We start from the raw sequence: 214,409 nt of genomic DNA on the forward strand, positions 1-214,409 counted from the left end.
CGCTTTTCTTGACCTCCGTGGAATAAGCAGGTATCCCAGCATACCTGAGGAAGCCTCTGGTAATCAAGCTGGTCTCCTTCCCCGGCTTGCTCTCGCGTTCCCCGAACCCCGAGCAAGCAGGTCTCCTTCCCTGAGGTTTGCTGGGTGGTTCCGGGAACGCGAGAGCAAACCGCGGCGAAGCTGGTCTCCTTTCCCGGTTTGCTCTCTCGTTCCCCGAACCCCCGAACAAGCAGGTCTCCTTCCCTGCGGTTTGCAGGGTGGTTCGGGGAACGCGAGAGCAAACCGCGGCGAAGCTGGTCTCCTTTCCCGGTTTGCTCTCTCGTTCCCCGAACCCCCGAACAAGCAGGTCTCCTTCCCTGCGGTTTGCAAGGGGGTTCGGGGAACGCGAGAGCAAACCGCGGCGAAGCTGGTCTCCTTTCCCGGTTTGCTCTCTCGTTCCCCGAACCCCCGAACAAGCAGGTCTTCTTCCCTGCGGTTTGCAGGGTGGTTCGGGGAACGCGAGAGCAAACCGGGAAAGGAGACCAGCTTCGCCGCGGTTTGCTCTCGCGTTCCCCGAACAAGCAGGTCTTCTTCCCTGCGGTTTGCAGGGTGGTTCGGGGAACGCGAGAGCAAACCGCGGCGAAGCTGGTCTCCTTTCCCGGTTTGCTCTCGCGTTCCCCGAACCCCCCTTGAAGCCGCCCAACAGCGCTGCAGTGTGGCCACATCTAACACCACTTGCAGCGCTGGCTGCTGTAAGTGTGGCCACTCTGCAGCACTGGCCCTATACAGCTGTACTAATACAGCTGTAACAACCAGCGCTGCAAAATTTTAGATGTAGACATGGCCTAAGAAGCATCCACCCTAAAAAGAAAAGGACAACAGAAGGAAAATCAAAGCCAGATCCAAGGCTGAAAGTAACGCCTGCAATTGATGGGTGATCAATCTAAACCCAGAGGCAGCGTGACACAGCAAGACCTATAGACTTTAAATCCAAACTAAAAGCCTATAAAAAAAGAAGGGTGAGATGAGAGGCTTTGGGTAACATTCTGCTGCCAACATGGAAGAACATCGGTGCCTGCCCAACAGAGATCCAGCTCAGCCTTGTGCCCAGCTTTCCTGGCCAGTTAGCTGCCACAAGCTACGAACCCAAGCTGCAAAATCAAGCCATGAACTTAAGCTATCTTCAGGACTGGTAACTATGCAGCAGCTGCAGAACACCTGATGAATGTGGGTGTGTGTGTGTGAATTTGTGTGTGTGTGTGTAGGTATTAGGTATAATGTGAATGTGTGTGTGTGTGTGTATAGGTATTAGGTATAATGTGTGGGTATAAGAATTAAGATATTAGTTATTAGTCATAAATTGTTATCATAATAAATGTGGCATCTTTGCCTTGTCCCCTTTAATAAGATCCTGCTGGTTTTTACTGGTCTAATATAATTGGTACAACACACAGGGTTTACAATGACACTCTGCTACCTTCATAATCCTGGCCTGGATGGCATTCGGACCCCAAAGGGCTGGGTTGGGGAGTCATTTAATAGTTTGGCCTAGGATAGTTGCATCTTTTCCCCAGCTCTGAAGGCAGAGCCACCGCCAGCAGCAGTGCAGAAATAAGGGTGGCATGGTATGGTGCTGCCTTCAGAGGTGGTTGCCTGCGCCACAGCCACCACTCTCTGGCCACCTAACTCTGAAGTTAGCACAGAAGTAAGGATGGCAGTACCGTGACCCCCCTAAAATAACCTTGTGACTCCCTGCAATTCCCTTTTGAGCCAGGATCCCCAATTTGAGAAATGCTAGTCTCCTCTATGAACTCTGTAAAAGCACATGAAAGACCAGATTTCACGGGTGGAGACCAGATTTCACAGTCCTTGATGCATTTTTCATGGTTGTGAATTTGGTAGGGCCCTAATGGGCAGCATGGAAAAAAGTGCAAAGACAGTTGTGGGAGAAGAGGGGACACGTGTACATATGTACACACACAGACTAAAGCTTTGGTGGGGAGGAGGAAGCAGGTGAAAGAGTCAGTTGAATTTGGGGTTTAAGCCAATGAATAAGCACACTAACCTTTCCCCAAACCCTCAGGCTGGCCCTGTGTTTATGATCATAATCACCAGGAGTCCTCCTGCAACTCTGAACTGTGGCTAAAAGACTTGTATTGTAGGCTCACCCCAAATGCTAAGAATGGCTTTGGGTGGAGCTGTCACAGAAATACTGACAAACAGCAAATCATCATCTTGATTTATTATTAGCGACTGACAGGTCTTCAGTACAGGGTCACTGAAATGACTGGGACCCTGCCCTGGCCAGGGATGATTTTTGATGCGTGTAGGTTTATGGTATGTGCTTGTTTGGGGGTCGATGAGAGGGTCTGCGTGCGTGTGCATTGCACGGAGGTGTGCGCACACAGGGGCTGGAGGGATGCGGGTGCAAGGGGGTAGGAGGATGCGAGGGGTAAAAAGGTAGATGGGGCACGTGGGTGGGGGGAGAGGATGTCGGTGTGTAAGGGGGAGCATGGGGAGGGAGCGGGGCGTGGAGGGCAGGAATAGGGCAGAGGCGGCGGTGCGTGGCCAGCAGTGGGCGCGCGGTCTGAGGCGGGAGGGACGTTTCCCCCCCGGGCCGGGAAGGAAGGTGGCGGGCAGGAGGCTCGCGGGGCCGAACGGGGCGGGGCTCCGGGGGGCGGAGCTCTGGGGGGGTCCCGGGGCGGCAGCTCCCCGCGCGGTCCCGCCCCGCGGCTGCGGAGTCTGGGCGGCTGCAGCGGGCCGATGGCGGGGGCCGGGGGCGCCAGGGCCGCGCTCTCCTCCCCGGGCGGCGGCGGGGGGCCGCTGGCGCTGGGGCGGATCCAGGAGCCCGCGGGCGGGCCCTACTCGCCGCCGCCCTCCTCCTGCTCGCGGCAGGCCTGGAGCCGGGACAACCCGGGCTTCGAGCCGGAGGAGGCGGCGGCGGCGGCGGCGGGGCCGGTGCTGCAGATGGAGATGGACGTGGAATGGGGCAGCCGCGGGGCCGGCTCCTCCCCCGGCGCCAGCAACGCCCGGGGCCCGGCCGGGGAGCCTGACAGCGGCCGGCGGCGGCGCAGGCGTGGGGAGCGCGGCGTGGGGGCGGCTCCGTGTCCCAGCCCCGCCGGGGGGGACCCGCTGGCCCCACACCTGCCCCCGGACGGGGCCCCTCCGCCCCATCGGACCGCCTGGGCCAAGAGGCTGGCGCGGCGCTTGCGAGGTAGGAGCCAGCCCCGCTCTACGTCACTCCCCTGGTTCTGCCCCGTGGGCTGGCCCCCTCCCCGGTTCTGCCCCCTCCTCCTGCCCCGTGGGCCGGGGCCCCTCCCCCTCGGTTCTGCCCCCTCCTCCTGCCCCGTGGGCCGGGGCCCCTCCCCCTCGGTTCTGCCCCCTCCTCCTGCCCCGTGGGCCGGGGCCCCTCCCCCTCGGTTCTGCCCCCTCCTCCTGCCCCGTGGGCCGGGGCCCCTCCCCCTCGGTTCTGCCCCCTCCTCCTGCCCCGTGGGCCGGGGCCCCTCCCCCTCGGTTCTGCCCCCTCCTCCTGCCCCGTGGGCCGGGGCCCCTCCTCCCCGGTTCTGCCCCCTCCTCCTGCCCCGTGGGCCGGGGCCCCTCCTCCCCGGTTCTGCCCCCTCCTCCTGCCCCGTGGGCCGGGGCCCCTCCTCCCCGGTTCTGTCCCCTCCTCCTGCCCCGTGGGCCGGGGCCCCTCCTCCTCGGTTCTGCCCCCTCCTCCTGCCCCGTGGGCCGGGGCCCCTCCTCCTCGGTTCTGCCCCCTCCTCCTGCCCCGTGGGCCGAGGCCCCCCCAGCTTCCTTACATTCAGTCCCTTAAGCCCTCCCACCTAGTCACCCCCCTGCTTCGAGTTCTTGCCCCTTGTCTTTGCCATTTGGAACCTTATACTCCATTCCCCCAAGCTCTGTAGAACTCAGGCTCTTCCCTCTTTCAGACCCTTTCACCCTCATGTTGACCTCCCCCTCCCCCCCCATACTTCTGTTTACAACCTCAGCCCCTTATTTTGAACTGCCCCAGCTCTTTGCCTTTCTTGCTTGTGCTACTCCTCCCAGGTTGTCAGTTGCAGGTAGGGTGACCAGACAGCAAATGTGAAAAATCGGGACAAGGGGTGGGGGGTAATTGTAGCCTATATAAGAAAAAGAATCAAAAATCGGGACCATCCCTATAAAATCGGGACATCTGGTCACCCTAGTTGCAGGGGATGCTTTGTAGGGTAGAGATCACACTGAGGAAAGGTAGATCTGGCTGCATCCAGAATTTGCAACTGTATATGTGACCTTTTCTGGAGGCACATCGCCCTCTATCTTGACACCAAATCTTGGAGTGACCTTGGGCCAAGTCCTTTTGTGTCTCTGCCTCAGGCTCCCCCTCTATATAATCAGATTGATGGGTACTTACCAGACAGAGATGATGCTGGGAAATTATCTTTTTGTACAGTCCTTTGAAGTGCTGTCTAGCTGCCAGTTTTTGATTAGTTGCCAGAGTAAAAGGCATTGTTGATACACAGTTGGCTTATATACATCATCTATTTGTTACAGTAGTTTCAGTGGCCCACTGTAGTCCTATTGCTAAGAAAAATTGACATTGCAGAGATGCTTGGTGGGGTCCATTTTTGTGGGGTCCAAGGCCTGGGCAAATGCCCCACACTGTTTTTCTTTTTTGTTTTTTACAGTTGCATAACGTCAATATTCATAAAAATTAAAAGGCTTCGGTATTTTAGACAGGATTTTTCTTCATTTCAAAGAAAATCTTTGTAATGGTGAATGGAGTGAACGACTTTTTCCATAAAGTTTGCAGCTAGGTGGATAATCTGAACTGGTGCAAACTGGCAGTGAACAGATCTATCAAACTGTATTCAGTTTCAGGCCTGCAGTTTGCAAATCGGACAGTTTCTTGTCCATTTATCAATGACATCCCAAAAAATTGTTTGATGTAAAAATATTCTGTGAATTGAGCTTTCTCATGTCAAAATAAATGCACTGTATTTTTTGTATATGTTCCATTCTGTGCATCCGAAGAAGTGGGCTGTAGGACACGAAAGCTTATGCTCAAATAAATTTGTTAGTCTCTAAGGTGCCACAAGTACTCCTGTTCTTTTTGCAGATACAGACTAACACGGCTGCTACTCTGAAACCTGTATTTTTTTTATTTATTTGGATGTGAAAGTTAAAGTGCACTGTTTCAGGTATGCAACATGCAAGCTCTGCATCAGTTTTTGTGAAAGATGGCACAATGAAATAAGTTCCTGTTTTGTGATGTGAGATTGAAAAGTGAACAGTAGTGCTTGATTACTGTACATAAAAATAATTATTGTTGTCTGATGGGTTTATAGCCTTTAACATTGTTCCTTGCATGTAATCTGTTATCTGTGTGTGCGTAGCTAGTGCTTGGAAAAGGAGCTGGCTTGACAGATGTAGAAAGTGAAGTCCTTTTTAAAAAAGAGAAACAGGTACAGCCTAGACAACTGTAATAAGTTTCCCATACTCCCATTCCGCCATGTTTGACAACATTTAAAAAAATTGCGTGAACATGACTGCAAGCACTTGAATTAGATGGCACAATACTAACCATGACTTTGATGATCACAATGTTGTGTTATCTAATTTAATACTGTTGGGTCAATTGTGGTATGTGAAACAGTATTGAAAACAGTCAAGACTATACTAGTATGACCAATGCTAGCATTAGAACTGTTTTCAGTATTAGTTTGTAGAATCTGTTGATGAAAGTGATTGACTGTACAAAAAACTAGCTTTTGTCCCCGACTTGCTGAAAAAGACATTTTAGTCCTCTGCTAGTTCTCTGAACTATCCAGTTACCTTAATACAATTTTTTAATGATTGACCACTCCACGCTGGGGAAGGAAAACATTGCCTGCTGGACAGTTCAAACTTTGTCAGTGTATGCCCTCAGGAAATCTGTTTTTTAAAATATGCAATGATCTTACTGTACTACAGTTGAACTGGTTTTAGAACAAATGGGAATATTTTTTTGGACAAGTCCTTCCACTGACTTGTACCACAGGGAGCTAGGCCTGAAGTGAAATTAGAATTTTCTAAGAGTAAGAAGTTGTCAGGAGAAGAAACAGTGAGATATGGTTCTGTCAGCCAGGCTGTCAGGGAGATCAGTCTAACACAATTTTCTCAGGCAAAATAAGCAGTTGGAAGGTGGTGCACCTCAGTCATTTAAAATTTACCTTTTTCTGTGGTGCAGGCCCACCTTGAATCACCTGATCCTCTTGGTGTGATGCTCCAGCATGCAGTCTACTGGTGCCTGATTTAGTTCTTTTTATGCTATTGGGTGTGATGTCACTAGTAAAGTGCATGCTTTGTGGAAACTGGTGGGCCTACATTTTATGGGTTTACACGATAAGAAAATAGAAGGTAAAATTTTAAATTACTAGTGTACTTAATATGTCCTCTGGCTGCTTGGGGCATTCCGCATATATAGATAGTGTTTTACTTAAATGTTCATGTCCCTTTTGGAAGTAAAATGGTTTTGTTTGACCAAGCCTGAAATGTTAAGGTACAGATTGAAGGATTCTTACTACATATGAACTGAACACCTTTATATCAAGGCCTAGTGAAATTCACTGCGGCATAACTTAAGGAACTGTTCAATCTAGAATTGGAAAACAACACACTTATTTTTGAAGTTTCATGGAGAACAGGGATGTCACTGAAGAATGGAAAATGTAGTGTTTACCTTGTGTTAAAAGATTTTGTGTGTTCAAATATGAAGTCAGTTATGCTGCAAAAGCATTTACTCTGTTTTAAGTGTTGGTACACGCAAACCAGAGCATTAGCTTAAGAAGATTCTCTGCAGTATCTGATGCACTGTTAGAGTAAATAAATTGGTAACCGGAGCACAGAAGGTAATAAGTAGGGGCCTACCAAATTCATGGCCATAAAAAACACGTCATGAACTGTAAAATCTGGTGCTTCCCCCCCACCCCCGCTACCCTGTGAAATCTGGTCTTTTGTGTGCTTTTACCCTATAATATACAGATTTCACTGGGGAGACCAGCATTTCTCAAACTGGGGGTCCTGACCGAAAAGGGAGTTGCAGGAGGGTCATGGTATTGCCACCTTTACTTCTGTGCTGACTTCGGAATTGGGTGCCTGGAGAGTGGTGGCTGTTGGCTGGGCGCCCAGCTCTGAAGGCAGCGCCCCACCAGCCGCAGTGCAGAAGTAAGGGTGGCAATACCATACCATGCCACCCTTACTTCTGTGCTGCTGCCTTCAGAGCTGGGCAACCGGAGAGTGGCAGCTGCTGACTGAGGGCCCTGCTCTGCAGGCTGCTGTGCAGAAGTAAAGGTGGCAACACCATACCAGGCCATCCTTACTTCTGCGCTCCTTGCTGGCCACGACTCTCTGCCTTCAGAGCTGGGCTCCGAGCCAGCAGCTGCTGCTCTCCAGCTGCTCATCTCTGAAGGCAGCGCTGCTGCAAGCAGCAGCACAATAGGAAGGGTAGCAGTATCGCAAGCTCCCCTGACAATAACCTTGCGACCCCCCCCCCCCACAACTCCTTTTTGAGTCAGGACCCCTACAATTACAGCACTGTGAAATTTCAGATTTAAAAAGTTGAAATCATGAAATTTACTATTTTTAAAATCCTATGATCATGAAATTGACCAAAATGGACTGTGAATTTGGTAGGGCCCTAGTGATAAGTAGTAGTCATAATGAGTTAAGAACATAATGACCATGCTGGCTCAAACCAATGATCTGTCTAGCCCAGGGGTTCTCAAACTTCATTGCACCCCGACCCCCTTCTGACAAAAAAAATTACCACATGACCCCAGAATGGGGACAGAAGCCTGAGCACTGGCACCCTGGGGCAGCCAAAACCTGAGCCCTGGGCGGCGGGGTGAGTAGAGGGGCAAAGCTGAAACCCAAAGTCTTCAGTCTCAAGCGGGGAAGGCCTGTAGCCTGAGCCCCGCCACCCAAGGCTGAAGCCGAAGCCTAAGCCTGAGTCCTGCTGCCCAGGGCTGAAGCTCTTGGGCTTTGGCCCCCAGCAAGTCTACAGTAATCCCTGGTGACCTCATTTAAACAGGGTCGCAACACACTTTGGGGTCCTGACCTACAGTTTGAGAACTGCAGGTCTAGCCCAATATCCTATCTATGACTGGCTAGAGCTAGATGTGTCAGCGGGAAGAAACAGAACAGGGCAATTATCAAGTGCTCCATCCCCAGCTTCTGGCAATTGGAGGTTTAGGGACAACTGAAGTATGGGGTTGTGTTTCTGACCATATTGGCTAATAGCCACTGACAGACATACCCTCCATAAAATTATCCAGTTGGTTTTTGAACTCAGCCTTTTGACCTTCACAACATCCCTTAGCAACAAGTACCATAGGTTGATTGTGCATTTGTGAAGAGGTACTTTCTTATGTTTGTTTTAAACCTGCGGCCTGTTAATTTCAACAGGCAACCGCTTGCTCTTGTGTTATGTGAAGGTGTAAATAACACTTCCCTATTCACTGTCTCCACACCATTCATGATTTTATCATATTGCCCCTTAGTTGTCTCTTTTCTAAGCTGAAAAATTCCAGCTTAATCACTTCTTTATCACTCCTTATATAGAAGCTGTTCCATACCCCTAATCACTTTTGTTGCCCTTCTCTGTACCCTTTCCAATTCTAATATCTCTCTTTTGAGATGGGACGACCACAACTGCACCAAATATTCAAGATGTGGGTGTGTCATGGCTTTATATAATGTCATTATCACATTTTCTGTCATATTGTCGAGCCCTTTCCTTATCGTTCCCAACATCATTAGCTTTTTTGACTACTGCTGCACGTGGAGCAGATGTTTTCAGAGAACTATCTACAGTAACTCCCAAGATCTCTTTCTTGAGTGGTAATATCTAATTTAGACTCCATTATTGTATGCATGTTTGGGATTATTTTTTCCAATGTGCATTACTTTGTACTTATCAGCATTGAATTTCATCTTCCTTTTTATTGCCCACTAACCCAATTTAGTGATATCCCTTTTGTAATTCTTCACTCAGCTTAGAATTGAACTATCGTGACTAATTTTATGCTTGTCTAAAAAAATCCTGTTTAACCAATTATTCATTGAGTCATACACAAAGAGTATGCCAGTGCACTTGGAAATATAGGTAGAAGTTATCAGTATACCAATATATTGGCTGAGTGGGTAAGTGCAGTAGCTTTTCATCTCTGGTGACTTGCATTACAAATTCCAAGTTGGGTCAAAACAAAGTACTTTGAATTTATCCTGCTCTTTGTATTACAACCCATCACATAATCTTTGCATGACTGCAATTTGTCTGTTACAGAGAGGGCCAATATTGAGTAAGGAGATATTTTGCTAGTTAGGACTGAGGTATATTTGTAGAGCCAGGCTGGGAAGATCACAATCTTCCTCTTCTGTGCTAGGCCTTGCTTCAGTCATTGCTGTTTTTCTGTCGCTTTCATGAATACTAAATTCATCTACCTAGCATTTTCCTTTAATGTTTTTCATATTTGATTTTAATGTTCTTAACTATTTTTTTTTTAAACAAGGAGGCTGCTACATTTGGCACTTACTGGGTCACAGTAGTAGTCGTAAAGTTGATGCTTCACTAAGCAATGTGAGCTTCAGGACATGTATAAGATTCCTCTTTTATGTTTGTTCTGGGAGTAGGTGATGTTGCTTCAGGATGGCAAATTTAGGGAGGGTGAGGTTTTATGTTTCTGATTTGCTATATAGCTTAACTGCTGCTATATATTATGAGCTTGCTTTTGGCTTGTTTTGGTTTTTTAATTGTGTTTTTAAACAACTTAAGGGTGCTTACAGCTTTGGAGGTACCTTTGTTTATAAATTCAAATATATACAAGCTATTTAAAAATAAAAGGAAATATAGCAAAACCTGTGTGGCTCAAATAAATTCAATTTATTCTGTGCACAGATTTTTAATGAGAGATGAAGTTTCCTTTGTTTTGTAGTTCCCTTTAATCACCACATTGTGACACCTCATCTAAATTCTTGTAATCTATGGATATGCCTTGCAGGCAAATAAAAGAGAGTGGGAAAGAGAAGTGTTAGTTAATGTATTTGGTAAAAATTTGATGAAGTGAATAGTATCTCACTTCAGCATGAATCAAAAGTTCGTGAATAACTTTGTATGTCAGTAATGGGATGCTGAAAATGGTAAATTATAGCTAGAATTGAGATAATTTTGATGGTCCAGAGATTATTCCTGTCAAATCTTTATATTAAAATGACTCCCTGAACCTGCAGTATTCTTGATTATCTAGAATAATGTTTCTAAGCCTGGGTGTGGTCATGGGACAAGTTTGAGGGGGTCGCAAGCAGGGCTAGCGTTAGGGGGTAGGAAGCAGGGCAATTGCATGGGGCTCTGTGTCATCAAGGGCCCTGTTAAATTAATGTACATGTTTCAGCCGTGAGCATAAGGTAGGGGTGTGCAATTTTTTCTGGTGGAGGTGGTCACATTTTTTTTTATAAGTCTAAAGTGGGTCACCAGCACAAAAAGGTTAAGAAACACTGATCTAGAACAATATACTAGTAAAATGGTAAAGTGGCTACATCGGTCCTAAAATCTCAGGCACTAAAAGAAATATAATGGCCAATAAAATCTGGATTTACTTTATTGGTGAGCCTACTCCATGTACTTCTGAGCTGCATTTTTCAGCGCTGTAATTTTCTGCTCCGTGCTGACTTACAATATTTCTCTAATATGACAGAATTTCAGTTAGCAAATATTTTGCTTGCTACATTTCTTATTGGTGACTAATGTACTGACAACTAGTACTTGGCATTCTTGGGCATTTTATATGGTAAACTGCAGCAGCACTTATCTGTAAATTTTTCAGCCTTGGATTTGAAGAAAAGTAAAAAAACAAAACAAAACCAAAAACCTAGTTTCCTTGTGGTAGAACTAATTCCACCTTTTTATTAATGTATATTAATGAAGGGTTGTTAAAGACTGAAAACTGAGAGGAAAGCTTATGCTAAAGTTATTACTCACTGTGCTGAAATGTCTTTTCCTATTTGGCTTTGTGGCTAAGGTAATGTCTTGAATTAGTGTGCTTTAGTGGTTTCTAAAAATATTTGCTCTGTTAATGCTTTTGGAATGAACTTTAGGATTGCATGCAGATGGAAGATTGTAGCTTTTATCATCTTTGCTGGGTGAAGCTCCCTTTCAACAGCTGGATCATTCAGATTTTACTCTTTGCAACAGCTGGGATTAAATTTTTGCTTCATAGTCCAGTTTACATTTGTTTTAATTTTCCATTGTTGCTGTTAAATTTGATTCCAAATTACTGTGATATCTCTAACAAACTTTTTTCTCAGAGATTTTCAGATAATTTTATTTCCATCCACTAGTGAGCTAAAGTGAATTCTTAAGGCTGGTTACTTAAAGTACCTGAAAACTGAGAATGATGACTGGCTTTGCAGGAACAAATTTGAGTTGTTTTTTTTTCCCCTATCCTTTTCTCTCTGTCCTCCTTTAAACTTAGGTCATATTGGCTTTTAGGTTAAACAACAGTTGGCTGGAGGTAGCAATTCTGAATTGAACATCAACAGCTGTTCCAAGCTTCTCTCTGTTCCTTATTACTTTCCTGTTATTAATATGATGATTGCTAATGCATTCTGTCCTGATAACATTCAACAATTGACCTTTTGGTGACACTGTTTTTTAAAATTTCCTTTGTTTTCTGATTCCCTTCGGGAGAGTATAGCGAGGCTGAGGGCTTGTCTACACTGGCAATTTACAGCGCTGCAACTTTCTCACTCAGGGGTGTGGAAAAAACACACCCTGAGCGCAGCAGATTTCAGCACTGTAAAGCGCCAGTGTTGGCAGTGCACCAACGCTGGGAGCTACACCCCTCATGGAGGTGGCTTTTCTGCTGCGACCACACAAGCCACGTTAAAGCGCTGCCACGTAGAATAGCCCTCAATTAGGGACTCTTGCATTGAATGCTAAAGCTTCTTAGGCAAGCTAGTGTCATAAACCCAATATTGGACTTAGATTCTTCAGCTAATACAAAATGCACAGATTCCCATGAAAACTGTAGATATGGAGAAGATTTTTGGCTCTGGAAAAGTGGAACAACAGTGTTTAAAACATTAATATATGTCCTAACTACAGTTCCCCCTTGCACTGAAAAATAAGAAATATAGAAAGCCTTACTGAAGCCTTTACTGCAGTGGTCCCCAAACTTTTTCCTTCACATATCCCCTTACCAGTTTCTCCATATCCTTTCTATGCAGCAGTGACAAAAATTGGACACAGTACTCCAGCTGAGGCCTGATCAGTGCCGAGTAGAGTGATACTATTACCTCCCATGACTTGCATGCCAAACCTCTGTTAATGCAGCCCAAAACTGCATTTGCTTTTTTTGCAACAGTATTGCATTGTTGACTTATATTGAGTTTGTGATCCACCACAACTCCCAGATCCTTTTCAGCAGTGCTGCTGCCAAGCCAGTTGTCATATTTTCTACTTGTACATTTGTTGTGCCAATTATATTAGACCAGTAAAAACGAGCAGGATCTTATTAAAGGGGACAAGGCAAAGATGCCACATTTATTATGATAACAATTTATGACTAATAACTAATATCTTAATTCTTATACACACACATTATACCTAATACCTATACACACACACACACACATTCACATTATACCTAATACCTGTACATACACACACATACACACATTCACACACACACACCCACATTCATCAGGTGTTCTGCAGCTGCTGCATAGTTACCAGTCCTGAAGATAGCTTAAGTTCATGGCTTGATTTTGCAGCTTGGGTTCGTAGCTTGTGGCAGCTAACTGGCCAGGAAAGCTGGGCACAAGGCTGAGCTGGATCTCTGTTGGGCAGGCACCGATGTTCTTCCATGTTGGCAGCAGAATGTTACCCAAAGTCTCTCATCTCACCCTTCTTTTTTATAGGCTTTTAGTTTGGATTTAAAGTCTATAGGTCTTGCTGTGTCACGCTGCCTCTGGGTTTAGATTGATCACCCATCAATTGCAGGCGTGACTTTCAGCCTTGGACCTGGTTTTGATCTTCCTTCTGTTGTTCTGTTGTCCTTTTCTTTTTAGGGTGGATGCTTCTTACTTTGTTTAGGGCTGTTGTCTAGGTCTTCAGCCGTTGGTATTTGAACTTTATCTCATCAGGACAGGCTGGGGCTGGAGGTTGATTCCATCATTCATACATACCTCATTCACACATCTAAACTAAACTAATAAGATTACAGCAGGATTTGCAAAAATGAAGGTTGGAGGAAGCTTTTACAAAATGGAGTGAGTGTTTTAAAATGGGGTTTGAATTACAGTATGACACAGAAGTTACAGTATAGGCAAGTGTAGTGAATGGTGAACAGAAGTTACATTAATAAAGTGAAAACAATTTCATTTATCAGTTCTACATTGTCCCCCTTTTGACCCTTCAATCCAGGGGCATTGAATGGGTCACACTTTATGTAATTGTTTTAAGGCAGAACCAACATAACAGTTAGGATTACTAATAGGGCAATGAGGGGATGAAAAATTATGTTTAGAACTGCTGACCAGGTGGGCTGCTTCTACAACACTTTGCCCCTTGATTTATGACCATTACAGTAGTTGTTGACATTGTAGGGCACGGTGATCTGTTGCAAACAAACCAAATAATTATAACTAGGTGAATATAACTAAACCTATTACAATTGATTAAACACCAGATATAACCTACACATAAATGAAAACAATTATAGTTATAATAATTGGGAATACAATAAAACCATTACAATCATTGGGTACATTGACAAATAAAACGAGGACCAAGTTTGATGCTGCAATAGCCATTAAACAATAAAAGTTACTGAGTTCAGGACCTCCTTAAGCACACACAACAAATAAGATTTTGTAGGACGACCACAGTTGTTATGCAAGGTTAAGCTGATTTGGACTTAAACTAACATTTTGTTGCTAAAATGTTGCAGAATCCCCTATTTTTAACAGTTGTTTTCAAGAGGTTTCTGGGGACCTGAAAGATGGGGCCCTACAATTATGGGCCAAGGTTTTACAAGTTATGAGGGCCCAAGAACTACCCTTTAGGGCTTGGGGGAGTAGAACCAGAGTGCATAGAGGAAAGTGTGGAATTAACAATATAAGCAAATGTAACTAACAATACAAATGTATCAATAACAAAAATAAACAACAAAATGACTGTTAGATAACCTAACAAAAAATAAACCTGATGCACTGGGGACCAGTTTTTTGGACAAAAGTGGTGATTGCTAAGTTGGATGGACTTGGGGGGGGGGGGGGGAAGTAGAGAGAGGAAAAGACATTTGTCCTGTCTAGTGTAGTATTTCTTTTTCTTTTCTGGACCCAGTGCTAGCACAGGACACCACTAGAGACAGACACAGAACATGCAACACAGAACACTGAACACAGACTTTGTCGCGACACTATAACCATGGTATTTTATAACTCTTCAGCTGGTACCAGCTCTCCTGATGTTCTGGTTCAGAGCCTGAAAAATAGAAGCTTAGAAACAAATTAGCACAGTGCTCCTACATGGCAGACCCTGCTCAGTCTTTGCCATGGTGTGTTTGGTACTTGGGGCTGCACAAATGCTAATTAGGTGGTTCATTTCTTTATGACTTTAGATTTTTTTTTTCCATTTTAAAATCCCCAGCCACTTTGCCATGGCCTGGAGGTTTGAGGCAGAAGCAGGCACTGTTGTTACTGTTGCAATGGCATTTTGGCCCTGGGAGGAGGAATCTACCCAAATATCCCCCTTCCCACTCTCCAGAGGGGTCCCAAAAGTCTGCCCCTTCTGGGGTCTCAAATGTTCCCTTTTTTTTTTCTTCTTCTTCTTTTTACAGGCTGTTAGGTGGAGGTAGCTGTTATTAGAAGCCTCCCACAGCAGCCAGATCCCTGCAGCGTCTCTTTTTGTTGTATTTGGGGGTTTACATATGAGGATATATTGGGCCAACCTATCCTCTAGGTCCGAAATGGTGCAGATATCTGCAAGGGCTTGTTCAGTCTAAGGACTGTGCCCATATCTCTGCAGGATTTGTTTAGAAGGCATTATCTCTTTAATAAAAGGTGAGGTAGAAGCTATTTTTGACTCCATTCCTTCCTCTGAGACTGTTTTCCCTTGCCTTTTCTTAAACATTTTTAATTTTATTCGGCAAGCAGCACTGTCTGATCCCTGAGACCCTCTTGTTGCCCCCGATTTGATTTTTTTTCTCTTTCTGCTACCTCTTCGGAGGCCAGCAGGTTTTGTTAACAAAAAAAAAATATATATATTTTTTTCTACTACCTCTTCGGAGGCCAGCAGATTTTGTTAACCATTTTATGTTTTCTGCTACCTACGCGGAGGCCAGCAGGTTTTGTTAACAATTTTAAGAGCTCTTTATTTTCCTACTACCCACACGGGGGCCAGCAGGTTTTGGTTAACCAAGAATAAAACCGTGCTTTGTAGAGCTGGTTGTGTGTACACAGATTGGTTTACAATAAGTGAGGCAAAAATACCAATAATCCTCCTTTCGCTATTCTCCACCAAAATGTTGTACCAATTATATTAGACCAGTAAAAACCAGCAGGATCTTATTAAAGGGGACAAGGCAAAGATGCCATATTTATTATAACAACAATTTATGACTAATAACTAATATCTTAATTCTTATACACACACATTATACCTAATACCTCTACACACACACATACACACATTCACACATACCCACCCACATTCATCAGGTGTTCTGCAGCTGCTGCATAGTTACCAGTCCTGAAGATAGCTTAAGTTCATGGCTTGATTTTGCAGCTTGGGTTCGTAGCTTGTGGCAGCTAACTGGCCAGGAAGGCTGGGCACAAGGCTGAGCTGGATCTCTGTTGGGCAGGCACCGATGTTCTTCCATGTTGGCAGCAGAATGTTACCCAAAGCCTCTCATCTCACCCTTCTTTTTTTATAGGCTTTTAGTTTGGATTTAAAGTCTATAGGTCTTGCTGTGTCACGCTGCCTCTGGGTTTAGATTGATCACCCATCAATTGCAGGCGTTACTTTCAGCCTTGGATCTGGCTTTGATCTTCCTTCTGTTGTCCTTTTCTTTTTAGGGTGGATGCTTCTTATTTGTTTAGGGCTGTTGTCTAGGTCTTCAGCCGTTGGTATTTGAACTTTATCTCATCAGGACAGGCTGGGGCTGGAGGTTGATTCCATCATTCATACATACCTCATTCACACATCTAAACTAAACTAATAAGATTACAGCAGGATTTGCAAAAATGAAGGTTGGAGGAAGCTTTTACAAAATGGAGTGAGTGTTTTAAAATGGGGTTTGAATTACAGTATGACACAGAAGTTACAGTATAGGCAAGTGTAGTGAATGGTGAACAGAAGTTACATTAATAAAGTGAAAACAATTTCATTTATCAGTTCTACACATTTGACTTTTCTTCCCAAGTGTAGTACCTTACATTTGTCTTTGTTTAATTTTATTTTGTTGTCTATAACCCAGTTCTCCAATTTATCAAGATCCCTTTGAATTTGAGTTCTATCCTTCAAAAGTGTTTGCAACCCCCCAAGCTTTGTTTTATCTGCACATTTGATCAGTATTCCAATATCCAGGTAATTAATAAAGATATTAAATTAACTGGGTCCAGAACAGATTCCTGTGGAACCCCACTTGAGACCTCCTTCCAATTTGACATCATTCCATTAATAGTTACTCTTTATTTGCTGTTGTTTAACCAGTTATGTATCCACTTATGTATCTGCCAAGCCCACATTTCTCCAGTTTAAAATCTTATAGAAGAATATGCAGCAAAAATTGTGTCATGGTTTGTTTCATGGCAAAACTTGTGCATCCTTTGCCTCAGTTATATCGGTAAAGTGGCTAATGTGTGGTGCCTTATGAGGATTTATATAAATATTTCTTTTTAAAGGTCTGTGGGGTACAAGATTGATGGAAGAAAACACTAGCAGAGAGAGATACCTGAAAAGTGTTTTACGAGAACTGATCACATATGTGATTTTCCTTGTGGTCTTGTGTGTCTGTAAGTACCATTTTCCATTAATTTTCAAATTTCTATACTAATTGTCTGTGCTGTGTGACCCAAGAGTGAACAGTGAGGGTTTTTACCCCAGGATGGTAGGCGTGTTTTCTAGTGATCAGGCCACGAGGCTGATATTTAGGATACTTGGATTCTGTTTCTAATTCTGGCATTGGCTTCTTGTATGAGCTTGAAAAAATCATTTCAAACTGTTTTCCTCAATTTTCCCACCTTCAAAATAGAATAATAATACCTTCCTTTTTAAAAAGTGGGAACTTGGGTAATAGTTATGATTCCTGTGTGTGCCTCAGTTTCGTATTGCTACATGGAATGTAAGGGTTAAAAAGCTGCTCTTGAGAGAGAACAGGAGATGTGGGGCATTAGGTCATGTAACTGGGCTGTCATGAATGCATCCTTAAACGACTGGCTGAAACTGACCCATATCAATGGAGGATCCAGAAAGACAATGGGAACCCCAAGGACTGAACAGTTGCCACATATCCACAGGAAACTCTGCTGGGCAGAACACGTGAACTCAGCCTGCATCTGCAGGAGGAAGACCATGGACCAAAAGGTGACAGGAAGTTAGGGTAGGAGCAGGCCTTTGGGAGAGAAACAGCAGCTCTCACCTGGGACTGAGACAGGGATAGAAACAGACAGCAGTATGATTCCCAGGAACCCTGGTTTGGCCAGTATGGATTATGTCTTAAGCATTGCTTCTCTGTGCTAACAAAGGACTTCCCACTGGTGAATTTCAGTTGACTAATAAACCCTACTCTGTTTTGAAAAGGCTCGCTGATGTCCCTGAAAATAGTTGCTGAGGTGTATTGATTCCTGAAGAGGGCAAAAAATCTGAACAGAGGTCTGTCTCATGGTGTGAATTAGGAGTTCTGCAGGCTCATGGCAGGTCTACACTACATAATTACTTTGGTATAACTACATCACGCAGGGGTCTGAAAAATCCACACCCGAATGATGATGTTATACCAACCTAAGTGCCAGTGGGAGAGCTTCCTCCGCCAACATTGCTACCACGTCTTGTAGAGGTGGATTAACTGTGCTGATGGGTGAACGCTCTCCTCCTTCCTACAGTGTCTTCATTAAAGTGCTACAGCGACACAGCTGCATCAGTACAGCTGTGCCCATGCAGTGTTTTAAGTGTTAACCTTCCCTCAGTCGTAAAGGCATTGAGGTCATGTGGCCTACCCTTGTGGAAGAATTGGCGCCCCTTTCAGGTTCTGACATGCTGAAAGGGTTCCTCCAAGGGACCGTTTAAAAGCGGGTGCATAGCACAAATCCTGTGTATCTGACACCATCGAATAGTGGAAGGCATGAGCTATTGATCACAATCAAAAATTAAAGTTTAGAAAGTGTCTGAAAAGGTATTATTTTTATCCACTAAGACACCACCAGATATCCTTAAGCATAAAAGTTCCTGTAGTGGTTGAAAGACTGGCGGTGGTAGCCTCTTTAACATTTTTGACTCTCCATGTGCACATAACACTGAGTGTCCTAAAGAGGCTTGCAGCCTCATGCATGCTAATACTTTACCTAAGGTTTACATCTGTGTATGTGGTACTAAACATTGGCACAAGATAGTGAGTAGATGCTCAGATATGAGTCTTATTTAAAGGGGAGTTTACCTTTACTTTTACATAAAAGTAAAGGTAAAGAATCCAAAGAGGCAGATATTGGAATTTCTAATACACGATGGACAAGGTGGGTGAGGTAATGTCTTTTATTGGGCCAGCTTCTGTTGGTGAGAGAGACAAGCATTTGACTTACAAAAAGCTGCTCTTCCAGTCCTCTTCAGCTGTATGTAAATGTGAAAACTTCTCTCTCACTAACAGAAGTTGTTGCAGTAAACGATGTTACCTCACCCACATTGTCTCTCTTGTCAGGAACCATCATGGTGTCACAGTTATCACAGGTCCGGTGCTTTCGTACGGCTCTGTAACTGTCCCAGGGAGGGCCCCTTTAGAGTGTTTACTTCCCTTTGGGTTACACTCACTGGGGTATGTCCCTTGACTTCAGTGCCTCCTAGGACTGCACTTCTGAGTGTTCAGCATGCCTGCCTCACTCTGAGAGCCCCCCTTAGTGGATCCACGTGAACTGGACCCTGGGGCAGACTTGCGCAACGAAAGGGAGAAATGCAACCCCGATCTCTTTAGTCTAGAGTGACTCTCAGACAGCAGTGTAAAACGGAAGGATTTGTAAAATTTCTGGAATACTGCATAAGCAGTTCTTCAATTAGCATAGAGAGTGGAAAAGTTGCAGCCAAGTCCAACTGAGTCTGACTATACCCAGGGCCCTCTTCCAGCGCCCAGTCTGCAAGTGCCTCTGCTTCCAGCAGATCACACTTAACTAACTCTTCAGTCCTTTGTTCCTCTTACCAGGCAAACATTGTCACCTGACCATCCACCTTAGCTCTTTGTTCTCCAGCTGATCTGAACTGGCTGGCTTGGGGGGGGGAGGGAGGGGAAAGGGCGGCAGCAGTCCATGTTCATTATTTGCTAGACACCCAGATATCCATGTCATTGTCTTCTGGGTTCTCTGGGGAAGCGGGGGCGAACGAGGGGGACAAGCAGCTAAACAACAGTGATGCTGTGATCTCTGCAAATAGTAATCACCCTTTCCCCACCACCTGATTAAACATGCAGCATCCAAAATGCTATGAGAAATTCCCTCTTTATGTGCAGTGTTATTATAGCCATGTGTGATGATGTATATCACACACACAGATAATCTTATTTCCTTTTTAGTGTTATCCCTTGGGGGAAGATTAATGTGTGTGCAGTGTAGGATATTTTAGAATCCTAGAACCATATTCAGAATACATACTGGGAGGTCTTCTACATTAGAATTTGTGCTGTTAGCATATTGTGCTTTTACAATGGAAGCATCAGAAGTAAAAACATTCCTTTATCTAAACACCGAAAGTGTTAAAGATTTTTTTTAACTTTTTAACAAAAGTATTTTAAGTTTTTATTAATACACCATGATCTAGTTTGTAGAATAAACTCAAGTACAGATTCCTCTTAGTTATTGAGGCAAAATAACTTTATGGATTTTCACACCTTCCTGGTACATATTTAGGCAGCTGACCAAGGTTGTGAGAAATAATATAAGTATGGTATTACATAGTGCTTGGAATTATTAGAGGTCTGAATGTAATTTTTTTTAAATAAAACCTCTCCAAAAATAATCTTTTTAGAGTTTCATTTCTAATACTGTTGCACACAAAGTAGCTCATTCAAATATAGCATGTGCAATGGCTAAAACAGATACTTGGGTTTTCATATGGTCTAGTGGTTCAAACATAATGCAGGGAAATGGTGGGTGGGAGTGTGGGGGGTCCTTGTTCTGCTCCAGACTTCAGCCTTGCAAAGCAATCATGAAAATTTGCCAGCTTAAACATAAAATCTATTCACGGACTTTCTTCATGGTGGTGGTGATAAAACAAATCTTTTACTTGCCTAGCAAAACAATTACTTGCTGCCGGTTAATATAATTCTGGAAAGCTGGCATGTTTTTTTATGCTCTTTATTATTAGCACTGGCAATAAATACACAATTTAATATTTTCAGTGCCTCAAATAAAATGCCAATGAATTTTAAACTAAAATATAAAGTTGTAGCTTTGAGACCAAGTATGACTTCTTTATCTACTTTGGTATTTTCCTTAAATTTTTAATACCGCTAGTACCATACCATTAGTATGTAAGGTGAAGTAATGTAAACATGGGACCAGCATTTGTATCACTGTGTCGTCTAACCCTACTCAGAACTAGTCTTGATGATACAGTGGTAAAAACCACAGTGGATTTTCAATGCTAGCACCAATGGAAATGCAACAGTGAGAGATTAAAAAAAAAAACAAAGAAAGAAACTTTAACTATGCTAGAACTGGATCTCCCAATGTGCTTATGTTTATAGTTGTAGTGTTGATGCAGTCTTTAAGTTGGGGGCCTAATTCTCTGTTGTGTCAGTCTTTTCTGGTGGCTGTGCCCTGTTCACTCCAACTGGAAAGATGCTATTATACTATAAGCGAGGGGCCAAATCCTATCTTTCCTGATATGCCCTGCTGTTAGATATCCTGTCCCTTTCCTCTGCCTTCTCCTCATTTGAGCTTTTCTGGGGGGGTTTTGGCCTTCCTAACCTCACCCTTCCACCTCCTCATCCCTCCAGAATGGCACCTATGCTGCTGCTTGTGCACATGGCCCTGTTTTAAAGGAGTGAGGAGAAGCAACGGATGCACTCTAGGCCCTGATGCAGCGGTGCATTTAAGTGGGCTTAACTTTGTGTATGAATAATCCTATCCCTATGCAGCAAAGCATATCACTGCATCAGTAAGTATGTGCTCAAGTGCTTTGCTGAATAGGGATGGGATTACTAAAATGCTTAAGTACATTGTTGAATCAGGAATTTTGTAATTTTCAATGTCCGTTCCTAATGGTGCATAGGGGAAGCAGTATGTCTATGAGCAGCCAGTGACCATTGCCTCCCCTGTGAATAGTCTACAGTGTTAGAGAACACTGTAATCTGCTACTTTTACTGCACTTAGCATCTCCAGTATGGCTTGTAGAAGTAGAGGGTAAAACTGAGTAGAAGAGCGGACTCACTCCTGCAGCGCCTCCTGCTGGTCTCTCAGGGAATTAGCTCATTCCAGCCTCCGGAGCGCCCTCTGCAGGCCAGTTATCCACTGTCCTCTGGCCCTGTATCCCTCCCTGGACCCCAGTGCCTCTTTAACTGGGGAGCTTCCTCCTGGCAGTACCTCTCCGATCTGGGTCTCCCCAGGGGACCCCCACCCTCTATCCCCACCTTGCCTCAGTATCAGGCTACCAGTCATTGTCTAGCCCCGCATCCTGGGGCAGACTGCAGTATCAGCCTACTCATCACTGGCAAGGTTGGGTTTGGACCTGCTGCCTTGGCCTACCCCTGGGCTGCCCTCTGCAATCTCCAGTACTTGTTGCCTTCTGCTAGGCCACAGCCTGGGGCTTTCCAGGCTGGAGCTCCCCAGCTCCTCTGCCTTTCCCCAGCCCTGCACCACTCAGGTACGCTGTCTCTGGCGCCCTGCAGCCAGGCCCTTCTCCCTCTACAGGCAGAGGGAGACTTTCTGTCTGCCCCTGGCTTTTCTGCCTTTCTTATAAGGCCCTGCTGCTCAGTTTGGGGCATGGCCCCAGCTGCAGCCACTTCCCCCAATCAGCATAGCCTAAAAGCTGCTTTCCCCAGCCACAGCCCCCTCCCAGGGTTGTTTTTTAACCCTTTAGGGCAGGAGCAGGGGTCCGCCCTGCTACACTCTGCTAGGGGAAAAATACAATGGGCAGGAGCCACAGCACAGCCTTACTACAGGGAAACGCCAAATGTTCAGAGGTGATGGAACACAACTCCTGCAGTTACTTAAGAACTTTGGCAGTCTTTCAGCTGTTTTGTGCTATGCTAGTAGCAGAATCTGACTGAGCTAGCGTATCCAGCATTGGAAGGATTAGCCTGGTTCAAAGGAGATTATTCTAGTGGTGTAGGCCTGATTTAGAGACTCCTATGTCACTTCCATCCGTGCAGTGGGCTGTTCTAACTTTTGACTAGGGATTGGTCCTGCATTCAGTGACCCCAGGATCAAAGAAACCAAAGTCATCTTTCCATCCCACTATAACTTGTGCTATATGGTTCTCAGCCAAGTGCTTGGCCCAATGGGAGCAAAAACTAAATCTGTATTCAGGGTTTTCTAATTAAAAGATCTTTTAAAGTTACTGCACATATGCTTTTTCTTACCAAGTATTATTTTAGAAGTTTAATAATAAATACCTGTAATTATAAATAATAAGCTAACTCAGGAAAGTGGAGTTTTAACATTGAATATTTTAAAGTTGATTGACACGTCTATTCTTTATTCTTTTTACACTAAGGGTAGGTCTACACTTCAGTTAGCCATCTGCAACTGGCCCGTGCCAGCTGGCTTGGATTGCAGCCTGAGCTCTGGGGCTCTCCCACCTCTCAGGGTCCTAGAGTCCAGGCTCCAGCCTGAGCCCCAGTGTCTACATCTCAGTTAAACAGCTCCTTAGCCCTAGCCCCAGCCCCATGAGCCCAGTTCAGCTGGCAAAGCCAGCCACGGGTTTTTAATTGTTGTGGAAACATAGCATAAAATCACGTCTGAGTGATTATTGGAGGCTTGGTGATAGGGAAAAGCTTGCCTTACGTTTTACCCTATTTAGAAATGTTAACATTTCTGTGTAAAATACAACTGGATGTTTTTGAGGGAACCAAGTTTAAAATGCTTATTTCTTTTTCTCCTCCCTACCAAAAAATGTCTCCTGCAGTGACTTATGGGATGGTGAGTTCCAGTATGTACTATTACACTAGGGTAATGTCACAGCTCTTCCTGGAAACACCTTTATCGAAAATGGAGAAAACCAATTTCAAAACCTTATCCACCATGGAGGACTTCTGGAAGGTGAAGGGAAAAAAATTATCTTGTCACTATAAATTGGTTATTTTTCTCCCTCTGGACTCACAACTTTAATCTGTAAATATCTCTTAAATTCGCCATCATAATCAACAAATGCTCTTAGGTCTGGTCTACACTTTTGTCTGTACTGTACAGCAGTGTTGCCTGGGGATGTAATAATTTTTTGTTGTTGTTTGTAACTACATTTTTATTCTGGCAAAAGCTCTAGTGTAGACGCAGCATACACAGAGTGCAATTAAGTGCTTTGCTACTGAAGCTTATTTTGTTCAGCAAACTGGAATAAGCTATATGAGCTATATTGTCACTGTAAGCTGCATCTACACTAGAAGGGTTTGCTGGTATAGTCCACCAGCAAATCTTTGTAGTGTAGACAAGGCCACGGTTACTAAATGCAATCTGTTACAAGTGTTGAAATTAGGAATCTAGATGTCACAATGGATTAACACTTGCTAGATTCACTTCTAGAACCTGGATTTAAAGCTTAGTTCAGGTCACGAGAGAGAATATATTTGGTTCTGATATACTAATACAGTTACTTATCAGGCCTGGACATTACTGACCTAATAGATGACACACCTGTAGAGTTGCTGAGGTGTGTTACATCAAGTGTTATTATTCGGAGTCCTGTTGATTTCATTGGTACAGTAGAACCTCAGAGTTACAAACTGACCGGTCAACCACACCCCTCATTTGGAACCAGAAGTGTACAATCAGGCAGCAACAGAGACGGGGGAAAAAAAAGAAAAAAACAAATACAGTACAGTACTGTGTTAAATGTAAACTACTAAAAGAGAGAAAGTTTAAAAAAAGATTTGACAGGATAAGGAAATTGTTTCTGTGCTTGTTTCATTTCAATTAAGATACTAAAAGCATTTTTCTTCTGCATAATAATGTTTTAAAGATGTATTAAGTCAATGTTCAGTTGTAAACTTTTGAAAGAACAACCATAACGTTTTGTTCAGAGTTACAAACATCCTCCATTCCCACGATGTTCGTAACTCTGAGGTTCTACTGTACTACTTGCATTTCAGGCTAACCACATGCATAATTCTTTGCGGCATATGGGCCTTTGTTTGCTGATCATTGACATTTCACTCCTTCTGAGCCATTATCAGTCCTGGTCCTGCAATGTGCTGGTGCAGTGGTCTTGCATTGACAGGGTGTGAATGTAGCAGTGCTCAAACACAACACAGAGCAAGAATGAGTACATAGGGGTGCTGTGTGTATTCAGGAGCAGTTAATGTACTAAAAATAATTAGAATATTTCAATATATCAAAGTTATTTTTTATTCCTCCCATCTCCCAGGAAATACACTGGTCTATAGACGGAGTAAAAATTTTTTAAATGACTTTTGCACTTAAGCTCCTAAGTCCCTTTGACTTTTAAAGGCTCTTAAACTCCTAAGTGCCAAAGTCAATTTTGAAAAAAGATAAGCTCCTAAGTCATTTGGGCACTTTTTGGAAATTTTACCTATTTTAGCCTACTAGTAATTTTTCATAAGTCATTTTGATATATTTTAAGTTTCATATTTCTTATTTTTGTAACTCAAGCAGCCACATAGATTTTTGTATCAAACATGCAGAACAGTACTTTAAGGACTGTCAACTGCAAAGAGCGTAAATATGAGCGAAGAAGAGAGCTGCATGTAGCTGAATTCATGGTAGTTTTAATGGGAATGTTTTCCCTAGTGCAGATATGGCCACAGAGGATTGCTCTGTTTCTAAAAACTCAGAATCCTTCATTCTTCCTCTCTTGAATCCTTTGCCCAGTGGACATAGCATAGTTATCATACTTCTGATCATGGTGGGTTGGGGAAATTCCCTTGGAACCCATTAACACTTAGTTAGCCAGAGGACTTTTTGCTGAGTAACTTTATGTAGCAAGAATTTTTTCTGTCAATAGACAAAAACTAACAATCATAATATAAAACACATCCTTGGCAAGAGTGTAGGTGTATAAAAATACTGAGTGCTGGCTCTGAATGAACTTAGCATCCCTAACATTCTTTCTTCCTCCTCAGTTCACAGAAGGCCCTTTGCTGGATGGTCTGTACTGGGAGATGTGGTACAACAATAAAACCATGGCAGAAAACAAAAGTTTCATTTATTACGAAAATCTGCTTTTGGGTGTGCCTCGTGTTCGGCAGCTGAAAGTGAGAAATGGGTCATGCTCAATACCTGAGGATTTAAAAGATGAAATTAAAGAATGCTATGACGTTTATTCTGTTGCTAATGAAGATACTGCTCCTTTTGGGCTCCAAAATGGAACAGCGTATGTATTTCTCTCGCATCCACGTAGCCAAGTGTGCATTCTGCAATTCTGTGGGAGTTTTTAGCTGATTCTCCAGTGATATCTGGTACCTGCCAAAAGCAGCATCTTAATTATCGTGTGTTCTGCATATAAACTCTTCCTTTACAGTTAAATCTAAAACAGTTGTCAACTCTAAATTAGTTTCTTCCACCTGTATGAAATCAGTCTGTTGGTTCTGTAGAAGACTCTGTTCTTGGCCTTACTGGTTTAGGTACATCCAAGTCTGCTACAAACGGGTATTTCCATTGCCTATAAATGCAATGTTATCTAAGGATGACAGCTGAAGCCAGAAGTCTCGACTTCTAATTCTGGGTTTTACTGCTTACTCATTGAGAGTCTTTGGTTAAATTGTCTTCCCCATGCACAAAGTGGAAATACTACTTGTCTCCCTCACAGTGGTGTTTGTAAATTATTATATGAAAATGCTGCTTTTCGTTTCAGTAAGAGAATACAACTCCCTGTGCCAATTGAGAGTATTCTGTTGTCAAGACATAGTTAATTTACTGTGACTTGTCATTATCTATCTTTACTATTAATTTTGTCTGTTAATATCAAGAGACCCTCTAGTGCTTCTTTCCAGGTTACAGATACCACAACTTTTCTTATTAATATCTCTTTAAAAAAATCCCAATTGCTATAATTTACGTGATCAAGCTTGTGTATATGTGCTGTTACATATGAAAAGAGTAATTAATGTATTCCTTTCTTGCTGTCTTAAACTAGTTGGACTTACACCAATGAACAAGATTTAAATGGGAGCAGCCACTGGGGGTTGATTGCCTCATACAGTGGGGCTGGTTATTATCAGGATCTGTCACGAAGCAGAGAGGAGACAGCCGCACAGATTGCTAACCTTAAGAAACACTTGTGGCTGGATAGAGGGACCAGAGCAGCCTTTATTGATTTCTCTGTGTACAATGCGAACATCAATCTATTCTGTATTGTCAGGTATTTATAAAACTTTGGATAGCATGTATGTTCTCTCAAATGACATTGCACAAACAGTAGATATGGGATCTGCTGTATTTTGTATCATGGGAATTGATCAATATGCACTGAATCTTATTACATAGGTGAAGTGAGAGCCTCTTGGAACATTTCAGCAAAAGGAAGAGTTATTTGTATTGCTGATGATTTTTATCCCAAATGCTCACATTTGAATAGCCCTTGTACTTGGTTGGCATCTACTCCCCTCGGGGAGTCACTAGAAAAGACACCTGAGTATCCTGTCCAGCATGTCCACAGAGCCTAGCCACCTTTCTCTTGTGTACTACTTCCTTCTAACTGACAATTTTGAAATGTCAATTTTTTTTTAAAGGTTTTTTTTTTTTTCCCCAAGTAACTCCTGTTTGAAAAGAGAGTATGAATTTCTTACTATGTTCGGTATTTCTGTCCACTATCGCTACCAAATATAGAAAAACTTTGTACATTTGAAAAAGATTAGCTGAAGGCAGTATAGCCTGGGTCAGATTATGAGAGCATCTTTTTGATGTTGAGGATGATTCATCCTAAATGAGTTAAGGAACCTTGTAGCTACGTGGAATGGGAAGTTTATATTCGGAAAGATGTCCTACATAACTATGCTTTGTAAAAATCAGGATTTTTCCATGACTTCAAAAAAACCCCAATATTTGCTTTAAATTATATTTATAAATGCAGTTACCAAAATGATCTGAAATCAGTGACTCTGTTCCAAAGGGACAGTGCTGAGTCTTAAAATAGTTGCGCACACAAAAATCCTTACATGTATTATTAACAGCACCTACAGTGATGAAAAGGTCAACATTTTTTAAAATTGCTGGTTGAGGTGTTTTGAATTACATTTAGCCTGGAAAGGGAAACTAGACAGACCAACTTCATCTCCTGGTACTCAGGCTACAGACAGTAGGGACCAAAGTTTAAAGTGTGAGTGCAACAGAAGATGTCTGTGTGCAAATTAGGGATTTGTATACATACAATCTTGCCTTATACGATGTCTTGTGTGTGTCACCAGAGTGCAAAATTGTGCACATACTTTAAAATGTTACCATACAGGAATTTCTAAATCAAACAACTTCCATCCTTAATAATTTTAGCTCTAAAAATTTAAAAATTAAAACCCATGAAAATGTTTTTCTACTACTGTTAGATTTTTTTTAAAACTTCCTGCTGACAAATTTTAAAAGTCCAGGCTTATGCTGAAGTAATTTTCAGGGTGTGTGTCTCAAACATAATATTTTTGTTTTCTTTTTTAAAACACAGGTTGTTAGTGGAGTTTCCAGCAACTGGAGGCCTCATTACATCTTGGCAGTTTCAGCCAGTGAAGCTTATCCACTACATTTCTACTTTTGATTTCTTCCTGGCAGCCTGTGAAGTGGCCTTTTGTCTCTTCACCCTTTATTATGTTATAGAAGAGATCTTGGAAATTCACATCCATAAACTGCATTACTTCAGGAGTCTCTGGAATTGTCTTGATATCCTCATCATTGTGGTGGGTAATGGCTTCTGGATATGAATCTTTACGATATTCTAGTACAGTAACTTCTCACTTAAAATCATCCCACTTAACATTGTTTTGATGTTACATTGCTGATCAGTTAGGGAACATGCTCGTTTAAAGTTGTGCAATGCTGCCTGCTTTGTCTTCGTCTTGCAGAAAGAACAGCCTGTTGGAGCTAGCTGGTGGGAGCTTGGAACCAGGGTGGACTGGCAGCCCCCCATCAGCTCCCTGCTCCCCCAAGTTCCCTGTGCGGCAGCTGCCAATTGCTGGCAGTTCAGCTGTTCCTCCCCTACTGCCATGTGTTGCTCCTGCCCTCTGTTTTGGAGCTGCTCCTGGGAGCCTCATGCTTGCTCTGCAGTGGTGGTGGTGAGGGGGAGAGGGAAGAGGGGTGCTAATGTTAGGGTGTCCCCCTCCCCGCTGCCCCTGCTCACTCTATTTCCATGGGGGGCAAGGAACAACAGGACAGGGCTCAGGATGGAAGGAGTGTGTTGGCAGCAGCTCCTGTCTCAACTTCCTGAGCTACTTAAAAAGGCAGTGTACTTAGAGGGGGTCCGCGTATTTAAAGGAACAATGCATCTCTCTCTCTCACACACAGGGTGTATGTTCCTGTCTCTGTCTGCCATGCTGTCTCCTCCCCCTCCATTTGTGTTGCCTTGTAGAGTGTGAAGCTACATTAACAACAATGCGTTAACCCTCGAGGGCTTAGCAGAGTTCTAGTTCATCATTTAGCAGTAAGGCATTCCCTGGGAAATATCCCACCCTCTGACTTCATCACCTCAGCCAAGTTTCACTATTATCATTGCTGTGTACAGTATGTATGTATGTGTATAGCAAACAATTTAATACTGTACACAGCAATGATGATTGTGAACCTTGGTTGAGGTGGTGAAGTCAGAGGGTGGGATATTTCATACACATACACACACTAAGTTTTTGTGTGTGTGTGTGTGTATAGTCTTTTTTGTCTGGTGGAAAAAATTTCCCTGGAACCCCCCCTTTACATTAATTCTTACGGGGAAATTGGATTCGCTTAACATCGTTTCGCTTAAAGTCGCATTTTTGAGGAACGTAATTACAATGTTAAGCGAGGCGTTACTGTACTGCTTTCTTTTAAGAGTTTTTCTGGAAGTGTTCAGTGCACTCAGCACTAGTAGCATGGGTGTAGGGGACAAATGTGTGCTGAAGGGGACAATAACCACATTCTAATGACATGACTTCAGTGAGATTACTCATGGCAGAACATGCTATTCAGTGTGAGAAAAGGGATCACGATTTAGATGATTATGTATATTTTTGCTGAATTTCCTTGATTCTCCTATTCAGTGGCATCTTTAGGAGAGGATCTGATCTGAAAGGATTCTGCTATGTACAGAGGGATTTTTAGCATCTCTCAGGTTTTTAACCTCTTTCTCTCTGTACAAAGCTATTTTGAAATAATTTCCTTCCAGTGATTCGTGAAGCTGCAGGGACAGCCATGAGGAGAGGAAACTATAACAAATTCTGCATTACCGTGGTGTGCTCATGCTTCTGGACATCAAATACCAGCTGATGCAATGATTTTTGAGTGCCATTCCAGTGAAAACATCCTCTGCTTTAAAGCCAACACTTTTGGGCACTTTGAGAGAGAGTGTGGGTGTCTGAGTGTGTTTGCAAAGTAATACTAACAAATCTTAGTGTTTTTATTCAGATATTTAGCCAGCTAATAAGTTCTGAACGACATTGCTTGCTACTTGCCAGCCAGACCCAAGTGCCAGAGTGCGTAGTTGATTGCACAGCACAGCCTGCACCAACATGTTTTCCATATAGTACATGTCAAGTCTGGCTTCCTGATAAAGTAGACAGAATGTTCTCTTCGTATGGGATGAAAAAATGAGTTTTGAACTTCAGGCTCCTGTGTAATCCATGATGTAGGCTACTGTGCTGGGGCTTTGCCAACTTTACTTTATACAAAAACATTTACCAATAATGTAACGATTGAAATGAACGTGGTACCAGGGGCCGGCAGCTTCTGCATTTTACTCTAGTCTCTGTTTCAGTGTCCTCTAGCTCATTCAGAGGAGAGAGCTGAGTTCTATGTGTAATTGTGGTCCATGGGCCAGGGTACAAATTCAGGACTATATACTCGCACAGTGCTGTGTTCACTGATGTCATTAAAAGATTTTGATGATGATCAAGGGTGGAAGTTGACCACTGTGATAGTAGCTAAACATGTAGTTAGTCATTATTTGATCTGTGCATTATTGGCCCTTCATCACTCAGTGAGAAAATTTGCTCCATCTTTAGGCTTCTGTTATTCCTGCCCTTAATTTCTCTTCCCCTTCTTTCTCTCCCTGGTCTTTGTGAATTTCCTCTGTTCTTTTCTTTTCTTTTCTCTGCATTTCCTTCCCTCCAGCAACTCCCATTTTCCAGTCCCAGTGGGGTTCACTCCTGAAACCATGGTCCAGTCTGCTAAAATGATCAATATAGGGACAGGGTAGTTGAATGTGATTCATTGTATCACGCTGTCTGCAGCCTTACGCAGACATTAATGCATCAATTTAAACTATGCTAATGTTCAGAAGGTATTTGGCACACAGGAGGGCTAGAAACTTTATTTTAAGTGAAAGCTTTGATTCTGAATGTCCTGCAGACCACAATAAACGTCATGTGGGCTGGATCTAGTCCGTAGGCACTGACTGTGCTTTTTTTTGTTTTGTTTTGTTTTGGAAAGGCCAGTGTGGCAATCTATTTATGTAGTAGTATTTAAAACCTATTCAGTCAACAGTTTCTTATTGTTTATGTATTTCTTTTCTACTCAGCTATCAATAGCAGCTATAGGAATTAACATATATAGAAGGTCAACAGTGGACATGTTACTGAAGAAGCAGCTGGAAGATCAAAATGCTTTCCCCAATTTTGAACCTTTGGCATATTGGCAAATACAGTTCAACAACATTGCTGCTGTCACTGTGTTTTTTGTCTGGATTAAGGTAAATGCTAATACTTCAGATTGGAATGAAGCTCTTTAACACACATGCTAATGTAACTGCAAGAAATATCTTTGATTTGTTTCTGCACCTTGGAAACAACCAACTGCATTCCAGGCTTGCTCACATTTCTGCTGAGGCTAACCATGGAAAATTTCAGACCTACAACATAACTATGTGCAAGTGAAAACAGGGCTATAATCTTGAAACCTAATTTTAGAAAAAAGAATCAGTGAATGTTACTAATGCTAATAGTATTCACAGTAAATTATATGAAAGAAATCAGTCCAGTCTTGTCATTCCTTGACCCAGTGACAAGTCACTAGCCCTAATTATTTCCTGTTCTCTCCCAGCCTGGTGGAGCTGTTGCCGTGTCATCAATCGACCCATATACAAAAGTCCTACAATGTTAAGACCTGGATAGTTTCTAAAACGCATGGATTCCATGACTGCTGTGTTGAGGCTACTTACTAATTAGTGTTAAATATGATAATACTTTTGCTTTCCTGGAGTATTCCTTGTCGCCTTTCACTTTTTTTGTTTTCTCCCCTTTTTGTGGCTTTTTATGATTTAGTCAAAACTGACATTATACCAGCAGCAAAGACTTAAACTAGGGCAGCTGGTTTAAAACGTTTTTCTGTCAGGCCATTTCTATGGAATGTCCATTCAGATGAATGGAATATTAGGATAAGAAGACTAGCTTCATTGAACCGGTAGTTGTTATGGATGTTGCTAAAGATGTAGCCATTTAATAACTAAGCTTTAAAGTGGAGCAAGTTCATACCTCTGCTTGTGCTGTTTTAATTTCTCTAGGTAAAGGCTAGATAATACTGGCAGTTTTTAATGCTGAAACTATTTTCACAACTGACAGACCTAGAAACTTTTTTAAAATGGGGATAGACTCTAATAATGACACTGGGGGTTCCATGTTCAATTTGTTTCAGTGATTTTCCCAGCATGTGTGCTTGGTTTACAAGAAAAAAGAGGTCTTTCCTAACTCTCAACCCTAACAGTTTATCCTAGGATCTGATAGTCATGCTGGGTTATTCCTTCCACACATAATTTCTAGTAATAAAGTTTATTTGGGCTGAATCAGGTCCTCGGGGTTGCACAGGTGGGTTTGCTCATGTACAACTCACCAGAACTAAAGTTAACAATTCTGCTGATGAGTGAAAGAATGGAATCCAGCTGAGGCTTAGCAGGGCCGAGAACAGTAAAAACTAGTAACAATTTAACTTGTGTTACTTAAAATGAGTCGGTATAACTCTGAATATGCCAAGAGAGCTAATTTCTTGAGTAAGAAGGTACTATATTTGTAGTCACTTTTCAGAATAGAACTGCACTTCAGATAGCTAGATTTTAGAGTAGCGATTTCCAACCTGGAGGGCACAGGGATTTCTGAAGGATCATGTGGGGCTGCCACTCTATATGTTCCTAGCTTTCCCTTCCCACAGGTGGCACCATATATTGCTGCCACTGCAACATTGCTTTCTGCACCTCTGGTAACAGACAGAAATTCTAAAGGGGGCTGTAACAGAATGAAAGGGTGGGGAATCACTGTTTTTGGAGGACCCTATTTTGACAGATTTCCATTGCCCCTGGCTATAGGATACTTCTTTTACAGCTTTGCCGCCTTACAAGCAGTCGGTTATAAAGTTATATAAAATTTCCTCTGTCTCTCCTATGATCTCATTTTATGCTTCCAAAATATTTTAGTGATCTATTAATTTCTGGAAATGAAGTTGATAGTAACTCAGTGTATCTTGATGTGGAGGAGGGAACCTTGAGATATAAATGCATACTACACGGGACTATTTAAAGTGCTCTGATAAATCCAAATCTTGGCATTTGAATGGCTCCCTCATAATAGATTTTTCTGTCCATGTCCGTCTTTGCTTTCTGTCCTCTAGATGTAATGAGTTCTAGAAGGAACCTTTCTTGTTAATGAACTGGTGAAGCTATCTAATAGATGGGCATGTTAGCATTAGATCAGTGGAGAAAGAATTCCCTCTGTATACTTTAGGAAGTAACACAAATTCAGTCTTAATCTACCGAGTGACTTGTGTATTCTACCACTATGATATAGAGTATGAAACAAAGCATAACTATGTGCAGGTTTTACACGCGAGATAGTGAATGTTAAGAAATAAAAATTGAAAATTCCTGACTGTCTATTTCTTTGTGTTTAAATAGAAAACAAAAAACCCAACAAGCCTGTATGGAGGTTTCATAAGAAAGGATGCTTCAATATTTGTCCCCCTTCAAAATAGTTCTAATATTAGTAGCCCAACACTGCAATACAACCAATGTGCACATATAGTGGAGCAGGATTGGAAATTTGGTTCTCCCTCAATGAATTTTCCTCTCATTTCTAGTTATGAGTGTTTTGGTAGAAAGGATATTTCTAAAAATAAAAGTAGATTGATTTTCTGTGTCTTCAATATTAAATGGTATCAGACTTGAATACACTCTGCATGTGAAAGGTTGGAAATCTGCTCATTCGTTAGTAGTTATCTGTCTTGTTTTTACATCTATTTCTCTTTTTTTAACAGCTCTTCAAATTTGTCAGCTTCAACAGAACAATGAACCAGTTATCTACCACCATGTCTCGCTGTGCCAAAGATGTCATTGGCTTTGCTATTATGTTTTTCATTATTTTCTTAGCATATGCTCAGCTGGCTTACCTTGTGTTTGGCACTCAAGTTGATGACTTCAGCACTTTCCAAGAGTGTGTGTAAGTATAATAATAAAAAACAGTTCTTCAGTACATCAGCAAATGACCTCAACTACTAAATTAAATAATTTTCCTAAGAACTGCAAGTATGTCCTGACAAAAATTATATTAAACATAAAGACTTCTATTTTTTTTCTTAACATCTGAAGAGATGGGCAACTCTTTCAAATCAGTGGACGTTATAGAGCTTTGAGAATTTATCACTGACCGTTTGTTACTTTACATTGCAGTAGTGACATACATTTAGTTACTAAGTGATTGCATAGTACCCTAAAAACTGCAGAACATCCTGACAACTACATGTAACTAATAGTTAAACATTGCTTACTAGACAGTAATTATTCCAAGTTGTACAGCGTAATGGTGATTTTAAAATGTCTTATAATGTGTAAAGAGAGGTTGGATTTAGTTCAGGTAGGTTCTACTCCACTGTGACTGTGAGGACATTAGTGATGGGCATGAAAATCTAATTAGCGCAGCAACTGACTATCATTCAAAAAAATATAGTTCCCCACCATGCTTCCTCTCCCCTCCATCGCACTAGATAATGAAAATGCATCACTAAAATAGAGTGAAGTGTCACAAAGTGCTGCCAGAATTCAAAAATGTTTTAACAGGCGGACATGTTTTTGTTTTGTTTTTAAAGCTTTACTCAGTTCCGCATCATTTTGGGAGACTTTAACTTTACAGAGGTTGAAGAAGCAAACAGAGTTCTGGGACCAATTTATTTCACTACATTTGTGTTCTTTATGTTCTTCATTCTTTTGGTACGTAAGCCTTTGTTTATGGAGCGGGGCAAGTGTCACACTTGAGTTTTCAGTTACTTTCATCTTAACATCTCTCTCTCCTATTATTTTTGGGTGACAGTAAGCATACAACACAACTGGGAACTTAACCTTTTACAGATGCCCATCTTTACACTCTATTTATCTTTCAAAATAAAGTTGCATTGCATTTCCCTGCCCTCACCACAGCCCTTCAAATGTTTTCCTGATTCAAGAATATTTTATTTCTTCTGAAATCTAGCCAGTGACCTGCTATATAAGCTCCTCACAAGGTTCCCTTTAGAGAAAAAAATAATGAAAATAATGCTTTTTGCATGCGAATGGAACACTTATTTCAGAGTAGTCTTAGTAATGCCTATAATATAGACTTGTGCAAAGACACTTATTGGGCATAAATGTGCCTTATTGGTATTTTGATACATATATTTACTCACTTTGTAATGGCTTCTTTCAAGTACTTAGTGTATGTCTGATTGTCATAAACAGATAGTTGAGGGTTAATGTCTCTTTTACCTGTAAAGGGTTAACAAACAGGGAACCAAACACATGACCAGGGGACCAATCAGGAGACAAGATACTTTCAAATCTCAGTGGAGGGAAGCCTTTGTTTGTGGTTTTTTGGGTTTTGCTTTGTTCTTTCTGGGCTCTGAGAGTGACTACACGTACCTACAGGCTCTCTAATCTTCTATTCCAATTTAGTAAGTACGAAAGTTAGAAAGGCGGTTTAGTCTTTTTGATTGGTTTTGCTTTATTTGCAAATGTGTATCTGGCTGGTAGGGGTCTTTTTTAAAAGCAAAACTTTTAATAAAAGAAAAAAAGAATAAAGAAAATCACTGTAAATTCAAGATGGAATATTACAGGGTCTGTCAGCTTATAGAAACTGGAGAAAAAGGCCTCCTCCAGCAAAAATACAATTTAAAATACTTTTAGCCAAATATACATTAGACCCCTACCAGCCAGATACACATTTGCAAATAAAGCAAAAACAATTAAAAAGACTAAACCGCCTTTCTACCTTTTGTACTTACTAAATTGGAATAGAAGATTAGAGAGCCTGTAGGTACGTGTGGTCACTCTTAGAGCCCAGCGAGAACAAGCAAAACCTCAAAAACACAAAGGCTTCCCTCCACCGAGATTTGAAAGATCTTGTCTCCTGATTGGGTCCCCTGGTCATTTGTTTGGTTCCCTGTTTGTTAACCTTTACAGATAAAAGAGACCTTAACCCTTAACTATCTGTTTATGACACTGATAAATTGAATATTGGACACATGTAGCAATTTGAAATGGTTGACTTTTATCTCCTGATATTTATATAGCAATTGAATTCTTATCAAACTTCATATTCAGGAAATATAGATGTGCACAGTAGCAGATGGCTTTTTAGACCTGCTCTATACTAAAAATACAACTGCATTTGTAATCAGATAGTTACGCTGTCATCTCACCTGGTTAAAACAGAACAGTTGTGTCCACACACAAGCTTTTACCATAATACAGCTATGTTTGTAGTGCATATATGTCATGCAGTCTAAATTCATGTAATAACTGCCTTCTGGGAAAATCTGGGCAGCTGTCTGAAACCATCTTAGCAGGGGATAGTTGGGACAGGAGAGCATATAATGCAGAAGAGAAGTAGTATCTCATGGGACAGAACCCTCTGAGATGCCTTACCACAGCAAAGAATGGTCAGGTAAGTGACATGGGCAGGACTGGGGTCCCATCAACAGTACAACGAAAGTGTTCCAAACTGTAACAGGAAGATATCTGAGTGCTTAGATAGACTGCTGGCAAGGTAGAACACTATTAACTGCCACAACTATTTGGAATAATAATTAGTAGTAATCAACTATGTTGTTCACTGGTTACATTCTCAGTTAATATTTGTTGTGGGATATCTTGGCTGTTCAATTTTACTTTCTAACTAAGGTCACTCCTCCCTTTATGGATGCACTTTTCTTTTTTTTTAAATAGATGACTTTGTAGGATATTTGAGATTGCTACAACTAAGGTATAGGAGTAGTAATAGTCAGGTATACTGTTAAACTCTAGAATTGTATTTTTTAAGCTGAGTTTTTACATTTAATTTTTAAACAGAACATGTTTTTGGCCATTATCAATGATACTTATTCAGAGGTCAAATCAGATATGGCCCAGCAGAAGGCGGAAATGGAACTGTCAGATCTTATCAAAAAGGTAAAAAAGTTTTGTTACAAATACTGATATTGTATTGGCCAGGTTCCAGGCTCATTTCTGCCTGGTTTACTGTATAAAATACTAAACTGCTGTATGGGCAACACTGAGTCAAACCAATCTCCTGCTGAATAAAGCAAAAAACCCAATGGGCAGTAAAGGCAAGTCAGTCAGAATTAAGTACAAATTAAAATGGATTATGTAACTTCATGTTGGTTTCTGGTAACCTGAGACTTGGGACATTGAATCCAATCTGATATACTGGAGTAGCTGAATCGCCATTGATAAAGATTTCTGATGTGGAACTGGATTGGACTAAACCTCTAAATCTGACAGGGTTTAGTTTGCTTACTTTATTTTATTTTGAAATATTTTGAATTCTGACTTGCAGTACCTTTTACTGCACAATCATACGTGCAGGGTGTCACACATTCCTATGTATGGTAAAAGCTGTTTTATCTCGCACTTCGCAAATCGGAAAGCTCTATAAACCAGCATTTCTGATCTTCATTGAAATTCCAGTTTATACTCCAGTTGGTGTGGGCCCAGCAGGGGGTTAGGGCTGCTCCTAGGCAGAGGCTCGGTAGGCGACTCTGGATGCTGCCTCTGCTTGCAGGCGCCACCCCTGGAGTTCCCATTGGCCATGGTTCTGCCTCGGAGCACCCAGGACAGGTACATGGCTAAATTTGTAGCCAGCATACTTTAAAGTTTTGAATGTGATTATTAAAGTAGAGGACAAAACTAAAAGTGTTACGTTGTTGGAATGAGGTGGTACAGAATTGCATCCCCAGAATTTATTTCAAAATTAGATAGTGATTTACAAAATGAATAAACTAAATAATATGTTGTTTTGCACCCAGAACTATGGGCAGGAATTTTCAAAGGTGCCTAACATCGTTAAAAACTCAACTCCCATTGACTTCAGTGGGAGTTGGGTATCTGAATCCCTTAGGCTCCTTTGGAATCCTAGCCAGTGGTTGCAAGTATGCCTACTGTAATTCATAGAAACAGGGAAATGGGACACGAATAAGATTTACTGGGTTATCTTGTCCATTCAGGCCATGAGGGCCTGTTGCAATACATTCTAGAATACTCAAGGAGCTGACTGAGGAGATATCTGAGCCATTAACTATTATCTTCTAAAAGTCACGGAAGACAGGAGAGATTCCACAGGTGCCCATCTATAAAAAGTGAAATAAAGACAATCCAGGGAATTACAGACTAGTCAGCTTAACTTCAGTACCTGGAAAGATAATGGAACAAATAATTAAGCAATCAGTTTGCAAACACCTAGAGGAAAATAAGGTGATAAATAAACAGCATGGATTGGTCAAGACCAAATCATGTCAAACCAACCTAATAGCTTTCTTTGACAGGGTACCAAGCTGTGAATGTGGAGAAACAGTAGATGTGATATATTTTGCCTTTAGTAAGCCTTTTGATACTGTCTCACGTGACCTCATAAACAAACTAGGGAAATGCAACCTAGATGGAGCCTACTATAAGGTGGGTGCATAACTGGTTGGGAAACCATTCCTGGAGAGTAGTTATCAGTGATTCAGTCAAGCTGGAAGAGCATAACGAGTGAGGCCCCCCGGGGATCAGTTCTGGGTCCAGTTCTGTTCAATATCTTCATCAATGATTTAGATAATGGCATAGAGAGTCCACTTATAAAGTTTGTGGCCAATACCAAGCTGAGAGGGGTTGCATGTGGTTTGGAGGATAGGATTAAAATTCAAAATGATCTGGACAAACTGGACAAATGGTCTGAAGTAAATAGGATGAAATTCAGTAATGACAAATGCAAAGTACTCCATTTAGGAAGGAACGATCAGTTGCACACATACAAAATGGGAAATGACTGCTTAGGAAGGAGTAGGCAGAAAGGGTTCTGGGGGTCATACTGGATCACAAGCTAAGTATGAGGCAACAGTGTAAAACTGTTGCAAAAAAAAACAAAAAACAACGTTCTGGGATGTATTAGCAGGAGTGTCATAAGCAAGATACGAGAAGTAATTCTTCTGCTCTACTCCACACTGATTAGTCCTCAGCTGGAGTATTGTGTCCAGTTCTGGGCACCACAATTCAGGAAAGATGCGGACAAATTGGAGAAAGTCCAGAGAAGAGCAACAAAAATGATGAAAGGTCTAGAAAACATGACCTATGAGGGAAGATTGAGAAAATTGGGTTTGTTTAGTCTGGAGAAGGCTGAGAGGGGACATGATAGTTTTCAAGTATATCAAAGGTTATTACAGGGAGGGAGAGAGGATGATTGTTCTCGTTAACCTCTGATGATAGGACAAGAAGCAATGGGCTTAAATTGCAGCAAGGGAGGTTTAGGTTGAAAAACGTCCTTACTGTCAGGGAAGTTAATCACTGGGCTAAATAGCCTTGGGAGGTTGTGGAATCTCCATAATTGGAGGTTTTTAAGAGTGGGTTAGACAAATATCTATCAGGGATGGTCTAGAACAGCAGTTCTCAAACTGTGGGTCGCCACCCGAAAGTGGGTTGCCACCCCATTTTAATGGGGTCGCCTGGGCTGGCTTAGACTTGCCGAAGCCCAAGCCCCACAACCTTCAACCCTGCGTGTTGGGGCTCATGTTACTGGCCCCCTGCCTGGGGCTGAGCCCTTGGGCTTTGGCTTTACCCCCCACCCACCGCCCAGGGCAGCAAGACTTGGGCAGGCTTAAGCTTCGGTGCCCCTTCCTGGAGTCGTATAATAATTTTTGTTTTCAGCAGGGAATCGCAGTGCAATGAAGTTTGAGAACCCCTGGTCTAGAGGATAATACTTCGTCCTACCATGAGTGCAGGGGACTGGACTAGATGACGTCTCGAGGTCCCTTCCACTCCTATGATTATATGATTCCTCCAGTGCTTGTCAGAAAATATTAAATGAGGTTTTGACTTCATTCAGGAATGCAAGCAATCTTCTTTACATGAAACAACAAACAAAACAAAGTTAAATATGCCATTAGAAGTAAACTTTTATTTTCTCTCATTTTATTTTCTCTGTTAGGGATACAATAAAGCCATGATTAAACTTAAATTGAAAAAAACTACTGTTGATGACATTTCAGAGAACTTGCGACAAGGTGGGGGAAAGTTAAACTTCGATGAACTACGACAGGATCTCAAGGGGTAAGGAAACCAGTATTTTGTATCTTAAGCAATATTCCCAAGGGACTTGTGATGCAAAGAATCTTTCTGATTTCCTCAAGGCCTGTAGGGCGTGAGGGGGAGAAACGTTGTTAAGGTACATTAATGCAAATAAAAACAATATGTAGGAATGCTTCCATGTCATGTGGGTTGCTAATAAAACTTACGCTTCCTTTTGTATCTAACAGAAGGGTTTTTATGTAAATAAATAGGGTGCTCGAAAATCTGCAGTGTTTCAGGAAAGTCCAAGGGCATTGCAGAAACAAAACAAAGCAAAAAATGAGGGGTGGGGGAAGAGGAAAAATAATGGCTAATGGTGTGAGCTGGAGTGAGGTCACTAACTTTTCTTGGCCAGTTGCATCATACCACCTGTAAGTTGGACCCTTCCCCTTCATGGTGAGTGAGGATCAGCAGAGAAGTTTTGGCACCATTATTGAAGAGGATTGGTAACAATTCATGGAGAGAATTTAAGTAGGACCCTGCTCAAAAGGCTTACAAACTATTGCCCTCTTTCTAGCCACCTTATTTTTGGAAGGTTTAGAAGTTGGCATTTGAGCAACTCATTTGCATTTTTGATTCAGCATGTGTTCTCCATTCTGACAAGGGGTTTTAGGCATATGTATGGTATGAAGGTGGTATTAAAATCCATAGAGAACAATCTTTCCAGTGATGGATGCAAGCTGATTTTTTTTCCAGATCTCTCAATAGCCTTTGAGTCTGACTTGCCTGCAGGATTTCATGAAGATGGATGGGGGTTGTCTTATAGTAGATGTGTTCCTGTCTCATTGATACCAAAGAGAGGCAAATGAAGAACCTTTCCTCTCTCAAGTGCTCTTGTAAATGGGGTCTCGTAAAGTTTCATTTTGTCACCTGTCCTGTTAAGCAGAATCTGGGGTAGTTCATGAAATGTTTTGGTCTGCAGAGCCACCTGCATGCAGATGATAGTTAGGACTAGAGCTCCTGTTGATCAGACAGAGATACTGCATTCTCTTTGTTTTTTCAGTGCTAGTCACAACTAGGGGTGTGGATAAGAGGAAACTGTCTTAAATGCAATCTAGAGAAAAGAGAGAGATGCTGTTAGGCAGGGGAAAAAAACCTCTAAAGCAATGGGCTGGGGCCAAGACTGTTGGTGATATGTACCCAAGCTTTGCCAGCATAGTTAGTGGGCTTGGATTTGTGATGGGAAAGCTTGTAGGCAGCACTGAATTAAGCATGATCTTTGGCTTTTAGAGAATTTGCTGTAAAGACTTCTTTTTGTTGTCTCTTCCCCTCCCTCCTCAACCCCAACATTTTTCGCAGAACATTAAATAAAAAGGGGGTCTATTTTATCATCTTTTCAGGAAAGGTCACACGGATGCAGAGATTGAAGCAATATTTACTAAGTATGACCAGGATGGGGATCAGGAATTGACAGAACATGAACATCAGCAAATGAGAGATGATCTAGAGAAAGAGAGGGTAAGTCATCCTTTAGGGCAATTGGAAGACCTTGAACACCATCAGTTGGGTCAATGGAGTTTCTAAGCACCAATTCTCATTTGCATTTAATTTAGACTTACTAATCTATTAGGTTGGCTAACATTCACTCCTAACAAAACTATAAAAGGGTGAAAAGTAGTTAAATGAATGAGGTCATGCAGCCTTGACCTTCAGTCCACAGGTGAAAGTCTATGGATAATGTTTGTTTTTCATGAAGGAGGATCTGGATCTGGACAGGAGCTGTCTACCACGTCCAATGAGTGGTCGAAGCTTCCCTCGCAGTCTGGATGACTCTGAAGAGGACGATGATGAGGACAGTGGACACAGCTCTAGAAGAAGAGGTAGCAGCTCTAGTGGGGTTTCATATGAAGAGTTCCAAGTGTAAGTGCAAGCAGTGCTGCAACGTGTGGGGTTTTTAAAATATATACTGCCCTCCAGTATAATTCTGGGTATTAACCAAATGAAATCTAAGAAATGTGTTACAAAACTAACTGTGTAAATAGCTATTTATCACTTGAAATCTATTGTCTGCATTTAAAGTTGTTGTTAGAGGATCCTGGATGAAAATGGAAACAAAAGAAATAGTAGCTCCCAGGTTTAAATAAATAACCAACTCAAAAAAAAAATTGGTGCAAGATGAAGGTCACTTACCTGTAACTGAGGATCTTCAGGATGGACCTGCATATTCAGTGCAGCACCGATTGGCACAGCCCAAAAGTAGGCATATGCAGAGGACACTTGAAATATGGGGTTTTCCTACTTTAATTTGGTTAGTTTCTACTGAGGGCATGTCTGTATGGCAATTTAGCGTGCAGCAAGCCCTGTCGTGATTCTGCGGCGCATTAACTGGCACCCAGTTAATGTGCAGGACACTAGTGCATTGTAGATTCACATCCTGGCTTGCCACGCATTAAATCATTGTGTAGATAAGCCCCGAGTCTCTTTTGTATAATTACTGTAAGAATTAGCCAAATCACACCAGAGTCCAAGTTAACACCTCTGCTCTCAGGTGTTTGTGGAAGAATTTCATCCATGCTCATACAGTGGCTGACAACCTGAAAGAAACATTGTCAATGTTAAACTAATTCTAAAAGCCTGCTCTGCTCTTCTTTCATCAGACAAAAATCGAGGTTATTGTACATTCAAATAGAACTAAAGGATTGGCAGGAATTTGTATTATTTATGCTTGTATATTTGGCTGAAATGGTCTCTCTATAGGCCCCAGTCACAGCAAGGATGAATGAAGTGGTTATGACCAGCGGCGGCTCCAGGCACCAGCACTCCAAGTGTGTGCCTGGGGCAGCAAGCCACAGGGGGAGGTGCCCTGCCGGTCCCTGCGAAGGCGGCAGTCAGGCAGCCTTCGGCGGCTTGCCTGTGGGAGCTCCACCGGTCCTGCGGTTTCGGAGGCCATTCGGCAGCAGGTACGCCGAAGCCACGGGACCGGTGGTTCTTCTTCGAGTGATTGCTCACATCCATTCCAGTTAGGTGTGCGCGCCGTGCGTGCACGTTCGTCGGAAACTTTTTACCCTAGCAACTCCAGTGGGCCGGCAGGTCGCCCCCTGGAGTGGCGCCGCCATGGCGCTCGATATATACCCCTGCCGGCCCACCCGCTCCTCAGTTCCTTCTTACCGCCGTGTCGGTCGTTGGAACTGTGGAGCACGGCATAGCTGTCCTCCACGTCCCTAGCTCTCCTTGTTATCTCTCGTTATTGTTATAGTTGTTAGTTAGATCGTTAAGTATAGTTAGTAAGTAATTAGGTGTAAATAGTGTTGTAGATAGTTGTTCGCCGGGGGCTGTAGCCCTTCCCGGCACCCGGCACCGGGCTCATGCCTGGTTCGCCGGGCTTTAAGCAGTGTGCGGCCTGTAAGAAGCCTATGCCTACCAGCGACCCCCACGACGCGTGCCTGAAGTGCCTGGGGGAATCGAACAGATCGGACAAGTGCCGCATCTGCAAGGCTTTTAAGCCCAGGACAAAAAAGGAGAGAGACCAAAGACTCCGGACTCTCCTCATGGAGGCGGCACTTGACCCGGCGGCTTTGCAGGCCGTGATCTCGGCGCCGGCACCGGATCGCACCGGCACCGGGAAGACTCCCCGGCACCGACCTTCTCCGGCACCGGCTGCAGAGCCGAGACCGTCAGCGTCTGCTACTCCAGCCAGGCAGACCCGACTGGGGCGCCCGGCCTCGACATCGGCCGCGGCGCCGCCGGCACCGTCGACTCCGGGCCCGGCGGGTCCGTCGAGTCCGGTGCCGCCAAGCTCCCCCATAAGATCTGGGGTTGAGCTATTGGTCCCATCCACGCCGGAGACCTTCGCCTCGGCACGGGACCTTATTGCCTTGACGGAGCCTACTCAGCTGCCACCCCCGGTACCTCCGGTGCGGGTCGCATCTAGAGGCAAGCCCATGATGTCGGCACCGTCTCGGGACTCGCGCTTGCGGTCCAGGTCCCGACGTCACGGCAGATCAAGATCCCATCGCCGCTCGCAGTCCCGGCACCGCTCCCCTCGGCGGTACCGGTCGCACTCGCGGCACCGATCGACCTCCAGACGGTCGCGGTCTGACTCCAGCCGCCGATACCGGCACCGTGACTCCAGGAGCCAGTCCCGCCGTCGATCAGCGCACCGGTCGACCTCCCGGCACCGAGCTGGTGGCAGGTCCCGGTCCCGGTCGACCTCCCGGCACCGCGTCGGTGGCAGGTCCCGGTCCCGATCCCAGCACCGAAGCGGCGGCCGGTACCGGTCCAGATCCCGGCACCGAGACAGAACCCGGTCCCGGTCCCGATCCCGGCACCGCTATGACTCCCGGTACCGATCCCCGGCACCGAGAAGATCTTCGCTGCCGACCCGCGCAGACCCTTACCAGCCAGGGTCGGCCCCGCCGTGGCCTTCTAGGCAGCCGTCGGTGTCTTCGCAGACAGACAGCGGGTATGCGCTGGGCACCGACCAGCAGGCGGCGCTCTTTCAAGACCCGCCGCAACAGGACCAAGGCCCGCAGCAGTGGGGGTTTTGGACCCCATGGGCATACCATCAAGCCCAGGGCCCCCAACAGCTTCCTGCTAGGCCTGCGACGGCGGAGCACAGGGTGCCGGAAGCCTCGTTGTCTCGCCCCCCTCGCTCCCCGGATGGAGAGGAAGGGTCCAAGCAGCAAGACTCCGCTCTGGCTCCTGAGACAGAGGCGAGGGCCGAGGGGGACCCCCCATTGGACACTTTCTTGCCGGGGGTCTCCTCATCCTCCTCCCCTGATGAAGCGGTGGCTGGCACCTCCTCCAGTAGCCCCCCCCCCCGCTGGATCTCAGGGCGCACCAAGACCTCCTTAGGCGAGTAGCTCAGAATCTGAGCCTACAAGCCGAGGAGGTCTCGGAGATCGAGGATCCGATTGTCACCATCCTCTCGTCGGATGCTCCCACCAGGGTCGCCCTACCCTTCATAAGGACGATCCAGGCCAACGCCAATACTATCTGGCAGTCACCGGCCTCCATCCCCCCTACGGCGAGGGGCGTCGAGAGGAAGTACATGGCCCCCTCTAAAGGCTATGAGTACCTCCATGTCCACCCGACACCGTGTTCCCTGGTGGTGCAGTCGGTGAATGACAGGGAGCGTCATGGGCAGGAAGCTCCAGCCCCCAAATCCAGGGAGGCCAGGCGTATGGACCTCCTTGGACGCAAAGTCTACTCGGCTGGGGCACTGCAGCTCAGGGTTTCGAACCAACAAGCCCTGCTCAGTAGGTACGCGTTCAACTCATGGGTGGCAGCGGACAAATTTAAAGAGCTGCTGCCGCAAGACGCCCGCCAAGAATTTGCGGCCATCCTAGACGAGGGCAAGAAGGTTGCACGAACATCATTGCAAGCTTCTTTGGACGCTGCAGACTCGGCTGCCCGCACCCTCGCCTCGGGGGTAACGATGCGCCGTATCTCCTGGCTGCAGGTCTCTGGCCTTCCACCGGAGCTCCAACGTACCATCCAGGACCTCCTGTTCGAAGGCCACGGCCTGTTTTTGGAAAAGACAGACCCCAGACTTAAGAGTCTCAAGGACAATCGGGTCATTATGCGCTCCCTCGGGATGCACACGCCGGGAACGCAGCGCAGACCCTTCCGGCCACAGCAGCAACAGCAGCGCAGGCCATACCCCCAGTTCCGCCAACGGCAGGACCTCAATAGGCGCCGTGGCAGGAATGGAAGGCGTAGGCATTCGGGGAACCAAGGGGGGCAGAATCAAGGCTCCTCTAAGCCCCCGCCTGGACCCAAGCCTTCATTTTGAAGGTGCGCCCGAGGGCGCAGTAACAGTTTCCCCCACGGATCCTTCCCCCCCGTTTTCCAACCGCCTTTCGTTTTTCCTTCCGGCGTGGACCCAAGTAACATCGGACCGCTGGGTCTTGCGTACGGTGCAGACGGGATACCGCCTGCAGTTTACATCGTTTCCTCCTTCCCGCCCCCCTTCCTCGTCCCTCTTCAGGGACCCCTCTCACGAGCAATTCCTTCGACAGGAGGTACAGACGCTCCTCAACAAAGGAGCTATAGAGGCGGTTCCGGAAAACGAGAAAGGCGAGGGGTTTTATTCCCGCTACTTTCTGATCCCCAAGGCCAAGGGAGGCCTCAGGCCTATCCTCGACCTGCGAGAGCTCAACAAATACCTGGTGAAGTTGAAGTTCCGCATGGTATCCCTGGGGACCATTATCCCATCCCTGGATCCGGGAGACTGGTACGCCGCCCTCGACATGCAGGACGCTTATTTTCACATTGCCATTTGGCCACACCACAGACGTTTCCTTCGTTTCGTGGTGGGCCCCCTTCACTACCAATTTGCAGTCCTCCCATTTGGCCTTTCTACGGCCCTGAGGGTATTTACAAAATGCATGGCAGTCGTTGTGGCACATCTTCGGCGCAGTCGTATCCACGTGTTCCCTTACCTAGACGATTGGTTAATTCGGGGCACGTCGGAACTGCAAGTTTGCAGCCACGTCCGCGTGATCACCGGCCTGTTTGCTACCTTGGGCCTCATGATCAACATGGACAAGTCCACCCTGATCCCCACGCAGAGGGTGGAGTTCATCGGGGCCGTCCTGGACGCCACCGTGGCCAGGGCTCTTCTGCCGTTGCCGAGGTTCTAGGCATTGTCGGCGATCGTTCAACGACTGCGGGCAGCCCCCTTGACATCAGTACGGACATGTCTAACCCTGTTAGGCCACATGGCAGCATGCACGTTTGTGACCGGTTATGCTCGGCTCCGCATGAGGCCCCTCCAGTTGTGGCTCATCGAACATTACCGGCCGGCAAGGCAGCCGCTAGACATGCTGATCACAATCCCCCAGGGGGTGTTAGATTCTCTCGACTGGTGGCTAGACCAGTCCGTAGTGTGTGCGGGGCTCCCTTTCCACCCACCTCAGCCCTCGGTGTCCCTGACAACGGATGCCTCAGATCTCGGCTGGGGGGCCCACCTGGGAACCCTGAGAACGCAGGGCCTGTGGTCCCCACAGGAGGTGAGGTTGCACATCAACATGCGGGAGTTGAGAGCGGTCCGCCTTGCTTGTCAAACGTTCTGTCACCAGCTTCGAGGTCGTTGTGTCGCGGTGTTTACCGACAACACGACGACCATGTACTATATCAACAAGCAGGGCGGCACCAGATCCTCTCCCCTATGTCACGAGGCGATGCGACTCTGGGACTTTTGTGTAGCCCACTCCATTCACCTCACGGCTTCCTTCCTCCCCGGAGTAAGGAACACGCTGGCGGATCGCTTGAGCAGATCCTTCCTATCGCACGAGTGGTCCCTTCGCCCGGACGTCGCCCTCTCCATCTTCCAGAGGTGGGGTTATCCCCGTGTGGACCTCTTCGCGTCCGGGGGGAACAAGAAGTGCCAGGCGTTCTGCTCCTTTCAGGGCAGGGAGCCCGGGTCTATAGCGGATGCCTTCCTTATTCCGTGGACGACCCACTTGTACTACGCGTTTCCCCCGTTTTCTCTGGTCCACAGGGTCCTTCTGAAGGTGCGCAGGGACAGGGCTCGCGTGATCATGGTAGCCCCGGCGTGGCCCAGGCAACATTGGTACCCCATGCTGCTGGACCTGGCCATAGCCGACCCAGTTCCCCTGCCCCTTCACCCGGACCTGATTACCCAGGAGCACGGGACTCTCTGTCACCCGGACCTGCAGTCGCTGCACCTAGCGGCGTGGTTCCTGTGTGGCTGACCGGCTCTGAACTGCGCTGCTCCACACCGGTACGGGAGGTGCTTTTGGGCAGCAGGAAGCCTTCCACGAGAGCGACATACTCGGCCAAGTGGAAGCGTTTCTCCTGTTGGTGCGTGGAGAAAGGTCTCCGCCCTATGGAAGTTTCGGTGGCCAATATCTTAGACTACGTTTGGTCCCTCAAACAACAGGGTCTGGCGATATCGTCGTTGCGGGTCCACCTGGCAGCTATCTCCACCTTTCACCCGGGTGGGGATGGTCGCTCCGTTTTTTCTCACCCGACGGTGTCTAGATTCCTTAAGGGGCTGGAACGTTTATACCCTAACGTCCGACTCCCTGCTCCAACCTGGGATCTTAACCTGGTGTTGTCTCGGCTCATGGGGCCCCCCTTTGAGCCGTTAGCTACTTGCTCCCTACTTTATCTCTCTTGGAAGACTGCCTTTTTAGTAGCTATCACCTCAGCTAGGCGGGTGTCGGAACTCCGGGCTCTTGTGGTAGACCCCCCGTATACAGTCTTCCACAAAGATAAGGTGCAGCTGAGGCCACACCCTGCCTTTCTCCCCAAGGTAGTCTCGACCTTCCACATCAACCAGGAGATATTCCTTCCGGTTTTTTTCCCGAAACCTCACTCTTCAGGCAGGGAGCAGCAGCTCCACTCGCTTGATGTCCGTAGGGCTCTCGCGTTCTGTGTGGAGAGGACCAAACCCTTCCGCAAATCCCCCCAGCTTTTCGTGGCGGTAGCGGACCGCATGAAGGGGCTTCCTATCTCCTCCCAGAGGTTATCCTCATGGGTAACATCCTGTATCAGGACCTGCTATGACTTGGCCCACGTCCCTACGGGCCGTGTGACTGCGCATTCTACCAGGGCGCAGGCGTCGTCGCTGGCTTTCCTCGCCCGTGTGCCCATCCAGGAAATCTGTCGGGCAGCGACCTGGTCATCGGTCCACACCTTTGCTTCCCACTACGCCCTGGTCCAGCAGTCAAGAGAGGACGCGGCCTTCGGATTGGCAGTGCTCCATGCCGCGACTTCTCACTCCGACCCCACCGCCTAGGTATGGCTTGGGATTCACCTAACTGGAATGGATGTGAGCAATCACTCGAAGAAGAAAAGACGGTTACTCACCTTTGTAACTGTTGTTCTTTGAGATGTGTTGCTCACATCCATTCCACACCCGCCCTCCTTCCCCACTGTCGGAGTAGCCGGCAAGAAGGAACTGAAGAGTGGGTGGGCCGGCAGGGGTATATATCGAGCGCCATGGCGGCGCCACTCCAGGGGGCGACCTGCCGGCCCACTGGAGTTGCTAGGGTAAAAAGTTTCCGACGAACGTGCACGCGCGGCGCGCACACCTAACTGGAATGGATGTGAGCAACACATCTCGAAGAACAACAGTTACAAAGGTGAGTAACCGTCTTATCTCCTGCAGGCAAGCTATCGAATCCACAGGACTGGGGGCCTCCTGCAGGTGTGCCGCCGAAGGCTGCCTGCCTTGCTTGGGGCGGCAAAAAAGCTAGAGCCACCCCTGGTTATGACTTAGGGTTGCTAGAACCTGATTGACCATCTTCCTTGTTCAGTAGTAACTGTGTGTGATGATCCCAAACTATACTAGTTAACATGTCTGCAATCAAATGCCTGTGGGTCAGATGTATTTTCCTTATCCCCGTATAGGATGTAGAACATATCAGTTCATTTGCTTGGGATGGGATTACTTCATTAGAAATATTACAGCATAATTAACAATTGCTACTTGCTTTCTAAATCCCCTTCACTTTAAAACATTCCATTAACTTTAAGGTTGTCTGCTATGTTCACCAGCTTTTATATGAAACTTGTTTGACAGAGGGATGGGTGAGTAATTAGGTAACTAGATCAAGGGAAAAAATAAAGCTAGATGCTGTATTTCTGTAGACCATGATTGTAGAAAATGGTTATATTATATATATATATATTATATATATATATATATATAATCTACAATTATATATATATATATAAAAAAAAACATTATGCAAGCCTGTAAACATGTAGCTCAGTTAGAGTACATACAGACCAGGATATGGAACCCTTCATTCACCATGGGAATGCACGGCTCTCTTAAGAAGTAGCAACAGTTCTACTTATTTTTTTTCTTCTCTCTCAAATGTGTGTTTTAGTGACAATGTGCTGGGATTCATTTCCAGGCCCAAAATCTTCCACCGAGGGTGCTATGGAAGTAGCACTCTCTTCTCTGTGGAAAGCAGAGCGCCTCTTGTACAATCTGTAGCAAACACCAGAAGTGGTAGAGACCAGCTCTTGAGTGAGCCCCACCCGGCCCTCCATTTCTGTACAGTGTATATGATAGGATATCCCCCAAAGAGAAGGAAATCAGAGGACATAATTCAGGAGTTTTACACTTGCCGTCACCCCTCTTCCTTGCTGAGAAAATTACAAATTTGTCATTTTGGTTTGTAGGTTTACTAAAAACTGTAAAAATGTCATCTGATGAACTTTCCACTTCCTACAAGGCGATTATCTAAAACCAAATTAATGACTTGAAAATGTCAGTAACATTTAACATTTGCAAATATCTGTTGCCTTCAGGTTGGTGAGACGAGTGGATCGCATGGAACATTCCATAGGCAGTATTGTTTCCAAAATTGATGCTGTTATTGTAAAGCTTGAGGCAATGGAGCGGGCCAAACTGAAAAGGAGAGATGTGTTGGGAAGACTGCTAGATGGAGTTACAGAGGTAAGAAACCCCCAGTACGACTTGAGCAGTCAGTTGACTGATCACTAACTAAAGAGCTGTTTTCCATGTAAGTTAGATGATGAGCTCATTTGTTTCTACTTTGCTTTTCTACTCCTTCACACATAGGATTGTGATAACTGAGGTAGGTACCATAGCAATGTTAAGCCACTGACTATCAGACTCCATTTTGGGTTTATTTACAAGCACTTGATCAAAGTCCAGCCAGAGACTAATTATCATAGTGAATTAACACATCACTGTGTGAAGGCTCTGTCATTCCATGATGATGGGCACAGTATAAAAACTTGTCACTATTCTGCAGCTGCTACAACAGTACCTTTACCTCTTGTTCAGTGCTTGGTTTAGTAGAAAGCCACACTATGGCATGAATTTATCTGAGATGTCTCTTAGAATATTGTATACCTTCTTCCAGATTTTGTTCACAATCAGATTTGGAAGATTACACAGTGAGTTTGTATCTTTCTTTGTATTTAGGATGAAAGATTGGGACGTGACAATGAAATCCACAGGGAACAAATGGAGAGGTTAGTGCGGGAGGAACTAGAGCGTTGGGAATCGGATGACACAGCTTCCCAAATGAGCCACCGCTTGGGAACACCACTTGGACTGAATAGCCAGCCTCGTTCTAGGAGTTCCCGTCCATCCTCCTCTCAGTCAACAGAAGGCATTGATGGAACTGGAGGCGGGAATGGCGGGAGCAACATCCATGTGTAATATTGTCAATGGATTGTTTTAAAATTTCAATCCTGTATTATAACAGCAAATATACTATTTACTATTTGTTTTCCAAAAACAGTGATGAATGCTAAAGCTCCTAGTGTCCCACCTGAGGATTGATCAGTAGGCCATAGGGACATCTAATCTACAACCACTGTGTCAGCAATTGACAGATGTAAAGTTGGCATTACCTACCTACCCCACTAAATAGGGTGAGATTCCTCTTGCCACCTACACTGGCTTTAGGACCATAATCCACCAGTAGCATTGCTTAAAGAGGCTGCACTTATAGGATCTGTGCCAGAGAGTTTTAAAGTTTCCCTGTCTTCATTCAGTAAATGCAGCTGTTGTTTTTTTTCTAAGTATTCCCATCTTAATGCTTGCTATGCAGCAGGAGCTCATCTTGGTTATGTAAAATAGGACTGTAAGAATCTACTTTCCCATTAAATAATGCTGGACATTAGTTTCAAAGTTGTTGTGAAGTAAGTCTCTTCTAAAAGTTTTGATTAATAGTTAGCCAAAAATGCATTTAATTTCTCAACTCAAATGCTTAGTTTTCCAGTGCTTTATAATGGGAAATATTATTCTTAAATTCCTATTCTAAAATATATTAATAAGGTGACTTCCTGTATAGATTTTCCTGTTAATTATATTCAACACAAATTACAAACAAATAACACAATCTTCTTTTTATTCTAGAGTTTTTCTTTAGCGTGCTAAGATTCTCTTTAATTTATTTTAAAGAACCGTTCTCTATGTATCAGTGCACTATTGCCTTTTTCCTCTGACAGAAGGTCATGTTTAGTTCATTTTTATTATGAAGTAGACGCATACGCATATGCAAGAAGCATGTGAATAGTGCATATCAGTGCACTATTGCCAGAGGAAAAAGGCAATAGTTTGATACACAGGGAATGTTGCTTCATATATTCAGTACTTCATATATTTTAGTGTTTTAAAAGTAGTTCTTTCGGAACTTCTTTACACATAAGAGAGACAAAAGATCTTTTATTGGATCAGTTGCTATTTACACATAACTAATGTGATCGTTGTTGTCTTTGTGTCTGTCCATAGCTGGCTTTTAGGGCCAAATTTTCAAAAAGGAAGACCTCTGAGCTCCGCATCCAAAACTGCACCTACCCTTTCTACAGTTACATGCAGAAATTAGGTAAACATTAGATAAGTTGTGGAAAACATCAATTAATCGCGGGAGATGCAAGGGGAGAGAGAAATTGACATTTTGAACATTTCTGATTAGCTCTAGCAAGTATTCATCCCAATTCAAAGGCAAGGGCCTAATTAGCTTCTTATGTATCCTCTTACCTGACCTGCATGAGCAATTGAAGGTCTATTTCTGCATATACATGTTTTTCTGTAGGGAACTACGCTATATCCTTTTGAAATTGTAGTCTTTAGTATAATCAGCACTTTTTAGTAGAAGGCTTGCTGGATTTGGGACTGTGGTAGAGCTTTGAAGCAGCAACAGCACTGACAGTGATTTGAGTTTGGTATAGAGAAAATTAGAGGCAAATATGTACAATTTTTGATAGCACTATACATTCCGATATAGTGAAATATGGGAGTCTTCACTTAAGCTGATAGTTGCCTTAAGACTTACTGTAGGTTTAAAGGGGAATGGAAAATTTAATATTCAGATGAAGTACACAGTATTCTAAGTGCGTAGATTTGTAGGGTGTAAGAAGGAAAACATCCATGCCAAAGGATAAGTAGCCTTTTTATTGATGCTGGTGGCTTTCATGTTGTGCTTATTATAGGAATTGCTTCCTGTAATTAACTTTAAGTACCTTATATTTTTGTGTTAGTATTTTTGGTTTGGTATTGAATCAGATACACCTCCAAATATTGCAGTTTTCCCATATCTATATATACCAGCACTTGTTGTCGTGTTATGGTGTCATCTAAGACACATTCCATATCACCAGAGCACTTGTCCTTGATAAAAACAAAACTTCATATGTTAAATTTACAAGAAAGTGCATGTTCAGTAACTTACTCATCTTAGATGAAGGGACTTCTCCCCTACTGAGAGCTGAAATTTCCCAATAGACTATCGGTCAAGCTCCACCACTGCCAAGTGGATAAGAAATTAATCCAAATAAATGTATATCATCATAGTTAAGGTTAAGATTTTATCACAGTTATTTTTAGTAAAAGGCAGGGACAAGTCACTGGCAATAAACAAAAATTCCCTGAAGCCCCTGACTTTTACTAAAAATAACTGACAAAATGAGGCTGACAGGGGGATGAAAGCTTGAGTCCTGCTGCATGAGGGGAGGAGAGGTCTAGCACCTGTTGCCACTGTGGCTCACACCTCTGGGGTCCCCCCTGCTACCTGTGGAAGCTGTGTGGTGGGCCCTCCTAAGCCCACAGCAGCTCAGAGCACCAGAGTCCCTGATAGCTTCAGCCCTGCCTCCATGGGGCTGATGCGGAAAGTGTCATGGAAGTCTCTGAAAGTCATGGAAAGCTGGACTTCCATGACATAATCTAAGCCTTAATAATAGTATACAAAACCTTCTATTACATTACTGTGTAGGCGGTATATTTCAAGGGGTCAGTTGGCTAATGCTTTGACATATGGTAAGATTGTTTTTGCAAGCTCTAGAAAATTAGCATTTGGTCTGTTGGGGTGTAGGAATATCAAAATGCCAGATACAGTATTATATGTCATGTAGTTAAAGTTTAAAACCAATCATCTGACCAAACAATTTGGCTTCACAGGAAAGAGGTTGCTAGTGCTAAGTTAAAGTGATCTTTTGTTATAAAGACAAGACACGTTGGATGTTGCTGCAATATCATGCTGCAGAACTAAGGAAATTTGCATTTGTGAAGTTGCCTTTTCAAAACGCTACAGCTATCACTGTGGTGTCCTAAAATTGTACCTTTCTCTAAACTAATATCGAACAAAGCTTTTCTTTTATTATGAAAACCAAAATGTTTGCATTCATAGCTATATTTGTTCATCTGTATATCTGTAACGTGTCGTTACTTAATAACAAACTTCATTTTGAAGTGCCGTAAGCTTTCATGGGCTATCCATGTGTGTTGACAATGTGCCATGCAATAAATACATGGCAACTAGACAAATGTGTTATACATGTTTTTATTATGGTTTCATTTTAAGTTTAGATTCTCTTGTAACTGTTACTTTGTTTCTAGGGCAAAGGGTTTCTTCTAAGTATGTGTAAAGTCTTGCATTAACATTTGGTCTTATTAGGAAGCTGTTAATTATGCAAGTCTTCCACAGTTATCAAAGATTTATTGGTCTATAATACTGAGCACTTTACTTCCTAATAAAGATTTTACATAGGAAAACCACTAATGTGTATGAGAATTATGGACAAAAATAGTCTGCATTTAAATCCGTCTCATTATGGTGACTGTCCTGTATTTAACATGTTGCTTTTCTCTTCCCCCTTCTTCCAATCCCCCTGTACTGTTTTAAAATTTAAAAAAATATAGCTGCAGAACCTCCTGTTTGGTAAAACCCAAAGAAAATTGAAGGCCTAGTCAGTTTCACTTACTGCCCTGCCCTTCTGTACTAAAGAGAAGCATCTGCATTAGATAAGAAAACTAAATTCTCATCCAACTTCACTTTATATAGTTTTTTAAACTATATATTTCTAGGTGAACATGTTTAGATTATTTTTTTCAAGTGCTTTCTTGAGCTAGCTGTCTGCCACTATCAATAATGCAGACTAAGCCTTTAGCACCTTAGGATGTCAAAGATGCTTCTCTGTTTACATCTCCCTGACTGCTGATCTGAGGTTTCTACAGCATTCCTTGGTCCCTGGAAATCCCAGGCCTAAATTGTACGCTGTCAACAATCCTCTGCTGTCTTCAGGTGCGTGAGACCTTTGTAATAGATGTACCTCGGTAGCAAGCAGTATTAGTAAAAACTGAACACGGTTATCAAAATCTTTAATGTAATCTTTGAAAATGTTAAAACATTTTTAGTCCATTCACTATCAAAACTGCATTGCATTGTGCTACACTAGATGCTTGTGAACTCAGCTGAATTAAGAGAACTTCTTCAGGAAGCGCAGTTTCAAATATGCAATTGTAAAGAAGATTAGTGTCATGCATAGAAGAGCCACATAATTCCTCCACATGCCCCAAGCAGACACTTCAATGCCTTGCATGTTCAAATATTCTTCTCCAGTGCAGCTAGTCAATACAAATTAAAGTTTAAAAAAAGTTAACCCTTTGTAAAGATCTGTAACTGAATAATTAATTTGCCTGTTTTCATATTTTGCTGAAAAATGCTTTGGTCCAATGCAAACAGAATGGTGACCAAGGATAGGTTAACCTGTGTCAGGAAAAAAACAGGTTCAAACCTCAACTCTTAATACCAAATTTGAACCTTTGCTATTCAGTTCGCATCAGCCTGCATAAATAGTTACTCTACTCTGAAGAGGACTGTAATACTTTTTAGGGCCTCAAGCTAGCAAATGTTGCAAGTTAGCATGTTGCATATTGTGGAGAAAAGAAAAATCTGAACTTAAAAGTCTTTGTGAAGAATTTGTAAAGATTAGCTGAGTAGAACCTGGCAGAGAGTACCAAAGCTAAGGGAAATTCCTCTTTCTTTCACTATTCTTTGGTAATAAACTATGAGATCTTCTTCAAAGTGCAATTTTACATATGCAATAAGAAATTAATATTACAAGTATAAAGCACACATTAAAAATAGTCTGTTGGGTCTTTTTCTGCACAGGAAAACTTGCCATGTCCTGAAATAGTTTTCAAGAACAGATCTTAAACTGTTCCAGGATCACTATCTGTTCTCTCAAATGCTTTCTTTAAAAATTGTCCCATCTACCTTCTCTAGCACTTGAAATACTTTTAAATGTCTAAGCTTTACATGACTTATCTGAAATGAACCACCAAATATTTGAAAAACAGAGACTGCTCCAGAGGCTAAGTATTCAGTTATAAAGCATAGACCCACTGTTAGCTGAGGCACCGGGAAAACAACGACAGAAAAAATCTCAAATTCAATTTTGTAGTTTACTGAACTTGGGCTCCTTGCAAGAACTTGTTTATAATAACTGCATACTTACATTGTAAATGGACTAGAAGTTATGCAACTTACATTGACCCCAGTCACATTGGCATTCTGGCAAAAGCTTAGACCTGTAAATTCATTAATTTGCAAAGCCTTTAAAGATAAAAACAAAAATATTAGGTAGTCAAGAGGGAACCTTTAAGCAGGTTTAATAAATTACTACATACTAAACAAACCAACAAAAGTTTCCATTTAAGTATATATCAACATTATAAGCCAAAATCTGAAAAACTGTCTGGAATCGAAGCTTTTTTCTAGGGTGTTGAAGAAATCCTTCTACTGAAAACAGTTTAGTCTAATTTTCAGATAATAATATTTTAAGTATTGGTAAAATACTGTGAAAATACCCCCCTTTGTGACATAAGTACAGACGTTATCTTTGCCATAAGCACAGGGTCTGCTGCTGCACAGACTGCTATTGGGAGACTTGCACGATGGAAACTCATTGAAACAGAGCAAAACTGTCTCTGAACTAAAATAATACTACTGGCTTATTTCTCTTATGCTATAAGATACAATATCTATTTCTTTCAGCTTTTTCAATTTTTTATTTTATATGACAGGCCTCTGAGGCATGCCACTTCTTTTTTTTTCTCCCTGCCAGCTCCAAAAGACTGATCAGATTGACTGTGTATTCTCTACTGAATTTCATAATTATAATGCCAGAAGGAACCATTGTGATCATCTAATCTGACCATCTGTAATACTCAAGTCATAGAAGTTCCCTAAATTAATTCCTGTTTGAACTAGAGAATATCTTTTAGATACTGCGTTCAGGATTACAAATCATTTCTGTGGCAAAGGTCACAAAAATCAGAAAATAATGTCTGGATTATGCTTATATATGACATAAGTATATAGTTCAAAAGATCAGCCACAAGAGGCCACTTCGACAGCAGCAACAGGGATACAGCTTTCAGATTAGCACTACTGGGCTCACTGTAGCAATCTGTATAAACATTTGAAAGGAGTGCACTTATTTGTGTCACAGTTGTGCCTGATTCCCTTATTGAAATTGGGTCTCACTCTGTGCTTGTATATGCCTGGCACAGTAAAGACAGTCCCTCATTTGAAGAGTTTACAATCTAAATAGAAAAAGTGAAAGACATGCAGGAAAAAAACAGGATTTTTTAATTATTTTTTTTGGTTGTGGAGGAGAAAATCACTCTTTTTCCCCTTCTTTGTAGCTATTGCTGAAATTGACATAATCCGGTTTTTAAATAGCCCACCTCAGCATTACCTATATCTCACTGGTACCTAGGCATGCTATTATTAAAACGTTATGGCAATAAAGGAAGGGAATTATCCAGTTTCACATGAAATAAGCAATGGCCAAAACATAAGAAATGAAAAATGCAGAGGAGTTAGGAAGTTGTTCATACTTCTAAGAGGAAATGGGAACCACCATTATAGCAGATACTTAAGTTACATTAGTATTCATTATGTATTGTGGAGAGCAGTTCTGCAACCTGCAAAGAATCACAATGACTCGAGTAATCTTTTTCAGGCCCTACTGCTATTCATGATTCTGTTGTCTATTGACTGCATTTTCTTGAGCTCTGCTAATTCGTATTACAATACATATCTGAAACTGTGAGACCTACTGCACTGTACCGAGAATGTAAAGAGACAGGAAGAACTTATCTGTGGTAAGTTGTATTTACCAATTATAACTGGAATAATATTGGTTGACATTATTTCTTATAAGATAATGGTGATCTCTTTCAAAAGGTGTTTCCAGCACAATGCACAGAAAATGTAGCACTCACAGTCAGGCCATAGCGAGGGATGCTGAAATAGTTCAGCCAGAAAAGCCAAGATTCGATGCTTGTGAGATTTACCAGCAAGCCAGAGAAAATCTACAAACAGTAAAGAAACAGTCAAAAGTATGTCCTGAGAATTTTGCAGAGTCCTGAGTCACTTTAAATTGTGACATGCTTAGGACTTGCCTACACTTGAAGCATCCTTCCCTCCCTTGCACCCCCCAAGGCAGTAGCTAGGACAACAGAAGAATTCTTTTATTGGTATTGTCTCCAAAGGGACTTAAGTTATCTTAACTACATGGCTCCTGGGTTTGGATTTTTCACACCCCGCATGAAACAACCTAATTTTCTAGTGTAGACCAGGTCTTATTCAGTGTACAGAAATAATTGCCATTAATGTTAAATGTACACATGCATGATGCGTATAGAATCCTAAATCTGGGCCTGATCCCCTAGGCCTTACCTGATTCCTGTAAATAGGAATAGGATTAGGCCCTTTGTTACACGAGATGTTTGGTCGTTCCATGGTCTCAGACAGCAAGGGAAGAAATGCACTGGAGTTGTATTTGAGGCAGAAGTTTACTTAGAATCTTTACAGGACAGTTTCTTTCTACCTGAAGCAATAGTGGCCTGCTGGGCCATCACTAGGTTTTTGGCAGGAAACAAAGGATTTTCACTCAGAAGCACAGGTCTTAAGCCTCCTCCTAAAGCATGAGAGTCCTAAGGAACATGAGCTTTTCTCTGGCTCCCAGCAGTAGGAAAGCCTGGAATCTCCCTCAAGTCATACTATAGTGAGTTGGAGCTTCCCTTTTCTAACCTTTGACATCCTAAAATAGGAAGAACTCAAGAGAAGAAATCCAGCAGTTCCTCAGCAACTATCCTCTGACATGACTTAATTATAGAAAGAAAAGGCCTAAATCTTGGTCAAGAGAGGCAACGGGTAAAAAAATATAAACAAAGCTGGCAGAAATCACCACTGCCCTGGAAAAGAAAAGCTCCGTAATCTGCTCTGGAAGAGCAATCCAATAGATTTTTCTTTTTATAGCTAAGAATAATCCATATCAGAGGGGGACAAAAACAATCATTTAGTTCAAGGACTTTGATTAGGCTCTGGTGTATTCCACAGAATCTTCCAAAAGCTTTCCTCCCTCCTGCAACACTATCAGCAGTTACACCCATACTTGCCAAGGCCATGCAAAATACCCTTAAATGGGACTATGTCATCTGGCGGGTAGTGATCGATCTATTGGGGGTCAATTTATTGCGTCTAGTGTAGATGTGATAAAATTGATACCCGATCGCTCTGCCATCGACTCCGGAACTCCACGGCGTGCGAGAGGCAGAAGCGGAGTCGATGGAGCAGCAGCAGTCGACTCGCCGCTGTCCTCAAGGCCAGGTAAATCGACCTAAGATACGCCGACTTCAGCAACACTATTCGCATAGCTGAAGTTGCGTATCTTAGTTCAACTCCACCGCTCCCTCCCCCCAGTGCAGACCTAGTCTAAGTCATGTAATTCTGCAGAGGTAATAAGTCAGAGACCAATGTTACCCATCAAACGCTAGTCACTTGCAAAGCAATGGGGAGCCACTGCTCTGGGCCACTTTGCTTTTTTTACATCTGCTTACTTGAGCTGTCTCACTTTACAGGAGATGTGTTCATAATGTGATCTGATATCAATAGGAAGGATTAGACAGTATTCTTAAAATTCCAAAGGGCTCTGCTGATGTGCTTCAAAGCACATATCATTTTTTTAAAACAAATTACTTACACATGGCATTTCATTGTCATTTCTTTTGTACAACATTTAAGAGAAAAAACAGAAAAATGTATCACTCACAATCATAAAAACAAAGCAAATATTTATGAGGAGATTAGCGACAGCCACAACATCTTGTCCCGTTGCTATAGCCAGAGCCATAGAACTGGCTGTGTAGGCAACCAGTATAAGGGTAACCATCATGATAAAGAAGGCCCCAATTGTTGGCTTGAAACCTAAGAAATGGGGGGGGAAAAGTCTCAGTCTGTCTTTTTCTAGATTAGGGTTTTCATGTGTACTATGCACATACCTTTTTGTAGTACCACAGTACATAGTTTGCTTTTATTTGCAGAAAAGGAGTATTATCAACCATAAAATGTCCTGTCCTACTGCATGAACACCACTTTAAAGAAAATGAATATCTTGGATTATAATAGGCATTCAGAATGGAAACCTATATCCATTGTACCTAAAGCTGAGTCAATTAAAAGGCCAAATAAAGAAGTAGTCCAGCTGCAGGGAAGAAGTAATAGGGCAGGGGTTGGCAACCTTTCAGAAGTGGTGTGCCAAGTCTTCATTTATTCACTCTAATGTAAGGTTTCGCGTGCCAGTAATACATTTTAACGTTTTTAGAAGGTCTCTTTCTATAAGTCTATAACTAAACTATTGTTGTATGTAAAGTAAATAAGGTTTTTAAAATGATTAAGAAGCTTCATTTAAAATTAAATTAAAATGCAGATCTCCCCTGACCGGTGGCCAGGACCCAGACAGTGTGAGTGCTGCTGAAAATCAGCTCGCGTGCCGCCTTCGGCACATGTGCCATAGGTTGCCTACCCCTGTGGTAGGGTCATCCTGCACGCTAAACAACCTCTTTCAAATGCCTGCTCAAAACCCACTCCTTTGTCTTGTTTTCCACCCTTGATTTTTTACTCTCATGATATCTTCTCCTCTATATACTCTACTGGTCTATACTTTAAAATATCAGAATCTATAAATCACTGTATAATAATTTCATTTATATGTGGTTTACTCTCTGCCGCCTTCTGTTGTTTGATACCCTTCTGATCTATGCTTGCCTAATTTAGAGCAAGATTTTTTATTTCTTTTTTTACTTTCCCTCATTGTGAGCAGTCCTACTGATTTGATCGTATTAGACTGTAATCTTGTCAAAACGGGGATGATGTCTTTTTAATCCCTGTTAGGTGCTGCACAATGGTACTGTATTGTTTATCATCATGAATAGTAATAACTGGATAGATCTTCAGCTGGTGTAAACTGGTGTGGCTCCATTAATGTCAGTGAAGCTACCCAATTTACCTCGGCAGCAGATCTGGTCCAATCAATTTATTAGCATAGTTAACTTGTAGAAAAGTCAAGTTCATTAATACCCTTGGGTCTCTTGCTCCATAACCATTAGATTAGACAAATCATAAAAAGGCATACACAGAATTTGGGAGGAATGCATAAATCAGTATAAAAGCTTACCAATGCTAACTTCAGATTTGTATTAACAGCAAGTAGCTTCAAAACAATCTATTTACTAACCTACCCCCCGAATAAAGGTTTTCTATAAGCTATATGCTAAAGGGAGGGAAAAAATAAAAAAACAGGGACAAGGACCCTCTAAGGAAGACGTGCAAACAGACCACCTGTGGATACCTGAATTGTTTGCCAAAGGAAAGAGTGAATGACCATAGTTCATTTTGAAGCAGCTTTCTTTTATAGGATACTTGCCTATTAAGAAATAATTTATACAGGTGAAGATGATGCTTGGTAAAGTCCTCATGGGTATTAAATCAGCTATTATCTTTGAAAAAAAATATGCAGATACTCTGTAGTAACCACTGATATATTCATGTCTAGAACACAGAAATATATATGTATGTTACAGATTATATTTAAGTAATAAAGCAATGAAGCCATATAGACTGGGATTTTCAAAGCAGCCTAAGGGAGTTAGACACCCAACAGCCATTACTTTTAATAGAATCTGGGCACCTAAATCCCTGCCATGATCTATAGTGACCAACTTACATTTTAACAAACACTTTAAAGAGCTCCTGAAGCCTTATAATACAGGGTATACAGGAGTACTGATTGAGCTTCTCTTATTGTTCATTATTTTGTAGCTTAGTTAAGCACTATATTATTCATCTGATCTTTAATCTAAACAATCCCACTCTCTTCAATCTATTTTCATATGAAACTCTTTCTGTGCCTCAAATCATTGACACCTTCTCTGAATCCACTCTATTTCTGCTGTACCCTTTTTGAGATTGGATGACCTGAATACCGTATTCCATCCTTTGCGGTGAAGACAGATGTAAAGAAATCATTTAACTTCTTTGCAGTGTTTGTATTCCTTAACTGTTCCGTTTATTTCCTGTCAGTCTAGTGGATTTATTGATTCTCAGATATACTTACATATTTCCTTTTTTGTTTTTATGCCTTTAACTATTTGCGCTTCATAAACCTTCTTAGTCTTCCTTAGTTATATCTTACATTTTTATCTTCCATAGTTTTTGCTCCTCTTTATTCTCTTCATTTTTCATTTTTTGATTCATACTTTACTTAGCTTGAATAACCTCTTGAACTTTGCCATTTGACCATACTGCTTTTTTCTTGCCCTCCTGGTACTACTTTTAGTTAGGGAGATGCATCGGTTCCATGAATTATGAACTGCTTAAGCAAGCTCCATGCTGAGTCTAGTGTTTTTTCCCCTTAATTTTTACTTTAGAGTCTTTTTGATTATCTTCTTAATTTTTCAAAAAAAACAACCACTCCAAAAACCTCCTTGCTCAAGTTTAGTATCACAGAGCTACTTTTTGGTATGATCCCTTTCCTACAAATGGTCAGTTTAATTATTTTAGTGGTCACTATGACATAGTAGTGGTTTGATTGTAGGTACTTCTTGGACCAGCTCTTGTGAGTTTCACTTGGGACTAAGTGGCAAAAAGCCTGTTTACGCTTATCTTTGCTGCAGAGTTAATTTGGTCTCTTATTCAGGTGTTGATCCTGTCCACAAACAGAAACATCTTTACAACTGAGCTAGCTGGGCTCTATGCTAAAGCTCAGAAACTTTGATACTGAGGGTGGTAGCCAACCGACTGCACTGTGGATACAGACTTTATTACATGTGCCCTAGAACAGTGGTTCTTAACCAGGGGTACACAGAGGTCTTGCAGTGATACAGCAACTCAACTAGATATTTGCCTAGTTTTACAACAGGCTATGTAAAAAGCACAAGGGAAATCAGTACACACTAAAATTTCATACAGTGACTTGTTTATACTGCTGTATATAATATACACTGAATTGTAAGTACAATATTTATATTCCAATTGCTTTACTTTATAATTATATGGTAAAAATGAGAAAATATACAATTTTTCAGTAATAGTGTGCAGGGCCGGATTAACTCAGGGGCTTTAGGGGCTGCATCCCAGGGCCTCGGGCTAGGGGCGCAGCAGGGCTCAGGCAGGCTGCCTGCTTGCTGTGGCCCTACGCCACTCCTGAAAGCATCCAGCTGTTGGCATGTCTCCACAGCCCCTGGAGTGGCGGGGGAGGCGGCTCTACGTGCTACCCCCATCCCCAGCACCATCCCTGCAGATCCCAATGGCCAGGAACTGGCCAGTGGAAGCTGCGGGTGTGGTGCTTGCAGACATGGGCAGCGCACGGAGACACGCTGTTCCCCTCCCCACAAGGGCGTGCAGAGATGTGCCAGCAGTCAGCTGCTTCCAGGAGTGGTGTGGGGCTATGGCAGGCAGGCAGCCTGCCTGAGCCCTGCTGAGCCGCCTGACGTAAGCGCCTCCTGGACGGCACCTGTACCTCACACCCCCTCTTGCACCCCAATCCTCTGCCCCAGGTCAGAATCCCCTCCTGCACCTAAACTGCTTCCCAGACCTTGCACCCCCTCTACACTCCAACCCTCCGCCCCAGGTGAGAATCCCCTCCTGCACCTAACTCGCTCCCAGAGCCCGCACCCCTCACCCTCTCCTGCAGCCCAGCCTGGAGCTCTGTCCTGCACCCAAAGACCCTCCCAGAAAAAAAGTAATATAACAGCTATTCTAAGGTAAGAAATAGGCTATTTTGAAATAACTTAACTATATTCTGCATGTTTTAAGACTAAAATGTAACCACAGAATGGCTTTATGTTTATTAAAAGGCAAGTTTAGTATAGCGTTAATAGCCTTGATGCCATAATTGTGATAATTTTATTTTAAATTAGGAAAAAGACTTGTATACAGGGGCCCACAAAATCACAGGAGAGTTAATCTGGCCCGACTAGTGCGCTGTAACACTTTTTTGTATTTTTATGTCTGATTTTATAAGCACGTAGTTTTTAAATGAGGTGAAACTTGGGGGGAAAGCAAGACATCAGATTCCTGAAAGGGGTACAGTAGTCTGGAAAGATTCATAGAATCACAGAATATTAGAGTTGGAAGGGACCTCAGGAGGTCATCTAGTCCAACCCCCTGCTCAAAGCAGGACCAATCCCCAACTTAATCATCCCAGCCAGGGCTTTGTCAAGCCTGACCTTAAAAACCTTTAAGGAAGGAGATTCCACCACCTCCCTAGGTAACCCATTCCAGTGCTTCACCAATGGGAGGGATAGCTCAGTTGTTTGAGCAAGGATTGTGAGTTCAGTCCCTGAGGGGGCCGTTTAGGGATCTGAGGCAAAATCAGTACTTGGTCCTGCTAGTGAAGGCAGGGGGCTGGACCTGGTGACCTTTCAGGGTCCCTTCCAGTTCTAGGAGGTAAGTATATAACATCCTCCGAGTGAAAAATTTTTCTAATATCCAACCTAAACCTCCTCCACTACAATCTGAGACCATTACTCCTTGTTCTGTCATCTGCTACCACTGAGAACAGTCTAGATCCATCCTCTCTGGAACCCCCTTTCAGGTAGTTGAAAGCAACTATCAAATCCTCCCTCATTCTTTTCTTCTGCAGTCTAAATAATCTCAGTTCCCTCAGCCTCTCCTTATAAGTCATGTGCTCCAGCCCCCTAATCATTTTTGTTGCCCTCCACTGGATTCTTTCCAATTTTTCCACATCCTTCTTGAGGTGTTGGGCCCAAAACATTACTCCACATGAGACCTCACCAATGCCAAATACAGGGGAATGATCACGTCCCTGGATCTGCTGGCAGTTCTACTACTTCTACAGCCCAAAATGCCATTAGCCTTCTTGGCAACAAGGGCACACTGTCAACTCATCTCTAGCTTCTCATCCACTGTAACCCCTAGGTCCTTTTCTGCAGAATTGCTGCCTAGAAACTCGGTCCCTAGTCTGTAGCAGTGTATTGAATTCTTCTGTCCTAAGTGCAGGACTCTGCACTTGTCCTTGTTGAACCTCATCAGATTTCTTTTGGCCCAATCCTCTAATATGTCCAAGTCCCTCTCTATCCTATATACCACTCCTCCTGGTTTAGGGTCATCTGCAAACTTGCTGATGGTGCAATCCACGCCATCCTCCAGATCGTTAATGAATATATTGAACAGAACCGGCCCCAGGACTGACCTGTGGGGCACTCCGCTTGATACCAGCTGCCAACTAGACATGGAGCCATAGATCACTACCTGTTGAGCCCAATGATCTTGCCAGCATTCTATCCACCTTATAGTCCAATCATCCAGCCCATACTTCTTTATCTTGCTGGCAAGAATACTATGGGAGACTATATCAAAAGCTTTGCTAAAGTCAAGGAATAACGCATCCACTGCTTTCCCCTCATCCACAGAGCCAGTTATAGTGACTGAGAATCAATGCCCTAGAATAAGCATTTCTAGGAAACACGTGTTTAAAATATCAAGAAATTGTTTCTCTAAACTTTATAACATTTGATTAGTTTATATGTGAGCAGCTGATTGTGGCGAGATAAAGTTGTATTTAAATTCTGTATACAGCCAATAAATCTTATAGTAGCTTCATTCTTCTTAAATGGTATCTGTGACAGGGCCTGAATGGCCTAGGGAAAAAAAAAATATTTTCTAAAATTCCCCTAATCCGTTTATAGTCTGCTTCTCCTTCAACTGCTACATCTCCATGCAAAATTTTTAGCCCCAGTGACTTTCTTCAATCCCTCTTCCTGAAGATAGGCGTTTTGCCTAATCAGTCAAGAAACAGGAACACCACCACAGCTTTAAAAGTTGTTCTATGTTTCTCACACTTTAACAATGTCGTATTCCTCAGCTGTGAAAATCAATTACCTGAAATCCAGATTGCTGGCATCATAGATGTGAAAACTGACTTCTTTTACACTAGCTGGCAGTAGAGTTTTTGACCGTATCTATTAAATGTATAACAATGATAACCAGTTTCTGGTTTGGGGGCTATACTTCTACTGAGAGAGACTAGTAATCAAGGGTAATACTGTGGAGGACAAAGTGGTAGTAATCTACTCAAGCTCTGCCTCTAGCTCCAGAATAGTTGGGTTTTTCTGTTAAAATGACAAGCAGACAGTTATCAATGCTCATATTCTCATTATCATTAAACTTTTGAGTTAATACCATACGAAAGAGCAGGGATAGTTCACATTTCTCTTAGGACCGAATGCTAAGCTGTGCCTTCAGTAACAAATTCATCACTAGACCCTAAAGATGACTGATAGATAGAAAAGGGGCAGTTAGTGTATAAATTAAAGATAAAACGGATACAGCATCAAATAAAGCAACATGCAGTGTTTTCTATTACATAGGGATTTACCTACATAAATATCTTTTTTTCTGTGACAAAAAGTTCAATAGTTGTAACACTGCTCAAACACTGATTGGTGGTCAAAAAGAATAAAGCACCAACTCTGTGGAAAGAACAAACAAAAGCAAGAAAATTAGCTCTGCAACTAGCTTTTTTAGCTAATGAGGAAGGAAGAATATTTATCAGTGGGAGATGGGTAGACTGTTACTACATGAAAACGGAATAAAGATACAGGAAGAAAATTAACTGTTTACTGGAAAGAGTCACCTTTTGATCTTATGTTAGAAAATAGTCAAACTTCTGGCTGAGGACAGGTAGAAACTGCTTCCCATGTAGTCTATCAACTCCCTTTGTTGTATATACCCTAGGTATTGTTCCATGTGACATAACCTTATGGATCTTATTAAACTCCTTAGTGCAGGGACTGTCGTTTTGTTTGGGTCTGTGCAGTGGGGTCCTGGTCTGTGGTCTCTTCATGCTACCATGGTACAAACAAACACTGTTTTTCCTCTCTCACAGATACTTATTAAAAATGTAATTTATTTTCTACAGCGTGTAGAAGTCTGCTTACTTCTACACGCTGTAGAAAATAAATTACACAAGAACAGAGGCTAAGTAAAAATCTAAACAAAATGAACTATCCAGTATGGTGTGTATGCCCTATTAAAATGTTCAGTTCCCATGTTTACTAACCTGTTCTGAATGCCACTGGAATCATTTTTTATTCCAGAGAAAATGGCTCCTACAACTATTCCCAGACCAGTTGTAATACACAGCTGAAAGAAAAAGCAAGTAAGAATTTGCATTTTATTACAGATAATTATAATTGAAAATTATAATAACTACAGTAATAGCCTAACTAAACAGCAACAGCGGTTACTCATTAGTGGACTGACAAAAATGTTCTTACAAAATACTCTACAGTATTTTATTGTATTCTATTTTCATTCTACGTTCTGACGAGAGTAATGTGATTTTATAACCAACAAGAATTATACATCAACAGAGATTTTTTGTATCACTGTTCAAACAAATTTTAATAAATTCTTAAACTTTATGTGTGCAATTTCTAAAACAAGTTAATGGTATAAGATGTGTGGCTAGCTACTGTACAGCTCAAAGGTGGTAGGATTGCTTCAAACAGATATTAAAACTGATTTAATGAGAGGGATCCAGAGATATGCTCCCTACTGGAAAATAAACATCTGGTTCATTCACTGTTGCCTCAAAAATCAGCTACAAGATCAGTATAGAAAATCTGTAGTGTAGCCAAAGCAGGTCTGCAGTGAAAACTATGACAGCAATGAGAGAAGATAGTTGGCATTCTAGAATCTTGCAGATGAAAGCAACATGAATAGCATCTACAAAAAACTAAAGTGCATCTGTGGACCAGGAAAAAAAAGGAAGTGTGACACTCATTGCAGAAGATATAGGAAGATAAATTGACAAATTTGCAATTATGTCTTCCTGGACAGTTCTCTTGGGTGGCATCAGACACTTGCTATTAACCATTCTAAGAGGTCAATTGATCATATAAGCAAGATAAAACAATTCCAGCTTTAACATTTTTTTGTTAAAAAGTCTATATATCAGCTCAAAAGTCACTCCTCACTAGGGCTTCTGGATGTCTTCATTATGAAAATAAAGAGTTTAACACAGTCTTTGACGGTTATTTGTATCTATCTGGGAATTTGCAGTCAGGACAAGTATTATCTTTCCTCTGTATCAGAAAGAGAGCAGAATATAGTATGGAAATTACAAGGAGACTTGCTTTCTATATATCTATGGTTAACGCTTTCATAGATTTATAAATTTAAAAAACTAAAAGGGACCATCGTGATCTTTAGTCTGACCCCTTGCATAGCTATATAATATCACCCAGAAATTCCTGCATCAAACCCAGTAACTTTTTAAAATCTTGATTAAAAGATTATAAGTACTGAATAATTCATTGTGACATATGATTATAATATGACCATATATATATCATTCTCGCTGTTATATGAATGCAACAAATTTTATACCAGGTATGTCATGTAAAGTATCAATGGAAAAGTTACAATCTATTAAATATGATTATCCTGTTTGTATGCATGTATCATCTTTTCACCAAAGTTATGAATATTGACTATATATCTGTATTTCAAATGTGTTTGCTCCTAGAATAACACCCACAAGGTAGTTGGCATCCAGTCTAGCCAACACATTGTGAATGGACCATTCAAGTTGGTGGCCCATTAATTAACATAATAGGCCACAGAAAAAATGTGTCCCCCCTTGATATGCCTTTCTGATGACATTTTAGCTAGAATATGGGGTAATGACTGCTCCTATGATTCATCAAAGCACGCAAGGGCATGTGACTAGCTCATGTGACCCTGGACTCCATCTTGTGCCTGTACTTTTCCACAAACTAAGACTGAGAGCTTTCCCTCCACATGGGAGAAAGCATAAAAAGCCCTGGAAGCATCTCCATGTGGAATCCTTCCTGCTCCGATCTCTGGACTTACACTAAAAGGAGCATTCCAAACAATGGGCTGAGGTCCTTCCAATCTTTTCGGAAGTTGCCAGAGATTTTACAAGCCAGCAGTTTATTCCATCATTGCTACAAACCTGATCCAAGAACTTTGCAATAAATGTATGTATTTGTTTTCCTTGACCATTTTAACTCTCCCTTCTTTCTTTTCTCCTAGAAATAAACCTTTCGATATTAGATACTAAAGGATTGGCAACAGTGCGATTATTTGGTAAAATCTGAGTTATATATTGACCTGGCTATGTGGGATTAGAAGAACCCTTTGAGGAAAATGGTTTTAAATAAACATTCATCATATAGTCTGGTGTCTGGGTGGTAAAAGAAGGGCTGGGATGCCTAAGGAGACTGCATTTCTGACTTCTTGTTAACCAGTGTGGTGAGAGAGAAGTTTTTGTTACTGGCTTGGTATATCTGATGGAAGAATACCCACTAGTTTGGGGGTGAGTCTGCCCTATTTTCCAGCAGTTTGTCCTGAATCTGGTATTCTCAGCTGTGACCCATTGAGACACGGTGACATCCACCACTTTCCTTGGATATCTGTTCCAATCACAAGTAGTAGATACCTTCTCCTTGAGTAGGTACTTATAGTCTGTGCTCAAGTCACCTCTTAACCTTCTTTTCAATAACTAAGCATGTTGAACACTTTAAGCTCTTAGCTATAAGATATCTTCACACTTGGAATCAGTCTTGTGACTCTTCTCTGAACATTCTGCATGTTTAATACTGGAAGTGGAGATAACATTCCAGCTATGGACTCACCAATGCCATTTCCATATTGCCCTGTTTATAAATTTAAGATTCTTGTTAACCCTTTTAACTATAGCACTGCACTGTGAGGTCACATTCATGACCCATCTGTCCTTTTAAGGGGCCTTTCCTGAACACAACTCTCCATCCTATACATGTAGTCTACGTTCTTTGTTCCTAGATCCTGCAGTGGGCTCTGTTAAAATGTATGCTGTTTGACTGTGCCCAGCTTACCAAGTGATCCAAATTGTTCTGTATAAGTGACTTCTCATTATCATTTACCACTCCACCAATCTTTTTGTCATCTGCAAACTTCATGATGTATGATTAAGGCCATTAATAACACTTTTGCACAGTGTTGAGTCAAGAATTGATGTCAGGAGAATCCCAGTAAAAACACCCCACTTGGTGATTCTCTAACAATTATGTTTTGAAATCTACCAGTTAATTTTTAATCTATTTAGTGTGTGCTATAATAATTTTATAGTGCTTATTTTTTAAACCTTAATGTTATGTGATATTAAGTCAAATGTCTTACAGAAGTCTATTACATCAACACAATTATCTTTATCAACCTGTGAAGGGATGTATAGATTAATCCTTTCTGGATGAGTATAGGGTTTAAGGGAGCCTGAGAAATCTGTTAACCTAATGTGGAATAACTGGGGAGGATGTTATCAAGTTGAGGGACGAGATTAAAAGAAAATACAGGGCAGTCAGAGGAAATAGGCCCAGATGAGAGCATAGGTAGAAGTCCTCTCCCAGAAGGGATGGGACTTTAAAGGAATCTGGCTAGAGAGTCAGGTCCTGAACAAAGGAAACTCTTGGAAAAAGCCACAAAAAAGGAGATCCATAATGGCTGTGCAGCAGCCTAACCAAACTCTAAACCACCTCAAAGCATGACAGCACATTCCTCAACTTTTGATAAAAGCATATTGATTGGCATTAGTTATATTTCCATCTTTTAATCCTTTATTGCTTTGGCAATAGGACTTTTCAATCAGTTCCCCCAACACGTCAAATGCATTTCTTCACAAAAGTCATTAGCAGACCCTCTAGAAATATACTTATAAAAACAAATTACCCTTTGCCTGTTCAATGTCTTATTTGTTGATATTATTTTAAAAGAGCCTCAAATGTTTGTTTAAATACACAGCTGGTACTTGGGAAATTCTAGGAGCTATTAGACTGATTGAAGGGTGATAATTCAGCCACTAAACCATGAGAATTTTCATATTCAAGGAGCCCAGATCTCAGAATTTAAGATTGACAAAGGCTTTCTTGTACTAGATAAAAACTAGTATCCCTGCTCTGCTGATGAGGAACAAAACAAAACTCCTAACGCAAACAAAAACAAAAACTCCTAACATAATACAAACCAAAGTGAGAATAAACCTTCTTTTATACAAAAAATAAATTTTAAGAGTTTGGTTTACAAAATGTGTATTTCTAATATTTCCAGCTCAAACAAATATATCCAAAAATAGTACTAGTTTAATAACTATAACAAAAGGATCTTTAATATACTAAGTGCGGAGGAGGGAGCAGAGACATTGCTGAAGAGAAACCTCCTTTACTTTTGTACTGAAACAATAAAGTAGAAAAGAAATCACTTCTAAACTATTATTTCTTTCAAATGCTAGGTTCAAACAATATATTTTTTTAAAGTAGCAACTTTGTGCTTGTAACAAAGGGTATATTTTTAAATCTATTCAATAATGGATCTAAGGGAGGGGGATTGAACCACATTAATAATTTATTTGACAGTAAAGCCCAATAGAAAGGATGTTAAAGCCTACTTGATTCCAGAACAATCCAATTATTGTTAGTTTTAAGCCAACAGAAACATGAATTTTTCCAACAGATAAAAAAGTATGAATGGCTTTAATGACATAATCAGAATGATGAAAATTTGTACATGATTATTTCTTAATATGTAGAAGCAAAAAAAAAAACTTAGCAAAAATGATGGTGTCAGGCAGTTCAGTCATGGTTAAGCATGAGGGATGCATGAGTCTTAACACTATAAAGCATTTCACACATGGGACCATATCACTAAGAACCTGCTGAAAGGACCAAATGTCAGGGATAATTCAGCCACTAAGCTAACTGTAGTGGAAAACAACGATCATATCAAGGCCAATTTGAAGAGGATTAGCAAAAACAGCTTAGTGAACTGTGCACCATTTATAGAATGTATTTGAAATCCATTCCTAATGAGGTTTGGGAGATAGAAAAGATTGTGAGAAAGAAAGTCAGGACCATTAACCCTGGAGTATTATAAAGCTTGAGAGTATAATTCTTGTCACAAGATCAAGCGTTTACAAACCAATTATTAGGGATATCCATAATATCAACATACAGATATACCTCCAAAAACCTTTTAACGTGAGAGATTCTGAACAGATCTCCCGTATGCCAGTGATCATAGTCTTTTGGAAAATGTTTGCATCATTGAAAAATGCTCACAAAGGTTTGATTGTGTCATTTAAGCATAGTTCAGTGCAGAGCAATGCTGACATGCATTTAAGCACAGTTCAGAGATGCAGCGGGCCAATGAGAGCACAAAAAGGCATTCAGATATAATGTGTACTGGAGCTCCTGGGCATGCACTCTGCATATGCAATACTTCTGTGCTTTGTAGGGCGAAGCCTACTCCCCTGTGTGGCTGCCCAACACTGTTGATCAGTGCATAAAAAGGGCAGAGCCATGGCCTGACTCCCTATCTGCCCTTCCTCACCCTTTTGGGAACAGGAGTAACATGCGAGCAGTCCCTGAAATCCCCACTTTACGGGGCTGCAATTCCGCCTGATCCTCACATGGATTACGCAAGTGAGGAAGGGAAGGCTTCTTGTGCTCCCCTCTTTTCACTGGACACCATTGTAAGGATCAGGTTGAATCTTGCTAAAGTAGTGGTGGGACATATCAGTGCGTACATTTATATTACTGCATTTGTTGTCATTAATCTATCAATTCTAAATAGTTTATCAATCCTTCCATTTGCTGCTCCAGAAGTGTACATGTTAAGCAAAGGTAAGAAAAGGGAAAAATATGTTCTATCTTAGTTGACTATGTAAAGATTTCCACAGTGTGAAAGACTATTTAAAGTCATACTGTTGGCTAATCAATTGGAAGTTTTTTCGCTTATTTCTTAATTATTAGAAGCCAACATTTTATATTTCAACCCAACTCATCTTCAGAAAGAAACAGACTATTTATAACTGTTCATGTTTTAAAGATTCACTAAAATTACCTGGGCCATGGAGCTTTGTGGGTTATATATCAAGTTTTTAAATATGCGTCTGGACACCCACTTGAGCTGGTGAAAGAAGGAAGTGCTATATGTGATTTTCTGGAAATCTGCACTCATCTTCCTTTTATTTTTCAAAGACAGTTTCTCTAATTCTGTTTTTGTTTCTTTGTAGTAAGAGGAACTGGAGAACAACTCCGCTAATTTCTCAGCAATAGTCTTATCACCTCTGTCCTCTTCAATGGTTTCTTCAGATTAAAAAGAAAAATATTGTTGAAGGAGAAATAGCAGTAGAAAGCTAAGGACAGAAATTAGTTCATGGCAGGCTAGATATGCTAAAGTTTTCTTTTCCCTCCGAAAGGGCTACATTTTATCCTCAAAAATCTCTTAGCATAAATAGAGACGAGGCTGAACCAGAATCCCACATCTAAACCTACAGAATGTTACAGCAATTCAGATCAGGATTCAAGCTTCAAAGCGCAAGTTTATTTCCATATCGGGCACAAAGAAGAATCCCAGTAATGGGATACCTAGGACCAGTTTGGGGACCACGTGGAAATGATGATGACATGCACTGTACAGTTTATTGCTGGCTATACTCCCAGGTATTTTAAGTGAATGAAGTTGTGGCCTAGTTAAACCACATGTATTGCCTCCTGCATTTTTTTCCAGGGTGGCCAGAATATCTAATGGCAAACCAAACATGTCCCAGAATAAACTGTGTGGTTCAGACGCCATAACACAGGTTTCTCTTCATGTTCTCAGGGACCTTATATTTTCTGAATGCAACTCCCCAAGAAGTTCCCTGAGAATGTAAAGCTGAAAACTATGTTAAAATCTTGGAGGCTGAATCACACAATCTAGCCGTAATCTTACCCACAAGTAACTGCAGGCACAAAATTAGAAACAAAAGTGTTTTCTGCTTTTAGACAAGGAGCGGCATTTGGAGCAATGCTCCAGTATGTACTCCTCTCCCAGGCGGGTGAGACATCTCGAGTGCCTGTTGTTAATAGGCATGGTACAGTTGCACAACTGGCAGGTTTTGAAGCCCAGAGACTTGGAATCTGGCATGATGTGGGAATACCCTTGGGTAAATGAGGGGTGTTGGAAAGCTCTTAGTTAAGTGCCCCTCCCAACAGGCAAAACAAAGAAAGTAAAGTTAAAAATTAATAAATTAAATCTTAAAAAGCTTCAACAAGCTCACAAAGTGAGGAGAAGCTATGTTGCATGAAGACACGTGTTGCAGGTGTTCCGGCACGCACCACAGTTACTAAGAAGGAACAGAGTAAAGACTGCAACCACTCCACCTCTTATCCTTCACCTATGATAGCCAAGACGTCATTAAGGGTTCAGGTGTGGCCATAACAGATACTGCTATTCAAAATGAATCTGATCTCGCTCACATGGGGTGCATGTGCATCATGAATGGGATCAGTGTGGACAATCACTTGATCTCCAGCTCCCATACCTGATAAATTGTATTGACTGACAAATTCTGATTTGCTCAGATTCACAGCAGTTGAGTCTCCATTAATGATATCCAGAAAAAAATCAGCAGGATTGTTATATGGCTCACATTCATAACCTGCAAAGAAATAATATCAGATCTCTAAAATAAGTCATTCAATAGATGGGAAAAATATGTTGCAATATTAAGGGTAATATTATTAAAAACTGTCTTAAAGGGAAAGCAATTAGCCATCAAAAGGTACCATCTAATGCAACAAGTCAGCTTCACCAAAGATAAAAATAGAATGGGCCCAAACTACAAAGTTCATGTGTGTTTGGTTCCAGAATTTTGGTTCATTCCGTTACGATGGCACACTTCAGATTTGGATTTGGATGATCACCACGCTTTCAAATGCCTGACCAAAATAGGGGCTTGAATGAGACACTAAGCTGTCTGAAGTCTATCCAGACAAAACAGTGATACATTTAGGGTGGCATAAGCATCTAAAGGATTTGGTAGGGATGATATTGGTCCCTATTTTCACAACATGGGTGTACTGCTGGATCCCTGACTCCTTCTGAATCCCCAGGAAGCATTAGTAGCCAAATGTCTTTTTCCATTTGGTCATGAACATTTCTCTCTTTCAAGAATCTCATAACAATTATCCATGCCTCTGTGATTTCCTTATGGAATTATTAAAATATGCTTCATATGGGACTATCCATAAAGACGATTTAGAAATTATACTTGGTTCAGAATGCAGCTGCTCACTTATTTAGCAGGGTAGGATGTACAGAGAACATTAGATCAGTTCTCCAAGGTCTGAATCGGCTTCCTCCTGTTCATTTCTGGATGCAATTAAGGTATTGATAGTAATGTATCAAATTCTGCAAGATTTGGGACTTAACTACCTTATGAACAACTTCTCTCTATATATGCATTCTTAGCAGCTGCAATCAGCTGAGATGCTCTTGCTCAAAAGTCCTTATATACAAACATCCAGGATTTACAGGCAGGATGTTATTAGTGGAGTGCCACTGACTCTGGAACATGCTTGCCCCAACTTCTCTGACAGAGTCTATTGGAATATTCAGATAAACATTTTAAGCACATTATTTCACAACACAGCTAAGACTTTTGAATTAGGATATGTGGTTAGAAAACATTTAGTTCTTTAAAATATTAAAAATTGCTATATCTTAATAGTGTTCATATCTTACACTCCACTTTTGATGCAAGCTCTACAGGAAGATGAGTCTTGATGATTGGTCTTGGGATACAAAGCTTTTAGCATAATTCATCATCTCAGAGGCCACAGTGACGGGGATTCATGGCTTAAATAAATGATATTTGCTACTTTTTTTTAATACCGAATTCATTGTTAAACAAGATGTCATTCATTCCTTACTTATACAGTAGGGCCCAGATCCTCGGAAGTATTTAGGTGTCTAACTTCCCCTGAGATCAATGGGAGTTAGATGCCTAATTACCTTTGAGAATCTGGGTCAAAAATCAGTATAATGTGCTGGAAGGCTAGAGGTCAACATCAATACAATATGCTGGAAGACCACCATTGTGACTTGAACTCTCTTTGAAAGCTCACCAATAGATTTGAAGTACTGCAGAGCATTCCGAGCAGGGCCATGGTACAACAGGCTTCCTGCAGCCAGTAACATCAGGCTATCAAACAATCTGAATATGGAGTACCGGGGCTGATGAAGTGAAAAGATTATTGTTTTCCCCTGACTTGACATCCTGAATGCAAAAAAACAAAATAGGAGAGGCATTCAACCTCTGCAACTACAGCATTCCTTTTCTCTTATATTTTCTTTCTGCTATGAATGGCTAATACCACTCATAATCTGAAGTAATGACAAACAGATCAAATCAAATCCTGGAGTCCTCTCTCAATTTGTACTCAATCATTACTTAAGCAAGTGCCAATTAACTTCAATAGTAGCTTGTTTAAGTAAAAACTTAGTCAAAGAATACGGACTTCAACATTTGGCCCATTATTCATAAAGTATACCCTTATAATGAATTATTCTCATGATGTGTACTTAAGCATTATTCTTTTGATGAATTGATAGCTGAAATGAGATGAAAGACCACATATTTTCCAAAGAACGATTTATAGAAAATAAATTCTTGCGAAAATATTTGTAACATCTTAGGATAAGTTGCATATTGTTTTATAAGATATAATGGAGCAAACAAAGCAGAAGAAAGTTTAAAAGGGCCAAATCCTAAAGCCCTTATTAGGTGGGACAAAGAGAAAGTGGGGATTATCAAGTTTTGGTCAGATTCTAACCTCTCATACTTACAGGACCAAGTAATGTAAATTACTGCAGAAGCATTTAGGTATAAAGTAACTAGCAATGCTCTTCCTTCCATGAGGTGTGGCATTCCCTCACCCACTCCAAACACATGACACATTATTCAGAGAGCTGTCCTAGGGATATTGAGAACTGGCAGGATAGGTAACTGTGAATGCATGAGATTTCTATATCAAAGTTCCTTTCCCTGGGCAGATCCTCCAAAAGGATTTGTTTGTTGGTCCAAACTCCCTGCCTCTTTTGGCACAGTGGGGGTTGTGGGATGGGAAAGAGAGTCTGACCCATTGTAGTGAGGCAGACTGGCCTCCCACTGAGTCAGAGAGGGAGGAGTCATTCTGTGATCCCTGGTGGGTGGAGCTAGGCTAGGCTCACCCTTCCTCCTGAAAGCTAAGGGGTGGGGCAGGAAGTATAAAAGGGAGAGCCTATAACCCAGCTGAGTTTGAGCCAGGGAAGGCAGCAAATGTATTCTGGTTGCTGCAGCTCCCTGGAGTGAAACCTGTATTGTGCCTTGCCATGCCCTGCTGCTGAAGGAGACTGACTCAGGCAAAGAGCTGCCAGGACTGCCATTCACCATACCCCAAAGAGACCAGGGACAACCCTGAGCTGCAGGTACATGATGGTGGGCAAGCAGAAAGTAGTCCAGGGACGGCCAGCTATAGTTAGGGTGACCAGATGTCCTGATTTTTATAGGGACAGTCCCAATTTTGGGTCTTTTTCTTATATAGGCTCCTATTACACCCACACCCCCTGTCCTGATTTTTCAGTTGCTGTCTGGACACCCTACCTATGGTCCAGTTGTATTGTTGCCTGAATCCAGGTCAGTGTATTGTGGCTGGATCCCCCCTGACCCAATGATGGAACCATCTGCCACTGTTAGGGCCCTGGGATAGGACCTGGTGGAGTAGGGTGGGCCTGGGACCCATGGGGTTGCAGCTTCTTCACCTTAGACCAAGGGGCCTGCATTTGTCTGCCATCTGCCTGCGTGATGATGAGAGACTGTCTGGTGTTTCACCCTGCCTGAAGGCCTGAACTCCTTAAGACTATTTGATTCCTCTGTCTTGGCTGATGGCTGGATCCCCGAGACTGTTTGTTTGCCCTACTCTATCTTGCCAGAGGGACCTTGACCCCACCACTTGCATCACAACTCCCCTGAAACAGGGCAGTGCACCAGTGATGTAGTGAAGTTGTGTGGCCTCCCACTGAGCCAGAGAGGGAGCGATGACTGCTGACGCACTACACTAGCTGATAGCAGAATTAGAAGGAAATTCCATTTGTGGAAGCCTGCAGTTTCCATTCCCTTACATGGGAATAACCCAGTCATAAACCAATACATCAGGCTGTGACTATTCCTAAACATATATTAATTCCAGATATAGTATAATAGAGTACACTTCTATCAAAGACAAGATAGTTCTTTCCCAGTGATTCCATTACAGTCACCTTTTCAGGAGCAGCAAGACAGCATTGGCAGTGCTAGCATCTAATCCAGTAGTTGGTTCATCTAAGAACAAGACTGCAGGGTCAGTAATGAGTTCCATTCCAATATTGGTTCTTTTTCTCTCTCCCCCAGATACACCACGAATAAACTGGGTGCCAACCTAGTGCAAAAAAAGCATCACACCTTTAAAAGGAGGTTTCTTAATTAACTAATTTTTATTACTTCTCAAAATCCTGGAAAATATTAGAGCCAACTTCAGGTGTTAGATCAGAAACCAATATTTATATGAAACAAACACATTCACATTATTTAGTGATGAAATGATAGCAATGCATCAAAAATGAAAAAATTAACCAGTTTTCTAACAAAAAAAATTAAGATTCAGTTAAGATGGTAAATGAAGGTAGCTTTTTAAAGAGTGCCTTATTAGAGTGCTGTAAATTTAAAACAAGAAAAATGTGTCTCTATGCTGCTAATCCCCAGGACTTTTAAGCACCTCAGGATTAAAAAATACATATAGACTCGTATTTAGTGTGTGTGAATGGTGCCACAAATGGTGGGATGTCAGGGAGCAAGGTGCAATTCTTTTCTGAAAAGTGAGTATGAAAAATGCACCTTCTAAATCCACAGATCTGCTCCCTGCATGTATGCAAAGTCATATCTGATTACTTTCAGGACAAAAATAATTTGTACTGCATTTTATTCCTATGAGAGAGACTGAGATGTCATCTGTTCTTTTAACAGAATTATTTAACTTCCATTTGCTCAACCAATCAGTGACATCTGTACATCCCCCATTCGAAGTATCACAAGGCATCATTTGATATGCAGAATCTTTATTATTCATGATAAAATGCTAGAAAGAAACAACTCAGCTTCATTTACAGAACCCAGAGTTTAACTACAGAGATGGAAGTTAGGAAAAAATACTTTCTGAATTGTAAATTCTATACATTTGATATAGAAATCACTGAGATACTATGTATAGAACATCACAATGCCATTTTCAAGTCTCTTTTCGGGGTAGAAATATACTTTAAGGTAGTCTTAACTCTGCATTTCCTACTTTTCAAATGTTTGCTGATTGTAACTACAACATTCTAATTAGGTTGGTTGCTTTGTTAAATGTTAAGTAATTACAACACTAACTGTCTCATACCTCAGCTTCTTGTTTGGTAATATTAAATACCATGTCATGCTATGCCATGTTTAATTACCTTGGAATCTGCCACTTTGGCCAAACCCAGTTCCCTAATGATTTGGTTCACCCGTTCCTTCTTTTCCTGTTCAGATACGGTACTTGGCAATCGAAGTGCAGCTGAGAACTCAAAATTTTCTCTCACTGTCAGGGTCCCCATAACCACATCATTCTTACAAGACATAAAAATATTAGCAAGTTTTACTTTCAAGCTTAATTTTTCCTTTATTTATAGATATTGTAATGAATAAGCACTAACATCTGCAGGAAGGGAAAACTGAACGAGACCAAAGTTCACAAATATGATACTCTTGATGCAAGAGTCCAACAGAGCTTCTTTCATCAACAAGCAAAGTCTTTTCAGATATATGCAACAACCTTTACAATTAAATTATCTTTACTTTTGAAATCATATTAACATTGTTTAACTTCTCATGGTGGTATCTGTACTGAGGGATTTTGTGCCAGTGAACTAGGGAGATTCCCAAGTCCAGAGAAGCCCCAACCTCTAGTGGTCTGTTTACTTGTACTGGAGAATGCCTGGCTGTGGTCTGTGGAAATAGAAGCCCAAATCCTTACTGTATTGAATTCCTAGTGCTAGATAATCTAAAACCATGTTTGCCTACAGTGGCTAGTAGGCTCCCTTCCAGTAGCAGTGTGGACATACCCTAAACTCTCTCTAGAACATCGCAGTTGGAGACAAAAAGAGCAAAGCAGAAATCTGAATATACAAGTAATAACAGGACAAATGAAAAAACTGTAATGTAAATAACTTTGTACAAAGCTAATATAATTGGGCCCTTATCCTAGCTGACACCTCAAGACAATACTGTAATAAAATTTAATATTGAAATAAATGTAAAGTAGACACATCTGAAAGAATCAACAATGGGGCACATGACTTACAAGGAGAAGCGGAGGGAAATGGGGTTATTTAGTCTGCAGAAGAGCAAAGGGGGATTTGACAGCAGCCTTCAACTACCTGAAGGAAGGGTTCCAAAGAGGATGGAGCTAGGCTGTTCTCAGTAGTGGCTGATGACAGAACAAGGAACAATGGTCTCAAGTTGCAGTGGGGGAGGTCTAGGTTGGATATAAGGAAACACTATTTCTCTAGGAGGGTGGTGAAGCACTGGAATGGGTTACCTAGGGAGGTGGTGAAATCTCCTTCCTTAGAGGTTTTTAAGGTCAGGCTTGACAAAGCCCTGGCTGGGATGATTTAGTTGGTATTGGTCCTGCTTTGAGCAGGGGGTTGGACTAGATGACCTCCTGAGGTTTCTTCCAACCCTAATATTCTATTATTCTAACTGCAGGTCATTTTCTTGCAAATTTTCAGCAATGATTAGCAACATAACAATTGGGTTGAAAATAAGAGATGATTTTCTTTGTGTTTAACATCTTATTGTAGTCTTTGAGGCCAATGAAAATAAGTTCAAATTCAGGTGAAATTCAGTCAGATCCAGTATAATAACCAAAGTGTAGTAGAAAATAGAAAAACCATCAAATGTGATGAGGTGTTTGTTTACGATAGAAAAAAAATTATCAAAAAATGGGACACTAGAAAAAGAGTAAGAAACACTACACTCGTTTCTACATTTTGTATCAGGTTCTTTTGTTAATAAATTTATACCATAATTCTCATCACAGGTCTGTATGAATTAGTTAGTGGTTAGTTGTAATCCAGATTGTCTGTCTCTCTGGAGGGAGGTTAAAACAGTAAAGGCAGACAGTAACTGCAGGCTTATTTACCTGTACCACATATCCAGAGATGCATTTAAAATTGGCAGGCCGAGGAGCTCCATTTATCAAAATCTCTCCAGAGAGCCCGTGAGGATCTTTCCTTGCCGCTAAGATATCTAATAGCCTAGAAAAAGAAAAATCAGGCTTCCAAAAGGGTTCTAAAGAGGAAATCTTTGAACAGTGGAGTAGGTAGAAGATAAATTTGGCATACAAATCCAGTTAACAAAATGTGTTGTGCACACAATTTTGATGCTGAAATGCAAGCTCAGCTTTTCTCCTGTGACAGGATCTGCTCACCCAATAAGCAGAGGTGGGACTGTCAGAGTTAGGGCTCCCTGATTTTGAGGGAGCTTTTGTGCTGGCCTTGGAAAAGGTTTGAGCAGCCTATGAGCTGCTGCAATTTATGCCAGCTGGAAATGGTTCCAAAACTTAGATTTACATCACAAATTTAGTTTGTACACCTAAATCAAGTAGCTGAACTCCAGATACTTTATTTTTGAGCATGGAAATCAGAGTTGTCGTTTGGGTGATAAAGATGCAGTTTGGGGCATATTAAGAGTTTGGGTTGAAGCCAGTTTGAACACTTGGCACTTGTGTTCCTAATCATCCGTACTATAATTATGCAGGCACATTTTCTGTTTGGCATGGTTTTTCAATGTGATGAATATGGATAACATAAAACAAGTCCTTTCATTGCTTCAATACTTACGAAGATTTGCCACTGCCAGTGGGTCCCAAAATTGCGTTAAGACCGGGTCTCATAATCCCACTGCAAACAAAAGCAACACTTCCTGAATACATGGTTCTATTTGTAAATTAATTCATTTAAAATGAAGGCCTTTTTTTGTGTGTGCGTGGTATTGTAAAAACCAAATCCTTTGGGAACTGGTGATGTTCCTCAGCTATGTGAAATAACAAAATTATAAAAAAATTAATGAACTTCTAGCAAGTATTTTTAGTTTTGAAATATACTAAATTATATTTCAGAGTGGTAGATGTGTCAGTCTGTATCCGCAAAAAACAACAGGGAGTCCTTGTTGCACCTTAGAGACTAACAAATTAAAAAACAAAAACAAAAAACCCCACACATTTAGCTCCTCTTTTTCTCCCAAAGTTCATGTCTAATTGCATACCTATACACATTTTTCCTGAGAATTTACAGTTTGTGCCTACAAACTAGTGACTTGCACATGAATGTGATTAGACAGCTCTTTGCCATCAGAACTAAGGTAAGCTTTGAGTTAAGCATCTGGAAAGTGATTTTCAAACTCTCAAATACATCAGAATTTCAATATGAATCACAAATTACAACTGAACTGTCAACACTTCTATATAAGGGTTCTAAACTACCAGTTCAGATAATTTCTTCACTTTTTTCTTTCAAATTATTATACAACATTTATAAAAGTAATATATCAGTACAGTATTAAGTTTAAATAACACACAACTGATGTTGTAAACCTCATATATATTAATTCTGTTTTATAAACTTATACTAAAGTTAATATATAAAGTGTGAATTTAAAAACTAGATTTTACAGTCATTTTATCAATCATTCCTGAATCTATCTGATGGATGTTGACATGAGGTTGTTCACTAAGTTGTATGAAAAAGAAAACAAATAACATACACTAGACATTTTTTAAATACATACTTGATATCTTTCAAAATTTGTTTAGGAACGGCTTTTTGACAATATAAAAAGCCACTCTTCACTTTCACTCTGTAACAGATGTTGTGAAAGGTCACCGTGGCTTCTGCAGGAAACTTTGGCTTTTCTATAGAGGACAGTTTTCTCCAGGGGAAGCCATTGGTACTTGGTTCTGATATCTGAATACTGCTGTGTGGCTGGTTCTCTGTCATTCTGGAAGGATGTTTCTGCTGTTTATAACAAAAATAATTATAATAAAAGTTATTATTTTTATTTTTTTTATTCACAATAAAAAAATCAATAGAAACAAGTAGTTAAAATATAATGTTAATGTTTTGTTGTGGGAGAAACCTACATGTATGGTTACATTCATGACAGTCTCATATCCTGTTAATTCCTCTTTAAAAAAATCAACTATACAATAACAGCAAGATTTCAGTCAACCACAGCATACCAAAATTGAACGCCATTATCCGAGAAATGACATATAAATACCTCCTGACACTATTATGTCTTTTTTTTAAATAAAGCCCAATTCCCTCAAACTACTATTTACCTGTTAGCCTTTTCCTCAAAGCATTACTCAGTTTTTGAACCCACCAATGAACAAATCATCTCCATAAAGTTAAATCTCTGGAAAGAAGGCAACAGAACTTTCAATCTTTACTAAACAAGATACAATATTTTGCTTTTTCATATTGTAATTTGAATATAATGCAAACAAGAACCTACAAAGAGACAAGTACTACACCTGTATTATGGCTAATTTTGTCCACTTTTATATTATACTTAATAACTCGGGCCCTATCAATTTCACGGCAGTGAAAAATATCTCACAAACTGTGAAATAAGTCCTTCTCCAAGAAATCTGATCTCCCCGTGCTGCCGGGAGCGCCACAACCAGAGGCTCCTAGTCCAGGCCGGGCTGAGGTGGGACAGTTGTCTTTCCCCTGCACCGCCGCTCTCAGTAGGGAGATCAGACCCACCACCAGAGGCAGCCCAGAGCTGGGCTTGGGGCTTCCACTCCCATGGATTCTGCCAGGGCTCAGGGTCCCCATTCTTCCAGGGACCCAGAAATTGGCCAGGGCCCCTGTGTTAATCCACCACTGGCAGATACTCGCAGCTATAAACCCTCAGTTTCGGTGCTCCCAACAGCAAGGAGCAGATGCCTGCAGGAATCTCCTCCAGCTGCAGGAACCGCTGGGGCTGCTGCCCAGCCATGGAGCTTCCTGCAGCCAGGGGAAGTACCCAGAGGTGGGTCTGATCTCCCCCGATGAGGAGCTGTGCAGGGGAAGAGCAAGTCCTGTCCCTCTCCAGCCTGTGCAGACTAGCAGATAGGAGCTCCTGGCTGGGGCATGCCTTGCAGAATTGGGAGATCAGACTCCTTTCCACCTCCAGGAGCCTCCTCCCTCTTCAGGAAGCTCCACTGCTGCTGCCTTCAGAGCCCAACAATGAAGGCACCATGGAAGTGAGGGTGGCAATCCTGTGACACCCTTACAACAAATTTGCAAAGTCCCCCCACAGTGTCTTTTTGAGTTGGGACCCCCATGGTTACAACACCATGAAATTTCAGATGTAAACATCTGAAATTGTGAAATTGACCAATTTTAAAACACTCTGGCCAAGAAATTGACCAAAATGGACTCTGGATTTGGTAGGGCCTTATTAATGATTTAGACAACATAATGTTCAGTGCAATGACTATGTTTGTAAGTGTCACACAATTACGGACAAAATGTATTAGATTGTATGTGAGGGGGGTATAGATTTATAAAAATCAATGTAAAGAAATGAAAGGGTAATAAGACTAAAAATAAATCAACCAAACCAAGAGTTATAAAGACTCAGTTGTTTTACAGTGATTTGAGTATATATTTATAATGTTGTACTTACAGAAGTGCTTTTCATACAGACTATTTTTTTGCACAATATTTACTATTGGTTAACTTTATAGAAATGTTTTTAGTTCTCATTTAAAGTAAAGGGACTGAGGGATACCTAGTTTATCACTTCTCTGAAAGGATATTTGTACGTGATTGGAGCGGAGATGGAGGGGTTGTATGGGTGGGGGGTGTAGATGTAAATGGGGGTGCAGTTGTGTATGGGTAGGATGATGTATGTATTTGTGCAGTGCAAATTGGGTTATAGATGTGTATGGGGATAGGTATAGATGTATGGATGGGATGTAGGTGTAGATGGAGACTTTAAGTGTGTATGGATGGGGAGGGGTATAAATGGAGGTGTAGGGGTTTGGATGGGGTGTAGATGTGTATGTATGGGTGGGGTGTAGTTGGAGATGTAGGTGTATAGATGGTTGTAGTGCGGATGGGGTGTAGGTGTGTATGAGCAGGTTGTACATGGTTGGGCTGTAGGTGTAGAGATGGCTGCAGTGCAGATGGGGTGTAGGTGTGTATGTGAAGGGTGTAGATGAGGGGGTTGTACATGGTTGGGCTGTAGGTGTAGAGATGGCAGCAGTGCAGATGGGGTGTAGGTGTGTATGTGAAGGGTGTAGATGGGGGGGGTTGTACATGGTTGGGGTGTAGGTGTAGAGATGGCTGCAGTGCAGATGGGGTGTAGGTGTGTATGAGCAGGTTGTACATGGTTGGGCTGTAGGTGTAGAGATGGCTGCAGTGCAGATGGGGTGTAGGTGTGTATGTGAAGGGTGTAGATGGGGGGGTTGTACATGGTTGGGCTGTAGGTGTGTATGTGAAGGGTGTAGATGAGGGGGTTGTACATGGTTGGGCTGTAGGTGTAGAGATGGCTGCAGTGCAGATGGGGTGTAGGTGTGTATGTGAAGGGTGTAGATGGGGGGTTGTACATGGTTGGGCTGTAGGTGTAGAGATGTTTGCAGTGCAGATGGGGTTAGGTGTGTATGTGAAGGGTGTAGATGAGGGGGTTGTACATGGTTGGGCTGTAGGTGTAGAGATGGCTGCAGTGCAGATGGGGTGTAGGTGTGTATGTGAAGGGTGTAGATGAGGGGGTTGTACATGGTTGGGCTGTAGGTGTAGAGATGGCTGCAGTGCAGATGGGGTGTAGGTGTGTATGTGAAGGGTGTAGATGAGGGGGTTGTACATAGTTGGGCTGTAGGTGTAGAGATGGCAGCAGTGCAGATGGGGTGTAGGTGTGTATGTGAAGGGTGTAGATGGGGGGGTTGTACATGGTTGGGGTGTAGGTGTAGAGATGGCTGCAGTGCAGATGGGGTGTAGGTGTGTATGAGCAGGTTGTACATGGTTGGGCTGTAGGTGTAGAGATGGCTGCAGTGCAGATGGGGTGTAGGTGTGTATGTGAAGGGTGTAGATGGGGGGGTTGTACATGGTTGGGCTGTAGGTGTGTATGTGAAGGGTGTAGATGAGGGGGTTGTACATGGTTGGGCTGTAGGTGTAGAGATGGCTGCAGTGCAGATGGGGTGTAGGTGTGTATGTGAAGGGTGTAGATGGGGGGTTGTACATGGTTGGGCTGTAGGTGTAGAGATGTTTGCAGTGCAGATGGGGTTAGGTGTGTATGTGAAGGGTGTAGATGAGGGGGTTGTACATGGTTGGGCTGTAGGTGTAGAGATGGCTGCAGTGCAGATGGGGTGTAGGTGTGTATGTGAAGGGTGTAGATGAGGGGGTTGTACATGGTTGGGCTGTAGGTGTAGAGATGGCTGCAGTGCAGATGGGGTGTAGGTGTGTATGTGAAGGGTGTAGATGGGGGGTTGTACATGGTTGGGCTGTAGGTGTAGAGATGGTTGCAGTGCAGATGGGGTGTAGGTGTGTATGTGAAGGGTGTAGATGGGGGGTTGTACATGGTTGGGGTGTAGGGCTAGAGATGGCTGCAGTGCAGATGGGGTGTAGGTGTGTATGTGAAGGGTGTAGATGGGGGGTTGTACATGGTTGGGCTGTAGGTGTAGAGATGGTTGCAGTGCAGATGGGGTGTAGGTGTGTATGTGAAGGGTGTAGATGGGGGGTTGTACATCGTTGGGGTGTAGGGCTAGAGATGGCTGCAGTGCAGATGGGGTGTAGGTGTGTATGTGAAGGGTGTAGATGGGGGGTTGTACATGGTTGGGGTGTAGGGCTAGAGATGGCTGCAGTGCAGATGGGGTGTAGGTGTGTATGTGAAGGGTGTAGATGGGGGGGTTGTACATGGTTGGGCTGTAGGTGTAGAGATGGCTGCAGTGCCGATGGGGTGTAGGTGTGTATGTGAAGGGTGTAGATGGGGGGTTGTACATGGTTGGGGTGTAGGGCTAGAGATGGCTGCAGTGCAGATGGGGTGTAGGTGTGTATGTGAAGGGTGTAGATGGGGGGGTTGTACATGGTTGGGGTGTAGGTGTAGAAATGGCTGCAGTGCAGATGGGGTGTAGGTGTGTATGTGAAGGGTGTAGATGGGGGGGTTGTACATGGTTGGGGTGTAGGTGTGTATGTGAAGGGTGTAGATGGGGGGTTGTACATGGTTGGGGTGTAGGGCTAGAGATGGCTGCAGTGCAGATGGGGTGTAGGTGTGTATGTGAAGGGTGTAGATGGGGGGGTTGTACATGGTTGGGCTGTAGGTGTAGAGATGGCTGCAGTGCCGATGGGGTGTAGGTGTGTATGTGAAGGGTGTAGATGGGGGGTTGTACATGGTTGGGGAGTAGGGCTAGAGATGGCTGCAGTGCAGATGGGGTGTAGGTGTCTATGTGAAGGGTGTAGATGGGGGGGTTGTACATGGTTGGGGTGTAGGTGTAGAGATGGCTGCAGTGCAGATGGGGTGTAGGTGTGTATGTGAAGGGTGTAGATGGGGGGGTTGTACATGGTTGGGCTGTAGGTGTAGAGATGGCTGCAGTGCAGATGGGGTGTAGGTGTGTATGTGAAGGGTGTAGATGAGGGGGTTGTACATGGTTGGGGCTGTAGGTGTAGAGATGGCTGCAGTGCAGATGGGGTGTAGGTGTGTATGTGAAGGGTGTAGATGGGGGGGTTGTACATGGTTGGGGTGTAGGTGTGTATGTGAAGGGTGTAGATGGGGGGGTTGTACATGGTTGGGCTGTAGGGCTAAGGATGGCTGCAGTGCCGATGGGGTGTAGGTGTGTATGTGAAGGGTGTAGATGGGGGGGTTGTACATGGTTGGGGTGTAGGTGTAGAGATGGTTGCAGTGCAGATGGGGTGTAGGTGTGTATGTGAAGAGTGTAGATGAGGGGGTTGTACATGGTTGGGCTGTAGGTGTAGAGATGGCAGCAGTGCAGATGGGGTGTAGGTGTGTATGTGAAGGGTGTAGATGGGGGGGTTGTACATGGTTGGGGTGTAGGTGTAGAGATGGCTGCAGTGCAGATGGGGTGTAGGTGTGTATGAGCAGGTTGTACATGGTTGGGCTGTAGGTGTAGAGATGGCTGCAGTGCAGATGGGGTGTAGGTGTGTATGTGAAGGGTGTAGATGGGGGGGTTGTACATGGTTGGGCTGTAGGTGTGTATGTGAAGGGTGTAGATGAGGGGGTTGTACATGGTTGGGCTGTAGGTGTAGAGATGGCTGCAGTGCAGATGGGGTGTAGGTGTGTATGTGAAGGGTGTAGATGGGGGGTTGTACATGGTTGGGCTGTAGGTGTAGAGATGTTTGCAGTGCAGATGGGGTTAGGTGTGTATGTGAAGGGTGTAGATGAGGGGGTTGTACATGGTTGGGCTGTAGGTGTAGAGATGGCTGCAGTGCAGATGGGGTGTAGGTGTGTATGTGAAGGGTGTAGATGAGGGGGTTGTACATGGTTGGGCTGTAGGTGTAGAGATGGCTGCAGTGCAGATGGGGTGTAGGTGTGTATGTGAAGGGTGTAGATGGGGGGGTTGTACATGGTTGGGGTGTAGGTGTAGAGATGGTTGCAGTGCAGATGGGGTGTAGGTGTGTATGTGAAGGGTGTAGATGGGGGGTTGTACATGGTTGGGGTGTAGGGCTAGAGATGGCTGCAGTGCAGATGGGGTGTAGGTGTGTATGTGAAGGGTGTAGATGGGGGGTTGTACATGGTTGGGCTGTAGGTGTAGAGATGGTTGCAGTGCAGATGGGGTGTAGGTGTGTATGTGAAGGGTGTAGATGGGGGGTTGTACATGGTTGGGCTGTAGGGCTAGAGATGGCTGCAGTGCAGATGGGGTGTAGGTGTGTATGTGAAGGGTGTAGATGGGGGGTTGTACATGGTTGGGGTGTAGGGCTAGAGATGGCTGCAGTGCAGATGGGGTGTAGGTGTGTATGTGAAGGGTGTAGATGGGGGGGTTGTACATGGTTGGGCTGTAGGTGTAGAGATGGCTGCAGTGCCGATGGGGTGTAGGTGTGTATGTGAAGGGTGTAGATGGGGGGTTGTACATGGTTGGGGTGTAGGGCTAGAGATGGCTGCAGTGCAGATGGGGTGTAGGTGTGTATGTGAAGGGTGTAGATGGGGGGGTTGTACATGGTTGGGGCTGTAGGTGTAGAGATGGCTGCAGTGCCGATGGGGTGTAGGTGTGTATGTGAAGGGTGTAGATGGGGGGTTGTACATGGTTGGGGTGTAGGGCTAGAGATGGCTGCAGTGCAGATGGGGTGTAGGTGTGTATGTGAAGGGTGTAGATGGGGGGGGTTGTACATGGTTGGGCTGTAGGTGTAGAGATGGCTGCAGTGCCGATGGGGTGTAGGTGTGTATGTGAAGGGTGTAGATGGGGGGGTTGTACATGGTTGGGGTGTAGGGCTAGAGATGGCTGCAGTGCAGATGGGGTGTAGGTGTGTATGTGAAGGGTGTAGATGGGGGGGTTGTACATGGTTGGGGTGTAGGTGTAGAGATGGCTGCAGTGCAGAGGGGGTGTAGGTGTGTATGTGAAGGGTGTAGATGGGGGGGTTGTACATGGTTGGGGTGTAGGTGTGTATGTGAAGGGTGTAGATGGGGGGTTGTACATGGTTGGGGTGTAGGGCTAGAGATGGCTGCAGTGCAGATGGGGGTGTAGGTGTGTATGTGAAGGGTGTAGATGGGGGGGTTGTACATGGTTGGGCTGTAGGTGTAGAGATGGCTGCAGTGCCGATGGGGTGTAGGTGTGTATGTGAAGGGTGTAGATGGGGGGTTTGTACATGGTTGGGGATGTAGGGCTAGAGATGGCTGCAGTGCAGATGGGGTGTAGGTGTAGTATGTGAAGGGTGTAGATGGGGGGGTTGTACATGGTTGGGGTGTAGGTGTAGAGATGGCTGCAGTGCAGATGGGGTGTAGGTGTGTATGTGAAGGGTGTAGATGGGGGGGTTGTACATGGTTGGGCTGTAGGTGTAGAGATGGCTGCAGTGCAGATGGGGTGTAGGTGTGTATGTGAAGGGTGTAGATGAGGGGGTTGTACATGGTTGGGCTGTAGGTGTAGAGATGGCTGCAGTGCAGATGGGGTGTAGGTGTGTATGTGAAGGGTGTAGATGGGGGGGTTGTACATGGTTGGGGTGTAGGTGTGTATGTGAAGGGTGTAGATGGGGGGGTTGTACATGGTTGGGCTGTAGGGCTAAGGATGGCTGCAGTGCCGATGGGGTGTAGGTGTGTATGTGAAGGGTGTAGATGGGGGGGTTGTACATGGTTGGGGTGTAGGTGTAGAGATGGTTGCAGTGCAGATGGGGTGTAGGTGTGTATGTGAAGGGTGTAGATGAGGGGGTTGTACATGGTTGGGCTGTAGGTGTAGAGATGGCAGCAGTGCAGAGGGGGTGTAGGTGTGTATGTGAAGGGTGTAGATGGGGGGTTGTACATGGTTGGGGTGTAGGTGTAGAGATGGCTGCAGTGCAGATGGGGTGTAGGTGTGTATGAGCAGGTTGTACATGGTTGGGCTGTAGGTGTAGAGATGGCTGCAGTGCAGATGGGGTGTAGGTGTGTATGTGAAGGGTGTAGATGAGGGGGTTGTACATGGTTGGGCTGTAGGTGTAGAGATGGCTGCAGTGCAGATGGGGTGTAGGTGTGTATGTGAAGGGTGTAGATGGGGGGTTGTACATGGTTGGGCTGTAGGTGTAGAGATGTTGCAGTGCAGATGGGGTTAGGTGTGTATGTGAAGGGTGTAGATGAGGGGGTTGTACATGGTTGGGCTGTAGGTGTAGAGATGGCTGCAGTGCAGATGGGGTGTAGGTGTGTATGTGAAGGGTGTAGATGAGGGGGTTGTACATGGTTGGGCTGTAGGTGTAGAGATGGCTGCAGTGCAGATGGGGTGTAGGTGTGTATGTGAAGGGTGTAGATGGGGGGTTGTACATGGTTGGGCTGTAGGTGTAGAGATGGTTGCAGTGCAGATGGGGTGTAGGTGTGTATGTGAAGGGTGTAGATGGGGGGTTGTACATGGTTGGGGTGTAGGGCTAGAGATGGCTGCAGTGCAGATGGGGTGTAGGTGTGTATGTGAAGGGTGTAGATGGGGGGGTTGTACATGGTTGGGCTGTAGGTGTAGAGATGGTTGCAGTGCAGATGGGGTGTAGGTGTGTATGTGAAGGGTGTAGATGGGGGGTTGTACATGGTTGGGGTGTAGGGCTAGAGATGGCTGCAGTGCAGATGGGGTGTAGGTGTGTATGTGAAGGGTGTAGATGGGGGGTTGTACATGGTTGGGGTGTAGGGCTAGAGATGGCTGCAGTGCAGATGGGGTGTAGGTGTGTATGTGAAGGGTGTAGATGGGGGGGTTGTACATGGTTGGGCTGTAGGTGTAGAGATGGCTGCAGTGCCGATGGGGTGTAGGTGTGTATGTGAAGGGTGTAGATGGGGGGTTGTACATGGTTGGGGTGTAGGGCTAGAGATGGCTGCAGTGCAGATGGGGTGTAGGTGTGTATGTGAAGGGTGTAGATGGGGGGGTTGTACATGGTTGGGGTGTAGGTGTAGAAATGGCTGCAGTGCAGATGGGGTGTAGGTGTGTATGTGAAGCGTGTAGATGGGGCGGTTGTACATGGTTGGGGTGTAGGTGTGTATGTGAAGGGTGTAGATGGGGGGTTGTACATGGTTGGGGTGTAGGGCTAGAGATGGCTGCAGTGCAGATGGGGTGTAGGTGTGTATGTGAAGGGTGTAGATGGGGGGGTTGTACATGGTTGGGCTGTAGGTGTAGAGATGGCTGCAGTGCCGATGGGGTGTAGGTGTGTATGTGAAGGGTGTAGATGGGGGTTTGTACATGGTTGGGGTGTAGGGCTAGAGATGGCTGCAGTGCAGATGGGGTGTAGGTGTGTATGTGAAGGGTGTAGATGGGGGGGTTGTACATGGTTGGGGTGTAGGTGTAGAGATGGCTGCAGTGCAGATGGGGTGTAGGTGTGTATGTGAAGGGTGTAGATGGGGGGGGTTGTACATGGTTGGGCTCTAGGTGTAGAGATGGCTGCAGTGCAGATGGGGTGTAGGTGTGTATGTGAAGGGTGTAGATGAGGGGGTTGTACATGGTTGGGCTGTAGGTGTAGAGATGGCTGCAGTGCAGATGGGGTGTAGGTGTGTATGTGAAGGGTGTAGATGGGGGGGTTGTACATGGTTGGGGTGTAGGTGTGTATGTGAAGGGTGTAGATGGGGGGGTTGTACATGGTTGGGCTGTAGGGCTAAGGATGGCTGCAGTGCCGATGGGGTGTAGGTGTGTATGTGAAGGGTGTAGATGGGGGGGTTGTACATGGTTGGGGTGTAGGTGTAGAGATGGTTGCAGTGCAGATGGGGTGTAGGTGTGTATGTGAAGGGTGTAGATGAGGGGGTTGTACATGGTTGGGCTGTAGGTGTTGAGATGGCTGCAGTGCAGATGGGGTGTAGGTGTGTATGTGAAGGGTGTAGATGGGGGGGTTGTACATGGTTGGGGTGTAGGTGTGTATGTGAAGGGTGTAGATGGGGGGGCTGTACATGGTTGGGCTGTAGGTGTAGAGATGGCTGCAGTGCAGATGGGGTGTAGGTGTGTATGTGAAGGGTGTAGATGGGGGGTTGTACATGGTTGGGCTGTAGGGCTAGAGATGGCTGCAGTGCCGATGGGGTGTAGGTGTGTATGTGAAGGGTGTAGATGGGGGGTTGTACATGGTTGGGCTGTAGGTGTAGAGATGGTTGCAGTGCAGATGGGGTGTAGGTGTGTATGTGAAGGGTGTAGATGGGGGGGTTGTACATGGTTGGGGTGTAGGTGTAGAGATGGTTGCAGTGCAGATGGGGTGTAGGTGTGTATGTGAAGGGTGTAGATGGGGGGGTTGTACATGGTTGGGGTGTAGGTGTAGAGATGGCTGCAGTGCAGATGGGGTGTAGGTGTGTATGTGAAGGGTGTAGATGGGGGGTTGTACATGGTTGGGGTGTAGGTGTGTATGTGAAGGGTGTAGATGAGGGGGTTGTACATGGTTGGGCTGTAGGTGTAGAGATGGCTGCAGTGCAGATGGGGTGTAGGTGTGTATGTGAAGGGTGTAGATGGGGGGTTGTACATGGTTGGGCTGTAGGGCTAGAGATGGCTGCAGTGCCGATGGGGTGTAGGTGTGTATGTGAAGGGTGTAGATGAGGGGGTTGTACATGGTTGGGCTGTAGGTGTAGAGATGGCTGCAGTGCAGATGGGGTGTAGGTGTGTATGTGAAGGGTGTAGATGGGGGGTTGTACATGGTTGGGCTGTAGGTGTAGAGATGGCTGCAGTGCAGATGGGGTGTAGGTGTGTATGTGAAGGGTGTAGATGGGGGGGTTGTACATGGTTGGGGTGTAGGTGTAGAGATGGTTGCAGTGCAGATGGGGTTAGGTGTGTATGTGAAGGGTGTAGATGAGGGGGTTGTACATGGTTGGGCTGTAGGTGTAGAGATGGCTGCAGTGCAGATGGGGTGTAGGTGTGTATGTGAAGGGTGTAGATGAGGGGGTTGTACATGGTTGGGCTGTAGGTGTAGAGATGGCTGCAGTGCCGATGGGGTGTAGGTGTGTATGTGAAGGGTGTAGATGAGGGGGTTGTACATGGTTGGGCTGTAGGTGTAGAGATGGCTGCAGTGCAGATGGGGTGTAGGTGTGTATGTGAAGGGTGTAGATGAGGGGGTTGTACATGGTTGGGCTGTAGGTGTAGAGATGGCTGCAGTGCAGATGGGGTGTAGGTGTGTATGTGAAGGGTGTAGATGGGGGGGTTGTACATGGTTGGGGTGTAGGTGTGTATGTGAAGGGTGTAGATGAGGGGGTTGTACATGGTTGGGGTGTAGGTGTAGAGATGGCTGCAGTGCAGATGGGGTGTAGGTGTGTATGTGAAGGGTGTAGATGGGGGGGTTGTACATGGTTGGGGTGTAGGTGTAGAGATGGCTGCAGTGCAGATGGGGTGTAGGTGTGTATGTGAAGGGTGTAGATGGGGGGGTTGTACATGGTTGGGGTGTAGGTGTAGAGATGGCTGCAGTGCAGATGGGGTGTAGGTGTGTATGTGAAGGGTGTAGATGAGGGGGTTGTACATGGTTGGGCTGTAGGTGTAGAGATGGCTGCAGTGCCGATGGGGTGTAGGTGTGTATGTGAAGGGTGTAGATGGGGGGGTTGTACATGGTTGGGGTGTAGGTGTGTAATAGTGGGGTTGAACCTCTCTCCCCGCAGCACAGTTACCGTCACCCTTACCTTGCAGGACTCACGGGGGAGTCGCTGGTTGGATTTTCAGCTGCAGCTGGGATCGCGCCCCGCCCCGCCCCGCTCCGCTCCCCTCCCCGCCCTTGCGGCAGCGAAGCGCCTGCTACCGCCCCGCACTGGCCTGCGCAGCAGTGGGCAGGGGAGAAGGATGCGCGGGCAGGCACGTGACGAAGAAGGGTGGCGGGTGCTGGGGTCGCGCTGATGTGGTGGGACGCGGCTCCTGGCTTGGGAGGCTCGCGCCTGCCCATCCCCCCATCCCGTTCTCACTTCTCAGGCAGCCCTTCTCGCCCGCGCGCCGTTGTTCCCCCCGCGCGTGCAGAGTAACGGCTTTAACGGCTGCCGCTGGGAGCGCGCGCATCTTTCAACGGCCAGGCCAGGGACGCAGCCGCCTCATTGTTTGTTCTCTGCCCCGGGCACTGGGGGCCCTTGCTCCCCGCTCTGTGCGCTTCTGCGCGCTCACTGGCGCCGTCTGTTGTGCGCCCTCCCTCTCCCAATAAAAGCGCCGGAGAAAGAGAGCGCGAGGGTGTCGACTACACGCACGTCTTGTGCCACGGACAAAATTAAAATAAAAATCCCCCCAAAAGTTTAAAAATAAACAGCGACATTATTGACACTTTATTTTTGTACATAAAAATACATTCTGCCAAAGGTATCGATATGGTTATCCTGAAAAGCTGTGCAATAAAATCCAATAGTCTCCTTTTAATATTGGCCAGTTATAGATGTGTGATGCCAATTTCAAGAACCCTGTGTAAATGGTTGGCTCTAACAACAAAAGAGGGACTAGGAAAATAATTCACTAAAATCAGTGGCACAGTCAGAAAAGGCTTTATTTGTGAGCATGGTACAAACCATTTGCTTAGGAACCTGCTGATTTTAAGGCCATGGCACTGGTGAGCTATTGGCTACCTTGATGGTAATTTACCTTGACTGTGATAGACGATATTTAGAAGGTTTGCATAATGAATATCAATGTTACATACAAATTTGCTTCTGTTATACAGGAATATATCATTTGCATATATTGTACAGTTCAGATATCTCACTGGAGATTGTGACAAAACAGCTTATTTTGTGACAGGTCAGAAGGAAAGACAATAATCAAATAATACATAGCATTATTGGAATCAGTTCAATGACTGTTAAGAGGTACATTTTATATTTTAATTAATGGAACAAACATACATAATATGAATAACTAACAATCAGTTCTACCACACAAAAATTTGTTTCAGCCACTTACATTGCTGTGTGACTGACCATTATGCCCCCAAAAGGTTAAACATAAAATGTAAACCATTCAGAAACCAGCTTATTCACAGATGCACAATGTGTTTCTAAAAGACTGTACTTTTCAGGGGTGACTTGCTGTGACTGAATGAAGTAAACAGGCATGAACTCTATGCTAGTTAGAATGTCAGTATAGCATACTGTGAGTGAGGAACCATCACTGTACCAGCATCCATCAGACACTATTACGAACCATGTTATAAAATCAGTTATAAAACATGGCTTTATACTTTTGATAAATGCCTTGGTAGAAAATACACAGTAATTATATTTTATCTGTTACATCACTATGGTTTGAATTCACATGTTAACTGGGTTTCTCCCCATGACTTTAGGAAACAGCAGTAGCTAAGATATAAATAGAATTAATGTCAACAACAAAGGTCTGAAACATTTGGAAATTTTAAAACTACAACTTACCTGATTTATTTTGCTAGTAACCTAAAATAAAGAGGAGGGAGGATTTCGGTAAAGAAAATACATGGAGAAGAAAATTAAAAATGGTGGGATACCAGCTTTCAGGACTTCAGGGAAAACCATGCTGCAGTGTATTACAACCCACATGTATATAAAAGGACCCTTCAGTTTTTTCAAAAAGTGTTTTACTGATGCTTCACTAATGACAATGCATATGTTCTCAAGCCCCAGGCACAACCTTTTCTGTCCACCATTGAGAAAGACGTGAACACATCAGTGATAATGAAAACCAAAATAAAACTATTCCCACATACATTTGGGCACAATCCTGCAGCCCTACTGACCTCAACTGAACACTAAGGGCTGCAGAATTGGGTTCTTTTTACATGCTTTTGTTACTTATTAAAACATTTTATTTCATATTACAAATTTCACAGAGAAAATGGGTCAGTAGCAGGACTGGTGATGTTCAGTTTATGGATGATCTAGAAGAGTGTAAATGTTGAGACAGTAAAATTTGTGGCTGACAGGAAATTATTTAAATTAGTCAAGACTAGAGAGGAATGTGTTCAATTTCAGAAGGACCTAACACACTTAAGTAACTGGGCCACACAATGTTAAATAAAATTCAGTATGGACAAGGGCAGTAATGCATACTGGAGGGAACTTCACATACATAGTGACAGAGTTTGAATTGTTACCATGGGAAAACTATATAAGAATCATTGAAGGCAGCTCACTGAAGATGTGCAACAATGGAAAAACTGTTAAGATGTTAGGCTCTGCTAAAATGGATAATGGAATACAGAAAGCATTATAATACCATCATAACCAGATAATACATCCTTTGAATAACACATTTATTTTTGGTCACCACATTAAAAAGACACACTATAGCTGCAACAGAAAAAATCCTAAGGACAACAAAGATAATTTGTTGCACAGGAGCTGAGAAGCCTTCCATTCAAGGAGAGTAGGAATAAATACAACAGAGTTATATAAATTAACAGAATGGAGAATATCTTTAGGGTACACCTATCTTCCCCTTCAGATAACACAAAAACAGGAGGTACTTCACATAAGGAAATTTAAAATGCAACATAAAGTGATAATTTATTTACCTGTAGAGACTACATATTAATGTATTACAGCCGTAGTATGTTATTAAGGCAGCGTTGCCAGCTCTCACTACTTGATCATGAGTCTGACAATGCTTGGTGTTTTCCTTAAACCCTCAATGGCTGGAATCAAGAGATCACATGAGAATCTCAGCTCTCACTTCAAAGAAGTTTCTAGCCCACATGGTTACAGAATAAAGCTTGAGAACATGAAGCAAATTCACCCTAAGAGCTCAGAAACCAGAAGACAAATACAAATAACCAGAAAATTATTACTTTAAAAAAAAAATCTCACAGTGGAGATAGGACACCAAAGTAGATTACTGGTCTGTTGCTGCATGGTAATTTCTGTGTTCCTAACTGAAACACTGTGCAAAGAAAACATACATTATATTTGGCATGTATATCTTAATGCACATTTTCCCATGCATGATAGTTAAGGTTTGTATTCAGCAATAAATATTTCCACATTACTGAAGCCATGCAAACCAATTTTACATCTGACCAGTGAGCAGATGTGAGAGGTAGAGCAGAGCCATAACCTCACCTTCTGCCTGCTTCTCCTTTTTTGGCACTGCACCTCAAGGAATAAGACACTCCCAGCATGCCCCAACTAACCACAGGGGCTGCAATTCTTCCTAGTTCTTATGCAGACTACACAAAGGTTGGCAGCTTCTTAGCCTTCCCCATCTCGCCACCGACTATGCAACCATATAAGGACCAGGCAAAATCTGGCCCATGGCAAAAATGATGACTACAGCGTGGTGGAGTGTGTGTGGAGGAGGGAAATAGGAGAGATTAAAATATTAAATTAGTGTTCCAGGACCTTAAAAATAGATTTTTTGGGGGGTCAGAGAATCGTTCTGGATGTGCAAAATTAAGAAAATAAGTCCAACCATGGAACCTTTTCTTTGTGGATGGAGCCATTAATTATTACCACTTCATAATTGTTCTGAATTTTAACAAATAGCATATAGTAAAAAATTGCCTTTACAATTGGTCTAATGAAGAGATGAATACTCATATGTACATTTCATGACCATAAAGAAAATTCAGGCATACTGTAAATTTCCAAAAAGTGCATTCATTGAATATTTAGTATTGCTGAAGTTTTTTGTTAACTTTGTTAAATTTTGAGGCAAGAGATAAGATACAAAAGAGCAGTATTAACAAAAAATCAAGTCAGTTTTGTAACTTATAAAACTATCCAAACAGTATGAATTACAATTTATATACACTTTTTTGTTTTAAGATAACTTTTTCATGAAGCGCAGTTTCAGATAACAAATTGTAAGGAAAATTATTGTCATGCATGCAAGAGCCACATGATTCTGCCACAGGCCCCAGGAAGTTGCCTCAATTCCTTGGCTTTTCAAATATTCTTCTCCAGTACAATACCTACAAATACATACAGAGATTTTAAAAAGTGAATCCTTTATTAGGTGTCTGTTATGTTATGTTCATTTAAGCTGGATTTCCACATGACAACAAAGGCATTTTTGCAGCAGCCAAGTCTTAAGAAAAATGCATGGAGACGTTTCACATGTCAGGAGTTCCTGACCCCCGGAACCCAAGGATTTAAATTGCATTTTTTTCTTCTCTTGATTGACTTGAGATAAGATTACAACACCTTACACACATTTAAACTACCCAGAAAGGGTTGTCCAGTGGGTAGGGTGCTAGCCTGGGACTGAAGAACCCAAATTCAATTTCCAGTTCTGCTACAAACTTTTTTTGTGTGACTTTGAGTAAGTCACTTAGGGTGCATCTATACTTAAAATGCTGCAGTGATGCTGCAGCACCACTGTAGCACTTCAGTGACGACACTAATTACCTCAATGGCAGAGGTTCTCGATGGCATAGGTACTCCACCTCCCCAAGGGGGCAGTGGCTAGGTTGACAGGAGAATTCTACCATCAACCTAGCACTGTCTACACTGGAGGTTAAGTTGGTTTAACTGCTTCAATCAGGGTGGATTTTTCACATCCCTGAGTGACATAGTTATACCACCCTAGTTTCCTAGTGTAGACCAGGCCTTATTCTCTGGATATGTCTACACTCCATCTGGGAATGAGCCTTTCAGTCCGGGTCCACAGACCTGCGCAAGCCCTGCTAATACTAATCCGCTAAAACGAGCTGTGTAGATGTTGCTTTGTTCAGGCTCTCAAGCCTCCCTTCCCATGCTTGGGAGACTCAAGTGCAATGTCTACACAATTAATTTTAGCATGCTAGCATGAGTCCCACTAGCATAAGTCTATAGATGTAGGCTGGGAGGCTTGTTCCCAGATGCAGTGTAGACATACCCATTGTGCCTCCCCAGTCTGTAAAATGGGGGATAATAGTACTTCCTTTCCCCACAGTGGTGTTGTGAGGATAATTACATTAAAGACTGTGAAGTGGTCAGATACTATGGTCAGGGGATCATATAAGTACCCAAGATAAGAGATCATTTTCTTTTCAATTTATAATTTTTTTTTCATGTTGTATGATTAATAGTTTTGTAGCAGGAGAGTGGGGGAGTAGATATTGCAAGGTTGCCTGATATGCTGTTTGGGTGGGGAGAGTGTTTTTGTTTTAATAGACATAATGAATTCAAAGTGACAAAGGCATATCGATATTGCTATGAATACCTTTACTGGTTGTTTTGCTAATGACCTCTGTAGCATGTTATCTTAGCACATACAATGGGAAAAACCAAACCCAAATGCTTTTTTTCTTAATACTAAAGAAATATTACTGTAAAGAATCCTACTGTAGGTGGTGAATGCATGTCAAATTCTCTAGCACTCAAAAAACCCTTGCAATCTTGTAGATGCCTTGTACAGTAGTGGGATTCATTTTAATGCAAAATATATACTTACGGTTGGCTAACCTGCGTGCAGTTCGTATCAGTCTGACTTGTATTAGTGATACCAGAGCAAAATTTCAGATCAGTAAATTCATTAATTTGCAAAGCCTTTTAAGGTAAAAGAAAAAAACAACTCAATGACTATTAAAGAGATGACAAACCAACTGGATCAGATACTTACTAAAAATCAAATTTATCTTAAAAAATGTTATGGCATCATAGCTTATGATCTCAGACAAATCCACCTTTTCTAACAGTGGCATAGCTGATTTTGTTGTAAGAGTATAGTTGTATACATGATGTAAGAATATAGTTTGTTCAGCACCCCATATGACAGAGGTCATCTATACAGCAGCTGTCTAACCCAGCGCTTTCAAAAGACTCCATGTTTTCCATCATAACTGCATTACTGACTCAGCTTCCTAAAAATAAGATCATAGTAGTTAGAGATGGAAAAGATCCAACTCTTATCCAGTCCACCTCCTGCAATTATTTGTATGATTCCACCTGTTCACCTTCAGTTTTTTTTAAAAAGCTAAATATTCTCTGTGACTGAAGCAACGAGGTGAAAGACAGCAAATTTATTTTGTTTAAGTAATACAATACTATTTCATTTTATATAGTGTTTTATGCTAACTGTATCCCAATATAGTTATAACTGAGATATATAGTTATTTAAATACCTGCACATCTCTGCACATTTGAACTGTTTGCAGATAGGAGACACTTAACCTCTTACAATCACCTTTAGCTGCTGTATCCATAAACTCCTCATGATACCTGACTAAAGCATGCCATGTCAAGTTTTAATTTCCATATGTTCAAATAACTTGCTCTTTACTCACTAATCTATGAAACCTGGATTCATTTCTCCCATCAGATTCAGATGGTCCATTTTGACAAATACTTCTAAACACAATGCACAGGAAAACATAGCACTTACCGTCATGCCATATCGAGGGATGCTGAAATACTGCAGCCAGGAAAGCCAAGACATGACGCTTGTAAGATTTACCAACAACCCGGAGAAAATCTGTAGACCGTAAAGACACAATAAAACATCTAAGTCCCAGAGTCACCATTACTAATCAGATGTGCACAAGTAACTCCCATGAGATCTATATGCTATACAGAAGTCTGAGTCATATTACAGTAGAGGATAATAAGGGGTTCATATCCTCCAGTCAGAACACCCAAGTAAACTCCTATAGAGGTTGGTTGCTGGTGTACTATGCTTTTAGTTGTTAGGGGAGAACCCCAAATCAGGTTTTTGCTAAGCTACGGTTTTTATAAAAGACGGTTACTCACCTTTGTAACTGTTGTTCTTCGAGATGTGTTGCTCATATCCATTCCAGTTAGGTGTGTGCGCCGCGCGTGCACGCTCGTCGGAAGATTTTTACCCTAGCAACCCCGGTGGGTTGGCAGGGTCGCCCCCTGGAGTGGCGCCACCATGGCGCCGGATATATACCCCTGCTGACCCGACCACTCCTCAGTTCCTTCTTGCCAGCTACCCCGATAGTGGGGAAGGAGGGCGGGTTTGGAATGGATATGAGCAACACATCTCGAAGAACAACAGTTACAAAGGTGAGTAACTGCCTTTTCTTCTTCGAGTGATTGCTCATATCCATTCCAGTTAGGTGATTCCCAAGCCTTACCTAGGCAGTGGGGTTGGAGTGAGATGTCGCAGAGTGTAACACTGCGGAGCCGAAGACTGCGTCATCCCTAGACTGCTGAACCAGGGCATAGTGGGAGGCGAATGTATGGACCGAGGACCAGGTAGCTGCGCGACAAATCTCATGAATGGGTATGTGAGCGAGGAAAGCAGCCGATGAGGCCTGAGCCCTGGTAGAGGGCGCAGTAACGTGGCTCGATGGAACATGAGCCAAGTCGTAACAGGTGTGGATGCACGATGTCACCCAGGAGGAAATCCGCTGTGAGGAAACAGGTAGGCCCTTGATACGCTTAGCCACCGGAACAAGGAGTTGAGGGGTTCTGCGAAATGGTTTTGTTCGCTCGATATAAAAAGCGAGCACTCTACGGACATCTAGGGAGTGTAGCTGCTGCTCCCTGTGAGACAAATGTGGCTTTGGGAAGAAGACAGTAGGAAGATCTCCTGGTTAACATGGAAGGCCGATAGCACTTTGGGCAGAAAGGCCGGATGTGGTCGCAACTGCACCTTGTCCCTGTGGAATACAGTATATGGGAGATCTACCATGAGGGCCCGAAGCTCAGAGACTCGTCTCGCTGATGTGATGGCCATCAGGAAAGCGGTTTTCCATGAGAGGTAGAGAAGGAAGCAAGTTGCTAATGGCTCGAATGGGGGGGACATGAGTCTGACAAGAACCAGGTTAAGGTCCCATTTGGGGGTGGGGCGGCGTACCTGGGGTAGAGGCGCTCTAGGCCCTTAAGGAATCTAGACACCATCGGGTGTGAGAATACCGAGCGGCCATTCTCCCCTGGGTGGAAGATAGAGATGGCCACCAAATGGACCCTCAAAGATGATACCGCTAGGCCCTGTTGTTTGAGAGACCAGAGGTAATCCAAGATGTTAGGGATGGAGACTTCAGTGGGAAGGAAGTTCTGCTCCACGCACCAGCACATGAAACGTTTGCACTTGGCCAAATATGTCACTCTAGTGGAAGGCTTCCTGCTACCTAGGGGCACCTGTTGCACTGGGGCAGACCAACACAGCTCAGACTGGGTCAGCCACTCAGGAGCCACGCCATGAGGTGGAGGGACTGAAGGTCTGGGTGATGCAGTTTGCCGTGGTCCTGAGTGATCAGGTCCAGGTGAAGAGGCACGGGGACAGGGTCGGCTATGGACAGGTCTAGCAACATGGTGTACCAGTGCTGCCGAGGCCACGCTGGAGCTATCATGATTAAGCAGGCTTGTCCCTGTGTTCTTTCAGTAGGACCCTGTGGACGAGCGGAAATGGTGGAAAGGCGTAGAGCAGGTGCGTCGTCCACGGTATAAGGAAGGCGTCCGCCACTGAACCCGGTGAGAGGCCTTGAAAGCAGCAGAACATCTAGCATTTCCTGTTCCCGCGGGACGTGCAGAGGTCTATCCGGGGAAACCCCCACCTCCGGAAGAACGAAAGAGTAACGTCCGGGTGAAGTGACCATTCGTGGGAAAGGAAGAATCTGCTGGGGCGATCTGCCAGCGTGTTCCGAACTCCCAGGAGAAAGGACATGATAAGGTGTATAGAGTGGGCTATGCAAAAGTCCCAGAGTCATAAGGCCTCTTGATACAGAGGCGAAGACCTCATGCCTCCTTGCTTGTTTATATAGTGCATGGCCGTTGTGTTGTCGGTGAATACTGACACACAACGGCCCTGTAAGTGCTGTTGGAACGTCTGGCAAGCGAGGTGACCGCTCTCAGCTCCTGGACGTTGATGTGCAGGGTCAGCTCTTGAGATGACCAAAGGCCCTGGGTGCACAGGTGCCCGAGGTGAGCCCCCCAACCCAGGGATGATGTGTCCGTTGTCAGGGATGCCGAGGGCTGGGGCGGATGGAACGGGAGCCCTGCACACACCATGGAGGGATCCAGCCACCACTCTAAGGAGTCTAGGACGGTCGGGGGAATGGTGACGACCATGTCCGTAGCATCCCTGGCTGGTCGGTATCGTGAGTTGAGCCACGACTGGAAGGGCCGGAGGCGCAGTCTGGGGTATTTCGTTACGAATGTATAGGCCGCCATGTGGCCCAGGAGAGTGAGGCAAGTGCGTACTGAAGTCAACGACGCCGCTCGCAGACTCTGGATGATGACTATCATAGTCTGGAACCGTGGCAGTGGTAGACAGGCTCTGGCAAGATTGGAGTCCAGGGTGGCGCCAATAAATTCTATCCTCTGAGTGGAGATCAGAGTTGATTTTTCCGCATTGATCATTAGGCCTAGATGTAGGAAAAGGTCCTTGGCAATGTGGATGTGATGGAAGACTTGCGCCTCGGAGGTCCCTCGGATGAGCCAGTCGTCTAGATACGGAAACACGTGTATCCGACTGCGGCGGAGGTGGGCAGCGACTACAGCCATACATTTGGTGAATACTCTTAGGGCCGTAGAGAGGCCGAATGGGAGGACCGCGAACTGAAAATGTTGGCTGTTGGCCACGAACCGGAGGAACCTCCTGTGAGGTGAGAAGATGGCTATGTGGAAGTAGGCATCTTTCATGTCGAGGGCGGCATACCAGTCTCCAGGATCCAGGGATGGGATAATGGTCCCCAGGGATACCATACGGAACTTCAACTTTATCATGTATCTGTTGAGTTCCTGCAGATCGAGGATAGGCCTGAGACCTCCCTTTGCCTTGGGGATTAGGAAGTAGCAGGAGTAAAACCCCTTGCCCCATTCGTGCTCTGGTACCTCCTCTATGGCTCCTTTGGCGAGGAGCATTTGCACCTCCTGGAGGAGGAGTTGCTCATGAGAGGGGTCCCTGAAGAGGGAAGAGGGAGGGGGGTAGAAGGGGGATTTTGAAATAAATTGGAGGTGGTATCCAAATTCCAGCGTGCGTAAGACCCAGCGATCTGATGTTAGCTGGAACCACGCAGGGAGGAAAAAGGAAAGACGGTTGGAGAAAGGAGGGGACGGATCCTTTAAAGAAACTGGTACAACGCCCTCGGGCGCACTTTCAAAAGGAAGGTTTTGGCCCTGAGGAAGGCTTGGAAGAGCCTTGGTTTTGGCCCCCTTGGTTGCCCGATTGCCTTCGGCGACCGGTTCTGCCTCGCCTTCTGGCGAAGTCTTGCCTCTGCCGGGGCTGATGGTAAGGGCGGTGTGGTTGGGGCCGGAAGGGTCTACGCTGAGTCACTGGTGTGTGCGTGCCTAACGAGCGCATAATGACCCTGTTGTCTTTTAGGCTTTTCAGCCTAGGGTCAGTTTTATCTGAGAACAGCCCTTGGCCCTCAAAGGGAAGATCCTGAATAGTGTGTTGGAGCTCCGGGGGGAGGCCGGAGATCTGCAGCCACGAGATACGCCGCATAGTCACGCCAGAGGCCAGAGTCCTGGCAGCTGAGTCCACGGCGTCCAGGGAAGCCTGGAGGGAAGTTCTTGCCACCTTCTTTTCTTCATCGAGGATTGCCGAGAACTCCTGTCGTGCATCCTGCGGAAACAACTCCTTAAATTTGTCCGCTGCCGCCCAGGTGTTATAACTATAGCAGCTAAGGAGGGCTTGCTGATTGGACACGCGGAGTTGGAGTGCCCCTGTGGAATACACTTTGCACCCTAGCAAGTCCATGCATCTCGCATCCTTTGATTTAGGGGCTGGAGCCTGCTGGCCATGGCGCTCCCTCTCATTAACCGACTGGACAACAAGAGAGCAAGGAGGAGGGTGGACATAGAGATATTCATAGCCCTTGGAGGGCACCATGTATTTACGCTCTACACCTCTCGCAGCAGGTGGGACAGAGGCCGGGGACTGCCAGATCGTAGTGGCATTGGCCTGTATGGTCCTAATGAAGGGAAGAGCCACTCTAGTGGGGGCATCTGATGTCAAAATGTCCACCACTGGGTCCTGTACCTCCGGGACCTCCTCGGTCTGCAAGTTAATATTTTGTGCAACGCGCCTGAGAGGTCTTGGTGGGTCCTGAGGTCGATTGGTGGAGGGCCAACAGACGAGGTTCCAGCTACAGCCTCGTCAGGGGAGGATGAAGAGGAGAGACCTGGAACAAGCAGGTCTGACGATGGCTCCTCCTGGTGGATCGTCTCTGTCTCCCTGGGGAGTTGGGAGTCCTGAGGCTGGGTCAACCCTTCCTCCATAGGAGGAGGAGGAGGGCGGGTGATCGTGGCTTCCGGCACCCTGTGTTCTGAGGCGGCCGAGCGCGATGGACCTGGGTGAGAGCCTTGGGCCTGATGGTACGCCCAAGGCGTCCAGAAACCCCACTGTTGCGGCCCATGATCTTGAGGCTGAGGCTCATGGAATAATGCAGCAGGCACGTCGGTGTCTGGGGCGTATGCACCATCCGCTTGAGAAAACACGGATGGGTGTCGGGACAGCCAGGGAGGAGCCAAGCGAGCCTGGTATGAGTCCTTCGCTCTCGTCACTGGAGATCTCCTCGGTGCCGGGGATCGGTACCGGGAGTCATATCGGTGCCGAGAACGAGACCGGGACCTGCAACCAGCGCGGTGCCAGGAGGTCGACCTGGATCTCGACGGTCTGTGGCGGGACCGGCTGCGAGAGTCTCGGTGCCGGGAGCGGTGCCTGGAACCGGAGCGGTACCGAGAGTACCGGGCAGGACGAGAAGAGGATCTGTGCCATGAGTACGACCAGTACCGCCTAGGTGAGCGGTGCTGGGACTGCGAGCGGCGTCTAGACGGGGTCCGTCCATGAGACCGCGAATGGTGCCGGGACCTGGATCGAGATCGGTGCCGGCTTGCCGATTCCAGTGAAGGAGGTCTCATAGTGGCTGGCTTGCCTCTGGAATGTAGTACCCACACCGGCAGTGCCGGGGGTTGAGGCAGAGTAGACTCAGTCATCGCTATAAGGTCCCTGGCTGAGGAGAATGTCTCCGGTATGGAAGGGACCGTAAGCTCAACCACAGGCCTCGGCATAGAGCTCTCAAGGACCGGACTCGATGGCCCTCTCAGGACCGGAGTCAACGGTACCACACTCATTGGTGCCATAGCAGGAGTAGGTGCCAGGCAGTCCGAACGAGGGTGAGTCTGCGTTGAAGGCATGGAGGAAGTGGAGGGCCTCCAATCAGGTCCCTCTGCTGAAGAAGGCCGGTACCGAGGTGTCTTGGCGGAGCCGGCACGGTCCGGTGCCGGAGGAACGCTGTCAGCGCTCGTTGCCGAGGACGGAGGGTTCAGGGCTGCCTCCATAAGGAGAGTTTTCAAGCGAAAATCCCTCTCCTTTTTTGTCCGTGGCTTAAAAGCCTTACAAATGCGGCACTTATCTGAGATGTGTGATTCCCCGAGGCACTTTAGGCAAGAGTCGTGGGGCTCGCTCGTGGGCATCGGCTTTTTACAGGTCGAGCACGGTTTGAACCCCAGTGAACCGGGCATGGGCCCCGGCACCGGGTGCGGGGAAGGGCTAATGCCCAAACCCCGCTAAGCTATGTACACTAACTATCTAATAACTATAAAACTAATTACACTATAGACTAAGTCAACTATGTACAACAAAGATATCGAATGAACAAGGAGAAGCTAGGGAAGTGGAGGACAGCTAAGCCGTGCTCCACTGTTCCAACGACCGACATGGGTGGTAAGAAAGAACTGAGGAGCGGTTGGGTCAGCAGGGGTATATATCTGGCGCCATGGCGGCGCCACTCCAGCGGGCGACCCTACCGACCCACCGGGGTTGCTAGGGTAAAAATCTTCCGATGAGCGTGCACGCACGGCGCGCACACCTAACTGGAATGGATATGAGCAATCACTCAAAGAAGAATATGAAATTGTATTTTCTAGTCTCCAAACTCTGCCTTTGCTTCTCTATGGCAACTAGACAAAAATAAGGCAGACAGGCACTTTTGAAGAGCCACACCGAGAGTGTTCGGGTAAAGTTTTCCTCAAGTGGCCCTAAGATTGCTGTCCAATGAGGCGTTTCCCCGCGTGGAAAACTGGACATGCTTCTATCCACACTGCACTGCAGCCAACTCAAATCTCTTTTGTATGTGGCCTATTAATAGATAGTTGGTTTCCTTGTTAATGGTTAGAAAGTTAGTGGTCTCATAATTTAAGGGACTTTATCCTTGGTTCAGCTGAGGAGAGCAGTGGAAATGTGAGTCTAAGCCACTTCTCAGCTCCCCCAGCCTTGGATCAGCTAAGGTCCTCTCTAAATCATGCTGGCTGCAACAGTTTTACAGGGAACTATGCACTAGTTGCAAAGCAGATGGAGCATCATGCACCATGCCACATCCACTCTTAGCTGTGGCATGATCCCTTCCCAGTTCTTCCCCATTATATTTATCACTAAAACTTGGCCCTAACTAGAACATCAGATCCAAAACTCACCTTATCCCCAAACTTCTGGAGAAGTTCAGAAACAAGCCTGAACTTTGGAATTTTGGTTAATGTATCTACTGGGACAAAGTGTAACATGAAAGCCCCAGACTCTTGATCTTTTTGCAGAATTCAAATTGAGATCTCAATCTGGCTCTGAACTTCACAGCTGCTTGGGTTTATGTCAAAATAAATAAAACCATAATAATGCTACTCACAATCATAAAAACAAACGTGATCGTCATGAGTAGATTAGCTACAGCCACCACATTCTGTCCTGTTGCAATCGCTAGCGCCATAGCAGTGGCCGTGTAGGATACCATCATAAGAGAAAACATCATTATAAAGAAGGAATCTGCTCTTGGCTTCAAACCTTAGGGAGCAGAACAAGAAAGCTGTTGGTATAATTTTGTCAGAGCTTGTACCATAGTCAATGTGTACTATCTTAATATATGTAGTTGGCCCCACTTATTAGAATAAATTTTGTGGGAGGACTGATTCAAGGAAATCTGCCCTCTTTACACCACCACTCCGTACACTTTGGATCACTGGCTGTAAGGCCTGAGGATCGGTGTCCCAAATTCCTCTGCCTTGCCAGTTGGGGAAAGGGAGTTCAGACTCCCATGGGCACAAAGACTAGGGATTTTGTCTAGAAAAGAACTGATGTTTATACAGTATTTGTGGAAGGAGATGGGGGATTGTAATGGACTTTTTCAATGAAATGGAGGGAGAAAAAGCTGTAATATGTCTCAGCCAAGCCAAGATAAAAGAGGAGACTTCCTGATTCACTAAGAGCTCAAGTTATCACCACAGAAAAACTGAACAAGAAGCAGCTCATGCCTCACCCCATACAGCAGTAGATCACACGCAATAAACATCCAAAATTATTTCACCCGTTTTCATTGGGGATGGGACTCCCATGAGTCAGGGGTTGTTGGCAGCTGTAGATTAGGCATTAGTTTCTGAATCGCCCCTATTTCACAGCCACGTAAACATTCTCTCTGTAGTCTGTATATCCTAATAGTGCCATAATGTCTCGTTTCTTTAAGGGAAAAACTCAGACTAGAGCAAGGGATGATTTTTGTTCTGTACTTGCATTCTGTTGACAGTGGTGCTGGAACAATTTGTATAGTGGAGGTGCTGAGAGCCATTGAACTAAGCTGTAAACCTGTATATAATGAAAATCACTTCAAGCCAGGGGGTGCGGCAGTACCCCCAGAACCCCTAGTTCCAGCACCTTGGTCTGCTAACATCTTATTATTAATTCTTTATTAAGATTTGAAACATAATGAAAGTTTCTTGTCTGAATTTCTTGCTCCATTAAATATTTCAATCTAACCTTCCTGAAATGTGTAGCAGGCATGGTGTTTGAAATTGCATGAATGGTCTAAAATGGATGTCTGCAATTTTAAAATTGTCCTTACTACCAGGGGAAACGACTGAAAAGAGCAGGCTAATATCAGTTCCCAGGAGCTTGAGTTTTTATAATCATACTTTTCTTTTACAGGGGGTTTTATCAGCAAGGCCAAATGTAATGAAAAGTATTTTGTGCTAAAATGATTAAAAGTCACTAAAAGAAAAGATAATGGCATGGAAACTAGTGAGATGGAACCATCTAGGAATGATGCTTAAACCCCTGTTTCCAATAAAAGTGCAGATGGGACATATCACAGACTATGACAAGAGTGATTGAAACTTTTCAAGTGTGCCCAGTCCAGCAAATTGCATAGCAGCACCGATGGCAATCTCATGACATTTCACTCACCAAGCAAGAGAAATGATGCCACATTGGTACATGGAGTTTAAACAGAGAAAATGATTTTTTTTAAAGTGGAAGAAGGAAGATTTGACCCAACCTACTCCTGGATACCTGAAATGATTGACAGGCATAAAGTGAGTGTACATTGTTGGTTCTGAAGCAATGTTCTTTTTAGTTTTTATGCAGCTTGTGAATAGGGCACTTGCCTAACATGAAATAAATTATACAGGTGAAGATGACGCTTGGTAAAGTCCTCATGGGTATTAGATCAGCCATTAGCTTTGAGATGAAGTATACAGACACTCTGTAGTACCCACTGATATATTCATGTCTAGAACACAGAAATACATACAACATATTACAGATTATAGCAATTATAAAGCAATCAAATCATTTTCACATATGGACAGGTTTTGATAAGTCATGCATGCAATTCCAGATGGAAAAATAAGACTACTTGTGCACATACTGTAATTACACATGCAAATGGCCAATAAGATGTCATTATAATTTTGATAATTACATATGCAAATATACATGCATATTGCTGTACACAAACCTCTGTCTTTAGTGTACATCTTACATCATCAAAATACACTTAACTTACAGAAATATGTAATTCTCTCATTTTGTGACTCATAAAGCCTGTAAAGTTCCAAGTATCCAATTGGTATCAACTCCATATGATTCTGGTAACAGAAGTGAATAGTTCACAAACAACTCACAGTGTGAATAGTATTTATCCAAACTATTAGAATTTATGGACAAAACCATCCAAAGAAATAATGACTGGTTTGCAAACAACTCATAAACAGGATTTAAAAAAATGTTTGCAGTGAATATTACTTGCAGTGAATAATTTGACCAGTCTGAATAACAAAATTGTCATATCTAGATGACAGTTTAGTAAGGCAACAAAAAAGACTAGCAGTTGAATAAGCATCGCTAACAATAGGGAATGTTATCCATTACATCAAGCTTTACTTACATAAATATCTTTTTTTCCACAATAAAAAGTTCAATAGCTGAAATACTGCTGAAACACTGGTTGGTGGTCACGAAGAACATTGCTCCAATTCTATGGTAAAGCAAATATTTACACTTATTAAATCAGCTACATAGGTGCTTTATTCAGTTATTTTTAATATAATTTCAGTAGTTTTTATAATAGACCATGTCTAAACTCTTCCAAAGAACTACTGGCATTCACTAGTATGTGCTTTGCTACTCCACATAGTCCATAATTCATGCACAAATTGTCTCTCTCCTTATTTCTCAGTTGAGATTTAAAGGTGTAAACTGTAGGATGGATTTATATAACTAAGATTTCTTTACAAAATATAAATGGACAAAGTGTATTTTATTATGCTTTTTTTTGTCTTGTTGACTTACTCAACTAGTTTACAACATTTAATAACCTATCACCAGAGAAGCAAGGTGTCATTAAGTGAGATGTCATTAGCACAGGAATCCTGAATAAATGTGTCCTTAAAATAGGCTTGGGAAAATAAGTAGAAAAGTTTTAAACCATCTTCATTCAAACTGCTAAACCACTTTTCTTCATAGTTGTATAATTTTTTAAGTTTCAGTGAGATCTACTAAGCAAGTTAAGGGACTCAGCTCCCTCCTGGTTAAGTTAATGGTAAAACTTCCATTAACGTCAACGGAAACAGGTTTGGCCCTAAGACTGAAGCTTTAGCAAATCTTGAGCTAGCTGAGTTCAATGTTTATGACTGGAATATGTAGGTAACATCTGTTGCTTGTCAGGATGAAATGAATGAAAAATGATTTGACTGACTTTACTCAATACTTTGTTTAAATCACCTTCGGACTGAGCACAAATATGAGACCAAAAATTTGAGTCTACAAGGAATTTGAGAAAATTATGAGCAACTGGAGATGCTAAAATGAAAAGCCAAAATTGTCAACTATGGATGCCAAATTTAAGCCCTTGGCATACACACATTCTGAGACACTTTAATAAAAGTAGTCAGATTTTAAGAGGTACTGACTACCAACAGCTCCCACAGTTGCAGATGTTCAATTCCTCTGGTAATTAGGCCACTTTTATTTAGGTACCAAATAGAAATTTAGGCCCCAGTCATATACACATTAAAGTAACCTTTTTAGGTTCACCTCTGTAAAGTTAAGCACGCGTATAAGTGCTTGCAGAATCAGGGCTTTAGTTGCTTAACTTCAGGCAACTAAAGTCTGAAAAATTTGGCCCTTGAATTTTACCTCAGGGAAGTCTTTCCAGATACTGTTTGTTTAATTGTTGAAGTGGTTAATGTACAGTTATGCATTTTGAATATTTTGTAAAATTTTCAGGAATCTTTCACTGCAAACTTAGGATCCAGTGCTGCCACCCTTACTTGCTGTGAAGAGTACCTTACTATGCAAGTAGCCCCACTGATTTCACCAGGACTACTTGCACAAGGTAGTAAACAACATGAGTGAGGGTTGCAGAAATGGGTCCTTAGGCCTTGAGTCTGCAATGAGCTTCATGCTGGCGAAGGGATCTAGCCACATAGAGCTCATGGCAGGACCGGCGCTTATTCTGCAATTTATGATTTACAGGTATGCATTTGTTCTAAAGTGGTAGTTATAGTATCTCTCAAAAGACAAGAAAAGTTCATTTTCAGCCTCAAAAATGTTCATTATCTTATGATGGTAACAGCAAGGTTTTGTCAGCCCCGTTGAGATTCGCTCCCTGAGTTGACTAACCTGTTTTGCACACCGGTAACATCATCTTTTATCCCAAAGAAAATGGCACCTACAACTAGTCCCAGGAAAATTGTAACACATAGCTAAAATAAAATAAAATAAAATAAAATACATAATTAACAAAGAGAACTACAATCTAAATTTGTATTGTAATGAACATTTTTTTTCAAGTTCAAAATTGCAAAAACTACATAAAATATTTAGGTGGTGAATACAGATGGAAAAGAAATGTACTCATGGTACCTAGATAGAGGGTGATAAGAGATGGGAAGATGGAGAAGATCTAGAGCAGCGGTCGGCAACCTTTCAGAAGTGGTGTACCGAGTCTTTCATTTATTCACCTAATTTAAGGTTTTGTGTGCCAGTAATACATTTTAATGTTTTTAGAAGGCCTCTTTCTAGAAGTTTATAATATATAACTAAACTATTGAATGTAAAGTAAATAAGGTTTTAAAAAGGTTTAAGAAGCTTCATTTAAAATTAGATTAAAATGAAGAGCCCCCCGGACTGGTGGCCAAGACCCAGGCAGTGTGAGTGCCACTGAAAATCAGCTCGTGTGCCGCCTTTGGCCAGGGCCAGCTCCAGGTTTTCTGCCACCCCAAGTGGCAAAAAAAAAAAAAAAAAAAAAAAAAAAGCCACGGCAGCACGATCGCGCTGCTCCACTCTTTGGCAGCAATTCAGCAGCTGGTCGTTCGCTCCAAGGGGGACTGAGGGACCCACTGCCGAATTGCTGCTGAAGACCCGGACATACCATCCCACTAGCGGCCCGAGTGCCTCCCCTTGGTATTGGCTGCCCTCCACACCTGTTTCTTTAGCTGGTGCCTGGAGCTGGCTCTGCCTTTGGCACACGTGCCATAGGTTGCCTACCCCTCATCTAGAGCATGCAAAAACTTGGCGTGGGATCCACAAATGCACTTAGATGCCTAAATCCCAGACTATGACTATTTAAGTATTTATGCATAGTGGAGCAGTCATTAGGCCAGAAAAGGAGTGGGGCAAATGACTCAGAGATTAGGGAACTTACCCAGGTCCAGTTCCCCTGCCCTAATCACACTTTCATTTTTTATCCACAGTGGAACAGCTTCAGCAAGAGAGATTGAGGGAGCCCCACCTCAGAATATTCCATAGCTCAGTATTTAGAGCACCCTTCTGAGAGGTGGGAGACTGCTGTTCAAATCCTTTCTCCCCCTCTGGCAGAGAAGGAGGATTTGAACATGGGTCTCCCACATCTCAAGTGAGTGTTCTAATCAGTGGACTGAAACTTATAAAGTAGCACCATCTCCACTTCCTCCAGTGCCTGTTTCTGGGTGGTGTGAAGCAGGTACCTAACTATTTCCACAAGAAATGCCTTAGGTAGCTAAGCTGACTGACTCCAGATAATGGGTGCCCACTTTTGGGTTTCTAAATGGAGCTAGGCCCTTCCCTGCGTCCTGGATTTAGGTGCCTATCTCCCAGAGAGGGGAGGACTCCCGCCTCTGGTCAGTATCTCCCATGGCTAGTTTAGGCAGCTCTGACCTCACCTAGCATGCTGACTTTTGTGGATTGTCGGTTTGGAGCTGCTGGTACCCTTTTTGCTCTAAAGAAGGGCAGGATTTAACCCTAAGGGCCAGATTCTTACAGCTTTGCACTAAACAGAATTCTATTCATGCAGTAAATGCTATTCAACATAAGTAGTGTATCAGAAGCTGGCTCTGTGTAAATAGAATCATGCAACTTGGAATTTTTTTCAATAGCAAAATTATCAGTGAATCCAGTGATATAATCTGGATGATTAAATCTGTATGTCACAATTTTTTAAGACTAAGAAGAAGTGAAGAAAATCTCAGCAAAAATGATGGTATCAGGCAGTTCAGTCATGGTTAAGCATGAGGGATGCATGACTCTTAACACTGTAAAGCATTTGATATGTGGTACCGTATCATTAAGATCCTGCCGAAAGGACCAAATGTCAGGGATAATTCAGCCACTAAGCCAATTGTAGTGGGGGAAAAAAGGATCATATCAAGACCAATTTGGAAAGGATTAGCAAACGTGGCTTAATGAACCATGTACCATTTATAGACTGTGTTTGAAATCCATTCCTAATGAGGTTTGGGACATAGAAAAGATTGTGAGAAAAAAGTCAGAACCATTAACCCTGGAATATTAGAAAGCTCTTATAAGCATAATTCTTGTCACAAGGTCAAGCTTTTGCAATGCAATTATTTGAGATATCCATACTATCAACATACAGATATAGATACACACACAAAGCCTTTTAACTGGATGGATTCTGAACAGATTTCCCCTTTGCTATTGATTTTATTTTACTCAAGATGTTTTTTTCTTAATCCAGATAATTGATAACAGTGATAGTGGACAACTGTTGTCATGGGTTCGATCTCCTCTCGTATTACTCAAATAAAATTCAAAAGGGAGTGTTGCTGGATTAAGGACCTCAGGAACAACCGATAAATGTTATTTCCTAATTCCTTATTCCCCAGAAGAAATCAATAACAAATTCTTTATTTAAAGGCAACTTGTAGGTTTTAAAAATCCATGAACATTATTATACTGTGCTGAATTTCCAAAAATGCAATGTTAAGAAGGTCATATAGACTCTGCACTATAGAATATGCTTCCCCTCCTTTAAGACATGCTACATCCAATCTATGTTTTGCATTATATATATTTTACATAACATATCATGGTCCTCAGGTGCAGCCATTTCAACTTTATGTGAAGTTGCCTATATTTTAGGAGACCATGAGACTCTGTCTTTGACTCAGCTACTAGGACATAATTATATGTTGAGTTAATTTACTTTCCCTTTGTTAAAAAAAACGCAGTGGGCCAGATCCTGGCGTACAGATGACTTGCATAGTGCACAGATCAGAGATGAGGATGAGATTCTGAGGATCAACTTCTCAGTGTACCATGTCGTTGCAGGGGACTACTTGCAGGGTAAGGTACTACTTGTTGTGAGTCAGTGTGGTAGAATTGTGTCGTTAATGACATAAGTGTGAGGAGACTCAGGCCCCACACACTTAAAACATTGGTAAATGTAAGTTAATAAATTGTTGCATATCCGTGTCATGCTGATTATTTGGGATCATTTAGCCTAGTATTTTAAGGCACAGATTTTCAGATACTGACCCCTATTTTAGTTGCAAATTTTAGGCCCAATAATTTGCAGGTGCAAAATTGTGCCTAGCCCATCTTCAGATATAAATGGTCTCTAAATCAAATTGGACTTACAACTGTTATATTAACTATGATTACCTGAGCTACGGAGGCTTGAGGGTTGCCTATCAAGTTTTTAAATGTGCGTTTCGACACCCACTTGAGCTGATGAAAGAAGGAAGTGGTATACGTAATTTGTCTGAAAATTGTCTTCACTTTCTTTTTATTCTCCAAAGAAATGTTCTGTAATACTGCTTTTGTTTCTCTGTAGTAGGTGGAACTGGAATAGTGCTCTGCTAACGTCTCTGCCAAAGTCTTATCACGGCTGATGTGTTCTTCAATGTTATCTTCAGGTTAAAGAGAAAAAATATTTGGTTACTTTTATTGAATTCATAGAAAAAAGTAATTCTCCAGCAATCAAGCCCACAGTGTTATGCTAGAGTTTTGGTTACTAAGCAATGAGATAACTAAATAGGCCATTATAATTTATAAATTAATACATTCCACTCAGTCTAGAAATATGAGATACAAAATACTGGGCACCTCCAGTGCCAGAGAGAATCTGTCCCTGTGTTGTCGACCAGACAATACAATTTACGGCTGTATCTGCCGTTCACCAGAATCGGTTAATCTATATCAGTTTCAAAGCATTGCATTAATTTTGGTTTCTCAAATCCACCAAGTGTGAAAGACTCAATAAATAAATAAATAAATCTTCTAAACAATTCATGATTAGAATGATAAAACACAAGAATTGCATGGGCGGAGGGGGGGATTTCTCCAGATCTTATAGGCCAAAGTTAGCCATTAAAGATTTTATATTTTATCTACAATGTGCAGCAGAATTGGTACTTTAATAATGGTTTAAACAAACCATTATTAAATCAGTTACACCTGGCCAATGGTGAATTCATTTTTATATTATAGTGCAGAAATGTCACTAATGTGCTATCACTCAGATTTATTTATGGGTATTGAAAACACCCCAGCTTTTATTATTTTTGCACTTTTTTGTTTTTTGTTTTGTGATTAATTCCGTTCTGGATTGTTACAGTATAGGTCTTTGGTGTCGGGGGACTCGCCCTCCTCATCTGGAGCTTGATCCTGCACTCATTGGAGTCAATGGTAAAGCTCCAATTGAATTCAATGAAGCAGAATCAGGCACTTGTTTATTATAGTCTCTGAAAACTACAATATTCATTTTTTAGTTTAGGGCAAAAAAACCCACTAGCAATTACTTTAATTCAACAGAAAGCAAAGGAGAGTCCCTGAGGAACTCTTCCAATACTGTGTAGGGATCATTCTGCAACCTTGATTGAGTTTCTTCATTCTTTAGGGATATGTTTTCCTCTTACAGCATGTGTGCATATAGGGCCTGATCCAAAACCTATTGAACTCCATGAGAGTCTTTCCCTTGATGTCACTTTTGGATCAGGCTGTCAAAAGGGAAAATGGACTCCCTGCAAATGAGAAATTTTACTCTCAGTAACAAAGATTTACCACATGGAATGAAGGGTCTCACAGCCAATCATTCCTTAAATAACCTTTTCCTCACAAAAGTTAGGGGTTGTCTGCGCACAAAAGCTGTACTGCTTTAATCACAGTGGCATAGTTAAGTGGTACAGTGCCCTGGAGCGTGGATGCAGTTATATTGGTATAAAAGTACTTACACCCATATACAGTTTGTTCATCTTTACATACAGGAATAAACTATGCTAATATAAGTAATCTTTATACTAGAGTAACCGCATCCACACTAAGAGTTGTACCAATATAGTTATTTCATTTTTTAAAATCACATCCCTAACTAAAATAGTTTATAGCTGTACAGAGTCTGTGTGTAGAGCGGGCCATGCACTGTATAATTTTGTTGAGTTTAAAAAGAATCAATCCTTACATGGGGTTGTAGTAGAACAATCTATAGTAGTGTTAATGTGATTACAATAACCACCTATGGTCCAGTCCTGGAAGAAAGTGATACTAATGATTGATTACCTCATCTGAATTTATGAGCAACAAACTACCATTGCAGAAATGGAAAAACAAAATCAGTCCAATAATGTGACAAATATTGTATGCATTAAGTACACGTGCAAAGCATATAGTTACAAAGTTTTAGAATTTTGGTTTTTGGCACTACTGTATCACAACAGGGCGCTGGATCAGGTTTTCATGAAAGACAATGAGAGTTTTGCTATTGAAGTCATTGGCAGAGCAGTCCTTACTGTTTGAGGAAAGAGTCAGAGTGGTTAAATCCAAAACACATTTTGTCACCCTGCAAATCAGCTTCTTACTGTATGAAGAACTTCAGTTTTATACCTAGATCAACATCAGCCTTGCTTGATGCCACAGCAGTTGAGTCTCCATTAATGACATCCAGAAAAAAATCAGCAGGATTGTTGTATGGCTCACATTCATAACCTGCAGAGAAACAATGTTAGTTCTCTAAAGCAAGTCATTCTACACATTGTAACATGTATGGAAAAGCATTTGAGGTAATATACCATAGGCCAGACTATGATACCCTTACTTATGGTGAGTACTATCTTACACCACAATGGAAAGCTGTAAGAATTCAAAATATCCAAAGGTGTCAACTAACAAATAAGCCCTTCCAAATTCTAACTGCATGTCTGTTGTTGCTAATTCTAATTTGACCTATCAGCTGGTACTAATAGACTTATTGATAAGACATTTTTCTGCTTCTCCTTATGGCAGGTTTAATCATTTGGATTTACTGAACCCACATATCTATGGGTAAAGTGCTTAAGAGTTTTACTGAATTGGGGCGTTAGTGTACAATTCATATAACAAAACTAAATACTATGATATAACATGCATTACTTTTTACTTTTAAAGTAATTACTAATAAGCACAGAAGGTAACAGTTAAGGTTTAGCCTTCATCCTCAACTCTGCATTTCTTGATTTCTGAGCGATTGGTTTTTCAACTTTGCATTAATGTTACTGTTATATTAAAAAAAAAATCATGTTTTGGTATAGGAAACAATGAGGCACATTAACCATTGAATCCCATGATTCAAGAGTCATTTTTACTGAGTCACTTTTCAAAACAACTGCATTTTGAGCAAGTTCCTTTCAGTGTCCACTGTTGTGACTGAAGCTCCAGAAGAAAGCTCACCAATAGATTTGAAGTATTCAATGGCATTCTGAGCAGGGCCATGGTACAGCATTCTTCCTGCAGCCAATAATGTCAGGTTGTCAAACAATCTGAATATGGAGTACCGGGGCTGATGGATGGAAAATATTATTGTTTTCCCCTGCTTTGACATCCTGAATGTAAAGTGGAAAATAATAGAGGTATCAAATATCTGTGCTCTGTGTGGAGTTTTCTTCTTTCAAATTCCTTCCAATACAAATCAGTAAATAAACACAGTTCAACCTGTTGTTCAAGAATCCAGTGCAAGGTACAAAAAGGAATAAAACAAGCCCAGCAATATAGTAACTACACGTTAACCATTCTAACCACATTTTAACAGCAGATCTATGGAGTGCATTTCTGTCAAAGCTGGTTCTTTCCCAGTGATTCCATTGCAGTCACCTTTTCAGGAGCAGCAAGACAGCATTGGCAGTGCTGGCATCTAATCCAGTAGTTGGTTCATCTAAGAACAAGACTGCAGGATCAGTAATGAGTTCCATTCCAATATTGGTCCGTTTTCTCTCTCCCCCAGAAACCCCACGAATGAACTGGGTGCCAACCTAGTGCAAAACAAGCAGCTTGTGTCATTTTGTCTGACTTCAAAGTATTCAAGAAAGAACATCCAACGCCTTTAACAGCACATTAACTTCTGGGAGAGTTCTGGGCGATTATATTATGACTATGGATTCAATGACTGACATTGTGTAAGGCAATAGAGCAACTCTGAAAGTTGCAGAAAGAAGCCCCTCCTCACCCCCCTTTAAAAGTTTTCACCCTGAAATCTAAGTTTCTTCATGACACTTGGGTCACCTGCTTTCCTCCTTCTGGTAACCACTGTCCTGTGTCTGATAGTTTAAGGATAGGCACAGAAGTAACAAGCCTTTATCTTCATTGATACTATGGGAACAGGCAGCTGTGCTGGAGTTTATCAGTTCTTCTGCTATTGGAATACGCCACTAAATCAAAAACACCCCTGCTAAAGTGGAGCTATTTTATCATCTAAAATTATTTAATATTTGCCATTAATTGAGCACCATAATATGACAGTTTACCTTGGAATCTGCCACTTTAGTCAAACCCAGTTCCTTGATGATCTGGTCAATTCGTTCCTTCTTTTCCCTTTCCTTCACAGATGTGGGTAGCCGAAGTGCTGCTGAAAACTGGAAATTCTCTCTCACTGTCAGGGTTCCCATCACCACATCATCCTAGATAAACAAAATTACATATTTAATGTTCATTCTTCATGTTTCCTTTTCTGGGACTTGCACATGCATCTGATGTGCATACTTTACATGCAGAATGCATTTGTATGGCAGTGACAGCTGCTAGAATCCAATAGGCTGGATCTTCAAATCCTGAACATCCCATCAGATATTTGCTTTCAATACTAGTCTCTGCATGTTTGTGCAATTTATGGCAACAAGGGACTATCCTACATGTATCAAATAGAAGGAAAATCAACACATGTATATACACTGTCCAAATGTCTCCCTGCCCAGATTGTTTTGCAGAGCAGTTAAACAATGGCAACACAGTGAAAAATTCAAACATAGGTTTTTTCCTTAATATAGTTGAAAATTGTCAACAAAATGATTCTGGATTTGGTCCTGTCCAGGTGCTGAGCATCACCTCTGGGAAATAGTGCCCTCAACTCCTATTGTCTTTAATGGAGGTTGAGAGTGCTCAGCACCCTGCAGAATCAGTATCTGGAAAGAGTTCTTTCTACAGATGTGAATAAAATCTTTCTTCAAATATCTGAGGATATGGTAACTGCAGATCACAGCTAAGCAAAAACTAACAAGTGCAGAAAGGTTGTGAGAACAGCTCCATAGAGTGCTGTGAAACTACTGATTTAAACTGAATCCTCTCTTGAGGTTACCAGAGCAGAGGGTAGGCAACATGGCCAGGAGGAATGAGTCTAGTGTAGAGAGTGAGGAAGCACTGAGTTTGAATGCACCAGAGCTAGATTAGTGAGCACTGTGAGCCCAATGCAATTATTCCATGTTTACTTTAAGTACACGAGTAGTTTCATGAGAATGAACACACACTTTATTTTTTAAGCATGTGACTGTTTAAGTGTTTTGCTGGATCAGGGTCACAGTATTCAGCACTTTGTGGGATTTAGCAACTCCTGTTGACTAAATGGTCTCAGGCAAGTTCCTTGACCTTCCTGTCTTAGTTTACCTCTCTGTGAAATGGGTATAATAATACTTATTTATTAGATATTGTATAGGCAGAATTTTGAACATGTAGGGGCTAAGGTTTATTGACAAAGCAAATGCAAACTGGAGCTCTGTGTGGATACATTCAGTCCTACTACCTCCCTTGGATCAGTACTTGTTTAACTAAATACATGCATTGTAGGAGCCCATTACATGATGCATCATTGTTCCTTGATATTCTTGTCTGGGTTCAGGTGGCCCTGACAACTGATGCAACTCCCATCTGCATTCTCTCTCTTGGATCTGAATCAGCAGCTTAAAGGAAAACACCATGCAGGCAGCCAGGAACCAAGAAAGTGCCAAATCACTACTGATGGAGTAGGGAAACCTGGTGCCAAATACATTTTGAATTTGAAAGAGAAAAGGAGATGGTGGGAAGGAAGAAATATATTACATATGAAGAGAACACCTGTGTGTGTGAGTGTGAGAGAGAGAGAGAGAGAGAGAGACAGTGGATAGAGAAAGCAAAAGACAAAATTTAGAGCTTCTCACTTTATAAGATCAGAACAACTTAAAACTGATAGTTCAAGTGAAGAATCAAGTCAGTTAATGATGTGACATCTATGAAAACCAGAATGGCACCCTTAGGACAGGATACAGAAAATTAAAAAGGATAAAAGGGACTGATTCACTGTGATCCACAATCAAGCATTCAGTTCCTTCAGCTGTACACCTGTCAAGAGACCACTGCTATTTAGGAAGCAGTATCTGCTATGATGAGGTACATTGTCTAGCAAGGTCTCTAGACATTTGAGCTGCTGTTGCCCAGGTACAGCAAAGACCAAGCCACTGTTTTCTCTGTCAGAGCTGCGGAGATTTGGAATAAGACTGTGAAGGGGTAAAGGGAGCTGAGGAGCAGATGCAGCCGAGCTTGTCAGTCTAGCAGCCTCAGCTGCTGTGTATAAAAGGAGGACGAAGAGGGTAGTATGGGGAGTGGGGATGATGGTTTTTCTTGATTTCTTCTGAGATAAGTAAGGGAGGAAATTTATCTAGGCTTTGTTTATGCTTATAAAGGGAATGACTTTTTATCTGATGTTTGATCATACAAAAGTTTAGACAGCTCTCCACTAACTTTGTTTTGAGAGAGTATGGGTCAGCGATGGGCTGACCATATTTTAACAGGGGTCTCCCTCAAAATTTCTCTCCTTTAGCCTCTAATTAACCATAAATATTGCACTGAAGATAGGCAAGAGATAGGGGGAAATCCATTCGTTTTCCCACTGAAGCAAAAACACTTTCTCATACCTAAGAAAGGAGGTGTCATCTCTGGCCAAACAAGCTTATGAGCTGTACATTTGTGGAAAACTTTAACTTTGAAAAATGTATTGACCATAGTGGTAGTGGAGAGCTGTGTCCAACCTTTTGAGCATAAAGTGGAGGCATGGAGTAATGACCTTGCAGAGGAGGCTGAGGGAACAATTTTTGAAAATACCAATCCACCTAGAGAAATCTAGTCTGTTGTAAAAGGGAGGAGGGAATGCGCTGGTGACATTTTTATGAACCCCACGGATAAAATCAACTCTGGTTAGACTCCAGAAAGGGTGGGGAAATCATCCCAAACTTCCTTTACATTTGGTGGTAGAATTTTAATATAAGGCTCACAGGAGCGGCCCCAAAGAATCTCTCCAGCACATTGGTGGGCTGCCATGCCCTCCCTATTCTTGTGGAAAAGCAGCCAGATAGCAGAGTGATAACAATTGTAAAATTGAATATTCTTTTACCAGGCTTAAACATTTCCTGTAGTGTTTCTCAAGACTCATCCCCACCCAATTGATAGGGAAGGGAAATGCCTGTAGTTTGGGATGTGTTTTTCTGACCTTCTTGTAGCCTCAGGTCTCTGCATGAGTTAGAATTCTGACCCATTTCAGAGAGCAGTCTTAAAGAAAGGTCAACTCAGAATATAGACACACTTGTCAAACCATCGAAATGTGAGGTGTAGTTGCATGCTATAATAGAAAATAAATGATAATATAGGGCCAGATAACCCACTCACAGCTATACCCACAGCACAAGATGGGGGGAGGGAGAAAACTCACTGAGGTTCACATTGCAGAGTTTTTCTGGAGACAGTCCCCTATAGTAGTAGGGAGTTAAGAAGGGCTGTGGATTTGAGAGGCTGTGCCTCCTTCCACTTCTGTAGATCCAAAGGATCCATAGGGAATGGAGCCTTTTTCCATATGGAAACAGATGATGTCCGACAGGGATGATTGCTGTTCCAGTGGCCTTGCTTGCCCTTGCAAACTGTACACCAATAGGAACTGTGCTACTATTGGCGGGGTCTCCTTGCAGATGCCCAGTAGCAGTCAGACATACTACAGTTCCAAGCTGTTTAAACTTCTCCCTGGGTTTAAGGTACTCTGCAGTGAAAGGTGCTGTGGAGGGGTCAGCTCCACTGCTCCAGCCCCTCTTGACCTCTATACTCAGTGGAGCTCTATGAGCAGAGCAATGGTGCTGTGGAAGCAACATTCTGTAATGGGCTTCTTCTGTATGGGTGGGGGAAGAGCCACATGTGGAAGGTCCCCACTGCCTGCAGAAGCTCAGGGAATAATCCTGGAAATGGAAATCAGTTTATCTCATTGACATTTTAAACTATAATGTGTGATGTTTCTAAATTATATCCTGGGTCAGTTTTGACAAGTCAGCTGCTGCAGTTACCTCATATTGGACAATTCTGGTGCATTTTGGCCCAGAAGATGTCAAAATGACAAAGGCAGATGCAGTCACTGCAGACTGACTTACCTGTACCACATATCCAGAGATACATTTAAAGTTGGCAGGCTGAGGAGCTCCGTTTATCAAAACATCTCCAGACAGCCCATGAGGATCTTTCCTTGCAGCTAAGATATCCAATAGCCTAGAAGAAGAAAAGTCCATCACTTTAAAGAGCTCTGAAGTGTACATTTTCAGCAAGCTGTAGGAGTTGGGGCCAGTGAAAGGCAAATCTGGCAGACAAATACAGTTAACAGTATATAGTCAGCTGTGCACAAGCTTTCCCATATTGAAAATTTGCAACTTACTATAGTTCATTTCTTTTAAAAAGCCCCTCAAAGAACAAAATTGTCTTTTTTTCAGTAAAATAAGCCTCCTGCTGTACTGCAGCTTGATGTATAAGGGGAGCATGTCAGGACACTATTTACTAAAAAAATTAATTAATATTAATAAATTAGTAAAACTGGTTCTTTTTTTTTCTTTTTTCTTTTTTGTTACTTTTAAATAAAATTTCCACTTGGGGTCAAATTCTGCTCTGAAATCCATAGATTTATTTCAGATTTACTCTGGTGGAATTAAGATTGAAATCTTGCCCTGGGAGTGTTGTTCATAAATATTATATATATATATATATAGGTGCATTTTCTTGTTGGTATGATTCCTCTTGGTGAGGAACATAGATAAAGTAAAACAAGTCCTTCCACTGCTTCAACACTTACGAAGATTTGCCACTGCCAGTGGGTCCCAGAATTGCATTCAGTCCTGGTCTCATAACCCCACTGTAAGACAAAACCAAGAGGTTTCTCATTCATTGTTTCATTTACGGGTTAGTTCTATTAATTTTCAGAAATGTATTTTGCATCAAATCCTTTTGAGGCTTATGAAGCTAGTTGGTTACATAAAATAATGACGACTCCTGTTTAGTTTACATTGCTAACTTAAAATAAAAAGAAATATCCAATATTGTTATACTTTTTAGTTAACACAGGAACTATAATTATCAAACAATAGCAAGACATATGTTGATGTATAGCACAAACATACTCTAGAATACATGCAGTCATAGCAAGCATGGTTCTCTGGCCATCCCTCGGTAAGAGAGGCATCTGTCATGTAGGAAAGGCATCTATATTTAAAGAAATACTTGGAAACCTGACTTAATGACTCTACATCAGATGCAAAGAACTATCTCACACTCAGCAGCCAGCAGGAAATGGTATTAAGTATGTATTTGGGTTACCAGTCATTTTGTTTGGAGACAACTCTTTCAATAAAACACAGTAGGGAGCTATTTACACTATGTAGTTTCCTAGATAGCGATCAACACTTCCCTTCCCTTGGTCATTGTTACAGATGAAAAATTTAGTAGTAGGGGACAAAGTCTCACAGCTGGCCCCCATATTGCACTTGCAGACAAGCATTGTGCACTTAAGTACAGGTTGCATGTGCAAATGCATGTCTGTGTGTGTAAATGCAGGCTTTGTTCACTGAAGTGAGAGTTTGACCATGGAACTGGACAATGAGTTGCAAAAACAACCATTTATATATACAGTATAGGTAGTTACTTTTGAAAGGCAGCACTGAACTCACAGATAGGAGTACAAAGAAAGCAAAACTAGCTGATTGAGTGATAAGTAATGGAAACTTGGTAACTCACTTGTAGTCCGAGAAGCAGCTCCAATCTGAATCAGACCAGAAGCCTGGCAGAGAGGATCTGAAAGTATCTATCTGATCTGAGATTTGGAATGGGCAAAAAATATCCTTGTAACTAAGAAGTCAAGCCCAAACCACTACTACTCAGTAACTTTAACTATGCTGTAGTCCACTCCTTTCCCACGCTCCTTCATCTGTGTTTTGTCTAATGTAGTTTGTCAGATCTTCAGACAGAAAACTGTTTGTTTTTTTTACAGGTCTGCAAAGTGCCTACCACATGGAGGTTGCTACAATAACAAACAAAAGTTAATAATAAACAATTTATCAGTGGTTTAGTTTCAAATCAGAGAGTGCTGGAATCTTATGAGCTCTTCACATAAAATTCTGGGTGCATAGAAACTGGAGAGAGAAAATAGGCCCCTTCCAGTTTTGGATATGACCTGAAAGGAGAACTGCAGGGATGGCTTTGGATAAAGGAAATTTGAGAAGATTTAGCCTCTCTCAGTCTCAGCACAAGGTGTCATAAACAGATAAGTAAGAGTTAATAGAACAGAAGTGCTTCATATCTCTTTACCTGGAAAGGGTTAACAAGAACAGTGAGCCTGGCTGTCACCTGACCAGAGGACCAATCAGAGGAGAGGATACTTTCAAATCTTGAGGGAGGGAAGTTTGTGTGTGCTGTTAGTTTTTGGTTGCTGTTCTCTCTGGGTTCTCAGAGGGACCAGATGTGCAACCAGGTTTCTCTCCAATCTCTCCAATACAGGCTCTTATAAGTTCAGACTAGTGCGTACTAGGTAGATAAAGCGAGTTAGGCTTATGGTTGTTTTCTTTATTTGCAAATGTGCATTTGGTTGGAAGAAGTTCAAATGTGCATTTGGCTGAAAGGAGTTCAAATTGGTATTTTGCTGAAAAGATTTTAATTTGTACCTGTATACTTAGGCTGGGAGAGTATTCCCAGTGTCTATAGCTGAAAGACCCTGTACCTATTCCATCTTAAATTTACAAAGAATTTTTACTGTTTTTCTCTCTTTAATTAGAAGTTTCTTATTTAAGAACCTAATTGTTTTTTTATTCTGGTGAGACCCCAGGGGACTGGGTCTGAATTCACCAGGGAATTGGTGGGAGAAAAGAGGGAAGAGGGAGAGAGAGGCTAAATTCTCTCTGTGTTAGGATTACTGTCTCTCTCAGGGAGAATCTGGGAGGGGGAGAGAGAAGGAAGAGGGAAGGTGCATTTTCCTCTCTGTTTCAGGATTCAAGGAGTTTGAATCACAGTGATCTTCCAGGGTAACCCAGGGAGGGGAAGGCTGGGAGAGGCAACGGTGAGGGAAACGGTTTACTTTCCTTGTGTTAAGATCCAGAGGGTCTGGGTCTTGGGGGTCCTTGGGCAAGGTTTTGGGGGGACCAGAGTGTACCAGGCACTGGAATTCCTGGTTGGTGGCAGCGCTACAAGTATTAAGCTGGTAATTGAGCTTAGAGGAATTCATGCTGGTACCCCATCTTTTGGATGCTAAGGTTCAGAGTGGGGAATTGTACCATGACACAAGGATTTAATTATTAATTAATTAATTAACCAGAATGTAGGAGTAGCGTATTCTCACTGGTGAGGGGCAAATCTTTGATGTCTGCAAGTCGCCTGGAATAAAACTTCCCTTGTGTAGGCTTCTCATATATACCTAAATAGATTTTTGACCAGGCAAGAAACTCCACTCTGGGATGTATACAACTGACATATATGAATATTATTGGTTAATAATGTCTGAAGTAGCACCAGGCAGGTAGAGGGCTCCCTCACAATCAGTATTTCCCTTTGCAATTATTAATTAATGGTGAGTCAACACTTTCCACACCAGGGCAATGCCCGATTGCTATTTCTTGCCTCATGTCATTGGATTCTGGTTACTTCCCTCTGTCTGCGATCCATTATAATTATTATTTTTCATAAGGCACTGCTTTCCCCCCATTTCTATCAAAAATGTCCGGGTGTTCTGCTTAAACAGTTAAAGTACAGTAATTAGATAATGAAATTACATTATAACAGTCAACAAAAATAGTTAAAGACCAAGTAAAGGGCAGCAGGGAGTTGTACACAGGGACCAGCAGGAATTAAAATAGAAAACAACTCTGAAATGTTTTCAGTCAAGCTTATAATTGGGCAGAGATGGGCTGAGGGGATTGTCCAAAGGAAGCAGGTTCCACACTTTAAAAGCCACCCAGGAAACAGATCATATCCAATCAAATTTCTTCTGTAACAACAGAGAACTTAAATGGAAAGAGCCATCACCTTCAGCCCAGGAACAGTAAAAGCTGTTAATAATTAATAAAGATTTCTAAATACTTTTTATCTGTGCATCATTCACTTATCAGTAGCAATTTTATGATTCAATTTTATTATTCAAAAAACCTGCAAACTTCCAAACACAACACGCAATCTCACGATGTAAGAAATCATCATCACGTGATTCCTCTTAAATACCCATGTTTGGCAAACCTTCCAAGGTCTTTAGAATGCACCATGGGAATCACATTAAAGTAACTGTGATCTAACTGTGAATAATTAATACAAAGACCCACCAATCATGTGAGGAAATCTGTGTGAGCTGACTCTATCTGCCGTGGGAAATGTCAAAGATATTTAATATTGTCTTTCCAGCTAACTGTTGGATAAAACGTTAATTCCAAGAACTACAGAGCAACGTCAGGTTAAAATTAAAATGAGTATAAAGTTAAAAGATAAGAGATTTTTGAGTCATTACTAAAGATGTCCATTATAAATAAGAGCCGGCTGACTGTTGCTACTGAACATGAGAAGGATCTTGCGGTCTTTATTCAGGCAAGTCTGTCATTGATGTCAGTAGGAGCTTTGACTGAGAAAGGAATACAAGGGCTGGACTAATTGTGTTAAGTATAAGGGTCCCTGCACCTACCAAATTTATCATTAGTAGGAATGGTATTAAAATTGAGTTTTTTGAGAAACTGACACACATGAGCAATCTGGTTATAAACTGTGACCATCAGAGGCCTGGTCTACACGATGCGTTTAAACCGAATTTAGCAGCGTTAAACCGATTTAACTCTGCACCCGTCCACACAACGAGGCCCTTTATATCGATATAAAGGGCTCTTTAAACCGATTTCTGTACTCCTCCCCAATGAGAGGAGTAGCACCGAAATTGGTATTGCCATGTCGGATTAGGGTTAGTGTGGCTGCAAATCGATGGTATTGGCTTCCGGGCGGTATCCCACAGTGCACCATTGTGACCGCTCTGGAAAGCAATCTGAACTCGGATGCACTGGCCAGGTAGACAGGAAAACTTTTGATTTTAATTTCCTGTTTGCCCAGCGTGGAGCTCTGATGAGCACGGGTGGCAATGCAGTCCCAAATCCAAAAAGAGCTCCAGCATGGACCATACGGGAGACACTGGATCTGATCGCTGTATGGGGAGACAAATCTGTTCTATCAGAGCTCTGTTACAGAAGACGACATGACAAAGCATTTGAAAAAAATCTCCTGGCTATAGTAGACAGAAGCCACAGCAGGGACTCAACACAGTGCTGTGTGACAAGCGTAACAGAAACCCAAAGAATCAAATGGATGCTCATGGAGGGAGGGAGGGGGGACTGAGGACTCGAGCTATCCCACAGTTCCTGCAGTCTCCGAAAAGCATTTGCATTCTTGGCTGAGCTCCCAATGCCTGAAGAGTCAAAAACATTGGCACCAGTGGTTCAGGGAATATGTTGCCAATTTATTCCCCCATCCCCCCCTCAAAGAAAAGGGAAAAAAAATCGTTTCTCACCTCTTTTCAATGTCACCCTATGTCTACTGCATGCTACTGGTAGACGGGATTCTGCAGCACTGAACACCAGCATCCCCTTCCCGCTGGCAAATGGTGCAATATGACTGCTATCCATTGTCATCATCAGCCCGTGAGTGCTCCTGGCCGGCCTCAGTGAGGTCGGCCGGGGGCGCGTGGGTAAAAATGGGAATGACTCCCGGTCATTCCTGGCAGATGGTACAGAATGGCTGGTAACCGTCTTCATCATAGCAACTGGAGGCTGAGCTCCCCCAGCCCCCCCTTTCATGTCTAAAGAAAAGATTCTGTACTGCCTAGACTATCATAGCAGCGGGAGGCTGGGCTCCTCTCCCCCACCACCCTTTAATGTCCTGCCTGGACTATCATAGCAGCTGGAGGCTTCCTCCTCCTCATTTTATCTCACTAAAAAGTCAGTGTTTCTTATTCCTGCATTCTTTATTACTTCATCACACAAATGGGGGGTCACTGCCACGGTAGCCCAGGAGGGTTGGAGGTGGAGGAAAGCAATGGGTGGGGTTGTTGCAGGGGCACCCCCTAGAATGGCATGCAGCTCATCAGTTCTGCAGGATCTCTGGGGCTCTGACATGGAGCGGCTGTGCTCTCTGGTTCTCTAGTACACTTGCCCCATATTCTAGGCAGGACTGACTCTATTTTTAGACAAAACATAAAGAAGGGAATGACCCGGGGAATCATTCCCATTTTTGTCCATGTGCCCCCAGCCGACTTCAGCGAGGCCAGCCAGGAGCACTCATGACAGCAGCAGATGGTACAGAACGACTGATAACCGTCATCTCATCGCCAATTTACAAGGGCATAGCAGACGGTGCAATAGGGATGGTAACTGTCTCTGCTACCTTGCAAAGACAAATGAATGCTGCTGTGTAGCACTGCAGTACAGCCTCTGTCAGCAGCATCCAGTACACATACGGTGACAATTACAAAAGGCAAAACAGGCTCCATGGCTGCCATGCTATAGCGTCTGCCAGGACAATCCAGGGAAAAAGGGCGCGAAATGATTGCCTACCATTACTTTCACAGAGGAAGGATTGAGTGACGACATTAACCTAGAATCACTCGCGACACTGTTTTTGCTCCATCATGCATTGGGATCTCAACCCAGAATTCCAATCAGCGGGGGAGATTGCGGGAACTATGGGATAGCTACCCACAGTGCAACGCTCCGGAAATCGACGCTAGCCTCAGTACATGGACGTGCACTGCCTAATTAATGTGCTTAGTGTGGCCGCGTGCACTCGACTTTATACAATCTGTTTTACAAAACCGGTTTCTGTAAAATCGGAATAATCCTGTAGTATAGACATACCCAGAGTCTTTAGCATTGCTACCAGAGATGTCCATTATAGACATAGGAACCGGCTGCCATGTTTGGCTTTGGATCTAAACTTCCTCAACGGTCAGAGGTGTTTGAATCGAAAGTTTTCCAGTAGGCCCAACTCTAATTTACATTACTCTATATTATAAATAACAGAGGGTAATTTATACATTGTGTGAAACGTCTTTTATTTCTTTTATCAATCTTTTCTCTGCCCATGGTTGTTACAATAATAAGATATCACGGCTACATAGTAAAGGCATTAGTATATCATGATAGTTCTGGGTAGTCGTGAGGGATTTGTTTATTTGATTTTCTATCTCCTTTCTTGTAGGCAACATGGCAGAAGTAGTTCTTTAGGAGAGAGGGATTTTTGTGTGTTTCAATTTAGATATATCAGACTGAATCTCTGTGTACTATCCCTCACCCCTTTCCCAGACACATTGTATTTGTGGGGGTTTTTTTCTTTGTTGTTTTTGTCAATCAGAAGTTACGGTCACCTAAGCTAAGAATTTTTTATTTTATTTTATTTATTGTATTTTGTTTGTGGGAACACAACATACACTTGGTCTAGACTCTAAAGGACATATGCTCCTCTCACAGTACTCTGTTTAAATCAAATGAGTTACACTGGAGTAGGACTCTTGTAAGAGAATAAGGATTTAAAATTTCACATTTGGTGGATATATTCACTGTGTGCAGCATGGAAAGCTTGGTGTATTAAGAAATGCTATATGGGCAAAGAGCAGTACAGATAAAGGTCCAACCTTTCATGCATTCTGGGAGCTGAAATTAGAGAACTGACTACAATTACATCATGGAATGGCAGGTTATACAACTAACTTTCATGACATGCAGTTCAGACTTATCTAACTGGAAACTGGCCAACATTGTACAAGGGATCCTTAACAACAAGAGCGGTATCATGCAATTACTAAGCAATAACTGTAACAGAAAACAGTGCAATAAACTTGTGGGCACCCAAACTCTCACACACATTGTTCTAGTTACAGAATAATACTTTTTGCTACTTTTAAAGTCTTGAGTCTTAACTCAAAGCTAGAGACAGGGTTTTTAAAAATATCTTAATTTATGCTCCTACATTCACATCTAGGCAGCTGAGAAAATGACCTGATTTTCAAGAGAGCTGAACACACTGCAGCTTCTGTTGACATCAATGAGAATTCAAAGATGCAAGCACTTTTGGAAATCAGGTTACCTTTTTATGTGCCTAAATATGGATTTGGGAGCCTACGTTGAGTGCCTGGTTTTTTTTTTAACCAATTTCTGTACATTATTATTACACAGGTATTCATGGCTCAGTGACTTATCTGAACCTAACAGTCAAGAAAGGAAATCAAATGAACATGTACTCTATAACAGAGAAGTTTAAATACGTACTTGATATCTTTCAAAATTTCTTTATCGGTCGTTTTTCGACAACATATGAAGCCACTCTTCACCTCTACTCTGTAGCAGATGTTGTGAAAGGTCACAGTGGTTCCTCTGCTGACTGATGGGTCTTGAGAGGACTCTTTTCTGCTGGGGAGGCCGTTTGTACTTGACATTTGAATACTGATGTCTGACTGGTTGTCTGTCATTTTGGTAAGATTCCACTTCTGTAAACATAAACATTAACAAAGGTATCATAGATAGAGGAGAGACGAAAGACCACCCTAAATGTAATGCAACCAACTTAGTTTATACTGTATGTACCCTCCAATAAACGTGGGCATTATACTCAGAGTGAACCCCACTCAACACTTTTCCTTCCTCGGTAATCCTTCCTAACTTTTCTTCCGTGTGCTGGATTATAAAATGGGAAAGCCCATATATAGATGATATCTCAAACACTACATTAAAAGAACATTATGCACACTCAGCAGTAAGGAAATGTAAGGATTACGGTTGCTGTGTAACTTTAATTCTGTCCCTTTTAGTGACATGATTGCATACTATTCTTTCCCACTAAACCCCTGCCTTATTCTGTGCACATGATGAATGGGGGTCACTGAATGAGTAGCTATTCTCTATTGCTTTTTATACTCATTGTTTAAGGCATGACTTTCAAACTCTCCTCTGAATATAGAACTATAAATTATAATTTCCTCATGAGCTGTTGTATGGTACTCTCATCATAGTATCTTAGTGCTTAAGAGTCATCAATGATTTTTTCTTCACCACACCCTTCTGAGAAGAGGTGGTATTAGCTCCCTTTTATACATGGGGAACTAAGGCACAGAGATTAAAGGCAAAATTGTCAAAACAGTTAACTAAGTTTGGGGTCCATATTGAGAAGTCTAGGACCTGAGTTTTCAGCGTAGTGAACATTTTACAGCACTTTATATGTTCAGAGCACAGGTCCCATTGACTTCAGTTATAGCTGTGAGTACCCAGCACTTCTGCAAAGCAGACCCCAAGAACTTCAGATCAAGTATGCAGAAAATGAGGGACACACAGCGGCCTCCTGTGAAAAATCCAGTTTATAAGACTTGTCCAGCTTTACATAAGGAACTGTGGCAGAGGCAGGGATAAAATCTAGTTATCCAGGCCAGGGTGCTGGAACAATTTTTATAATGGGGGTGCTGATCATGGAAACAATGGATATCATGTATTTGGTGTTTGTTATTACTACGTCAAGCCAGAGGGTGAGGTAACACCCCTAGTTCCTGCACCACTGTCTCCAGGGCCACACTCAGTTGCCTTAAGCATGAAACCACCGTTTTCCTTCCTGAAATCCCTTGCCCTGTTCACCACACACCTTCCAGCTTCTGCAACAAGAGAAAGGGGTGCTGCAGAGAGCAGCCTCCTTCACTACACAACTCTGATTCATTATTTTTATAGGTTGCTAACCATTCAAACATATTGACTGGCAACTAAATATAGCCTAGACACTAAAATTTTGTGTTTCTTTTTTGCCAGCCAGGAGGATACACTGTATCTATACACATTTATTTATGCAGTTATATAGCTTAATTTACATTTATTCATATTCTTAATTTTTACATTTTTTATTTTGTTAGAAAATGGTGAATGATGCATTTCCCATTTATTAGATAACGATGAACACTTTTCTTCTGATTTGTGTCACGGATGGATGGAAATTCTAATTAAATAAAAAATGCACACAACTAGCAGTTACATTTTTTTTATTAAATAAATCTACCTTAAGAGTGAATGTTACATAAGAAAAAAAAGTTTACCAAAAGTTTACAAAAGCATGATTTGCATTTCAAACTAACCTATTTATATAGCACAGGAAGCATTATATAATGTGCAGTTAATGAACTGAACCAATTGTTCCCTGTTATCATGTCCTTCAAGATTTTAGAAACAGTAGAACTCACCCTCTCACATCTAGTTTTTAGTCATAGATTGGAAGAAGAAAAGAAGCTTTCCTGCTTTTTCAGCTCCCAGTCAGTCTCTTAACTTTGAGTGAACTAGTCATTGTGCTGAAATTGAATAAACAGAACTAAAGAAAATATTTTCTCTGCATCTACAGAAGAGGCCACAGCTATCAAAAGATGGTTTAGTACTTCAACAAACTCTGGTTCCCAGTGCTTTGTCAGTGACTTCCACCAATTCAGTGGTTTGACTTCCTTTAAAACTTGGCAGCAAACATGTACTGCTCAACATTATTTTTGTATTTAATTCAAATGATTGTAATAAGTTCAGGCCTTACCATAGGTTGTCAATTTCAAATTTAATTTTAATAGTTTTTTTAATAAACCCGTATTTAATTTCCATTCAAAATCCAATTTAAATTAAAATAATCTGATTTTAAATTTAAAAATTATTTTTTTATTTTTAATAAATCATCTATTTTTATCTGCCCTGCAATCTATTATATTTGCAAGGAGTAGGTCGGTGATTCAGACTTCTACACTGAGGCCTTGGCTACACTCATACTTTAGAGCGCTGCAACTGGGGTGTGAAAAAACACCCCCCTGGGCGCTGCAAGATACAGCGCTGTAAAGCGTCAGTGTAATCAGGGCAGCAGCGCTGGGAGCGCGGCTCCCAGCGCTGCACGCTACACCCGTAAGGGATGTGGTTTACATGCAGCGCTGGGAGAGCTCTCTCCCAGCGCTGCTGCTCTGACTACACTCACACTTCAAAGCGCTGCCGCGGCAGCGCTCCCGCAGCGCTGCCGGGGCAGCGCTTTGAAATTCCAGATGTAGCCATACCCCGAGAAATAGGGCACCTGGGATGGAACGATCATCCTTATCAGGAGCCAGATTCTCCATTCCTCTCCAGCTGTATTTGCAGGAGGAATTGGGGTAAGGAGAAGGTACAAAGTGCTCAGCCTAGCAAGCTGGAACTACTACAGCCCCCAGGAGACCATTCCACAACCGTGACTCGCTGGAGTGCAGCATACTCCAGCCAGGCCTCCTTCCTCCTCTGATATGTCCTGATATGCTCCAGTGCTACCACCACACCAAGGGCGGCAAAGGGGTAGCATAGAGTATTTCTGACATCTCTCTGTCTTTTTTATCTTATCCTATTTTTTATCACTGGGCAAGGTCTGTTCTGCCCAGTGTCTAGCTGCTTTATGCCACCAAAACAGCATAAAGAGGCCACAGTGCAACACAGAAGCTGACCCTAGATTTATTCTGTTCTGGTTTGACTACAAACTGACGTAGGACCCTCTAAAATAGAAATTACGTAACACCTGCCTCCTATAATCTTTCCACTATTAAAGGGACATTTTCAAGGCAGTAAACCTAAAATAAGACCCACTATGCTATGTTTTGATTCATGTGTTATAGGACTCTTTCTCAACCCTATCATTCAGCTCTTTTCTTGTAAGCAGGTAGACTGGTGCCTTTTGGGATAGATTAATATGATGCCTGATTAAATTGTTTTCATCTGGAATTTCTCAAAGCAGCTTAATTTTTGGGCCTTAACCAATCTATGCTGGGCACAGATCCTTCCGATATTCTGTAAGAACAGATGGGGAGGGCTCTGAGTTACTAGGGAGAATTCTTTCCCAGGTGTCTGGCTGAGGGTTTTTCCCACATGAGCAGGATCTTACTAATTGCCATATTTGGGGCTGGGAAGGAATTTTCCTCCTGGTCAGATTGGTAAAGACTCTGAGGGTTTTTTGCCTTCCTCAGCAGCATGGGGCATGGGTCACTTGTGGATTTAAATGAGTGTAATATAGTGGATTTTCTGTAACTTGAAATCTTTAAACCATGTTCTGAGGACTTCAGTAATTCATTCAGAGGTTAGGGGTCTATTATAGGAGTGAGTGGGTGAGGTTCTGTGGCCTGCGATGTGCAGGATGTTAGACTACATTGTCATGATGGTTATTTCTGACCTTAAAGTCGATGAGTCTAAGAAAGTATTTGATATTGTTGCTGTTTGTCAGGAAACCAGTAAAGCCATTAACAGAGGGAGTAGTGGTCACCCTGTCAGTGATAATATACCCAAGGGGCTGCTTTTGAGAGATAAGCCACATAGTTGTGTTCCTGAAGCTTTGACAACACATTGGCTGCCTTTTAATCTTTACTGAAACCAGAGATATAAAGTGCAGCTTGTTTGGTAAAGATATAAAGTGCAACTTGTTTGTTCAGTGGCTGAAACAGATGTCTTTTTGAATGACACCCAAAGAGGCCTGGCTCTACTGAGGTCTAGGGTTCTTCATAGTTGGGAATACATTTATACTCTGTCTCTTGGGTAACCTTTTTTAAAGTGATGTTATGAAGATGAGGACACTCCATCTCTCCAGTGCACTAGGACAACAAGAAGATCTTAAAAGTATTCTGTGATATGAAAGTTCATGTTGTTACAATGCAATGGAAATAAAAATACCACAAAAAAATTAGAAAATCGTTTTAGGAGCAGAAGTGCAGTTCCCTAAGGAGACTTCTCCTCCTGGCATCAACCATGCCAACTGGGAACACTCCCTTCTTCACCAGGTGGCATATAGCAAACTAAACCAACTTCCTGCATGTCAGGAATTCCCCTATATCAAATGAATTCCCAGATGCCCTGTTTAGGATAGATCTTGGCCTCCTTAGTGTGGCCAGAATGGCACAAAGTGACTGAAGAACAAGTTAGAATTTGGCCTGCCCTTAAATTTAAATTTGACTTTCTTGAGCTTATATTGCTTTAATTATCATGCAACATTCTCAACACCATTCTCAAAAATATAAGAAAACAAAATGTGAAACATTTGGTAACGTTGAATAAACCCCCTGTAAACCAGGAACACAACAAATGATCCTCTCCAATAAGGTAAGCAGAGAAAAGCACTGTTCAAGATAACTGAAGGCCACCTTTTTGAACAAGAAGTGACCTTGCACAGCTACATTTGTGCATACTTTTATTGCAATTGACACACAATTGTTAAATCTTAATTCTAAAAAATAATTATTTTGCTCTTCTAGGTGATGTATCAGTCACAAATTAAAATCTGCACTACCCGCCTCTCTTCTCATCTGAGTCTTGACATTACAAATCTTCCATTGTAGCAATTCCCTATGGGAGAAATTCGTGTGTCTCTAATCTTGTGCCAAAAGGCAATGAGCCACTAGCAGCAGTAATATAATATCTATGCATAGTGGGCGGACTTTTCGTTTGCTTTTGTTTTTTAGTATTTTTTCTATTAATAATGCAAACATTCAGTGAGCAATTATATAGTTAATATTTATTCAGGAATAGGAAGATTTTTATAAATCAGTAAGCCTAACCAGGGAAAGGTATGGGCATGTTCCTTTTGATGTTTGCTTTGAGAAAAGAGCAAAGGTTGTTAACATGCTTTACTATTACTTGTTTTCTCAGAGTGGAAGGTTTGTGTAACGTTATTTTACATCTGATATGATAGTCCTTTTGCAACTAAAAAACCAGAGAACAAAGAAATAGCAAAGAAAATATAAATCAAATGAATGTATGTGTAGTGAAATTCCATTTCCAATTCACAAAAAAATCTGCAAACATATGCTCATCTACTCTAGATGTTAATGGACAGATAATATCCAATAAAATAATGTGCCACATCATCGTGTATAGGCATATTATAAGTAAATAATCAGAATACATTAGTTTGTGCTCAGAAGTATTTTTCCAGTATGATGAACAAAGGGGACTATATCATCATTATATCAACTTTGGTAAAAGTAAGTTATTTTCTCCGTAACTGAAATGTCACCCATGTTGGTGAGCTATTCATGAATGGTACATGCTGTACTTGTTCTCTTTCAAAAAATCTTCCTTTAACACTCATCCTTGCTATCAAGAAGTGAGTCATCAACAGCATTAATTCTTCTTATCTCAGCACCTAATTTAGAAAAACCCAGTAGGAAACTCTTTGGATCAAGCAGCAGTGTAGTCCCAGCAATATCTTCTATGGATTACTAATATTTCATACTTGATGGATGATCCCAGAATAAAACTAAAAAATCCAAGTTGAACACATTTACAGTAGCAAGCTGATGACTTGTATTCAGATGATGTAATGATATAAATGGACTAATATAAGGGCAGCCCATACAGATGTTTCAATCCCATTACAATCAATTAGGGGTTAGTGTGCAGGGCCGCCCGGGGTGGCGGGGACAAGTGGGGCAATTTGCCCCAGGTCCCACAGGGGCCTCCACAAGAATATAGTATTCTATAGTATTGCAACTTTTTTTTTATGGAAGGGGCTCCCGAAATTGCTTTGCCTCAGGCCCCCTGAATCCTCTGGGCAGCCCTGTTTGTGTGAGTAATGGCTGACCACACAATAGATAAAATCACCATATTTTCTATCACAACACTGTATTGGACCTTTAGTTCTCCACTTATTTCATTACTCCATTTTTCTGTGTAACCAGGTTGTCCCCATTAAGCCTATCCTCAAGAAAGATTCTCGCTTTCAGACCTTCCACTGCATCCTTTCAAGGCAGAAGTTCAGTATCCATGATCTCTCTCAGACTATTAATAATATTACCAAGTCAGGAGACAAAATAATTTATCTGGAAACATTTAAAATACTGGATCTTGATATTTAATCTTTCTTCTAACTGAACACTAAAAATGCCCTCTTTAAAGAAATCATATATCTCTGTCCATAGATGCCATAACTTAAATAACATTTTCAAACCCCAAAGAGGAAAACACCTTAAGTGTGTAAATTGGGGTGCATACAGGCATTCTTCCCGTCCATTGTATGTTGACTTCTATAGTCCAAAGGCCTGATTCCACTCTCACATACAGCAGGGTAAATCAGGAGTCATTTACCTGAAATCAGTGACATTATATGGCTATCAAACCAACATGGCCACAGCAGAACCAGGCCTGAGATTTTTAAAGCAACTTTACTAAAAATGTTTGCCAGCCTAAGATATTTTATATTAACAAAGAGATGATGTGAACTCTTGTCTTAGCAATTTCCTACAGTAAGCAACTGGCACTGGACAAGTTTTCTAAATCATAAAGGAAGAGCACCTGTAACTCAGTAATGCAATTACAAATCGCAAAACCCAACAACACATATTTTAACTGGTTTTCAAAAGACCAACCAGTTTATTCTAGGTATTTTACCTCTTCAAACAAACACATCAAGAGCTAAAATTAACTAAGAATGTATAGTTTTAGAGACAAAATCAACTCTCGTTGGTGTTAATGAGTTTTCCAAAGTATGGAAAGCATGATCAGGCCTTTTAAAAAAATCCTAATTTTCAACATCCTGTAAACCTGCCAGCCATTCATTAGTTAAGCTGTTACTTCTCTTATTTATAATGGGTACAAAGTTTAACTAATGCAAACTGTCAAGTGAAACCTTTCATAAAAACATATTGTAGCTGTGCATTTTAGTTCTCTATATAAATACAAATACATGAAATGTATATGTAAATCCTATACTTTATACAATGCTTTATTACATACATACACAGAGCACAGACAGGTATATGTATGTACATATGCATATATTTATACAGGAAACCGGTATGGTAAATGTGGATTTATACACAGCACAATCCTCATTTTCATTAGTGTTTTGGGGAAATTAAAGCCATTTGTGTAAAAGGGGATTCAGAAAATCAGGTATGTTAACAGGTAACTGACATACCTGGGGATGTGTAACCTAGATTCAGAAAAAAGGGTATTATGTACTAAACAGGTTTGGATAAAAGAGGTCTTGTGTATTACATATGGTACATAGACATACATCCAAATTTCTAAGTAATATACTTGTTTCCCTCTCCATATTCTAGTTCCTGAGCTCTTTCACCATTCAGCCATCAGTCTTACATTCTTATTTTGGACATCTAATTTTGCAGGTAAATTAAATGCAGTGGAGAACTCCAGGCAAATCACAAAACATTTTCTTTCTCACTGTCGGCCAAACCAGCTGCAGGATCTAATTCATTAGTTGGTGGCAGAATAGCTCTTCCACTATTGTTTTTCTCATCTCTCCTCTCCCTGGCACAGGGAAGGAAACCAATCACTAGATTGGACAGTTTAAAAAAAATATAACTCCATCAATAAGGTTGAAACGCCCCAGTTGACTTACCCAGTGGATCTTGGTCCGTGCAGAAGGCAGTGGCAGTGAAGAAGTTTACGGGTGATACAGACAGGTACTGGGACACAGCTGGAATCAGGGGAAGAGCCGTGAGTGGCAAGCGCAGCAGTGATCCCAGCCTCTTATGCAGCTCAAAGGAAGGTGAAGTCTCACCAGTGGCTCACTAGGCTTTCTGTAGTATCAAGGGCTAATCCACAGGAAACCCCTCCTTCCCCTCCTCCACAGAGCCTTGCAAAGGACAATCACCTCCCCTCCTCTTTGCTGCTAAAAGGAGAGAGGCTCTCAGTCCAGGGGCAGGGGCAAAGGCACATGCAGCTCCTAATCTTAGCTTTTCTAATCAGTGTGCCATAAATGAACTAAAGTGCATCGGAGCAGGAGTTCTGCCATATCTCATCTCCCCACATAGTCCTGTGCCCAAGCTCAGTCACTGCCAGTGGCAGTGTGCCTGGGGGGACACCACCAAACAAAAGACACTGCCAGTATTGACTTTCTGACATACTACAGCACTGCCACCAACTGTGGACTTACAAAGATTTCACCAAACGGGTTAATTATTAGTATGTATTATGTGCCCACAATGCACACGGTACTGATTGCAACTTGTTGTGGGGTGTTTTCCCTACTCTAAGTCTACCAGCCCTTCTTCCCCAGTGCTGAACATATTGTATCTGTAAGTGTAGACAAGGCCAAACCATGTCAGGGTTAAAACTTGATTGGCACAAACCTGGTTAACCATTTCCAGGACCGATGCAATAGCTCCTGTAAATGACACCTGTTGTTAATTCCTTGATCTGGTGAAATGTGTGGGTCAAATAGTGCAAACTTCTTTCAGAGACTGTATGTGGTCCTCCAGATCCAGGACTGGATCCTCAGGTATACTGGAACTCCATGTTATTTCATCTCTGCATCCTCAGAAACTCGGGGCTACAGGGCTGCTCTAACATAAGCTGGCAGGAATAGTCCCCTAAGGGCCATTACGCTGAAAGGGATAACTGGAGCACAGCATGCTCAGGCCACACCTCCTCAAGCTACCACATCTGTCTTACTCTAGAAGACCCCCTATGTTAGCTTTGCACCACCAGGGATTCTCCTGTGACAGAGGAATACCCAACTGCCCTTTCACTTGAATCCCCTTTATGCCACCAAAGCAGTACAGAGAGGATTTAGCTTGTTGGGTATGAAATGTTCTATAGTTCATGGGTTATTAAGTTACATGTGTGTATTAGACCCAATAATCAGTTTCTAAGGATATTGCAGCAAACCAAGATGGAGTCTGAACTGTCAGCTTGTGACTCCATTTTGTGACCCCTCTATGTACTATCAGCTTGGCCTGGATGTAACTCTATTAAACTGGTTTTTCCCTCCTCTGGGCAATCTCAAGGCCAAACCACCTCAAACTGTTTCCCACCTTTCCCAGGATCATACCATGTTTTCCTGCCACAAACTGTATAAAAGTACTGTAATCACAGACTGGTGGTGCAGTCTATCTTGAGTCTTCATGGCACCAGTGCACCATCGAAGAATACCATTCACTCCTAAGGTGAGAAGAAAGAGGAAGACACATTCCACCTTACCTACTCCTGTTCCTGGGAACGTCAACAACCAAAGGGTTCTCGGTCCGTTTCTTCCACCCCAACTGTCATTGAGGGACTCTTCAGTGCTCCTCCTCTACTGGTTCCAGTTACCCAGGGAGTGGAGGTCCTGGACTTCACTACCACCATGAAAGTGCTGGAATATAGTGACACATATTAATTAGGGTTTTCTTAGTTGAGGTTACATTTTCAATTGCCAGGGTGAGTTCTGTATTTTTAGGCCTGAGCTTTATGCTCATAGGAAGAGCTGCTGTGTCATTGGCTTTGTGTTGTTTATATACAGGTAGTTATTGCTTGTTTACATGTACTCCTTCTCTTATCTGTAATTTATCCTTTAATATACTTACCTATTGTTTAACCCTTATTTCTGGTCAATCTTTGTTATTTGTGCACCACATAGGGAAGAGGGAAGGAGATCTACATCAGTCCACCGGTGACAGACACAGCAGAGGGCAGGTCTGCTTGTCTGAGATAAAGGGGCTTGTTTATATTCTGTTACCTACACCCATTTACTCAATTAGAGTTATCTTGGCTCCCCTTTGAGATAACAAGTCTGGGCAGAGAAGCAGGCCCCTGGTGATCAGATTTGCCTGATTGATGACTGCAAAACTAAGCTTGAGTTTCCAAAGGTGGCTCTTCAGAATATTAAAACATCATCTCCGTTTTACCTTCATGGGTGTGTCATCCAAGAAAAATGGCTATGTCCTTAAAAGTTAGTTCTTCAATATTCTTCTTCAAAGTTGAATCCCTAAGAGAAGGAGTCTCATAAGTGATTAGGCTGGGCCTACAGACACAGGAAGTATCTTTCCATGTTTGAAAGTCACTTGGATGAACTAGCTGGTTTACTTGCCCATATTTTCAAAGCAATCAAGGAGCGCCACTACTCTGAGATTATTCATCTGAATTTTATTATCAAGCTCTTTGATCAGATTAACAGTCCCTTAATTAGTTTATTGATTAAAATCATTTCTGTTGAAGGTATGACACACACAATAAACCAAGGACTTTTTCAGTAAGAATGCTTTTTTGCTTTCTAAAATAGAAACAAAAACAGGGACTTCTGTCAGCCCTTGAGATGTTAGATAAGATTTATAAATTTTCTAAAGATACATTTTTACTTTTAAGTAAATATAAAGTATCCTACAAGAAGAACAACCCAGTCAAGAAAATGAGGATTTGGTGATATGCTCAGCTTTCTTGTGTGTATATATCATCATGCATGCAATATCTTTCTCATCTGTTCTACTCTTTAGCTTATATATAAATTTTGATGTAAACAGTTCTGTAAAAAGATAGCTATACAAGGCTCTAGGCCCTCCAGCACTCAATCAATATTAAGTATGGACCCAGCAGCATTAAACAATCAATCAGCCAGGAACTCAGCTAGCCAGCCCCCTATGAAAAAGTTTCTATTCACCTCTTCTTCATTCTGGGAATATACCTGCAGCCCTCTCCAAACCCCAATCAAATTGATGTCTTTTGCAGCATGCCAGGAAGGTCACCAAATCTGGGCTTTCTCAGACTAAGAGGGGAAACAATCTCCAGAGTCCTGCCCCCTGACACTCACCCCCCAGACAGTCTCCACTCTTTAGTATGATTTATGCTGGGGTTGAGGTAAAAGAGAAAAAAATGGAGCTGGCAAACCTCAGTTTCTCTTGGCCCTTCCCAGATGCATGCACTAAAACTGAAAAACAACAGTCCCAAGTAAGACTCTTTTCTTATTGCTGTTCTCATTATTATTTAGTGAAGACTATTCTGGAAAGACATTTGATTATAAGTCATTTAGTCATAGACAATCAGAATAGAGTCTACACATTTTTCAAGATGCTCTGTCACAAAGTCTCACTGAAATCCATGTCAAAACTCCCATTCACCTGAATATTGCAGGATCAGGCCCATAGTGCTGTTCTGCTCAAAACAGTGACTGCAAAAATGGCATTGTCCAGTTTCATTACTTAGCGTCTCTCTATGATGTCCCTTTATCTTTGCTCAATTTACAAATGAAAGGACATTTTTTTCTGACTGCCAGTCCTGCAAACAGAGGTTGGGCTCATCTTTGAGCATAAGCATCCTTAGCAAAGGTTCTGCTGACCGTGTGTTGTCCTCAGATACACTTGTCATGACCGCAAAGTCTTCAGATTATGCCCTCAGTGACAACTCTCTGTATATCGCTAGAAAGCCGAACTGCTCTGCTGTTCTCTCAGCTAGGAATGCATGACACTCATAAAACAATAAAAACATACTCCTAAGAGTATAAGCATATCATAAAAACAGATGGCAAACTTTAGTAACAAGTTACATAGAGGGTTTGACCTTTCAGACCAGCACTTTCTGATCATCTGCCAGCTTCATTACACAGCAAACTCATATCCTCCTGCAGCACAACACAGTCATGTAACAGACCTTGGGCCTGGCCTACTCATGTTCCCTTCACATAAAACTCCTGCTGAAGTCTTGCATGAGTCAGATGAGTAGGGCATGGCCCCTTGCAATGGCATTCATAGACCTTATGCTGCAATAGCCACCGAGGAGTTAATAGCCAGAACCGCCACTCCCCCACCTGTGGCTCATTATTTGAATATCAAAAGCCATGATAAAAAAACTGCAGCCCAGGCAGAAGTGGGCTGCTGTCAGAGAGGCAAGGGAGCACCCCAGCAGAGAGCTGGCAAGGAGCTGCTTTAGAAACAGACCCAGAAACCCATGGGGAGTGGGGTGAGATTGCTGGGAAACAGTTAAAAGGAACTGGACTTTCTGTACCTTGTCAAGCCCTTGGGAGGATTACAAGACAGGGATTGAAGAGTAGCTGGCAAAGGCGGGCATGCAGGAACAGTTTTTATAGTGGGGGTGCTGATGGTGGAAATAATGTATTTGGTGTTTGTTATTACTGTGTCAAGCCAGGGGGTGTGGCAGCACCCCTAGTTCCAGCACCACTGCACGAAGGCCAGATGACCAGGTGAATGGGGTCTTAAGGGCCAGCGTACCCTTAAATAGTCCCTTGGGGAGAGGGAACAAGCCCTCTCTCATCTCTGTGTCAGATGCTGTCATGCTAGACAAGGTTTCGTAAGAGTTTTTCAGCAGTCTCCATGTCTCATTTAGCATTATTATAAAAGGTCATTGTCTTATGTATCCACAATATTGTTTGGCAAACATGACCTGACGCTGTACTTTGAACCTTCTCAGGTCATCCTAGATGCTGTATGCACTGCTACCGCATTCACTATTCCTGAATCTTTGTCTAGTTAAAGATACAAAGAGCTCCAGTTTGCCTTTACTTATGCCCTGCATTTTGGAGGTTAGTAAAAAAAGACGACTTGGCAGAGGGAGGAAAGTGGCTCACTCAGGTGGTAGTAATAAGCGGGTAATAAGTTGGACTGGAAGTATGTTGCTGTGAACTTTTGAGATGCCATGGGGCTTGGTTCACTTACGCTGATATGAATCAGGAGTAACTCCACTGAAGTCAATGGAGTCAGTGATCAAACTGGGAAGGAGAGACTGGCTAATCAGTTCTGATCTGTGCACTTACATCGGATACATTTGTAAGGACAAAAATAAGTGTGCTGAGTTCCCTCAACTCCCACTGATTTCAGTGGGAATGGAGGCCACTGAGTGGCTTGCAGGATTGTGCCTATAATCAGACTCTTCACCACACACTCAGAGGCCAGATTTCATTTCTGTTCATTTAGGGTGCACATTTTCCTCACCCCTCAAAATCACTCCCCCAAATAGTTGCTCAGAGCAATCAGTAGTAAAGGGGAAACAAGCAGTCACGGTGGTGTTTCTAAGCCACATTTCATATATAGCATGAAAATAACGATACAGATAAAAACTGCAGCAGCAAAAGTGACCCTGAAAGTCGCATCCCTCAGTTGTGGTGTTAAAGATAGTGGTTACCAAACACTGAGGCCTCCTGTCATGTGTCATTTGCAATACCCCTCTCCATGCTGCCTATTTTATCTTTACTCCCAGCTGGCTGGCTTCCCTAGAAAGAAAGCCACAGAAATGTAGTTACAGCCCACTGTCCAACTAATACCGTATTCACCAGGAGACTTTGCTAACGGAAAAGATGAAAGGGACAGTACAAATTTTATTTTAAAACATTTCTATCCCAGTCATTTTCTAACACACCTGCACTTTAGGACTATGACTGATATATTTTTTTCCCCTTTGTATCTCTAAGTTGTTTTAAAGACTTTTCTTTCCCCTGTTGTTGTTTGTGTGGGTCACCCACCAGGGAGTGCCTGTGGGGGGAGGGCCTAAGACCAGCAGTAGCAGATTTCCATCAAATTTCTGGATGTTCATCTGTTAGCAGAGAAACAGCAGCAGCTTCTTCCTAATCCTCCTTCCCTGCAGCCCTTAGCTGCTTGCAGCCTGCTTCCCAGACTTGGTGATTCTGAATCTGAGCTCACCTGAAATTTGGGATTGTTCAGACTGGAATTCAAGTCCATTCTCCTCGTAGATATAGGATCAAGTCATGAGGTTCATATTCAGTTCCAAATATCCCCAAAATTCAGGGGTTTGGATCCAGGGGATTCTAGTTTAGATTCTTATATAATAGGAAGTAGTATAACCTCAGGCAGGATTCCTTCAAATGCAGAGCCACTGATTTACATATCTTTAAAGACAGATCTGAGTATTACACATGAGAAAAGGTTAAGAGATACATGAAGAAAGGACATGGGGGACAGCTGGGGAACAGTTTTAGAAACAAATACATGCCAGATTTCTGTGCATGTTTATATTAGCTTCATTTTTACAGTCATCACACATTTTAATTAGCACAGCGCCGTGCTCTTTAATGAAGTTTAGAGCAGGTCTAAGAGCTGCTGATGAATGAATGCTGATATCATGGTGCTGCTAAGGGTACTTACTCTATTGTTTCTTTCCATTTTGGAGCCAAGATTCTCCTTTAATTGAATCGTGTGTCCTCTTGTGGTCAAATATAAGTAATAAATTAACACATCTGATCATGTCTTTGCAGGGAAAATACAGACAAGCACAAGCACTTCATCAGAGATAAACAAGGGTTGAATTCAGAATTCATGTTTTCAGCATTATTGATGCAATTAACAGTCATGTTTTTTCCTGTATCTATATTTATTTATAGAGATGTTAAAGAAACACAGTTAATCGGCATAGGCCTGTGACGATGTGGTTCTGGCGGGACCCATCTGAGAGTGCCAATTCAGGACCAATTGCATACACAGGGCAGTTACAGCCCTAGGCTGGGGTTTTTCCACCTCTAAAGCAAACCAAACCAGCCAGATAAAAATGACTTCGGTTTCACCCCACTGGCTAACCACAAGTCACACAAGCCATTTCCTTAGACACTCCAGTCTCCCAGTATCACCACCAGTGCCACTCGTCCTGGGAATGAATGGTTATGAAAACCAACACCCCAATAAAAGAAAAAGGTTCTCTCAATCCCAAAGGACCAAGCCTCAGTCCCAGGTCAATATACACATCAGATCTTACCCACAAATCACGCTGTTTCCAATCCTTTAGAATCTAAAATCTAAAGGTTTATTCATAAAGGGAAAAAGGTAGAGATGAGAGCAAGAATTGGTTAAATGAAATCAATTACATACAGTAATGGCAAAGTTCTTAGTTCAGGCTTGTAGCAGTGATGGAGTAAACTGCAGGTTCAAATCAAGTCTCTGGAACATCCCCCGCTGGGATGGGTCATCAGTCCCTTGTGTAGAGCTTCAGTTTGTAGCAAAGTCCCTCCAGAGGTAAGAAGCAGGATTGAAGACAAGATGGAGATGAGGCATCAGCCTTATATAGGCTTTTCCAGGTGTAAGAACACTTCTTTGTTCTTACTGTGGAAAATTACAGCAAAATGGAGTCTGGAGTCACATGGGCAAGTCCCTGCATACTTTTCTGAGTTACAAGACATATCTGCCTCCTCTCAATGGGTCAGTTGTGTAGCTGATGGTCCTTAATGGGCCATCAAGCAGGCTAAGCAGAGCTAACACCAACTTGTCTGGGGTGTCACCCAGAACTACAGCATCAATTTGAAATACAGACAGTATACAGCCAATACTCATAACTTCAACTACAAAATGATACATACATATAGACAGCATAATCATAACCAGCAACCCATAACCTGGTCTTAGACACCTTATGTGATCCCCTTTACATAAGATTTGGTGCCATTACAGGACCTTGGTTGCAAACCATGTTCTATATGGTCCCAGTTTATTTCAATAACATCACAGGGCCACAACACTGACCTGACATTAGAAAGGTAAATAGCATGCAACAGTCCTGAATAATGGATGTACCTGGACTCAATAGATAGTAATCCCTCAGTCTGATCAGGTAAAGCTTCAGCTCTCTTAAATTGGAAGCCAGCTCAAAGTTTGACATTGATACTGCAGTGACTTGGGATCAGGGAAATGAAGAGACCTAACAGATGGAGACCTAGACAGAGAGAGAAAAACTTCCCCTTCATTCTCTGAAACTGTATTCTGTGGTGAGCCAAGTTTTGAGTGGGTGTTTGGAGAGATTACTAACGCCAGAGCTTTGTTAGCACAGAGGTAGGTGCATTATGGAGCTGACTCCAGCCCTGACACTACTTAGAGCAAAAGATCTCTTTATATTTTTTTAGCCAGAGCCTAACCTGTTAAAGCCTTTTAAAATCTACAAGGCCAGCCCATCACCTTATAGGCATGGACATAGCTATTATAGAAAAATGGCTATTGTACAATGAAATGGCTCCATTCCATTTAAATGGCAAAAGTTTTTAAGAGGGAAAGTGGTGTACAGATCTCCAAGCTCTCAGTATCTCCTAATTATGGATACAGATGTTCTGTATCATTCTGGGAATTCTCTCGGGTCTGTTTCTTTAGTCCTCTGCTGGCTTTTTCTCTGCATTCAAAATACTTGTGATTGTCTCTTTTTTCCAACCTTCCTTTACTCAGTTTGTTCATGAATAGTCATATACCATGTCAGAACATCTCACTATTAATTATTTATATTATCTGAATTATTGTAGTCCCTAGGAAACCCAGTCATGGACCAGGACCCCATTGTGCTGGGTGCTGTACAAACACAGAACAGACAGTCCCTGCCCCAAAGATCTTACAACCTAAGTATGAGACAAGAGACAAGAAATCAAGAGACAGATGGGGGAGTAGACAGAAACAATGAGACAATATTGGTCCATATGTTAGGCAGTGGTCTCAGCACACCACCAGCCTAGCTGTTGTGAATTTTTTTGTAGGCATCATAGCGAAGGAGGGTTGTACAGAGGGTTTTGTAGGTGGATAATGAGTTAGTTTTGCAAATGGTTGTAGGGAGCTTCTCCCAGGCATGAGAGGTAGCATGGGAGAAAGCACAAAAAGGCTACTTATCATAGAATCATTGAAGTGTAGGACTGCAAGGGAGCTCGAGAGGCCATCTAGTCCAATCCCCTGCACTCAAGGCAGGGCTAAGTATTGTCTGGATCATTCCTGACAGGTATTTGTCTAACCTGTTCTTTAAAATGTCCAATGACAGAGATTCCACAACCTCCCTAGGCAATTTATTCCAATGCTTAACTATCCTGGCAGTTATGAAGTTTTTCCTAATATCCAACCTAAACCTCCCTTGCTGCAGTTTTAGCCCACTGCTTTTTGTCCTACTCTTGGAGGTTAAGAAGAATAATTTTTCTCCCTCCTCCTTATACCAACCTTTGATGTACTTGAAAACTGTTGTCCTGTCCCCCCTCAGTCTTCTCTTCTCCAGACTAAACAAACCTAATTCTTTCAGTCTTCCCTCATAGGTCATGTTTTCTAGACCTTTAATCATTTTTGTTGCTCTCCAATTTGTCCACACCTTTCCTGAATTGTGGCCACAATACTCCAATTGAGGCCTAATCAGCATGGAGTAGAGCGGAAGAATTACTTCTTGTGTCTTGCTTACAACACTCCTGCTAATACATCTCAGAATGATGTTTGCTTTTTTTGCAACAGTGTTACACTGTAAACTCATATGTAGCTTGTGATCCGCTATGACTCCCAGATCCCTTTCTGCAGTACTCCTTCCTAGGCAGTCATTTCCCATTTTATATGTGTGCAACTGATTGTTCCTTCCTACGTGGAGTACTTTGCATTTGTCTCCAGTTTGTCCAGATCATTTTGAATTTTAATCCTATCCTCCAAAGCACTTGCAACCCCTCCTAGCTTGGTATCATCCACAAACTTTATACGTGTACTCTTTATGCCATTATCTAAATCATTGATAAAGATATTGAACAGAACCAGATCCAGGACTGATCCCCGTGGGACCTCACTCAATATGCCCTTCCAGCTTGACTGTGAACCATTGATAACTACTCTCTGGGATTGGTTTTCCAACCACTTCTGTACCCACCTTATAGTAGCTCTATCTAGGTTGTATTTCCCTAGTGTGTTTATGAGAAGGCCATGTGAGATAGCATCAAAAGCCTTACTAAAGTCAAGATATACCACATCTACCACTTTCCCCCATCCACAAGGCTTGTTACCTTGTCAAAGAAAGCAATTAGTTTGGTTTGACTCAATTTGTTATTGACAACGCCATGCTGACTGTTACTTATCACCTTATTATCTTCTAAGTGTTTGTAAATTGATTGCTTAATTACATGGTAGCTCAGAGCCTGAGAAGTATAGTGTAACATGAAAAGCGGGTCTGCGCTTCTGTAGATATTGGCAGTTTGCCTGACAAGCAAGGGATTGGAACTAGGTGTTTCCAATCCTGTTTCCAGCTGTGAACTCTGCAAAGCAAAACTACAGTTTCTCATGACAACCAGCAGATGGGGCTATTTCTTTCTTTTCATAGTTTCTTTTCAGGGACAAACTACTACATTGTTTTATCTCCCGTGTGTGTGCACTGAGCTCCTGAATTCAGGGCCGGCCTTAGGATTTATGGTGCCCTAGGTGAGATTATTAAACTGGTGCCCCTGTGCCTGATCTGCTCTTAGCAACACAAACATAAGCTTATAGTATTGGAAAACTTGCCACATTCACATTATTAAAACCAGTTTAACTTAATTAAGCACACTGTAATGCTGATGGACGAGCACTAAAGAAGCAGCACTATAGAAAAAATTCTGATATGACAGAATGATGCAAATAATATTTTTTTTTAATTTATCAAAATTTTATTGGAAATTTATATGAAGAGGTGTTGAAACAAAGATTTGTTTTTAATTAAAAGCAATCTTTCTGGCTTTTTTTGGCTGCAAAATCAGTAATAATGTCATCATATGACAAAGACAAAGTCGTGTCTTGTTCGATCGCAAGAATAGCAAGACCAGTCAAGCGTTTCTTACTCATTGTAGAGAGGAGATAGTTTTTAATGAGCTTTAGTTTTGAGAAACTCTGTTCTCCTGATGCTACTGTTACAGGAATTGTCAGTAGAATACGAGTGGCAATGTACACATTAGGATATATGTCAACAAGTTTGCGGGTATGAATAAACTGTACAATGTCCATCACCGATTTTGCATGTGGCAACACTGATGACAGTGTACTCAATTCTTCGTACAGTTCAAGTCCATTTAAATCAAAAGTATCACCGTGCTTCAGGAGGCTCTCTAGATTCTTGCACTTTGTCATTAGTTGCTCTTGTTTTCCTATTTCGTTGAATTTAGTTATGTCATACAAAAATCCAAACTGTTCATGGTTTACTTGCAAGGTATTAAACCTTTCATCAACAGCAGATACTGCTTTATCCATCACAACATTAAAAAATTCAACCTCAAATTTATTTTCTGGATTGTCTATGGGCATGATCTGCTGTACAGATTCTTCATAAAGAAGTGTTCCTGGCCTTTTTAACTCATATTAACTATGTATTTACTTTATGAAAGTTGGAGAAAACATTGTGAAAACGTAAAACATTGGCTGCCCAACTGCTGGGCTGGCAAAAGTTATACTGACTCACAGGGAAAAAAAAAAGCAGGAGAATCTTAGTACAACATATGGTCACTCTATACCAGGGTCGGCAACCTTTCAGAAGTGGTGTGCCAAGTTCACTGTAATTTAAGGTTTCTCGTGCCAGTAATACATTTTAATGTTTGTAGAAGGTTTCTCTCTATGTCTATATTATATAAATAAACTATTGTTATTATCTGAGGTCTTGGCCACCGGTCCTGCTCAGGCCACTGCCAGCTGAGTAAATGAAACCCCAAACCGGCAGCGGGCTGGTGGCTGGAACCCTAGACAAGGATCCCAGGCCCTGCTCAGCCCGCTGCTGGTCTGGGGTTCTGACCACCAACTCCTGCCAGCCAGGATCCTGGCTGCCAACCCCCTCTCCGCCCGCTACCAGCCTGGGATTCTGCTCACCCAGGCTGGCAGGAGGAAGAGTGGGGCTGGCGGCTGAGCTCCTGACTGGCAAGAGGCCGGCAGCCGGAACCCCGGAGTAGCAGTAGGCTGAGTGCTGCTGGCACCCCAGACTGGCAGCAGACTGAGCCACTCAACCCCCCACCGGCCCTGCTCAGCCTGCCACCAGCCCGCTCAGCCAGCCACCAGCCCACTCAGCCCGCTGCCAGCTGAGTGAATGGAACCCCAGGCTGACAGCAGGTTGAGTGGTTCAACTGGCCTGCTCAGCCCACTGCCAGCCTGGGGTTCCTTGGGGGTCCCCAGGCCAGCAGTAGGTGCTGAGTGGGGCCGATGGCTGGTATTCCAGCTGGCAATAGGGCAGCAGCCGGAACCCCAGAGCAGTGATGGGCTGAGCCGCTCAGCCTGCTGCTGCATACCATCAAAAATCAGCTCACCTGCCACCTTTGACACGTGTGCCGTAGGTTGCCGACCCCTGCTTTATACACTAGTAAGGAGATGAGCATATTACTCTTATCAGGAGTAACAGGCTATAGGAAAGTCAGTCAACATTTTTTGTTTCTCTGATGAAAACTGACCCACTCCCTGCCTCAAACCAAACCTGTCACTAATAATTGTCAACAACTTATTTTTCTGTTTTTGGCTAAGATATTGATTTAAAAAAAATATTGAAATTGGATTCAGGATTGTTAGCAAGAATTTTTGGCAAACAAAGTTGTTAAATGACAATCTAAATGGCAACACAGTACTGCTTTCATGCTTGGCTCACCCCCCAGCCTGCTGGTCCAACAGCTGCAGTAGAGGAGGACATAGGTGGAAAACTGCAGGACCCCAAAATCCACCTCTTGGGGTGCAGAGTGGCAACAGCAGCAGCAAACCCTCAGGTCCAATCACACGCCAATGGGCACCGCCGCCAGCTCAACAGACCATGGTGAAGTTAGCATAGCATCTGATCTCAGGGACGGGGCACCCATGGAGCCACAGCAGCTCGTCCTGCCCTGTGCAGCTCCCCCCGGATGAGATGGATCTCTGGCAGCTGCCAGCCCAGGGGAGAGGCGCTCCCCAGCTAGGGTGGCCAGATCCAGATGTCCTGATTTTATAGGGCCAGTCCTGATATTTGGGGCTTTGTCTTATATAGGCACCAATTACCCCCACCTAGAGTGACCACACAGAAAGTGTGTAAAATCAGGACAGAGATGGGGGGGGGGTAAAAGGAGCCTATATAAGAAAAAGAGACCCCAAAATTGGGACTGTCCCTATAAAATAGAGATATCTGCTCACCCTACCCCAATCCCCTATCCTGATTTTTCACACATCTGGCTAACCCCAGCCAAGCCCTGTGTGACATTCCAATCCTGGCTCGCTGCCCAGGAAGTGAGCTACTTTCACTTTTATTCCTCAGCACGCAGCCAGCCAGCCTCCCCTCCCCCCCAGCACCTCACTCAACCCAGCCCTGACAGAGGGGAGGGAGGAGAGAGAGAGGAGTGCTCCTGGAGAGGAGAGAGAAAGGAGGGGGTGCTCCATGGGGCGGAGGGGAGGTGAGCTCCTTTCCCAACCCCTACCCTCTCCCCTTCCCAGAGACCCCAGCAGCCAATCCCATTCCTCAGACTGTGCTGCATTCGGCTCTCTCTAGGACCCAGCAGCCCTGCTTCTACACTGTCTGGGCTGCCTGGAGAGTGGTGCCCCCAGGGAGAGTGAGGCCCTACGCGGCTGCCTATTCTGCCTATGCCTAAGGACGGCCCTGCCTGAATTGTTGAGTTCTTTGCCAAAGGAAAGGAGATGCAAACTACTTCTATAAAGCAGATCTTTTTTCTTTGATTTTGTAAACTAGATTCTCAATTTCTCAGCCCCAGAAGACACTGCTCCTTCCCCCACTCTCCATCTAATCAAGACTCCTGATTTTCAGAGGTGCTGATCACCCAAAACTCCAGTTGAAGCACTCTGGGGTCTTTATCCCTTGACAGTGGCATCAACTAGCCTTCAGTCCCAAACCCCACAGATTCAGTCACCAGAGGATGTCCCTCATTTAGGGGACTCCAGGCTTGATAGAGCACATTATGGTAGCCCCACCTAGTCCCCAGCATTGACGGTATTGCCAGGGAAAAGTGATGTGACTGGAGACCCTGTGTTTAGCTGATCCAGGTTGCCAGTTCATTACCAGCCAGCGCATGATAGAGCAGCCTTCAGCTGCCCCTGACCATGCCAGTGCCTGATTTTACCAGGATGGGGGTACACAAAGATGTCTTAAAGGCCCCTCCCCCAGATGTGCACCAAACATCCCCTGGCAGAGCCAGAGTACCCAGCTCTATGGCCTCATTTTTTTCCCCAGAATAATTTGTTTTCTCACTGGAAATGTATTTCTTACTTTGCAACTTCTCCTTTACTTTTAAACTCTGTGAATTCACAGTAAATATTTCTCCTCAAGTCAGCTGGCAGGTGGAAGGCTGATGCTCTGACACACAGGAAGGCATCAAAATGTCTTAATCCCATTGACTGTTATACAAAGCACAAAGGATTTGACAACTCGTCCTGAAAAAGTAATACAAAATTTAAATGAAAATCTGACGGAATCAAAGGAACTAATGTTACTCGGTTGCATCTTATGTCTTTTGTTTGTCCATTTACGCTTGCAGTGCAGAATGCTGTAATTGTATTCATGTTACTTCTTTTGTCTCTGACTCTCAATTCATTATTACAGTGTAACACAGGGGTAGGCAACCTGCGGCACATGTGCTGAAGGCAGCACGTGAGCTGATTTTCAGTGGCACTCACACTGACTGGGTCCTGGCCACTAGTCCAGGGGGCTCTGCATTTTAATGTAAATTATATATTAGTTATATATTATAGACTTATAGAAAGAGACCTTCTAAAAACATTAAAATGTATTACTGGCACGTGAAACCTTAAATTAGAGTGAATAAATGAAGACTCGGCACACCACTTCTGAAAGGTTGCCGACCCCTGGTGTAACAAAATATCATCATAATTAAAAAAAAGAAATCTGGACACTATTCTTAAAATATTGTTTCCTGTGTTCTAGGAGAGAATACGGGATACTCTATATTCTCTTCTCATTCAGGCCTTAGTTCAGCCAGGTTCTTAAGCAAGTTCCTGGTTTTAAGCATGCGAGCAGTCCCATTGATGTTAGCTGGATTACTTGTATGCTTAAAGTTAGGCATGTGCATAAGAGTTAGATATTATCAAGTACCCCCACTGAATTGGGATCCCTAGGCCTAATCCAAATCACACTGAAGTTAATCGCAGACTTTCCATTGACTTGAGTGGGAGTTAAATTGGGTTCTCAAATTCCTTCTAACATTATGCTCTCTCCTAGAATGTCCATCAAAAGGGAGTTGATAACATTTATCTAATAAATAATAATTAGCTCATACTATTTCTATCACCTCTTCTGGATTTCCAGTGTTTCCTGTCTTCTCTGTGTCTGTCTTCTAGACTGCCAGCTCTTTGAGGCAATCACTATCTCTATTTCTGTGTATGCCTCAGAGAAAAACACACTGATGATGCTAAAGAAATTTATCTTTGTGCCTCAGTTCTTCATCTGTAAAGGGGAATATTAGTACTTCCTACTGCTTAGGGTGTAGTGAGGTTAAATATGTTATAGACAGCAAGGTGCCCAGATAGTACAGTAATGGGCATCATATAAGTACCTTTGATAGACAATCACTTCTCCTAGCTTTTAGCAATTTGATATCCCAAAGATACGATACCTTCAGAACCTAATTCACTACTCTAATATACCAGATCCGTACAGGCGCAGCTCCAGTTGTAATACATTGTTGAATCTAGCCTTTTGTCTCTTCATGGGATGGCAGCATGCTTTGCTCTTTGGGGAAGGCTAAGGGACCAGGGAAGGCATTCACTGAGACCTAACTGGAGTTTACTTTCATAGATGGTGGATTGTCTTGCTGGTACCTACACCATACAAAGAGAGTAGTCAGATAAAAGGGCGGGAATAAGACCTTCCTGAGGGCACAGTCCCATGCTACCAACTGCCCAGCACCCAGATTTCTGGCCTGACCAGCTTACCCAGGCGTGAAGTATGAGACTATGAGTTCATATTTTGTACAAGCCTTTTATTTATTTAGTATCTTTCAGGTCCAGTGAAGGCTGGTGATGCTGGAAAATGGGGAAGTGAAAATAACACAGAAATGTACCCTCAGCTCATGTATAGCAGCCAGCTAATCCATAATGGAGTAAGCAATACCTGCTGTGTCCACCCTGAGGAGTCTGCTCAGCTCTAAGAAGAGTCTTATGATGTAGAATCAGTTTATATCATGTGCTGTGTAGTGTTTATCCATTGCATGCACCTCTGTACATCATCTGGCAAGGATACAGTGTAAGACCCAGAACAGGATAGAATGAAATTGATCACCCGCCTTTATAAGTGCTTTGGGGCATCCAGCTGATAAACACTATGTAAGACTTAGGTATTATTGCTAACGCAATATAGATTTTAATGGACCCTGACAGGGTTGATTGTTCCAAGTTTGATTCTTTCTTATAAATGAATAAACTGAGAAGAGACTAGTGAAGTGATTTGTAATGTTAGCAAAGGCTTTCTGAAGTGACAATCTGCCCCCTTCTCCGGGTGAGCTGCAATATTGTTAACATCCCAGGAAATAAATCTGCTGCCCTCATGGGCATACATTTGTCAAGAGTGCAGAGGTCTGCAGCTATTCCCCCTCACTGTGCTCTCTCCAGAGTGTGAGCCATCCCCAAATAAATTACTCCAATTTACTCTTCCATGGCACTACAGCCATCACTTATTTCCCCCCCAACACACACACACATACACACACACACACACACACCCCTAGAATGCCACTTTAGAAGTCACAGGGGAAAAAGAGAGCTGGCTCAGAGTGAGCTCACCCCACCAGGGCACTGTTTTTGCCTCAGTCCAATGAAGACAATTCCCTAGATTCTGGGCCATGAGAGAAAAGAAAACCATTTGACTATCTAACAAACAAAGCTTCAGGCTGCAGCCCCTGCTGAGGTAGGTCTTTGCCCTCAGAGTGCATAAAAGGCTCGTGTCTATAATAGCTCCTTAGCTCCTGGAGTACAGCCACCCAGACACTACAGCGCTTGTATTGTAAACTCAAGCTCCAGGTCTGCAGCCTCACGGCCCTCCTCCATGACTGTGGCAATCTGTGACTGGGTCTATCAGGCCTTCTCTGCCCCTTGCTGGAACCCTGGTGCCACTTGCTCAAAGAAAATCGGCTCAGACTCGGTTACCAACAAGACAGTCCTCCAGAGGTCTAGATGGGCCAGGAAAAATACTGCCCAATCAAGAGTCAGCAGGCCAGTTAAGAAGGCTTGCCTATGTCTTCTCAGGGCAGTGAAGGGTGAGACTGGGACTGAGGAGGAGCTGCATCGTGATAACCCGGAACCAAGTCAGATGCTGCAAGTAGGTGTTTGCCTTGGAGTTATGTTTGTTTATTTAAGTTTCAGACTTCCGAAGACTGAGTTTGTTACTGAGCTGGGTATAGACTCAGTCCAAGGTTATGGCCACAACCTGTGGATTGAGGCAGGAAGCTCCTCCTGTTTGAGGACATGTTTGGCCCTGCGGGAGGTGCTAAGGAGCAGTCCCATCTGCCACACCATCTGATACCATGGGAGGGTATAGCCCCTTTGAATGCCTGCCTGGCATGTACAGAACCAGTCACTAGAATAAACCACTGGGACTAATGCAGCACCTGCTACCAGTTATAAAGGCACCAGCTCCCACAACAGATTCTCATGTATTGTTGCAATACACAGCCTCACAATGAGCAATTGCTTACTGCAGCGCACTGCTCAGGCTGCCTGTTCACTGACATGCCCGCAAAACAGCCTGTGTTGATGCAGCTGACTCTAGTAGTGTCTCTAATGCTCCTCCCTCTTGGAATTCCTCTCTCCAGTTCAGAAATGCAATCAGAGATAGCATTACTGCTTATTCCTGGCTCCCTGCCCTCCTAATCACCAATTCTAAATCCCTGTCTGTACTTTCCCAGCTGAACAAGCCTCCAAATCCTGCCTAATTCCACTCCTGCCTCTCTCAGTGGCTGCCTCTGAGCTGCCATGGCAGACTCTGTGGCCATTCAAAGACAGCTTGGAGATCTTCTAACCTGTATCACCAGGGCTTATGCCTCATGTAGCCCATTCCCAATAACCTTTCCCTATGCATCTCTGAACATGAGTCCTGTTTGTTGATATCACAGGCACACACTTTTCCTTCAGCCTTTGCATGCTCTGTGGATGCCGGGCCAGGGCCATCCCCTTCAAAAACAGTAACCTTGCTGGAGACCAAGTTGAGCACAACAGCTGAAAGTTCAGGAATTGAGCTCAGTTGAACCCCAGATGGAGGGAGGACGAAGATGACTGTGCACCGTTGAAACCATCTGGATTCTGGAGTCATGTGGGGACCAGAGGCCAGGGGCTGCTCTAACTTACACTGTGTTGCAAAGACTTCCCAGGAGCTATTCAGCAGCACAGCATACCTGGAATTTGGTTTGCTCCGCCACACCTCTTCCCTTCCCCATACTGTGTGTGTGTGTGTGTGTGTGAAGGACCATTCTAAAAGGAAGGCCTGAGGTAAGATGATATACTGGCTTTGCAGCTCCTGTATAGCCACAGTGCACACTAGAATGTGTCCCTGTATCTGTACACCTCCTGCACACACCCCTGGTTACCTATGGCCATTTGGAAAATCCAGCTCAAAATATATTTCAAAAGCTCTGTTTCATTAAAATGTAAAATCACCCTGGGGGTTTTAAAAACTCACTTTAGAGTCAAGGGTCAAATGGCTTAACTGCAGACTACTAAACAGATCCATAGCAAACTCGTCCTCAAAATAAAAACTCAGCCTTCCTTGTGGCTGTGCTGCTTTATGCACAGGTTCAGAGAAGACTCAGAGTAGGTGCCACAAACAGCGTGCAGAAGGCAAGGGGGTAGGGCTCACGGCAAGTCTTTTGATTGGAAAGATGCAGCCTCACCCCAAGTGGTGTTGACATTAAGATAATTATAGCTGGAGTCTCTGTGCCAAATCAGCTGTTGGCCTGTGTTAGTCTGGCACTCTTCAAGCTATGCTGGGGAGGGGTCAGATAAAGAGGCAATTGTGGAAAACAAACACTTTGGCTGATTTCCCCATAACATTTATGGATGGGCAAAGAAACAAGAACAGTGAGCTCCAAAATTCAACACCGCCCCTGTGTCAACAGCTGAGCCCACACAAGCAAACCAGCTGCTTCGCTAGAGGTCCGGGACCAGGCCTGGAATGTAACAATGCATTACTGCAAGTGCACCAGCTTTTACCTCTGGCTTTCCCATAGCCTGCTCCATCCCAGAAGGAGATTCTTGCAGTTTCTCCCAGATCAATGCCTGGATTTTTTAGAAGGAGCTCAGTGTTCATTCAGGGACCAAAATAAGTGGCCAACTCTTCAGCAAACTTCACCCTTGTGTGTTGGGTGCATGCTGGGTACTAATCACTCTTGAAAATTTGTCCCTACCTAAAACAAGTTGCATGTTAATAGACTGCAAGTAAGTCTATATGAGGGGCAGTACAGACAGACCCTTAGCCTTTATCTCAGGAGCGGACAAATGATTGCTCTCTTGGGGGGTTTTAATTTCATTTTTCCATTTAGTATTATGATGATGATGAATTATTTGTATTATGATTGTGCCAGGTACTGTACAAACACTGAGTAACCTAGAGCTCTAGCAATGTGTCTATCACGTGTTTTCTTAACTATCGGAATCAAAATAACACCAGACCTTTTGTGAACTATAATGGAGAATCTCATTCAGTTCAATATTCAAGCTTAACAGATTTTCCAAATTTCCCAAGTGTGTCTTAGTAGCTGATTTATGAGAGTACTGGAGAACATTGTCCCTTATATAGGTGGTCAGTGTTTGGCTCTGAGTGTTCACAAGGGTGAAAATTGCAGGGTTTTTATAGTATTAAAATATTTTGCATTATATTATTACTAACAAAGGGATGATGCATTATCCAATGTCCTTGCAAACTACCAATTCATTCTGAGTGCTGGTGAGTCACCAGAGCAAAAACCAGCTAGTTCCCACTTAGACTACACCCTGAGTAGGAAGCTGCCACCACAGGGTGTGACTGCAGCTCATATAGACATACCTGAGCTAGCTTTAATCTAATGAGCTCGGGTCCCAGAGCAGTGAAGCTGCAGCAGCACAGACAGCAGTGTGGCTGTATAAACCCGCCCAGAACACCAGGTAATTACTTGGGTGGCTATCCTGCACTGTGGCTTCACTACTCTGTTACCCGTGGTAACGTAAAGCTAGCTGGCGTGTATCTACACAACTGTAGTAACCCCTTGTGGTTGCAGTACTGACAGACCCTTAGGCTTTACTTGAGGAGCAGACAAATGACTGAACTCTTGGTTTTTTAATTTCATTTTTCTGTTTAGCCTTATGATGATGGTTGATAATTTGTATTACTGTAGCACCTAGAGACCCCAACTGAGATCCGGGACCCACTGTGCCAGGCACTGTACAAACACAGAGTATGAGACAGTCCCTGACCTGGAGAGCTTCCAATCTAAATAGACAAGACAAAGGGTGGGAGGAAGGAAGTATTATTTACAGATGTGAATCTAAAGCGCTGAGGCCCAGTTCCTCAAAGGTATTGAGGCTCCTAACTTCCATTGAGATCCTTTGAGAAGCTGGGCCAGAGCGATGGAGTGATTTGCCCAGGATCACACTGGGAGTCTGTGGCAGAGCGAGGAACTGAAGCCAAATCTCCTGAGTCCCCATCCAGTGCCTCAGTTTTTACATAGAAAAGGAAAAACCTGTGGCACTGAATCTCAGACTTGAGTTTGGGCTGCTGGGCTAAAGATAGCTGTCGAGCAGTTCAGGCTCGATCTGTGCTCTGAGACCCTCCTACCATGCCAGGTTTCAGAGCCCAGGCTCTAGTCTAAGACTGAACTTGTATAGTGCTATTTGCAGCCAGCAGCCTGAGCCTCACAAACCTGAGTCAATTGTTCTGGGCTCCAAGACTCAGTGCCACAGGTTTTTCTTTGCAGTATAGACGTACCTGGGCTACAGAAATGTCCTTCATCCCAGCCTGTCTTTCACCAACACCTAATTAGGGGAATTCATAGAATCATAGAATATCAAGGTTGGAAGGAACCTCAGGAGGTCATCTAGTCCAAACCCCTGCTCAAAGCAGGACCATTCCCCAACTAAATCATCCCAGCCAGGGCTTTGTCAAGCCTGACCTTAAAAACCTCTAAGGAAGGAGATTCCACCACCTCCCTAGGTAACCCATTCCAGTGCTTCATCACCCTCCTAGTAAAAAAGTTTTTCCTAATATCCAACCTAAACCTCCCCAACTGCAACTTGAGACCATTTCTCCTTGTTCTGTCATCTGCTACCACTGAGAACAGTCTAGATCCATCCTCTTTGGAACCCCCTTTCAGGTAGCTGAAAGCAGCTATCAAATCCCCCCTCATCTTCTCTTCTGCAGACTAAATAATCCCAGTGCCCTCAGCCTCTCCTCATAAATCACGTGCTCCAGACCCCTACTCATTTTTGTTGCTCTCTGCTGGACTCTTTCCAGTTTTTCCACATCCTTCTTATAGTGTGGGGCCAAAAACTGGACACACTACTCCAGATGAGGCCTCACCAATGCCAAATAGAGGAGAATGATCACATCCCTCGATCTGCTGGCAATACTCCTACTTATACAGCCCAAAATGCAGTTAGCCGTCTTGGCTACAAAGGCGCACTGTTGACTCTCATCCAGCTTCTTATCCATTGTAACCCTTAGGTCCTTTTCTGCATAACTGCTGCCTAGCCACTCGGTCCGTAGTCTGTAGCTGTGCATGGGATTCTTCCGTCCTAAGTGCAGGACTCTGCACTTGTCCTTGTTGAACCTCATCAGATTTCTTTTGGCCCAATCCTCTAACATGTCAAGGTCCCTCTCTATCCTATCTACCACTCCTCCCAGTTTAGGGTCATCTGCAAACTTGCTGAATTTGTAATCCATGCCATCCTCCAGATCATTAATGAAAATATTGAACAAAACCAGCCCCAGGATTGACCCTTGGGGCACTCCACTTGCTACCGGCTGCTAACTAGACATGGAGCCATTGATCACTACCTGTTGAGCCCGACGATCTAGCAAGCTTTATAGTCCATTCATCCAGCCCATACTTCTTCAACTTGCTGACAAGAATACTATGGGAGACCATATCAAAAGCCCTGCTAAAATCAAGGAAGAACACGTCCACTGTTTTCCCCTCATCCACAGAGCCAGTTATCTCATCATAGAAGGCAATTAGGTTAGTCAGGCATGACTTGCCCTTGGTGAATCCGTGTTGACTGTTCCTAATCACTCTTCTCTCTTCAAAATACTTCAAAATTGATTCCTTGAGAACCGGCTCCATGGTTTTTCCAGGGCCTGAGGTGAGGCTGACTGGCTTGTAGTTCCCCAGATCCTCCTCCTTCCCTTTTTCAAAGATGGGCACTACATTAGCCTTTTCTCAGTCATCTGGGACCTCCACCAATCGCCGTGAATTTTTAAAGATAACGGCCAATGGCTCTGCAATTGTATCCGCCACTCCTTTAGCACCCTTGGATGCAGTGCATCCAACCCCATGGACTTGTACTCATCCAGCTTTTCTGAATAGTCCTCCTGAACCACTTCTTTCTCCACAGAGGGCTAGTCACCACCTCCCAGTACTGTGCTGCCCAGCAAATTAAAATACCAAGTGAACAGGAAAGTAACAAAGATTTGGCTAACTGGCATTTTTTTATACAATCGGAAAATGTCTGGTTTTATATATACTCCTCTTCTCCATCCCAAAACACATCACAGGGCCCAATCCTGCTCTCCATGAAGTCAAGAGCGATGGGGGTTGGCCTTTATTTTGCACACCCAGTGACGTGGCCAGGCAGCCCCATCAGACAACATGGGGATTTGTTTGGTTTTCAACCAGTAAATTTGGGGCTCTGAGTTGTTAACTAGAGGAAATGTTAAAGCAAAATGATGTCTGCTTTGGTAAAGCAGTTTTGAGCCAGGCTCATGCTCTTGGCATGAGAACTGATTTGCAGACTGAGACGCTTTGGAGTAATGCTCCTTATCTGATAAGCCCTTTGCCTTTTAACGTAGCGGACAGAATTTCTGGCCACTGTTGAAAAGATTAGAAGACTTGATGCTTAACTACATTGTGTAACAAAGAGGGCGGGGGGAGAAATATCCTCCCTTTTAGCAAGCTTCAGAGAAGTGAGCAAACAACTTCAAACAAAAACCAACAGGGTGCAGAGTCCCTCCCCAGCAGTAGAGGCAAGAGAAACACACAAACAAAGCGCTGCTGGCCCACTAGATCAAGAGCCAGCCCGGTCCTGCGTTCCATGTGGCAGCACTGCAGAAAGTGGTAGGAGCACTGCAGAATCATGAAGCCTGCTGATCAGATGAAGGGCCATGCTCAGGTAGAAGCCGTGTCCAGCTTCCTCAGCCAGCAATAGTTACTCTGAAGCAGGGCCTCTGAAAGAAGGTGAGGGGAAAGGGATCCCTGACAGGCAGAGCCGGCTCCAAGCACCAGCTTATCAAGCAGGTGCTTGGAGTGGCACTTTCAGGTATTCGGGGGCAATTTGGAGGAGGGTCCCTCACTCCCGCTCCGAGCGAAGGAGCTCCCGCTGAATTGCCGCAGATCGCGATCACAGCTTTTTGGCTGCCTGGGGCAGCAAAATCCCTGGAGCTGGCCCTGCTGACAGGATCTTTCCCTTCTGCGATAAAGAGAGAATGAAACAGATGAGAGAAATAGCTTGACAAAATTAAATGGTATGAAGAGAGAGGGGCAGGGAAAGGACCTAGAAATCTGCATCCACTCCAAGTAAAACAGAGGGAATGAGGGAGCTCCCACAATCAGAAAGGCAGATAGCGGCTGCTTTGCAAGAAATAAAGGCCTCACACACCATTCCGAGTGCAGAACATGATTGCTACATTAAAAGCCAAATGACTTACCCAGTGCAAGCCCCATAGCATTACCATGCAGATGCCTGGAGTGTAAGTCTGGCAGAATTTTGGCCCAAAGCACATAGTACTCGGAAAGAGGAGAACTATAAACCCTGAGTTTTAAAGAAAACCCCGTTCAAGGTGTGCAGTCTGGGCTGGTCACAGCCTGGTGGGACAGTGCTGCTGGTGAGGCTCATAGGCTCAGGAGTGAAGCAGCCCAGAGAAGAGTAAGGACATGACCCAGTGCTGGCTGGTCTGACAGAAGATAACACAAAGCCACGTGATCATTGCCACACATGGGAGACACAATAACTTGGGAAAGTGAGAGGGGGAGGAAAGCAAGGCTAGTGAAGGACCCCAGCAGCTCAACTCCTACCAGGAGGACTTTTGCCAAACAAAACAGACTAAGGACTTTTCAACCTGTCCCGTGTATTTACAGGAAAAGCATTCTACTGGAAGGGGAGATTCCCCCATAACCAGTATCCCCAGCACTGGCAGTCTGCTAATATTGTAGTCTACATGATCACAGAATGAGAGACTGCTCTGTTCTCTGGGGAAGGCTGCCAAAAGGTTGAGTAGCTCAGATAGGGAGAGATACTGACGTGTTGGCATAAATGTGAGAAAAGGGGCTCGTTCCAGCATCTGCCATGGGGGTGTCCTGTTACACAACCCTTTTGGAAGAGGATACAGTCCCATATAAGGAACACAACTTCATTGCAGTCAACACTAGAGCCAAGTGTTGTTTTTTTAACTTGACTTCTGTCCTAAGATCCTTTTCATGAACTTTTACCCTGATTCACGCAATCGTTGGAGTCAGGCAGGAAAATATTTTGCTGGTGTTGGAACACAGCCACTCTCCTTCCCTTCAGAAGGTACAAAGAGACACTCATTACAGGACAAATACTCTCATTACAGAGGAGCCTGGCAGCAATTTCCTGGCTACTGTGAAAGTGCTGAAGGCAAGACCAGCAAAGGCAAGACTGATAAGTTATTCTGCTTGACATCTGGGCTAAAGAATTCACCATATAAATAACACAACTGATAAGAGATGAGGCAATGTTATCCTACCAGCATCTGGTGCAATGAAGAAGGGTGAGATGACTCCTGAGCCATGTAGCTGATTGAAGCTAAAATACTAATAATAAGACTAACTTGAATTTTTGCTTAAAATGGAAGGGCAGATCCTTTGCAGCAGTAAATTGTCATTGCTTACAGTCTAGGGAACTATGACAATTTACACCATCTGAGGATCTGCCATGGAGTTTTTTCTCTTGTTTTTTCCTTTGGGGGGGGCGCGGGTATAAGAGAGGGGTTGAGTACAGGTGTACATAACTATAAAAACTGAAATCAGTTAAGAATGGTAATGGTAGCAGATTTAACTGTGCATGGGAATTGTATTCCTGAACTGTTACCTCGCCTTGTGGAGAGTCGGTTGGAAGTTTTGAATCCAACCAGTCATTTGAAACCAAAATATTTCCTTTTCATTAAATATTCTACTTCGCTTTTTTCCATATCTTCAGAAGTGGAAGTCAGCTCTAGCGCTGAATGCCCAGGGTTGTTCTGGCTCAGGAAGAGAATTACTTCCAACTGTACATACTCTTTCCTCATTTCATCATTTCCTCATTTTTTTAATCTTATGTATTGAAACAAAACAAAATCAAAACAAGACAAAATAGTAAAAGAAAAAAAGCAATAGAGAAATCCAAATAGAACATCCAAGAACTAACTTAGGGCCCCAATCCTGCAGTGGACTGCTGCACCCACTGACTTCTGTTAGGGGCTCTGTATGGGCACAGAAGTCTGTCCAGTCACTGTCAATTGTACGATCAGAGCATAAGTGATCCAAAGCCATTTATCAAACCTGGGGCAGGGTGGTAGGGAATCCTGAGTGCAAACCTATCTCTGTCACTGAATGTGTGTGTCCTTGGACAAGTCTTGTATCCTGAGTATTTTCTTCAGTCTGATGTGTACAATGGAGATAACTAATAGTTGTTATGTCACAGAGGCTGGTCCTGATGGGGTCGGGCACTTAGCTTAACCATGACAGACTCCCCTAAGCAGTTAAGGAAGGAGCTAGCAAACAGGTGCAGCAGGGGCGTTTCATATGGGAATTTAGACCGGAATTGCAAGCATACTATAAGGTAAGTCCAATAACCCCCTCCAAGAAACAAAACATGAAAGAGTAAAACTAATTCAGGCAGAAGTCCAGCAGCAGCATGGAGGCTATCCAGCGTATTGCACTGAATGCAGCATGTACTATCACCTGCCTCATGGGCATATGTGTGCACTTGGTGCACACAGCTCTGGGCCCCCAGAGACGCAGCACAGGCTCTGGAAACCAGAGTGGCTGAACTGGAGGAGCTAAAGGGAGACAGACTGATACAGACAAGACCTTCAGGGACACAGTAGTGTGGTCCCACATCCAGTCTGACTGCCTCTGTGCTGTTAAGGAGGATGAAAGTCTCACAGAAGGAGAACATCAGGCTGGAGCAAAGGAAAATAATCCGATAGTTGGGACCCTCCTTCCAGATGATGTCACAGTGAGGATACACCTCAGGGGAGGGACCCCCGTTACGAGGAAGAGCCAGGTAATAGTAATGGGGGATTTGATTATTAGAAGTATGAAACTGCATGGTAAATTGCCTGCCAGATGCAAAGGTTGCAGATCTTCCGAGACATCTCACGAGACTGGACTAGATGGACCATTGGTCTGACCCAGTGTGGCCATTCTTCTGAGCCTAATAAAGACTTATGAGGGCTCAGCCAGAAGCCCCATACCAGAGGAAGATGCTGAGGACAGTCTCCTCAGGGGAGCTGGTCAGGAAGCTACTCCCATTGGTGTTTCCCTGGAGAGCAGAGGCTCATGGAGAAGGAGAATAAGATAGACTGACAATGTCCTGGGCAAACCTTATGGAATTAATATAAACTTTATTGAATTAAGTTAAACCTTACTGAGTTAGGGTTCATACCTTTGGGGATCCACTGTATTAAAAACACAATTATATATGTGTGATTGTGGCATTGTATGTACTTCGGGGGATGCTAACATAATTCCTCGGGTTATCAGCTCTTTTGAAACCACCTCCTGAAGAGGTGCGCCTATATTAATTCAAACTGGATTCTCCAAGGACCACCAGAGAGAGAATTTGTGGATAAACACCCTGAGTTTAAACTGTCTCTGGGTCGCCTTTCTGATCCAGCAAACCGACGGGACTTCTGGTCCAAGGTGGACCCAATCCTTGCCTTCCACTCAAGAGCGCAACCTCAAATATAACAATGAGATGGCAAACCAGCCTGTTTCATACTATTAGATATGACAAAAGTAAAACCCACGCTTTCTTGTTGTCACCAACACAGCTGATGGAGAGGAGTCAAGGAAAGACCAAGGAGAACAGTAAAAATGTGAATACCACACCCATGATCACAAAATGTTGGGGAAAGAAAAAATAGACAGCTCTTGACGCAAAAACTTTATTAAAAGATCCTTTAAGCATTCATATTTAGCCCATTCACATTGTACAGCTACTTCGTTAAAAACACGTTAAAAAACAGAACATTCATTTCAAATTAAGTAGTAGATGAATTATGGATTTTGATTACATCAAATATGTACATCGAACCATGGAAAATCTAAGCAGCCCCAAGGTAAACTATGTAACAAGTTTACACAATTGTACTTTTGCATTTATAGAGTTATGACATGCAAAGTTGCCACACTGAAAACATAAGGTAAAGAGGAAACCTTGTAGCTGCCTCTGTGCTGAGGCATAGCAGCTTCAGCAGCAAGGAACACATCTGTACAGTGGATATACAGTACATTCAGCTAGTTGGATAAATGACCTATTTATCTAACTATCGGTGACAGTTTGTCAAAGATGAAGAACTAATCTTCATTATTCCATTTCATTGATATAAATTGTTTTCTAGTTCTGTATTAACTGGAAAAGTCAAAAGCCTTTAATTATAGCATTTCCATCTACCAAAAGACAGAGGGTGGAATCCTGACCCTACTGAAGTGAGTGGGAGTTTTGCCATTGATTTCAGTAGGGCTAGGATTTCATCCAGAATTCATTTTCCCCAAACACATAATAAGCAGCAACCTCAGTACTTTGTTTCCCCCACCACCATTACTTTGACCACAAATTTTATTCCATGATTATTCACAGATTCACACGTTTTAAGGTCAGAAGGTATTGTTACGATCAACTAGTCTGACCTGTATTTCACAGACCATGGAACTTCACCCAACCTCTGCATCAAGCTCATAACTTCTGTGTGAGCCAGAGCATTCTCTTTTAGAAAGATCTTCAGACATGATTTAAACACTGCAAGTGAGGGAGAATTCACCACATCCCTAGCTAAGAATCAGCATTTCATTCTCCACTTAGTTGGAGGAGAAAGAACAGTAGCTTGGATTACTCTTGTGACTTCACTACTCAGCTTCTCCAAAGATCTTGCCAAGGTCATCCAGCAAAGAGAGAAGAGTGAGGCAAACGGAACTCTCCTAATCTTCATAGTAAAAATAAATTGCTATGTGTATAATTTTTAAAATACTGAAACAGTCTTTCTGCATCCTAAGGGCTAGATTGTGATACACTTAGTCACAAGGAGTAGTACCTTACTCCACTGAAATTGCTTTCAGCCCTATTTAACATGCATACCTGCATCAAAATTGGGCCCAGACAACCAGTGAAGAGCAAAACAATCCTCTGCTTTGCAGTTCACCTCTAAGATACAGTTTAGCTTGTAATACAAAAGCAATCTCCTGTCCATTGATATAATAGATGCATATGAGGTAAAAAAAACAGAGATTCCATTTAATTCAGTTCACAAAACGATTGGGTATATATAGTTAGTGCTGCACTAAAAGCCTCTTACAATAGGCAACCGCTGTCATAAAAGGCCACTGTAATTACAGTGGCACAGATTTTTCAGACCAATTTTGTTCCTACATTTTAAAAGATCTCTTCTATTAGGCCACAGATTTTTGCTGGTCCCTGAGGGCTTAAGACCAGTTTCTCTGTGTACGTGTTAGGAGCTGCCAGAGACAGCAGGAGGCTGACAGACTAGAATGTATCGTTTTAAAACGCATCTTGGATGTAGAGAAACACCTGAGTTTGACTTGGACACCTTGATATTCCACATAAGCAGATAGCTGGCTAAAAAGGCTAGAAGGAGACTGTTAATTTGATCCCTATACACTATCAGAATGCACGTCTTCCTTCCCTCTGACAGGCTCTAAGCGCCTCTACACCACACATTCTGTAGAGCTTTTTCATATCCCCTTCTTGGCTATTTCCTTCCTAACATGGTAAGAAATTATTAATTCTTTCTCTATGAGAGGACAGCCCGACAACAGACTCAACAATCTCCAATTCACTAAAAAACTAGGTGACAGGCTATAGGACAATGATGTAGCAAAACCCTAAGGAACCTAAACTCACATTCCACTTGAAATATTGTTAGGGGTCATACTTAAACCCCATCTTCAAGCTACTCTTTGAGTTACTCGCCTATTAACTGTCGCACAGACGCTCTAGGTACGGTACTATTCATAACTCACCAGCCATTCGATAGACGGGTTCAGCTCAGAAAGTGGCAAACACTACTCCAATTTGAGCACATTAGAAATCTAACAAAAACCGGGACTAAATAAATCAAACATCTGCTACTAAAAGCCTACGTCTAAGGTGCCTTCAGACTGGATACATGGGAAATGGACCACACGAAAGGGAGGGACTAAGCACCAGCTGGAGTGAGGCAAAATGTCAATGGATCTTCTGCAAAACTCTTCCCAAACAGTTCTGCTAATGCACATCTCTCATTTGTTGCCTGCGCCACCACCCCAGCTACTCCACTCCCAGGCCTCTCCTGAAAACAAACTGCTACTTGTACCAAGGCAAGGATGGTTCTGTCATGTGGTTAAACATTCACTAGGGATTAAGTGGGAATCATCAGATTTGTATCGTTACCAAGGCTGCAGTTGTCGCAGGAGAAAGGCTAGTAGTACTGCACACTGCAGCACTTTCTTCTCTTCTCACTTTATTATCAGTGGCATGCATTCACAAAGCAGCACTCAGAACGTACACTGTGAGTGGAGGCTACTGTAGTACCCATAGAAAGATGTGGCCTATCTGTGTATTATGGATCTAGTATACTCAACAAACGTCTTCAGCAGGAGTCCTGTGGTTAGTTTCTCTATACATGCAATAGCCACTTCGAAAGCCTTGCTCTCAGGCCTACACATTTAAAGTTCTGAAATGAACCGTTGAGTCCCAGAAGTGCACAAAGAGACACAGAATGGAAAGACAGCCCCACTGAAGGCAATGACAAAACTCCCACTGACTTCAGCGGGGCCAGTTCACCCTAAATGCTCAAGGGAAGAAGTGTTTTGTCAACATGAAATACAGACCCAACCCACGTTTATTGGGGAATCAATTTGTTCCAGACTGAGAACCTGTTCTTACTCTCACTACTGGCAACTCAGGGGAAGCAGGGCAGGGCCCAGGACTTCGGACACAAACCCGCAACCCAAAGCAAAAATCTTACTCCAAACCCTCAGCAATGGGAGCTGGGGGAAGGGAGGGATTATAATTGTAAAACACTAATATACACCCATTCCAGTGAGCTATGCAATAGCATTAGATATTATATGCATATATATATATATATATATTTACAAATATTGTTTCACAAACTCTTTACTTATAAAAGCAATATAAATATTATTTACACCATATAATACACTGCATAATGAGACAAGCAGGACACTATCTGTATGCAAAGCACTTCAGTACAATATTAAGCATAGTTGCCTAAAGGATGCTCATGCATCTTTAAATATATGCAAACAGAAACATCTGGAATGGCTGTACAAGTTTGAGCCTGGGCACAGGAAGGGTTAAAGTAACAGAGGTTTAAGATTCACACTGTAATAAGTGTTTGACCAGGCAGCTCAGCAGAATTTTCCCTCAGGTGATTTATTTCATTTTAAAATCTTTCTTGCCAGAAACAGGTCCAATATGAAAAATATGATGGCAAAATTAATGAGAACTCAACTCCAATTTCACTCTTCCTGACTTTACTTACACTGGTGTCTAACTAGTGTAACTCTGTTGATGTCAGGAGAGTTGTGCAGCTGATTTACCATGGAGTAAGTGAGAACAGAACTAGGTGCTCTCGGACAGATCTTTAGCTGGCCTGAATTGGGGCCTTTCACAGAAGTCAACAGAATCTGGCCCTTTGTGCCTAATTTGACACTGACTCCCATATTCCCCCTTCCACATTAAAAAAAAAATGGAAGAGTTAAAAAAAAAGAGATGCTGTCAACTTGAAATAAATAAATAATATTTCTGTCTGAAAATCTGGCAGGTACTGCAACTACAAGCAATGCCCAAGGCTAAAAAAAGCTAAAAAATTAGTTAAAAATAAAAAAAGTGTATTTCTTCCTGTGGTGGGGTGTCTATCTCACACTGCCATGAAAGGGTTTATCCCCAGGAGGGAGCAGTGGAGGGGAGGCCTCTGAGCAGCCTCAAGTGGCTGTACAGACTGCAACCAGTCTGAGAGGGGTTGCAGGGAGCAACCAATCTGGGCTCAGCAGGGCTCATGTAAAAGAAGCTGGAGGGTCAGATTTGGGCAGTCATGGCCTGGAGCTCCAGGGGTAAGGACTGGGTTCCTAGCAGCTAAAAGAGGCGTTAGCACCATGGTCAGGGCAGCTGCTGGCAGGGACCGGAGTGAGAGAGCACCTAGCTGTCTGCAGGGACTGAGCAGCAGGGGCCCTGAAGTAAAGGTGAACAAGGAAGTGGCCCAGGGAAATGTACTGAACAGTCAGAGGGGAGGCAGCATGTGGCTGCCAACTACAGGGTCCCTGGAATAGTAGATGGGTCTGGGTTCCCCACATTTGCCACTGATGGAAATGGGTGGATGAATAGACTGCAAGGTACTAGCTCCTGGAAGAGGAAAACACAGGCAGTGACATGGCTGGAGGGCAGCTGAAGAGGATGTGGCAGTTCCTGGAAAGACTCCCAGCAGAAGTGAGACAGAGTGACAGGGTGCAAACCGTGGACGGGGGATGTCATCCTTGAGCTAATCCCCAGAGCGACCAGGAGGAGGTACCAGTTCAGTGGTGAGTGTTGTGCCCCATGACACTCCCCTTTTTCCAGTTTACTTTGTGCACGTGATGGCATCCTGTACGCAGTCAACTAGCAACTGGCTTTTCTGGAGAGCACAAAAGCCCTTTCTCATTTTTTAAAAGAATTAAAACATTCCTGTTGCGCTGTTTCCAGGGAGCTCAACTAGAAAATGGAATAGTTAGAAATTAAATCATTAAGAAATGGAATTCAAATTCACAGTGCCCCTTCATTTGAAAATACGCAGCCTTTTGCAACCCTGTAGACCAGCTTCATGTCCCTCTCAGTGAAACTGTGCCAGGGGTTTACAAAGAGGACTGCAATGTGGCCTCCAAATCCCACATTGGCCAGAGACCTAGGACAGCAGAGACCTCACAAACTCCAGGCCATTGTAGGGAATCTCCTCTGCCCCCAGTGGCAGCATATCTGCCTTGGCTGCCATGCATGTTTGGCTCCTGGCCTGCACATACTTCGACTTGCAGAGCTTAGAGGTCAAGGTATTGTTCTGCTTAGCAGCATTAATTTAGACAGGACTTTGGGGCTAAACTTACACTATTGTGTCAGAGGAGCTTGCTGCATAGAATAGCCTCTTCCTGAATCCTCTCTAGCCATGCCACTACTTTTCACATGCTTCTCCTGAAGCGCAGGATTTTTTGGTGGCTGTGACACAGTGGAAGACAAAACAGGCACCTTTTGTCTCCTCATGATTACGTGTTTGTTCCTCTCCCTGGTGTTTTGTGCACGGGGGGAGCACAGGGCTCAGTCTATCCAGCGTAGCAATCGTTCACAGAGAACTGGATAAATCAGTCACCACAAAACATGTATTGATTACTGCCCTGCACCCAGTCCATCTGCACAGGACTACCCATCATCTTCTGGGATTGGAAACAAAACAAGTCAGTAAAATGAACACCTGCCTAAAATCTGAAAACATCAATTAAAATGGGACATGTGCATGATTAGGGTTTGTTACCCAGAAAGCAGTAAGCTTACTATTTTGTACAATAGTGAGAGAAAAATAAATGGGCAAGATGTGTTCTCCTGTAGCATGCGACATACAGGTTACTGCACAGCAAATCTGATTCCAGCAGGTCCTCATGCCCACCTTCCGCTTGAGGCAAAGCTGCGGCTGAATGAGAAGTTGACCTCAGAGTTTTTGTATTTTCCCCACGCTCCAAATGGTACTATGACAGCAGTGCTGTTATCTTCAGTACCGTACTGGATAGCCTGGGAAGAGAAATAAATCATTAGAAGAGATAAGTATTATTATGATAAAGTACTATTTATCTGTGAGATTGAAATGTTTTACAAAGGAAGGCGAGTATCCAGCCCCACAGATCCAAGAGATTCCAGGCCTCCAGAGAGCCTCTGTCTCCAGCACCTGTCTCCTCCCAGCTCCTGGCAGATTCATTGAAGCAATTCTGCCAGGGGCTCCCACCCCCCAGGTGCAGTGATGCCTGGAATCCCAGGTGTCACCCACAACTTTAGCCTGTGTTTGGGGAGGAAAAAAAAACACATTTCTTAAATACTCAACCTCACTTCAATTGGTGCCAATTTGCTGCCATAATATCATCTTTACATTGCAACGGATGTGTCAGTCTGAGCATATTCAGCATTACACAGACTATTCCCTGCTAAACTGCATTGTCCCTGCATCATCAACAGAGCACTAGTTAAGCCCAAAGCCAAACATACCTGCTCAGTCACAACACGGGCTGCTTCCGGGGGATCGTGGCACTGGTTAATAAAGTCACATATCTCTTGACTGTTCACCATGAAGTTAATGCCATCTGTCGTAAGGACCAGGAAGCTATCGCTTGCATGATGCAACTGTAATTAGACAGCACAATATAAATCATCTTATAAATAAATCATTGCAGGGCAGAACAGTTCTACTTTTTTTTCTTTGTTACCACAGACTTTTCCTTTTGTTGCTGCATGTTCCTCCATTTTCTACACGGGTGATACCAACCTTAACTATGTCACCACATTGCTTTAAAGCCCTGGCATACAAAACAGTCAAGATAGCCATATTCCAAACATCATGAAGAAATCACTTGAGGGTGCTTCCAATGCTTGTAAGAACTCTGTCCTGGGTTCAATACACTGAGGCCAAAAGCCCGGCGGCTCGGTGTATTACCCAGTTACCAATGAACAACCTCAGTTATTACAGATTTTAAGGCAAGAAAGGACCATTATGATAATCTAGTCTGGTCTAATAGGGAACTGTGCTCTGCCCTCGCTCTGGCAACTGCCCTAAGAACACCATCTATATGGGTCCACCTCGAATATGACCCCCTCAGCTTCTGACTCTTACCACCTGGAGGTGAGGGAGGAGATACTGAGAAGATTAAGTTTAGGTGAGGATAGAAGGGTGGGAAGTGGTGGCTGGGGAACGAGGGGCAGAAACTGAGAAAGCCATGTTTAATTGATTTTTGAGACGCTAACTCATTTTTCCTCATATGCTGAACAACTGTGGAGCCCCAATAAAATGTGTCACTTACACATCTCCTGTATTTCCCCCTCAGAGGTGTGCAAAATACACACATTTCCTATTTTTAAAAATTATTTAAATTCTGGACCAACCTGTCAAAATCAGCATCAACCCCACTGCTGAGGTGACACTTTCCTTTCGGCATATAACTAGTTTCAACAAAACACAACACTCATTACAGTTAACAGGTGGCTGTCATGCTTTTATTCCCTCCCCCACCACACACACAGACACTAAACCACGCTATTTAAGATCGACATTTATTCATGTCAACATTTATTATTGGGGCCAGATGCTGTGCAGTGTCAGTCTGGAATGACCCCACTGACTACAGCATAAATGAGATCAGAACTTGGCCCACAGTCAGACTAAAGGTCCTAACGGCATTCTGACTGCTAGACACACATGCTGTGCACACCACAGGATCCAAAGGCTCAGGTTCAATGTCCCCTATTAATCCTCTCTTACCTGAACCCTTTTAGTTTCTGGCTCTGCTGTTACTCCACTGTTTTTAAGATCCAAATCTCCTATACTCCGTGTCATTGCAAGTCTACCATTCACATGGGGCTGACCCACACTGTTCCACGCTATAAAGCCACCACATTTCCTTATCCTGTCCAAAACACAAAATAGAAGAAGGAAAATATGAAATAAAGCTCAGACCAACAATAAAAGGTGAAAAATTCCTGCCAGTGTCTTTAGCTTGGATTATACTATGCAGAGGGATGGGAAGGGTATGGAGGCCCAACCCAGAGACATTGACAGAGGACAGACTTCTATTCTGAAGGACTTCAGGAGGGGATATGGTTTAGGAGGCTGAGCACTGGGCAGGGAACATGAGCACGAGTTCTAATTTTGGCTCTCTCTCCATGTCCTTGGAGAAGTCACTTAATCTTCCAGCCTCAGTTCTGCACCCATCTCTAGATAGAGAGGAATGTTGTGAGGATGAGTTTCAAGATGTAAAGTGCTATGGGCCAGATCCCCAGACCCAGTAAATCTACCTAGTGCCACTGACCTCAGAGGAGCTGCAATGATTTACACCAGCTGGTCCTATTTATTTACTTTGATTCTCTTTTACTCAGAACAAAATTAGCCAAGAGAGTTTGACCAAGGCTGTCCCAAGTGATGTTATTAACATTACTGAGCTGTACCTTTCCTTCTCGTCCTTCCTTTCTGGAGTATGATCAATGGTGAGTTTTAGGGCCTTTCCCTTTCGACACAATAGTGCACGACTGTCCCCAACACTGGCCACAACCAGTTCAATACCATCTCGCAACAGGGCCACTGTTGCAGTGGTCCCAGCGTTCAGCAGGGTTGCTGCAAACATCACATAAAAGAGAGAAGATTTAAGACTGTCCAGCAGTGTTGCTGCATTTATAACAGAACAATGGTTTCAATGGTCAGAAACATGTGTGGTCTAAATTACGCAGTCACTAGATTTAAATTGCAACTAAAGCTATGAAAATAATGGACAGTGGGGGGGGGGGAACATGCATGGGAGTAGGAGGTAAAGGTGTTTTGTGCAACAACATAGCTCCATGCAAAGATTGCAAACGTGACAAATAGGTGTTGGGGGGGAGGGGGGATGGCTGATCTTTGGGTCTGTGGCAAGTATATTTTCTATTCCAGTACCTCGGCTTTAGATACTGGAATGTACTTGGGCAATTTACATGGGAAACAGTCAGGATAAATCCCACTGCGGAGCTTTCCTCCTGTAGATGCACGTGAGTAATTCAGCAATGCTAATGAGAGTTGGGTGTATGCTTTGAAAGAAGAGACATTTTATATCTCCCTCCTAGCCCCAGGCTCCAGGACCTGTCAGAATTGCTATTTGACCATTTCCCTCTCTCTGCCAATAGGCCAATGTTGCATCCAGTATTTTCCTAGCTGTGTAAGAGACGACTCCCTTCTGAGCTCTCCAGTGCCACTCAATTGTTGGAAGGGCCACTGACTAGAGACCAGATGTGCTCCAGACCTGATTCTGCCCTGCCTGGCACCCTGTGTAGTAATCCATACTAGTGCAAAGGAGCTGGGAATGCTACTAAATCACAGTTCACCAACTGCCTTGGTGGTGGCCTTTTACCGAGGGTTGTTTTTTTTTATTAGAATGGATTAACTAATGCAATTATATTTAGGGATTCTGGTTTCAAATACTCATTTGCTTTAACATCCTTGGGAAAAATCATTTTGGTAGGTTAATATGAATTGTGACTGCACCCGTTTGAGCACAGACCAGCTGTTTCATTAGCAATGAAGTAAATCCCCAAAGCTAAAAGAATTACTTTCTTTTTTTTTTTAAAAGAACAGCCCCTCCTTTATTGCTAGAGCACACAGTGTATGCAACTATGACAGAGAGAGAGCTGCTTCACATGCTTCTGCGGTGAGCTACTGCAGAGGAAAGCATGGACAGGAAGAGGTACAGCCTAGAATTTACAGCAGACATGAATTCAGTTGAAAGCCCGGCTTGGGACCAGGCCATATTCTGGGTTTTTCTTTTCAACTGTTAATTTTTAAAATCTGTTTTTAAAAACTACAGCAGGTATTTTGTTGGTTTAAGCTAGAAATCCAAATCCCCATTTATATTCCTCTATTTCCAAATGAGAAAGTAATAATAATTAAAAATATTCCTGCAACCACTCCTTTTCCTTAAAAGAATATGGACTTCAGTCTTGCCCACACCTATTCACACTCTAACTGTGCATCTGGGGATTGATTGACTGGAGGCGTCACAAGGAGCTGGCAAATCCATCTTTGTGAGACTCAGGGATTCTACCCTGCCAGGGCAATCTCCAGTTGCCCCATTAGGGCTCAAACCAATTTCTTTAATTAATGCATTATGGGTCTGGTCCTGATGGATACTAAGCACCTACTAACTCTCATTGTGGTCAATGAGAGTTGCAGATTTCAGCACATTCCATAGTCAGCCTGTGTCATATTTACAGAGCATGATTTTCAGATGCATTGACCACTGGCAGCTCCAGTCAACATCCACTGGAACTGTGGGTGCTCAGCAACTCTGAAGGAGTTAAGACTTATAAAGTGCGTGGGAGGAATTCTTCATGTGGGCAAGGTTTAAAGATGCATTGAGCCTTGTTGTAGAGTGAAAACAGTGTGAGTTGACAAATGAAAAAATAAAGTAAATCCATAAAACAGTCTAAACTAGACTGTCAGTACTATTAAAACAGGTATTACCACTGCACTGAAGTCTCCTGGTTCAATAAGTCTCTACCAATTATGTCCTCAAAGTATCCATCATTATACGTCTCAACCAACTCCACTGTAATTTGTATCAGATCTTTGATTATTTTGGGGCTCACATACCGGAAGCAAAACCAGAATTTTCCAGCCACTAAGCTGGCTGTAGCTTTTAATTTTTTTAATGAAATGTTTGCATTTTATTTCCAACTTTAGAAGGCCACACAAGAATTAGTGTGCTGCAGGCCCACTCTGAAACATGCTTAAAAATATGCCATTAAAATTTAGCAGTGAAATCAGATATTTTAGCAAAGCCAGTAAAATACCTGTTTTAACCAGACAGTTAAAGCAAAGTGAAATGAAAAGCCTACATAGAATTACCTTTAATTCATGCTAAATGTATTTTGTTTAGAAATTAAAAACTAATGAGGAGTTGCCACTAGCCTCTGATATCACTCCTTGCTTTTGGAACTGTAATGCCAAGTATCAAATGCTACATTCTAGAAGGCATACAAGAGAATTATTGCACAAGTTATCAAATTTCTCTTGTGACTCTTTAAATATTTGGGGATGTGCCTCAACTCTTTAAGGCACAGCAAACACACACATCCCAAATACTCTTGAGTATTTAAAAAAAAAATCAAATCAACCTTCAGTACCAATTCTAGGGATATTACTGAAGAGCCAGACATATGTATGGCAAAGCTGTAGTAGGTACATAGTAACAGGCACCTTACAAATACCTATAGACCAAACAAAAGCTTAACGTCATTGTTTGGAAATATAAGTGCCACTCATGCTCCCTTCGCTGGGCCTGATTCTGCTCTCAGCAAGACCACGCATGAAGGTAATACTCAATGTGAGTAAGGGAGGAAGAATCAGGCCCTTATTAAATTAAAGGGGGCTTCAGACTCATTTGGATCACTAACACAGTTCCAAAATCTAGGAATTATGAATGTATCAAATTTCTAGTGCTTTACTACTATTGCATCTAATTTATTTGTTAGCACTTTAAAGATATGCTGCATCAGCACATACATTGGTTTTAACGTTTAAAAAAATAAAAAAGTAAAAAAAGTTTTCACTTTTTCCTAATAATATCACTATAAAACTAAGATCTTTCAATAGGTTCTTAACACTCACTGGACAATTTTTACTGCATGTCATCTCAACTAATGTGACAAAGAGGATGTGGGAACCTTCCAGTAGTCCAGGCTAGGAACCGCCGGACTCCTTCACCTGGGACAAAATTAAGCAGATCTCTCTTTCCACTGAAGCCCAGCATATAGTGTCCAGGGCCTCCAGTTCTAGAGCTGCTGACCAGGTACAGTCTCTGCCACAAATAACACGTACACAGAGGCAAATAGGAAATTCACCCAGGGATTTTGTTCAGACAAAACAAACCTGCAACACGGGGGATGACAGAATAAGAGCTGCAAAGCAAGGGGAAATATTCACTTTGGGTTTGCCTGCTCTGCTTTTCACGAGTGGTGTGACAAAATAGGCAACTCTTATGACAATGCATAAGGTCCAATTTGACCATGGCTCAATCTTGTCTAAAGACATACATGGTCTCAAATAGGTTCACTTTTCACAATGATTTCCCCCCTTACACTTTCACTACAGTGGTGTGTCACCTCTGTTGTAGCTTCAGCCTAAACAAAAGCCACAAAGTATTTTTGTAACAGTATTGGGTGACCAAACAAATCAATGGAAAATGTTTAGCCATCTCATATTTGGCAAAGATAAACGTTCTAAAGAGCATTTCAAGTACAGTCTATGGATCAACCTGTTTACCATCTTCATTTCTAAACAAAAAGGTTCCAAGAAACTGACTGCTAAAAATAAACAGCTTTATAACCATTGGATATAGATTCATGGATCGTCATGACCCTCTGAACACTGAATGTGGATAAAAACTTAAGAAAATATTTAGATTAAGAGTCTTCTAACTTGATTAGATAATAACCAAGTACCATTACCAAGACTCAGACTTTTTAGGCAGATGACTATAATATGTACAGCAGCTCTCTCTTTTCCTCAGTGTTGCAGGTTAACACAGTAAAAGAATAGTCATGTTTTTTAATGTAACTTTAAAAAAAATTAATTCGGTATTTTATTTTCTTTATAGAAAAAGACCTTCACTATTTGTGCAGCATAATAAGATTTCAAGAGTGCCCCAAACAACACACACAGATACATCAACTAACAACCAATCTTGTTCAATAAAATGGCTATTCTGGATATGAATGGCCAGTGTGATTAGGGTCTGATACAATGAGCACTGAAGTCAATGGAAAAATTCCTATTGTCTTCACTGTGTATTGGAGTAGGCTTTCAATAAACTGAAGCAATAGCGGCACTTTACATGGCTGTCCTAGGCCAGATCAGGAGAGTTGGTGGCAGTGTTTTCATCAAGAAACCTTGGACATACAACACTAGTCCTCCATAAGGTTGAGAATGTGCAAAAATGATCCATCATGAAGGGTCTTCCCTCACATGCTAAATCAGGGTCTCTCAGCTGGGGGATGGGAGAGCTTCCCTTCAGGGCCAGCAGAATAGTCCAGCTGGGAGGATGCAAGGCAGAGAGAGGAGCTGTGGGGACAGGGAAAGCTGCAGGACCCTAGATTTATCCCCAAAGCAACAAGGCCAAAAGAGAAAGGAAAAAAAAAAGCCTCATCATTAGGAAAGTAACTGGTACTGCTTCAGTTCTTCAAAAAGTTTATGTTTATTCAGCTCTAGGCCACTGATATGGGGAGAAAAAGGTCAAGATATCTAGATCAGAAATGTAACAAACTTTGAAGTTGTACATGCTTGTAGGAAACATGATCCAAATTAGTGGGAGAAGGAGCTTGTTGCATTAATTGCACTTTGCTCTGAACTGAAATTTAAAAAGGACAAAATCTTCGCAAGATTCAAAAAGGGACTGGACATGCACATGGACAGTAAGAACCTCCAGTTATAACAGTTAATGCGAGCATACATTTTTGAAAGAGATACTAAACCTTCAGGGTTTAAGCCAAACTCTGTTAGGAATTAGAGGGAGCCCTAATGTGGAGGGCAGATTATCCTGCATGTGCTGACTGTGAGGTTTCTATGCCTTCCTCTGAAAAATCTGGTACTGCCCCAATCAGAGACAGGATACTGGACTAGATGGACCACAGTCCAGTATGGCAAATCCTGTGTTTCCTAATGAGCCCATAAAACCCATCAGTCTTTGTGCTGCACAGAAGACACAGCACTGAGTGTTGAATGTGTAGCTTCTTTTACACTCGAAACTTGATGTAAGCGTTACTTTATATATTTTTTAAAATATTTCAGAACCGGAAGAAGTGATTTAAAAATAATTACCACAGTTCCTTGAAGAATGCATGAATTGTAAGACCTGTTCAATTTCTGCCATAATTAAGTAGATCGTCTTTTTAAACAGCAACTTAAAAAACTCCATCTTCCCCAGATTATCAACTGTTTTAGTGACAGAGATTTGCCCAGTGAGGCCCAGATCCTGCAAACATTCATATATATATATATATATATATATATATATTTTTAAGTGTGTGTAGTTCCATTGACTAGTTTGCAGGTGTTAGCAGTATCAAGGCCTCCATCATCCTAAAAATCCACTGTACTTAAAAAAAAAAAAATTAGAGGTACACCAGCCCAAGGAATCAACAGATGGAGTCACCTATCAGAAACATTTAATTGAACTATTGTCTTCCAATACCCAGCGTGAGGCAGGATTTAAATATGAAGACCTGGCTTGGGTGCCATCACACATCTTGACCAGCCAGTATTCCAGGACCATTGTTTCCAAGAGACTTTGATGACACTCTTGACTCTATCACATCTAGAATAGCCAAAAATAATCTGTAGCTTTGCTAACCAACTGTCCCGACAGTGCAGTTAAGTTGCATGTATCCTCATCAGAAAAACAGTTCAATTGTATTTAATGTTTCAAACAAAAACAATCTCAAAAATATTTACAGTTTTCAACACCACACATGCAAAGAGTTAATTACATTAATAAACTTGTATCTGTCTATGTCTTTACATCCCATTACTCCACTCCTTTATGGCCTGCTTTCAGGGACTGCTCAGCACCTGGCAAAGAGTGCTGAGGGCCTTCAGCTCCTACTACCTTCTACAACAATTTGAGGGCAGTCAACACCTCAGAGAAGGTACTCAGCACCCTGCAGAATGAGGCCCTTTCACATCTGGATACCACTTCCTGATGACTGTCTCTACAGAGGGGTTCCATGTCCACTGAGAGTAGGACAAGAAGCAACAGACTTAATCTGCAGCAAAGGAGATTTAGGTTAGATATTAGGAAAAACCTTCTAACTATAAGGTAGTTAAAGCTCTGGAATAGGCTTCCAAGAGTTGTTGTGGAATCCCTGTCATTGGAGGTTTTTAAGAACACGTTGGACAAACACCTGTCAGAGATGCTCTAGATTAACTTGGTTCTGCCTCAGCATAGGGGCCTGGACTTTATAACCTGCTAAACTTCAACCCTGCATTTTAGTGATTCTATGAAATTACTCATGAAAACTAACATACCTCTGCTTAATTTTCATATACTCTTGAGTTGTATTAGTGAAAAGATTTTACCCAGTGTCTCGGAACTGCATTTGTTTAGCTGTTCTCAAAGTTTACCAGCATTAGCATCAGGTTCCTAATAAGTTAATGGGGGCATTTTCAGAGTAGTGCCTAGTGGTTTAGCCATGCTGCTCCTGTTAAAGATGGTGAAAATTGCAAAGTAAAATCCCAGACAGCATTTTGAAAGCCCACCCTTACTGCACAGCCTGTCAATTAGAGTCTCTTTAGCTAGTTCAATAAGACATAAGTACTAAATGTTGTAATTATTTTCAGCATAACAAAATCATATTTTAAGTACCATTGTTTTCTCTCATTACACTGTCTTTCTCCTCATGGAGCTGCTGTGAACACAATAAACTTCCATTGAAATGGGTCACTCTAAACAAGCTCTTTTAGGAACATAGTTTGACAAATAAAACAAGGGGCCTTGAAGATAAGCCATTCCTACGGAAGCACTTTAGATCATTCAGGTGGGTATGAGGCAGACTCATTCTTACTGCTGCATTTCAGACCCCCTCGGTAAAAACTCTAACTTCACAATTAAAATATGTGACTTAATTCTTCATCTCACTCCCCAAAGTCAGGTTCAAATAATCAGAGGTTACTAAAAGGGTAATGCCAATTATTTTGTATTGCTTCTTCAAGCAGGTTAAAAATCACTTTTAAATCAGTAATACCACCTTAGCTTGTTGTTTTTTAAATGGGTCTGTTTATCCATTCATGCTGTTTACTTTTTGTACTTCAGTTTGAACAAAAACTGGGTCAGTCAGTTTCACTTTCTAGTTTTCACACACTAGACAACACAGTAATGTTTGGCTTGCAAACAGCAAAGGGGAATATTTCAATGCAAACCAAGAGCGTGTGCTGGTATTTTTTAATGTCAGTGGGATCAGCAGTGCAACTAGGGTGACCAGATGTCCCGATTATATAGGGACAGACCTGATTTTGGAGTCTTTTTCTTATATAGGCTCCTATTACCCACCACCCCCGTCCCGATTTTTCACACTTGCTGTCTGGTCACCCTAAGTACAACATGGCTGTAAAATGGGCTGAGCCAACCACAGGAGTAGCACCCCATTGTCACAGAGCCCTCTGGTGACACCCACTTCTCAGGGCCAATTTCCCTGTGCTCCTGCAAGCTCCAGATGTTCTAACAGCCCCTTGGGTCACTGGCAATCAGCATACACATATGCTAGTAGAATAACTCACCACATAGCCAGCCCAGGATTTGGGGAATACCAAAATTGCTTAATGCCACCTTTATACACTAGCTGTCCTGAGGTATGCAGCAGGCTCCTTAACATAGCTGAGAATCTGGGGTATACTTTTCCCTATTGACTATGTCCCCTTCTCTTTGTCAAACGTCGCTACATTATCTATGTATTCGTATAGCAGTAGTATCTGTCATATTAATCTCTCTGAACCTAGTTTGTTACTTAATTGCCACAGCAGAGCCAAGAGGGAACATTTAGACAGTTTCTTCTAAAACCTACAGAATTAACAGCATTTTTTCCCATCATAGGGTGTTTAAATATATACCAAATATGAACCATTCGAGCATATAGTACATTTGGTAAATAAGCTACTTGACAGGATAAAAGCTCAGTGAATGTTTGGCAAAAGTTCAGACTCATATCCGCTCCCCAGATAAATTTCAGAGAGGGTTTTCATATCATTTCATTTTGAAGTGCTCAAGCATGATTGATGCCAGTTGTTTCATTTGCAAGAAATTCTGAATGCAAATCCTTGTGTTAAATAAAATTGCTTTCAACATATTTTATTAATACAAAACACCTCCGCAGCTATTTCTAAAACCATTTCCCCCACCACTGCAAAGTAGGATACAGTCATTCTACCTACCATCAACAGATAAGTGAGCATGCCTCGCAAATGCGTTGTCTATTTCTAGAAAAGCTTTGGTCAACACAGTTTCCAAATTCTTCTCCTGAGAAAGGAATTCTCTGGAAACAAAATAAAGACAGGTTCAACTTCTTCCACAAAGATACCTCTCCATCTACAGCAGTTTCCACAGGCTTGTCTTCCCACTACAAAAGTTGAATCAGGCTATATCATCCTCTTGAGGTAACAGGAAGCCATTAGCATTCTTCCCTGTCCTTCTGATAAAAGGGAATTTGACCTTCAGTATTGGTGATTTTTAATTGTTGCGTAATTCTGGTTAAATACAGAAAGTATGCAGCCTTCGTTTAAGCCACTTTAATTACGCAAATGGAGTGATGCAAGTGGTACACCTTGCACCTGTACTGCAGGCATTACAACCTGTAACTCTCACATGCTCTTGGCAGGCCCAATCCTGGAGGATGCTGTGCACCTTCAATTCCCCAGTGAATTCAATGGGTTTGACTAGACTGGGGCTGGTGAGTAAAATCCCACCCTCCCCAGTGCAAAGGATCCATGTAAGGACTAAGACCACTTAAGCCTTGCGTTGTCCTTTTGCACAGGGGAAGTTTCACCATAGGCAGATAGAGGAGGGAAGCACTACCTACCCTCTGTTAATTGCTATGAGTGCCCATAGGACCTGACTCTTCTATACTTCAGAAGGGTAAAAAACGAATTGCTCATCATGGCAGCGTCCAATCTCTGACACTGTTCTGGCACCGGGGAATCCTTCTTGACTCCAGAAACAAGAGGTGAACAGTGAGACAGAAGTGCCACCAAGTTTTATATTTCAATGATCAAAATTACGCTATGTGATGGTGGGCAACTCACTTTGTCTCTCTCTGCTGCAGTCCTCTCGCTCTAAACTAGGGATAATCATATTTACCTTCTCCTGCTCTGTGTGTCTTGTCCATTTGAACCGTAACTCTCCAGGGCAGGGACTGTGTCTTACTACGTATTCGTACAGCGCCTTGGACAAGGGGGCCCCAACCTAGTAGGCACTAGTAGTAATGCAAATAATAAACCAAATGCCAGGCATCAAACCCTTGCTTACGTACTGAATGTACTTTTCCATGTACTTAGCACAGAAATCAGCTGCTGCAGCCCCGCCATGCCCATCATACACTGCAAAATACAGGACACCATCTGTCAGCTGAGCATAATCAAACCGGTCCTCATTTTCCTTCCGTTTTCCAATCTGGCTTGCGCAGCCCACCTTGGCCAGACTGATTTTGGGAATCGGCTTCCCATACTTTATGCTGGGTGGGAGGAGTATGGGCTCATCAATGCGATTGTCCCAGATACCAAAAGTGTCCCATGTGGCTGGACGCCCACTGCCGTCTGGATCGAAGCGGGAAGCCCTGCGTTCTGTGGTGGAGCTCTGGCACACGGCAGTCAAGTGTTTGTCGTCTTGCAAGAGGCGGGATGTCAGCAGCGCTCTCCTTCTCACTTGATACCCTCCATTTCTAACCAAATTAATTAAAGCAGCTGTTGACATAACTTGATTCCACAGAGCTTTGCAGTAAATGAAAGATCAATATACAGCTTCCAGAATGTCTTCAAGGACAGTGAGAGAACTGGTCAGGAAACAAGAAATACAGAAAGGGGAAATTCAAATTATGCCACCCAAGAAACATTTTCATCATCGGAGATCATTAATTGTGGACTGCATTGCCCAGAAGCAGCTGGAAAGAGCCATCTGCAGGATTCACTGAGAAATAATCTTACTCAGACTAGCCCACAGGTGGGATTTAAATATATAGTATTGCAAATAGACCAAAACAAGGCATTGGATGAGGCATTTCTGCTGATCATTTGCTGCTGACCACCAACTGTAATAAAATGAACATTAGTGGCAATGACTTTATTGCTTGGTTGCTCAGAGAAAACCACCACAACTCACACGGTAACATGATGAGAGTGGGCATATTATAAATTACCTCAGATCATGTAACTGCTGAAAAGCTAGCATTGTTGCTCTATAGGGAAGTAAAGAATATTAGACTAAAATGACACAAAATAGAAATATACAGAGTTCCACTTTTTTTATCTAGTTGCCAGCACATGAAATTTGCCAGAACTGGGCATCATGTACTTTTTTCAGGGCCTGATCAATATTTTCCAGAACAGATTGTTAATTGAATCATAATTCTCCCTCTTCTTCTGGGAGCTACAGTTTTGTATTAATTCATTTAAGAACCCTCTTTAAAGTGTTTCTATGAACTCACACACTCTCTTTTCATAGATAACTTTGCCCAGGTACACTCTTTATAATTATTCCCTCTGGAGTTCTGTGCTATTTGACGTTTAAATTAGATTCCTCAAATAACACAAAGAAAGTTCTCACCTGTTTTCATGTATCTCTTGGTGTCCAGACCACTTCCCAAATCAAACAGAATAGTCATTATCTCAGAATAAATAAAATAATAAATAAAATACCCCAATTATGATTCTGAGAGATAATAAAATGAATGAAAACAGGACAGCTAAAATATATCTGTTACCCATAACACTTTATTTAACTTATAAATTAACATAAAGGGATTAAAAACAGACAGGCTCCAGGTAGATTCCATTGAGTAATAGTCAAGGAACAAGGATCTACAGAGTTACATTAGAGATACTATATATTTGGCCTGTTGCCAACAGTGTACTGTAATGTCACTAATTATAGGCATATTCTGATCACCCTTTTATCTACAGCATTTGAAATACTTCTGTATAAGGAGATGTGCAAGGTTATTTTTAAAAAAGTCCTAGTCAAAACTCTGCGCTTGCCAAACCTACAATCATAGGAAATTCAATAAGCAGGCATTTTGTTGGAAATAGCTGTACCGTGTGCTTTCTGGTGTGCGTTAAACTTGTTCACAGCTCAAAGAAATGAAGGCTGGATGGGAAACCTCCCTTGCTGTGCTTAGCTTATCTTTAATACAATTCTTGGTTGATGAAAGGAATGTTTACTCTTACCATTTGTATAAGTAAGTGATGAAAGTCAAACATGCTGTGAAGTAATTTGTAATAAGCCAATTCAGAGTTGCATTATGGATGATTTTGGCCTAACGTGTAAAAATGGTTAAAATGGTAGTTTCAGTGGGTAGCTAGATTAGAGATTGTAAAGAATATAGATATTTCAATATTTTAAAGCCAGATGTCCAAATATCTGAAGTTTATTATTCCTCTCCATATAACCCTATGCCATCCCATCCTTTCAGTAATATCCTGGGTCACACAGATGGACTATTATTTTCCATTTGTTACCTTCACTCACCTTTTCAGTATGTTAACATCCTTTTGTACAGCATGAGAAAACTGAAATACAGGAGTGGCTTTGGGATTCACTTCCAAGTGTTGATTTGATGCTAGAGGAACACAAGTGTTAGCTATACTTAGAGCTCACAATACTGCATATTCTAATGCTCAAGTAACCATTAAACATTCATTTTCCACCAAATTCATCTCTCAAAAGCTAATCCTCTTCCAGATTTGTATAAAAAACTGACAACTGGGGGAGGATAAACAAAAGATACAGGAACTCAAGCTTTATTCTGCCACAGTATATGACTGCAGTGTCACTGTTTACAAGACATGTTTGTTTGTATGTAAAAATACAGCAAGGCCGTTTGGCAATACATGACTGCTGCGAAAAACAAGATGGTTGGACAAGAATAAGATATTCTTCATGTATCTAAAGTGAAAGCCCACCTCAGATTGCTACAGATGGTATCCACTCTTTTTAAGTGGAACTCTACATTGATCAGGTAAAGTGTACACATTTGGGTTTATGAAAGTAGTTACCAAATGTAATCTTACGAACATACTATCAAATGAAAATTCCACAATAGGTCTAGCTGTACAAAGACTCTTTCACATGATGACTTTTATTCTTGGAATAGTGGAATTTTTCAGACTGCTACCCAAAGAAATGTGGAAGAGAGAGAGAGTGTGTGTACATACATCTGCTGTTCCCAAAGGGTTAAGAGACTGCACAAATAAATATGTACAAAGAAGATAAGTGACCTTGCTTTGAGTGTTTGCCAACAGCCACAACAGTGATAAGGACTAACAAGCAAACAAAAGGAAATTGTTTTATATTTAATATTTATAAGGGAGGAATAAGATATTGTGTGAAAAAAATCTGCATTTTCCTAGACCAAAAAAAAGCATGAACTACACCTCTACCTCAATATAACACTGTCCTCAGGAGCCAAAAAATCTTATCCCGTTATAGGCGAAACCACGTTATATCAAACTTGCTTTGATCCACCAGAGTGCGCAGCCCTGCCCCTCCCCCCAAGCGCTGCTTTACCACGTTATATCCAAATTTGTGCTATATCGAGTGGCATTATATCAAGGCAGAGGTGTATTACCTTCTTATCCTCTTGCTTATACAATAAATAACAGGCAGAGATTAATTTAAGAAGCTTTACATCTTTACATAGAAAGAAACGACCAACATTTCTAGCCTATTTCACATGTACAAATAATCTGCAATTATTTTAGACAGAGCGGTTTTGAGCATTTCAACAAAGCTATTGATTACACCAGAACAAGTATTCGTAAGCACTCCATATAGCCTTGATCCTCCAAGTGAGAATTCACGGGCTTCAGTTTAAGCACGTGAAGAGTCCAATTAAAGTCAATGGAACTACTCACATATACAAAGTTAAGCAGATGCACAGGTGTTTGCAGGATCAGAGCCTTAGTTTTGAGCAGTATCTTCCCCATGGAACAATCAAACCGAGAACTAGGTCATGCCCTAAGGACCCTTCACATGCAGCTCTCTTATCCTATGGAGAAAGGGGAAGGGGAGCTGTCAGTGCAGCAGTCTTCCCCTCTTTGTCCCCACAGGTCCCATGGAGCGCTCTCTACATTGGTAAATGGAGTGATCAGGAGTGGGAACAGATACAACTGTGCCCCCCACCATCTCTGTGGAGTTCCGCAGGTAGTTAGCAGAGCCAGTGGGGTGGCCTTACCTTTTCCATTGAGCCCGCAGTGCAGTGAGGGAACCAACCTTTCCCTCTTTAAGGACAGCCCTGGGGGAAGCTGACCTTTCCCTGACAGGAGAGCACCACAGGAGACTCAGTGTGAGCGAGGAGGGGTGGCTAGGAGGCCAGAGCTGGCGTGGAAGCATGCAAATGGCTCCGACTCCTCTGGATTATGCGTTCATAGAGAGGACAGCCCACAAGTCACCAGTGAAACAACGTAGGAGAAACTCTGCCAGGTTCTCTTCCTCCCCCTTACTCTCTCTCTCAGGGTTCCAGTGGGAGGGGGTTATTTGGACCTCATTTATTCTGGCAGGGAGGAATGGCGCAGCTCAACACTGGGGGTAGCGAAAGGAGCTTCTTGCTTGAGCTCCCAGCATACACTCATAGATTCCAAGGCCAATCTGCCCTCTTGTACAACACAGGCCATAGAACTTGCCCAAAATAATTTCTAGAACAGATCTTTTAGAAAACTTCTGATCTTGATTTAAACATTGCCATGATGAAGAATTCACCACGCTCTCCAGTAAATTGGGGGGAGGGAGATTCTCAATGCAATACCTCCTTGGGGAATTGCAACATGCTTCCCTTACACAGCCCTGCCTTCCTTCTTGTCTTTTGGGTATGTGAGGCTCTCCTCACCCCATAGAATAGCAGGGCATCAGCTGGGCCCACAGAAAGAGGAAAGAAGAAAACTAAGGCCTTGTCTGCACTACGAAGGAAATTCGATTTAAGCTACACAATTTGAGTTACATGAATAGCGTAACTTGAATCAATGTAGCTTGGACCTACTTATTACAGGGTCCACACTACATGACGCTCTCCCTTCGACACCTCCTACTCTCCTCGATCCGGTGGAGTACAGGAGTCGACGGGAGAGCAATCTGCAGTCGATTTAGCATTGATCACCACTCATCGATCTGCCGGTAGGTGTAGACAAGCCCTAACTTTGATTCTCAGATGCCTGTGCTTCTAAACCTGATGTTTCTCAGGGTAGCTTAAGTGAAACATGAAACATCTTATTTAAACAATGCCTTTTATTAACTCAAATCTATATTTTTATACCCTTCAGACTGAACAGTTGTGTGTTTTTTTTAATTTAAATGCTACAGTGGAAATTCATGTCCTGAGTCTAAATCCTTTTACAAATCTGAGAAATGGATCCTGGATTACAACTGAGCTGCTCCTAAAACAAGATGTTCTGTTGCATAAGTAAACAGTGAGGCTATGCCACACTCCAGGAGAACAGTGATTACCCAGGGAGCCAGCATAAATGACTATATAAAGTTGGAGAGCTGTGAGAATTACAGCAATAAAAGTAACTGTTCTTCCTACAATGCAGCATGCTTATCTGCAAGGAAGGAGACAAATGAGAGAAAAGCAGGTTTCATTTCCCTTTCCCCCACTACAAATCCAGAAAAGTCAAAAACTATTTTTTTTAAATGTTCATTTTTTTCCCCTTTTTAGTGCCGTTACTGAGACTTTTTTGCAGGATGTGGATCTTTGGCTCTTTTCTACACTAGTACTGTCAGTAATCACCTTTTGTCAAGCGTCTAATCTAGGGGCAGATACCCAGGGCAGCAGCCAAGTCCTGCTGGCACAGAAACTATGTAGGTTACGAACCAGCATTTACAATCTACTTTCACTGACTCAATAGTGCATCCTTGTTAAATCACCACTACCTCTTTGCTGGAGGCTAAACCAAATATTATTCTTATATTTCAGCATCAATGCTAAGGGGCAGTGAGTTGATTTTATGCTACAGCTGGTCCATTATCAAAACCGTTTTCCAAATCTTCAATTGCACTGACTGGAGAATGGTATTGCTATGGGGGGGGGGGGGGAATGGAACCACAGACAGTTGTGATTGACAGTGCAAACCATAAATAAACAAGGCGAGTGGGAATCTGATCCTGGGGTCTGGATAGTGGATTGATTTGTTTTTAGAGCTGGGGGCTGTGAGTAGGAGACTTTGGTCACCCGCTGTACGATGGCAAATGCGCAAGCCCCAATGACAAGACCCTACAGGGAAGAGCTGGCAGCTTCAAGGCCTGTGCTCACTACACGGAGCAGACCCACCCCCGACCCAGCTGCCTTGCTGCAGGGAGGCGGGAACACGCCCCCATCCTGCTATTTCTCCCCCTCCCCATCGTCTAGGTCAGCACAGCAGCGGCGAGATATAAGGAACCCTCCCCCACCCTCCGAATTTAGAACTCTCCGGGCCGAGTTCTAGAACCCGCTGGGTTTTACACCGCGCCGCCACCCCCTCTCTACTGGTGCTGCAGTGCAGCGCTATTTGTGTCCGCAGCCAGCGAGGTAATGAATGGACCCCCCCTTTCTCCCCGCCTCCTCTCTCCCACCCCCAAGCGATCGGCTCCCAGAACAGCAACCCTCCGCGGCACGGTGCCTCCAGCACCCCAATGCACTGACCGGGGCGGGCACAGCTGGGAAAGCGAGGGCCAGACACTCCGCACGGCGTGCGCGATGCACGCTCCCTGCCGCAACAAGATGCTATTTAGTGTTTCCCCACGCAACAGAGAAGGCGGGGGAGGAGAACTCCCCGATTTATTTTTAAGCGAACAAAAAAGCAGTTAAGGATCGACCGCGATCGGTCTGTCTGTTTCGCTCACTGACGCAGCTACATGCATGTAGTGTCCGCACCGCAATCCGTGCCGTGTTAACAGGCAGGGCTCATGTTACCGCCCGCACTTCGAGGGGTAAGTCTGATGCAATGGCAGTCGGAGGCGTTTTCCCTTTCTCCGAAGCCAACGAAAACGTAGCTTGAGCGAGCAGAGAGCACCCCAGACCCAGGCAGATTGGGCTGGGTAGGTGCGGCAGCAGGACGAAGAAGAAGAAGCGACAGAGAGAGAGCAGAGAAACTGGGAGGTTCAGCGCCAGGATGAAGGAATAATTTCAGCCCCTCTCTTACCTGGCTGGGACCGCGTTAAGGAAAAGCGTGCAAAGGCTGTTTCGCCCTGTCTTTTCAATGCACCGAACGAAGCCACCCGGACCGACTGATCCTCCTTCCGCAGCCGTCTCGGAGAAATTCTCGAAATGTTTTGTGGCAATTGCCCAAGTAAAGGAGGAAACCTGACTCCCCGTCACGCTGGCAGCTCCCTTACCCAATAGATCCACAGATGGGGCCGGGCATGCACCCGCCCTTCTCTCTGCAAGGGCCAATGGCACCTGCGAAACCGAACGAGCCTGTTTCTGCCCTCTTCCCTCTCCCTCTCTCTGGGCCCCATTCTGCTCTCACTTAGCTCGGTGAGATTCCTTTCTGTTCCTGCCACATCTCAATGGAGTTACTCCTGATGTACACCAGTGGGAAGGCGGTTGGGGAGGGGGGAAATCAGGCGTAGTCCCTAACCTGCATGGCAATGAAGTGAGTGACAGCAGTCCTATCCCTGGGGAGAGCAGATTTCCTCCCCACCCCCCGTTGGCCCCAATTTGAGTGGGACGGGTTAGGTGTAAGGCTGTGGGCTGTGCCTGGATCTTTATGAAACTGGAGAGGAGACCAGTGGAAGATTAAATTCTCCTTTGCTTAGTGACTAAAAGTCAGAGATCCTGCTGGGCAAATTGCATCCAGAATACTCTGAGCTGCAGAGACCCTAAGAAGAGCGCAAAGAGCAGTTCAGGATGTAGACAGGAACTATTTTGCATCTTATTTATTGTTGTGGAGAATAAATAATTCACTCTGGTTGCAAAATCAAATTATTTGTCTCTGGGCTCCCTTGGAAAAAGATGCAAAGAGTCCTGTGGCACCTTATAGACTAACAGACGTTTTGGAGCATGAGCTTTGGAGCTCATGCTCCAAAACGTCTGTTAGTCTATAAGGTGCCACAGGACTCTTTGCTGCTTTTACAGATCCAGACTAACACGGCTACCCCTCTGATACTTGGAAAAAGATGTATCAGAGTCACCTCTGACCTTGGATCATGTCACCCAAATGATTGGTTTGAATCTCATCTGTAGTGTGACAGAATCAGGTACACAAAGTTTCCAACCCATCTTGCTGATGGCAACAACACTATGTGCCTACGTGTGATGTGTGCCAGGGGGAAAAAAACAAATGTTTCCCTGCCAAAAGTTGATCACGGGGTATTGGAAGGCTGCCTTTTTCACTGATCCTTTCAGGACCTGATATTAGCCAGGATGGGCAGAGATGGTGTCCCTAGCAACAGGGGATGGATTATTTGATCATTTGTTCGGTTCATTCCCTCTGGGGCATCTGGAATTGGCCATGGTTGGAACACAGGATACTAGGCTAGATGGACCTTTGGTCTGACCCAGTTCTTATGCAGGGAGGCAATACTTGTTACAAGCTCCCATATTCTTTAGCTGGTCCTTGGCTTCCCTTGCATTCTGCATGCTTCTGTAAGGGAGTTTGGTTTCTATGGCACTTAGACCAATCTCAGGGCCTCCATGGCCGGGGGATTTGTTTAAAAGCTCTCTCTATCAGCAGCCACTGGTAAATACTGAATGGGTAACTTCACAGAAGTTACACCTGTCCTATCTTCCTATTTCTGCGTCCTTGGCCCATGTTGGGCAGCTATCATTGGACTGATCAGGTGTGTAGCTTTAGGTACGGGGAGAGGGATGCTTGAAATTCAGTCACCACGTGGCAATGACTCATTATTTCATTTCCTCTTCTGCGCGACCCCAGCATGCCCCGGTCCTTCCCTCAGCCCCAGTTTCCCACACAAGTTTCACGGCTTCCATTCTGGACTCTGCAGCAGGAACCTTGTCTTTCTATATGTTCTTATCATGTCACCCTGATCATTTACCTCCAGGCAGGGTACACAAAGCTGATGTCTTCAGTTGGGGACTTAGCTTGTCACTGGGGCTTCATCATACCACAATGGGAATCTCTTCTGGGAGGAGCCTTCAGCAGGTTTCTCCTTTCTACCAGGAAATCTGGGAATTCAACACCACATCCTTTTTCTCCTCCAATGGGAAAACAGAAAACTGCTCTTCTTCACCCCTTCTTGGGAATCAGTAGTGGCAATCCTACTGATAGCTGATAGCTCTCAGTCCTCTCAACCAGCAACTTCCCTCGCTATTTGCCACACATCTTAATAATTATAACACATGGGCAACACTCTTCTCAGCAGCCATTTACTCTTCCCATGTGTCTCTGTGCTCCTGGTCTGTGCAGCATAACTTGAGTAGCAGAAGAGGAGCACATGAAGGGACAAGCACTTCAGGATGGGCTGGCAGAAGGATTCATTGTCATCATCAAAAGCAGGGCCACCTTGTGTGCCCCCCTAGAACGTGGTACCTATGTAGTTGCCAAGTTAGACTGTGCCGAAAGCTGTCCCTGGCTAGGTGTGTTGTCCCATGAGCTACATCTTCTGAAATGAACTGAAACAAGAAGTCAGTGGGCAATGGAGCTGCACCATATTTTTCATTGGGTGCGGCTCTATTGCCTTCAACGGAGTTTTGTGCATTTTACACCAGCAAAGAAATTGGCCCAATACCTGCTTATTAAAACAGTAAATAGTATACATATTTTACTATATCTAAGAGTAGAATCACATTAATCACTGGTGTGATTTCACCAAAGAGAATATAGTTGACTAGCTGAATCTGTCCCATTTTGTGTTCATTTTCTGAAGAAGAATAATACAAAAATCATGTCACATAAGGCAATAGATTAAAATAATAAAGCCCTAAAGAAAGAGAGTCTCATCTAGTTAAAAAAAGACCCGTTATTGTTTACTCAGATGTTCCCCTTCAGGATTATTTGAAGGAAAGAGAGGTGGATTTTCTGCAGTACACATTTCTCTTCCAAAGCAGTTGGTTGTGGGGAAAGAGCTGACTCATCTTCAGGTAACGCATCCCACAAGGTCACACTTGCGTCATATGGCGCACCAAAATGCAATCTTTGACTAAGCACAGAATCCGATGAGATTATTTGCAAAAGCTTTTGAAATAAATCCTCCCATTAACCTTATCCTGTCTACTCAGATCAGAGAGCCTTCACAATAGGAATCGAGGGAAAGGAAATCATCTGGCATCATTTATGATGATGAAGAAAGGGCAGCATCAGCTTTATTCAATGTTCAAAGCAAATGGGATTTTTCTTTATTTGGTTAAGATTCCTGCCGTATCAGTACTTCATAAAGTGTAACCTCTGCCATTGTTTTCCTGGTGTCTTGCTTTGACATCCAAATCCCATCACTTTGGCATACTCATTACAGCAAGTGGTGTTACATATAGGAACAAGATTTTCAGAAGAAACTAAACATTTGGGGTGTCCAACTTGAGACACCTTAAAGATACCTAATTTTCAGAGGGTTTAGCACTTAGGTCCCTTTAAGGTGTCTCAAATTGGGCACCCAAAAACTGAAGCACCCAAAATCACTAGGAAGATCTTGGCCATATATGTGTATGTGCAAAGTCAACACAAGGCAACTGTTTTACTCTTTCAGAGCTACCCACGGGTATCATCATCTTCTTCAGTGCCAGCTTTACTCTCTGCTCTGAATTGCACTTGAATGTCTGTTGTCCCTGTTCCAAATCCTCTAGTGTCTAGCTAAATAGGCCTAGCGTCAGCCACAGAATCAGCACTTCCATCATAATAATATATCTTAGCTACTAAATGTATTCACTTCTGGTTTCCAAGTGGTAGAAATGCAGCCAAAGAGCCTTCTAAAAGAATCCATCCCCATGGTCTGCATGTAAAACAAGAGCTAGATAGCCATAGCAGCAGCCAAGACTCGTCAGAATGTTATGTGGTTTCCAGAAGAGGTACATCCTTGTCAGCATTCAGAATTGAATCCACCCTGGCAAATCTTACAACTGTGGTGCTAGTGCTCACCAAACCTTTCTTTAAGCAACACAAAGAAAATAAACCCTCTCTGGAAACTACCAATTCTGGAGTCCTAAAAAGAGTTGGAATTTTTCCTGAAGGGAGGGAGGGGTTCCTTTCTGAAATGGATCCAAGTGGTGCAGGGCTCTGTCAGTGAAGAGAAACAAGGGGTTAACATTTAAATGCAAAGGCTATTATTGGTGTTACAGTAGCAGCTAGGGCCCCAATTGACGCTGGTGCACTTTGGTACTAGGCACTGTACAAACAAATACTGAGTGAGAGACAGTTACCTGTTCACAGGGCTGAGTTTCTGATCCAGCAAAACTCTTGCTTAACCCTGAGCTTGTCAGCAGTCCCAAGGTACGTCTACATTACAGGATTATTCTGATTTTACATAAACCGGTTTTGTAAAACAGACTGTATAAAGTTGAGTGCACACGGCCACACAAAGCACAATAATTCGGCGGTGTGCGTCTATGTATTGAGGCTAGCGTCGATTTCTGGAGTGTTGCATTGTGGATAGCTATCCCATAGCTATCCCATAGTTCCTGCAGTCTCCCCCGCCCATTGGAATTCTGGATTGAGATCCCAGTGCATGATGGTGCAAAACCAGTGTCGCGGGTGATTCTGGGTAAATGTTGTCACTCATTCCTTCCTCCATGAAAGCAACGGCAGACAATCATTTCGTGCCCTTTTTCCCTGGATTGCCCTGGCAGACGCCATAGCATGGCAACCATGGAGCCCGTTTTCCCTTTGGCACTGTCACCATATGTGTACTGGATGCTGCTGACAAAGGCTGTACTGCAGTGCTACACAGCAGCATTCATTTGCCTTTGCAAGGTAGCAGAGACGGTTACCATCCCTATTGTACTGTCTGCCATGCCATTGTAAATTGGCGATGAGATGACCGTTATCAGTCATTCTGTACCGTGTGCCGTGCCATTGTAAATTGGCGATGAGATGACGGTTATCAGTCGTTCTGTACCGTCTGCTGCTGTCATGGGTGCTCCTGGCTGGCCTTCACTGAGGTCGGCCGGGGCACAAAGACCAAAATGGAAATGACTCCCCGGGTCATTCCCTCCTTTATGTTTTATCTAAAAATAGAGTCAGTCCTGCCTAGAATATGGGGAAAGTGTACTAGAGAACCAGAGAACCAGAGAGCACAGCCGCTCCATGTAAGATCCCGCAGAAATGATGAGCTGCATGCCATTCTAGGGGGTGCCCCTGCAACAATCCCACCTGTTGCTTCCCTCCTCCCCTAACCCTCCTGGGCTACCGTTGCAGTGTCCCCCCATTTGTGTGATGAAGTAATAAAGAATGCAGGAATAAGAAACACTGACTTTTTAGTGAGATAAAATGAGGGGGAGGCAGCCTCCCGCTGCTATGATAGTCCAGGCAGTACAGAATCTCTTCTTTAGACATGAAAGTGGCGGGGGGGCTGTTGGAGCTCAGCCCCCAGTTGCTATGATGAAGATGGTTACCAGCCGTTCTGTACCATTTGCCGGAAATGACCGGGAGTCAATCTTATTTTTACCCAGGCGCCCCCAGCCGACCTCACCGAGGCCAACCAGGAGTACTCACGAGATGATGAGGACGGTTTTCAACCCTTTTGTACTGTACCGTCTGCCACCGGGAAGGAGAGGGGAGAGGATGCTGCTGTTCAGTGCCGCAGCACCGCGTCTACCAGCAGCATGCAGTAGCCATACGGTGACACTGAAAAAAGTCAAGAAAACATTTATTCCCTTTTCTTTCACAGGGGTGGGGGCAGGGGTAAATTGACGACATATACCCTGAACCCACCCCGGACAATATGTTTGACCCTACAGGCATTGGGAGCTCAGCCAAGAATGCAAATGATTTTCGGAGACTGCAGGGACTGTGGGATAGCTGGAGTCCTCAGTACCCCGTCTCTCCCTCCACGAGCGTCCATTTGATTCTTTGGCTTTCCATTACGCTTGTCACGCAGCACTGTGCTGTGGACTCTGTCTATCATAGCCTGGAGATTTTTTCAAATGCTTTGTCATTTCATCTTCTGTAATGGAGCTCTGATAGAACAGATTTGTTTCCCAATACAGCGATCAGATCCCGTATCTCCTGTACAGTCCATGCTGGATCTCTTTTTGGATTTGGGACTGCTTCGCCACCCATGCTGATCAGAGCTCCACGCTGGGCAAACAGGAAATGAAATTCAAAAGTTCGCGGGGCTTTTCGTGTCTACCTGGCCAGTGCATCCGAGTTCAGATTGCTTTCCAGAGCAGTCACAATGGTGCACTGTGGGATACCGCTCGGAGGCCAATACCGTCGATTTGCAGCCACACTAACCCTAATCCAACATGGCAATACCGATTTCAGTGCTACTCCTCTCGTCGGGGAGGAGTAGAGAAACCGGTTTAAAGAGCCCTTTATGTCGATATAAAGGGCCTCGTTGTGTGGACGGGTGCAGGGTTAAATCAGTTTGATGCTGCTAAATTCGGTTTAAACGCGTAGTGTAGACCAGGCCCCAGTGACTTAAACAGGGGCCTAAACAGACAAAAGGTGGGAGGGGAAATGCAGGCACAGTAACTTACAATGGTCACACAGCAGGTCACAGGCAAAGTGGGAAAGAAAACTCTGTTCTCATGACTCCCATTACCAGGCCTTATCCACCAGACCACACTTCCTGTCAGCAATGCTGAGCTTATCTGGACCTTCCTCTCACTGCTGTTTCTTCATGACAAGAGAATTTGCTTTTCCAGAAGCAGCCCCTCTTCACTATGATTCCCTCTTCATGCAAGATTTCCTCTCATTTTCTCCACCTTACTTTCTGTTTTCTGCTTCCTCCTCTGTGTTTCGCTGCCTGCATTATTGTATCTGCCCATTTCTCCCCACATTGGTTTTTTCCCCCTTTCTTCCCATCCTTCATTAGTACAATCTACTCAAGTTCTTCTGTAATTGTCTCTTTCTTTTTATTTCCCTCCTCGTTCACATTGCCTTCTGCTCTAAGTGCTTTGGAGTCTAGACACGTAACCGCGTTGTCTCATTTAGTCAGGGAACAAGCCAAGCTGTCCAGAGCGGGATTTGAATGGTGCCATGTCAGTTCAGTAATAAGTGCCCAGACCCATGGCTCACATCTACAGGCTGCACTGAAACTTGGGAAAATATATTTTAATCTCCATGGACAGTTTGTATTAAGTCTGCAATCAGAGCAGAGACTCAGAGGCAATATAATCTGAATGTAATCATAGGGATTACACTGTTAGGCCATCTCGTCTATACCTGTGCCAGTGCAAGATTATTTGCCCTCTCTAGGATTGGTAATAGAGTGTGGAGCCAGGTAACATCTCCGTGTCATCACTTCAGATCCAGCCCAGGTCAACAGTGACCAAAAATCATCTGATGGCCTACGTGAACTGAGATAGTCACACTCCAACACTCACCATCAAACAACTGTTTCTCTTCTTGGCAGTCCCAAGAGCATTCAACAAAGTGAAACCAATGTATTGGAGACTGATTTGCCCTCTTGTCCCTCGAGTAGGCCTCTCCACCTCAGATGTAAATCACAGTGGCAGGTTAGTGTGGGTAAAGCGTGTATAGCTGCCACCCATACTGTGCCTGGTTTGGTGGATAAAGGAGATCTCTTTCTCCAGGGCTGTCACTCTGATACATTTCACAAGTGCTGCATGTGCTCAAAAATAAAAATAAAATTAACCTAAGGCCATCATATGATACCAAGGAGACAATCTAAGCCATATGTTCTGATAGACACGCACTTCTCAGGTGAGTTACAGCATTTCGCCTTTGGCCTGATACTTAGCAATAATACCCTTATGGTGAGATCATGTATTTGTCATAAGACTTTGTTGTGTTGCAAGCCCCTATCCCTAAGATACCTTATGTGCCTTTGGCACTCTACCTCAATAGCATTTTAACTGTCTGAGTTGAAATTGTCCCTGAAAGTTGGTCATTTCTGTAAAGAAGCATAAATTAGTGCTGTGTTGAATCGAAGCATCAGTTAAGCATTATGTACTTGAAACACAATAGACCAGATTCTGATCTCAGTGATCCATTTGTAAATCTGGAGTAACTTAACTGACTTTGATGCTGTTACTCCAGATTTACACAGGCAAAACTGAGTTCAAAATCTGGCCCGAAGTCTGCTGAGAAAAATCATAAACATTGTTATAATATAATGGTAAATTAACTTTTGTTAAGAGTTGTATTTTATTTGTACACCTAAAACCTTCAGGCAGTTGTAATTCAGTGACAAGAAATTATTCTTTCAGTACTGTGGGGTAAAGATTTTAAAACAGATCCTTAAAAAGTATCCACAACTGCTATTCTTCATCAGTTTTGTTAGAGCGTTGTTTGGTACTAAGCATGAAGCAATGTTTGGGACAGTCTGTGTTACATATCACATATATGGGATCATACACTCCTTTAACATAGTCCCATTCCTCCACAGATCATGCATTTATTGCCATCTGCAAAGCTGCTCCCTCTGCTTCCAGCTCCAAACTTGATACTAAAGTACTGAGAGTAGGGATGACTGTAATGCACTTGGTTATGGAATGAAAGATCACTGCCTGCCTGATTTCTTTCCATACAAACACACACACACCTCCCTGTTGTGAAACAGTATGCAGATGGGCGTAGGCACTGGCTTGGATTACTATAGGTCAACTTCTCATCCAATGACTGCAAAGAAAATAATATTTTTTTCTTCCCATTCATATACCCTGGGAAAGAACATGCTTGTGACTTGCAATTCTTGTTCAAATCTGTATTATATACATACAGCTCTTAACTGAGCGTAATTCACAGTCTTTTCTGAATAGTTATTTTATTATTGACCTCTATGTGCTCTGCTCTTTATGTTTATTATATTTCCCCATCTATTTGCCTCTTGTTTAACATGTAGTTGTGGCTGCTAGGAAGTTTAACAAGGATGCACAGATTGTGGTATCTTCAGTATGTGTATGCCACTCACGCTTGTGTTTGTGTCTCATCCAGCTCACCTGTTTCAGCTGAGTGCTGTCCTAGGGTCTGGGGCATGGATGAAAGCAAGCTGTCTGAGGCTCAGTTAAAACAGAGGGGATGTTGGTGGCCTGTGGAAAGGAATTGAAAAATGTGGGAGGATTGTATCTGTCTTTGTGATTTTCCTGCTGTTTGCTACTCACTTGAGGAGTTTGGTTCAATCCCCAGCTGTTGTTGGGTGATTGTGGGGCAGGCTTTTCATCTACATCTAGCTAGAAGGTTGCAGCTTTTTCTTTCTGATGTGAAATTTGTCACTGTGTTTCATGCCTTTGTCATCTCAAGATTAGACTTGCAATGTGCTCTATTTGGGGCATATGATACATGTTTGTGGCAAACAAAAAGCACATGGCATCAGTGCTACACAGTTTGCAAAATGAAATTTTACAGCCTAAAGTAAATGCACTCAGAGTAACGAAAGCAGAACACTTGAGTCCTTTTTCAAGACAAAAGAATATGTATAGAATATGAGAAAGGGCGAGGTATTGCAGCAGTTGTCCTCTCTATATAGATATCCCCTGCTCTCACCCTTAGTGTTGTTTTGTGGGTAGTTATTGCGTTTTCTAATATAATGCTATTGTTCCCAGTGTTCCAGAAATGGTTTCCATACAAAGTCAATGTCTTGGGCTTACCCATCAGAGTTATTCAAAAACTTGTGTTTAGAATTGTCCAAGCTTACTGCTTTTAGCATAAGGAAGTACCTAGAGATAAGGCCTGGCAATATACAGAGATTTAAATTAACTCTGCAGTCTTCAAAATATATTTTTTTCTGGCTATCACAGGCCTGACGCAGAGCCCACTGAAGTTAACAATAGTCTTTCCATTGACTTAAATGGGGTTTGTATCAGGTCCAGTGAGCCTGCTCCTGCAGCCCATAGGATGACAAAATTTTCCTTTGACTTAAATGGGAGTTTTCTCAGCATAGGAATTGTGAGAGAGCCTAAATCCCAAATTGTTGAAATCTTAGATCATGAGATTTGAGTGATCATGTTTCTCTCGCCCATTAGACCACTGGATATTGGGAACAGCACAGAGCCAGCATTTACTGGAAGTCTCTTGGTTGATCTATCAAGTCCTTGAAAGAAGTAACACAGAGATGTGGAATTTCTTTCCAGCTGCCATCATCCTGTGACTGCCCCAAACTAGCTTGTTACATTTCAGTGAGGGGGAAAGTCTTAACCCTTTAAGATGTGTTTTTTGCTGCATTAGATACAATGAAAAGCCTCTGTCTGAATGTCCTGTTTGAACTGCCATGATGAAAACATGCAGCTGTAGTGTCATTTGTGATTTTGAGAGGAAGAATGTCCCAATGGTTAGGGATCTAGCCAGGGAGAGACCTTGGTTCAATTCCCTTCTTTGCCACAGACTTCTTGTATTAGCTTGGGAAAGTCACTTAGTCTCTCTCTGCCTCAGTTCCCCATCTGTGACATGGGGATAATAACAACTGCCCTGTCAGACATTAAAGATTCTAAAGTGCTCAAACCATATAAGTACCACAGAGCTTAGGAGCTGCAGGTTGCTTGGCAGTGTGAAGCCGAACAGCTATGTATCTAGGACTAGCACAATACACAGAAGCTGGAATGTTCCAGCCAATTGCTTGCATTGCTGGTACATGATGTGGCTGATGTGAGGCCCTGATGAAATGTTAAGGAAGAACTTGCATTATCTGTCAACTATCCTTAGGGCCTGCCCGCTTGCTGGTCAGATTCACTGCTCACTTTGCTCCCCTGTTCCCAGGGGTGTGTAAGATTCAACAGACAGTCATATCAGTGTGGTTCTTCTTTCTTCTACAAAAGGGAACGTGACGTAGGGAGCCCATATGGTGACTGGGCATCACAGGGATCTGTTTATCTAAGTCAGGGGTAGGCAACCTATGGCACAGGTCCTGAAGGCGGCATGCGAGCTGATTTTCAGTGACACTCGCACTGCCTAGGTCCTGGCCACTGGTCTTGGGGGCTCTGCATTTTAATGTAATTTTCAATGAAGCTTCTTAAACATTTTAGAAACCTTATTTACTTTACATACAACAATAGTTTAGTTATATATTATAGACTGATAGAAAGAGCTCTTCGAAAAATGTTAAAATGTATTACTGGCACGCGAAACCTTAAATTAGAGTGAATAAATGAAGACTCGGCACACCACTTCTGAAAGGTTGCCGACCCCTGATCTAAGTGTTGAGACGGAAGTTGAGATTATCTGCCCTCAGAAAACTAAGATATTCATCCTGTCAATTAACTGACACTTCAGCTGCTGATGCACATTCTAGCCCATGACTCACCACTCCTTTGGAACTTAAAAGCAAACTGCAGTGTTAAGTTATAATACATCTGATAGCGCAGTGTGTGTGTGCATGTTTATAACACGGAATGGATCAAATTGATTTGATATAACAATCAATGAAAAAATGGCAGTTTCAAGAAATATCTAACATTATTTTGAAGCTACTAAGCTTTTTAGATTTGTGTTATTAACATGTGAAGTCAACAGTCTCTTGTCATCTTCACAAATTAGTTATTGCTTCTCTATCAGATTCATGAATTAAAAAAAAAACATTCCAGAAAGATTTGAACCAGGACAGTGGATAGCTGGAAAATAAATAGAGGAATAGAACCTAAACCAACATTTTCGGTTCTATAGTTATATTTAGTATTGTGACTGACTTATACTTTAATATAGGTTTCAGTAGCCTGACACAATGACAAATGGTTTGAAGTAGTATATTGTTATGATTAGATTGACTGGGTGGTTGTTGCAATTTCAGGTAAGAAATAATATTAACTATGGGAGATAAGGGCCTTGAGTCTCTGGTGCACTATAGCTGTGCTCTGTGTGCTCAAAGCTGCCCAAAAGCCAGCAGGTCTGACCAGGGAAGGATTTTCCAGCAGTTCTTCTATCATATCCTTTCCAGCTGCTGCGGTAGGAGTCATGGCCAGCGAAAAAGGTTATGGCTAGGTTGTCGCTGCATCCTGGTGATCCTCAGGTGCCTTCAGGTTGCTCTGACTTATACTAGAGAACCAGATGTACTTGGGAGACACAAAGCCACCTTTTCATGCCACCCACCTCCATACTTTTACCTTGTTCTCCTGGGTCTGTCTGGAGAATTTGCGCCACACAGTAGACTCTTTGTCCAAGTGACATTGCTACAATTATCTATAAGCTTAGAGCAAACCAGCCTTAGAGTCAGAGCCACTTCAAGCTCCTGAATGACTCCATTTCATTATACAAGTTGGTAAATGTACCGAGCTGTGCTGCTATCAAAACAGGTTGAGCAGGTGTTTATGGAAAATTTTTCCTTTCAGTTAACTCAGAGGGAAGCGTGTGACTGACTCACTATTTCCTGCAGCAACAGGCATTCTTGTGACCAGAGGGGTGTCAACCCTGGACAAATTCCAATGTGAGTAATTGCATTCTTCTCTCCTGGAACGCCTCCTGCTGTTTGATATGCAGGAGTTATTTTTCCTCTTCACTCCTTCAAAAAAAAAAAAAAAAAGACTGGTTATGTAGTCAAATGTTTCTAGGACAAAACTATTGCTGCTTTTCACCTAAGAGGAAGCTACATTTCACTGTTTCTTTCTTGTAATACCCCACTCAGCATGGTGGATAACCAAATGGATAACTGCATATGGTTTAGTGCTGTAAGCAGGACTAGGAGTCCTATTCTGCCCTGAACCCATTTAGAAAGGGGATGGGCTTGCACAGGCGTAAGTTGAGGAGCTGATGGCAGAACAGTTCCAGAAAGAAATTTGATGTCTGGAGATCACCTTGAACTCAGCTTCACATGTCACTCAGCAAGTAGTATTCCACATAGATACTCCCTCTCCTGCTCTTGGCCATCACACATCTCAGATGACATTTTAGCTGATATGGCCAATCATAAGTAACCTAATGATCTCTGATGCTTGGAGAGGCTAAAGAAAAAATCCAGGTATGTAATGTATGTACAGATATATGAGACTGAAGGTATGTATTAGCATTTGTATCATATACACTGGTCTATCTGAGAGACAGAACCAGCAGTTAGCCAAGAGATAAACATACTTAGTGACTGTTTTGCAGTTTGCCAGGGCAACAGAAACTCTAGAATGAGTATTGGTGTATGTGTTGTTATTACTGTATGAATGTAAGCATGTTTGAGTCATTCTGTGTGTAAGTGGATGTTTGCCTGGATAAATGGGTGCATATACCTCTACCAAACCAGAGCCGATATTTATAGCTGTGTGCTTGTGTAATTGAGTAATATGCTGGCGCTTTGCATGAAGGTTAAATTGTCTTCATTTCAGATATTTGGACAAACATCCTGGATCTGCATATTAGCCTTCTGCAAATTTTTCTCTTCCTTATACAGGGTTTAAACCCCCACGGTTTAAAAACAACCTAATGGGGGCCCTTTCCCTCATCTTCCCCCCAGCCTAGAAGAATCCTGAACAGCTGGTAGAAAACCTGCCTGGATGGTTCATAGTTGTTTTATTTTGAAGGTCAATATGAATGGGATATCTGGGTTCCAAAAGTTCAGAGGGGAAACCCATTTTGGGTATGCCTGTATTCACAACATGATCCTAATAAGTAGGTAAAGTGTGTAGTAGGCACTTGCATATTTGCTTCGAACAAGGAGGCATGGAGATGTCTTAGAGATAGGGGGGCTTACAGCAAATCACCTGGGGGAAGATTGTTTTGATATACTATCTGTACAGTGTTCAGCACAGCTGTGTCCAGATCCCGACTGGGGCCTCTGAATGCTACTGTAACACAAAGTAAAACAAAGTAAACTGATAATAGACAGCTAGAGCAGGAGACTGGAAGTCGGGGATCCGGGTTCAGTTCCTGGCTCTGCCACTTGCTCTCCTGGACAAGTAACTTTTAAAAAGAAAACTCTTTGACTCAGTTTTCCCATCTGTAAAATAGGGATAATAGTACTTAGCGACATCAGCACAACCAAAGTGCTTTGAGATAATCAGTGAATGGCATTTATTTTGTTTAAAGCTTCATTTCCCCAAGTTCTCATTTTCTAAGTCCAGTATTGCTGGAATTATACTGCACCTTATCTCCATTTAACCACAAGAAATTTGTGGTGTTCTTGATGTCGTCATTGGAAAAATGAAAATTAAAACACCAGAGGCATTGGTAGAACTATTCAAGTTGGTTAAGTGATTTGTCACTTTACAATATTGACATTAAAAAGCTGGAAGGAAATACAGCACTGCTGAACAAACACAGTAATTAAAAATGTGCTAACGATTGGCCTATTATTTTAAGTCATACCCACTTGGCTTTGTGGTTTCTTATCATACATACCAACATTGATTGCTGCATTTTCTTTCTCTCTGTTATTTTGATAATACCAAGCAAATCTTCTTTAAAATGAAATGAAAATATCTTATGGAAAAGTCCTATACAATTTAGTAGAAAACGATAACTTTTCTGTTTGAAACATTCTATAGAATTTAAGAGAAAATTATCTCTCTACACCAGAATTCTATTTAAAAAGTTAAACAGACACAATTCTCTATTAAATTTTGTACATTTTAGAGTAATTTCTACAGAACCTATAGTATTTCTGTAGAATTCTTCTGTTTTCACTCTTACTAAATTCCACAAGGGAATGTCTGATAGTATGTAACAAATGGTGCCAAAAGATGGTATATTGGACACAAACTTTTCAGTACAAAGAGAGAATCAACTTTGAAATATTGTGGGTGAAATCCTGACCTCCTAAATTCCAACTACTTCGTACTTGGATGCCAGTCGTAGGGGCCAGGATTTCATCCTATGAGTGGAAAGTCATAGAAACAGATTTTATTTTCATATTTGAAGCTGGTTTCTGAAAGTTGGCAGGTGTCATAAACAGATAGTTAAGGGTTAATGTCTCTTTCACCTGTAAAGGGTTAACAAACAGTGAACCTGGAACACCTGACCAGAGGACCAATCAGGAGACAAGATACTTTCAAATCTCGGTGGAGGGAAGTCTTTGTTTGTGTGTTCTTTTTTTGTCCATGTTCTCTCTGGATTCTGAGAGTAACCAGACATACCTACAGGCTCTCTAATTTTCTATTCAAATAGTGAGTATAAGTACAAAGGCGGTTTAGTCTTCTTGATTGTTTTCTTTACTTGCAAATGTGTGTTTTGCTGGAATGATTTTAATGTGTATTTGTGCTGGGGGGAAGGCTCCTCTCTAGTGTCTATAAGCTGAAAGACCCTGTAACATTTACCATCTAAATTACAGAGACAACTTTTACTTTTTTTCTTTCTTTTTATTAAAAGTTTTCTTTCTAAGACCTGATTGATTTTTTTCCCCTTGTTGAGGCTCAAGGGAATTGAGTCTGTACTCACCAGGGAATTCGTGGGAGACAGGGTGAGAGAAGGGAGGGGGAAAGGTGGAATCCCTTTGTTTTAGATGCACGGAGCTTGAATCTGTATTACCTCTTGGGGAGGGGAAAAGAGGAGGGTGCAAGGTGTACTCCTCTCTGTGTTTAGATTTAAGGTGTTTGAATCACAGTGATCTTCCAGGGTAACCCAGGGAGGGAAAGCTTGGGAGAGGCAACGGTGGGGGAAAGAGTTTACTTTCCTTGTGTAAGATCCAGGGGATCTGGGTCTTGGGGTCCTCTGAGAAGGTTTTGGGGGACCAGAGTGTACCAGGCACTGCAAGTCCTGATTGGTGGCAGCACTACAATATCTAAGCTGGTAATTAAGCTTAGGGGGGATTCATGCTGGTACCCCATCTTTTGGACGCTAAGGTTCAGAGTGGGGATTTATACCATGAAAGCAGGTCTCTTCTGAAGGCAAGCAATGACCTCAGATGATCTAGCAGAAAATAACTATATCCTTTTCAGTTGCACAGTCCCAGAAATCTAGGGACCCTAGCGAAAGATCACGCCAACCCTTTAGCTCTTCCTGTTATAGAGCAGCTCTCAAGTACCTAAGGAATTTAAGAAGTGAGAAAGAAAAATTGAGAATAACCCTCAGAGAAGTCAAAGCAATAGCCTCACTCTGTAGCATACTGGCACTGAATTAGAAGGGAACTGTTATGCTATCCCTATGAAATGTCTCCTAGCTAGATGATTATAGTGCATTTAATTTCAATAACATTTGGCAATATCCTGTCATGCCAATAAAGTTTATTGAGCCGTAGCAAAAGCTGTTTGAACAGTTACATGTTGCTACTCAAGTCTCTCAAGTCAATGAAAACCAGAGATGTGTAGATTTCAATGCCATTCCAGAGGGCTGGGTTTTATTTAAGGAAGTTATAACAGGTTTCACAATAAACACATACACTAGTATCAGGTGGATTGAGATATAATAGTACTTCTCTGGGTTACAGTAGTCACTGCAACAAACATTGGGAGTGAGGAAAAGAAATTGTCTCGAGTGAATTTCAGGGAAACAGTAAATACTTTTCCAATGGACTCCTCCATTGGCCCCTTAACATCTTGATCATCAGCAGGCCAGGATTTACCTTCAAGGGAATATCTGTTAAGGAATTATGCTGATTATGTTAAAGTTGGCAGCATCCTGTTACTTTTTACTCAAAGTCCCATTGTGTTAATGGAAGCCAGAGACAGGTGTAGAATTTAACATACTAGCATTGTTAGCATAAACTAAAGGAGATTCACAAGCCATGCAAATAGCCTAAAAAGAAGTAGGGTGAAATCCTGACCCCACAGAAGCCAGTGGGAATTATGCCATTGACTTCAGTGGAGCCAGGATTTTAACCATAGCCTTCAGTCGTGCAATTGTACGCCAGCATTTATTGCTGCAAATAGGCAAGAAGAGTAAAGACAATAACTACCTCCCTGTTCTCCCCAACTCTCAGGGTCCTCATTTTCAGGGTTTGTAAAATATGCAATCTTTCAGGCAGAATGGAAGATTTAATTCCAAGAAAACGGCTAGGAGGACACTACTCCAGCCTCCCGATGGAAGATCCCTGTATCACATACAAAGGCCATGTCTACATTACAGGCTAAATCAACACTACTGTGATCAATGCAGCGGTGTCAATTCATTGGGTCTGGTGAAGACACGCAAAGTCACTGGGAGAGTGCTCTCCCATTGATGTCTGTACTTCACCTCCCCCAGAGGCAGTAGCTATGTCGATGGGAGATGTCTGCCATCGACATAGCATGGTAAAGACACCACTGTAAGTCAACCTAAGTTCAGGGCCGCCCGGGACGGGGCAAGTGGGGCAGTTTTCCCCAGGCCCCAGACCCCGCAAGCCCTGGCTGAGAATCCCTTCCCTGGCTAGAGGTGCCTTTTTAATTTTGACTCACCCGGTTGCGGTCCTGGTCTTTGGCGGCGGGCCTTTCACTCGCTCCGGGTCTTTGGCGGCACTTCGGCGGTGAGTCCTTCAATGCTGCCAAAGATGTGGAGCGAGTGAAGGACCCACCACCGCCGCCGAAGACTTGGAGCACTGCCTGGTGAGTACAAGCGCCGGAGCAGGTGGCGCCTTTTTATATGTCCGCTCCCCCACTTTGCCCCAGGCCCCCTGAATCTGCTGTGCGGCCCTGCCTAAGTTACCTTGATTTCAGTTACGTAACTTATATAACTGAACTAGCATAGCTTAGATCGACTTACCTCATTAGTGTAGACCAGCCCAAAGAAAATTGGACAATGCATGTTGGACAAAGTTTGGAATGTATGGAGCTCTGTCACTTGCTATACCTTAGGACCATCCTGGGAACTGTGCTGGCCTATAACTCTGGCTGGTGAGAGAGAACATCAAATCTGAGGCTGAGACAAGCAGCCTCACATCAACCACTGCCAGACACTCAAGATAACATTGTTAGTGTCTAGATCTTGTGGTTATAAAATGTTAGGGCCTGATTCTGCAAATGCTAATTGACTTGAGTAATCCTTACTCATGCAAGTAGCCCAGTAAGGGTTCACGGGATATGTTAGTTAAGGTTTCATGACATATTCCCTTTCCATTAAAAAATCACATTGATGCATTATTCCCACCTATCCATGCCCTGGCCTCACAATACAGATAGTGCCATCTTTTGGGGGTTGCTCGTAGTTCTGGTTTCCCTATTATCACATGAGAGATGAGACAGGACAGACGAACTGACAGAGAAGGTGTTTGGGGTAATGCTGATAAGCCAAACTCTGAGCCTTTTTAGGTTTCCCTGTCACAAGTCTTAATGCATTGTAAATTCAGAGTCATTCCAATGTGCCCTTGTGCACCTGTGATATATTCTGCTGTTCTGTTTTATTAGCTGCTTCAGAGAGAGAGATAAATACTCCTTAATTTGAGGTGTAGCTGTCGCTTATGTTATAGCACTTCACAGCCTCTGGCTAACTGTTTTCCCTTTCTGTAATCTTTCAAATATGGATCCTCACATGCTCAAGCATCTTCAGAGCTGCTAATAAAACAGAATAGCTGAATATATCCCAGATGCACGTGTGCACATTGGCATGTCTTGGTATTTGCAATGGATTAAGAGTTGTGACTAACTGCACTATAACTACCCCTTTAATTTGCAGTAGATGTACCACAGAATGAAAATTAACGGCATTGTGATCCTGATCCTGATCCTGAGAGCTGCTGAGCATCTGCAACTCCCACTGACCTCAGCCAGGCCGAGACTCTGCATGAAGTATAGTAAATTAAAGATTGTGAAGATTATTTGAAAGGCCTTTTCTCTTAATCACCACATTGGTAGCATTCCTTCCCCATCCACCTTACCAGGACTGACCACTGCAGCTTGCCTTATTCTGCCCTGATCGAAGAGGAGCCTTTTGTAAATGGCTCCCTTTACTTATTAATGTTCATTTTTGCATTGCCTGGCCAGTATCTGGATTATCTCAGGAGCCAGTAATTCCTCCTTGACCATTTTCTATATTCTTCTCCCTCTTTCATTAATGTCTTGGTGAGAATGCAGAAAGCATTAAATAGAGTGTGTAAAAAGCAACCATGGATTCTTATGCAGATAAGTAACCTGTTTAGATGTGCAGTTTGTATTCCAATGTACAAAGACTCATTTTACAGTTGGAAATGGACTTTTCGTTAATGCTATGGACTATTTTAAAAATATGAGGTGACTTTCAGTCCTGTACAGAAAGCCAGTGCAAAGCCTATGCACCACTCGAGCTCCATTGAGGTTTTAAGTGGAATTTAAACTGTGCTTACAAACTAAGGGTTTCCCCTGCCTATCTTGCTTTTGGGACCTGAGCCCGTGAAGGGGCGAGCGGCGAGGCCACCCTCAAGCAGGGGGAGGCAGGGCCCAAGTAGCGGTGGTGGGGCAGGCAGAGCAGCATTGCCATTGACTTAATAGGATTTAGGTGCCTACTCGGCATTTCTAGTGACTGTAAGAGTTGGCCCAGTAAATGAAACTGGGCTCAGCTCTCCTGTTTCAGTCCACTTAAAAGGGCAAGACAGCACCTGAGGAGCTACAGAAGCTCATTCAGCTGTCCGAGCAGACTGAGTTAATCAGGAGTCTGACAGGAGAAGGGCAGCAGATGAGCGCTGCCAGACACAAGCTGGTTCCGGGGGGAGGGCTGACAGCAGGAGAGCAGCAAGAGGGGTTTGCTGGCTGACCAACCTTCCCCAAACCGGAAGGCCAGGGCTGCAGAGGGCTGCAGGCAGGAGCAGCAACGAGAACCGCCTGCTGGCTCTAAGCTGGAGCCAATGGCCAGAGGGGGCTGAATGAAGGGGGAACTTGCTGGAGTGTTAGACCCTGAGGGTAAGTCTACGCTACAGGATTATTCCGATTTTACATAAACCGGTTTTGTAAAACAGATTGTATAAAGTTGAGTGCACACGGCCACACTAAGCACATTAATTCGGCGGTATGCGTCCATGTACCGAGGCTAGCGTCGATTTCTGGAGCATTGCACTGTGGGTAGCTATCCCATAGCTATCCCATAGTTCCCGCAGTCTCCCCCGCCCATTGGAATTCTGGGTTGAGATCCCAATGCATGATGGTGCAAAAACAGTGTCGCGGGTGATTCTGGGTAAATGTTGTCACTCATTCCTTCCTCTGTGAAAGCAACGGCAGACAATCATTTCGTGCCCTTTTTCCCTGGATTGCCCTGGCAGACGCCATAGCATGGCAACCATGGAGCCCGTTTTGCCTTTTGTCACTGTCACCGTATGTGTACTGGATGCTGCTGACAGACATGGTACTGCAGTGCTACACAGAAGCATTCATTTGCCTTTGCAAGGTAGCAGAGGTGGTTACCATCCCTATTGTACCATCTGCCATGCCATTGTAAATTGGCAATGAGATGACGGTTATCAGTCGTTCTGTACCATCTGCTGCTGTCATGGGTACTCCTGGCTGGCCTTCGCTGAGGTCGGCTGGGGGCACAAAGACAAAAATGGGAGTGACTCCCCGGGTCATTCCCTCCTTTATGTTTTATCTAAAAATAGAGTCAGTCCTGCCTAGAATATGGGGCAAGTCTACTAGAGAGCCAGAGAGCACAGCCATTCCGGGTCAGAGCCCCAGAGATCCCACAGAAATAATAAGCTTCATGCCATTGTAGGGGGTGCCCTTGCAACAATCCCACCTGTTGCTTCCCTCCTCCCCCAACCCTCCTGGGCTACCGTGGCAGCGTCCCCCCATTTGTGTGATGAAGTAATAAAGGATGCAGGAATAAGAAACACTGACTTTTTAGTGAGATAAAATGAGGGGGAGGCAACCTCCAGCTGCCATGATAGTGTGAAAGTACGATGAATTATATTGTAAAAATCAGAATGGATTAAAGAAATGTTGTATGTACCTTTAAGCAGAAATAAGAAATGTTGAAATACAGGTGCCAGGAAAAGAAACATTAGGCATAAACAAGAGTGCTAATGGCGAAACGTTAATAGAAGATCTGTAATAGTTAATAAGGAAATAAGATATGCATGCCTAGCCCAGGTAAACTTATCAGATTCTGCTTCCTTTGTTATCTTGTTAAGTGCTCGCCCTTTTATCTGTATAAGTAAGATAGTTTGTGTCTTGCATGGTGCTCACATTATCTGGGTGTTATTAGCAGAGCGCTGTGCTAATAAAACGGAGTGGTCTGACAAACTGTGAGTCCTGAGTCTAACTTTGACAATTGTCCAGGCAGGACATTAAAGGGTGGCGGGGGAGAGGAGCCCAGCTTCCCGCTGCTATGATAGTCCAGGCAGTACAGAATCTTTTCTTTAGACATGAAAGGGCAGGGCCAGCTTTAGGTCGATTTGCCCGATTCCCCCGAATTGGGCCCCACGCCTGAGAGGGCCCCGCGCAGGCAGCGTCTCTCCCGGAAGCAAAGCTCTGCGTCTCCGGGAAGCAGCAGCTGTTGCTGCTAGGCAACGAGAGACGCTGGCGGGAGGAGGGCTGAGGCAGAGGCAGCCGTGTGGGTGTTGCAGGTCAGGAGGGATGAGGGGGGAGAAGGCACAAGACACATATGCTTTGCAGCCTTCCTTCCGCTCCCCTCCCCCCAGCACTTACCTGGAGGAAACGCAGAGGGAGCTTCTGGTCCGTGGGAGACAGGAATCTCTGCAGTGGACCTCACTCACCTGAGCAGCTGCTGGGGCTTCCAACGGTGAGTGTTTGACCCTGTGATTCCCCGTAGGTTTGTAATATTAGGTTGGTTTTGTGGTTTTCAGTGGTGTTGCTGTTTGAAGGTGAGTTTGTGCCTGCCTGGGTCTGTTTCAAAACTAAAGTCGGGATCACGTAATGTAACCCAGGAAAAAAGCCCCCAGCTGGTACTTAGTGCTGTGAACTCCAGGTGAAAGAGAGAGGGAGGTTTGGAGAAGGAAATCAAATACATGATCAAGAGGGGAGAATGCGAAAGGTCTGCAACACGGCAGGTTGAGACTTTTATCTCCCCGCCCCCCCCTTTGCTAGAGGGGAAACTGAGGCACGGAGTGATCTGATTCCCCTCTCCAAATTATTTTGCAAAGGAAGGGGACTGGGGCTCCTATCCAAACCAGTTCCCTTCCCATCAACTCTGCTTCCCCTGCTGCAAGACCACTGCAGGGACTGAATATTTCCATTATGCTATGGCTCCTTTGTTTGCCCTACAACAATAAATTAGACCGGCTTTGGGGGGGCCATTCCCCCCCCCAGAGCTGTGTGGATATTAAGGTTTTTTTGAGGGGGGGCATGATAATATTTCAGATCAATCAAATGCCCAGCTCAGCTTTCTAGCCATCCAGCAGCTCGAGGGCAGGGAAGGAAGGTCCTCTTGGTGCAGAGTGGTTGCAAAACAGGGGTGAATTTAGCGGGGGGTGGGGTTCTGGTTGAAATCCCGCCTGATGCAGCCATACAGAATCACTGGCAGCACTGGGAGAGGCCAGGAGTGGAAACAGGTGGCCTTGGGGTGTGGGAACATTTGCCCTCAGTCCTGGGCTCTGGGATAGACTAGGCTGGGTGGTGGGTTCAGTCTAGTCTTCCAGCCTGTTGCTCTCACTGGTGTTTGTGGTTTTCATCTGGCTCCACAGAAAAGATCAAACAAGCCCAGTAGAAAACGGGGGTGAGAG

General features: G+C 43.1%; 4 protein-coding genes across 10 annotated transcripts; 1 reads left to right on the forward strand and 3 right to left on the reverse strand.

Moving 5' to 3' along the window:
- The first annotated feature begins 16,914 nt into the window (after positions 1-16,914).
- PKD2 (polycystin 2, transient receptor potential cation channel) lies at positions 16,915-54,551 on the forward strand. Its single transcript, XM_050946829.1, has 13 exons — positions 16,915-17,013; positions 25,497-25,747; positions 26,510-26,734; positions 28,028-28,256; positions 31,064-31,234; positions 33,784-33,965; positions 34,612-34,732; positions 36,845-36,943; positions 39,957-40,078; positions 41,437-41,554; positions 41,793-41,956; positions 50,330-50,477; positions 50,973-54,551. The coding sequence occupies exons 2-13, from the start codon at positions 25,536-25,538 to the stop codon at positions 51,210-51,212; spliced, it is 2,031 nt and encodes a 676-aa protein (XP_050802786.1). The 5' UTR covers positions 16,915-17,013; positions 25,497-25,535; the 3' UTR covers positions 51,213-54,551.
- A 67-nt stretch (positions 54,552-54,618) lies between these two features.
- On the reverse strand, positions 54,619-94,705 carry LOC127047918 (broad substrate specificity ATP-binding cassette transporter ABCG2-like). Its single transcript, XM_050946833.1, has 16 exons — positions 94,313-94,705; positions 82,865-83,091; positions 81,919-81,978; positions 81,219-81,333; positions 79,492-79,644; positions 78,277-78,434; positions 76,104-76,255; positions 74,519-74,635; positions 73,054-73,298; positions 67,211-67,293; positions 66,531-66,620; positions 61,553-61,677; positions 59,900-60,054; positions 58,068-58,157; positions 56,294-56,391; positions 54,619-55,400 (listed from the first exon to the last, which is right to left on the reverse strand). The coding sequence occupies exons 2-16, from the start codon at positions 83,071-83,073 to the stop codon at positions 55,253-55,255; spliced, it is 1,998 nt and encodes a 665-aa protein (XP_050802790.1). The 5' UTR covers positions 83,074-83,091; positions 94,313-94,705; the 3' UTR covers positions 54,619-55,252.
- A 428-nt stretch (positions 94,706-95,133) lies between these two features.
- Positions 95,134-134,919, reverse strand: LOC127047917 (broad substrate specificity ATP-binding cassette transporter ABCG2-like). Of its 5 annotated transcripts, none has more exons than XM_050946830.1 (16): positions 134,661-134,919; positions 131,861-132,078; positions 124,381-124,440; positions 123,692-123,806; positions 119,783-119,935; positions 119,133-119,290; positions 118,713-118,864; positions 117,891-117,992; positions 115,671-115,918; positions 112,410-112,492; positions 110,674-110,763; positions 109,892-110,016; positions 108,145-108,299; positions 100,938-101,027; positions 100,008-100,102; positions 95,134-98,544 (listed from the first exon to the last, which is right to left on the reverse strand). In XM_050946830.1, exons 1-16 carry the CDS (start codon positions 134,676-134,678, stop codon positions 98,394-98,396), a joined length of 2,013 nt encoding a protein of 670 aa, XP_050802787.1. In that variant the 5' UTR covers positions 134,679-134,919; the 3' UTR covers positions 95,134-98,393. The 5 variants fall into 5 exon arrangements, 2 of the variants coding, with proteins under 2 accessions (XP_050802787.1, XP_050802788.1); XR_007773517.1 differs by lacking the exon at positions 100,008-100,102 and adding an exon at positions 100,176-100,416 and having other exon boundaries at positions 98,454-98,544; XM_050946831.1 differs by lacking the exons at positions 131,861-132,078; positions 134,661-134,919 and adding an exon at positions 129,109-129,647.
- Positions 134,920-171,563: 36,644 nt separating this feature from the next.
- On the reverse strand, positions 171,564-192,203 carry PPM1K (protein phosphatase, Mg2+/Mn2+ dependent 1K). 3 transcript variants are annotated; one of them, XM_050946842.1, is made up of 8 exons: positions 192,071-192,203; positions 188,813-188,946; positions 185,218-185,736; positions 184,124-184,224; positions 175,624-175,789; positions 174,941-175,085; positions 173,674-173,808; positions 171,564-173,205 (listed from the first exon to the last, which is right to left on the reverse strand). In XM_050946842.1, the coding sequence occupies exons 3-8, from the start codon at positions 185,655-185,657 to the stop codon at positions 173,074-173,076; spliced, it is 1,119 nt and encodes a 372-aa protein (XP_050802799.1). In that variant the 5' UTR covers positions 185,658-185,736; positions 188,813-188,946; positions 192,071-192,203; the 3' UTR covers positions 171,564-173,073. The 3 variants fall into 3 exon arrangements, with proteins under 3 accessions (XP_050802799.1, XP_050802798.1, XP_050802800.1); XM_050946841.1 differs by lacking the exon at positions 188,813-188,946; XM_050946843.1 differs by lacking the exon at positions 192,071-192,203 and having other exon boundaries at positions 188,813-188,960.
- Positions 192,204-214,409: the final 22,206 nt, after the last annotated feature.

Source organism: Gopherus flavomarginatus, chromosome 3, assembly GCF_025201925.1.
Source record: "Gopherus flavomarginatus isolate rGopFla2 chromosome 3, rGopFla2.mat.asm, whole genome shotgun sequence".
NCBI classification, from domain to species: Eukaryota; Metazoa; Chordata; order Testudines; family Testudinidae; genus Gopherus; species Gopherus flavomarginatus.

Bases quoted from the DNA above. Each gene is read 5' to 3' on its own strand.
- PPM1K (XM_050946841.1), bottom strand. From the start codon at position 185,657: ATGTCAACAGCTGCTTTAATTAATTTGGTTAGAAATGGAGGGTATCAA. The intron at 175,086-175,623 runs GTACAGCTCAGT...TGTTTTGGACAG, and splicing joins AGGAAGGACGAGAAGGAAAG to GATAAGGAAATGTGGTGGCT. The intron at 173,206-173,673 runs GTATGTTTGGCT...TTCTCTTCCCAG, and splicing joins CCCGTGTTGTGACTGAGCAG to GCTATCCAGTACGGTACTGA.
- LOC127047918 (XM_050946833.1), bottom strand. From the start codon at position 83,073: ATGACAGAGAACCAGCCACACAGCAGTATTCAGATATCAGAACCAAGT. The intron at 79,645-81,218 runs GTAAATAAGCCT...ATGTCTTGTAAG, and splicing joins TCTCTGGATATGTGGTACAG to AATGATGTGGTTATGGGGAC. The intron at 61,678-66,530 runs GTAGGTAAATCC...TCTGTGTTCTAG, and splicing joins ACAGAAAAAAAGATATTTAT to ACATGAATATATCAGTGGTT.
- LOC127047917 (XM_050946830.1), bottom strand. The intron at 119,291-119,782 runs GTAAACTGTCAT...GTTTTGCACTAG, and splicing joins CTAAAGTGGCAGATTCCAAG to GTTGGCACCCAGTTCATTCG. The intron at 110,017-110,673 runs GTAAGTAAAGCT...TCTGTGTTCTAG, and splicing joins GTGGAAAAAAAGATATTTAT to ACATGAATATATCAGTGGGT.
- PKD2 (XM_050946829.1), top strand. From the start codon at position 25,536: ATGTGGTACAACAATAAAACCATGGCAGAAAACAAAAGTTTCATTTAT. The intron at 26,735-28,027 runs GTATTTATAAAA...TTTAAAACACAG, and splicing joins AATCTATTCTGTATTGTCAG to GTTGTTAGTGGAGTTTCCAG. The intron at 34,733-36,844 runs GTACGTAAGCCT...ATTTTTAAACAG, and splicing joins TTATGTTCTTCATTCTTTTG to AACATGTTTTTGGCCATTAT.